This window comes from Macrotis lagotis, chromosome X (genome assembly GCF_037893015.1).
Source record: "Macrotis lagotis isolate mMagLag1 chromosome X, bilby.v1.9.chrom.fasta, whole genome shotgun sequence".
In the NCBI taxonomy this organism is placed as follows: domain Eukaryota; kingdom Metazoa; phylum Chordata; class Mammalia; order Peramelemorphia; family Peramelidae; genus Macrotis; species Macrotis lagotis.
In genome coordinates, this window is record NC_133666.1 from 704,397,826 (window position 1) to 704,686,183 (window position 288,358).

Below are 288,358 nucleotides of genomic sequence, written 5' to 3' on the forward strand. Positions count from 1 at the left end.
CCATGGTTTGTGCCATGATTTGTGCAGAATAGGCAGCAGAACCTATGCTGGCTAGTGAGGCATCCTGCCGACTCCCTATTAAGGCTTTTTTACAGTCAACATTTCAATTATTTCTTATTGTTTTAACATCAAGTCTATGCCTGGGAGATCCTTCATGCTTTTAGCCACTGCATCCTGCATTCCTGCGTTTAATGAGGCTGCCACAGTTCTGCAGCCTTCTGTAAATTCTGAGGTCCTATCTAAGACCCAGGGAGATGTTTCATAACTTCCAAATATTTCTTTATGCCTTTAATTTCTACTGTATATCCCTGCTTCTTCAAAGTCTTAAATAATAACCTTGTATGAGTTTCTTTATCTGAAACTCCTAGTACTTGTTCTATGATAAGATTTTTCTAACCTCACCAGTCCATATATAGTGGAGCTGCAGCTAGAGACCTTTTGCTTCTGGCACTGATTTCTCCCTGTGTTTGAAGTAATCTGCCCTAATCCCCTAGGGGGCCCCATATTGGGTGCCTCTTGTATGGTATGCTGGCTACTTGAGCTCTCTGACCAGCAGAGGACTGTTCTCAGCTGCAGTGAGTGAGAAAGGAGGCAGAGATGGTAAAGCACTCCAAATTTTATTAGGGTCATACAGCAGTTTATATCCTAATCTACTTCCGCACTCGTGGACAACTCATGCTACCAATTTAAGCACCAATCATATTAAAGATTACACATTGGTTAGATCATTACACATTGTTTAAACAGTTACACTTTTTTTTTTAGGTTTTTGCAAGGCAAATGGGGTTAAGCGGCTTGCCCAAGGCCACACAGCTAGGTAATTATTAAGTGTCTGAGACCTGATTTGAACCCAGGTACTCCTGACTCCAGGGCTGGTGCTTTATCTGCTGCACCACCTAGCCACCCCTACAGTTACACATGCTTATGCATACCTCATTGCTCTTGCTATATTGTGATTCTTCATCAGTGCCAGGAGATACAAAGGAGCTGGGTCATGCTGATCTTATGGGAAAGCAAAAGGGATTTGGGTCATGCTGCTCTCCTGAGAAACCAAGCCAGTATGTTTGCAAAATAACAAGAGGCCCAGAGGGTCTTTAAACCATTACCTTTGTCATTTCACAACTGTGGTCATGAAGGATCCCTAACACATAGTAAAATGATCTTTCCTGAAACCCTTGATGGTCATGAAGTCAGCACCCTGAGAGACAGCTCATTACCTACTACATTCTTCCAGAACATCCACTTCACTTACCACAGGGACACACAGGTCAGGGAATGAATGCCAGGATTCACGAATTTTTCCAGCCTGTTCTCTGATTCCCAGACCAGAGTCTGCCTGAAAAAAGGATTTCTAGGATTTCACTTCTTAGTTGATTGATTACACTGAACACTTTTCTCCTGAGAAGTTGGTATATTAATTTCATGGCAACACTCACCGTCTACAATTGATCTTTGAGCCCAAGGATATAAAATCTCAAACTACTTCCATTTCTTCTCTCTCTGTCAGAATATAATAAATCCAGTTGTCAATATTTCAGTTTTTTTAATATTAATCTTCAAAGCAGCTTTTCTACTTTGCTCTTTCACTCTCATCCAGAGGTTTCTTAGTTTCCCCTTCACTTTCTGGTGTTAGAGTAGTACCATCTACACCTCTGAGATGTTTTTTTAAAAATTATATTTATTTCATTTTTGTACAAATGATTTTTTTATACATTTCTCAAATATCCTTATTTAAGAGTAAACATATACCCCTCCCCCCAAAAATATAGACCCTCATGAGCAATAAAGGAAAGAGGAAAAATTAAAATTTAAAAAATAATAATAGGGGCAGCTTAGGTGGCACAGTGGACAGAGCACTGGCCCTGGAGCTAGGAGAACCTGAGCCCAAATCTGGCTCCAGACATCCAACAATCAACCAGCTATGTGACCCTGGGCAAGTCACCCTAACCCCATTGCCCAGCAAAAACCAAAAAAAAACCCAAACCAAAATAAGATGTAATAATAATGATGATGATGATGATGATGATGATGATGATGATAATAGGGGTGGCCAGGTGGCATAGTAGACAGAGCACCAGCCTTGGAGTCAGGAGCACCCTGGTCCTAATCCAGCCTCAGACATCCAACAATCACCCAACTGTGTGGTCCTGGGAAAGCCACTCAACCCCATTTGCCTGCAAATCCCCCCCCAATAACAATAATAATAAAAAATGTGCTTCAATCTGTATTCCAACACCACCAGCTCTGTTGCCGGTGAATTACATTCTTTAGGATAAGTCTGTCACAAAAGCTACTTCCATATTTTTCCACTGTTGCCATTGCTGATTGCAACTCCTTCCATTTGTAGTTCCCCACTACCATATACTATATTTTCTCTCTCCTTTCACTCTGTCCCTCTTCTTAAATGTGCTGTAGGGTAGCTGAGTGAGGCAGCAGACTGATCACCAGCCCTGGGGCCAAGAGGCCCTGAGCCCACATACCACCTTTAAGGCCCAGCAAACCACCTGAACCTGTGGTCTCAGGCCATCCAATCCCAGCCCCTTGCAAGAAGTGAAAAAGATAATGTGTTATATCTGACCACTCTTCCCCATGGTCCACCCTCTCCTGCATCACTCACATTCCCACTCCTCTCTCTTTTTTTTTTTAGGTTTTTTTTTTGCAAGGCAAACGGGGTTAAGTGGCTTGCCCAAGGCCACACAGCTAGGTAATTATTAAGTGTCTGAGACCGGATTTGAACCCAGGTACTCCTGACTCCAGGGCCGGTGCTTTATCCACTATACCACCTAGCTGCCCCAACCCCTTCTCTCTTTCTTACTCTAGATGTCTATACCCCATTGAGTATATATGCTGTTTCCTCTCAGAGTCACCTCTGATTAGAGCAAAGGTTCCCTCATTCCCCCTCACCTTCCCCCTTCCATATCATTGCAATAGCTCATTGTAATAAAAAAAATCTTATTATATGAAATATCTTAACCTATTTCAATTCTCCTTTCTCTTACTCCCATTACACTTCTGTTTTAGCCATTGACTCTATTTTTACAATATATTATATCTTCAAACTCAGCTCTCTCCTGTGCTTCATCTATAAAAGCTCCTTTTACCTGCTCTATTAAATGAGAAGTTTCCTATGAGTATTATCAGTATCATTTTTGATCATCAGTATCATGATGAATACATGTAGTTCATCATCATTAAGTCCCTAACATTTTACCCTTCTCCTCTACTCTCCATGTTTCACCTGAGTCCTGTATTTGAAGATCAACCTTTCTGTTCAACTTTGGTCATTTTAACAGGAACATTTGAAATTCCACTGGTTCATTGAAAGTCCATCTTTTTCCCTGGAAGAGAATGTTTAATTTTGCTGGGTAGTTGATTCTCGGTTGCATTCCAAGCTCTTTTGTCTAACCGGAATATGGTATCCCAAGTCCTACGAGTCCTTAATGTAGTTGCTACTAAGTCCTGTGTGATTCTGACTGCAGCTCCACAATATTTGAATTATGTCCTTCTGGCTGCTTGTAGCATTTTCTCTTTGATTTAGGAGTTCTGGAACTTAGCTATAATATTCCTGGAGGTTGTTTTTTTTGGATCTCTTTCTCGGGGTGATTGGTGGATTCTCTCAAGTTCTATTTTGCCCTCTGCTTCTAGGATATCTGGGCAATTTTCCTGTAGTAATTCTTTAAAAATGATGTCAAGGCTCTTTTCCTGATCATGACTTTCAGGTATCCCAATAATTTTAAAAGTATCTTTCCTGAAACTGTTTTCCAGATCAGTTGTTTTTCAATGAGATGTTTCACATTTTCTTCTAATTTTTCATTCTTTTGATTTTGAAGTATTGTGTTTTGACTTCTTGTAAAGTTAGCAGATTCCTTCAGTTCCATTCTAGATCTGAAGGATTTGTTTTCCTCAGAGAGCTTTCTTATCTCTTTTTCCATATGGCCAATTGTGCTTTTTAAAGTATTCTTCTCCTCAGTAACTTTTTGAACTGTTTTATCCATTTGACCTATGCTGGTTTTTAACATGTTCTTTTCTTCAGCATTCTTTTGAATCTCCTTGACTAAGCTGCTGACTTCTTTTTCATGTTTTTCCTGCATCTCATTTTTTCCCCAGTTTTTCTTCTATCTCCCTCACTTGATTTTCAAAATCTTTTTTGATCTCTGTCATAGCCTGAACCCAATGCAGGTGCTTGTACTTCCTCATCTTCAGACTTATTATTTTGATCCTTCTTGGGATCATAGACAATGTATTTCTCAATGGTGTTCCTCCTTTTTTTCTCTGTTTACTCATTTCCCCAGCCTATGCCTGGTCTTGGGGTGCTTCCTGAGCTTTTGAGCTTTATTGGGATCCCCCCACCTCACAAGGATCTCAGTGTGTCTTCCCTCCTGGTCTGTGAATGACCACAAGTGTACCCCTCTGCCATGGGGCTGAGGTGAGGGGGTCCTGCTGTTCTATGGGGGGCCTAGACTGTGATCAGGATCTGAATGTGGTCAGAGCCCCAGAGTCCTGTTCCAGGTACAGAGGACAGACCTTGGAAGTCTCTCTCCACTCCCCTCCCTTTGGTAAGCTGAGCACTCAAGCCTCAGTTGCCTGGGGGCTCCTGCTTATGAGCTCTGCCTGCTTCTGTTTCCTGAATCTGGGCTGCCATGCTGCTTGCTGAATGCCCTAAGGGCAGGGCTTCATGTTTTTGCTCTGGCAGAGGTCCCACTGCTGATCTTCCAAGTTGTGCCCAGTGTTTCCTGTCGTGTAGGTCAGGAAACTGCCCCCACTGCCGTGATCCATGGCTCCTATGAGCCCTGGGGCTGCCTTCAGGTGGCTGAAGTTCCTTCACTCTGGTGGGCCGCCTCTGTAACCCCGTGTAGCAGAGCCTTTCCTCTATTTTCCAGGTTACCTTGGACTGGAGAATTGCCTCACTGGATTCCTCTGTGGGTTCTGTCTCTCGAAAATTTAGTTAGAGTTTTTATTTTGAGTTTTGAGAGCACCTAGGGGAGACTTTTCTCCTGTCACCATCTAGGCTCCACCACCTCTGAGTTGTTGATATTACTCCCAGCTTCCTGAATTTGAACCATGATTCCTCCAGTCTTGCAGTTTACATGATGCAGTTTGTTTGCATGGTAAATAAATTGACAAGATGCAGTCATGTCAAACTCCTTTTCTAACTTTAAACTAATCAGCTGTTCAAGGTTCAGTACTGCTTCTTCATGGCCCCCATACACATTGTTTAGGATACAAGTAAAAAGATTTGGTACTGCCATCTTATTTAATTAAGGAGTTTTGGTTTTGATTTGCTCCTAGAAACTGACATGTTCACACCAACAAAACTAAAAAGAGTATATTTAATAAAGTGATTATAAAACAGGTAGAAATAAATCGGTTTTACAACAAAAGTTTCCAATGAATCCCAATATAATAAAAAGAAGAGCAAAGTCTACAAAAAGATATATATTAAAAGAAAACATCACCAATGGGGGAGCACCAACATCTGAATCAACAGCAGCTGGGGAGTTCTGGGGTACAGCCTTCAGAGTTACAATTGGGAAACACCCCAGGTAAAGTGTTATTTCCATGGGCAAAACTCCCAGGACCTGGCCAATGTTAGGGACTTTTAAAGGTGGTACATTGCCAATAGGCTTATATAAGCTTTTTTTGGCACTTAACCAGGACATGTGAAGAGTACGTGCATGACCTGGGAAGACTTGCAGCCAAGGTTCTGAAATTAATTAAATGTTGAACCTCTGGGCTGGTAGCCAACCTTCCCAGGATTCAACCTCCAGTAATGGCTGGTTCCTAGAGGGAGTATCTGGCAGATATAAAGACAACCAAGTTCATGCAAAGATGATGGGGGATCTTGGGTGGGGGAACCAGCACATGGCCTTGTACAGGATCAGAATGGGTATTAACCCTTTATTTGGCCTTGATACTGCAAAGGGCATATACAGTTCCCACTAATGGAGAAACATTATGAAAAATTCTTATCCTAAAATACATGTAGCAATTACATACAAACAAGAAAACTAATACTAATAACAAAAATATAGGAAGAGCTATAGCATTAAACTAGTGGCAGTAGGAGAGGAAAACAAGAAATCATATCAATGATATTTAATATCAGTAGTTACAAGATGAGAGGGGGTGGCTAGGTGGTGCAGTGGATAAAGCATCGGCCCTGGAGTCAGGTGTACCTAGGTTCAAATCCGGTATCAGACACTTAATAATTACCTAGCTGTGTGGCCTTGGGCAAGCCACTTAACCCCATTTGCCTTGCAAAAACCTAACCCCACCCCCCAAAAAAAACCAAGATGAGAGGTTTCAAGTAGTTTGCCAGTAACTATGTGGGTCTGTATTCAGTGTTCATTAAGAGCCCTTTCATTTTTCTCCAATAGTTGCTTTAGAGAATCAGAATCATTTAATATTTGTATAAGAGGTTCTAAAGACAAATATATATTTGAAAGAGGTAAAGATTTGGGTACCCAGTTAAGAGTTACTTCATCCACTTGGTCAGGGGAAAAGTAAAAAAATCATCACCCTACCAGTGGAGACATATACTTCATATAGAGAAATTAGATTGAAGTTATATTGTTAAATTACAGAGATTAGAGGAATGGTCCAAAAGACAGGGCTCCATCTGCCATGTAACTATTCTACACACTATTCCTGAATTATACACAATACAATCAGCTAGACTATGAATGCAAATCATATAGCACAAAAGGAATCACATGAAAATTACATATGTTTATAGGAGCATTGATCTTAAAATGAGTAATAGTGCCTATGCAGGAAGTATAAGTACGATGAGGAGAGGTGACAGATGTTACAATCCAATGATCTCTAGGGAGATAGCTCCTAGAACCATTTTCCCACAATTTGGCATTTTCTGATTGTAGTAATCACTGAGCATTTTCCTTTTGCCATAGCATACACAAGTTTTCCAGGGAACATCAAGTCCAGTTAAATAGGGTAGCGATATTAGCATCATTATGCAAGTTAGCTAAGGTAAAAGCACTAAAAACAGTGAAAAATTTTTTCACATCCCAGGGTTAGTTGGTGGGGTTGGACCATTGAGAATTAATTATTGAAGCCTGATCCTGTCCAGCACTGCGCAGTCTTCTGGCCAGGGCCTCAAGATCTACTGAATTTATTCAGCCCAAACCATTTCCAGCCCCACCAAGTAGGGTGTCATACCAAGCACATTTTTCCCTTTTGCTAGTATAAATCTTTAGTATGGGGAAAGTGATACTATAATGCACCAAAAATTTGGTGGAACTTTGAGATACATAACACAGCTACAGGGAACTCTAATAATTGAAGGAAGACTTTGTAATGGTTTTTGCCACCATAATAATTTTTTTTGCAAGGCAAATGGGGTTAAGTGGCTTGCCCAAGTCCACACAGCTAGGTAATTATTAAGTGTTTGAGACTGGATTTGAACCCAGGTATTCCTGACTCCAGGTCCGGTGCTTTATCCACTGCACCACCTAGCTGCCCCCACCATAATAATTTAACATATTCCACATACAGATATCAATTTATAATGTTGGTAGAATTACAAGATATTTGTCCTGGTCCTTGGTGAAACTGAATGATGAAATAGTTTCATGGGTAATTACCCATCTAGAACAGTTTTGTATGGTAGTATCAGTATGGGGAAACCTAGTCTGTGGGGTAGTAAATGGAATGGCCTTAAGGCAGCATGAGGTATTTACCTGAGAACATACCATAATATTCACTATGGGGTTATTACTTATCAGTACAGTTCATGCAGGGGAAGGTGCTTGCCAGAAAGTACAGTAGTCCATTTAACAATGTTGTATGGTTGGTTGGAAGGACAGGTGAAGTTATCTTGTTGTTTGGAAAATATGGAGTTCCTCCACCACAAATCTCAGGAGGGCTCCAGGAGTCCATGAGGCTGATCCATGCAGAAGAAATCACAACAGGAGGCACCCTCATAAACACTTCATTCATGTAAAAACACTTGAGTTAATAGAACAGTATACCATTTATCACTCCCTGAATAACAGATTACAAGAGTATTATCTTTGCCTTTAAAATGTGACCCATTATCACTCTGTATTTGCATAGGAGAACCATAATATAGAGTTATAACATCTAATGTTTTACAGGTGTTCTTTTGAGTAGCTCTTCTGTAGGAGCAGGCTATGGGTACTCCAGAGTAGGTGTCCACGCAGGTGCAGGCATATTGACCCTTGACTAAAAGGTAAAGGTCCAATAGAATCAATTTGCCACATTTAGGCAGGCAGAGTACCCCTTCCTATTTCCCCCAAAATAGTGTTGAGAATTGGTCTTTCTTTAAATGACATTGGGTACATTGATCAGTAACTTATCTTGACAGTGAAAGGGGAATTGATATGCCCCGAGCAAGGGCCCACCTGTGAGAGGCTTGGGGTCCTAGATGTCCTGCAGTTATGTGGAGCCATCTGGCCAAATTCAATATATCTTCAGGTGCCTCAGTTTCTTTAGGAGCAATTGCATGATTCCAATCTTTTCCAACCCATCTACATATACATTGTACTCACGTTCCAGAGTGTCCACACTGGCATAGGCATCTAAGTTGAAAGACTGAGAAATTAGTATACTGGACCCAACTACATATATCTTTCTACATTTCATGACCCCAAAGTTGTTTCCCATGAAAATTCCAATTTTTTGCATGTCACATGCGCATCTAAGTGGTTAGGCCATTTGCTACTGCCCAGGTGTCTGTAAAAAATATGGCATTGTCTCCCCTTCTCCTGTTTCAATACTTGATATACAACCATCAGTTCTGTCCACTGACTGCTTTCCTGTTTTTTTCTAAAACATTTGCTACAGCATTACAATGCCTAATTTGTCCTAAATATTTAGCAGAGCCATCTGTGAACCAAGTGTGTTTCTTTTGTTCATAACTCAAGGCATCAAATCCTTGATTCCATTTGACTGGTGAAACTGTCTTCTGAGGGGGGAGTGGTCGGTGGAGACTGCACTGAGGTTAATTCAGACACTTTCTCAAGCAGGGGAGAAACACCAGATTTTCCTGGTTTAGCTCTGTTCGGTATGTAGCATATCCATTTAATTATACTGGACTTATGTACGTTTCCTATCTTTTGAGAGGCCGGAGTCCCCATTTAACCAGCTCATAATAGGTATTTGGGGTCTTAACAGAGCTTCATGATTTAAAGGGAGCTGTTCAGTTTCTACTAATGCCCAATATGCAGCTAGCAATTGTTCAAAAGGAGTATAGTTCTCTCCTACAGGTAGCTGTCTAATGTTAATTTTTTTAAATTGCCCCAATCTCAATTTAGTACAAATCTGGGTTGCACAATCCCAGAAGAAATTCCATAACTTATTAGTTGATTCATAGCTCTCTATATTCTTTCCTATTTTACATTGATTTTTTTTTTGCTAGGCAATGGGGTTAAGTGGCTTGCCCAAGGCCACAAAGCTAGGTAATTATTAAGTGTCTGAGGCCAGATTTGAACTCAGGGACTCCTGACTCTAGGGTCTGTGCTCTATCCACTGCACCATCTAGCTGCCCCTTTACATTGATTTTAAATCAATTTTCAAAACTTCCAAAACCAATATCTTATTTATACAAAGTCAAACTTGCTCATATCTTCATTCTACATGCTTTAGCTTCCATAAATTTGATATGCTTCCAAAAAAAGCCTGTCTTCTCTATTCCTCTTCATTTTTTCCTTGCAACCCTTTCATTATTCTCTTCACAGATCCTTAAATCTAGTATTCAGACTGCACAACTTGCATTTTCTCTTAACATACTATTTAAATATATTTCAGACTTTATCACCCCCTTTCTTCTTTTATTTAACACATACTGTTCTTGACCAGAACCAATGACTTATTTCAAACCTTACTTTTACAACTAAATAGGTATAGTTCCATTTACAAGTTCTTGGGCAACATTTTTTCTGTCCCTGTTTCCATTGTATGCTTAAAATTTTACAGATTGTGATAGTCCTTCCACTTTGGCAACAATAATTTCTCATCTGATAAATTTAGAGTCATCCCTCTTAAAATGTACTAATATGTACTATGGGAGAAAGGGAACAATCATCACTGAATACTCCTTTTTGGGTAATAACTTGTTTTACCTACATTTATTTTCCTCTCAAGTCTGTAATTTTAACAGACATTCCATTTCTAAATATACTAGGATTGCCATACATCAAAGAGGTCTCGCTCCAGTATCAAAACAAAGTAAAACAACCAAACTTTAGTAACAGTTCATGTCCATTTTTCTAATTTATAGTTAATTAATCTTATGAGAAGCTGACAATTCCTCTGTCTGATCTTTCTTACTGGAGTTTGGTCCCTATCTACTATTTTCCTTTAAGATGGGTCAAATATGGGTAGAGGGAGGGTGCCGATGGAATGGCCCTCATTTTCTTATTTCCACTTTCTTGTCTGTTCTTCTCCTTATTCATCCTGAACAATCATGAGTAGGGAGTCCATCAATCTTATTCCTATTCACTCCTGCTCATAGCAGGGCAATAAAATCTTTTTGGGACACTCTATTTTTGTGCTTCTCTTGAGACTGATCAGCAGCATGTTCACCACTCCTATATTGAGATTTATTGCCATCAGTATACTCAAAGTTGCCTAAGTTCTGTAATTGGGAGATTTTGTTCAAAATTTCTGTCAGAGGCTTGCCTGCTTCACTAAGCAGCAATTTAATTATCAAAGTTTTGTATCCAGGGGGGCGCCCTCTGGCCTAAGGTATTATAGCAGACTGCTCCAACAAAAGCCAAATCTTGTGTATCTGCATTCCCCCACCATAGTATGAACTTTCTTTTTATCAATCTTCCCTGTCTTCCTCCTATATTTAAACTGTGACATTCTAATGGCAGCTTTTTCAGCTATACTCTGATAATTGCATATCTGATCTCCTAAAATAAAATTGTGATTTTGGAGAATTTCTTCCACAGCCTTATGTCTCTGATCCCACCCCCTTCTAGAGACTCCTGCTCATTCCTTTGCCTTTTCCCCATAGTTATTTGCTTCAAACATTCAGTTACTTCTGTGGGACACCCTTGTTTCATATGGCTTCCCCTGTCTTCACATGGCTCCGTGCCATATGCCTATTTTCTAGCAAGGGATGAATATCATAAATCTTCCCAACCCAGTATATACATATCGTTTTCTTTTTCTACATTTTTCAAAAAAACCCAGCATTTTATAGAGGAAATCCTGTTTGTGATTAAGGAGTTTTGATTTTGATTGGCTCCTTCAAAATGACACGTTCACACCAAAAAAAGTAAAAAGAGTATATTTAATAAGGTGATTACAAAACAGGTAGAAATAAATCAATTCTACAGTAAAAGTTACCAGTAAGTCCCAATATAATAAAAAAAGAGCAAAGTCTACGTAAAGATACATATTAAAAGAAAATATGACCAATCAGGGGAGCACCAACATCTGAATCAACAGTGACTGGGGAGTTCCGGGGTACAGCCTTCAGAGTTGCCATTGGGAAATACCCCAGGCAAAATGTCCTTTCCATGGGTGAAACTCCCAGGGCCTTGCCAACGTTAGGGACTTTTAAGGGGTCCCAGACAAAGGTGGTACAATGTCAATAAGCTTTTTTGGCACTTAGCCAGGACATGTGAAGACTATGTGCATGACCATATGAAGAGTACATGCATGACCATGTGAAGATTACATGCATGACCTGGGAAGACTTGCAGCCAAGGTTCTGAAATTAATTAATTGTTGAACCTCTGGGTGGGTAGTGAACCCTCCCAAGATTCAACCTCCACGAATGATTAGTTCCTAGAGGGAATATCTGGCAGATGCAAAGACAACCAAGTTCATGCAAAGGTGATGGGAGACCTTGGGTGGGGGAACCAGCATATGGCCTTGCCCAGGATCAGAATGGGTATTAACCCTTTATATCTCTTTGAGGATTTGTCACATATGGGATGAACACAGTCCAGGCCTATAGAGCAGAAGTAGAGTTTCTGTCTGGAACTCCCTTGATTTCTCAATAATTCCACAAATGTTCAAAATTTGGTTTCTACTTCTATCACTTTGAAAACCAACCTGTTCTTCCAGTAAGTCTTGGTTCACATATTCCTGAAACCTCCCTGCACAATCTTAAGCAGAACTTTACAGATATTCATGTTATCTCTACTATTCTTGAAGAGATCTCTTGTCTTTCCCATTCTATTGTTTTTCTGTTGCTTTTTTGAATTTCTCATTTAAGGTTCTATCTCTCCTCTCTTTTCTCTGGAATTCTGCTCCCAGTTGGGTATATTTTTCTATTTTTCTTTTCCCTTTCCTTTTCTTTCTTAGCTATTTCCAGGGTCACACCAGATAGCCCTATTTCTTTCTGGTTTTTTTTCTTTGGAATGTTTCTTTTTTTGTTGTTGTTATTGCTGCTTCCTGTACAGTATTGTGAACCTCTGTCCATATTCTTCTAGAAAATCTGATTAGTTAAATGTTTTCATCACATTCATAAGCTTATTGATAAAGTATTTTATTTAGGTGATTCATAGGTGGTGTTATGGTTTCTCCAATTTATAGAACATAGTCATGGAAAAATTCTGGCAATAATATCTTTGGAACATATAAAATATCATTTTGTTAATTTATTAAATATTATTCTCTTGATTGTCAATTGACTGTATCAATTCTGTTCAAGAAAGGAGTCCCACTTTGAATCAAAGTCAGGTGCTTTGAAATTAAGGTAGATCAGAGTCTTAACATTCCTCCATAATCTTCCAGTTCAATTTTCTCATTTTTATCATCATTGGTCAATCAGCGAATAATCATTTCTATTTGATAAATAAATTTTAAAGCAACACCAGTCTGTTAGATACTGAAAGATCTTGGGTTTTAAAAACTCTTTCCCCAGGGATCAAAGATTTTAAGACTATTTTCAAAGAGAAGATACCAAAGAATCTATTTTTTTTTTAGGTTTTTGCAAGGCAAACAGGGTTAAGTGGCTTGCCCAAGGCCACACAGCTAGGTAATTATTAAGTGTCTGAGACCGGATTTGAACCCAGGTACTCCTGACTCCAGGGCCGCTGCTTTATCCACTATGCCACCTAGCCGCCCCAACCAAAGAATCTATTAAGTCTCCAAATGATATCATAGAGAAGGAAAATTTGTTAGTCTTTTGTATTTCCCTCAAACAGTAAGTTGTCATTTTTTTGTTTGAAAACAAAGCATGGGGGCAGCTAGGTGGTACAGTGGATAGAATACTGGCCCTCAATTCAGTGAGTTCAAATTATGCCTCAGACCTGTTATAATTTTCTTACTGTATGACCTTGAGCAAGTGATTTAACCCCATTGTGTTATGAAGTATGTGGAGTAGGATAAAACAGGTCTTGATTAGAAACCCAGCATTCTGTCTCCTGCAACAAGAGATGCATTCTATATTTTATTTTTTTAATATTTAATATTTATTTATTCTCATTTGTACAAATGTTTTTTTATACATTAATAAAATATTCTTGTTTAAGAGTAAACAAAATAGCCCCTCCCCCCAAAAATATAGACTCACTTGAGCAATAAAGAAAAGGGGAGAGAAAAAAAATTAAAATTAAAAAAAAATAATAGTAATAATTATAGGTATGGCCAGGTGGTGCAATGGATGGAGTACCAGCCCTGGAGCCAGGAGCACCTGAGCCCATATCCAGCCCCATACACCAAAAAAATCACCCAGCTGTGTGACATGCAAGCCACCCCAACCCCACTGCCCTGCAAAAACCAAAAAAAAAAAAAATACCCCAAATAAAATAAAATAAAATAGTAATAATAGTAGGGGTGGCTGGGTGGTGAACAGAGCATTGGCCCTTGAGCCAGGAGCACCCGGGTCCAAATCTGGCCTCAGACACCCAATGATCACCCTGCTATGCGGCCCCACATAGGCCACCCAACCCCATTTGCCTTGCACCTCCCCCAAAATAATGATTATAAAAAATGTGCTTCAGTCTTTGTTCCAACACCAACAACTCTGTCTCAGGTGGATCACATTCTTTATGGTAAGTCCATCACAAAAGTTCTTTCCATATTTTTCCATTATTGCCATTGCTGATTGCAACTCCCTCCTTTCGTATTTCTCCATTATCATGTACTATATTTTCTCTCTCCTTTCACTCTGACTCTGCTGTAGGGTAGCTTAGTGGTGCAGCAGACAGATCCCTGGTCCTGGGGCCAAGAAGCCCTGAGCCCCCATACCACCCCTTAGGCCCAGAATCCACCTGGCCCAATGGTCCTGGACAGGACTTCCAATCCCAGCCCCTTGCAAAAAGTAAAAAAAGAAAATGTGTTATATCTGACCACTCTCCCCCCATGGTTCATCCTCTCCTCCATCACTCACATTCCCCCCCCCCCTTTCCCTTGTTGCTCTTCTCTCCTTCTTACTCCAGATGTCTATACCCTATTGAGTATATATGTTGTTTCCTCTCCTACTCCTAACCACCTCTGATGAGAATGAAGATTCCCTCATTCCCCCTTGCCTCCCCCCCTTCCATATCATTGCAATAGCTCATTGTAATAAAAAAAATCTTATTATATGAAATATCTTGGCCTATCCCACCCTCTACTTTTTCTTTCTCCCATTACATTTCCCTTTTATCTATTGACTCCATTTTATACCATATTTTATCTTCAAATTCAGCTTTCTTCTGTGCTTCAACTATAAAAGCTCCTTCTACCTTCTCTATTAACTGAGAAGTTTCATATGAGTATTATCAGTGTCAGTTTTCTATGCAGGAACACATGCAGTTCATCATCATTAAGTCCCTCATATTTTCCCCTTCTCCTCCAATCTCTATGCTTCACCTGAGTCCTGTATCTGAAGATCAAACCTTCTGTTCATCTCTGGCCATTCCAACAGGAACATTTGAAATTCCCCTGGTTCATTAAAAGTCCATCTTTTCCCCTGGAAGAGGACATTCATTTTTGCTGGGTAGTTGATTCTTGGTTTCATTCCAAGCTCTTTTGCCTTCCGGTATATTATATTCCAAGCCCTATGAGCTTTTAATGTAGTTGCTGCTAAATCCTGTGTGATCCTGACTGCAGCTCCATGGTATTTGAATTGTGTCCTTCTGGCTGTTTGTAATATTTTCTCTTTGACTTGGGCGTTCTGGAATTTGGCTATAATATTCATAGGGGTTGGTTTTTTGGGGTTTCTTTCTTGGGGGATTGGGGGATTCTCTCCATTTCTATGTTGCCCTCTCCTTCTAGGATATCAGGGCAATTTTCCTGTAGTAATTCTCTGAAAATGATGTCAAGGCTTTTTTCCTGATCATGACTTTCAGGTATTCCAACAATTTTTAAATTATCTTTCCTAAGTCTGTTTTCCATATCAGTTGTTTTTTTCAATGAGATGTTTCACATTTTCTTCTAATTTTTCATTCTTTTGGTTTTGAAGTATTGAGTCCTAATTTCACGTAAATTCATCAATCTCCCTGAGTTTTATTCTTTGTCTGAAGGATTTGTTTTCCTCAGAGAGCTTTCTTATCTCTTTTTCCATTTGGCCAGTTCTGCTTTTAAAAGCATTCTTCTCCTCCATAACTTTTTGAACTGTTTTATCCATTTGACCTAAGCTGGTTTTTAGCATGCTATTTTCTTCAGCATTTTTTTGGATTTCCTTGACTAGACTGCTGACTTCATTTTCATGTTTTTCCTGCATCTCTCTCATTTCTTTTCCCAGTTTTTCTTCCAACTCCCTCATTTAATTTTCAAAGTCTTTTTTGAGCTCTGTCATAGCCTGATCCCAATTTCTGTTTTCCTTGGAGTCTTTAGATGCAGGAGCTTGTGTTTCCTCATCTTCAGACTGAGTATATTGATCCTTCTTGGGATCATAGATAATGTATTTCTCAATGGTGTTCCTCTTTTGTCTCTGCTTGCTCCTTTTCCCAAGCTAAGCCTGTTTTTGGCGTGCTTTCTGAGCTTTTGGGACACTGCCACAAGGATCTCAGTGTGTGAAGCTCTGTCCTTCCTGGTCTGTGAACAACCATATGCACCCCCTTCTGCTCTGGGGCTGAGGTGGAGGGGGCCCTGCTGTTCTATGGGGAGGCCTAGACTGGGATCAGGATCTGAATGTGTTCAGATCCCCAGAGTCCTGTTCCAGGGGCAGAGGACCGAGCTCTGCAGTCTCTCTCTCTTCACTCCCCTCCCTCAGCTCAATGGGCTCATGCCCTGGGGGCTCCTGCTTACCAGCTCTGCCTGCTTATGTTTCCTGGATCTGGAATGCAGTGGCCAAGCTGCTCTCTGTGTGCCCTGAGGGCTGGACTTCATGTACTCGTTCTAGCAGAGGTCACCCAGCTGTTCCCCCAATTTGTGCCTGGTGCTCCCTAGGGCGTAGCTCAGGAAATTCCCCTGCTGCTGTGTGCCTGGTCTCCCAGTGCCCTGGGGCTGCCTTCAGGAGGCTGAAGTTCTTTCTCTCTGGCAGGCCACCCCTCTGGTGGGCTGCCCCTCCGATCCGGAGAGCAGAGCCTTTCTGCTCTTTTCCAGATTACCTTGAGTAGGGGAACTGCCTCACTGGTCCCTCTGTGGGTTGTATCTCTTGAAAATTTAAGGTCCTTAGTTTTGAAAATTTACGAGAGAGAGCCTAAGACACGATCTGCTCTTGTCATCATCTTGGCTCTGCCCCCATATTCTGTATTTTAAACAGACTACACTGAAAATACTCACACCTATTTGATATGGAAAATCAAAGGGAATTGGACAAGTTCCCTTTATTAGAGATTGGAATTCATTATTTTAGTCTCCGTAACAAGTCAAAATTAAATGTTAGTTACTATTTAAAAACTTTATTTTGTATGGACTCATTACATATAGTATGTATAATGATGAATATGGCTGAAGGTCAAATTATATGTTAAAATTTTTTAGCATTTATTTATTTAGTTTTCTCAGGTTTTTTTTTTTGAAAGGCAAATGAGGTTAAATGGCTTGCCCAAGGCCACACAGCTAGGTGATTATTAAGTGTCTGAAGCTGGATTTGAACTCAGGTACTCCTGGCTCCAGGGCCAGTGCTCTAGCCACTGTACCACCCAGCTGACCCTTTTTTTTTTGTTTTTAGATTTTTCAAGGCAATGGGTTTAAGTGGCTTGCCCAAGGCCACATAGCTAGGTAATTATTAAGTGTCTGATGTCGGATTTGAACCCAGGTACTCCTGACTCCAAGGCTGGTGCTCTATTCACTGTGCCTCCTAGCTGCTCTTAGCATTTATTTTTAACATCACCTTTCCAAGATGAGAATTTATTGAGGAATGGCTCTATTTTTTCTGTACTGACAAAGTGGCTGCATTCTCTATGTATCTCTGCTGACTCACTAACCCAAGTTACCAGTCATCTACTTTGAGTATCTGCCAGATAGAATTATAATATGCTTACGACTGATTCACATTAGCAATTCTGTCACCCACCAGTGGCTGTGTTAGGTCAGCTTTGATAGCATGGTTGTGTTGGTCCATTATGGTTTCATGAGGGTCTCCACTGTGCCTTTCTGGGGACCACAATTTTAGTTTTTTTTTTTTGCAAGGCAAGGGGGTTAAGTGGCTTGCCCAAGGCCACACGGCTAGGTAATTATTAAGTGTCTGAGGCCGGATTTGAACTCAGGTACTCCTGACTCCAAGGCCAGTGCTCTATCCACTGCGCCACCTCGCCACCCCCTTGGGACCACAATTTTTAAAGAGCTAGTCCTCTCTGCTGCAGGAATGGAAACCCAAGGAATATCTTGTTCTGATGATTCTAGTTTTTGAAGCAGTGCAAAATCTGGAATCAGATGACTGAAGGTTTGGGTCTCTATGGTGCATGTCTAGGAACCATGGTTTTCAAAGCGCTTGTGTTCTCTCTGCTAGAGAAATGGAAAGCCAAATGGCATCTTGGACTTAGAATTTCAACATTTTGACAGTGCAGTGACATACAGAGCCTGGAATGGAGGACTTCTGTGGTGTCCTGACAAATAGGGAGTGAGGACCTGGGATCATTGGCACACGAATCATCAATCTTCATGAGAGTTTGAAAACAATTTGATCAAAATTGAAAAACAGATTTGTAGTTTCTTATATTGCACCTATAAGCATTTGGAGTTTTATGTAATCACTGCTTGATCTCCCAAAGCAACATAGACTTGATTATGACAGCTTGGCATCTTTAGAAAAACCCTGTTATGGTTAAAATATACACATGTTTGTTGTCCCAGAGGATAAATATCCTTGAAATTCAATTAAGCCATTATTTACTGCTAAAGAGGCCATTTAAAAAATTTTAGCTCAGAGCCTTTGAACCATGATCTCAATCATTCAAAGACTGTGAACCTCTAAGATGGGAAGGGGTGGAAGAGAAACAAGAGTAAGTCATGCTGTCAACTTCCTTTCAAAATGATGGTGAACTCCAATAAGTATAAGACACATTTTTAGACAGGAGATGACATGTATTCTTTTTTTTTAAATTCTGTTTGTTATGATGAATCTAATTTTATTTTAGTGAGCAGAGCCATTTAAAGATAACTTTTAAAAAATTAAGCAATGTCTATCCTCCCTAAAGGTAGTGGATTAGAATAAAATCTCATGCCCTGGTAAATATAAATTTCACTGTTGGCATTCTTTATGTGACCAATGGTGCAGCAATTGCAAAAAAAAATAAGATGGGGATCACTAGGGAAATTGCTCTTTGTTTACAGGTAGGTTAATTCATGAAATAATTGGAATATTTAGTATATAAGCACAAAATAGGTACAATATCTTAGAATAAAAATTCAAAGTGCAAAAAATGAAAGGGTAAGAAAAATGAAATAATGATTGAAAGTGTATACTGTCTAGTACCATGGACAAAGCATTTCTAGTCTCTCTTTTGTCTATACTGTTTGTATTCTATTCTCAGCTTCTAGGTTTTTGGTCAAATCGCTCATTCAGAGTTCCTGGGCTGAGATAGGAATGTGATGAAAATGATAGCTCTGTGATTGTGTTCATACTGTTTCTGGGCTTGATTTGGGAGTTGATTGTTGTTTGCAGTAACTTTAAAATGAATTTCTCTTTCTGTCTCTGTCTTGGGCCTTCTTCTTCATCTATGGAAAAGCTAATGATTTATTTGGCCTTATTTTATGTCTTACTTCTTTGCTGTATACCAAGCCCCTCTCACACAAGTAAAGTCAGATCTAAAGAACTGGGAAAATGTCAGTTACTCATGGTTAGGTTGAGCTAAAGACAATTGTAGACAAATTAAATTTAATTATTCAGTTCCATACCAATCGAACTACAAAACTAACAATTTAATCAAGGTAGAAAAAATAGTAATAAAATTCATTTGGAGAAACAAAGGATGAAGGATAACAAGGGAACTGATGGGAAAAAATGCAAAGGAAGGTGGCCTAGCTTTACCAATCAGTTATACTACAAAGCAGCAGTCATCAGAACTGCCTGTATTGGTTAAGAAATAGAGTGATGGATCAATATTTATGATAGATTCAAAAGAAACAGTAGAAACTGACTCCAATAATCTACCATTTGACAAATCTAAAGACATTAGCTTCTGGGATCAGAACTCACTGTTTGACAAAATTGTTGGGAAAATTGGAAAATAGTATGGCACGAACTAGGTAGAGACCCACATCTCACACCCTATACCAAAATAAGGTCAGGGTATAGGATTAAGACGTAAAGGGTGATACCATAGACAAATTAATGGATCATAAAGCACTGTGTAAAACTATGGAAGGGGAGAAATTTGTGATCAAGCAAGAAATAGAGTACATTTTAAATTGCAAAATGGTTGGCTTTGACTATTTTAAATTCAAAAGTTTTTGCACTAATAAAACCATTGCTCTTAAAATTAGAAGTAAAGGGGCACCTAGGTGGCACAGTGGATAGAGCACAGGCCCTTGAGTCAAGAGTACCTGAGTTCAAATCTGGTCTCAGACACTTAATAATTACCTGGCTTGTGTGACCTTGGGCAAGCTACTTAGCCCCATTTGCCTTGCAAAAAAAAAACCTTAAAAAATTAGAAGGGAAACAGAAAGCTGGGAAACAATTTTCATAACTTGGAGTGCTGATAAAGCTCACCATTCTTAAATATAGAGAGAATTGCACCAGATTTGTAAGGTTTCAGGTCATTCCCCAACTGATAAATGGTTAAAGTTTATGAACAGACAGTATTCAAGTGAAGAAATTAAAGCTATATATAATCATATGATAAAGTGCTCCAAATCTTTTCTGATTGCAGAAATGCAAATTGAAAGAACTATGAGGTTCCATTTTATTCCTCTTAGGCTAAGATGATAAAAAGTGACAATGACCTATTTGTAGAAATTGTTGGAGTTTTGGGACAGGAATGCACTGTTGGTGGAGCTGTGAATGATCTAACTATTTTGGAGAGCAATATGGTATTATCACCAAAGAGCAATCTAAGTGATCATAATTTTTGACCCAGGAATATTAATACTATACCTATATCCAGAAGAATTGTAAAAAATTGAGAGAAGTCCCAGATGTTCCAAAATATTCATAGCAGCTCTTTTGGTAATGGTAAAGAATTGGAAATTCAGTAGCTGTCCATCAATTGGGTAATGGCTGAACAAGTTATGGTATATGAATGTTATGGAATACTATTGTTATATAAGAAGCTATAAATGGTCAAACACAAGAGAAGCATGGAATGAGTTACAGGAAATTTGTATTACAAAATTTGTACAACATTCAGATAGTGACTGAAGCATTCAGAACCATGAGAACATTGTATACCTTAACAACAACATTGTGAGTTGATCAACCTTGATGGATGCAGCTCCTCTCAGCAGTTCAGAGAGTTGGGACAACCCTGGGCAGAAGCAAATGAAGCAAAACAAAACAAAATCAAAGACCCTACAAAATCTGAATGAACTCTACATTCACTTTTAAAAATTTTCTTTTATGGTTTTCTTTCCTATCTCATGGCTTTTTTCCTATTTCCTTAATCTTAATTCCTCATATATGAAATGACTAATTTGTAAACATGTTAAATGTGAATATGTATGTACAATAATAACCACACTGTTCCCTGGTGAGGATAGAGGAGTGGTAAATGAGAGTGCAAGGACATTATGTTATTTAAAAATATGCATATGCAAGTGGATGAATGTCACAGACACTCCAGAGAAAGCAACCAGCACCCCCTACTGGCCAGTGGAGATATTACACTCAGTGAGTAAAGCTTCTAGGGATCCCAACACCAAACCTCTGTGAACCAGGCCCTCCCCAACTCACGATCCTTAGCAACATGAAGAAAGTTCAGAAGAAAGGTGAATCCATAGAAAGATTCTTAGAAGTAAAAGACCCAAATTCAGAGAGACCTAGAACCTCTGAGGAGAATATGATCTGGTGTCCAGCCCAGAAAGATTTCCTTGAGGAAATAAGGAAGGAATTTAAAAATCAATTGGCAAATTTGGGAAAAGAAACACAAAAAAAGATTAACACCTTGCAAGAAGAAAACAAATCATTGGAAAATACAATTGGACAATTACAAAATGAGAATAATTCTCAGATCCTCTATTAGGCAAATACAAAAAGAAAATAATTCTCTCAAAACCTCAATTGATCAAATAGAAAGCTCTTTCATAAATAGAATTGAGCGAATGGAAAAGGAGTTGCAAAAGGTAAATAAAGAAAACTCCTCTCTAAAAAAAAGAATGAAGTCTGGGGGTGGGTAGGTGGTGCAGTGGATAAAGCACCAGCCCTCGAGTCAGGAGTACCTGGGTTCAAATCTGGTCTCAGACACTTAATAATTACTTAGCTGTGTGGCCTTGGGCAAGCCACTTAACCCCATTGCCTTGCAGAAACCTAAAAAAAAGAGTGAAGTCTGTGGAAACTAATGACTTTATGAGACAGCAAGAGCCTGTTAAACAAAACCAAAAAATAGAACAAATAGAAGAAAATGTAAAATACCTCATCAGCAAAACCACTGACCTTGAGAATAGATCAAGGAGGGACAACCTGAGAAGTTTTGGTTTCCTGAAAACACTGAAGAGGAAAAAAAAAAAGCCTGGACTTGCTATTACAGAATCTAGTGATGGAAAATTGTCCTGATATCAAGGAACTAGAGGGCTAAATAGTTACTGAATGAATATATCAATCCCCACTTGAAAGAGATCCTAAAATGAAAACACCAATGAACATTGTGACCAAATTCCAGAATTAATCAGATAAACGAGAAAATCCTGCAAGCAGTCAGAAAGAAATAATTTAAATACCAAGGAGCCACACTAAGGATTATGCAGGACCTGGCTGCATCAACATTAAGGGATTGAAGGGCCTGGAACAAGATATTCTGAAGAGCAAGGGAGTTTGGAATGGAGCTAAGAATCCAGCAAAGTGGAGCCTTATTTTTCAGGGGAAAAGATGGACACTTAATGAAGTGGAAGAATTCCAAAAATTCCTGATGAAAAGACCAGAACTAAATATAAAATTTGGACATCAAACAGGAGGTACAAGAGACAAGTGAAAAGGTTAAAAAAAGGGGGGGGGTAAAGTAAAAATACTGCTACCCAATAAGATGAAACTGGCTATATCCCAGCATGGGAAAAATATTCTCATAACTCTTGAGAGCTGTAACTCTAACAGAGAGAATATTCCTAGCCATAAGTGATGGACACTCATGACTTATCTGTGAGATTGTTATCCAATGGGATATAACTGGCTATAACCCTACTTGGGAGAGAGACTCTAATAACTCTCAAGAATTGTAACTCTATTAGATAGAATGTATTTAGCTAGAAGTGATGGATACTCAGAATTTTCTATGACTCAGATAGAATGATTTAAAAGCACCTCCTTAAAAAGGAGGACAGGAAGGAGCTGGGAGGAGGAAGGGGATTGAATGGGGGTAAATCTCATTACATCAATAGGTACAAAAGACCTATGGGAATAGAGGGGAAGAAGGGAGGAGCTGAGAAACACCTGAATCTTCCTCTCATTAGACTTGGCTTAAAGTTAACTTACACACACACACTCAGTTAACTTAAAAAACACCTAACCTTTCAAGTATTAAAAGGGAAAAAGGGGAGGGGGGAATGGAAACAGGGAGGGGGGAGAAAAAGGGGAACTAACAGAAGGAAGGGAAGGGAAAAGGGAAAGGGAAAAGAAAGGGGAGGGGGATGTATATAGAAGGATAAACACACCAAAGGGGGTTGTATTCAGAAACAAAACAATGGAGAATATGGATTAAAGGGAAAATAAATGGAAAAATACAAATGGAGGGAAGATAGCATGGAGAGCAATTAAGAGTAATTATAAATTTGAATGTAAATGGGATGAACTCTCCCTTAAAATGTCAGTGAATAGCAGAGTGGATTAAAAACCAGAATCCTACAATATGCTGCTTACAAGAAACTCATTTGAAGCAGAGAGATACATATAGAGTAAAGGTAAAAGGTTGGAACAAAATATATTTTGCTTCAGTTGAAGTGAAAAAAGCAGGGGTAGCAATCCTTATCTCAGACAAAGCAGCTGCCCAAATAGATAGCGTTCAAAGAGATAAGGAAAGAAACTATATCCTCCTAAAACGTACCATAGACAATAAAGTGATTTCAATATGGAATATATATGCACTCAATGGGACAGCATCTAAATTCTTAGAGGAAAAGCTGAAAGAACTATAGGAAGACACAGACAGCAAAACTCTACTAGTGGGAGACCTCAACTTCCTGCTATCAGATCTAGATAAATTGAATCATAAAATAAACAAGAAAGAAGTTAAGGAGGTAAATAAATTGTTAGAAAAACTGGATATGATAGACTTATGGAGGAAGTTGAATGGGGATAGAAAGGAATATATGTTTTTTTCTCCAGCACATGGTACTTATACAAAAATTGACTAGGATATAAAATCCTAATGATCAACTGCAGAAAGACATAAATAGTGAATACATCTTTCTCAGATCACAATGCAATAAAAATCACATGTAATATTGGGCCAGGGATATAAAGACCCTAAACTAATTGGAAACTGAATAACCTCATTTTAAAGAATGAGTAGATCAAACAACAAATTATAGAAGGAATTATTTTATCCTAGATAATGACAATAATGAAACAACATGTCAAAACCTATGGGAGTCACTCAAAGTGGCTGTCAGGGATATATTATATTTTTAAATGCTTACATCAATAAATTAGAGAAAGAGGAAATCAATGAACTAAATATGCAATTAAAAAATTAGAGAAAGAACAAATTACCCCCCCATTAAATACCAAATTAGAAATTCTAAAAATTAAAGGAGAAATTAATAAAATTGAAAGCAAAAAAACTTGAATTAATAAATAAAACCAAAAGTTGGTTTTAGGAAAAAAACCAATAAAATTGATAAAGTTTTGGTCAATGTGATTAAAAAAAGAAAGAAGAAAACCACATTGCTAGTACCATAAATTTCAAAAAAGTGAACTCACCACCAATGAGGAGGATATTAAAGTAATAATTTGGGATTATTTTGCCCAAGTCTATGCCAATAAATTTGACAATCTAAGTGAAATGGATGAATATTTACAAAAGTATAAGTTGCCCAGGTTAAATGAAGAAGAAATTAAATACCTAAATAGCCCTATTTCAGAAAAAGGAATTCAACAAGCCATCATTGAACTCCCTAAGAAAAAATCTTCAGGGCCTGATAGATTCACAAGTGAATTCTACCAAACATTTAAGGAACAATTGCTTCCAATTCTATATAAATTCTTTGGAAAAATAGGGTAAGACAGAACTCTGCCTAACTCTTTCTATGACACTAATATGATACTGATACCTAAACCAAAAAGAGTTAAAGCATAGAAAGAAAATTATATGCCTATGTATTGTGGTTTTAATGAAGTTTGGATTCGTTCCTCTAAATGACTCTTGCTGACACCAGTAAAAATGAAAGTATTTTAATTACACAACACAAGGAATAGATTGATTACAATAACATCCAATACAGCAGATAATACATAAAAGACAAAGGATTATTAATACTATAATGAAAGTAGAAGATAAAGATAAAGAAAACATCATCAATTTGGGGGAGCACCAACTCTGAACAGTCTGTGGCTGGGGGAATCCAAAGTTCTTTTTAACAGCCTTGAGTCCTGACTGGGAAAGAAAGAAAGAGAGAGAGAGAAAGAAAGAGAGAGAGAGAAAGAAAGAAAGAAAGAAAGAAAGAAAGAAAGAAAGAAAGAAAGAAAGAAAGGCAGAAGATATTCTCCATGGGTGAGATTCCTGAGAATACTGGGAGCCTCAGGATATTTATTAGTGGAGAACAAAGAAGGCTTGTTGCCAATTCAGTTGGGTGGGATTCCCGAGTTTTTTTGACAGAAATATAGGGAGGTCTACAAGTTTTAAGACTTCAGAGGAATGCTATAGGGGGCCGTAAGGTTTAACTTTAATTATAGGCAATACTGTGAGAATAACCCGTTCTCCCCAGTATTATCTGTGTTCCAAGGATTGGCTGGCTCCTGGAATCTTGAAATGCAGCCAAATCACCTATGGCATGTGGTGGGGTGGGGGGGGAGAAGGTAAGTTCATGAGGAGGGCATGACCTATAAGTAAGTTCTCAACCTATCTCTCTGATGAATATAAATGCAAAAATCTTAAATAAAAATCTTAGCAAAATGATTACAAGAAGTTATCACTAGGTTAATACATTTTGACCAAGTAGGATTTATCCCAGGAATGCAGGGGTGGTTCAATATTAGGATAACTGTTAGTATAATCAACAACAAACCCATCAGAAATTATATGATTATATCAATAGATGCTGAAAAAGCTTTTGACAAAATACAGCACCCATTCCTACTAAAAACTCTAGAGAGTATAGGAATAAATGGACTGTTTCTTAGAATAATAAGCAGTATCTATCTGAAACCATAAGCAAGCATTACATTCAATGGGGAGAGACTAGAGGCATTCCCAGTAAGATCAGGGGTCAAACAAGGGTGCCCATTATCACCACTACTATTCAATATTGTATTAGAAATGTTAGCTTCAGCAATTAGAGAAGAAAAAGAAATTGAAGGAATTAGAATTCGGAAGTAAGAGACAAAACTCTCAGTCTGGCAGATGACATGATAGTATACCTAGAGAATCCCAGGAAATCATCCTAAAAGCTACTGGAAACAATTATTAATTTAGCAAAATTGCAGGATATAAAATAAACCCTCATAAATCCTCAACTTTTCTTTATATGACTAGCAAGATACAGCAGGAAGAGCTAGAAAGAGAAATCCCATTCAAAGTAATCTCAGACAATATAAAATACCTGGGAGTCTATTTGCCAAGGCAGACTCAGAAACTTTTTCAAAACAATTACAAAACACTTTTCACACAAATTAAATCAGATTTAAATAACTGGGCAAACACCAACTGTTCTTGGATAGGTTGAGCTAATATAATAAAAATGACAATTCCACCAAAACTAAACTTACTTGTTTAGTGCCCTACCAATCAAAATTCCAAAAAATTAGTTTGAGTTAAAAAAATTGTAAGTAAATTCATATGGAGAAATAAAAAGTCAAGAATTTCTAGGGATTCAATGGAAAAGTGCAAAATAAAGTGGCTTAGCCCTACCTGTTCTAAAATTATATTATAAAATGTCAGTCATCAAAACTGTCTGGTATTGGCTAAGAAATAGAGTGGTGGACCGGTGGAATAGACTAGGTGCAATAGCAGGAAACAATTATAGTAATCTACTATTTGATAAACCCAAAGAGTCCAGCTATTGGGATAAAAACTCTCTCTTCAATAAAAACTGCAGGGGAAAATTGGAAGTTAGTATGGAAGAAACTCCTTCCTGTGTCCTGTCTATATATGCTCCTTCTAACAGCTCTTATAAATGAGAAAGTTCATATGCATTATCAATATCTTCTTTCCATGTAGGAATACAGTTCAATATCATTAAGTTCCTCATAGTTAGTCCACTCCCTCTATGGTTCACCAGAGTCCTGTTCTTGGAGATCAAACTTTCTGTTCAGCTCTGGTTGTTTCAGTAGGAAAGTTTGAAAGTTCCCTGTTTCAGTGAAAGTCCATCTTTTCCCCCTGAAAGAGGACGTTCAATTTTGCTGGGTAGTTGATTCTCAATTGTAAACCAAGATCTTTTGCTTTCCAGGATATCATATTCCAATCCCTATGAGTCCTTATGTAGATGCTACCAGATCCTGTGTAATCCTGACTATGGAGCCTTGGCAGTTGAATTGTTTGTTTCTGGCAGCTTTTACAATTTTCTCTTTGATTTGGGAGTTTTGGAATTTGGCTATAATATTCCTAGAAGTTTTTCTTTTGGGATCTCTTTCAGGAGGTGACCAGTGAATTCCCTCAATTTCTATTTTACCCTCTACTTCTTGCTGTATTATTTCTTTGATACACTGTTTGGGTTTTTTTTTTAGTTTTTGCTAGGCAATGGGGTTAAGTGACTTGCCCAAGGTCACACAGGTAGGTAGTAAATGTCTGAGGCTGAATTTGAACTCAGGTACTCTTGACTCCAGGGCAGGTGCTCTATCTACTGTGCCACCTAGCTGCCCCTATTATTTCTTGGAAAATGAAATCTAGGCTCTTCTCCTGATCGTGGCTTTCAGATAGCTCAATAATTTTTAAATTATTTATTCTGGATCTGTTTTCGAGGTCAGTTGTTTTTCCAATGAGATATTTAACATTTTCTTCTCATTTTTGACTTTCTTGGAAGAGTTTTATTTCTTCCTGATTTCTTGCAAAGTCATCAGCTTCCTTTAGTTCCATTGTGCATTTGAAGGATTTACTTTCTTCAGAGAGCTTTTTTATCTCCTTTTCCAGCTGGCCAGTTCTGCTTTTTAAGGCATTCTTCTCCTCCTTTGCTTTTTGTTTTGCTTTTTCCCTTAGGCCTAAACTGCTTTTTTAACATATTTTCTTCAGTATTTTTTTGTATATCTTTCACCAAGCTATTGATTTGGTTTTCATGACTTTTCTGCATCTCTCTCATTTCTCCTTCCAATTTTTCCTCCACCTCCTTAATTATTTTTCAAAGTTTTTTTTTAGTTCATCCATAGTCTGAGCCCATTTTCTATTTCTCTTGGAGGTTTTGGATACAGAAGCTTCACTTTTGTCATCATCTGAGTATGTGTTTTGATCTTCCATGGGACTAAAGTAATTTTCTATGGTGAAATTCTTCTTTTTCTCTTGTTTACTCATTTCCTCAGTCCAAGACAGCACTTCCAAGACTTTGGGGTTTTTTTTCTTTTTGGTACACTGCACTGGGACCTTTATTTTTCCAATGTCTTATACTCTCTTGCCTATGCTTTGATATGTAGATGGCCCCCATACTTCCTTCTGCCCTGGAGCTACAAGGAAGGATCCAGCTTGGCTATCTTAGTATGGAAGGCCAAACTGCAACCTGGATCTGAGTGTAGGCAAACAGTAGAGACCTACCCTAAAGGAGAGCAGAGAAATCTCTGCTGACTTCCCTTATCATCTCTGGGGGTGTGGACTGCTTTCTCCAGATTCTTGCTGCAGATTCTGCAGCCTATGCTCTTCACTCCACACTAATTCTTAGTTCTTTCACAGCCCCTTCAAGCTGTTTCTGGTGATCTCTGGGCTGGGCTGGGGTGAGCTCTGGCTATGGCTATTTTTCCAATCCCTGGTCCTGGTGAAACACTCCTTTCCTGCAGAACTTCTAAGTTATCTTGAATTGGGAAAATATATCACTCAGTCTATCTGGGGGCTAGAGTCATCATTTGTTTGTTTTTGGGAGTTTGGGAGGAGAGGAGTTCCCAGGAAATGCTGCCTTCATGCCACCATCTTGACTCTGCCCCTTGAGAATTGACTCTCAATGCCTGTCTAGCATTGTGCGCACACACACACACACACACACACACACACACACACACACACACACGCAAACACAGACACATACCTCCCCACATTCCCTGAGATTATAAGCAGTCTGATAGAGGTTATACGTGTACAACCCTGCAAACCATCCCAAATCAGGCTTTTTCTCCCTATGCCATCCTGCTTGTCACAACAATCTGTCACAATCCCTCACCAGCTTGTTTAACCATTGCCCAGTTGATGGGCTTCCTTTGGCTTTCTCAGGCACTACAAAAGATGCAGGGGAAGATGATGAGAATTTGAATATAACAGCAGGAATTTGTGTGGAGATGTAAATTGACTCTTGAGATGTAAATTGACTTGAAGTAGAAACATTGTAATCTTGCCTGAGGACCCTCCCCATTCTTAAAGTACCATTGGGTTTAGCCTCTACCCAATTCCAGGTCTAGTAAGAGAAAGGGAGTTCACCTTTTGCCCTCTGCATGAGAGGCAAGACATAAAAAGCTGAACTGGACTCCAATTCAGGGCTGGTTCAGTCTTCTTTGACAATGGTCCAGCCAACACTACTTGGCTGTTCCTCTCTCTCTCTCTCTCTCTCTCTCTCACCCTTCCTATGTCTTGTAAGCTTTTTAATAAATTTTTGTTTTATTTCCACCCATGCTTTCCTGAGTCTGAATTATGATTCCTCATAGGCAGAACTGAACCCAAGTAGCCAGGGGCTACACTATAAATATTTTTGTATAATTTGATCTTTTTCCTCTTTTTAAAAAAAAAAACAAACTGTCTTTAGGTTCTAGAGCTGGCAATGGTGTTGCTGGATCAACAGATATGAAGGGCTGTATAGCCCTTTGGGGAACATTCCAAATTGGTCTCCTGAATTGTTGGATCAGTTCACAGCTCCACCAACAGTGCATCAGTGTCCCAATCTTACCACTTCACTTCCAACATTTATCATTTTTTCCCTTTCTGTTGTATCTAATACCTATGGGATGGTACCTCTAGGTTGTTTTAATTTGCATTTTTCTAATCACTAGTGATTTAGAGCATTTTTCAAGTGACTAGAGATAGTTTTTATTTCTTTGTTTGAAAACTATTCATATCCTTTGATGATTTATCAATTGGTGAATGAATTGTATTTTTGCCTATTTCACTTCTCTCTGTAGTTGAGAAATAAGGACTTTACTAGAAATGTTGCAAATGTTTTTCCTAGTTTTCTCCTTGTCTTTGATTTTGTTTAGCCTAAAAGCTTTTTAATTTTTTTATAATCAAAATTATCTGTGTTTGATTTTGTATTGCTCTTTTTTTTGTTGATCTTAAATTCTTCATCTATCCATAGACTGATAAACAACTCAAGGCTTGCCTTCTTTACTCAGTAGCTTTCTGCGCAAACCATGTTCCCATTTTGACCTTGTTTTGATATGAAGTGTGAGATGTTGTTGATGCCTAATTTCTGCCCAACTGTTTTCGAATTTTTCCATAGCTTTTTTTCAAATGACGAGTTTTTGTTTTAAAGCTTTGCATCTTTGTCACTATCATCTACTTGATTACCACAGTCATTTATTATATTATCATGTTTTTCTAATCTATTCCCCTCATCTGCTACTCATATTTTTAATCAGATTGTTTTGGATAATTATCATTTTATAATACAAGTTGAGATCCAGTATGTCCAGACCCCCTTCCTTCAACAATTTTTCACTGATTACCTTGATATCCTTGACATTTAGTAAATCCAAATGAATGTGGTTATTATCTTTCCCAATTCAGTAAGACAAATTATCGGTATTTAATTGTGACGGCATCGAATAAATAGATTAGCTAGGTAAAATTCTCAGTTTTCGTATTATATTGGTTTTTCTTTACCCTGAACAAAAAATATGACTTCAGTCATTTAGCTAGGACTTTATTTTTATAAAAAAGCATTTTATAATTATTTTCAAAGAGTTCCTATATCTCTTTTGGGAGGCATACACTTAGGAATTTTAGGCTGGCTAGTTATTTTAAATGATCTATGACAATATAGAATAATATTGCTGACACATAGTATAGTTTTCCTAATTTTCTCTTTTGATTACATTAATTTTAGATTAAGCTTTGCCTGAGATCATCATTACTGCTTCTAGCTATTTTTTTTAATTTGATAAAATTCTACTTCTGCTCATTATTTTCTGGGGTTCAATCTCTCATTTTGTAGGTCAATTCATTTCAGTCACCTTGTGACCTAAAATTAATTGTATATTTTCCTCCTTCCAATTTTACCTCACTATACCTCTCACACTTTTCCCCCCTAATCCTCCTCTTTACTCTTCTTTTCTTATCCCTGCTACCTTGCCCTGGTTTTTAACCTATTCATCCTTTCAGAAGGATGTTTTGGAAAAACAGGTATTTTTCACCCATTTCCAAAGAGAGCGAGGAAACATCTCTACCCACCCCTTGCCATCAGCTTCTTGTGTATCAGTTTTTCCTTTTATGCTTCATTTTCATGAGATTATTACTCCTTTTTATATCTCCCTACATGGTTTTATTTTTTTAGAATCACTCCATCATACTCAGGTCAGCTCAAGGTTATCTTTCAAACTATTCAAATGATGATTAAAGTCATAATAGCACTGATAGTATTTTCACACCTTATAAGTAAATAATTTGATCTTTTAATGCATTGGTTAACATATATATATATATATATATATAATATATACATATGTATGTAAAATTGGTCTTTAATGTTTACCTTAAAGATTTTATATGTCAAATTTCCCTTAAGTTTTGGAGTTGTTTTCACAACAACTTTAAAGTCATTGAGGATTTTAAATTTCCATATATATATATACATATATACATATATACATATATATATATATATATATATATACATATATATATATATATATATGGAGAGAGAGAGAGAGAGAGAGAGAGGATTATACATTGCTGAGTAAGTTACACTTAGTCATTACCTCAGTTCTTTTGCTCTATGCAATATAGTATTCCAAGAACTAGGGTCCTTCAATGTAATAGATGCTACTTCTTATCTAAAACTTATTGTGGCTTCAGGACATTTAAATTAGGTTTTTCTTGTTGCTTCCCTTTTTTCCTGAGCCTGGGAGCTTGAAAAATTATCCTAACATTCCTGGATGTTTTCCTCCTAGAATCTCTTTTGGGTGATGTTTGGTGGATTTTATCATTTCTTACTAACTTTCTAGTTCTTGAACTTCAGATCAACTTTCCCTTGTTAATTTCTTGCAGCATTGTATCAGGATTCTTTTTTGTTCATCATTATCTTTTAGATAGTCCAAGTCTTCCTATATTTTTTCTCCTCTATCTGTTTTCCAGGACATTTGCTTTTCTGATGAAATGATTCACAGTCTCTTGCGATTATCATCTTTGTTCTTTCGATTTTGTTTTGATTTTTGATCTTCACAATGTCTTTAGTTTCCCCTTGTCCAATTCTAGTTTTCAAGGAAACATTTTCTTACTTAAGTTTTTGATTATTTTCAATTGTCTGACTTTCTTTTCATCATTTTCTTGATTATTTAGGATTGGTCTTAATTTTTTTCTCATTTTCCCTTGATGTCTCTTAGTTGTTTTGTAGAGGTCTTCTTAACTTTTTCCAAAAATTCTTTTTGTACTTGTGACATTTCACATTTGTCTTTTTATGAGAATGTACTATTTTTGTATGCAGCCCCCATCTCCTTGGCTCTTCGCAATTCAATGTTCTAAGATCTACAGTGTTTAGTATAGAAGCTGCTAGGTTTTGTGAAATCCTGATTATTTTTCTACAGTATTTAATTTTTTCTTTTTTTCTTTTATTTAATATTTATTCTCATTTTGTACAAATAATGTTTTTTATACATTAATAAAATAATCTTGTTTAACAGTAAACAAAATACCCCTTCCCCATAAATATAGACTTGCTTGAGCGATAAAGTAAAGGGGAGAGAAAAAAATTAAAATTAAAAAATAATAGTAATAATTGTAGGTATGGCCAGGTGGTGCAATGGACGGAGCACCAGCCCTGGAGCCATGAGCACCCGAGCCCAAATCTGGCCCCATGCACCCAACAATCACCCAGCTGTGAGACATGCAAGCCCCCCCCAACCCCACTGCCTTGCAAAAACCAAAGAAAGGGAAAAAAAAAGACCCAAAATAGTAATAATAGTAGGGGTGGCTGGGAGGCAGACAGAGCATTGGTCCTTGAGCCAGGAGCACCCGGGTCCAAATCCAGCTTCAGACATCCAACGATCACCCTGCTATGCGGCCCCAGGCAGGCCACCCAGTCCCATTTGCCCTGCAACCCCCCCCCCCCAAAATAATAATAATAAAAAATGTGCTTGAGTCTTTGTTCCAACACCAACAACTCTGTAATGGGTGGATCACTTTCTTTATGATAAGTCCATCACAAAAGTTACTTCCATATTTTTCCAACGTTGCCATTGCTGATCGCAACTCCCTCCTTTCTTATTTCTCCACTACCATGTACTATATTTTCTCTCTCCTTTCACTCTGATGTTGCTGTAGGGTAGTTGAGTTGTGCAGCAGACAGATCCCTGGTCCTGGGGCCAAGAGGCCCTGAGCCCCCATACCACCCCTTAGGCCCAGAATCCACCTGGCCCTATGGTCCTGGACAGGCCTTCCAATCCCAGCCACTTGCAAGAAGTAAAAAAGAAAATGTGTTATATCTGACCACTCTCCCCCCATGGTCCATCCTTTCCTCCATCACTCACATTCCCCCCCTTTCCCCTTTTGCCCTTCTCTCTTTCTTACTCCAGATGTCTATACCCCATTGAGTATATATGCTGTTTCCTCTCCTAACCACCTCTGATGAGAGTGAAGATTCCCTCATTCCCCCTTGCCTTCACCCCTTCCATATCATTGCAATAGCTCATTGTAATAAAGAAAAATCTTATTATATGAAATATCTTGGCCTATTCCCCCTCTCCTTTTTCTTTCTCCCATTACATTTCCTTTTTTTTTTCTATTGACTCCATTTTTACACCATATTTTATCTTCAAATTCAGCTTTCCTCTGTGCTTCAACTATAAAAGCTCCTTCTACTTGCTCTGTTAATTGGGAAGATTCATATGAGTATTATCAGTGTCATTTTTCTATGCAGGAATACATGCAGTTCATCATCAAGTCCCTCATATTTTCCTCTTCTCCAATCTTTATGCTTCACCTGAGTCCTGTATTTGAAGATCAAACCTTCTGTTCAGCTCTGGCCATTCCAACAGGAACATCTGAAATCCTCCTGGTTCATTGAAAGTCCATCTTTATCCCTGGAAGAGGACATTCAGCCTTGCTGGGTAGTTCATTCTTGGCTGCATTCTAAGCTCTTTTGCCTTCCAGGATATTATATTCCAAGCCCTACAAGCTTCCAATGTAGTTACTGCTAAGTCCTGTGTGATCCTGACTGCAGCTCCATGATATTTGAACTCTGTCCTTCTGGCTGCTTGTAATATTCTCTTTGACTTGGGAGTTCTGGAATTTGGCTATAATATTCCTAGGGGTTGGTTTTTGGGGATCTCTTTCTCTGGGGGATTGGTATATTCTCTCCATTTCTATTTTGCCCTCTGCTTCTAGAATATCAGGGCAATTTTCCTGTAGTAATTCTTTGAAAATGATGTCAAGGCTCTTTTCCTGATCATGACTTTCAGGTATTCCAATAATTTTTAAATTATCTTTCCTAAATCTGTTTTCCATATCAGTTGTTTTTTCAATGAGATACTATATCATATTGCTTCATCCTGATAATAACCTTCCAAATTAGGTCAATATTATTGTCCCCATTTGGACAGTTGAAGAAACTGAGGCAAATGGAGGTTAAGTGATTAGGCCCACAGCTAGTCACTGTCTGAGACTGTATTTCAACTCTGACATCACTCAGACTAGGCCCAGGGTTCTCTCCACTGCACTAATTAGATTTCTAGATAATGCAAGGTGTGTGCCAAGTCCATCCTTCTAATGAAATTGTACCAAGACCAAATTTCCTCATCCCAACCTGGTTCCATCAACTTCTTCCCCCGCACCTCTCCCCATAACCCCTATAAATAACTGCTCTGAGACTTCTTCTGGAGGCCTGGGACCCACCCTGTCTTCCTTTCTTGTATGCTTCTGGCACTGCCAGGAAAAGACTGGCCAAGAAAGAACATATGTCATGACTATGGAGTTTTGCCATTAGAGAATCTCCCCTGAAGAGGCAACAACTCCCCCAATGAACAACACACAAGGCTTCTGTATGGTTCAGGGACTGAGGAACAGGGAGAGGAACTGGCCAACATGGTCATGTTCCCTGGGTTTCAGGTTGGTATTGCACATTGACCCTTTATACCCTATTTTGGAAGGAGGTGTTTTATCAAAATGGAACCTATATGGTTGGGGGTGCTAAGGGGAGGGGAGAGGATTGGACCATAATGCATTACAACCCATCCTCTTTTGGGTTCCTTGTATTACAGGTACTAAGGGTTGAGTCCAACTCCTACATGTGAGCTTTATGAAGTGAGCTTCAAAATGCAGCAGCTCTGTGTATATGGGCCTTTCCAAAGGAGAACTAAGTTCCAACTTTCTCTCCATCTTCATCCCCAGCTGATTTCCCTGCCCAGGTCTTCCAGATCCCAGTCAAGATATGATCTCTTATTTTGAGCAAGGAGAAGTTCCATGGATGCTGGAGCAGGAAGGCCTGAGGAGCCACAGTCCAGGTGAGTGAGGTGAAAACAGGTATAGGACAGTGATCATGGCCAGGGTTTTATGTGTCACAGGGAAGAAAGGCCTGGATTTGGGGATTGGAACATCTGCCTTGGGATACTTTTCCCTGTATTTCCTGACTACCTTCTCGGGTCAGTCATTGGACCACTGAGTCTCACTTTCTCCATATGTAAAATTAAAAAATTGGATTCCATGGACTTTCAACTCCATTTTTAAGTATCAATCCATGATTCTAAATGAAAGACCTTGCTTCAGATTTGGAAACAGAGAATTCTTTTGAAAATGTCAAAAGGGATATTCTGATTTCTTTGAGCTCTTAACTAGACCTTCAAGTCAATGAACATCTAAGTGCCCATAATGTCCCAGATGCTGTGCAAAGCACCCAACACATCAATAGATGTCAGGGGCTTTACCTGATCCCATGTTACATAAATTCTGGTGGAAAAGAGAAGAGGCCAACAACTATGTAGAAATCCATGATGGATAGGATTGAAGTGGGATTAATTAAGAGAGGGAAGACCCTAAATTTATGGAGGACTGTAAAAAGTTTATTATGGATATGGTCTTTGGTTGATTATCAGAGTAGCCAGGGAGAGTATTCTAGGAACAGGGATGGCAAGGGATTCTAGTGGTAGAGCATCCTGTCCTCAGAACAGAAATCAGGACCATACCACTGGATTCTAGTATATATAGGGGTGATAGGATGAAAGAAGACTGAATGCCTAGAGGAACGGCTGGAGATCAAGTGCTTTGATAGCTGTAGATAGGATTTTGCATTGAATCCATTTGCTGGGGAGTCACTGGGACTTGCTGAGAATGTGATATTAAGGCCAGGTGAGAATTTTAGGAAGAATTTGACAACTGAATAGAGGAATAATTAGACTGGTGGTTGAGTTGAGGTAGCCAAACCAACCAGCAGCCTCTTACAATATCACAGATGTGAAGTCAGAAAGAAAGAATCAGGGGGACTTTGCAAGAGTTTGAAGATGTGGTTCAGGTGGCCATATCTTAGATAATTGAATTTGAGCCTATTCTCTCTACTTGCCCTGAAGAATGAAGATGACGGACTGGGGGAACTTTCCATTAAGTCCCTACTGTGTGGACAAATCTTTGAGTATTAATACCTGTCCATAGAGTGGTCAGGTTGATTTCAGTAATCAGAAGGGGACAAATTCGGACATGATTTCTTTGAAAGGAATTTTTCTCACTTCTTTAGCTCTAACTCTACTGTCTGAAAATACTTCAGACCTCCCACTGAGCTGCTTCTTCCAGGATCAAAAGAGATTTAGATCCCTTGCATTTGAGCACATGCAAAAATCTCGCTCAAGTCAAGGTAAAAGGGAAAATACCCTCCTGGGACCCAGAGGATTCTCTATTTTGTTTGTTTGTAGACATAAGAAACCCAATCCCAACTCTCCTTTGGCCTTTTGAAACACATCAGAAGAAAACTCTTAATTTTACAGTAGACACAGTAGCAAAGTGAAAATATTCTCTTCAAAAAGCCCATAAGGCAGGTCTGAAGACCTTTTGGAACTTGAAACTCATGAAGGACCAGTGGTTCTTGCATTGGAACAATAGGAATTGACTCCAACAGGGGGCACTATTGGGGGGGGGTATAATGAGTGTACGATGACAGAAAAATTAGGAGACCATGGTCAGAGGTGGCATTGAGTGTTCATAAAGAACTTCTACCCCTCCAGGTGTTTCCTGGCTGGGTCCAGGAGGGTAACCTCAGAACAAGGCCATATCTGCCCCACCAAGCCCTACATAAACACTACAGCCATAGAAGACCACCTCAGGGTCCCCATAGATAGAACTGGAAGAGTTATTTGCATGAAATAATCCTCTAAACTCCCAAGATAGGGTGGGGTGGGAAGATAAGAGGAAGCCTCAGAAAGAGCATTTCCACCACCGCCTTTATTCTCCTTTCTCATCCACCTCATTTTTTTCTTTTTTCATTTTTTTCCTTTTTCAAGATTTTATTTGAGTTTTGAGTTTTACAATTTTTCTCCCAATCTTACTTCCCTCCCCCACACCATGGAAAGCAATCTGTCAGTCTTTATTTTGTTTCCATGTTGTACATTGATCCAGATTGAGTGTGATGAGAGAGAAATCACATCCTAAAGGAGGAAAAAAAAGTATAAGAGATAACAAGATCAGACAAGATAACTTTTTTTTTCTAAATTAAAGGGAATAGTCCTTGAAATTTGTTGAAACTCCACGGCTCTTTATCAGGATACAGATGGTATTCTCCATTGCAGACAGCCCAAAATTGTCCCTGGTTGTTGCACTGATGGAACAAGCAAATCCATCAAGGTTGAACATCACCCCCATGTTGCTGATAGGGTGTACAGTGCTCTTCTGGTTCTGCTCATCTCACTCAGCATCAGTTCATGCAAATCCCTCCAGGCTTCCCTGAATTCCCATTCCTCCTGTTTTTTTTTTTTTTTGTTTTGTTTTTTTTTAGGGTTTTGCAAGGCAAATGGGGTTAAGTGGCTTGCCCAAGGCCACACAGCTAGGTACTTATTAAGTGTCTGTGACCAGATTTGAACCCAGGTACACCTGACTCCAAGGCCAGTGCTTTATCCACTGCACCACCTAGCTGCCCCCCTCCTGGTTTCTAATAGAACAATAGCATTCCATGACATGCATAGACCACAGTTTGCTAAGCCATTCCCCAATTGAAGGACATTGACTTGATTTCCAATTCTTTGCCACCACAAACAGGGCTGCCATGAATATTTTTGTACAAGTGATGTTTTTACCCTTTTTCATCATCTCTTCAGAGTATAGACCCAGTAGTGGTATTGCTGGATCAAAGGGTGTGTTCATTTTTGTTGTCCTTTAGGTGTAGTTCCAAATTTCTCTCCAGAAAGGTTGGATGAGTTCACAGCTCCACCAATAGTGTAATAGTGTCCCAGATTTCCCACAACTCTTCCAACAATGATCATTATCCTTTCTGGTCATATTGGCCAGTCTGAGAGGTATGACCACCTCATTTTTCTGAATGATTGGGGAAGGGGTTCCCTGGGATTAAGGGGGAAGATGAAAGGAGAGCTGGCCATGTGTCAAGGTCACTTGCTGGTGATGCACTATCTCTGTTCCTGGTTGGTCCTGGAGTCACAAACTCCATTTCTCCCCTGTCAGTTTTAAATGTCCCACTATATTAATAGTTAACATTCACATTTAACTTTTAGATTTGCAGTGTGCTTCCAAACAGTGATGTCCTTTATTCCTCACAGAGTATGTTAGGTGGAGGCCCTTAGAATTAGAAGGGACTTAGGGACTGTCCTAAGTAGGGAAAAAAAATAGGAAAATGGTCTGTGGCTCATTTCATCAGAGTTTGCTAGGGACCAGTCATACTCCCATCAGGAGGTGGCCTGAATGTTGAAGATAAAAATCTTAATAGTGATACTGTCCTCTACTTTGTCCATTCTAATTTATTGGAAATGAGTTTATTTGAATTATGTTTAATTTACTGTTGTCTTGTTTTCAAGGGTCAGTTCTCAGGGCGTGGTAACTCAGGAGCCAGCTCTGCTTTGTGATCCTAGTAGGAACAGTCACCCTGACCTGCAGCTCTAGCACAGGGGCAGTCAGCACTGGGTTCTATCCAGACAGCAGAAATCTGGCCAAGTTCCAAAGACACTGAGTTACCACAGTCTAGTATCCCACCTCCCCATCTGATTCTCAGGGTCCATTCTTGGGGATAATGTTGCCCTGACCATCAAGGGGCCCCAGTCTGAGGCCAAGGCTGAATATTGCTCTAGTTTATGATATAACAGTGCAACTCAGCCTCATAGTGACAGATTCATAAAGGGAAGAGTTGACTCAAAAATCTATGGGAAGCCCAGGTTCCAGGCCATGCCAAGGTTGACTCTCTTTCCACTTGCTTGTCATTCTTCCTGCCTTGCATTTATTTCCACACAGGCCTGGGACTGGACTCTTGGAGTGTGGTAGATCTGGTGACAGAACCTTTTCAACCCAACACATTCTGGCATCTCCCTTTTCATCACAACAATACAAGTGGGGCTCTTTCCAGAGATATCACTAGACTTCTCAGGACTAGGATAGCAAAGGATCAGCAACTTAGGAGTGGATGAGAATTCAACCATGTACTCTTTCCCAGAAAAGGGCTTCTTCAATGCTGATTTTTTTTTTAAAGGAAGACAATTGAGTTTGGAAATATAGACAGATAATCAAGTCTAAAAATGATTACTGAAGAAATGGTTACTAACACCCAATCTGCCTTTATATATTTTCTAAAGTCATTATCACAGTAGAATCTGCTCTTCCCTTTCCTGTCTTGAGACCTTCTATTCCAGTTCAACTATTCCGAGATGCTTGGGTATGGATACCCCCAACACTTAGCAGTGTATTGCCACTATGCAAGTGGTTCTGTAAAGTAAATGTGTCAGATCTGCATGTGTCTGACAACATAATATATTCTTGCTTGATGCAATTGCACATTGTAATTAATAATTTGTACAAATAATATATATTAGATGCTTGAGTCTGGGCTTTCCATTCTCCCAGAGAGAATGTCTTTCATTCTGTTGAATGGTGCAGAAAAAAAAAATAAACAGTTATCCTCAATTGATTATATTTGTATTGTCAAACAACTTAATAAAGACTCTCCTAACTCCTTGGATTAGTTGACTGGAAGGAGGCAATCAAGGTTTTATGAATATTGGTATTTAGGAGGTTGTTGTCAATTTTGTTTGCATATTAGTGCATAATATATCATTTGAGAACAATAATTAGACATCTATAAAAAAAAAGGTACTCTTCCCAGGACATATTTCAGAGATATTCACTTACAGTATAAATTGAATTTTATTCATTTCTACATTTGTACCAATAAAATGATTTTGCGAGTTCTGACAGCATAGAGAATGGTCCCTCTGAAACTATTTATTAGACTATTAATATATTTTTAGTCAATATGCAAAAAAATCAAGCTGTAGCACATGCATAAAATACAGAGTAACAATTTTTAAATGGTTCAATAACATCTTAAGAACCAATATACTAAAAGAATAAAAATGGCTACAAAAGGAATCCAGAGTTATTGACTATAGCAATGCCTTCCATGTGCCCCAAACATCATGAGCATCATAAAAGACAAACAATTGCCATACATATTTTAAACTGCGCAGGCCCACATACATTGCAGACTGACTATTTCAGTGCCAGAATAACCAGAATCTCCTGTTACCTTTCTAGGTTTCACTGTAGTTGACAAAGCTTGTTAAATTATTCTACATTTAGTGTTTCCTGTTCTCAGGAGAGGGGGATAACAAAGTCTCAGTGTAGGCTTAGGATATTAGTCATACAACTCTTTTTTTTTGGTTTGTTTTAGGTTTTTGCAAGGCAATAGGGTTAAGTGGCTTGCCCAAGGTCATACAGCTAGGTGCTTATTAAGTGTCTGAGGCCGAATTTGAACTCAGGTACTCCTGATTCCAGGGTCAGTGCTCTAACCACTGTACCACCTAGCCACCCCACAATTACTTTTGAAAATGTAGTGGAAAAGAAACATTTCAGAAGTGTATACTTCCTAAGCATGTTCTATTTAAACTTGGGTTGTTCTTTTAGCCTGTGCAATAAAATAAATGGCTTCCATTGGCTCCCCCGTTGGCAATATGGTAGAACCAGAGAAGGTGGTACCAGAGACAAGTTTAATCTTATCTTTTTTTTTTTTTTTTTTTTTTAGGTTTTTGGCAAGGCAGTGGGGTTAAGTGACTTGCCAAGGTCACACAGCTAGGTCATTATTAAATGTCTGATTTAAATTCAGTTGCTTCTGACTCCAGGGCCTGTGCTCTATCACTGAGCCACCTAGCCACCCGACAAGTTTAATCATGAAGCTTCCAGATTTGTTGAAAAGTTCAACCAAGTAAAACAATATTTTAAAATAAACCAAAGCATACCTGGTTCTTGGTGGTTTTTTTTTTTTTTTTTTTGGTTTTTGCAAGGCAAAAGGGATTAAGTGGCTTACCCAAGGCCACACAGGTAATTATTAAGTGTCTGAGACCGGATTTGAACCCAGGTACTACTGACTCCAGGGCCAGTGCTTTATCCACTGTATCACCTAGCTACCCTGCCCTGCACCACCTAGCCACCCTGGTTCTTGGTTTCTTGGGGGAAAACTAGGCCCCATTTAACTTCCTGAGGTGATATAGTGGATGCTTCAATCTTTGGCAGAGGTTTGTACAGGTTGTTGATTGCCTAAACAATAAAATGCTGCATAATCTGCCCAAACTGTCATTTAGCTAGTCCTAGATGCTGGCCTCGCATCAGAAGAGGCCCCTCAGATGGCATTCCACCAGTCTATTGCCTGCCATGCTCCTCACTTAGACCAAAGCCCCTCCCCCCTCCCCCATACCCAACCATAAAGCTACTTAAATTGAAAAAAAGAAAAAAATAGTCTTTTGCATTTTCCAAATTAAATATTTGAGTTAGGAGATATTTAACGTGGGTTTTTTTTTTAATTCTCTCTTGTCACCCAGTAAGCTGATTAAAAAATATTACATCACACAAATCTATTAAGGAATTTTAGAAATTCTCTATCCAAATGATAGATATTTCTGAAGTTTTTTTTAAGGTTTTTTTTTCAAGGCAAACGGGGTTAAGTGGCTTGCCCAAGGCCACACAACTAGGTAATTATTAAGTTTCTGAGACCAGATTTGAACCCAGGTACTCCTGACTCCAGGGCCAGTGCTTTATCCACTACGCCACCTAGCCACCCCTGAAGTTCTTAAAATTTTATTTTAAAAATTCTACTTCTTGATTGGGAGACACTATACTGACAGGATAATATATATCTTATAAACTGATCTGTGGCAAAATGTTTAATTGAATATTAAAGTGTGCTTTTATTTATTCACTAATAAAAGGTCTGAACTTCAAGTTCTTGAATTATAGTATAAGAAATACAACAGACCATGATAGGGGTGTTTTTAATAATTATACATCTCAAGGAACCCATTTGTCCTATCTAAACCCTGGTCCTGTACTGATAAATTGGAGCCTTAGATGACTTAGTAGATAGAATACTGATTTCAGAATCAGAAAGAACTGAGTTCAAATCCAGCCTCAGCCACTTAATACAAGTGTCAGTCTGGCAAATCCCTTACATTTGCTTGCCTCAGATCCTTGTCTATAAAATGGTCTGCAGAGGGAACCGGAAAAACTGTATCTTTGTCAAGAAAACACCCAAAGTGCATGAAGACTCAGACATACCTGAAAAATGATTCAGCTACAACTGTAATCAACGATTATTTTCATTATCCTTTTATTGTTTAAAGAAACTTTGGGAAATGGAAGAACCCATTTGCTGAATTCAGCAAATTGAAAGTGTTCATTCACTCTGAGACTTGAAAAGTCTCTAATCTTTCATGCAATTAGAAATCAGATTTCCTAAAGTCTTAATATTTCCTTTTCATTAATTGTCCTTCTTTGAGTTTTAAAGCTTGAAAGTCTGCTCCCCCTGATTTTGAAGACTAGACCTAAGCTGGAGAGGGCTGATGCAGGTTTGTTGGGTACTGACCATCGTTTACTTAATAAACTGACAGCCTTCTTCCCTAGGGCTGAGAAGATGGGATGCCCTTGCTTAAGGGAAGGTACCAAAGCAATGACTTGCTGAGTTCCCCAAGTCCTACATGGAAATGGAGCATTTACAAGATCCTTTGCTATTTCCACAAAGAGTAAGATATTCGTTTTGTCCATATTAAGGGAAAAATGACCAAATAAAGGTGATCCATGTAACCACGCTCTCTTGCAGCCCAATTCCTCATTTGACCACATCCAGATTAGAGGCTGACTTTCTAAGTCCAGTCACATGGCCATCCAGAAGGCCAACAACCCAGAAGGAGAAAGACCCAAAGCAAAAGACCACAGACCGCGGTCCAGCTGAGAGCCTGCAGGCCCACGGCCGGGTGTGCTCGCTTCCATTCAGGCATCTCTGCCTTCTCCGACCCAATGGCCTCTCCTGGCCCTCGTCCTCATCCCTGCCCTCCCAGCCCCACGGGAAGGGCATCGTGTCTCCTGGGGGAGGGCCCACAGGACAGTGCCCACGGGAGGGCCCGGATGCACACTGGCAGGGCTCCCAAGATGCACCTGGGCCCCGCTCTGGGAGGGGGGAACCGGAGGGGAGGGGCTGTCTGAGAGGAGCAGCTTGGAGGGGGGCGGGGCTTCCGCCCTGGGAGTGGGGTTTGTGGTGGGGGCGGAGCATGGGAGTGGAGAAGGCTTGGCACGTGGTGGAGGGCGGGGCTCCGCGAGGCGGGGCCGATTGGGCCCAGGAGTCCCGACCCTGTACGTGATTGGAGGAGACCGGGAGCCTGGGAGGTGGCAGGGGGCGGAGCTTTTGGGACTGGAGACCCCCCCCCGCGGGGCTGCTGGGTACCAGGAAGTCGGTACTGCGCCTGCTCGGCCTCCCCGTAGCTGACCTCTCTCCGCCTCCTGGAGCCCGGGCGGGCCGGGCAGGTCCCGGGTAGGTAGCGGTGCCTCCACCCCCTCCCCATTTCCCAGAGTCCTCTGCGCTGCCCTAGACTGACCCCGGGCCTCCCTCCTCCCTGACCTCGGCCTCAGCCCCCAGGAGGCCCGGAGTCCGGAATGGCGCCCCCCCGCGGCCCGTCTCCCCGCCCCCTGCCCCCCGCAGAGCCCCGGGGGGTCTCCCAGTGCCCCCAGCTTCCCAGCAGAGCTTCGGTCTCGGGGCCCAGTGACTCGGTTTCCCCGGGCCCAGGGTCTCTCCTGTGGGAATGTCTTCTCCCCCAGACCCTCCTCCTGCCCCCACCCCCGGCCCCCTCCTTCCCCGCCTCAGTTTCTTTTTTTTGAGTTGATTTTTCACTTTTCCAAGTTCAGGCCTCGATCGTTTCCGCCCCAGCCCGGCCCGAGGCGTCACGCGCGTTTCCCCGCGAGTCCTTGTGTTTAAGAGGGAGAAGCAGGAAACGGGAGAGAAGGTTTCACAAGGGGCCCTTGTGTCCACTCGGATTCAGGGCAGCCCCCCACGTGCCCGGCCTCGTCCACGATGGGTCTCCCCAGCTTGTCCTGGATCCCTGCACCGCCGTTGTAGTGATTCTGGGCCCCGGCTCAGCCTCAGTGCATCCAGTTTTCTTCTTTCTTCTCCAACTTACTGTTACTCAGATTGTCCTGTGGAACAATAGGACTCCAGACTGTTCATACTCCTTAACTTGTTCCCCCATCCCCCAATGGAGGGGCATTGCCTCAGTTTCCCCATTCTTTGCCTCTGCAAAAAGATGTCCCGCCTCAACGCCTTTCAGCCCCCTCGGGCTTGAATCCCCGACTGAGTTGTGTTTCCCAGTCTGAGTTTTCTCGTCTTTTCCTTGTCGTTTCCTTCCCGAGCCTCTGCAGCCTCCACTTGCCCTGGTGTCTGTACTTTAGATCCTGCCTGAGTTACCTGGGGCCTGGAGATGTGGGGAGGCAGTGGACCAGCTGGAGGGAGGGCTGTGCCCCGGGAGTCACTGAGGTGCTGCCTGGTTCTCCCTCCTGGCACCCCAAGCTCCTTCTGCTTCTGTAGAAGCCTGAGGAGAGGAGTATGAAGAATAGCATGAAGTAGGAGAGGGATGTGGTCTTTGCTTCTCTTCTACTTTTCTAAGGGCAGGACCTGGGCCTTTAACTCCAGGAGGAACTCACCCTTTATAAATGCCTGGAGGCCAGTCTCCTTCTGCTGTTGAGGAGGCAAAGCTGTCCCTGTTCCCACCCCTCCTGTGATCCTTCTGCCTCCCCAGCTCAGTCTGCCAAGGCCCTAGGCCTTCCCCAAGCAGGTCCTGAGTCAGAGCCAGATGCCAAAGTTGGAGAAATGTTGGAACCATTGTATTGTTAAAGGTTGACAAATATCAGTCTTCCAGAGTATGATCCCCAAAGTAGTCAGTCTGGGACTAAAATTATGGGTTTTTCTAAGCTGAGGTAGAAAAGGGAGGAACTTTCCAGGGTTAGGGTTAGACTGTCTCCTGGGGATCCGAAAGGCTTAGAATGAGAAACCTTTCCTGCTTAGGAGTAAGCTCTGATAGTAGTGCTTTGGCTGTTATATTTGGGGATCTATTGGGAGAAGCAGGACCCCAACATAGATAAAGACCAGAAAAGAGATGGAGGAACTTGACCAAATGGAATCACATTGGTTCTTGCTCCCTTCGCAGGAATTCTGGATTCATGGCAATGGAGCCTGGGAGTCTCAGACCCAAATCTCAGGTAAGTGCAGTCTATCCCCAGACTGCAAGGAGGGGCATCTATGTGGTGCAGTGGATAGGGAACTGACCTTTAAAGTCAGTATGACAGTAGATTGAATTCAGTCTCAGTCACTTGCCACTTCTAAACTGTACAATCTTGGGCAAGTCACTTAACCCTCTTTGGGTCCAGGACCATCTCCAATCATCCTGATTCATATCTGGCCACTGGACCCAGATAGCTCTGGAGGAAAAAGTGAGGCTGGTAATTTAGCACAGCCCCCCCCCCCTCAAATTCAGTTCACATGTTTATCATGGCATAACCTCCTTGATATTTTGTTTTTCCAGAATGAAGAACAAACATCAAACCAAATCTATTTCTATTGCCATAGGGGAGGGTTCATGAAGCTGATAATGCCTTCTTATGGATCCTTTCCTTACCAAAAAATAGGTTTGAAATTGAACCTTTTAGTAACCACATAGCCCTGTTCACTTCTGTGTTTTAACCTGATTCTTGGGGCCCTTGGGGTCTTGAGTATGAGCCCCTCTCACTCAATACTGGTGTCCTCCCTCTTTGTATTTAAGTTCTCTCTCCTTATAGTCAACTTTGAAGAACCACTGCAGTTGTGAATTGACTCATAATTCCTGCCTGGCATTGTGCAAACACACCGACTCACATCCACATAGCTCCCCACATTCTCTGTGATTTTAAGCAGTCTGATGCTTGTTACAGTATTCCATCCCAATCCCACAACAGCTTGTTTGGCCATTCCCCAATTGATGGGCATCCTCTGGCTTTCTCAGATACAAGGAAAAGAGATCCTATAAATATTGTTGTATAATTTGATCTTTTTCCCCCTTTTAAAAAACTGTCTTTAGGTTCTAGAGCTGGCAATGGTGTTGCTGGATCAACAGATACGAAGGGCTATATAGCCCTTTGGGGAACATTCTAAATTGGTCTCCTGAATGGTTGGATCAGTTCACAGCTCCACCAATAGTGTATCAGTGTCCTAATCTTCCCACTTCACTTCCAATATTTATCGTTTTCCCTTTCTGTAGTATCTAATATATATGAGATGGTACCCAAGAGTTGTTTTAATTTGCATTTTTCTAATCAATAGTGATTTAGAACATTTTTCACATGAGTAGAGATAGTTTTGATTTCTTTGTCTGAAAACTGTCTTTTCATATCCTTTGCTTATTGAATGAGCTATATTTTTGCTAATTGCACTTCTCTATATAATTGAGAAATGAGGACTTTAGTAGAAATATCTGTTACAAATGTTTTCCCTAGTTTTCTCCTTTGATTTTGTTTTGCCTAAAATCTTTTTAATTTTATATAATCAAAATTGGCTATGTTTGATTTTTTTCATGGACCTTAAATTCTTCATCTGTCCATAGACTGGTAAATAAACAAGTCAAGGCATGTCTCCTTTTCTCAGTAGCATGCTTTATATGTTGCCATTTTAACCTTGTCTTGGTACGAAGTGTGAGATGCTGATGCCTAACTTCTGCCCAACTCTTTTCAAATTTTTCCACAGCTTTTTGTCAAATGACAAGTTTTCATTCTAAAGACTTGGATCTTTGTCATCTACCAAGTTACCACAGTCATTTGCTCTATTGTTATGTTTTCCTAATCTATTCCCCTGATCTGCCACTCTAAGTTTTAATCAGAGATTGTTTTTGATAATTAGCGTTTTATAATACAAGTTGAGACCTAGTATGTCCAGACCCCCTTCCTTCATCAATTTTTCATTGATTACCTTGATATCCTTGACATTTAGTAAATCCAAATGAATGTGGTTATTATCTTTTCCAATTCAGTAAGATAATTTACTGGTATTTAATTATGATGGCATTGAATAAATAGATTAGGTAAAATTCTCAATTTTTATTATATTGATTTTTCTTTCCCCTGAACAAAAATATGACTCCAATCATTTAGCTATGAGTTTCTTTTTATAAAAAGTGTTTCATAATAATTTTCAGAGTTCCTTTGTCTCTTTTGGCAGGTAAACACGTATGAATTTTAGGCTGGCTAGTTATTTTAAATAATCTAAAAATATAGAATAATATTGATGACACATAGTGTAGTTTCCCTAATTTTCTCTTTTGAGTAAATCAATTTTAGATTAAGCTTTGCTTGAGATCATGATTACTGCTTCTGGCTATTTTTTTTAATTTGGTAAAATTCTACTTCTGCTCTTTATTTTCTTGGGTTGAATCTCTCATTTTGGGCTAATACATTTAAAAAAAATTTTATTTTATTTTTCAAGGCAATGGGGTTAAGTGGCTTGCCCAAGGCCACATAGCAAGGTAATTATTAAGTGTCTGAGGCTGGATTTGAACTCAGGTACTCCTGACTCCAGGACTGGTGCTCTATCTACTGTGCCACCTAGCCGTCCTGAATCTCTCATTATGTAGGTCAATTCATCTCAGTCATCTTCTCAGGTGTAAATAATTGTAAATAATTTCCTGCTTCCAATTTTACCTCTCTATCCTTCCCGAATTTTTTTTTCCCCCCGTAATCCTCCTCTTTACTCTTCTTTTCGTCCCTGCTACCTTGCCCTGTTGTCTTTAACCTATTCATCCTCCCATTTCCAAAAAGAGCAAGGAAACAGCCCTCCCCACCCTCCCCATTAGCTTCATCTATATCAGTTTTTCCTTTTATGCTTCATTTTCATGAGCTAAGCTCTCTCTCCTTATAGTCAACTTTGAAGAACCACTGCAGTTGTGAATTGACTCATAATTCCTGCCTGGCATTGTGCAAACACACCGACTCACATCCATATAGCTCCCCTTTTTTTATCTCCTTTTTTTTTTATCTCCCTATGTAGTTTTATTTTTTAGAATCACTCAATGGAGTGATTCTAAAAAATAAATAATACTAATACTCAGGTCGCTTGGAAAATTATCCCTGACATTCCTGTAAGTTTTCCCCCTAGAATCTCTTTTGGGGGGTGTTTGGCGGATTTTTTAATTTCTTCTTGACCTTCTATTTCTAGAACTTCAGAACAATTTTCTCTTGTTAATTTCTTTCAGTATTGTATCGAGATTCTTTTTCTTTCATCATGACTTTCAGGTAGTCCCAGTCTTTTCATATTATTTCTCCACCATCTGTTTTCCAGAACAGTTGCTTTTCTGATGAAATGCTTCACATTCTTTAGCTATTATTATTTTTGTTCTTTTGATTTTTAGTTTTTGATCTTTTAGAATGTCATTAGCTTCCCTTCATGCAATTCTATTTTTCAAGGAATTATTTTGTTCCTGAAGTTTTTGATTCTTTATTTCCAGTTGTCTGACTTTCTTTTCACCATTTTCTTGATTATTTAGGATTTATCTTAATTTTTTCTCATTTTCCTTTGATATCCCTTAATTGATTTCTAATAATCTTCTTAAGTTTCTCTAAAAACTCTTTTTTGTATTTGTGACATTTGACATTTGTCATTGTATGAGAAATTATTATTTTTGGATACAACCCAAGGTCCTTAGCTCTTTGCAATTCAATGTTTTACAATGTACAGTGTTTTCACTATAGAATTTGCTAGGTTTTGTGAAATCCTGATTATTTTTCTGCAGTATTTAATTTTCTTCCTCCTTGTTTTTAAAATATTTTTTCTTTAACCCAGGAATTTTGAAACTTGGCTCTGACTTTCTAATAAATGTTCCTCCTCCCATTGGTCTGATCAGCTATAGTTGGATACATTGTAATTTGTCTCTGAAATAGAGATGTCACTTCATTCTTCTTCAATTCCCAGGATCTTTTGCAGGTAGTGCTCAGACGAGTCTTTGTTTCTACCTTGCTTCTTGGTCTAGAACTTTAGGGCAATTTTCCTTAATAATTTCTGGTAACATTGTATCCAGCTACTTCTTTTGATCCTGACATTCATATAGCTCAGCAATTTTTATATTTTCCTCTTAATCTATTCTCCAGGTTGGTTGTTTTCTAATGAACTGTTTCAGATTCTCTTGTTTTTTTTTCTGCATTTTTTATATCTTGGCAATCCTTCTTGCCCCTATTGTAGTTTTCAAGGAATTTTTTTTTTTTAACATTTTTTGTCTCTTTCTAATTGATTAACATTTTATCAACTTTTTGATTACTTTTTTTTTGCTATTTTGACCTTCTTATTTGATTTTTAAATTCCTATTTATTTTCCTCCTAAAGATTTTCTTATTCTTTTTGCAATTGGTTGAGTTTTTCATTATTTTTTTAAAAATGGTTTTATTTTTTCCTAATTTTTTCTAATCCACTCTGATTTGATTTTTGAATTCTTTTTTACTTTCATCCAATATTCCTTTTTGTATTTCTGTCCATTGTCCATTATTCTTTAGGGTAGGAGTGGGTTTTTTTTTAAACCTCACACTCCTCTTCTGAAAATCATCCCCCAATTTTTTTTTTACACCAAAGTAAGTATGAATGATTGGGTTCTTTTTTCTTTGCTTATTCATTTTATCTTGATTTTATTTGGTTTGATTTGATTTTTAACAGCTTAATATTCTTATAATGTTTTGATTCTGAGCCATGAGTATTGTTGCCCTAGTCCTCAACTCTTTTTTCCTATTGTTTACTGAATTCAGTTTGGGGGCTCAATGTCAGGGTTTCCTTTTTTTCCTCCACTCAGTCCCAGCTTCAGTGTCCCCAAAATGTTTTTGCTTTCTATGGTAGTGGCTTCTCCTTCCCCACAGCCGGGTTCATGTCTTGTTGGCACTGTTAAGCTTGACTTCTAGATACACTTGGGAATCCTTCAGTCATTCCCCACTCAGTCTTTTTTGCTTTAGAAGCAAGTTTGTTAGGGAAGAGTGACTGAGGTGAGTGACTTGATGTCCCCACTGCTTCTCTCATGGTCTCCTGTTGGATGATTCAGTGGGGTGTCAGTGCTTCCCTCAGGTCAAACCTCAGGCCCTGCATTGTTCTCTGAATCCTCTCAAGTTGTCCTCCTAGGACTTTACCCTTATATTTTTGTTACTCTTAATTCAATTCAGGATGATTTTCTGTCAGTTTGTGGAGGGTATCTGGAGAGCCCACATATTTCTTACCTATATCAGGGTTCCTCCATCAGGTTTGATGATGAAGTTCCCCATCACCTTTTCTTTCTCCTGCACACATCCACCTCCTGCCTTACAGATAAACCACTCGCCTCCCAGATTCCCCAGGTGATGCATTATATTCCAAGGGATTTCTCAGCTTTGTTCCCACTGACAAAAAAACATCTATTTTTCAGAATTCCCTTGGGCTCCTAATGACATTGGGTTGTAGAGGTGACTGCTTCTCATGTAGCATATGAGCTCTGGGTAGATTCCTTCTCTGTGCTTCATCTTCCATCTAGAATTGAACAGGGGTGGACTCTTTACTTCTCATGTCTTTCATCTCTACACCTGATGACTTTTGATGGTCTAGGAGTTGGTGACATTCAAGGATGTGGCTGTGGACTTCACCCAGGAAGAGTGGAGCCTCTTGGACCCTTTTCAGAAACAGTTGTACAAAGAGGTGATGCTGGAGAATGCCCAGAACCTGCTTTCTGTGGGTAAGGACCCTTCCCCTGGTAACACTAAGTCTACTGTTAGTGGGAATATCTTTGTTCCCTACTGTGAAGGGTTTGGAGCAATTCAGAGAGAGGAAAGGGCAGATCTGCAATTCTGTACTTTATCTTCCTTCCTCTTGCTCTAAAATTCTCATCAAGATAGTGGGAAAGGAAGGGAAGGGAATAAGCATTTGCTTTCACGTGCTGTGTGCCAGATGCTATGAAGGCTTTCATTATCATATCACATTTCTTCATCCTGATAACAACCTTCCAAGTTAGGTGAATATTATTATCCCCATTTGAACAGTTGAACAAACTGAAGCAAATGGAGATTAAGTGGTTAGGCCCACAGCTAGTCATTGTCTGAGATTGGATTTTTTTTTTTCAAGCATTGGGGTTAAGTGGCTTGCCCAAGGCCACACAGCGAGGTAATTATTAAGTGTCTGAGGCCGGATTTGAAGTCAGGTACTCCTGACTCCAGGGCTGGTGCTCTATCTACTGCGCCACCTAGCTGCCCCTGGCATTCCTCAGACTAGGCCCAGGGTTCTCTCCACTCCACTGACTAGATTTCTAGATAATGGGAAGTGTGTTCCAAGTCCATCCTTTTATGAAGAAGTTGTACCAAGGCCAAATTTCCTCATCCCTACATGGTTCCATCAGCTTCTCCCCCACCTCTCCCCTTAGCCTCCTCAATAACTGCTCTGAGACTTCTTCAGGAGCCTGGGACTCACCCTGTTATTCTTTCCTATATACTTCTGGCACTACCAGGATAAATGACTGGCCAAGAGAAAGCATTTTGGCACAACTATAGTGTTTCCCAGTACAGAATCTCCCCTGAAGAGGCAACAACTCCCCAGATGAACAACACAGAAAGCTTTCTATATGGTTCAGGGACTGAGGAACAGGGGAGAGGAACTGGGCAAAACGTTCATGTTCCCTGGGTTTGTGGCTAGTCTTGTACCTTAACTCTTTTTACACTATTTTGGAAGGAGTTGCTTTTACCCGAATGGAACCTGTGAGGATAGGGGGAGGGGAGTCTTTTGGGTTCCTTGCATTATAGCCCTAAGGGGTGAGTCCAAGCTCCTACTTGTGTGTTTTATGGAGTGATCTTCAAAATGCAGCAGCTGTGTGTATACCATCCTTTCTAAAGGAGAACTACATTCCAACTTTCTCTCCATCTTCATCCCCAACTGATTTCCCTGCCCAGATCTTCCAGGTACCAGACAAGGTTTTGAGCAAAGAGAAGCTCCATGGATGCTGGAGCAGGAAGGCCTGAGGAGCTGCCTTCCAGGTCAGTGAGGTGAAAGCAGGTATAGGCCAGTGATGATGGCCAGGGATTTTTTGTGTCATAGCGAAGCAAGGCCTGTATTTGGGGACTGGAACATTTGTCTTGGGATTCCTTTTTCCATATTTCCTGACAGTACCTTCCTGGATCTGGCTTTGAACCACCAAGTCTCACTTTCTCCATATGTAAAATAAGAAAGTTACATTCCATGGTATTTCAACTCCCTTTTAGGGATCAATCTATGATCCTAAAAGAAAGACCTAGTTTGTGATCTGGTAATGGAGAATTCTTTTGAAAATGCCAAAAGGGGATAGGCTGATTTCTTTGGGTTCTTTCCAAGGCCTTTTTCAAGTCAATGAAGATCCAAGTGCTCATAATGTCCCAGACTCTGCATAAAGCACCCAAAACATCAGTAGATGTAAGGGGCTTTCCCTGCTCCCATGTTACTTAAATTCTGGTGGAACAGAGAAGAGGGCAAAAATTAATTAAGAGAGAGGAAAGACCCCAAGTTTAAGGAGGAATGTAAAAGGCTTATTGTGTATGTGGTCTCTGATTGATCATCAGGGAAGCCAGGGAGAGTATTCTAGGAACAGGGAAGGCAAGGGAATAACCATGGATTCTAGTGGTGGAACATCCTATCCTCAGAATACAATGGAGGCCCATAATACTGGATTCTAGCATATATATAGGGGAGATTAGGTGAAAGAAGACTAAAAGCCCTAGAGGAAGGGCTAGAGATCAAGTGCTTTAATGGCTGTACATCGGATTTTGTATTTAATCCATTTACTGGGGAGTTACTCGGACTTGGTGTGAACGTGGTGTTAAAGTTCTGGTGAGAATTTTAGGAAGAAGAATTTGACAAGTGAATAGAGGAATAATTGGATGGGGGTTAAATTGAGGTAGCCAAACCAACCAGCAGCCTCTTACAAAATCACAGATGTGAAGTGGCTATGCTCAGATACAAGAAAGTGAGAAAGGATTGTATGTGAAAGATGTCACAGAGAGAATCAAGAGGACTTTGCAAGAGTTTGAAGGTGTAGCTGAGGAGTGGGGATGTGTGCAAGTTGATGGGTCTTGCATTGCATTTGACTATTGAGAGATGCCTTGGATAGCATTTGGAATACAAGAAGATGAGAGGGTTGGCACAAAGAGAACTGAGTTTCCTTTTGGAAATAGAGAAATAGGGGCAGCTAGGTGACGTAGTGGATAAAGCCCCAGCCCTGGAGTCAGGAGTACCTGGGTTCAAATCCAGCCTCAGATACTTAATAAGTACCTAGCTGTGTGGCCTTGGGCAAGCCACTTAACCCTGTTTGCCTTGCAAAAAAAAAAAGCTTAAAAAAAAAGAAATAGAGAAATAGAAACAGTAGAGAATAATGGCACTAGGATCTAGAAAGAAAAATATTGAGAAAAGGGCAAGATTGTCATTGTGAAAGCCTGCAGAGAAATCTGGGAGGATCAAAATTAAAAGTAGCCATTGAATTTTGGCAATTTTGAGAAATAAATGATTTTTTTCTTTTTGTTCGACTATTAAAAATACCCAATCTAAGTATACAGGATAAATGAAGTGAAGAAGGATACTATCTGTACATAGAGAAAGAACTGAGAATTAGAAATATGTCTAGAATATTTTCACATAGATATACTAGTTTGTGTCTAAATGTGGTCATATGTTGGAAAGGGGCCCTTGGAAGAGGACTAAAGGGGAAAAAAAGAAATACAAGGGCAAGGAGTTGAGTACAATTTGGAAAAGGTTTATGACTCTCTGTTTAGCCATGAATGGGTGGAAAGATATTGGACAGAATCTCATGGGGAAGCATGGATCAAGTAAGCGTGTTTTAAAGATTAGATTGAACTGATGTTATTTGTGATAATAAGAAAATAGTGTGGAAGTGAGTGAAATTTAATAAAAAAAAAATGGAGATACGAGTTGTGGATTTGCCAAGAAAGTTGAGTGGTAGAATGAGATTATTTGCACATGTGGCAGCAGAGTACCAAAATAGATAAGAATCCCTGCTTTAGAAACAAGAGGACTGGAGTTCAAATTCAGCCTCAGATGCTTAATAGTTCATGGCTGTGTGACCCTGAGAAAGTCACTTAACCCTGCTTGTATCACATTCAGGGCCATCTCCAGGCTTCTTGATTTATATTTGATCACTGGTCTCAGATGGCTCTAGAGGAAAATGTCAGGATACTGATTTGGCATAGGACCCTCTCAGTCAAATCCAGTTTCATGGCTTGTCATGACATCCCCTTCCTGAGGTCTTCTTTTTTTTATTTTTATTTTTTTACTTTTCAAGGCAATGGGGTTAAGTAGCTTGCCCAAGGCCACACCACTATGTAATTATTAAGTATCTGAGGCCAGATTTGAATTCAGGTACTCCTGACTCCAGGGCTGGTGCTCTAGCCACTGTACAACCTAGCCATCCCCTTCCTGATGTCTTAGAGAAAAAGGGAAAATGAGAAACAATGACAACAATTTTCACATGTAAAGTGATTTTCTTTAGCAACCTTAAGAATAATCTTTTCATATTATATGTGGTCATAAAGGAGAAGAATGTTTATGATTTATCTGAGATAAGATAGATAAGAGTACTTGAAAACTGTAGAATTTTTTAAAATTCTATTTTATTTTGTTTTTTACTTTTGTTTTCATAACTATGAAAATTTTTCAACAATCATCCACGTGCATATTTGTATTACATAATTTTCTTCCACTCTCAGTGAACAGTCTGGTGAACATTGTACATGTAGATTTGTGTTTAAGGTATTTACATATTAGTCATTTTCCATATGAGGAATCATGTTTGTCTTTCTCCTTCATTTTTGAAGACCATGACATGAGGGAGGTGAGGCCATGACAAGCCCGTGAATTGCATTTGAGTGAGGGGTGTGATGCTAAGTCACCAGCCTTACTGTTTCTTCCATAGTCATCTGGGTCTAAGCTCATGGCTTACATTGTGAATATCATGAAAATGTCATGAGAATGTCCGTGTCATAGGTGTAGTGTATGTTTGTTGTTGGGATCCAATAGGCTTATATGTGCAACTCTTTATAAAGTAAATAATCCTTAGGGTATAAGCTAGTACCATTTTAAACTGATTGGTTCCCTCCAGGAAAGATTAAATTTTGGTGTTTTTTTTGGGGGGGAGAGAATAAAGAGTAAATTAATTTTGTAGTACTAAATTAATTTACCAGTGCTGGGAAGGGGAAATAAACATATGCAAATAAATATAGCATTTGTGTTTATGTGTTTTGTTTACTTCTTTCAGAAGAAGAGATCAGACTTGAAATGAAGGAGAATATTAGAAAATTAAGCTTTTCTTTGAAAGAAACTCCCAAGCAAAGCATCATGAATGACAGTGCATGTGACTTCATGTGGAGAGAATTTGATATCACACATGAGAGAATCCCAACTGGAGAGCAACCTCATTATTTTAATCAATGGGGAACGGTTTTTTCATTGAAAGAGACTCTTGTTAAATATCAGGGAATCCACACTGGAAAGAATCCTTATGAATGTAATCAGGGTGGAAAGGCTTTTACTACCAAGAAAGGTCTTACTGCACATCAGAAAATACATACTGGAAGGAAATCTTATAAATGTAGTCAATGTGGAAAGGCTTTCACAAGTAAATCATATCTTATTACACATATGAGGATCCATACTGGAGAGAGACCTTATGAATGTAATCAATGTGGAAAAGCTTTTACACAAAGGGCTCGTCTTATAGAACATCAGAGCATCCACACTGGACTGAAACTTTATGAATGTAATCAATGTAGAAAGGCTTTTTCATTTAAGTCCAGTCTTCGTAGACATAAGAGAATTCACACTGAAATGAAACCTTATGAATGTAATCAATGTGGAAAAGCTTTTACAGAAAGGGCCTGTCTTATTGAACATCAGAGAATCCACACTGGAGAGAAACCTCATGAATGTAATCAATGTGGAAAGTCTTTTATAAGCAAGTCAACTCTTACTACACATCGGAGGATTCACACTGGAGAGAAACCTTATGAATGTAAACAGTGTGGAAAGGCTTTTTCATTGAAGAGCAGTCTTATTAAACACCAGAGAATCCATACTGGAGAGAAACCTTATGAATGTAATCAGTGTGGCAAGGCTTTTACAAGCAGGTCATATCTTCCTACACATCAGAGGATCCACACTGGAGAGAAACCTCATGAATGTAATCAATGTGGAAAGTCTTTTACAAGCAAGTCAACTCTTACTACACATCAGAGGATCCACACTGGAGAGAAACCTTATGAATGTAATCAGTGTGGAAAGGCTTTTTTATTGAAGGGTACTCTTATTATACACCAGAAAATTCATACTGAAAAGAAGCCTTATGTAGGTAATCAGGGTGAAAAGGCTACCACAAAAAGTCTTATTGTACATCAGAAAATTCACACTGGAGGGAAATCTTATGAATGTAGTCAATGTGGAAAGGCTTTTACAAGCAAGTCATATCATACTACACATCAAAGGATCCACACTGGAGAGAAACCGTATAAATGTTATCAATGTGGAAAAGCTTTTACACAAAGGTCCTGTCTTACTGAACATCAGAAAATCCACACTGGAGAGAAACCTTATGAATGTAATCAGTGTGGAAAGGCTTTTTCATTGAAACCGAATCTTTATAGACATAAGAGAATCCACACTGGAGAGAAACCTTATAAATGTAATCAGTGTGCAAAGGCTTTTTCGTTGAAGAAGACTCTTGTTAAACATCAGAGAATCCACACTGGAAAGAAAACTTAGGAATATGATCTGAGTTTCCTAAACTTTCATTGTGATAAAGGACATAACTTACTATTCTCAAAAACATAGTGTCTTTGGAATAAGAAAAAGAAAAGCTTAGTATTATGGCAATTGGAGGAAAACATTTGATCAAGAGAAGAATCCAGAGTTTCCACAATTTCAGGCAAAGTAAGGGGAATTTTACATCTCCCACAGGTCAGCTATTTTTCAGCCTACATTGAGACTACTACAAAAACCTTTTTAATATGACTTGCATTCTGTCCCCTGTTTGTTGGGACTTAATGATCGTGGTGATGATGAAGAGATTCCAGTAAATGTGAGGCAGAGCAGAACACTTGTGTAAAAGGAAAGCAGCCACTACTTTGTTGGTAAGGGATTTTGTAATTTCCTACTAAAAAGCTTCCCTTGCATGATCTTTGATAATTTTGGAAAGTCAAAGCAGAGTTCATTGACTGTTAGAGAACATAGTCTGGGATCCTGGTACAACCAAAGTGACCTTTCCTAGGGACTATGAAAGAGGTTAACAAGATACAGACTCTTGGATGGTGCACTCAATACAGTATTGGCCATGAAGTAAGGAGGACATGAGTTCAAATTTGACTTCAGACAGTAATTTCTGAGCTTTGAAACCTTTGGCAATTCCATTGCCTTGCCAAAAAAAACTAAGATAATAGTCTGTGTTTTTCTAACTCTGGTCAAGTTGGTAGGGAGACAAGACACAAACAAGTGAAATGTCAATCTTTTTTTCAGTCTCCATAAATTGATAATATTGTAAACTAAGGTGTGAATTTGTCTCTTTATTAAGGAAGGTACTAGTAAAATGTCACTGACTTTTCCTATTATGCTATTTTCATAATTCATTCTGGAGATCTGCTTGTTGTCAGCACTTTCCAACTAGAGTGATCCAGAGTGAGGTCTACTCACTTCTTTCCTGGTTTGAATTCAGCATGACCCTGATCTCAATTCTCTTAGTTGAGTTTCAATAGGTTGCTATTGGATTCTCTCACTGTTTGCCTACTTACAGATTCTCTGTCTTTAAAAGTTTTGACCTGCTGGCTCCTCTAGCTCTTTCTCCTCCTTTGACCTTGTTTGGCTAGCTTATGTCATGCTGGTTCATGTACAGAGTTAAGGTGGGAAATTTCTCTACGTCTTATTCTAGGGTACATTGCTAAAGAATCTTCAGGTTTTGAACCCTCTTCTTTGCTCATTACAAAGCTGCTGCCTTCTATTTCTCATAACCTCTTTTTTCCACACTAGAACTGTGATAAGAATTGTGACCTGGTTCCCATTCCTTCTTCCAGTGCTGGTTCAGGGTCATCTAAGATGTCCTTTTGCTCTGGTATTACTTGTTCAGTCACAGATGTCTTCATATCCCTGGTCATAGAAATGTGCCCCCAACACTCCCATGGCTGCTGATACCTCTGCCATTGGATTTCCTTCTTGGCCAGTCCCTATTCCTGTCTACACAGATTTTGCTGTTTATCATTCTAAAGCTATGATGACTAATTGTAATGTTTTTCTTTCCTGATTAGAATTTGCTCTAGTACATTTTCTAGATCTTATTGAGGTTTTTAGGGTCAGGCTTAGTAAGTCAGAGTCCAAGTGGGTGAGCTGGGTTAAAATTGTTAAAAATTTGGGGCCTCTTTGTGGCATAGTGGAATCTCACTTTGAAGAGCAGTTTGTTAGGTTTTTGCTCATCTCCAAGATTAGGAAAAATTGCTTTAATGAAATGCCATTGCCAAAATATCTTTTTGAGTACACAAATGGAAGTTGATCAGGAAAGAACAATAAAAATCTCGCATATAGAATTGATATGCAAAAAGCTATTTTTTAAAAATCTAATCCATTTTCAAAAAGAAATCCCCACATGCTAAAGTGATCTTGCCTGAAGCCCTTTTTGGTCATGAAGTCAGCACCCTGAGAGACAGCCCATTACCTACAACCTTCTTCCAGAACATACACTTCACTTACCCCAGGGTAAGTGAATTCCTCCAGGCTGTTTTGCTCTCTGATTCCCAGACCAGAGTCTGCCTGAGAAAAGGATCTCTAGTAACTCACTTCTTAGTCGATTCATTACACTTAACACTTTTCTCCTGAGAAGTTGGTATCTTAATTTCATGGCTACACTCACCATCTACAATGATCTTTGAGCCCAAGGATATAAAACCTCAAACTACTTCCATTTCTTCTCCCTCCGTCAGAATATAAAGAGTCCAGTTGCCAATATCACAGTTGTTTTTTTTTTTTGATTAATATTCAAAACAGCTTTTCAACTTTTCCTCTTTCACTGTCATCCAGAGGCTCCTTAATTTCCCCTTCAGTTTCTGGCTTTAGAGTGTTACCATCTACACATCTGACATCTTGATATTACTCCCAACTTCCTGAAATCAAGCCATTGATTCTTGCACCCTGGCAGTTTACATGATGTTAAATAAAGTGACAAGATGCAGTCATGTCAAACTCCTTTTCTAACTTTAAACCAATCAGCTGTTCAAGGTTCAGCACTGCTTCTTCCTTCATGGCCCTTATACACATTGTTTGGGGGACAAATAAAAAGATTTGGTGCTGCTATCTGTTTTGAGGATTTGTCACATATTATTCGGTTGCACACAGTCCAGGCCTTTAGAGCAGCAGTAGAGATTCTGTCTGGAACTCCCTTGATTTCTCAATAATTCAACAAATGTTCAAAATTTGGTCTCTACTTCTGTCACTTTGAAAACCAACAAAAAAAAAACAGGGCGGCTAGGTGGTGCAGTGGATAAAGCACCGGCCCTGGAGTCAGGAGTATCTGGGTTCAAATCTGGTCTCAGACACTTAATAATTACCTAGCCATGTGGCCTTGGGCAAGCCACTTAACCTCATTTGCCTTGCAAAAAAAAAACAACCCAACTGTTCTTCCAGTAAGCCTTGGTTCACATATTGCTGAAACCTCCTTACACAGTCTTAAGTAGAACTTTATAGACATTCATGATATCTCTACGGTTCTTGAAGAGATCTTTTGTCTTTCCCATTCTGTTGTTTTCTCTTGCTTTTTTTGCATTTCTCATTTAAGGTTCTATGTCTCCTCTCTTTTCTCTGGAATTCTGCATCCAATTGAGTATATTTTTACATTTTTCCTTTCCTTTCCCTTTCCTTTTCTTTCTTAGCTATTTCCAGGCCCTATTTTTTTCTGGTTCTTTTCTTTGGAATGTTTCTTTTTTGTTGTTGTTGCTGCTTCCTGCACAGTATTGTGAACCTCTGTCCATATTCTTCTAGAAAATCTGGTCAGTTAAATGTTTCCATAACATTCATATGCTTATTTGAGAAGGCATTTTGTTTAGGTGATACATAGATGGTGTTACAGTTTCTTCAATTTATAGAACATAGTCAAGGAAAATTTCTGGCAATAATATCTTTGGGACATAAAATGTCATTTTGTATATTTATTAAATATCATTCTCTCGATTGTCAGTTGACCATATCAATTCTGTTCAAGAAAGGAGTTCCACTTTGAATCAAAGCCAGTGACTTTGAAACTAAGGTGGGTCAGAAGTTTTACATTTGTCCATAATCTTTCAGTTCAGTTTTGTAATTTTTATCATCATTGGTCAATCAGAGAATAATCATTTCTATTTGAGAAATAAACTTCAAAACAACACTAGTCCATTGGATACTGAAGGATCTTAGGTTTTAAAAACTCCTTCCCCAGGGATCATAAGGTTTTAAGACCATTTTCAAAGAGAAGATACCAGAGAATCTATTAAGTCTCCAAAGTATTTCACAGAGATAGAGGATTTTTAGTCTTTTGTATTTCCCTCAAACAGTAAGTTATTTTTTTTTTTTTGTTTTAAACAAAGCATGAGAACACCTAGGTGGCATACTGGCCCTCAAATCAGTGACTCAGACCTGTTATAATTTTCGAGCTGTATGACCTTCAACAAGTCACTTAACTCCCAAGTTTCTGAAGTAGGATTAAAATAGGTCTTGATTAGACACCCATTATTTTTTCTACTGCAGCAAGAGATGTATTCTGTATTTTAAATAGAATACACTGAAAATACTCATACCTATTTGATAAGGAAAATCAAAGAGAATTGGATAAGCTCCCTTGATTAGAGATTGTCATTCATTATTTTAGTCTCTGTTAAAAGTCAAAATTAAATGTTAGTTATTTAAGAACTTTATTTTTATTGTCTCATTACAGATAGTATATGAAATGATAAATATACATGAAGGTCAATTATATGTTAAAATTTTTTAGCATTTGTTTTTAACGTCACCTTTATAAGATGAATATTTCTTCAGAAATGACTCTCTTTGTTCTATACTGGCAAAGTGGCAGCATTCTCTCCGTATCTCTGCTGACTGACTAACCTAAGTTACCAGTCAACTTCTTTGAGAATCTGCCACATAGAATAATAATAACAAAAGTTTAGGATCAGTTCACACCAGAAAATCTCTGTCACCAGTGTCTGCTTTGGTAGCATGTTGTGTTGGTCCATTATGGTTTCATGAGGGGCTCCACTGTGCCTTTCTGGGGACCACAGTTTTCAAAGAATTAGTTCTCTCTGCTGCAGGAATGGAAACCCAAGGAACATCATGGTCTGGTGATTGTACTTTTTGAGGCAGTGCAAATCAAAGGAAGTCTGGAATCAGATGATTACTCTTTAGCTCTATGAAATGACAGGGTGATAATTTCCACTTGAATGAACAATCTTCATGGAAGTTTGAAATCAGTGTGAATAAGATCGAAAAACAGAATTTATCAATTCTTATATTGCATTTATACAAGCTCATTTTATGCAGTCACTGTGTAATCCCCAAAAGCAATATATATTTGATCATGATGGTTTGAAATCTACAGGAACAAACCTATTTTGGTTAAACTATGCCTATACTCCGTGTCATCTCTTGTCCTCCAAGTGTTGTCTGTGACTTCCACAAAACTTGCCCCAAGTTCCCATTTTATTTTTCATGCCAACCCTGTTGTGTTAGTTCTGCTTTGGTGGAATGGTTCTATTGGTCCTTGATGGTTTTATAGGAGTCTTGGATCTCTACAATACATGTCTAGGAACCATGGTTTTCTTTTCTTTTTCTTTTTCTTTTTTTTTTTTAGGCTTTTTGCAAGGCAAACAGGGTTAAGTGCCTTGCCCAAGGCCACACAGCTAGGTAATTATTAAGTGTCTGAGACCGGATTTGAATCCAGGTAGTACTTCTGACTCCAGGGCCGGTGCTTTATCCACTACACCACCTAGCTGCCCCCTGGAACCACGCTTTTTAAAGAGCTTGTTCTCTCTGCTGCAGGAATGCAAAACAAAGTGGCATCTTGGCCTTTTGATTTCAGTGTTATGGCATTATAATGACACATGAGTCTGGAATGGAGGACTTCTCTGGTGCCCTGAAAAACTGACAGTGTGGGCCTAGGATCATTGGCACACAAATCATCAGTCTTCCTGAAAGTTTGGAAACAATTTGAATGAAATTGAAAAACAGACTTAAAGGTTCTTATATTGCACTTGGAGCATTTGGAGTTTTATGTAATCACTGCCTGATCTTCAAAAGCCATATAGACCCAATTATGACAGCTTGGAATTTCCAGAAAAACCCTGTTATGATTAAAATATGCATGTTTCTTGTCCCAGAGGATAAATATCCTTGAAATTAAATTAGGCCATTATTTACTGCTAAAGAGACCATTTAAAAAATTTTAACTCAAAGCTTTTGGACCATGACCTCAGTCGCTCAAAGACTGTGACCCTCTAAGATGGGAAGGGGTGGAAGAGGAATAAAAGTGAGTCATGCTGTTGACTTCCTTTCAAAATGATGGTGAACTCAAATAAGCATAAGATACATTTTCAAACATGAGATGGCATGTACTTTTTAATAATTATGTTATGATGAATCTAATTTTATATTAGTGCGCAAAACCTTTTAAAGATAACTTTTAAAAAATTGAGTAATGTCTATCCTACCCAATGGTAATGGATAAGAATCAAATCTCATGCCCTGTTAACTAGAAAAATCACTGCTGGCATTCTTCAGCAATAGGTCAGCAGTAGTAACAAAATACAATAAGGATCACTAGGGAAATTGCATTATGTTCTCAGGTTGTATAGCTCATGAAATAATTTGAACATTTACCATATAAGCACCAAATGGTTACAATGTCTTAGAATAAAAAATTCAAAGTGCAAATAATGAAAGGATAAGTGAAATGGAAAGATTGAAAGTGTGAACTGTCTAGTACCATGGACAAAGCAAATGCAGTCTCTTGTCTATATTGTTTGTATTCTATTTTCAGTTTCTATATTTTTGGTCAAGTCACTCATTCTGAGTTCATGGCCTGAGAGAGGAATGTGATGACAGCCCTATGACTGTGTTCATACAGTTTCTGCGTTTATCTTGGGAGTTGATTGTTGTCTGCAGTAACTTTAAGTGGAATTTCTCTATCTCTTGCTCTGGACCTTGTCCATATATGGAAATCCTGATAGTTTATGTGGGTTTATTTTATGTACCACTACTTTGCTGCATACCAGACACCTCTCACAAAATAACGTCAGATCTAAACAGTTGGAAAAATGTCAATTACTTACGGTTAAGTCAAGCTAAAGACAGTTCTGCCCAAATTAAATTACTTATTCAGTCCCATACCAGTCAAACTACAAAATAACAATTTAACCAAGCTAGAAAAAATATTAACAAAATTCATTTGGAGCTACAAAAGAGGAAGGATAACAAGGGAACTGATGATAAAAAATGTAAAGGAAGGTGGCCTTGTTCTACCAAGAAAAAACTATGCTACAAAGCAGCAGTCATCAGAATTGCCTGGTTTTGGTTAAGAAATAGTGATAGACCAACTGATTAGGATAGATTCAAAATAAACAGCAGGAGTTGACTCCTATAATTTCCTGCAGGACAAACCCAAAGACATTAGCCTCTGGGATAAGAACTCACTATTTGACAAAATTGTTGGGAAAACTGGAAAAATTGTATGACAAAAACTAGGCAGGGACCCACATCTCACACCCTATACCAAAATAAGGTCAAAAATGGGTACAGGATTTAGACATAAAGGGTGATACCATAGACCAATTAACAGGTCATAAAGCACTCTGTAAAAAGTATGGAAGGGGAGAAATTTATGACTAAGCAAGAAATAGATTACATTGTAAATTGCAAAATGGATGATTTTGACTTTCAAATTAAAACATTTTTCACTTAAACCAATGCTGTTAAAATTAGAAGGAAAACAGAAAGCTGGATATCAATTTTCACATCTTGGAGTTTTGATAAAGCTCTCCTTTCTAAAATATATAGAGAATTGCATTGAATTTGTAAGGTCACAATTCATTCCTCAACTGATAAATGGTCAAAGTTTATAAACAGACTGCTTTCAAGTCAAGAAATTAAAGCTTTATATAATCATATGGAAAAATGCTCCAAATCATCAATGATCAGAGAAATGCAAATGGGACAATGACCAATGCTGGAGAAGTTGTGGGAGTTTTGGGATAGGAATACACTGTTGGTAGAGCTGTGAACAGATCTAACTATTCTGGAAAGCAATATAGAACTATCCCCAAAGAGCAATCAATGTGATCATACCTTTTGCCCCAGAAATATCAATACTAGGCCTATATCTAGAAGAAGTTATAAAAATTAATAAAAGTCACAGATGATACAAAATATTCACAGCAGGTCTTTTTGTAATGGTAAAGAATTGGAAATTCAGGGGCTGCCCATCAGTTGGGTAATGGCTGAATAAGTTATGATATATGAATGTTATGGAGTACTGTTGTTCTATAAGAAACTATCAATGATCAGACTCTAGAGAAGAATGTAATGAATTACAGCAGATTTGTTCAAAAAAATTTATACAACATTCTGATGGTGTTTGAAGCATTCAGAACCAAGAGAACATTGAATACATTAACAACATCGTGAGTTGATCAGCCTTGATGGATGCAGCCCCTCTCAGCAGTCCAGAGAGTTGGGATAATCCTGGGAAGAAGAAAATGAAGCAAAACCAAACCAAACCTAAAACCCTACAGAATCTGAATGAACTCTACATTCACTTTAAAAAAAATTTCTCTTATGTTTTTCTTTCCTATCTCATGGTTTTCTTTCTGTTCCCTTAATCCTAATTCCTCATATAGGAAATGACTAATTTGTAAACATGTTAAATATGAATGTGTATGTACAATAATTGTCAGACTGTTTCCTGGTGAGGAGAGGGCAGTAGGAAATGAGATTGGAAGGAAATTATGTCATTTAAAAATATGCATTTGTGGGGCGGCTAGGTGGTGTAGTGGATAAAGCACCAGCCCTGGAGTCAGGAGTACCTGGGTTAAAATCTCATCTCAGACACTTAATAATTACCTAGCTATGTGGCCTTGGGCAAGCCACTTAACCCTATTTGCCTTGCAAAAAAAAAAAACCCTAAAAAAAATATGCATTTGCAAGTGGATGAATGGTGAATAACTTTTATAATTAATTGGAAAAATAAAATACCAACTGAAAATTTAATCAAAAACAAAAGAAAGAAAATAATAGCCCTGCCTTTGTCTCAGATTTCTGGTCAGAGTCCAGGGAAAGCTTGTTCTTAACTCTTTGTAAATGAAATCATCCTTGGAAAGTGAAATATTGACATTTAAAAAGAATGTAAATGAGTTTTTGTATTGTATATAGAGGGAAAGTGTGTGTTTGGGTCTATGTGTTTTTATGTGTGGTTGTATTTGTGTGTGTGTGTGTGTGTGTGTGTGTGTGTGTGTGTAGTATTAGGTCTTTGGATTTTTGTTTTGTAATTTGTTTCTTTTGGAGAGATCAGACTTATAGTGAAAGAAAATTAGAGGGCTGTGCCTTTTTATGGAAGGAACTCATCATCCTCAACTCCCACCCCCACCGGCACCATCTTCCAGTGAAGAAACATGAGGCAGGGAGATGGGAGAGATTGGCAAAAAGGTTCTTCCAAACAGGATTTCAAGTGGGAAATGTTTCAATTTTGCTTGTGGAGTGTTTCTGAGTAAAACAATGCTCCCATAAAGTGATCTGCTCATTATAGATCTCGCCATATATTAGCTAATTGGATTTGAGCCCTCAGAGTCATTCTCTCTACTTGCCCTGAAAACTGAAGGTGATGGATTGGGGGCAATTTCCATTAAGTCCCTACTGTGTGGACAAATCTTTGAGCATTAATAACTGTCCATAGAGTGGCCAGGTTGATTTCAATAGGCAGAATGGGGCAAATTAGGAAACGATTTTTTTTTTAGGGTTTTTTTTTTTTTGCAAGACAATGGGGTTAAGTGGCTTGCCCAAGGCCACACAGCTAGGTAATTATTATTAAGTGTCTGAGGCCAGATTTGAACCCAGGTTCTCCTGACTCCAGGGCCAGTGCCCTATCCACTGCCCCACCTAGCCACCCCAGAAATGATTTCTTTGAAAGGGATTTTTCTCACTTCTTTAGCCCTAACCCTCCAGCCTGAAAATGCTTCAGACCTCCCACTAAGCTGCTTCTGCGAGGATCAAAAGAGATTTAGATCCCTTGCATTTGAGCACATGCAAAAATCTCCCTGAAGTCAAGGGAAAAGGGAAACTATACAGGAATGACCTTGGACCAGAGGTTTCTCTCTGTCTCTGTCTCTGTCTCTCTCTTTTTTAGGTTTTTTGCAAGCAAATGGGGTAAAGTGGCTTGCCCAAGGCCACACAACTAGGTAATTATTGTGTCTGAGGCCAGATTTGAACTCAGGGACTCCTGATTCCAGGGCTGATGCTCTATCCACTGCACCACCTAGCTGCCCCCTTTTGTTTGTTTTGAAGACATAGGAAACCCAATCCTAACTCTCCTTTGGCCTCTTTTTTTTTTAAGGTTTTTTCAAGGCAAATGGGGTTAAGTGGCTTGCCCAAGACCACACAGCTAGGTAATTATTAAGTGTCTGAGACGGGATTTGAACCCAGGTACTCCTGACTCCAGGGCCGCTGCTTTATCCACTATGCCACCTAGCCGCCTCTCCTTTGGCCTCTTGAAACACATCAGAAGAAAACTCTTCATTTAATAGTAGACACAGTAGGAAAGTGAAAATATTCTCTTCAAAAAGCTCTTAAGGGTATGTCAAGGCAGGTCTGAAGACCTTTTGGGATCTGAAACCCATGAAGGTCCAGTGGTTCCTGGTTTAACACAAGCTTAGAGGGAGAAATTGAGTTGTAAAGGAACCTGAACATGGGGATGCTCAAGTTTGTAAAATATTCAGAGGTGGGAACAGGGCAGTGGTTAAAAGGCAGCTACCTTGTCACCTGGCTCCCTCTCTGTAGACATCACAAGGCATGGCAGAAATAGCTAACAAGCATCAGGGAGGGGAACAAGCAATCCACTGTCAACAAGGGATTAGCAACTCCTATTTTTTTCCTACAGTTCTCTGTAGAAGAAATTCCAAAAACATATTTAGAGCCAGTGTAAAAGTTAATAAAGCCTTTCATCCAAGTGGCAGATGCCATCAAGAGCCACTGGGTCACTAACTGAAGGTGGATGGGCTGAGCCTCTATTCCTTCAAAGTCAGACACCAGTATTTCAGTGCTGCATAGTCATTTAGATGGTGAACTGAGACAAAGACCTCAGGCCAAGCCTTTTCCTAGTTGCTGGGATCAACTGGGGTCTGTGAATATTGTAAGGAACTTTAGTTTTAACCAAGAAGGATAGAGGTTTAGTAGACTATTTAAATAAAATAAGGAGTCCAGAGGATAGTGGGTGACAGCACTCAGACTATTGAGTTGTTCAGCATTCAATGAAATGTTCAATAAAATACTATTGGAACAAGAGCAGGGAGCCTAGGGTGGAGTTTGGGGAAGCTGAAAACTAGGGTTGTAAGATGATGTGTCTCTGAGCTAAACATGAACTACTTCAACAGTCAGAGCTTGGCACTCCAAAATACTTAGGTACAATTATCCCCAACATTTAGTAATGTCTAACCACTGTGCAAGTGGTTGTGTGTTGTACTACTTAATGTAAATGTTTCAAATCTGCATGTTTCTGATATGCAATATATTCTTGCTGTATGCAATTGCACAGTATAATTATAGTCATGGAGCACACTGATTAATAATTTATACAAGTAATATATATTAGATACTTGGGTCTGGGTTTTATATTCTGCCAGAGAGAATGACTTTCATTCTATTGAACTGTGCAGAAAAAAAAGAAAAAACCAAGCATCCTCAATTGATTATATTTGTACATTGTCAACAAACTTAACAAAAAGTGTCATAGAACTGCTGGTTCTCCTAACTACTTCGATTAATGTATGTAGTTGATTGGGAGGAGACAATTGAGATTTTATGAATATTAGTGTTTGGGAGATTGTTTCCAATTTGGTTTGCATATAAGCTCGTAATGTAGCAGTTGAGAAAAATAATTAGCCATCTATATAAAAAAGGATTCTTTTTAGGGTATATTTCAGAGATATTCAATTACATTATAAATTGAATTTTATTCATATGTCTATTTGTACCAATAAAATGATTTTGGAAGTTCTGACATCAAAAGGAACAGTCCCCCTGAAACTTTGTATTAGAATATGTATATATTTTAGGTCAATATCTAAAGAAAATCAAGCACAGGCATAAAATACAAAGTAACAATTTATAAATAGATCAATAACATCTTAAGAACCAATAGAGTAAAAGAATAAAAATGATTACAAAAGGAAAACAGAGTTATTGTCTGCAGCAATGCCTTCCATTTGTCCCACACTTCATGAGCATCATAACAGACAACACATTACCACAAATATGCCAAACTGGCTAGGCATACTGTTTGAATAAGGAGTTTTGGTTTCTATTTGCCCCTACAAAATGACACATTCACGCCAACAAAACAAACAAAAAAAAGTATATTTAATAAAGTGATTATAATCAGGTGGAAATATATCAGTTTTACAGCAAAAGTAACCAATAAGTCCCAATATAATAAAAAGAAGAGCAAAGCCTCTATAAAGATAGATATTAAAAGAAAACATCACCAATCAAGGGAGCACCAACATATGAATCCACAGTGTCTGGGAAGTTCCAATTTACAGCCTTTCAGAATCGCGATTGGGAAAATGTTCCAGGCAAAGTGTCCTTTCCATGGGCAAAACTCCAAGGGCTGGCCAATGTTAGGGACTTTAAATGGGTCCTGGACAAAGGTGGCATGCTGCTAATAGGTTTATATAGGCTTTTTTAGCACTTAACCAGGACATGTAAAGAGTACGTGCATGACTTGGGAAGATTCGTGGCCAAGGTTATGAAATTAATTAAATGTTGAACTTCTGGGTGGGTAGCCAACCCTCCCAGGATTCATCCTCCAGGAATGACTACTTCCTAAAGGGAGTATTGGGCACATGCAAAAATATCCAAGTTCATACAAAGGTGATGGGGGACCTTGGGTCAGGGAACCAGCATATGGCCTTGTCCAGGATCAGAATGGGTATTAAACCTTCACACACACACACATTTGTTTCTGATTGACACTTTCAGTGCCTGAATAATCTTTGGGAATCTCCTGTTACCCTTCAAGGCTTCACCACTGTTGATAAAGCTTGTTAAATTATTTTACAGTGAGTGCTTACTGTTCTCATGAGGGGGGAAACCAACAAAGTCTAAGTGTAGACCTCAGTTATTAGTCTTATAACTGCTTTTGAAAAGTGTAGTGGAAAAGAAACATTTCAGAACTATATAGCTCCTAAGGATGTTCTATTTAAACTCAGGGTGTACTTTGAGTCTGTGCAATAAAAAAGGGGTATCCATTGGCTCCCCCATTAAGAGAAGTTGACCTTTGACCATATCCTTGAGATGGTAGAACCAGAGAGGGTGGTACCAAAGACAAGTTTAATCATGAAGCTTCAAGACTTGGTGAAAAGCTCAACCAAGTAAAACTTTAATATCAATCAAACTATACCTGATTCTGGGTTTCTTGGGGAAAACTATGCCACATTTAACTTACTGGGGTGATGAAGGAGATGCTTCAATATTTGGGACAAGTTCATACAGGTTATTGATTGTCTAAACAAGAAAATGTTGCATGATCTGCCCACTGTCAAACAGTCATTTAGCTAGCCCTAGATGCTGGCCTTGCTTCAGAGGAGGGCCCTCAAATGGCATTGCACCACTCCACTGCCTGCCATGCTTCTTATTTAGACCAAAGATCACCCCTACCTTCCTCCCTACCACACCCAACCATAGATCTAGTTAAATTGAAAAAAAAAAAACTAGTCTTTTGCATTTTGCCAATTAAATATTTGAGCTAGAAAAAGTTTGATGTTGGTTTTTTATCCTTTCTTGTCACCCAGTAAACTGATTTTAAAAAATATTACATCACACAGATATATTCTCTTTCTTATGATAGATGTTTCTGAAGTTCTTAAAATTCTATTTATATTATAGCACAACTTCTAGATTGGGAGAGACTGTACTGAAGGGATTATATATATATATATATGTGTGTATATATGATAAACTGATCTGTGGCCAAATGTTTAATTGAATATTAAAGTATTCTTTGATTTGATCAGAAAAAAGGTCTGAGCTTCAAGTTCTTGAGTTATATGAAACATAAGAGACCATGATAGGGCTGTTTTTTTTTTTTTTAACAATTATACATCTCAAGGGACCCATTTGTCCTATCTGAACCCTGGTCCTGTACTGATAAACTGGGGACAGTTAGGTGACTTAGTAGATAGAATACTGATTCCAGAGTCAGAAAGAGCTGAGTTCAAATCCATCCTCAACCACTTACTACAAATGTGAGCCTGGCAAAAACCAAAACTTTTTTTTTTTGCCTCAGATTCTCATCTATAAAATAATCTGCAGAAGGAACTGGTAAAAGTGTATCTTTGTTAAGAAAACATCCAAAATGTTCATGAAGACTCAGACATACCTGAAAAATGATTAAACAACAACTGTTCAGTCAGTGATTATGTTCATTTTCCTTTTATTGTTTAAAGAAACTTTGGAAAATGGGACAGCTCTTTTGATGAATTCAGGAAATTGCAGGTGTTCATTCACTCTTAGACTTGAAAAGTCTAATCTTTCATTCAATTAGAAATCACATTTCTTGATGTTTTAATATTTCTTTTTTATTGTCTTTCTTTGATTTTTAAAGCTTCAAAGTCTGCTCCCCTTGTTTTTGAGGACTAGACCTAAGCTGGAGAGGGCTGATGCAGGTTTGTTGGGTACTGACCATCCTTTACTTAATAAACTGACAGCCTTCTTCCCTAGGGCTGAGAAGATGGGATGCCCTTGCTTAAGGGAAGGTACCAAAGCAATGACTTGCTGAGTTCCCCAAGTCCTACATGGAAATGGAGCATTCACAAGATTCTTTGGTATTTTCACAAATGGCAAGTTATTCTTTTTGTCTATATTAAGAGAAAATTTACCAAATAAAGATGTACCAGTTTAGATGTTTAACCACGCTCTCTTCTAGCCTCATTTCTCATTTCCTAGGATCCAGATCAGAAAAGAGGCTTTCTAAGTCCACAATCATTATCACCATCTAGAAGTCAGTTTGAATTTCCATTGTTTTTTTATAAAACAATGTGATAGGAGAAAAATTCAAAGTCTAATAATAATGAAAAAGGTATAGAAAACCTGAAAGACCATGGCCAGATGTCCTCACTTCCATTCTGTGCATTTCTGCCTTCTCTGCTCCAGAAGCATCTCCTCCTGCTCCAGCTGCCCCTGGTCTCCCGGGCTGATGGCCCTCGGAGCAGGACCAGGTCCTTCTGCCCCAATGGCCTTTTCTCACAGCTCCCCATCCCATCAGCTCCAAGCCCAATTTGAAGTGCGTTTGGGCTACTTGTAGGGGCCCACAGGACAGTTTCCCTTCCAAGGCATCCATGGCTTCCTAGGTTTTCCAAGAGCTAACTGCTGCCATCTCCTCAAAGCAGAGGCCCCCTTCCTCTCAGGGGGGGCTGGGGGGAGGAGGTGGGGGCGAGACTTGGTGGGAGGGATGGGGAGGGAGTGGAGGGGAGGAGCTCTCAGAGATGAGCCGCCTGGTGGGTGGGGGGCCAGGGTGGAGCTTCAGCCAGGATGGCGGGGTTTGGAGTCGGGGAGGAGTTTAGGGCAGAAAGAAGGGATCTTTGCAGTGGAGAAGGCAAATCAGTGGTTGGAGGGCAGGGCTTAGGGAGGAGGCTGGCTGGGTCCTGGAGTTCTGGCTCTGGGTGTGATTGGAGGATCCTGGGAGCCTCGGGCACTGCACTGGGTGGTGCTTTGGGGCTTAGGAAGTCTCTCCCAGAGGGTTGTTTGGTAGGAAGAAGTCTTGTTCTGCGTTCCCCGGGTCTCAGTTCTCTCCTCTCTTTCCTGGGAGCTGAGATCACTCCACCTTCTGGAAGCCAGTTTTGTGCTTGCAGGTCCCAGGTAGGTTGGAGCCAGAGCCCTCCTCCCTCCCCCCCAACTTCCCCTGTTCCCTGTATTTTGCTAGCTTCCTTTGCCACGGAGTCACCCCCTCTTCATCTGGCCTCCTTGTGAGTGTCCTCTAGGCCTGCTGGGAGCCCCCTGCCCTCCCCAGCCTGGCCACTGGATGAGCTCCTCTTCCCCCTCCCCTCCATTCTTTTCCAGACTCCTAATCCTTTCCCAGACTTCCTCTGTAATGCTTCCCAGATTGAGCACTGGCTCACATTTTCCCAGGCTTCACACTTTTTCCATAGGAGTCAGGAATCCTGATTGTAGCCTTCCTGGCAGATCCTAGGTGCCCTGTCTCCCTGTTCCCACCTCTTGATTAGAGATTCAGGTTTCCTGCCTTCACCTGCATCCTATTAGGATCCAGGAGTCCTGCCTTCCTGCCTCCAGGACCCCACTTTCACAAGCTTTTTCGCTGGCCCCCCTTATCTGAACCCCTGAATCTTGACCTTCTGCATCAGATCCCAGATATGTATCCTAGTATTTCCAATTTACAAGCAGAGGTCCTATCAGGGAGTACCAGTATCCACCCCTGCTCCTCCTTTGATCTCAGGACTCAGTCATTCTATTTTCCCAGGTTTGGCATCTACCTGGCACCTTTCATTCAGTCCTTGAGCTCTCCCTGTTAGAATGTCTTATTTCCCAGACTCTATTCCTGCTCCCCATACCAGGCCTCCTTCTTCCCTGCCTCAGTTTCCTTTTTTATGTTGATATTTTATTTTTCCAATTTCAGGCTTTGACAGTTTTTCAGCATTAGTCTGGTAAAAGTCGTCAGGTACATTTGTGTTTAACATCTTTAGCTATTAGTCATTTTGTTTAAGAAGAATCAGAACTAAGGGAAAAGCATGAAAACCAGGAGATGGGAAGGAAACAGATGTTTTTACAAAAGGCAACATTGTAAACATTTACATTCTGTGGAGATCCCCACCCCCACCCTGATGGGTCTCCCCAGGTTGTCCTTGATCTCTGGATTGCTCTGAGGAGCTGCCCCCCCCCCTTAGTAGATCAACTCATAATGTTGTTAATGTGTTGCCTTGGTTCCCTTCCCTTTGCTCAGTCTCAGTTCATATAATTCTTTTCATGCCTTTCTAAAGTGCAGCCACTCAGATTTTCATATAGAGCAATAGCACTTCATACCATTCATAATCCTTAAAATGTTCATCCATTCCCCAATGGATGGGCATTCCTTCAATTTCCAATTCTTGGCCTTTGCAAAAAGATTTCCCGCCTCAACATCTTTCATTCCCTTCTGGCTTGAATACAGACTGAACTTTGTTTCCCAGTCTGAGTTTCCCCTGGTCTTTTCCTTGTAGTTTCATTCCAGACCCTTTGCATCCTCCATTTTCCCTGGCTTCAGTAGTTTAAGTTACCTGGGGACTGGAGATGTGGGGAGGCAAAGGACCAGTTGGAGGGAGGGTGCTGCCTGGTTCTCCCTCCTGGCATCCCAAGCTCTTTCTGCCTCTGTAGAAGCCTGAGGAGAGGAGTATGAAGAATAGCATGAAATGGGAGAGGAATGTAGTCTTTGTCTTCTCTTCTACTTCTTTTCTAAGGGCAGGGCCTGGGCCTTTGTAACTCCAGAAGGACCACACCCTTTATAAATGCCTGGAGGCCTATCTCTTGCCCCTGTTGAGGAGGCAAAGCAATCCCTCTTGCCACCCCTCCTGAGATCCTTCTGCCTCCCCAGCTCAGTCTGCAGAGACCCTAGGTCTGGCCCAAGCAGGTCCTGAGTCAAATCCAGATGCCAAAGTTGGAGAAATTGGAAGAATTTTATTGTTCAAATATTAATCTTCCAGAGTATGATCTCCAAATCTGAGATTAAGATTATGGGTTTTTCTTAGCAGAAGTAAAGAAGGGAGGAACTTTCCAGGTGTTTCTAGACTGCCTCCTGGGGAACAGAAAGGCTTAGAATGAGAAACCTTTCCTGGTTAGGAGTAAGCTCTGATAGTAGAGCTTTGGCTGTTGTGATATTTGTGGATCTATCAAGGGAGGGAGAAGCAGGACCCCAACATAGATAAAGACCAGAAAAGAGATGGAGGAACTTGACCAAATGGAATCACATTGGTCCTTGCTCCCTTTGCAGGAATTCTGGATTCATGGCAATGGACCTTGGGAGTCTCAGACCCAAGTTTCAGGTGAGTGCAGTCTATCTCCAGGCTGGTCCAAGTTGGGGCATCTGGGTGGTGTAGGGGGTAGAGCACTGACCTTGAAGTCAGAATTACAGGAGATTGAATTCAGTCTCCGTCACTTGCCACTTCTAAACTGTATGATTTTGGGCAAGTCACTTAACTCTCTTTGGGTCCAGGACCATCTCCAATCATCCTGATTCCTATCCCCCCCCCCCCCCCACTCAAATCCAATTCACATGTTTTATCTTCCTGATGTCATGGTCTTCTGAAGGAGAAACATCGGACCACCAAGAGTAACCAAATATATTCGTATAGCTATAGTGGAGGGTTCACAAAGCTGACAATGCCTTCTTATGGATTATTTCTTACCAAAAAATAGGTTTGAAATTGAACCTCTTAGTAACCACACTGTCCTGTTCACTTCTGTGTTTTAAACTGATTCATGGGACCCTTGGAATCTTGAGAATGAACCTTTCCCACCTAAAACTGGTAAACTCCTTGTTTGTTTTTAAGTTCTCCCTCCTTACAGTCAACTTTCAAGGACCACTTCAGTTGTGAATTCACTCTTGTTCTTTTTTTGCTAGGCAGTGGGGGATTAAGTGACTTGCCCAAGGTCACACAGGCAAATATTAAGTGTTGGAGGCCAGATTTGAAATCAGGTCCTCCTGACTCCAGGACTGATGCTCTATTCAGTGTACCACCTAGCTGCCCCATGAATTAACTATTTTTTATTTTTTAGGTTTTTTGCAAGGCAGTGGGGTTAAGTGGCTTGCCCAAGGCCACGCAACTAGGTAATTATTATTAAGTGTCTGAGGCCGGATTTGAACTCAGATACTCCTGACTCCAGGGCCGGTGCTCTATTCACTGCACCACCTAGCTACCCCATAAATTGAATTTTAATGCCTGCCTAGCATTGTGTACACACACACACACACACACAAACACACTCACAAACACACACTCACCTCCCCACATTCCCTGTGATATAAGCAGTCTTATATAGCTTATACACTAGCAATGCGGCAAATCATTCTTAAATCAGGCTTCTCCCTATGCCATCCTGCTTATCACAATATTCCATCCCAATCCCACAAAAACTTGTTTTTCTATTCCCTAATTGATGGGCATCCTTTTGCTTTCTCAGGCACAACTAAAAGAGATTCTATAAGTATTTTTGCATAATTTGATCTTTTCTTCCTTTTTAAAAAAAACTGTCTTTAGGCTCTACAGCTGGCAGTGGTGTTGCTGGATCAACAGATAGGCAGAACTCTATAGCCCTTTTGGGAACATTCCAAATTGGTCTGCTGAATGGTTGGATAGTCCACAGCTCTACCAACAGTGCATCAGTGTACCAGTTTCCCACAACATTTCCAACATTTATCATTTTCCCTTTCTGTTATATTTGATAGATATGAGATGGTACCTCATAGTTGTTTTAATTTGTATTTTTCTAATCAATAGTGATTTAGAGCATTTTTCACATGGCTAGAGATAGTTTGGATTTCTTTGTCTTAAAACTGTCTATTCATCTCCTTTGATGATTTATCAATTGGCAACTGAGTTGTGTTTTTGCTTATTGCACTTCTCTCTAAACTTGAGAAATAAGGACTTTAATAGAAGTATCTGTTACAAATGTTTTCCTAGTTTCCTCTTTCCTTTTGATATTCCTTTGGTCTAAAAGCTTTTTAATTTAATATAATCAAAATTGTCTATGTTTGATTTTTGGATTGCTTTTTTTCAGTTGGCCTTAAATTCTTCATCTATCCACAGATTGATAATGAGACTTCTTGCCTCATTTACTTAGTAGCAAGCTTTATGAGCAAACCATGTTCCCATTTTGACCTTCTCTTGGTATGGAGTGTGAGATGTTGTTGATGCTTAATTTCTGCCCAGCTGTTTTCAAATTTTTCCACAGCTTTTTTCAAATGACGAGTTTTTGTTCTAAAGGATTGTATCTTTGTCTCTTTCATCTACTAGGTTACTACAGTAGTTTACTCTGTTGTCATGTTTTCCTATTCTATTCTCCTGATCTACCGCTCTGATTTTTAACCAGAGATTGTTTTTATAATTATCATTTTTATAATGCAAACTGAGATCTAGTATGGCCAGATCCCCTTCCTTCACATTTTTCATTGATTACCTTGATATCCTTGACATTTAGTTCATCCAAATGAACATGGTTATTATCTTTTCCAAAGCAGTAGCACAGTTTATTAGTATTTAATTGAGAAGACATTGAATAGATTAGCTAGGTAAAATTCTCAATTTTCATTATATTGGTTTTTTCCCCATGAACAAAAAATATGACTTCAATCATTTAGTTATGAGTTTATTTTTTTAAAAAAAATTATAATTATTTTCAAAGAGTTCCTGTGTCTCTTGGCAGGTATGCCCTCAGGAATTTTTAGGCTGATTAGTTATTTTAAATGATCTATAACAATATAGAATAATATTACTGTTGGTTTAGTTTCTCTAATTTTCTCTTTTGATTCAATCAATTTTAGCTTAGGCTTTGCCTGAGATCATGATTACTGCTTCTGGCTATTTTTTAAAATTTTATAAATTCTACTTCTTCTCTTTATTTTCTTCACTATGAATCTCTCATTTTGTAGGGCAATTCATCTCAGTCACCTTCTCAGCTATAATTAATTGTATATTTTTCTCCTTCCAATTTTACCTCATTATCTTTTTCACGCTTTCTCCCCAACCCTGCTCTTTCCTCTTCTTTTTTTATCCCTACTATCTTGCCCTCCTGGTCTTTAACCTATTTATCCTCCCAGAAATCTCTGTCCCATATCTTTTCCTCAATTCTATCCCCTTCTTCTCTTTCTTTTTTCCTGAGTTTGCAAGAATATATATATACACACCTATATAGAGACAGATGTTTTTCCACCCATTACCAAAGAGCAAGGAACCAGCTCTCCCCACCTTCCCCCATTAGGTTCTTCTGTATCAGTTTTTCCTTTTAGACTTCATTTTCATGAGATAATTACTCCTTTTTTATATCTCCCTACATAGTTTCATTTTTTTAGAATCACTCCATCATACTCAGGTCAGCTCAAGCTTATCTTTCAAATTATTCAAATAATTACTAAAGTCATAATAGTACTGATTATATTTTCACACCTTATAAGTAATTTGATTTTATAGCCCATGTAATTGGTCTTTAAGGTTTACATTATTTTTTCCCCACATGTTATATGTCAAATTTCCCTGAAGTTCTGGAGTTGGTTTTACAACAACCTTAAAGTCATTGAGGATGTAAAATTTCCTTTTTTTTTTTTTAATGTTGAGGATTATATATTGCTGAGTAAGTTACCCTTGGTCATTACCTCATTTCTTTTCTCTATGTAATATAATATTCCAAGAACTAGGGTCCTTCAATGTAATAGATGTTACATCTCATCTAAAACTTATTGTGGCTTCAAGATATTTAAATTGGCTTTTTCTTGCTGCTTCTGCAATTTTTTCCTTAGCCTGGGAGCTTGGAAAATTATCCCTGACATTCCTGTAAGTTTTCCTCCTGGGATCTCTTTTGGGTGGTGATTGGTGGATTTTTTTTTTCATTTCTTCTTAACCTTCTATTTCTAGAACTTCAGAACAATTTTCCTTGTTAATTTCTTGCAGTATTGTATCAAGATTCTTTTTCGTTCATCATCACCATCACGTAGTCCAAGTCTTCCTATATTATTTTTCTCCTCTATCTGTTTTCCAGAACAGTTGCTTTTCTTTTCTTTTTTTTTTAACTGAATCTATTTTCATTTCATTCATTCAATAAGCATTCATTAAGCATCTACTACATATCAAAACTGTATTGGTAAACAATTTAAATGTGTTGGTACCAGGATACATAGACACAACTGCTCCTTTTGGCACAAATCCTTTGGTAACAAAGACACCTTTTCCAGCAGAAATTAATGAACTGGTTTCTCGGGAAATATTGAAGCCCAATGTATTAAAGAGAACTTCTCCTGGATTGTGGATCCTTTGCTGCTGAATATTGTATCTGGATTGTTCTGTCCTTTGATGATGAGTAACAAATAAATCCTGATATTTTGATTTAACAGCTTCTGGAAGCAAGACAAGGATGTCGCTTTTCTTTTTTCTTCTTTTTTTTTTAGTTTTTTTTTTCAAGGCAATGGGTTTAAGTGGCTTGCCCAAGGCCACACAGCTAGGCAATTACTAAGTGTCCAAGACCAGATCTGAACTCAGGTACTCCTGACTCCAGGGCCAATGCTCTATCCACTGTGCCACCTAGCCGCCCCAACAGTTGCTTTTCTGATGAAATGCTTCACATTCTCTTTCTATTACTATTTTTGTTCTTTTGATTTTGTTTTATTTTTTTGATCTTTTAGAATGTCATTAGTTTCCCCTTGTCTGATTCTATTTTTTCAAGGAATTATTTTTTTTACTGAAGTTTTTGATTCTTTATTTCCAATTGTCTGACTTTCTTTTCATCATTTTCTTGATTATTTAGGATTGGTCTCAATTTTTTCTCATTTTCCCCCTTGATCTCTCTTCATTTCTAGAAGAGTTTTTCCAAAAATTCTTTTTGTACTTGTGACAGTTGACATTTGTCATTGAATGAGAAATTATTATTTTTGGATGCAACCCCAGCTCCTTAGCTCTTTGCAATTCAATGCTCTAAGGTCTATAGTTTTTAGTATAGAAGCTGCTAGGTTTTGTGAAATCCTGATTATTTTTCTACAGTTTTTAATTTTTTTTCTCCTTGTTTTTAAAATATTTTTTCTTTAACCCAGGATTTTGAAACTTGGCTCTGACATTCTAATAAATCCCTCTCCTGTTTGTCTAATCAGCCACAGGCAGGCACATTGTAATTTGTCTCAAACATAGTGATGTTACTTTTGTCTTCCTCAGTAATGAAGGACAAGAACCAATCAAAGTTTCTTCCTAGGATTTTTTTCAGGTGGTGATCAGGGGAGTCTTTTTCTATCTTAATTCTTGGTCTAGACTTCAGGGCAATTTTCCTTAATTTCTGGTAACCTTGTATCCAGATACTGCTTTTGATTGTAATTTTCAGGTAGCTCAGCAATTTTTATATTGTCTCTTCTTATTCTGTTTTCCAGGTTGGTTGTTTTCTAATGAGCTGTTTCAGATTCTCTTTTTTTGTTTTTTCATCATTTTTTATATCTTGGTGCTTTTTAATGTCATTCAATCCTTCTTGCCCAATTATAGTTTTTCTTTTTTAATATTTAATATTTATTCTCATTTTGTACAAATAATTTTTTTATACTTTAATAAAATATTCTTGTTTAAGAGTAAACAAAATACCCCCTCCCCCCCAAAATAAATTCACTTGAGCAATAAAGGGAAGAGAAAAATATTGAAATTAAAAAAAATAGTAATAATTGTAGGTATGGCCAGGTGGCGCAATGGAAAGAGCACCAGCCCTGGAGCCAGGAGAACCTGAGCCCCTATCTGGCCCCATACACCCAACAATCACCCAGCTGTGTGACATGCAAGCCACCCCACTGCCCTGCAAAAAACAAGAAAAAAAAAGAAAAAAAGACCCAAAATAAAATAAAATAGTAATAATAGTAGGGGTGGCTGGGTGGCGAACAGAGCATTGGCCCTTGAGCCAGGAGCACCCGGGTCCAAATCCGGCCTCAGACACCCAAGGATCACCCTGCTATGCGGCCCCAGGCAGGCCACCCAGCCACATTTGCCCTGCACCCCCCCAAAAAAAATAATAATAATAAAAAATGTGCTTCAGTCTGTGTTCCAAAACCAACAACTCTGTCGCGGGTGTATCACATTCTTTATGATAAGTCCATCACAAAAGTTATTTCCATATTTTTCCACCGTTGCCATTGCTGATCGCAACTCCCTCCTTTTGTATTTCTCCACTACCATGTACTAAATTTTCTCTCTCCTTTCACTCTGTCTCTGCTGTAGGGTAGCTGAGTGGCGCAGCAGATAGATCCCTGGTCCTGGGGCCAAGAGTCCCTGAGCCCCCCACCACTACCCCTTAGGCCCAGCATCCACCTGGCCCTATGGTCCCAAACAGGCCATCCAATTCCAGCCCCTTGCAAGAAGTAAAAAAGAAAATGTGTTATATCTGACCACTCTCCCCCCATGGTCCATCCTCTCCTCCATCACTCACATCCCCCCCTTCCCCCTGTCCCCCCACTTCTTACTCCAGATGTCTATACCCCATTGAGTATATATGCTGTTTCCTCTCCTAGCCACCTCTGATGAGAGCGAAGATTCCCTCATTCCTCCTCACCTTCCCCCCTTCCATATCATTGCAATAGCTCATTGTAATAAAGGAAAATCTTATTATATGAAATATCTTGGCCTATTCCCCCTCTCCTTTTTCTTTCTCCCATTACATTTCCCTTTTTTTCTATTGCCTACATTTTTACACCATATTTTATCTTCAAATTCAGCTTTCTCCTGTGCTTGAACTATAAAAGCTCCTTCTACCTGCTCTATTAACTGAGAAAGTTCATATGAGTATTATCAGTGTTTTCTATACAGGAATACATGCAGTCCATCATTATTAAGTCCCTCATATTTTCCCCTTCTCCTCCAATCTCTATGCTTCACCTGAGTCCTGTATTTGAAGATCAAACCTTCTGTTCAGCTCTGGCCATTCCAACAGGAACATTTGAAATTCCCCTGGTTCATTGAAAGTCCATCTTTTTCCCTGGAAGAGGACATTCAGCCTTGCTGCGTAGTTGATTCTCGGTTGCATTCCAAGCTCTTTTGCCTTCCGGTATATTATATTCCAAGCCCTATGAGTTTTTAATGTAGTTCAACCTCAGGGTCTCCTTTTTTTTCTCCACTCAGTCCCAGCCTCAGTGTCCCCAAAATGTTCTTGCTTTCCATGGCAGTAGCTTCTCATCTAGTTAGCACTACTAGACTTGACTTCCAGATAAACTGGGGTGGGGGTTCCTTCAGTCATCTCTCACTCAGGGTCTATTTTACTTTAGAAGAAAGTTTGTGAGGGAACAGTGAATGAGGTGAATATCTTGAGGTCCCCACTGCTTCTCACATGGCCACCTGTTGTTTGATTCAGTGGCGTGTCTCTGCTTCCCACAGGTCAAACCTCAGTCCCACATTCTTCAATGAGTCCTCTCAAGTTGTCCTCCTAGGACTTTATCCCTTCACTTTTGTCACTCTTTTTTTTTTTATTTCATGTTGATTTTCTGTCACTTTGTGGAGAGTCTGGACATTTCTGACCTGCACCACCATCTCTTTAGGATCCCCCTCCTATCAGGTCTGATGATCCTTATCACCTTGTCTCTTTCTCCTGCACACATCCACCTCCCACCTCCCAGGTAGAACACAAACTTTCTCCCATATTCCCCAGGTGATGCATTATATTCCAAGGGATTTCTTGGGTTTGTTCCCACTGACATATAGCATCCATTTTCAGAATTCCCTCAGGCTCGTAAAGACTTTGGGTTCTAGAACTGACTCTGATTCTCAGGGGGGGCATGGCCTCTGGGCAGATCCCTAATCTGTGTTTCAGCTTCTATTTAGAATTGAGCAGGGCCCAATTCTTTACATCTCAAGAGTCTTTCATCTCTACATTTGATGACTTTTGGTGGTCTAGGAGTTGGTGACATTCAAGGATGTGGCTGTGGACTTCACCCGGGAGGAGTGGAGCCTCTTGGACCCTCATCAGAAGCAGTTGTACAAGAAGGTGATGCTGGAGAATGCCCAGAACCTGCTTTCTGTAGGTAAGGACCTTCTCCTGGTTACACTGAAGCTACTATGAATGGGAATATCTTCATTCCCTACTGTGGAGGGTTTGGAACAATTCAGACAGAGGAAATGGCTGGTCTACTGCAATTCTGTTCTTAATCTTCCTTCCTCTTGCCCTAAAATTTTCACCAATATGGTGGAAAGGAAAGGAAAGGAATAAGCATTTGTTTTCACCTGCTGCTTGCCAGATGCTGTGATGAGGGCTTTCTATACCATATCATGTTGCTTCATCCTGATAATAACCTTCCAAGTTAGGTGAATATTATTATACCCATTTGACCATTGAAGAAACTGAGGCAAATGGAGGTTAAGTGATTAGGTACACAGCTAGTCACTGTCTGAGACTGGATTTTGACTCTGGTATTCCCTCAGACTTGGCCCAGGGTTCTCTCCACTGCACTAACAAGATTTCTAGATATTGGAAATTGTGTACCAAGGCCATCCTTCTGTGAAGAAGTTGTATGAAGACCAACTTTCCTCATTGTTACTTGGTTCCATCAACTTCTCCCCCACCTCTCCCCCATAACCCCCATATGAGATTGTCTGCTCTGAGACTCATCTTCAAGAGGCCTGGCACCCACCCTGTCTTCCTTTGTCTGCTTCTGGCATTGCTAGGACAATAGACTGGCCAAGAAAGAGCATTTGGCATGACTATGGAGTTTGCCAGTAGAGAATCTCCCCTGAAGAGGTTGTGACTCCCCATATGAGTAATACACAAGGCTTTCTGTATTGTTCAAGGACTGAGGAACTGGGGAGAGGACCTGGGCAAAGTGTTCATGTTCCCTGGCTTGAGGCTAGTTGCATTTTAACCCTTTTAATCTTATTTTGGAAGGAGTTGCTTTTACTAGAATGGATTGGGGGGGCCCTTAAGGTGAATGGAAAGGATTGGACCATTTTGCATAACAACCCATCCTCATTTGGGTTCCTTACAAGTACCAAGGGGTGAGTCCAAGCTCCTTTTGTGTGAGCTTAATGGAGTGATCCTCAATGTGCAGCAACTCTGTGTATAGGACCCTTTCCAAATGAGAACTATATTCCAACTTTCTCTCCATCTTCATCTCCAACTGATTTTTCTTCCCAGGGCTTGCAGTTCTCAGGCAATATATGATCTCTTATTTTGAGCAAAGAGAAGTTCTATGGATGCTGGACCAGGAAGGCCTGAGGATCAGCCATCCAGGTTAGGGAGGTGAAAGCAGATATAGGATAGCTTTGATGGCTGGGCTTCTTTGTGTTACAGGGAAGCCAGGCCTAGATTTTGGGGTTGGAACACATGCCTTGGAATACTTTTTTAGATATTTCCTGACAGTACCTTCTTGGGTCAGTCACTGAACCATTAAGTCTCTTTTCTCCATAGGTAAAATAAAGAAATTGGATTCCATGATCTTTCAGATCCCTTTTAGGGATCAATCCATGATCCTAAATGAAAGACCTTGCTTGAGGATTTGGCAACAGAATGCTTTTGAAAATGCAAAAAGGGATCGGCTAATTTCTTTGGACTCCTAGATCTCCTCCAAGTCAATGAACATCTAAGTGCCCATGATGTCCCAGACCCCTGTATAAATCACGCAACACATCAGTAGATGTCAGGGACTTTCCCTGCTCCCTTGTTACTTAAATTCTGGTGGAATAGAGAAGAGGCCAACAACTTTGTAGAAACTCATAATGGACTGGATAGAAATGGAATTAGTTAAGAGAGGGAAGACCCCAAATTTAAGAAGGATTGGAAAATGCTTATTGTGGAATGTGTTCTCTAGTTGGCTGTCAGGGAAACTAGGGAGAGTATTTTAGGAACAGGGATGGCAAAGGAATAACCTTGGATTCTAGTGGTAGCACACTCTGTCCTCAGAGAACATAAAGGAGGCCCATTCCACTGGATTCTAGCATATATGGGGCAAATAGGGTGAAAGAAGACTGAAAGCAAAGAGGAAGGGTTGGAGGTAAGGTGCTTTAATATTTTTATAGCTAGGATTTCACATTTAATCGATTTGCTGACAAGTCATTGGGAATGGTGAGAATGTGGTATTAAGGTTAGATGAGAATTTTAGGAAGAAGAATTTGACATCTGAATAGAGGAATAATTAGACTGGGGGTTAAGTTGAAGCAGCCAGACCAACCGGCAGCCTCTTACAAAATCTCAGATGTGAAGTGACTATGGTCAGATAAAAGAAAGTGATAGGATTGAGACAGAAAGTGTTATATTTGAAGGATGCCACAAAGCAAGAATCAAGAGGACTTTGCAAGAGATTGAAGATGTGACTCAAGTGTGGGAATGTGTGAGAGTTGATGAGTACTGCATTGTACTGAACTATTGGGAGATGACGATTAGCATTAGTAATACAAGAAGATGGGAGGGTTGGCGCAAAGAGATTCAGTTTCCTTTTGGAAATGGAGAAGTAGGAATAGGACAGAATAATGTCACTAGAATCTAGAAAGGAGAATATTGAGAAAAAAGGGAAGATTGAGTGTCAAAGCATGCAGAGAAGCCCAGAAGGATTAGAATTAAGAGTAGCCATTGAATCTTGGCAACTTTGAGAAATTAAGTATTTTCTTTTTTTTGTTTCACTCTTACAAATACCCAAATTAAGAATAAAGGACAATTGATGAAGGATACTATCTATACATAGAAAATGAACTTGGAATTAGAAATTAGAAATATATATATACACACACACACACACACACACACACACACACACACACACATATATATATATATATATATATATATATATATATATATATATATATATATATATAATATTGTGTCTAATGTGGTCACATATTGAATAGCAGCCTTGGAAGAGGACTGAAGGTAAAAGAACAAATACAAGGGCAAGGAGTTGAGAAGAATTTGGAAAAGGATACCTCTATCTGTTAAGCCATGAAATGGAGGAAAGACATTGGACAGAATCACATGGGGATGTATGGATCAAGTACAAGCATTTTAAAGATTAGCTTGAACTGGTTTTATTTGTGACAATAAGAAAATAGTCAATGTGGAAGAGAATAAAACTTAATAAAAAAAAAAGTGGAGATAGCAGGTGAGGATTATACCAAGATAGTTGAGTGTTGAAATGAGATTATTTGCATGTGTGGCAGCTGGGGGCAAAATGGATTAGAGTCCCTGCCCTAGAAACAGGAGGAGTGGAATTCAAATTCAGCCTCAGATGCTTGACAGTTTGTAGTTGTGTGACCCTGAGAAAGTCACTTAACCCTGCTGGTCTCACATCCAGGGCCATCTCAAGGCTTCTTGATTATTATTTGACCACTGGTCCCGGATGGCTCTAGAGGAGGAAGTCAGGATGCTAATTTGGCATAGGACCCTCTCAGTCAAATCCAGTTCCATTGTTTTTCATGACATTGCCTCCCTGATGAGAAAAAAGTAAGGATAAAAACAATGACAAGGATTTTCCCATGTAAAGGGATTTTCTTTGGTAAACATTAAAATAATCTTGTCATGTGATATGGAGCTGAAAAGGAGAAGAATGTTTTTGATTTATGTGAGATAAGGTAGATAAGATAATTCTTTAAAACTATACAGTTTTTTAAAATTTTATTTTATTTTGTCTTTTTAATTATATGTTTTGAACATTTTTCCACAATCCACATGCATATTTGTGTTACATAATTTTCTTCCCCCTCCTTTCCCATTTCCCTCCCCTCATCAGTGAACAGTCTAGTTAACATTGTACATGTAGATTTGTGTTTAAGATATTTACACATTAGTCATTTTCTATATGAGGAATCGTGTTTGTCTTTTTCTTTCATTTTGGAAGAAGTCCATGACATTAGGGAGGTGATGCCATGACAAGCCATGAATTGCATTTGAGTGAGGGGGTACATTACTAAATCACCAGTCTCACTTTCTCCTCCAGGTTCATCTGGCTCTAAGCTCATGGCTTATATTGTAAATAGCATGAAAATTTCATGAGAATGCCTGTGTTATAGGTGGAGTGGATTTTTGTTGTTGGGATTCAATGGGCTTATTTTCCAATTGTTGATAAAGTAAACTATCCTTAGGATATAAGCTAGTGTCATTTTAAAGTGATTGATTCTCTTCATGTAAGATTAAAGTTTGGCTTTTTTGGGGGGTAGGGTGAATAAACAGTAAATGAGTTTAGGTTCTGCCAGTGCTGGGAAGGGGAAATAAACATATGTGAATAAATGTAGTATTTGTGCTTATTTGTATTGTTTAGTTCTTTCAGAAGAAGTGATCAGACTTGAAATGAAGAATATTGGAAAACTAAGCCTATCTGTGAAAGAATCTCACAAGCAAAGCATTATGAATGACACTGCCTGTGAATTCATGTGGAGAGAATTTGGCATCACACATGAGAGAATCCCAAGTGGAGAAAAAGCTCATGATTTTAATCAATGGGGAAAAGTTTTTTCATTGAAAGACTCTCTTATTAAACATCAGAGGATCCACACTGCAGAGAAACTTTTTGAATGTAATCAATGTGGAAAGGCTTTTTCATTGAAGGATACTCTTATTAATCATCAGAGAATCCACACCGGAGAGAAACTCCTTAAATGTCATCAGTGTGGAAAGGCTTTTACACGCAATTCACATCTTACTACACATCAAAGGATCCACACTGGAGAGAAACCTTATGAATGTATTCAATGTGGAAAGTCTTTTTCATTGAAATCTAATCTTAGTAGACATAAGAGAATCCACACTGAAGAGAAACTTTATGAATGTAATCAGTGTGGAAAAGCTTTTACACGAAGGGCCCCTCTTACTGAACATCAGAGAATCCACACTGGAGAGAAACCTTATGAATGTAATCAGTGTGGAAAGGCTTTTTCATTGAAGGACACTCTTATTAAGCATCAGAGAATCCACACTGCAGAGAAAGCTTATGACTGTAATCAATGTGGAAAGGCTTTTTCATCGAAGAGCACTCTTGTTAAACATCAGAGAATCCACACTGGAGAAAAGCTTTGTGAATGTGGTCAATGTGGAAAGACTTTTACGAGCAAGTCACATCTTAGTAGACATCAGAAGATACACACTGGAGAGAAACCTTATGAATGTAATCAGTGTGGAAAGGTTTTTTCATTGAAGAATACTCTTTTTAAGCACCAGACATTCCACACTGGAGAGAAACCTTATGAATGTAATCAATGTGGCAAGTCTTTTTCATTGAAGAAGACTCTTGTTAAACATCAGAGAATCCACACTGGAGAGAAACCTTATGAATGTAATCAATGTGGAAAGGCTTTTACAAGCAAGTCATATCTCCCTACACATCAGAGGATCCACACTGGAGAGAAACCTTATGAATGCAGTCAATGTAAAAAGGCTTTTACATGGAAGGAGAGTCTTACTGCACATCAGAGAATTCACACTGGAGAGAAATCTTATGAATGTGATCTGAGTTTCCCAAACTAGCATTGTGATAAAAGACAACCTGATGGTCTCAAAGATACAATGTCTTCAGAATAATCAAAAAAACTGTAGTATTATGACAACTGGAGGAAAACACTTGAATAAGAAAAGAAATTAGAATTTTCACAATGGAGTACAGTTTCAGGCAAATTGAGGGAATTCTATATTTCTCACAGGCCACCTATGAGCACCTTTTCAACCTACATTGAGACCACTGCAGGTGACAATCAGGAATCTTCTTTTCAATATGACTTGCATTCTGTCCCCAGATTGTTGTGACTCAATGATCATGGTAATATCAAAGGGATTCCAATATACTTGAGGCAGAGCAGAACACTTGTGTAAAAAGAAAAGCAGCCACTACTTTGTTGGTAAGGGTTTTTGCCGTTTCCTACTAAAAAGATTCCCTTGCCTGATCCTTGATAATTCTGGAAAGTGAAAGCAGAGTTCATTGACTCCTGGAGAACATGGTTTGGGATCCTGGTACAACCAAAGTGATCTTTTCCTTTGACCTGTTCACCTAAAGCTAAAAGTTATCAAGTGCATGAAACCTTTTCTAGGGAATTTGAAAGAGTTTAAGAAGATAGAATCTCTTGGGGCAACTAGGTGGTTCACTAGATAGAGCACCAGCCCTGGAGTCAGGAGGACCTGGGTTCAAATTTGACTTAAGACATTTAATAATTTCCTAGCTGTGTGACTTTGGGCAAGTCACTTAACTCCATTGCCTTGCCCAAAGAGAGTCTCTGTTTTTCTAACTCTGGTCAAGTTGGTAGGCAGACAAGACACAAACAAGTGAAATGGAAATCTTCTTTTTCAGTCTCCAGAAATTGATAATATTGTAAACTAAGTTCTGCATATGCCCCTTTATTAAGAAAGGTGATAGTAAGATGTCATTGACTTTTCCTATTCTTCTGCTATTTTCATAACTCATTCTGGGGATCTGTATGTTGTCAGCATTTCCCAAGTGGAGTGATCCAGAGGGAAGTCTACTCACTCCTTTCCTTGTTAGAATTCAACAAGTCCCTGATCTAAATTTGATTCTTTTAGTTGAGTTTCAGTAGGTTGCTACTGGATTCTCTCACTGTTTTCCTACTTACAGATTCTGTCTTCAAAGGAATTGACCTGTTGTCTCCTCTGGCTCCCCTTTGCCCTTAGTTGGCTAGATCACTTCATGCTGGTTCATGCACAGAGTTGAGGTGGAAACTTCCTCTATATCTTACTCCAAGGCACATTGATAAAGTGTCTTAAGTTTTTGAACCTTTTTCCCTTGCTCAGTGCAAAACTGCCCTCTTCTTTGGTACAACATCTAGGAATAAAAAATTCAAAGTGCAAAAAATGAAAGGGTAAGAGAAATGGAAAGATTGAAAGTGTAAACTGTCTAGTACCATGGACAAAGCATTTTCAGCCTCTTTTTTGTCTATGTTGTTTGTATTCTATTCTTAGTTTCTAAGGTTTTTGGTCAATTCTGAGTTCCTGGTCTGAGACAGGAATATGATGAAAATAATAGCCTTGGGATTGTATTCATACAGTTTCTGGGTTTGATTTGGGTGTCAATTGTTGTCTGCAGTAACTTTAAATGGAATTTCTCTTTCTATTTCTTGTTCTTGAGCCTTCTTGTTCATCTGTAGAAAAGCTGATGATTTATTTGGCCTTATTTTATGTCCTAATACTTTGCTATATACCAAGCCCCTCTCACACAAATAAAGTCAGATCTAAAGAATTGGGAAAATGACAACTACTCATGGTTAGGTTGAGCTAAAGACAATTCTACTCAGATTAAATTACTTATTCAGTCCCATACCAATCAAACTACAAAATAACAATTTAACTAAGCTAGAAAAAATAGTATCAAAATTCATTAGGAGCAACAAAAGGTGAAGGATAACAAGGGAACTGATGGGAAAAAAACTGATGGAAAAAAATGTAAAGGAAGGTGACCTAGTTCTTTCCATCAAAAACTATTAAGGAGCAGTCATCAGAATTGCCTGGTAGTAGTGAAGAAATAGAGTGATGGATCAATATTGGGGTGAGGATAGATGCAAAAGAAACAGTAGTAAATGACTCAAATAATCTAGTGTGTCAAAAGTCAAAGGCATTAAGTTCTGGAATAAGAACTCACTATCTGACAAAATTGTTGTGAAAACTGGAAAATAGTTTTCAGGTGAAGAAATTAAAGCTATATATAATCATATGGAAAAATGCTCCAAATTAAAACAACTTTGAGGTTCCACTTCACAATTCTTAAAATGGCTAAGATGACAAAAAGGGGAAATGACCAATGTTAGAGAAGTCGTGTGAGTTTTGGGAAAGGAATGCACTGTTGGTGGAACTGTTAAGTGATTGAACTATTCTGCAGAGCAATATGGAACTATTCACACAAGTTACCAGTGGGTAAACTAGGGTTTGAACAGAAATTCCCTAGTCTTTCCATTCCACAGCAGTCACCTTATCACCATATGGAGGGAGCATTGTGTTTCTCAGACATTCGGTCTAAATGAATCATCAATGTTGTTATTGTTGTAGTAGCTATTGTTAACAACAACAACAGCAACAACAACAACAATAATAATAAACTAGCATTTTATTACACCTTAACGTTTGCAAATCGCTTTACAAATATTATCTTATTTTATCCTTACAACAACCCTGGAAGGTAGATGCCATTATTATCATCATTTTAAGATCAGGAAATTGCCCAGGGACACAGAGCTAGTCTCTATTTGAGATAGTATTTGAACTCAGATCTTCCTGATTCACAGTTTAGCACTTTCTCCATTGTGATACTTGGTTCAGGTAAGGGTAAGACTATAGAAAAATAATAACAGGAATCATAATGATAGTGTATAGTTTTTTAACTTTCCAAAATGCTTTATATCTTATTTGATCCTCACAAAAGTGGTTACTGCTATTATGTCCATTTTATTTATATATATAGGAACTGAGACTAGAAAAGTTTACTTGATGAACCTAGAGTCACATGACTAGTAAGAATATGAAGCAGTCCTTGAACTTGGTGTTTCCTCACTCCATGTTTTGCGTTCTCCTACTGCTGCACATTGCCTTCTCTAAGCATCATTATGCCCTTTGTCCTGCCTTACCTTTCCAAAAGATGATATAAAATGAACAATGTCCAGTGTTTTAATCTGTATTTCATTCTTCATGGATTCGTAGAAATTTCCTGTTCCTTCATTTGCAAGAACTCACACAAAGTATATATATATATAAAATGACTATCAGGTCCAGAGAAGCAGTTGCAATAAAGTCTCCTCTAGTCTTGAAATATCTTTCTCAATCTTGTTTATCTATTCATTTCCCTCTCCATTCATCAGTTCAACCATCCAACCATCTATCCATCTATCCATCTATTCCTTCCTTTGTGTCTGTTTCTCTATCTGTTCATTAATGTATTGATTGGTTTAGCTATATAAAATGCAGTGCCTGTCTAGAAAAACACAAAAATGGATATTACAGAGCTACCAAAATTAAAATGTTATATGATTCTTTGAAATTCTAAAGTAAAAAATAGACAAGTGTATGAAGTTTAAGACACAGGGGAAAAGAAGGGCCCTAGTTTCTGTTGTAAAGTAGGGATTCCTATTGTGTATGTGTTAGGAAAAATGTTTTCTGAAGTCTCTTCCACTGCTCCAATTCCCTGATTTAATGAAAAGTTAGAATTTGTGGGTCCCTTTTGAAATCTATTTTTACTTTGTTGAAGTGGTATGAACATCACAGACACACCTTGTCCCCCTTTTATCTTTATTTATTTATTTTTCTAATTTTTGCAAGGCAATGGGGTTGAGTGGCTTGCCCAAGGTCACACAGCTAGGTAATTATTAAGTGTCTGAGACCAGGTTTGAACCCAGGTACTCCTGACTCCAGGGCTGGTGCTTTATCTACTACGCCACCTAGCCGCCCCTTGATAGGTCTTTTGTAGTTAATTTGGGTATTTATAAAAGACAAAATAATGTAGTCACTCAAAGTTGTTCTTAAAACAGTATTAACTATATAGTTTTCCTTGGTTCTGCTCATTTTGCTATTCATTTTTTCTATGCAAATCTATCCCATTTTTTTTTTCCTGAAAACATCAAGGTTTCTTTATTGGATATTAGTGTCCCAGCTCAATCATATACCACAGCTTGTTCAGCCATTCCCCAATTGGCAGGCACTCCTACATTTTCCAGTTCTTTGCCACCACAAAAGGGTTTTTTCACCTTTTTCTCTAATTATTTTAGGAAACAGACTGATAGTATCATTGCTGAGTCAAAGCATATAAGCAGTTTAATAAATTATTGGGAATTATTCCATATTGCTCTCCAGAATGGTTGGATCACTTCACAGTTCCATCAGTAGTGAATTCCAATTATTCTACATTCCCTCCAATATTTGTCACTTTCCCTTTCATTATTTTAGCTTAAGTGAGAGGTATAAAAAGACATATCCAGGTTGTTTTAATTTGCATTTCTCTAATCAGTATTGATTTAGAACATTTTTGGCTATATATAGTTTTCAGTTCTTCATTGCAAAACAACTTGTTCATTTTCTTTGACCATTTAATCAATTATGGACTGACTCTTAAAGATGTTATAAAGTTCGTTATGTGTACCAGACCTTTGTAATTTAATGTAATTGAAATTCATTTTATACCATATACAACTTTCTGTCTCTTATTATTCATAAAATATTTGCCTAACCACAAAACTACTGGGTAATAAGTTTCATGTTCTTCAAAGTTTCTTGTAATATTTATCTTCAGATTGAAGTCATGTATTCATTTTGACTTTATCTTGATTCCCCTGGTGGATGGGTGGATGCGTGGATGACTTCATTCCAACTTCCATGAAGCAGATGTTGTGGAACACGTAGAGCTTGGTTAGACAGCAAAGATGCCAATGTCATCCACTGCTTCTAGAGCCATCCCCAGTTGTCTTGACTCTTGCCATGCTGGAATATGATGTCTTTGGAAGAGAGAGTGAGGCAGATGACTTTGTGAAACTCTGCCTCACTTAAGTCCAATTTATGCATGAATCAAAAGACATCCCCCTCACTTTACCATTCCTCAATGCTGATGTTTTTGTCCTTCATTCTCGAAGAAGGCCATGACATCAGGGTGGTGATGCTATGACAAGCAAGTAAATCTATCACAGAAAGGCTTAGTTTGCTTTTTCTCCTGGCTGTCCACCATGTCTGCAATAGTCTGCCTCCTCATGTGTGTTCTCTGCCTTCCCTGCCTCCCTTGCAGATGTAGGTCAGACCCATCTTCAAGAGACCTTTCCTGGTACCTCACCCATCCACCCACTGCATGTGCTTTCCCTCTCTAATGACCTTTCATTGGCCTTATATAGTTCTTCCACACACACACACACAACGTGAATTCTATGTTGTCCCTGACATCAAACTGGAAGCTCCTTGAGGGAAGGGGTTGTTTTTGCCTTTCTTTGGAACCCTATTACTTAAGGACAGGGCCTTGGACAGAGTAGGCACTGAATGATGGCTTGTTCATTGACTATTTGGATTAACAATTCAGGGACCTCTGTTAGATTCTGATTCTGATTGCATTACCTGCATGACCTTGGGTAACTCATTGAAAAGCTCTTTGTTTTAGGTTTTTTTTTTTTGCAAGGCAAATGGGGTTAAGTGGCTTGCCCAAGGCCACACAGCTAAGTAATTATTAAGTGTCTGAGACTGGATTTGAACCCAGGTACTCCTGACTCCAGGGCCAGTGCTTTATCCACTAGGCCACCTAGCCGCCCTGCTCTTTGTTTTAGTTTCTTCAACTGTAAGACAATGAAATTGAACTGGAAAACCTTTAAGGTCACTTCCCCTTCCTAATCTTACAGCTCTATCAGTTGTTATATGCCATATTTCCCCATGTATAAGACACTCCTCAATTTTGGGGTCCAAAATATGAAAAAAATGTATTATATAAAGTTATTAAACTCAAGTTTTGTTCATCATAAAATTCAGACAGCTCCTCATCACTGTACAAACCCTCAGCCATTAAGTTGTCCTCATCTGTGTTTGAAGATCACTGTCTTCGAAGAGGCTCTGACTGCTCTCCTGCCTGTGCTCTGGTCTGGGGTTGACCACAAGCTCTCTCTGGACAAGTCTGTTTCCATGAACCTGAAGCACCAATTGTGTCCTCCTTGGAAATCAGTTACTTCTTTTCATCAGCAATTCTTCTTGCTTCCTGTTGAACCATCTTTGTGAACACAGAAATTTCAAAGGCCCTTTGCTCTTCCATCCCTCTCTTCAATTCCCTCTCTAACTCAGGCCATTTGGCTGCCTTGCCTCTCATGGCTTTCTTTGGTTATGGCACATTCAGAGAGATTTCTTCTTTCCATTACCAGTCTTAGATTGTTTTCTCAGTTGGAGGAGAACCAAACTTACATTTGGCAGCATAATTTCCACTCATTTTGGCACTGTACAAAAATCTTTTCTGAAGCATTTCTGGGCAGAATGTGACAAAACATAACAATATACCAGTAACAACAGGGAAACAATGAGAACAAACACAAGTGCAGAAAAAGTGGGAAATTTAAGTAAAAAAAAAACTACAACCACTGTATAAGATGCTTCCAGGTTTTAGACCCCAAATTTTTTGGAAAAGAGTACATCTTATACATGGGGAAATATGGTGCACACATAGGCAGTGAGAGCTTCAGGGGGCACCTGGCTGGAATGAGGGATGTGAAGAGGCCACTGAAATAGTTACTCAGCTAACATAGCCACAGGGGTGAACTAGACAACAACTATAGACCATTTATCAGTTCCATCCCTGAGAAAATGTCCTTGGCCACCCCAGTCCATTGATATCTAACCCTAGTCTCTATGACTTTCTATTTGCTTTCAATTTTAAAGTCTATAAATCATCATGTTGTCTTAATACTTTGTAACTCGGGAGCTCATTACCCTCATCTCACTTGGTTCCCAGATCTCTTTTGTCTCCAGAATATGGGATGGATAACTATCGAATATTTTGGTATCCTTCTGATGCTGAAGAAAGTGAGAAAAACCCCTAGCATGTTGGTTAAACTGCCTGTAACAAACTAATAGAAGGACATGGACAAAAGTAATAGAAGTTTGCATAGGTTAACCTTAACCCTAATTATGACTTAAATCCATCAAATGCTTTCTGATTTCTTGATTGTGAATAAAAGTATGCCAATTATATTTCTATAGAAGAGATAATAAGCTTTGTATTAGAAAGAGCAGGGGAATACCAGAAGCATAGTATACTTGGATGTCAGCAAGATTTCTCCTAAAATCCATAGGGGATAAGATGAAATGTAGGCTAGCAATAGGAGAGGTTGATATATTTAAGGCTGATTAAATGACTACATTCAAAGAACAGTGAATGCTAGCGATGAACCTGAAGATCAATGTGACCAAATAGAGATTTTTAGTGCAATGCCCCAGGGATCTTTCCTTAACCCTGTTCTGTTTGACCCATCAGACCCATCTTCTTCAAGAAACCTTTCCTGGTACCTCATTCATCCACCCACAGCTTGTACCTTCCCTCTGAGATGACCTTCCATTGGCCTTCCATTGGTCTTCTATGCACACAGCAAATTCTATATTGTCCCTAACATCAGACTGGGAGCTCCTTGAGGGCAGGCATTATCAATGCCTTTGATCCAATTTAAACAGACAAGCCTAAAGCTCTACATTTGGATTAAAAAAAATTGAGAGTTGAGAGAGAGCCATGAAAAAAGAACCAGGGGATTGGGAACAGTTTAGTGGTATGCCTTATCGGCAATATATGACAATAAAACATGGTAATTGGATTTTTTGAGGGATACCTGTGATTTCATTGTGAAGAGTACAGACATTCAAAGGATATTGGCATGTGGATGAGGAATAAGATTTATTTAGCATGGTTCAAGGAGACACAACTATCACTAACTGGAGTAAGAAGCAAGGAGGCAAATTTCTCTTCTATGAAAGGTAAAATTTCATAACATTTAGAGCCTTTCAGAAGTGGAAGGGATTGACCTATAACGAATATATCAACATTGGATCTAAGTTTGGCTATATACCCTTTTGTAGGAGTGAGGGAATTTCTGCTCAGTTGGTTAAATTGAATGACCACTGAGTTCCAAATGGATACATGCTAACTTTTGGGGGAAAGGCAGTAATAGCTGAGAAGATTAGGAAAGACCTCTTGTAGAAGTTCCTTCTTGAACTAATATTTGAAGGAAAAATTATAAGAGATGGAGGTGAAGAGACATGGCCAATTCTTTGATATAGCCTGTGCAAAGTCAAAGAGATGGAATATTACGTGAGGGACATCTGGAAAGGCAATTGAACTTGAATGGAGAATATGGAAAAGGTCCTTGTACGACAAAGCTGGAAAGGTAAGTGGTAACCAGGCTCCAAAGTGCTTTAAATGCCAAACAAAGACATTTTCAATTTGCCAAAAAGAATATCATTGGAGGTTATTGAGTAGTAGAATGCTGTGAGGAGCTGTGCTTTTGGAAAATCACCTTGACTGTGAGAAGGATGGATTGGCATGGGGGAGAGATTTCTGAGGTGGGAGGCAAACAAGTAGCCCTGGGAAGAAATAACAAAGTCTAGAAATTGGATATTGGCTGCCTGATGAGACACTGGGGAGGTGGACATGAGAAGACTGAGTGGATATCATTTATGACCTTGGATGAGACTTATAGACTTTCTGAGCACAAATTTCTTCTTCAGTCAATTAGGTAGGTTAGAAATACATGGCCAACATTCTCTCTCAGGTATAACATATCTTGCCTTGGATTCAGGAGTACCTGGGTTCAAATCCAGTCTTAGACACTTAATAATTTGCTAGCTGTGTGGCCTTGGACAAGCCACTTAACCCCATCTGCCTTGGAAAAAAAAAGAAGATATTGTAATACAGTACAAATCTGAAGACCTAGATTCAAATCACATCTCTGATAATCACCATGTATGTGGCAATGGCTAGAGTCAGGGCTGTAGCTTTGGTTTCTCATCCAATTACTGTCTTTCAAAAATAAACATTTTCAGTTTACTTTGTCCATTTTTGACATTCAGGTACTATTGTGATTTCCAATTGTTTGGCAATCTTTTATAAGTTAAGTAAATAGTATGTTAGTACTAAGTAACAATCTGAAATTGTTATGATTGTATCACTTTTGCTCATATTGTCAAATATGTAAACTGAATTTCATAAAACTTTCTTATGCATTTTGGTATTTGATATTTTAAAAAAGAATTCAAGACCTTCAGTTGTTTTTGACATTACAGGACATAGTTAGCAAGTTTAGTCAAGGGCACACTTATACAGGCTGATATATTAAGGAGAAAAATGAATAACCATAGTTTTCCAGAAATTGTTGCCTTGTGTACATGAAGTTTATCTTTATTTCATGGAAAAATAAGTTTGTGTCTTATCAAAAGCAGTATTATGGGGTTACACCATTGATTTTTCTATTTCTTGACTTCATTCAAAAACTATTTGTTAAATCAGCTAAGCATAGCATAGGACAGACAACTATTTGCTTCCTGAAGTCACTGAATGTCTTTTATGCTTTGAGCTTATCAGAAAAAGGCATTTACTATGACATATAGTAATTGACTTTCTTGGATGCTTTCCTTTCCTGAGCTATTCTTTTAAAAATATTTGATTGATATTGATATACTTTCACGTTCCTGCCACTTTCCTCTAACTTCCTCCCACAGAAGCTTCACCAGGGACAGGTTAACAAATAACCAGGGACAGTTTTACAAATCAGATGCATCAGTGACCCTATCTGGCAACTGATTCACCATTCTGTACCACCGCCTGGTACTCTACTGAGAAGAGAAGGGTAGTTTTCTTAACAAGTCTTCTGGAGTTATTTGGGCCACTGCAAAGAACCATGACTCTTTAGAATAAATTGGTGAGGTTTGTAGCCTTTGAGAAGCATGGCAGATTATCAGTAGAGATATTGTAGGGTATGAATATTGAAGGAAACTCCAGACTGCTATAAGAGGAGCCTTGTTGGTTCCCATGATGGGAGTCATGCTTCGAGTGGGCTGTTGTTAATTTTTTGCTGATGTCCTTTATGATTTCCATCCCTTTTTGTCTATTGTAGATTGAGACAACTGGATGGCAGGCAGCTTAATTCAAGCCAAGCTGAAGTCTCCATAAGTTGTGTTAGAACTTGGTGTGAGCAATGAAGATTCAAAGATGAGAGACAATTTCCAGGTGAACTGAGTGTACTTGGTTCCTTCAGGTCCATTCTCCAGTTAAGAGCTTTCTGAAGTATATCGTCTAATCTCACTATAGTGTTTGAAGCAAAAAGTGAAATGCAGATAATTTAAAACTGAAGGAATTGGATTAATAACCAATTAGTATATCATTATTGACATAAAATAGGCTTTGGAGTCATAGAGAAAAGGAATTTAGTAATTTTTAGTATTTCTTCAGAAGGTTATTTTCTTCTGTAGATTTTTTTTTGGTTAGAAAAATTATTAAATTCTATAATAGGAAGAAATTGTGAAAAAGATCATAGATTGCTTTTTTACATTTAAATGCAGTAGTTTTTAAAAAATTTTAGGCTGCACACCTTTCAGTAAATGAGTATCATTCATCATAAATGATGATATAATCAATGATTAGAATGATAGTGATCTGAATCATCTTCCAAGGTCCTGTGGATTTTAACATATTTTAACATATTCTCTGTTCTTTGCAAAATCCAGCACTTAGCACAAATAAACATTTGAACTTCACTTCTACCTTTTAATATAAGTTTAAAATGATTTATTAAAAACATTAGATGATTTTTAGATGTGCCACCGTGCCAAAGAAATATTAATGAACAGTTGATAAATGAAGTTGATAACTTATCCTCAAAAAGTTTCATAAGGGGGCAGCTAGGTGGTGCAGTGGATAGAGCACTGGGCTTGGAGTCAGGAGTACCTGGGTTCAAATCTGACCTCAGACACTTAATAATTACCTAGCCATGTGGCCTTGGGCAAGCCACTTAACCCCACTGCCTTGAAAAATCTAAAAAAAAAAAGTTTTGACTTCTGGCCAAGATGTCGGAGAGAAGACAGGCACAGTTCTAAAGTCTCCTGATCTCTTCCCTATCTATCGCATGAAACAAACCTCTTAAAAGAAATCTGAGCCACAAAACCCAGAAAGAAAAGCCAGGAGAAAGAACATCTACCTCAGGATTTGTCTCCTGCAGCAGCCTTGGACGAATCCAGGTGGGTGAGTCTGGGCTCAGAGGGAGGATCAGCCCTGGATCATCCAGATTAGCAGCTGAATTGGAGCTGGGAGTGTGAGGGCCGGACAGTGGGACCTGCTGGATCAGTGGTGGGGCTGGACGAAAGGGGCTTGGGTCCGTGGGGAAGCAGAGGCGCTGGTGTTGGTGCTGTCCCCCTGGAGCTTGGGCACCAGGCTGGGGGAAGTGTTCTGGTGCAGGAGAGCTGCAGACACCATCCCTAGGCTCCTTGGGTCTGAGGAAACTCTGAGGGCACGTCTCCATTGCACAGAGGCCTCTCCCCAAACAAAGGCAAACTGCTTCTGCCTCAGGCCCAGGTCTGTGAGCAGAAGAACCAGCCCAGCTGAGGAATGACCTCAGGCCAGGGTAAAGCCCATCATTGTTTGAAGGCAAAAGAATTCAATAGTTCCAACTCCTGCCTTTGGGCAAAGGGAAAAGGCCTCTCAACCAAGGTCACAGACACTCCAGAGAAAGCAACCAGCACCTCCTACTGGCCATCCAGATAAACTGCACTCAGTAAAGCCTTTAGCCATCTCAAGCCCAGGTGAACCAGCCCCCCCCCCCCAACTCAAGGTCTTAACATAATGAAGAAGGTTCAGTGGAAAGGTGGATCCATAGAAAAATTCCTGGAAGGGAAAGACCCCAACTCAAGAGAAACCTGGAAGCTCTGAGGAGGATACAATCTGGTCTCCAGCACAGAAAGACTTCCTTGAAGAAATAAGGAAGGAGTTTAAAAATTTGGGAGAGACAATTAATACCCTGCAACAAGAAAACAAAACCTTAGAAAGTACAATTGGACAAACACAAAAGGAGAATAAATCTCTCAGATCATCAATTGGACAATTACAAAATGAGAATAATTCTCTCAGATCCTCAAATGAGCAAATGCAAAAAGAAATTAATTCTCTCAAAACCTCAATTGGTCAAATGGAAAGCTCTTTCAAAAGTAGAATTGACCAATTGGAAAAGGAGTTGCAAAAGGTTAATGAAGAAAACTCCTCCCCCCAAAAAATAATGGAGTCTACAGAAACTAATGACTCCGCGAGACAGCAAGAGTCAGTTAAACAAAATCAAAAAATAGAAAAAATAGAAGCAAATGTAAAATACCTCATCAACAAAACCACTGACCTTGAGAATAGATTGAGGAGGGGCAACATGGAAATTATAGGACTTCCTGAAAACATTGAAGAGAAAAAAAGCCTGGACTTAATCTTACAGGATCTAGTGATGGAAAACTGCCTTGATATCATGGAATCGGAGGGCAAAGTAGTTATTGAAAGAGTACATCAATCCCCACCAGAAAAAGATCCTAAAATGAAAACACCAAGGAATGTTGTGACCAAACTGCAGAACTATGAGATAAAAGAGAAAATCCTGCAAGCAGCCAGAAAGAAACAATTTAAATATCAAGGAGCCACAGTAAGGATCATGCAGGACCTGGCTGCATCAACTTTAAGGGATCGAAGGGCCTGGAATGAGATATTTCGAAGAGCATGGGAGCTTGGAATGCAGCCAAGAATCTACTTTCCTGCAAAGCTAAGCCTTCTCTTCCAGGGAAAAAGATGGACATTTAATGAAATGGAAGAATTCCAAAAATTTCTGATGAAAAGACCAGAGCTAAACAGAAAATTTGGACATCAGACAGGAGGTTCAAGAGACACATGAAAAGGTAAAAAAAAGGGGGGGGGGCGGTAAAAGGAAAAAAAATTCAATCCAGTAAGTTGAAACTAGCTATATTCCACCATGGGGGTAAAAAAAAAAAGATTCTTATAAACCCTGAGAAATGTAACTCTAACAGAGAGAATACACCTAACCATAAATGATGGACATTCATGACCTATCCATGAGACTACTATCTAATGGGATGTAACTGGCTTTAACCGCACTTGGGAGAAAGACTCTAATAACTCTCAGGAATTTTGACTCTATCCAATAGAATATACTGAACTAGAAGGGACAGACACTCAGAATTTTCTATGACTTAGATAGAAGGATCTAAAAAAAAACCACTACCGCCCTAAAAAGGGGGACAGGAAAGAGATGGGAGGAGGGAGGGGATTGAATGGGATAAATCTCATTACACTAAGAGATACAAAAAACCTATGGTAATAGTGGAGAAGGGAGCAGAGGAGAAACACCTGAATCTTCTTCTCATCAGACTTGGCTTAAAGTCAACCTACACATACTCAGTTAACTTATAAAACATCTAACCTTTCAAGTATTAAAAGGAGAAAAAGGGGAGGATGGAGAAAGGGAAGGTGAGTGGGGGAAATAAGGGGAAATAACAAAAGGAAGGGAAGGGAAAAGGGAAAAAGGGAAAGGGGATAGAAAGGGGAGGGTGTGATATAGGAGGGCAACCACACTGAAGGGGGTGGTTTTCAGAAACAAAAGACTGGGGAATATTGATAAAAGGGGGGGAAGGGGGAAAATAGAAACAGAGGGAAGATAGCACAGAGGGCAATAAAGAATTAGTAAGTCATAACCTTGAATGTGAATGGAATGAACTCTCCCATAAAAAGTAAGCAAATAGCAGAGTGGATTAAAAACCAGAATCCTACAATATGCTGCTTACAAGAAACTCATTTGAAGCAGAGAGATACATATAGAGTAAAGGTAAAAGGTTGGAGCAAAATATATTTTGCTTCAGCTGAAGTAAAAAAAGTAAGGGTAGCAATCCTTATCTCAGACAAAGCAGCAGCAAAAATAGATAGCATTAAGAGATAACGAAGGAAACTTTATCCTCCTAAAAGGTACCATAGACAATAAAGTCATTTCAATATTGAATATATATGCACCCAGTGGGACAGCACCCAAATTCTTAGAGGAGAAGCTGAAAGAATTACAGGAAGACAGACAGCAAAACTCTACTAGGAGACCTCAACTTCCCGCTATCAGATCTAGATAAATCGAATCATAAAACAATCAAGAAAGAAATTAGGGAGGTAAATAGATTGTTAAAAAAATTAGATATGGTATACTTATGGAGGAAAATGAATGGGGATAAAAAGGAATATACCTTTTTCTCTGCAGTACATGGAACTTATACAGAAATTGACCATGTACTAGGACATAAAAACCTTATGATCAACTGCAGAAAGGCAGAAATAGTGAATACATCTTTCTCAGATCACAATGCAATAAAAGTTATATGCAATACTGGGCCAAGGAGATACAGACCCAGAACAAATTGGAAACTGAATAACCTCATTTTAAAAAAATGAGTGGACCAAAAAACAAATTATAGAAAGAATTAAACATTTTATCCTAGATAATGATAATAATGAAACAACATGCCAAAACCTATGGGATTCATTCAAAGCAACTCTCAGGGGATATATTATAGCTCTAAATGCTTATATGAATAAATTGGAGAAAGAGGAAATCAATGAACTAAACATGCAACTAAAAAAATTAGAGAAAGAACAAATCAAAAATCCCCAATTAAGTACCAAATTAGAAATTCTAAAAATTAAAGGAGAAATTAATAAAATTGAAAGCAAAAAACTATTGAATTAATAAATAAAACCAAAAGTTGGTATTATGAAAAAACAGATAAAATTGATAAACCTCTGGTCAATTTGATTACAAAAAAAAGCAAGAAGAAAAAAGTTTCATAAAGCAAGCTACTTAGATCAGGCCCCTTCACCCCAGGAAATCAGGGTAGATGGAGTGGAGGATAAAGGTGAGGAAATGAGGATAGAGACAGGGAAAGTGACTGTAGAATAAACTTGAGTTTAACATTATTTCATGTACTCAGTAAACATTTACTAAATCTATACTATGCACTAAGTATTGTGTGTTAGCAATATCAAGAAATAAATAAGTCATGATTCCTGCTCTTAAGGACAGTGGGGGTGGGGATGAATATTCAAAATGGTGGTATATAGATGAAAATTAGAGAATCTGAGAGGGAAGGAAAAGGCCATGGTGGGGGGAGGAGTGGGGTGGCAGGAAACACTTTTTTTTTAAAGATTTTATTTATTTTGAATTTTACAATTTTTCCCCTAATCTTGCTCCCCCCCCCCCCCCCCCACAGAAGGCAGTCTGTTAGTCTTTACATTGTGTCCACGGTATGAATTGATCTAAGTTGAATGTGATGAGAGAGAATTCATATCCTTAAGGAAGAAACATAAAGTATAAGAAATAACAAATTTACACAATAAGATAATGTTTTTTTTTATATTAAAGGTTATAGTCTTTGGTCTTTGCTTAAACTCCACAATTCTTCCTTTGGATACAGATGGTTTTCTCCATTGCAGATACCCCCAAATTGTTCCTGATTGTTGCACTGATGGAATGAGCAAGTCCATTAAGGTTGACCATAACCCCCATGTTACTATTAGGGTGTATAATATTGTTCTGGTTCTTCTCACCTTGTTCAGCATCAGTTCATGCCAGTCCTTCCAGGCTTCTCTGAATTCCTGTCCCTCCTGGCTTCTTTCTTTTCTTTTTTTTATGTTATGAAAATTTTTTAATATTCATCCACATACATGTGCATATTATTAAATTACAAAATTTCCTTCCACTCTCCCTTCCCACCCCTTTTCCCACAGTAGTGAATAGTCTGATGAATATTGTACATACACATTTGTATTTAACATGACAGGTTAGCATTTACTGTATAAAGAATTAGGATTAGAAAAGAAAAACATAGGAGAAATTTTTAAAAAATGAATGTAGTATTTGTTCATTCAGATTTTGTAGATTTTTTTTTTGTTTTGTTTTGTTTTTTCTTCCTCTGGATGTGGATAGCATTGGCCATAGCAGTCTCCTAGGGTTGTCCTACCTCTGAAGTTCTGAGAGGAGCTTCATCCTCCAAAGTTGATCAACTCACAGTGTTGTTTTGAGTATGTACAATGTTCTCTTGGTTCTGCTCCCTTCACTTAGTATCACTTCCTATAATTCATTCCATGCTTTTCTAGAATCTAACCATTCATGGTTTCTTTTTTTTCACATGTACTTAAAGATTTTATTTATTTTGAGTTTTACAATTTTTCCCCTAACCTTACTTCCCTCCCCCCACCCCCCACAGAAGGCAGCCTGCCAGTCTTTACATTGTTTCTATGGTATACAAGAGAAATCATATCCTTAAGGAAGAAACATAGAGTATAAGAGATAGCGAGATCAGACAATAAGATATCAGGTTTTTCCCCTAAATTAAAGTCCTTGGTCTTTGTTCAAACTCCACAGTTCTTTCTCTGGATACAGATGGTATTCTTCATCATAGAAAGCCCCAAATAGTCCCTGATTATTGCAATGATGGAATGAGCAAGTCCATCAAGATTGATCATTGCCCCCATGTTGCTGTTAGGGTAGACAGTGTTTTTCTTGTTCTGATCATCTGACTCAGCATCAGTTCATGCAAATCCCTCCAGGCTTCCCTGAATTCCCATCCCTCCTGGTTTCTAATAGAACAATAGTATTCCATCACATACATATACCATAGTTTGTTAAGCCATTCTCCAACTGAAGGACATTCACTTAATTTCCAATTCTTTGCCTCTACAAACAGGCCTGCTATGAATATTTTTGTACAAGTGATATTTTTGCCCTTTTTCAGAATCTCTTCAGGGTATGGGCCCAGTAGTGGTATTGCTGGATCAAAGGGTATGCACATTTTTGTTGCCCTTTGGGCATAATTCCAAATTGCTCTCCAGAAACGTTGGATGAGTTCACAGCTCCACCAACAATGTATTAGTTCAGGAAACACTTCTTGCAGAAGATGGGATTTGAGCTGAGACTTGAAGGATGTCAAAGAAGACAGTAGGCAGAGATAAGTAGGAGGACTAGAGATATATATCTGGGAATCATCCATATAGAGATGACTTTGCATCTGCACCCCACTGAAAGATGATGACAGTTGTCCTGAGAATGCTATTTGAGAGCAAAAAAACAAGGTATGACAGAATGTTATTTTTCTTGTATGAAAACAGTGGTATGGTGGGGTGGCTAGGTGTTACAGTGGATAGAGCACCAGCCCTGGAGTCAGGAGTACCTGAGTTCAAATCTGACTTCAGACACTTAATAATTACCTAGCTGTGTGGCCTTAGGCAAGCCACTTAACCCTGTTTGCCTTGCAAAAACATAAAAAAAAATAGTGGTATGGGAAAATTTGACACAAGGTAATTGGAAGAAATAGACGTAAAGAGAGTAGAAGAGCTGAATAAAAACCAATTGCAGAATTACAGTGGATAGTTGAACACTATTAGGTCAGGATCCAATAGATGTTAAAAAAAAGGAAACGAACATCTGTGAACAAAAGTATTTCCATCAGGCCTTGTTTTGTTAGCTAAGATGGGAAATTTAGTGCATGCCCATCAATTGGGGAATGGATGAATAAAGTGTATATGAATGCAAGAGAATATTATGCTATAAGAAATGTCATTTGGAAGATGATATCAGGAAAAACTGGAGCGACTTAAATTGATAAAAATTTGATTGAGCAGAAGCAGGAGAACATTGCATATAATATTAGCATAATATTGTATACAGATTACCTGGGAATGCCTGGTTTCAGCAATTCAAAATCTTATGTGTTCGTTAGGGTTTTTTTGACAACCCTGGGTGAGGTTGAATTAATCTAGGTTACTAAGCCCCTTCAGTCTAGTCTTACCTCTTACTTCTTTCATAGCACTTCTCTTTACCCCAAAACATACTATTTTTCTCATCTTTCCAATTCAGTTCTATTGTTGTTAGTAAAGTCAATTTAAAGAACTCTTTTACTACTCAGTAGGGCAGGGTTTGTTCATATTTTAAATTGGTTGGTTGGTTCTTGTCCTTCATTATTGAAGAAGACCAAAATGACATCACTATGTTTGAGATGAATGACAGTGCATCTGACTGGCTGATCAGACCAACACAAGCTCGGAATACTCTGTCACAGGTTGGGGTTCGAATAGTCCATGTGGGGGTGGGTACTCCAAACTTATGTATGTCATGTTTCCTTTGAGCTGCTGCAATTTTGCTTTCCTTGTAGAGGGCAGTCCAAACTGGACAGTCCTGTGCCAGTGTCTCCTGTGAATTCAACAATTCTTCAATGAGTCCTTTACGGTGTCTCAGTATTTTTCCTTCTGATCCCCTTGTGAGCACTTGCACTATTTTATTACTCCATAAGATAGGTTTTTTTTGGGAGTTTTTTTTGGCAAGCATGCATCTGGCATTCTAACAATGTATACAACACATCATAGTTGCACTCTCTGTCATAATGTTGTTCCAAGTTAGAACCAGGAAAAATCACAGCATTGGAATTGGAAGATTAGGTTCTGAATCGTGTGTGATCTAAGGGGAATTTCTAAATTGCTCTAGGTCACAGTTTCTTTACCTATCCAATAAAGTGGTTAACCAGATGGACTTGTAGGATCCTTTCTCCATATCCCAGGATTTAGTGATGTCATTTCCCTGTTATAAGAAATGACATAAGGGAAGCAGTGAGTTTATGAATAGAGTCATGGAATTTAAGGACTAGGCTGCCTGAGAGAAAGCACTGAAACATGAGGTATGTGTGTGTGGTGGTGGTGGGGGTTCAGGGAGAGAAGAAACCAGAACTTGAGTTTGAGGAGACCTTGGTTTGTTGGTAACTCAGGTAGAAAGAGAAGGCACTTGAGAGGAAATACCTCTGAGTGGTGAAGAAACCTACGAAATCCTGGTTTTCAGGGATAGTTCTTATGAGGAGCTTATTCATGATGTATGGCAATCAGTCTGATGAAGATGTCTCTGATTTAGGGGCCTAGAAGCTCAATATGAGTCACAAGACATGACAACCCCGAAAGTTGATGATATCAATGGGGGCTTACTTTATAGGAGCATGATTTCTGGAATAAATTATTGAAGATCCTCAAGAGTAGTGGCTAGTGCACTGGGTTTAGTGCAGATTCAGATACTATGTGACCATGAGCAAATTGCTTTCCTCAGTTTTTTTCAACCAAAAAATGAGTCATCAAAGCACCAATTTCACATATTTTATGATATTATTTTAACATTAAATTATTTTAACATTAACTAATGTTAATAGTCCAGTGTCTGTCACATTAAAAGCTTGTAGAAATGCTTATTCCCTTCCATCCTTCTTTGCCCCTTGTTGTTTAGGCCCCTTGTATATTATTGGGTTGAGTTTTTGGAAAGAATATTTACAGAGAATGTTGGAAAGCTAAAGACTCTCTGGAAGAAGAAAACTGGAAAAATAAAAGAAATTCATGAGGATGTACTATTTAAGGGTCAAGTGAAAGGATCTCAGAGATATTGAGTCTAGAGTGGAGAAGCCAAGAGATCATATGCCAATTATTGATATGTGGTGTTGTGGCTGGCATGTGGAGGAGGGTTTGGAAGTATTTGTACCTAAGGAAAAGCAATTACAATAAAAATGGACAGCCTGCAAAGTCAAAGGATATGAAGTCAAAAAAAGAGACTCAGAAATTATTTATTTACTGGAGGATTGGCTGCCTCAGGATGAACAGTTGATTCTTCCACCCTAGAAAACTTTAACCTAAGGAGAGATAACCACTTATTTTCAATGTAGGACTGAGTTTCAGTAATTTGTCTGGCTAAAGGAATGTTGAGGTCTCTTTGAATTTTACCATTCTTTGACATTTTGGTATCCTGTGTTGTCATGTTGAAGCCTTTTGTTCTCATGTGAAGGGAGACATGCTCTCCTATATGAACCTTATAAAATATATCAGAAACTTTATTTTCCAATACCTGAAATCTAAAAACTTGGGTCTGAATCTTATGTGAACTAAGGGAAATTTCTTAATTTCTCCAAGTCACAATTTCTTTTTTCTATCCAAAAAATAGTTGAACAGATGAACTTGTCATATCCTTTCTTTATATCTCATGACCCAGTGATGTCGAGTTTCCCTGCTATAAGAAATGAGTGAAGGTAATCAGTGTGTTCCTGAGCAGAGTCATAGGATTTAAGGCCAAGGCTGCCTAAGTGGGACCACTGACCCATGAAGTAGGGGGCTTCAAATATCCTTGAGAATTCAGCAAATAAAATGTATGGTCACAATATGAAACAGAAGTTTTGCTCTAAACCATCCAGGTATCATGCTAATACCTAATAATTTAAGAATAATTTTCCAAATAAGCCACATGAAATTTTCTTTTGAAAGGGGAGATTTCGAACAGAGACAGAGCAGAAAAAAATATTTCTATAATGGTAGAGGCAAAGTTTCACCTCATTGCCACTGACCTGTTTGCTCTTGGAGCTTTTTCAAACATGATTTTAGTATATTTACTGATCTTACATCAAGAACCTCTAGATCGGTTGTCATTTTAACTACCAGTTTGATGATCCATCAAACTTTAAAAGTCAAAAGAAACAGCTGCTAACTTTCTTTAAATCATATGGTTTTTATATGGTTTTATCCATAAGGTTTATTTGTAAGGTTTATGTTTATATAAAGGTTTTTGTATTTATATTTATATCTATTTATAAGGTTTTTATCTATTCAAAACCATGAGGAGAATGACATTTTAAAAAATGAAGATGATCAGGATCATAGATTTTCCTGTCTCTGTTAGGGGTTCTCCTTTCAATGTTCTCCAAGTCCCTCAATGAGGTGAGTTTGCATGCCAATGCTTTTATTTATTAGCAATTAATTATACCTTTTTCCATTGATCTATATTAATGTGCCCACCAATAAATATAAAGGAACACTAGTACATTAGTGAGGTCCAGAATAAGTTCTACCTTAACTTCATCAAATGTTACATGAGAGAAATGAGAATAAGAACAATTACATGTTCTATTATGCTTTACACTACACTCTCTATTTCTATCTTTCTAGAAATATTATATGAGTGTATTTAAATGATTTTTCTCTATGCATATGTATTCATACACATATATACAAGTCATTGAATCTCTTTTAAGTATGGTTTCCTCAACCATAAATTAAATGTATTCATCTAGCAGATCTGTAAGGAGCCACTTAGCAGTAAATTTTTTTATTTCTATGATTTCTTATTGCTCTAAAATTTGATATACTTCTAACAACTCTATTGATTCATTTATTTTTATCAGAAGTGCACAAACTGGTCATTATTTAGGTTTCCTTTTTCATTTTTAAGAAAAGTCTTCATTTAAACATTGGTTTCACACCCCCCATTTTCTCTAGCCTCCTCATAGAACAAATTTCCCCACATTTTTCAACACATTTGCCTATATCTAGACAATTCATTCCCATGTCTGTCTTATGAAATGAAGGGAACAGAACAGCACAGGACAGAGAAAAGGACCCTGAATAAGGGACTTCTAGAAATTCATTTAAATACTATGTCTAGAAACTTCCTCTTGGGGGGAAAAAGAACTGGGTTCATTAAGTTAATTATTCAGTCTAGGAATAAAAAATATAATAAATAAATCAATAAATAAAAATCACCTTAAAATAAAGAAATGAAAATGGAAGGACCTAAATCAAGCAGTTGTTCACTTATCCTTTATGAATGACTTTGATGGAGAATCCCTGTTGACCATGGGTAGCAATGATACCATAACCCATTAGAGGGATCACAGGTTTGTTTTTTTTTTGAGTTCTTTTGCAAGGCAATGGTTAAGTGGCTTGCCCAAGGCCACATGGCTAGGTAATTATTAAGTGTCTGAGGCCACATTTGAACTCAGGTACTCTTGACTCCAAGGCCAGTGCTCTATCCACTGCGCCACCTAGACGCCCCTTGGGATCACAGTTTTAAAGAAACATTTCATAGATGATAAAACGCCTTAGGAAAGATGTGACAATGCCAAGGCCACACAAGTTACAAGTAGATTTGGGTTTGAATCCCAATCCCATCGTCTTTCCATTTCATAGCACTCACATTATCACCACATGGAACATTGTGTTTCTCAGACATTTGGTGCAAATAATAGTTGAAAAAAATCAAAGTTATTATTACTGTTGTTGTAATTGTTAATAATAATAATAATAATAATAATATCAGTAATAAACTAGCATTTTATAGCTCCTTAAAGTTTGAAAGTTACTTTACAAATATTATTTTATTGTATCCTTACAACAACCCTGGCTGATATATGCCATTATAATATTTTTTTTCAGTTTTTTTTTGCAAGGCAAATGGGGTTAAGTGGCTTGCCCAAGGCCACACCGCTAGGTAATTATTAAGTGTCTGAGGCTAGATTTGAACTTGGGTACTCCTGACTCCAGGGCTGGTGCTCTATCCACTGCACCACCTAGCTGCCCCCATTATAATCTTAATTTTGCAAATTATGAAATTTCCCAGGATCCCAGAGCTAGTTACTATCTGAGACAGGATTTGAACTCAGTCTTTCCTGACTCAAGGACTTTCTTCATTGTGACACCTGGTTTAGACAGTATAAATTTATCGAGCTTGTTTACTTATCTATTCATTTCTCTATCTATTCATTTGTTCATTCATTCCTTTGTTTTATTTTGTTTATTCATCTATGTATTGATTTATTTAGTCATATAGAATTGTTTTCTTTCACATTTTAAAGAAAAGTCATCATATAAACATTGGATTTACCCCCCACCCCCCATTTTCTCTAGCTTCCCCATAGAACAAATTTCCCCACATTTTTTTAATACATTTGCCCATATCTTGAAAATTCTTTTCTACTTCTGTCTTATGAAATGAAGGGAGAAAAACAGCACAGGACAGAGAAAAGGGCCCAGGATAAGGGACTTCATGATTTTCCTGTGTTGCTTATATTAGATTTTCTTTAATAATAGGGATTGGTGGAAGCTGTTAATGGGAATTTTTTCTTTGCAAAGTATGTTAAAAGAATTCTAACCCATCATAAACTAATCACATTTCATTTTCTTTTTCCTTTTCCTTTCTTAGGGTCAACACATATCCTAGAAGCTGAGGGGCATAAAGATGTTTAGAATCATGGTCTTTCCTCTCTCTGCTAGGAGTTCTCCTGGCAATGTTCTTGAGTCCCTCTAGGAGTGAGTTTGCTTCATCAGGACACTGGAGCATTGGAATTATGGATTTCACACCCAATATGGCATTAGGAGAATGTAGAGAGGAGTGAATGGCATTCATTTAAATAAATGAACCTTAATTTTCGATTTGCAATAACAGACAGTTACAATTAAGGCATTTCAAACTACTTTTTAAAAATTCATTATTAGAATGTCAGATGAAACAGATATTTGTTTTCTTTTTTAAACTGCTGGGAAAATTGGAAGCTTGTATGGAAGAAATCTGGCAGATCTATGGAAAGGGAAGTGACCAAGGAGAATGACCTTATGACCAAGGAAGAGATGGAGAACATCATTAAAAACAAACTAGATGATCTTGATTACATTAAATTAAAAAGCTTTTGCACAGACAAAACTACTGTAACCAAGATCAAAAGAAATGTAGTAAATTGGGAAACAATTTTTATGACTAGTGTTTCTGACAAAGGACTCATCTCTAAAATATACAGAGAACTGAGTCAAATTTTTTAAAAAAGACAAGCTGTTCCCCAATTGGCAATTGGTCAAAGGATATGCAAAGGCAATTTACAGATGAGGAAATCAAAGCAATCCATAGTCATATGAAAAATTGCTCTAAATCACTAATTATTAGAGAAATGCAAATTAAAGCATCTCTGAGGTACCACCTCACACCTCTCAGACTGGCCAATATGACCATAAAGGACAATGATCAATGTTGGAAGGGATGTGGGAAATCTGGGACACTAATGCATTGTTGGTGGAGCTGTGAACTCATCCAACCTTTCTGGAGAGCAATTTGGAATTATGCCCAAAAGGCAGCAAAAATGTGCATACCCTTTCATCTATCAATACCATTACTGGGTCTATACCCTGAAGAGATGAAGAAAAAGGGTAAACATCACCTATACAAAAATGTTCATAGCAGCTCTGTGGTGGCAAAGCAATGGAAACTGAGGGAATGCCCATCCATTGGGGAATGACTTAACAAACTGTGGTGTATGTATGTGATGGAAAACTGTTGTTCTATTAGAAACCAGGAGGGATGGGAATTTGGGGAAACCTGGAAGGATTTACATGAGGCTGAGTGTTTCTAAGCAATTGATTAAAAAAACCCGTCTTTGCATGTTTAAAATGCCCGGTTGTTTTTTGTGGTCTAATTTAATATGCATATGGAAAATTAACTTCCAACTCCTATATATATGTAGGAAGAGTTTTATTTTAAACCATACATTTTCCCCCCTCTACACTCACCATGTGATATTCATTTATTAAGCCAACTTACACTCTCTTGTTTGGTATAAGAAATCTGGACAGGTGATCAGGGATGAGAATTCCTATTTTTCCTTTTTTGAACCTCATGAAGAACTCACTCCCTAATCCAGTTTACAAAGAAAAAGGTCAGAAATCTAGAATTGTAAAGAATCTCAGATATAGTTTTGGCCAAATCTCACATTTTAAGTATAAGTAAGCAAAGGCACCAGAAAAATGAGTGACTTGAGTAAAACAGCAGAGGCAAAATTTGAACTGAGCCACTCACTGATGCATATGTATTCCCCAGTTAAATAATATACACTTAGTATTTTGCATTGTTCTTTGTCTTTCTGACTTGGATATACTATCCAGCTCTGACTATTCTTAACATGAGGGAGACCAACTCCAGGAACTTTCCAAATTTTCCATTTATAACATCTTGTGATTTTTCAGTATTGATCTTAAGTCAATCATTAATGTACTTGAAAGCAAAGTTATAGATATTGATGATGGAATGGGACTCTCTCCACGATGGTAAACGATATCCATCATTTTTTTTAGGTTTTTGCAAGGCAAATGGGGTTAAGTGGCTTGCCCAAGGCCACACAGCTAGGTAATTATTAAGTGTCTGAGACCGGATTTAAACCCAGGTACTCCTGACTCCAAGGCTGGTGCTTTATCCACTACACCACCTAGCCGCCCTTTTTTTTTTAAGGTTAATATCCATCATTTTTAAAGAAATGTTTATAAATGCACTCCTCTGTACAAGGTACTTATAATTCTCTGGAGAAGGATATGTCATACTTACAAACTAATACAAAATAATTAGAAATAGGAGAGTACTGTTTAGCAACTGGAAATAGTAGGAAAAGTTTCACTTAAGAGAATTTTTGTTTTTTATTTTCTATTTCTTCACAATGAAGGATTTTTTTCCCCTGAGAAATCATGTGAGATGGCAGAGGGCCTTCTTGTTAAAGAAGAAAACTTTACACCAAGTCCTTCCTCTGACACAAAACAGCTGCATGACACTGATTGGTGGCTTAGAATCTTAGTGACTTGAAGCAGAATCCAGGAGAGTTGGCAATCTGCAACTAGTGGAGGAAATTTCCCTTCTAGATTCCACAAGAATTAAATGTGATATATTGGCTGGAGTTGGGAAATATACCAAACGATAATATTTTCAGTTTGTCCTTTGTAGGAACCTTTCTGAGTCATTCATATGAAAAGTCTAAAGAACAGAAATATGTCACTCTGTTGTAATCAAAACCATTAGGCATTTAGGTGACGGTACCAGGGGTTGGAATTTTGAGTCTACTTCTTATGAACATATTGAGTACATTCTACTTGAAGCATGTGCAGGAATTTGATTTTCCATTTGCTTACGCTGTCCTAAAAAAACCCTTTTGATTGGTTGCTGACCCAGAATTAAATATGAATACAAAAAATGAACTCGGTTTGTTGGCACAATTAGATTCATTTTCCTTCTTAGCTGCATATGAGTGAGGAGATCAAATGGTTATAGGTCTTGGATAATGAGAGGCCTCAGGACCTTTCATTCTGAGAACCACAATGAAAATGGTGAGCCCAGAACCTCCTACACAGGGTTGTATCTGGGATGACTGTCTCTTTTTTAAAAATTGTCTTTCCTTTGCTTTAGGTCTCTGTGAGATTTTAGAGGGATGGAGTTTCAGGGACAGGAGTCCATGTCAGAAGATAAGTCTAGTGGGTTATCAGTGAGGTGCATGACTCTACTTTGAAGTGACTCCAAGGAATCCAATATCAATTGTCATGCAAAATGGGGCCAAAGCCAAATTTGTGGGGGTGAATGCTTGTGGCAACCATGAGTTGTTACTCTACTAAAAGTGAAGGTCTTCATGTAGACAATTCTGTTAAGAGAAAAAAAATGTTGGGGAAAAAACCAAAAACCCAACAACACCCAAATCAGCTATTTGAGGTGATTATCCCCTTTGTTTTTATTTTGGTAAAAGAGCAAGTCAAATTCATTACAATATTTGAGTAGATGTACGTTGGCAAAATCATGAATTCCACTGAGGCAGTCTTGTATGTTGGAAAGTCTTGGATTTTAGCTAAAAAATTCTTCCTTTGAATGGCAAGTCTGTTAGTTATTAGATGTGTGATCTTGCTCAATTCACTTCACCTACTTCTATTTTAATTTCTTCAAAATGAAGGAGGTAGTTTTGATCCAATAGTCTCTAATGATTTACCTAGGCCTACATTCGTAATCAAATGTTCACTTCTTTTTAATAGATAATAAAAGTCCTAGTATCGTTCATTTGAGAAAAGAACACTTCCATGAAATTCTAAAGTAAGAGGTAGTCAAGTGTATGAAGTTCAAGACAAAGGGCAAGAAAGAGGGCTTAGTCTACTATTGTAAGCTGGGATTTCTATTGTGTATGTGTTAGGAAAAAATGCTTTCTTAGGTCTCTTCCAATGCTCCAAATCTGTTGTTTAATTAAAAGTAGAATTTATGGATCCTTTTTGAAATATATTTTTACTTTGGTGAAATGGTGCGAACATCATAGCCACACCTGGTCCTGATTTACTTTTTTTTATGTTTTTGTAAGGCAGTGGGGTTAAGTGGTTTGCCCAAGACCACAAAGTTGGGTAATTATTAAGTGTTTGAGTCCGGATTTGAACTCAGGTACTCCTGACTCCAGGGCCAGTGCTCTGTGCACTGTGCCACCTAGCCACCCCTCCCCATTTACTTTTTAGGGGGTACAGTTGACCATAGTGATTTACCTTTTCCTTGAGACATGTATACAGCTAATTTTAGACCCAATTCCTTAAGTAAGTCTAAATTACTTAAGTAATATGCACCCAAGTGATATTAAAGTATAACCTTTAGATGTCATATTTAATACCTTAATCTGAATAGTCAATCATAGGAAATGAAGTTTAGAAATGAATTAGAGTCCCTGCCCTAGAAACAGGAGGAATGGAGTTCAAATTCAGCCTCAGATGCTTGATAGTTTGTAGTTGTATGACCCTGAGAAAGTCACTTAACCCTGCTGGTCTCACATCCAGTGCCATCTCAAGGCTTCTTGATTAATATTTGACCACTGGTCCCAGATGGCTGTAGAGGAGGAAGTCAGGCTACTGATTTGGTATAGCACCCTCTCAGTCAAATCCAATTCCATTGTTTTTCATGACATCCCCTTCCTGATGTCTTCTTAGAGAAAAAAGTAAAGACAAAAAAATGACAACAATTTTCCCATGTAAAGGGATTTTCTTTAGCAAATATTAAAATAATCTTGTCATGTGATAAGGAGCTGAAAAGGAGAAGAATGTTTTTGATTTATGTGAGATAAGGTAGATAGTTCTTTAAAACTGTACAGTTTTTTAAAATTCTATTTTATTTTGTCTTTTTAATTAGATGTTATAAACATTTTTCCACTATCATCCACATGCATATTTGTGTTACATAATTTTCTTCCCCATTCCATCCCTATTTCCCTCCCCTCATCAATGAACAATCTAGTGAACATTGTACATGTAGATGTGTATTTAAGATATTTACATATTAGTCATTTTCTATATGAGGAATTATGTTTGTTCTTGTCCTTTATTTTCAAAGAAGTCCATGAGATCAGGGAGGTGATGCCATGACAAGCCCATGAATTGCATTTGAATGAGAGGGGTATGATGCTAAGTCACCAGTCCCACTTTCTCCTCCAGATTCATCTGGCTCTAAGCTCATGGCCTATATTGTGAATTGTTGGGAGCCAGGGTCTCTAAGCTGTTTGACACAGTCGCAGCAAGAAGACTCAAGGCAGGGGTGGCTAGGTGGCACAATGGATAAAGCACAGGCCCTGGAGTCAGGAGTACCTGGGTTCAAATCCTGTCTCAGACACTTAATAATTACCTAGCTGTGTGGCCTTGGGCAAGCCACTTAATCCCCTTTGCCTTACAAAAAAAAAAAAGACTCAAGGCAGTCACACTGCCTGATGGAACAACATTTTCTTCTTCAATATATATATGTGTATATATATATATATATATATATATATATATATATCTGGATTTCATGCATACCAATATTTATAGGTTTATTGTTGATTGCAATATATACTCACCCTAATACTGAAATGAGTATAAAGGAAAGATTTCAGAAAAATTCCTGGAATAAAACAAATTGTAAACTCTGTCCAAATTTAACAGGACTGCCTCTCTCTGAGGCATACAAAAGGCTTCAACATTATGAAATCTCTGGAAAACCCAACACTGGGAATTCCAAGGAGATGCCAGAATATATACAGGGAAAACAGATGTAAGATGGGTTAGATAGAATTCCAGGGAAATTAATAGTTCCCCCCCTCCTTACCATACACAGGAATATATGAAAAAGATGGTGAGAAAAGAGTTAGTAAAGGTGACTGATATGTGAACTCCAGTAGCCTTAGTTTCATGGGAAAGAATAAAAAAGTCACAGAAACTGTGGCTTCTACGAACTAGGCCAGGAAGAAAAATTGGTTATTGTAAGAGTTAACAGATGGGTGGACAAGCATAAAGACCCTCACTACAGACTGTTAAGGAAGTGTATCGAAAAACATTACCTACACAAAAAATATTAAAAACTTTCCATTAAAAGAATTGCTTAATTAATAACTTTAAATGAATTAACAATTATACAATGTAATAAATAAGGCAACAGACAGGTTGAGGTCATCGTAGTCCGAATGGGGATGGGAAATCAATTAACTATATGATTATTAATTAAACTTGTAATCACATGATTAAAACTTGTAACCATATGAACTATATGATTGTTGATGAAAATTGTAACCAGGGAAATGATCTTAGCTTGCTTGCTTGAAACATGCATGATTCTGAAACTATAAAAATAAATCCAAGCAGCTGACAGTCAGTCAACCTGCTCCTGCCTTTGCCCCCCTTGTGGACTCAACTCATTTCACTGACTCTATCCCACCTGTCAGGTTCCGAGAACCCTGGGGAGGCTGGACCCCCACAGTGAATATCATGAAAATGTCATGAGAATGCCTGTGTTACAGGTGTAGTGGATGTTTGTTGTTGGGATCCAATGGGCTTATTTGTCCAATTGTTGATAAAGTAAACTATCCTTAGGATATAAGTTAGTGCCATTTTAAACTGATTCTCTCCATGTAAGATTAAATTTTGGCTTTTTTGGGGGCGGGGATAAATACTAAATGAGTTTAGGTTCTGCCAGTGTTGGGAAGGGAAAATAAACATATGTGAGTATATAAGGTGCTTATGCATCTTTGTTTTTTTGGTTTAGTTCTTTCAGAATAAGAGATCAGACTTGAAATGGAGAAGAATATTGGAAAACTAAGCCTATCTGTGAAAGAAACTCACAAGCAAAGCATCATGAATGACAGTGCCTGTGAATTCATGTGGAGAGAATTAGGCATCACACATGAGAGAATGTCAAGGGGAGAGAAGGCTCATGATTTTAATCAATGTGGAAAGGCTTTTTCAATGAAGGATACTCTTTTTTTTTTGAAAGATACTCTTATTAATCATCAGGGAATTCACACCGGAGAGAAACTCCTTAAATATCATCAATGTGGAAAGGCTTTTACATGCAACTCACATTTTACTACACATCAAAGGATCCACACTGAAGAGAAACCTTATGAATGCAATCAATGTGAAAAGGCTTTTACATGGAAGGAGAGTCAGAGAATTCACACTGGAGAGAAACCTTATGAATGTGATCTGAGCTTCCTAAACAAGCATCTGTTAAAAGACAACTTGATGTTCTCAAAAACACAATGTCTTCAGAATAATGAAAAAAACCAGTAGTATTATGGCAACTGGAGGAAAACACTTGAATAAGAGAAGAAACCAGAGTTTACACAATGGAGTAAGATATCAGGGAAATTGGGGGGATTTTATGCTTCTCACAGGCCACTTATGAGCACCTTTTCAGCCTACAATGAGACCACTGCAGGTGACAATCAAGAGCCTTCTCTTCAATATGACTTGCATTCTGTCCCCTGATTGTTGTGACTCAATGATCACGTTGATGACAAAGGGATTCCAATACACTTGATGCAGAGCACAAACTTGTGTAAAAAGAAAAGCAGTCACTACTTTGTTGGTAAGGGTTTTTGCAATTTCCTATTAAAAAGCTTCCCTTGTGTGATCCTTGATAATTTTGGAAAGTCAAAGCAGACTTCATTGACTGTTGGAGAACATTGTTTGGGCTAATGGTACAAGCTTTTCGCCTGTTCACCTAAAGTTAAAAGTTATCAAGTAAATGAAAACTTTTCTAGGGACTTTGAAAGAATTTAAGAAGATGGAATCTCTTGGGGCAGCTAGGTGGCTCACTGGATAGAGCACTGGCCCTGGAGTCAGGAGCACCTGAGTTCAAATTTGACTTGAGACATTTAATAATTTCCTAGCTGTGTGACTTTGGGCAAGTCCCTTAACTTCATTGCCTTGTCAAAAAGAAAGAAGATACAATCTCTGTTTTTCTAACTCTGGTCAAGTTGGTAGGCAGACAAGACAAATAAGTGAAATGGAAATCTTGTTTTTTTAGTCTCCAGAAATTGCTAATATTATCAGTTAAGGTCTGAATTTTTCTCTTTATTAAGAAAAGTGGTAGGTAGTAAGATGTCATTGACTTTTCCTATTCTTCTTGCATTCATAATACATTCTGGGGATCTGCTTGTTGTCAGCACTTCCCAACTGGAGTGATCCACAGGGAGGTCTACTCACTTGTTTCATGGTTTGAATTCAGCATGATCTAAATTTGATTCTTTTAGTTGAGTTTCAGTAGGTTGTTACTGGATTCTCTCACTGTCTACTTACAGATTCTGTCTTTAAAGGTTTTGACCTGCTGGTGCCTCTGGCTCCCCTTGCTAAAGAGTTGAAGTTTTTTTTTTCAAGGCAATGGGGTTAAGTGGCTTGCCCAAGGCCACACAGCTAGGTAATTATTAAGTGTCTGAGCCCAGATCTGAACTTAGGTACTCCTGACTCCAGGGCCGGGGCTCTACCCACTGTACCACCTAGCCACCCCTAAGAGTTGAAGTTTTTGAACCCTCTTCCTTGCTCAGTACAAAACTACCACCCTCTCTTTCTCATAACCCCTCTTTTCCATACTAGGACTGTAGTTAGATAATAGGTGACAGAATTGTGAGCTCATCCCCATTCCTTCTCCCAGTGCTGGTTCAAGGGTCATCTGAGATGTCCTTTTGCTCTGGTATTACTTATTCAGTCATAGAAGTCTTCATATCCCTGGTCATAGAAATGTGCCCCCAACACTCCCATGGCTGCTGATACCTCTGCCACTGGGTTTCCTTCTTGGCCAGTCCCTATTCCTGTCTACATAGACTTTGCTCTTTATCATCCTTAAAGCTGTGATAGGTGCAAAAAAAAATGACTAATTGTAATGTTCTTCTTTCCTGATTAGAATTTGCGCTCGTACATTCTCTAGAATCTTGTTAAGGTTTTTAAGGTAAGTAAGTCAGAGTCAGAGTGGGTGTGCTGGTTAAAAATGTTAAAAATCTACTTAGCTGGGTGGCTAGGTGGCACAGTGGATAAAGCACCGGCCCTGGAGTCAGGAGTACGTAGGTTCAAATCTGGTCTCAGACACTTAATAATTACCTAGCTGTGTGGCCTTGGGCAAGCCACTTAATCCCATTTGCTTTGCAAAAACTAAAAAAAAAAATCTACATAGTTATTTTTAATCTAACTTTGAACAGCTGCTTTTTGGGATTTTGCTAATCTCTAGGTTTAGGGAAAAAATCACTTTAACGAGATGCCAGTGGAAAGACTTCTTTTTGAGCACACAAATTGGAATTGATCAGGAAATAATGATAAAAATCTCGAATTGATATTGGAAAGGGGCTATTAAAAAAAAAAAAAAGAACCGTATTCTAAAAGAACTACCCACATGGTAAAGTGATCTTGCCTGAAGCCCTTGTTGGTCATGAGGTCAGTATCCTGAGAGACAGCTCATTATCTACTACCTTCTTCCAGAACATATACTTCACTTACCCCAGGGACACACAGCTCAGGGAAAGAATGCCAGCTTGTCATGATTCACAAATTTCAGGCTGTTTTGTTTTCTGATTCCCAGTCCAGAGTCTGCCTGAGAAAAGGATCTCTAGGAATTCACCTCTTAGTCAGTTCATTTCACTGAACAATTTTCTCCTGAGAAGTTGGTATCTTAATTTCATGGCTATACTCACCATCTACAAAGATCTTTAAGCCCAAGGATATAAAATCTGAAACTACTTCCATATTCTTCTCCCTCTGTTTGTCAGAATGTAATGAGTCCAATTGCCAATATTTCAGTTTTTTTATTATTAATCTTCAAAGCAGTTTTTCCACTTTCTTCTTTTACCCTCATCCAGAGGCCCCTTAATTTCCCCTTCACTTTCTGGCATTAGAGTGGTACCATCTACACCTCTGAGATGTTGATATTACTCTCAGCTTCCTGAATTCAAGACCTTGATTCCTACAATCTGACAGTTTACATGATGCACTTTGCATGTATGGCATATAAAGTGACAAGATGCAGTCATGTCAAACTCCTTTTCTAACTTCTAATCAGCTGTTCAAAGTTCAGTACTGCTTGCTTCATGGCCCTCATACATCTTTGTTCAGGAGACAAGTAAAAATATTTGTTGCTGCAGTTTCTTTGAGGATTTGTCACATATTATTGGGATGCACATAGTCCAGGCCTATAGAGCAAAAATAGAGTTTCTATCTGGAACTCCCTTGATTTCTCATTAATTCAACAAATGTTCACAATTTGGTCTCTACTTCTATCATTTTGAAAACCAACCTGTTCTTCCAGTAAGTCTTGGTTCACATATTGCTGAAACCTCCTTGCACAATCTTAAGCAGAACTTTACAGACATTCATGTTATCTCTACTGTTCTTGAAGAGATCTCTTGTCTTTCCCATTCTATTGTTTAGTGTTCTGGTTTTTTTTTTTTTTTTTGGCATTTATCATTTAAGGTTCTATCTTTCCTCTCTTTTCTCTGGAATTCTGCATCCAGTTGAGTATATTTTCCCATTTTTCCTTTCCCTTTCCTTTTCTTTTCTTTCTTAGCTATTTCCAGGGTCACATCAGATAGCCCTATTTCTTTCTGGTTCTTTTTTCTCTTTGGAATATTTCTTTTTTGTTGTTGCTGCTTCCTCTGTAGTATTGTGGACCTCTGTCCATATTCTTCTGGAAAATCTGATCAGTTAAGTGTTTATATCACAGTCATATGCTTATTGAGAAGGCATTTTATTTAGGTGATACATAGGTGGTGTTATGGTTTCCAATTTTTACAAGTCCAATCTTGGGAGTTGTAAGAGAATTCATACTGAAGAGAAAGTTTATGAATGTAATCAATGTGGAAAGGGTTTTATCCGGAAATCATATCTTACTGAACATCAGAGAATCCACACTGGAGAGAAATCTTATGAATGTAATCAGTGTGGAAAGGCTTTTTCATAGAAGTGTAGTCTTATTAAACATCAGACAATCCGCACTGGAGAGAAACCTTATGAATGTAATCAATTTGGAAAGGTTTTTATGGGGAAATCATATCTTACTGAACATCAGAGAATTCACAGTAGAGAGAAACCTTATGAATGTAATCATTGTGGAAAGGCTTTTTCAATGAAGAATACTCTTATTAAACATCAGCAAGTCTACACTGGAGAGAAACTCCTTAAATGTAATCAGTGTGTAAAGGCTTTTATGTACAAGTTACATCTTACTGTACATCAGAGGGTCCATACTGGTGAGAAACTCCTTAAATGTAATCCATGTGGAAAGGCTTTTATGGACAAATTACATCTTACTGCACATCAGAGGATCCACACTGGAGAGAAACCTTATGAATGTAATCAATGTGGAAAGGCTTTTTCATTGAAGTCCACTCTTAGGAGATATAAGAGAATCCACACTGAAGAGAAACGTCATAAATGTAATCAACGTGGAAAAGCTTTTGCCCAAAGGTATCGTCTTATTGAACATCAGAGAATTCACACTGGAGAGAAAACTTATGAATGTAATAATTGTGGAAAGGCTTTTGCAATGAAGGATACTCTTATTAAACATCAGTGGGTCCATACTGGAGAGAAACTCCTTAAATTTAATCAATGTGGAGAGGCTTTTACGAATAAGTCATATCTTACTGCACATCAGAGGTTCCACACTGGAGAGAAACCTTATTAATGTAATCAGTGTGCAAAGGCTTTTTCATGGAAGTGTGCTCTTATTAAACATCAGACAATCCACAGTGGAGAGAAACCTTATGAATGCAATCAGTGTGGAAAGGCTTTTTCATTGAAGGAGGCTCTTAGGAAACATCAGCGAATCCACACTGGAGAGCAACCTTATGAATGTAGTCAATGTGGAAAGTCTTTTTCAATGAAATATACTCTTATTAAAGATCAGAGAGTCCACTCTGGAGAGAATCTCCTTAAATGTAATCAATGTGGAAAATTTTTATGAGGAAGTCACATCTTACTGCACATCAGTGGATCCACACTGGAGAGAAACTTTTTGAATGCAATCAATGTGGAAAGGCTTTTACAAGGGAGTCATATCTTACTACACATCAGAGGGTACATACTGGAGAGGAATGTTATGAATTTGACCTGAGTTTCCCAAACTAGCATTGTGATAAAAGACAGCTTGACATTCTCAAAAACACAATCTCTTCAGAATAAGAAAAAAAAATGGTAGTATAATGGCACCTGGAGGTAAATACTTGAATAAGAGAAGAAACCAGTTTGCACAATGGAGTATGATTTCAGGGAAATTCAGGGGAATTTTATATCTCCCACAGGCCACTTATGAGTACATTTTCGGCCTACATTGAGACCACTGCACATGTCAATCAAGAACTTTCTCTTCAATATGACTTGTATTCTGTCCCCTGATTGTTGTGACTCAATGATCATTGTGTTGACAAATGAATTCCAATACACTTGAGGCAGAGCAGAACACATGTGGAAAAAGAAAAGCAGTCATTACTTTGTTGGTAAGGGCCTTTGCAATTTCCTACTGAAAAGCTTCCCTTTCATGATCCTTAATAATTTTGGAAAGTCAAAACAGGCTTTATTGATTCTTGAAGAACAGTGTTTGGGCTAATGGTACAAGCAAAGTGATTTTTTCCTTTGGCCTGTTCACCTAAAGCTAAAAGTTACCAAGGGAATGAAACCTTTTCTAGGGAGTTTGAAAGAATTTAACAAGATGAAGTCTCTTGGGGCGGCTAGGTGGCTCACTAGATAGAGCCCCAGCCCTGGAGTCAGGAGGACCTGAGTTCAAATTTGACTTCAGAACTTTAATAATTTTCCAGCTGTGTGACTTTGGGCAAGTCATTTAACCCAAGAAAGTCTCTGTTTTTCTAATTTTGGTCAAGGTGGTAGGCAGACAAGACACAAACAAGTGAAATGGACATCTTTTACAATCTCCAGAAATGGATAATATTGTAAACTATAAGTTCTGCATTTGTCCCTTTATTAAGAAATGTGGTAGTAAGATTTCATTGACTTTTCCTATTCTTCTATTTTCAAAACTCATTCTGGGGTTCTTCATGTTGTCAGCATTTCCCAAGTGGAGTGATTCAGACAGAGGTCTGCTCACTCCTTTGCAAGTCCCTGATTTAAATTTGATTCTTTTAGTTGAGTTTCAGTAGGTTGCTACTGGATTCTCTCACTGTTTTCCTACTTACAGATTCTGTCTTCAAAGGAATTGACCTGTTATCTCCTCTGGCTCCCCTTTGACCTTAGTTGGCTAGATCATTTCATGCTGGTTCATTCACAGAGTTGAGGTGGAAACTTCCTCGACATCTTATTCCAGTGCACATTGATAAAGTGTCTTAAGTTTTTGAATCTTTTTCCTTGCTCGGTACAAAACTGCCCCCAATGGGTAAAATATATAGGAATTAAAAATCCAAAGTGCAAAGAGTGAAAAGGTAAGAGAAATGAAAATATTGAAAGTGTAAACTGTTTAGTACCATGGACAAAGCATTTCCAGTCTCTTTGGTCTGTACTGTTTGTATTCTATTCTCAGCTTCCAGGTTTTTGGTCAGTTCTGAGTTCCTGGACTGAGATAGGAATTCATTTAGTTTCCAGCTTTGATTTGAGTGTCAGTTGTTGTCTGTAGTAACTTTAAATCAAATTTCTCTTTCTATCTCTTGTTTTTGGGCCTTCTTGTTCATCTATGGAAAAGCTGATGATTTAATTTGCCTTATTTTATGTTGTACTACTTTGCTGTATACCAAAGCCCGCTCACATAAGTAATGTTAGATCTAAAGAATTGGGAAAATGACAATTACTCATGGTTTGATTGAGCTAAAGACAATTCTACCCAAATTAAAGTACTTATTTAGTCCTGTATCAATGAAACTACAAAATAACAAGTTAACTAAGCTAGAAAAAATAGAAATGAAATTCATTTGGAGCAACAAAAGTTGAAGGATTAGAAGGGAAGTGATGGGAAAAAATGATGGAAAAAATGCAAAGGAAGGTAACCTAGTTCTACCAATCAAAAGGTGTACTATAAATAGTAGTCATCAGAATTGCCTGGTTATGGTCAAGAAATAGTGATGGATCAATGGATGAGGATCAATTTTAAAAAAAACCCGCAGTAGTAAATGACTCAAATAATCTAGTGTGACAAAGCAAAAGACAACATCTGGAAGAAGAACTATCTGACAAAATTGTTGTGAAAACTGGAAAATAGTGTGGCACAAAATAGGTAGAGACCCACATCTCACACCCTATACCATCATAATTTCAAAATGAGTTCAAGATTTAGACATAAAGGCATTTACTATATTGGCCAATTAACAGGTCAGGAATCACTCCATCTCTCAGTTTATGTAAAGGGGAGAAATTTGTGATCAAGGAAGAAAGAGTACATTATAAATTGCAAAATGGATGATTTTGACTATTAAATTTAAAATGTTTTTATAGTAATAATACCAATTCTGTCAAAGTAAGAAGGAAAATATCGGGGAAACAATTTTTACACTTTGTAGTTCTGATAAAATTCTCATTTCTAAACTATATAGAAAATCGCATCAAATTTGTAAGATAAAAAACTCATTCTTCAATGGATCCAGGTTGGGGTTGGGTCGGATCGGAAATTAGGGTTTAGGGTTAGGGTTTATGGTTAGGATTCAGGGTTAGGGTTAGGGTCGGCGTGGATCAGCTTAGGGTTAGGGTTAGGTTTAGGGTTACTCCTTCAATCAAATTCTCTTGCATGTCATGGAACTCCTTTCTCTAGTTTCTGTCTGTCTTTCTAGTGTCTGTTTCTGTCATTCCACACTCCTCAGTTTTATACCAAGGGTGGAACAAATCTCACAGAATCTGAGCATTGGCATGGGATTGTGGAAGGTCATTATGGTGTGGGAAGAGCTCTCCTGAGGTAGTAACAAGGCTAAGAAGAAGATATCACTGGATTGCTGGGATATTAATGTATAATCAACTCCTTAGTCCCAGATTCTTCTATTACAGAGAGCTCCTGGAGTTTCAGTGACTCACTCATGCACAATGTCTATATTGTGTCATATTCAAGGATATTTTGCATGTAATGATCATGCTAGCAATGACTATAATAATAACTAGATTCGGGGTTGCTCCTACTCTGTGCTAGTCCTTGGTGTCAGAGCTTTGCAGATATCTCTTTTGATCCTTCTCCCTAGGAGATATGTGCTTCTATAACTCCCATTTTTCAACTGGGGAAGCTGCTGAGGTAGTGGCAGTTAAGTGACTTGCCTGGGAAAATCGCATAGCCAGTCCATGTCTGAAGTTGGATTTGAACTCATGTCTTCCTGGCTCCAGCTGTTTCCTCTCTGTGAGGAATGACTAGTTATACAAAATTTGATTTCTTCTTATTTTATGATTGTGATGAATAATGCTGAATTTTTAGCAGAAATCAGAAGTTTTTCAAAGGGCACTTGAAGGAGTCAAATAATGTATACATTATTTTGAAATGCATACATACCTTTTTGTGAGAAAAATAATTTCATTGAAGGCATGCATATATCATATTTACACATATAAATGCTGCCATGTTTAGATTCCTGTCTCTATTTGTACATGCACAATATATATGTATGTCTACACATGCATGAGGATTCACTGTGAGGTATATACATGTGCACACACCTATTCATATGAATATACATTGACCCAGAATCCTTCTGGGTTCAAGACCTTCTCCACAGAATTGCATCCCCAAGTAAATACAGCAAGGCTTTCAGAGTTTCATGATAACATCCTTCCAATGACCTCGCAGGTCTGGGTCAGAGTGAGGTCATTATATGGAACCACTGCCTGTTCAAGAAGGGCCTATGTAGAGAAGACTTTGTAGAGGCAGGAGAAGTGGTCTGAAGACTAAATGGTTTATTTTTATAGTCTCTTTTCTCAGAATCTAGGTAAAGGGACCAAGGGAACAGAAGAAGAAGAGGAAGGAGGAAAGAAAAGTAGAATGAGACAGGGCAGATGAGATCTTGGCCCTTCTTCACTACAAAAGCAGCACCTAGCCAACCCTAGGAGAGAAACCCTATTGGAGAGAGAGATACTTGCAGCAATGATCTGGGAAGTAGCTTACTAGCTAAAAAAACCAAACGAGGGTCCTATTTCCTCTTCTGAATATTGATCCTTAGGCAGGGAAGATGAGAGATACTCAGATATGAAGCCTGATCAGCCTGGGGTTATTTTTCACCTATGGCTGCCTCTTTATTGATGTGATCCCATCTAGGCAACATGACTGAGGGCTCTCTGCTTGCAATTACAAACCCTACATGATTGATGTCTACAACATTATGAACTAGGAAAAAAGATAGCATCCATTTTACAGCTGATGTGGACAGCACTATAAACTAGGAAAAGAGTTGACATCCACATCTGTAATCTGGAGGCTGGAGAGAGAAGTTCCAATAAAGTACCAAAGGAAGGCAGTTCATGAATAGGATGTTATGAAGAAGAAAGTAGAATGAGACGGGGCAGAAGAGGAGATCCTGTCCTGAAGAGATCATGAAAAGGTAAAAAGATGACTTATACTAAAATATTCATAGCAGGTCTATTTGTGGTGGCAAAGAATTGGAAATTGAGTGAATGTTCATCAATTGGGGAATGGCTGTGCAAATTATGGTATAAGTATGTTATAAGACATTATTCTATTAGAAACCAGGGATGGGAATTCAGAGAAACCTGGAGGGATTTGCCTGAATTGATGCTGAGCGAGATGAGCTGAACCAGAACATTGTACGATCTAGCAGCAATGTGGGGTTGATGATGAACCTTAATGAACTTGCTCATTTCAACAGTGCAACAATCAGGGACAATTTGGGGGTATCTGCAATGGAGTTCTTTCTGTGTATCCAGAGAAAGAATTGTGGAGTTTGAAGAAAGGCTACCTTTAATTCAAAAAATGTATTTTATATAATCTTGCTTTCTCTTATTTTTTTTTTTCCCTTAAGAAATGGTTTCTCTCTGAACACATTCAATTTAGCTCAAAGTATATCATGGAAACAATGTAAAACCTAACAGACTGCCTTCTGTGGGGGTTGGGGAGAAGTAGGTAAAATTAGGGAAAACTGCAAAATTCAGAAATAAGCAAATTTATTTTAAACATCCAAAAAGGAAATAAGAATCCATTCATACAATTACAAGAAAGGAATCAGGAGGGATGGGATTTCAGAGAAGCATGGAAAGACTTGCCTGAACTGATGGTGAGTGAGATGAGCAGAACCAGAAGCACACTGTATACCCCAACAGCAAAATGGGGGTGGTGATTAACCTTAATGGACTTGCTCATTCCATCAGTGCAATAATCACAGGCAATTTGGGGCTATCTGCAATGGAGAATTCCATCTGTATCCAGAGATAGTACTGTGGAGTTTAAAGACCAAAGACTATTACCTTCAATTTTTTTAAGTTGTCATATGTACCACATAACTTTGCTATCTCTAATGTTATATTTTTTCCTCAAGGCTATGAGTTTAATCTCAACACATTCAATTTTGATCCATGTGTAGCATAGAAACAATGTAAAGATTATCAGACTGCCTTCTGTGGGAGGGGAGGAAGGGGGGAGGGAAGGGGGAAGGAAGGGAGAGTGGGGAAAATGTGTAAAATTCAAAACCTTACCAAAAACTGATAGGTAGAAATTATTATTTTATATAATTGGAAAACAAATAATATATATATATATATATATATATATATATGTATATATGTAAATAATAAGAAAGAGGAGATCCTGGCTATTCTGCTGTCCCTTCTTCATTCCTGAAGCAGCCCCCTAACCAACTCTAAGAGAGAGAGCCTACTGAAGAGAGATGCTGGCACTATTGATCTGGGAATAATCTGTCCGGCTGAAAAACACCTGAGGGTCTTATTTCCTCCTCTGGATATTGATCCTAATGTTGAGTCTGAGGAACCTGGGGTCATACTTTCATATGTAACTGCTTCTCTTAGTGATGTGATCCCAGGTAGGCACACATGACCTAGGGCTCTCTTCTTGCTTTTACAAATTTTGCACAATTTGTTTTTGTCTTTGTGTGTGTGTGTGTGTGTGTGTGTGTGTGTAACACTATATACTAGGAAAAAAGATAATATCCACATTTGTGATCCAGAGTCTGAAGGAAGAAAGTTTCAATAAAGTCCCCAAGGATGACAGCTCATGAAGAGGATGTTGTGCCTGTTAGCCATCAGCAGTTTGTCTTTAGCATGAGAAATTCCAGAAGCATCAGAAGGTCCAAGTGGATCAGGAAGTATAGGTATATAAGGAACAGAGGAAGTGAGAGAATGCAACCGATTGGACTAGCCCATTCAGGCCCATGCCAGGGAGATAAGTTCTCCATAATAAGAGTGCTCAGGACTGTGTTATTGGTTGTCAGTCTTGAAGATGAGAGGAGATGGAACCTCTGAAAAAAATTTGGACCCTCTTTAATGTGTGAGGAAACCATGAATTCTTACTATTGAGTGAGCATCTCATAGCCTAGGATCCCCAAACTGGTGATCTATCACCAAGCCATAGAATATCTCTAGCTCCACCAAGAAATCCTGGAATCCTCTGTTCCCATACACCTAAAAGGGGGAATATCCCCTCCATCTCCTTTTGGAGAACCCAATATTATTTCCATCAAGGTAAACCTTATGGCAGATAGTCGTAGGGGTCGTTTGTTCCCTGGGGCTTCTTTTGCCTTCCTAAAGACACTACCAAATAAATTCAGAGTATATATTGCTCATATTGTTTCTATTTGTCTAAAGAGAATAGAATTATGAGGAACAAAAACTAAAAGACAATTTTGGTTTGTCCATTAAAGCTATGCATAAGGTTAATGGACTGCTTTCTGACAAGATAATGGGAATTCTTTAAGCAAGGACTGATTATCCACTTTTGGAGTGTTAGATTCGTGTTGGACTAGAGGACCACTGAGCTATAGTTTCACCTTCAGAGTGTATGATTCTGTTATTCTATCTCAATCCAAATAGACTCAGCCTTCTCTAAGACAGAGGTTGGGGGTCTCAATAACTCTAGTTCTATTGGAACCAGGTTTTGTGATGGGCGTCTCATTGGTATGTCTTCAGAAGACTGAAACATTTTACATCAGAGCTTTTCCTTTTGAATTTTATTTTTTCTAATTACATGCAAAAGATAGTTTTCAACATTCATATTTTTGTAAACTTTTGATTTCCATGTTTTTCTGCCTCTCCTCCTTTTCCTCCCAGCATTGCATTCCTGGGAAGATCTCAATTTTGCATAGTTGATCATCACCCAGTGTTACTTTTGAGGCTCACTTCTCTGAGCATCAGTTCTGCATCAGAGTTCTTTGTTCTCAGTCATTCACAATTTGTATTTGCTATTCCATTCATATTCAAAGATTCACTGAGAGGAAGAATCCCTGAGAACCTGGAGGTCAATGTCAGACCAGGTAAGCAGCACTTTGAGACATAAAGGGAGTAGGAAGTTTACGAGGCCCCTTCTCACTCTGAGAGAAAACATCAAGCAGTTCTTTTTCCCCACTGAACCTTGTAGGAGCCAAGGGTGGATGTAAAATGAGAGAAGAAATAATGCACAAATAATTTTCTGAGCAAAGACCAGGTGTGATTTTAAATGGAGATTCCTGCATTGTGCAGACTGGTTCGGAAACTGGTTGACACAGGAATGATCAATCTTCATGAGACTTTGAAAACAATTTGAGCAAAATTGAAAAACGGATGTATAGGTTCTTATAATACACTTATAAGCTTTTGGAGTTTTATGTAATTGTTGCTTGATATCTTAAAGCAACATAAAACTGATTATGACAGCTTGGAATCTGCAGAAAAAAACCCTTTTATGGTTAAAATATGCACATGTTTGTCGTTCCAGAGGATAAATATCCTTGAAATTAAATCAGGCCATTATTTACTGCTAAATATGCCATTTAAAAAATTTTAGCTCAAAGCCTTTGGACCATGATCTCAATCATTGAAAGGCTGTGAACCTCTAAGATGGGAAGGTGTGGAAGAAGAACAAGAGTGAGTCATGCTGTCAACTTTCAAAATGATGATGAACTGAAATAACTATTAGACAAATTTTTAGATGTGAGATGGCATGTACTTTTTAAAAATTTTGTTTGTTATGATGATTCTAATTTTATTTAAATGAGCAGAACCATTTAAAGATCACTTTTAAAAAATGAAGTAATGTCTATTCTCCCTAAAGGTAATGGATCAGAATCAAATCTCATGCACTGGTAAATAGAAAAAATCACTGTTAGCATTCTTCATGTGACCTCTGGTACAGTAATAGCAACAAAGTGAGATGGGATTATTAGGGGAATTGCATTATGTTTACAGGCAGGATAGGTCAAGAAATAATTTGAATATTTATCATGTAAGCACCAAATGGGTACAACAGGATAGAGGGCAAAGCCAAACTTCTGATCCAGGACTCTAGAGCCCATGCGCTTACAGTGATGATCATTAGTCCAATGTAGGGGGCAGCTAAGCACCGGCCCTGGAGTCAGGAGGACCTGACTTCAAATCTGGTATTAGACCCTTAATAATTACATTAGCTGTTTGGCCTTGGGCAAGACACTCAATCCCATTGCCTTCGAAAAACAACTCCAGAAACAATAGTGCCATGTCTGCATTAATCTGGTTGATTGAAGTGAGAGGCAGAAACTAGGAGTCCTGCAGAATGATTTATAAAAGTCTTTATTCCATTTCATAGCATTCCAGTGAATCTTTGACAAGAAGAGGTAAAAAAAGGGGGAGCAACTTCCCTCATCTGTTTTCACAACTCCTTGAGGAGTCAGCTGTAACACAGAAAGCTCTATTCTGCTATCTTATTGTGATTTTGGGCCTATAGGGAGAGTAATCATTACATTTCTTTTAAAATAGGTCCAGGGTGGCTAGGTGATGCAGTAGAGGTGACTAGGTGGCACAATGGATAGAGTACCCCCCCCCCCCCCGGAGTCAGGAGTACCTGAGTCAAATCCTGCCTCAGACACTTAATAATTACCTAGTTGTGTGGCCTTGGCCAAGCCACTGAACTCCATTTCCCTTGCAAAAACCTAAAAAATAATAGGTCTCAAGTATTCTATCCACAACTGACAAAACTGAAATTTAACAAGGGAGGCGTTGTGTCCTTCCGTGAGAAAGCTGGAGAATTCCTCACATGTCATTGATGGGTGAAGGAATTCATCAATTATTGACATAATGTTGAGAATGAGAGGGGCCTGTTCTGAATGTCCTGGTGTTGTAGTTGAGAAACTAGAGAAGGCAACTTGACATAGGGTGTCTGGCCCACTTGGACTGTGAGGCCTCTATCAAATGGGAGAGTTGGGGTCTGTCCAGGTGAAAAATCCACTGAACACATCAATAACAACATAATATTTGGAATCATCTGATAGAGGTGAAAAATGGTTGCTGGAAAGGGGACCAAAGACCAAAGAATGATGGGATAATCTTGAAGAAATCCCTAGATTTGTCTGTATCTTCAGATTTGTTCTAGGGAGACTCTCAATTTCACAATCAAGTTGATACTGGGGTGCAAATTCTTCCCCATATCTAGGGACTGTGGAGACTGATTCATGAAGGGAAAGTCAATTAGTCCTGTTCGTTATTTTGGTGGGGTCAGCAGATTTAAACAACATCTCTTAAACTTCTTTAGTTCCCAGATGATAGGATTGACTGAAACAAATTGTGGAGGTCTAGTCCTCTTAGAGAGGCAGAAAGGCTGGCTTCCATCCTCAATCAGTGGGATATCCCACAATTCCCATCACATTGACACTACCTGTCCCACCTTTACATAACTTTCCATCAACTGTAGCCCCAAACATCTGGGAGAAGGTGACTCCTTGGATCCTTCCCACCTCAGCTCCCTCCTTTTCTCTCAAATTAAAATACTCCCTTCTTGAGAAAGAGAAACATAGAGAAAGTAACATGGAGACACTAAGATAGTGAGAAAGAATACTCTCATAATGAGAAAGAGAGAAAAAGACAGAGACAGAGAAATAAGGAAAAAATCACAGAGGAGGAAATGGGAAAAGCCCTACCTATGCAGTCATGTGGAGGGCTCAGATGTAAATTGTGCTGCTTCCTAATTGTAGGAAGAAGTTACATGAGAAATCAAAGGGTCTCAATTTCCACAAATGTAGGATTCAGAGTTTACAATCTAAGGGGGCCCATCTATTTCTAGCTCTAGGATTTTGTGGTAGGAGAATGAGTTAGTTAGTAGAGGTGGTGAGTGCTGTTCTGCATCACACATTTAATTGTTCAGTAGTTATTGGGACCTAAGTCTCTTACTCTGAGCCCACACCTGTGGGGATCCAGCCTCCACGGGGTCCTTGGAACCTGACAGGAGGGATAGAATCGGCGAAATGAGTTGAGTCCACAAGGGGGTAAAGGCAGGAGCAGGTTGACTGACTGTCAGCTGCTTGGATTTATTTTTATAGTTTCAGAATCATGTATGTTTCAAGTAAGCAAGCTAAGATCATTTCCTTGGTTACAAAAGTGTACAGTTTTCATCATCAATCATATAGTTCACATGCTTACAAGTTTTAATCATGTGATTGCAAGTTTAATAATCATATAGTTAATTGATTTCTTATCCCTATTCAGACCATGAGGACCTCAACCTCTCTGTTACCTTGTTTATTACTACATTGTATAATTGTTAATTCATTTAAAGTTATTAATTAAGCAATTCTTTTAATGGAAAGTTTTTTTATATCTTTTGAGGTAAGTAATGTTTTTTGATACACTTACTTAACAATTTATAGTGAGGGTCTTTATGCTTGTCCACCCATCTGTTAACTCTTACAATAACCAATTTTTCTTTCTGGCCTAGTTCGTAGAAGCCACAGTTTCTGTGACTTTTTTATTCTTTCCCATGAAACTAAGGCTACTGGAGTTCACATATCAGTCACCAACTCTTTTCTCACCATCTTTTTCATATATTCCTGTGTATGGTAAGGGGGAAAAACTATTAATTTCCCTGGAATTCTATCTGACCCATCTTGCCTCTGTTTTCCCTGTATATATTCTGGCATCTCCTTGGAATTCCCAGTGCTGGGTTTTCCAGAGATTTCATAATGTTGAAGCCTTTTGTATGCCTCAGAGAGAGGCAGTCCTTTTAACTTTGGACAGAGTTTGCAATCTGTTTTATTCCAGGAATTTTTCTGAAATCCTTCCTTTATAGTCATTCCAGTATTAGGGTGAGTAAATATTGTAATCAATAATAAACCTATAAATATTGGTATGCATGAAATCCCTATATATATTGAAGAAGAAAATGTTGTTCCATCAGGCAGTGTGACTGCCTTGAGTCTTCTTGCTGCGACTGTGTCAAACAGCTTAGAGACCCTGGCTCCCAACACACACCATCCCACATTATCTGCTATTGATCTTGCTTTAGAGAGTCATGTTTGAGGGCATCAGAAATAATACTTGCTTGTACTTCTCTTTTCTCTCTCTCACAACTAGAAATGTCTGAATAATAAATTAAATATAATTTTTTTGTCCTTCATTCTTATTTACTATTTCTTAAAATATTTTCAATTTTAATTTACAGTTTTTATACATTGCTAAAATAGTCTTGAAGTAAGAGTAAACATAATCCCTCCCTCCACCAAAATCAAACATCTCACAAAGAAAGAGAAAAAATGTGCGTCAGTCTGTGTTCTGATATCATCAACTCTGTCTCTGTGGTGGATCGAATTCTTTATCATAAGTCCATTCAATAAGATACTTCCACAGGTGATGTTGATAATTGTAATTCTTTCCATCTATTTCTCCCTAATTACCCCCCACCTCCTTTCTCCCTCCCCTTTTTCTCCTTTTTCTTCTAAACATCTATGCCCCATTAAAATATATATATATATATATATATATATATATATATATATATATATATATATGTTGTTTCCTTTCTGAGTCATTTCTGATGAGAATGAAGACTCCCTCAATCCCCCTCAACTTCCCCCCTTCCATACCATTGCCAAAGCTATTTCTTGGCTCTTTTACATGAAATGTCTTAGTGTATTCTACCTCTCCTTTCTTTTCTCCCAGAACATTACCTTTTTATCCTTTGACTCCATTTAAAAAATATATATTAGGTTCAAGTTCAGCTCTCTCCTGGATCCTGAGTATAAAAGCTCACTGCTCTAATAAATGTGTAGGTTCATCTAAGTATTATGCTTATCATCTTTCTATGCAGGAATACAAGCAGTTCATCAACATCATCAAATCCTCATAATTTACCATTCTTGTCCACTCTCTCTATGCTTCACCTGAGCCCTCTATTTGAAGAGCTACATTTCTGTTCAGCTCTGGTTGTTTCAGCAGGAACCTTTGAAATTCCCCCGTTTCATTGAAAGTCCATCTTTTCTCCTGGAAGAGGATGTTCAGTGTTGCTGGGCACTTGATTCTTGGTTGCATTCCAAGCTCTTTTGCCTTCCAGAATGTTCTCTTTCAAGCCCTACCAGCCATTAATGTGGATGCTGCTAAGTCCTGGGTAATTCTGACTGCAGCACCATAATATTTGAATTATTTTGTTCCAGCTGCTTGTAGTATTTTTCTCTTTGACTTGGAAGTTCTGGCACTTGGCTATAATATTCCTGGGGGGTTATCTTTCAGGAGGATATCAGTGTATTCCCTCAATTTCTAGTTTGCCCTCTGCTTCTAGGTTATTGGGACAATTTTCCTGTAGAAATTCTTTAAAAATGGAGTCAAGGCTCTTTTCCTGATAATGACTTTCAAATAGCCTAATAATTTAAAAATATCTCTCCTGGATCTGTTTTCCAGAGCTGTTCTTTTTTCAATGAGGTATTTCGCATTTTCTTCTAGGTTTTTCATTCTTTTGATATTGTTTTATTGTGTCTTGATTCTTCCCAAAGTAATCAGCTTCCTTTAGCTCCATTCTACATTTGAAGGATTTGTTTTCTTCAGAGAACTTTCTTATCTCCTTTTCTATCTGGCCAGTTCTGATGCTTTTTGGATCTCCTTGACTGAGCTATTGATTTGATTTTAATGTTTTCCCTGCATCTCCCTCATTTGTCTTCCCAATTTTTTCTCTACCTACCATACTTGATTTTCAAAATCTTTTTTTTTTTTAGCTCTGAAATAGCCTGAGAGTAACATCTCTATTTCTTGAAGTATTTAGATGCAGAAGCTGGAACTTTCTCATCTTCTGATTGTGTGATTTGGTCCTCTATGGGACCACAGTAATTGGCTAAGGTCAGTTTCCTGTTTTTCTCTGTTTACTGCTTTTTACTGATCTCCCCAGCCTGTGCCTGGTTTGGGGTGCTTCACCGAGGTTATGAGTATTATTAAGAACACCCCCCCACAAAGACCTCAGTTTGTTGAAGGTCTTATGTAAAGCTCTGACTGCTCTCTTGTCTGTACTCTGGTCTGTGGATGGCAATTGGGGTCCCCAGATTGTGACCAGGGTCTGAATATGGACAAAACATAAGAGTCCTACTGCATGGCCAGAAGAGAGACCGCAACAGTTTCCCCCCTATTCCCTTACCCGCTGTGGGCTGAGCACTCTGAGAGCAGCTGCTATGCAGTTTTGTGTGCCTCCTTCTGGTTCCTGGGATCTGGACAGTGCTGAGGGCCACAGCTATGCTGGTGGCCGTGGCTGCACTGAGAGCCATGCTGGGTCCCACTCACTCTATCAGAGGTTTCCCCACTGATCTTCCAAGTTGTGTTTGGTGTTCTCTGGGTTACCAGGTCAGGAAACTGCTTCTGCTGCCAGGAACTGGAGCTCTCCACGACCCAGGTTTCTAGGCCCCCGGTGGACTGTTCCCTGAAGACTAGAGCTCCTTCCCTCAGGTGTAGTAATCCTGGCTGTGCTGCCTCCACCTCTACCCCCATGAAACAGAGCTTTCCCATGGTTTCTCAGGTCATCTTGTTCTGTAGAATTCCCTCACTGGATCTTTCTGTGGTTCTGTCTTTTGAAAATTTAGTTAGAGGGGCAGAGCCAAGATGGCGACTGGAGAGCAACAGCTCTTAGAAGCTCTCTCACAAAACTTCGATACTAAGGACTCTAATTAAACTTTGGAGAGACAGAACCCACAGAGGGACCCAGTGAGGCAGTTCTGCCACTCAAGGTAACCTGGAAAAGAACAGAAAGGCTCTGCTCCCCGGGGTCAGAGGGGTGGCCCGCCAGAGTGAAAGAACTTCAGCTTCCCAGAGGTAGCCCCAGGGCGCTGGGGAGTCTCCTGAGCTACACCCAGGAGAGAACCGGGCACAAAGTGGGGTAACAGTGGGGGACTTCTGCCAGAGCGAGCACGTGAAACCCATCCCTCAGGGCACACAGCCAGCAGCCTGGTCTTTTGGCAGGCCATATACCAGAACTGAAGCAGGTGGAGCCGGTAAGCAGGAGCCCGCAGGGCATGACCCCATTGAACCTAGGGAGGAAAGTGAAGAGAGACTGCTGAGCTCTGTCCTCTGCCCCTGCAACAGGACTCTGGGGCTCTGACCACATTCAGATCCTGATAGCAGTCTAGGCCCCCCCATAGAAGAGCACGCCCCCCCCACCTCAGCCCCGTGGCAGAGGGGGGCTCATATGGTCATTCACAGACCAGAAGGGAGGACAGAGCCTCACACACTGAGACCCTTGTAGGAGTGTCCCAAAAAGTCAGGAAGCACCCCTAAACCAGGTTCAGGCTGGGAAAATGAGCAAGCAGAGGAACAAGAGGAAGACCATTGAGAAATATTTTGCCTATGAGCCCAAGAAGGATCAAAATAATTAGTCTGAAGATGACGAAGCACAAGCTCCTGCATCTAAAAACAGAAATTGGGATCAGGCTATGACAGAGCTCAAAAAAACTTTGAAAATCAAATGAGGGAGTTAGAAGAAAAACTGGGAAAAGAAAGGAGAGAGATGCAGGAAAAACATGAAAATGAAGTCATCAGCTTAGTCAGGGAAATCCAAAAAAACGATGAAGAAAATAGCATGCTAAAAACCAGCTTAGGTCAAATGGATAAAAAAGTTCGAAGAGTTGTGGAGGAGAATGCTTTAAAAAGCAAAATTGGCCAGATGGAGAAAGAGATAAGAAAACTATCTGAGGAGAACAAATCCTTTCAGACAAGGAATGGAACTCAGGGAGACTGATGAATTTACTAGAAACTAGGATTCATTACTTCAAAACCAAAAAAATGAAAAATTAGAAGAAAATGTAAAACATCTCATTGAAAAAACAAATGATATGGAAAACAGACTTAGGAAAGATAATTTAAAAATTATTGTAATACCTGAATGTCATGATCAGGAAAAGAGCCTCGACAGCATTTTCAAAGAATTACTACAGGAAAATTGCCGATATTCTAGAAGCAGAGGGCAAAATAGAAATGGAGAGAATCCACCGATCCCCCAGAGAAAGAGATCCCAAAAAACCAACCCCTAGGAATATTATAGCCAAGTTCCAGAACTCCCAAGTCAAAGAGAAAATATTACAAGTAGCCAGAAGGATACAGTTCAAATATCGTGGAGCTGTAGTCAGGATCACACAGGACTTAGCAGCAACTTCATTGGAAGCCCATAGGGCTTGGAATATAATATACCGGAAGGCAAAAGAGCTTAGAATGCAGCCAAGAATCAACTATCCAGCAAGGCTGAATGTCCTCTTCCAGGGAAAAAGATGGACCAGGGGAATTTCAAATGTTCTTGTTAGAATGGCCAGAACTGAACAGAAGGTTTGATCTTCAGATACAGGACTCAGGTGAATCATGGAGATTGAAGGAGAGGGGGGAAATATGAGGGACTTGATGATGAACTGCATGTATTCCTGCATAGAAAAATGACACTGATCATACTCATATGAACCTTCTCAGTTAATAGAGCAGGTAGAGGGAGCTTTTATAGTTGAAGCACAGGAGAAAGCTGAATTTGAAGATAAAATATGGTGTAAAAATGGAGTCAATAGAAAAAAAGGGAAAAGTAATGGGAGAAAGAAAAAGGAGATGGGGGAATAAATAGGCCAAGATATCTCATATAATAAGTTTTTTCTTATTACAATGAGCTACTGCAATGATATGGAAGGGGGGAAGGCAAGGCAGAATGAGGGAATCTTTGCTCTCATCAGAGGTGGTTAGGAGAGGAAACAGCATATATACTCAATGGGGTATAGACATCTGGAGTAAGAAGGAGGGGTGTGGACAGGGGGAAGGGGTGGGGATGTGAATGAAGGAGGAGAGGATGGACCATGTGGGGAGAGTAGTCAGATATAACATATTTTCCTTTTTATTTCTTACAAGGGGCTGGGACTGGAAGGCCTGTCCGGGACCATAGGGCCAGGTGGATGCTGGGCCTAAGGGGTGGTAGGGGGGGCTCGGGGCCTCTTGGCCCCAGGACCAGGGATCTGTCTGCTGTGCCACTCAGCTACCCTACAGCAGAGTCAGAGTGAAAGGAGAGAGAAAATATAGTACAAGGTAGTGGAGAAATATGAAATGAGGGAGTTGCAATCAGCAATGGCAGCAGTGGAAAAATATGGAAGTAACTTTTGCCATGGAGTTATCATAAAGAATGTGACCCACTCATGACAGAGTTGTTGGTGTTGGAACAAAGAGTAAAGCATGTTTTTTATTATTACTCTTGGGGGGGGGGTGCAGGGCAAGTGGGCCTGGGTGGCCTGCCTAGGGCCACATAGCAGGGTGATCTTTGGGTGTCTGAGGCCAGATTTGGACCCGGTTGCTCCTGGCTCAAGGGCTAATGTTCTGTCCGCCATCCTGCCACCCCTACTATTATTACTATTTTATTTTATTTTGGGTCTTTTTTTTTTTCTTTTTTCGGTTTTTGCAGAGCAGTGGGGTTGGGGTGGCTTGCATGTCACACAGCTGGGTGATTGTTGGGTACATGGGGCTGGATATGGGCCTGGGTGCTCCTGGCTCCAGGGCTGGGGCTCTGTCTATTGTGCCACCTGGACATACCTACAATTATTACTATTATTTTTTAAATTTTAATTTTTTCTCTCCCCTTTACGTTATTGCTCAAGTGAGTCTATATTTTTTTTTGGGGGGGTATTCTGTTTACTCTTAAACGAGAATATTTTATTAATATATAAAAAATTATTTGTACAAAAAGAGAATAAATAAATATTTAAAAAAAGAAAATTTAGTTAGAGCCATAATTTTAAGGTTTTGGAATATTTTTGAGAGAATTCCAAGGAAAGGGTGTTCTTATGCAGAATTTATAAGATTCTTTGCTATTTCCACAAAGGGCAAGTTTTTCTTTTTTTGTCCATATTAAGGGAAAAATGACCAAATAAGGTTGTACCAGGTGATCCATGTAACCCTGCTCTCCTCCAGCCCAATTCCTCATTTGACCACATCCAGATTAGAGGCTGACTTTCTAAGTCCAGTCACATGGCCATCCAGAAGGCCAACAACCCAGAAGGAGAAAGACCAAAGCAAAAGACCACAGACCGCGGTCCAGCTGAGAGCCTGCAGGCCCACGGCCGGGTGTGCTCGCTTCCATTAGCTCCTAAAAGTTTGCAAATTACATATAGTAGCATTTTATATTTAAAATAACCCTGGGAGGTAGATGCTATTATAAGCTTCATTTTACAAGTTACAAAATTGCTCAAGGTCACAGAGCAAATTCCTATCTGAGATGATATGAACTTGGGCCTTCCTAACTCCAGGTTTGGCACTCTATCCATTGTGACACCTAGTTTAGATAAGGGTAAGAATATAGAATGAAAATAATAATAATAATAATAATAAAACAATCATGATAACTTAATAGTTTTTTTTAACCTTTACAAAATGTTTTATACCTTATTTGATCTTCACAAAAGTGGTTACTGCTATTATCTCCATTTGATTTATACATGTGGGAACTGAGACTGAAAAAGTTTACATGATGTGAACAGTGTCACATGACTAATAAGATTATGAAAGAGTTTGAACTCAGGATTTCCTCCAACTTCTGCACATTGCCATCTCTAAGCATCATTATACTCGTTGTCCTGCCCTAACTTTCCAAAGGATAATATAAAATGAACAATGTCTAGTGTTTTAATCTGCATTTCATTCTTCTCCATGGATTCAGAGAAATTTCCTTTGCAAAGCATATAGAAAAGGATTATCTCTTCTCTCCTAGTCTTGAAATTACAGTATAAATTCCTCAAGCTTGTCTTGTTTACTTATCTATTCGTTTATCCATTTGTCAATTGAACCATCTAACCATCTATTCATTTGTTCATTCATTGCTTTGCTTATCTATTCTTCTATGTATTGACTGGTTTAGCTATATAGACCCTAGTACCTGCCCAAGAAAACATACAAATAGATCTAGCAGGGCTACCAAAATTAAAAGATGCTTTAATGATTCATTGATTTTTACTTGCTTTTTCCATTCAATTATAACAACCTTTTTATATTAGAGTCGACCTTACTTAGATAAAATGCTTCCCTGGACTCTTAACTCAGCTTGAGTATGTTTTGTTAAGTTTCATGTACAGAATAGAGTTCAAATCTTGGAATGTATATTCAATTTTTACTCTTTATTCTACCAAAAATGGTAGGTTAGTGATCAGAGATTCAGCCTTCCTCCCCCTTCCTTCCACCCACACATTCTCATATCAAAATGAATGGGATTTTCTCACATATAATACCTTCTTCACTAACATAGACCACGGAAAAATATCCATATATTCCCTTGAACACCTGAATAGGCATGGCTTCTCTCTATTCAAAAGGGGAGGGTTTAATGGAAGCTGTTAATATGAATTTCTTCCATGTAAAATATATTAAAAGAATTCTAACCCATTAGAAACTAATCACATTTCATTTTCTTTTTCCTTTTCCCTCCTTATGATCCATACATACCCAGGCAGCTGAGGTGTATATATTTTTAAATTTTTATTTAAGGCAGTTTGGTTAAGTGATTTGTCTAAGGTCAGCTAGGCAATTATTAAGTGTCTGAGGTCAGATTTGAACTCTGGCCATCCTGACTCCAGGGCAATGTTCTATCCACTGTACCACCTAGCTGCCCCAACTGAGGTGTATGCTAATCATTCTTCACAGAGAAATTAATGTAGTATTCCTGCTTCATCAGTACAATGTATAAAAATCATACTGGAGCATTGGCATTTTGTATTTCACACCCAATGTGGGGTTAGGGGAGTGTAGGGATGAGTAAATGGCATTCATTGAAATAAATGAACGTTAATTTTCTATTTGCAATAGCAGACAGTTACAAATAATTAAAGTATTTGAAACTTTTTTAAAAATTCATTATTAAATTGTGAGATGAGTTAGATTTTTGTTTTCTAAACAATAGAGTTAAAAATAATTTTTACATGTTTAAAATGCCAAGTTGTTTTTGTGGTATAATTTAATATGCATATTGAACACTAACTTCCAACTCCTATGTATATGTAGGAAGAGTTTTATTTTAAACTCTGCATTTTTCCTCTCTACTCCCAGCATATGTTATTCATTTATTAAGTCAACTTACAGATTCTTGTTTGGTGTAAGAGTCCTGGGGAGATGATCAGGGATGGGAAAATTCATATTTTTCCCTTTTTGAACCTCATGAAGAACTCCCTCCCTAAGTCAGTTTAAGAAGAAATATAAACAGAAATCTAGCTGTCACCCTGGCCAAACCCCTCATTTTAAACAGAAGTAAATTAAGGCACCAGACAGATGAGTGACTTGAGCAAAGCAGCAGAGGCAAAATGTGAACTGAGCCCCATTCTGATTCCTATGTTTTCCCCTGCTAAACAGTTTACGCTTAGTACTTTTGCATTGTTCTTTGCTTTTCTGACCTGGATATTCTGTCCAGCTCTGGGAGGGAGATGAATTCTAGGAACTTCCCAAGTTTTCCATTTATAACAGGCAGGATCACACAGGCCTTAGCAGCAAGTACATTAAAAGCTCAGAGGGCTTGGAATATAATATTCTGGAAGGCAAAAGAGCTTAGAATGCAACTGAGAATCAACTACCCAGAAAAAATGAATGTCCTCTTCCAGGGAAAAAGATGGACTTTCAGTGAACCAGGGGAATTTCAAATATTCCTGTTGGAATGGCCAGAGCTGAACAGAAGGTTTGATCTTCAGATACAGGACTCAGGTGAAGCATAGAGGGAGAAGGGGAAAATATGAAGGACTTAATGATGATGAACTACATGTATTCCTGTGTAGAAAATGATACTGATAATACTCATATGAACCTTCTCATTTAATAGAGCAGGTAGAAGGAGCTTTTATATATGAAGGACAGGTGAAAGCTGAATTTGAAGATATAATGCAGTATAAAAATGGAGTCAATAGATAAAAGGGAAATGTAATGGGAGAAAGAAAAAGGAGAGGAGGAATAGGCTAAGACATTTCATATAATAAGATTTTTCTTTATTAAAATGAGCTATTGCAAAGATATGGAAGGGGGGAAGGCAAGGGGGAATGAGGGAATCTTCACTCTCATCAGAGGTGGTTAGGAGAGGAAACAGCATATATACTCAATGGGGTATAGACATTTGGAGTAAGAAGGAGAAAAGGGGGAAGGGGGGATGTGAGTGATAGAGGAGAGGATGGACTATGGGTGGAGAGTAGTCAGATATAACACATTCTCATTTTTACTTCTTACAAGTGGCTGGGATTGGATGGCCTGTCTGGGACCATAGGGCCAGGTGGATGCTGGGCCTAAGGAGTGGTTTGTGGGTCCAGGGCTGGGGATGTGTCTGCTGTGCCACTCAGCTACCCTACAGCAGTGACAGAGTGAAAGGATAGGGAAAATATAGTACATGGTAGAGGAGAAGTATGAATGGATGGAATTGCGATCAGCAATGACAATGGTAGAAAATATGTAAGTAACTTTTGTGATGGATTTATCATAAAGAATGTGATCCACCTACAACAGAGCTGGTGGTGTTGGAACACAGACTGAAGCCCAGTTTTCTTATAATAATAATAGTAATTATTATTATTATTATCTTTTGGGGGGTTGCAGGGCAAATGGGACTGGGTGGCCTTCCTGGGGCCACACAGCTGGGTGATTGTTGGGTTTCTGAGGCCAGATTTGGACCTGGGTGCTCCTGACCAGTGCTCTATCCACCACCCAGCCACCCCTATTGTTATTATTACTATTTTATTTTATATTTATTTTGGGTCTTTTTTCTTTCGGTTTTTCCAGGGCAGTGGGGTTGGGGTGGCTTGCGTGGGGCCACTCAGCTGGGTGATTGTTGGGTATATGGGGCCGGATTTGGGCTTGGGTGCTCCTGGCTCCAGGGTTGGTGCTCCGTCTACTGCGCAACCTGGCCATGCCTACAATTATTATTATTTTTTTAATTTTAATTTTAATTCTTTTCTCTCCCCTCTACTTTATCGCTTATGTGGGCCTATATTATTTTTTGGGGGAGGGGGTATTATGTTTACTCTTAAACAAGAATATTTTAGTAATGTATAAAAAACATTATTTGTATAAAATAAGAATAAATAAATAAAGTCGTTAAAAGATTAAAAAAAAGAGGGTTTGGCAGAGTTTGTACCTAATAGACAAAAAAGAACAATAAAAATAGGCAACTTGCCAAGAATAAAAGGTTATGAAGTAAAAAAAAAACTTCAAAATTTTTTCTTTCCTTTCAGAGGATGGGTTGAGGATGAATAGTTAATCCCTCCTCACTAGAAGACTTTAAGTTAAGGTGAGATAACCACTTGGCTGTATTATTTCACTGGGTTGTCAGGTAAAGGTGAGGCTAATGCAACACTGAGAGCCCTTTGAATTCTAAGACTTTATAATATCTTGGTACCCTAGGTCACCAATTTTCTCAAATAACTAGATGAGCCTTATTAGGTATTTAGCTAGTCCTAAGGGGAGACATGATGTCCTGCTTCATCCTACTATAACATTATTAGAGATGTAGAAATTTTCTCCATTACAGGCACAAATTCTGAAATGGTGTAAAAATGGGCAACCTGAAAGGAGTAGAAGGATATAAAGTAAAAAACCAGAAACTCAAATATTATTCCTTTTCAGGAGAAGGATAGGCTTCCTCAGGATGAATAATTGATCCCTGCTTAGCTGACAACTTTAAGCTAAGGTGATCTAAACACCCATCTGAATTGTAGGTCTGAGCCTTCAGGCTAAAGGAACACTGAGGTCTCTTTGAATTTGTCAGTCTATGTTATCTTGGCATCTTATGTCACCAGAGGGTTTGTTGAGGCCATTTGCTGACAGTAGGGAGACATACTTTTCTGTTGGAACCTATATAACAAGTCAGAGATTTTACATCCTTTTGAGTCTTTTTTCTTCTAATCCCTTTAAATTAGTCTTTGCTTCTCTTCTTTGTTTCAAAGCTACATACAAAACAAGATGGAAGTTGAGCTTCTGCCCTTCACTGGGCTGAAACCTGATGACCTGAGAACTGAAGGACCAGTGGATCACATATCCAGTGAATTGTTGGCAGGATAATTTTCTTTTCCAAGTTAAGCATTGGAGGAGACTAAGTTCTATATTTGAACAGAGTAAGGCTCTTCAGTTCAATTACATACAAAGGAAAATTTTAATTATCATTTTGTAATATTTTTGAGTTCACTATTTTCTTTCTCCCTCCCTTCTCTTTTATTCTACTTTACCACAAAATATACATTATATGTGAATAATTATTTTAAAACATTAATTCCAAATAAGGATGAATAGTTTATTCCTCCTCACAAGAAAACTTGAAGATAATTACTTGACTGTCTTATGTCACTGGGTTGTCAGTTATTTGATGGGCTAAAGGAACACTGAGGGCTCTTAGAATTCTAACATTCTATGACATCTTGGTTTCCTTGGTCACCAACTTTCTCAAACAAGAAGATGGGTCTGTTAAGGTATTTCACTCTAATCTGAAGGGGAGACATGGTCTCCTGCTTGAACCCAATATACCATTATCAGAGACTTGAGAAACTTTCAAGACTTTACTCTTCAAATCTCTTTACCTTAATCTCTGTTCGTCTACTTTGTTTCAAATGACCTTATCATGAAAGATGGAGGTTGGGGTTTTGCCATTCTTTAGACTGGAATTCCCTCTAGTCCACTTTTATTATTCATCAATATTTAAATTGGATCGGTGATGAGCTGTCAAGTAAATTTTGGTGACGTGGAAATGGGGAGATTTCTGTGCTTTCTCTGGGAGAAAAAAATGGTGATGGGTCAGTATTAGAAGAAAGGGGAGAGATAAGGAATGCAGTAGAATGAGCTGAGGAAAGCAGAGTGGGTTTATTAGAGATGAATGGAGTGTCAAATTGAAACATGTGAAAAGGAACAATGGAGAAGTGAAGGGAAAAAGAGACCTGATGCCCTGAGAACTGAAGTACCAGCTTATCACATCTAATGAATTGCAGGTAGGAGTATTTTATTTTCAAAGCTTAAAACTACTAATTACTAAATTACTAATTTTTATATTTTCATAAAATTAATAATTTTTTATATATATCTATATATATGCAAGTGAAATTCATTAAAGAGAGTCAGGGCTGAGCAGAGAGACCAATCTCCCTTCCTCCTCAGGAGGGGAGAAGGGAAGGATGGGAGTGGAATGGAAGAGAGGGGAGGAAGAAGAAAAGGAGGAAGAAAAGGAAGGAGTAAGAACCTGAAAGAAGGACGAAAAAGAGACAGGAAGCTAGCTAGGAAGTAAGGAATTGAGTTGTCCATCTGATATGACAGTCAAGACCCTATTGGGACACATCCAACTACTCAGTGGTTGTTATTCAAAAGAGATATTTTCCTATAGATTCTACATTCCCCCTTCATGGTGTTTTCCTAATCAGTCTACACAGTGCAGGTAACTCCACTTAATCCACTCAGTTATTAGGAACTTATATTAGCATGATTTCTACCCTCTTTAGCTCTGCCCTTGGCCTGTACAAGGCTCAATCTAGCCACAGGGAAAGAGATAAATGCTAGATGTTTCCCCTTAAACTCTTCATCATTCTAAGAATTTCCCCTCTTAGTTCCCCTCTTCCTTCAAGGATGTGCCTTGTAAATCTACTTACTCCATCTAAGTATCATCTAAGTGACTTACTTGGTCACAAACTGACCTCCATATCTTTGTGACCCCCATATATATATATATATATATTAAATTCATATAATTTTTTTAAACCCAAGAGTTTAAGAGCCTTCAATGGACCTTCTTTTTTCCAATTATTTTCCCACTCTCTCTATTCCAGGCACAAAGTATGAACTGCTGCAAAAATGGGCAACCTGCAAGGAGTAGAAGAATATGAAGTAAGAAAAGGCTCAAATTTATTACTTTCTGGAGGAGGGTGGTCTCCCTCAGGATGGATAGTTGCTTCCTGCCCACATCAAATCTTTAAGCTATGGTGAGCCAACATGTTGTTAGTTTTGTAGGAGTAGATCTCTTTGAATTAAACTATTCTTTGACATCTTGGTATCCTATGTCACATAATGTTTTTTACAATTTTTTAACCCCATAGTATAAGACTCTTCAGTTGATCCTCTTTCTTCCATTTTTTCCCATCTCCTCTTCAGGCACAATCTCTGATCTTAGTCAAATTTTTTTTATCTACCTTACGCTCATATGTATTAAGTTATAGCAGCTTCTTTGCTACACTCCTGTTTTAGGGGTTCACTATATTTATTTGTACAATTTTTGATTGTTTGTTTATTTCTTCCTTTATTTTTCCAGTTATCTGCCAGAATAATTTTCAACATCTATTTTTAAGTCAATATGCTTTCAAATTACATGCAAGTATAATTTTTAGTATTCTTTTTATTATATATTTGACCTCCCTTCCTTCTCACCTTCCCTTTTAAAGCAAGTAATTTAAGACATTAAACACATTTCCATGAAAGTTATGTTGTGAAAGAGCAGAATAAAAGGGAAAATAAAACCACGAGAGTGAAAAAACATAAAATATAAAATAATCTTTAGCATGTGGATAGTGTATGTTTTCCTTGGCATGCAGAGTGCATCTTTCTCTGGATGTGAATGGTAATTTTAGGACTGTCTTTCATTTCCCCATTCCTGAGAAGAGCTAAGTTCATCATAGTTGGTCATCACCCAATGTTGCTATTGCCACAAATGATGTTTGCCTAGTTAGGCTTACTTCACTTAGCATCAGTTCTACCTTAGGCCCTTAGCCTGCAATCATAATGTGTATGGGCCATTGTTTAAAGCTTCAAAGATTCCCTGGGATGAAGAATGAACTTGAAGATATAGAAGTCAGTTTCTGACCAGGTAAGTCAAACTGTGACACTTAGAAATAAGTAGTTTTACAGGGGACATTCTTTCAGGAAGAGGGCAACAAAGAAGGAATTTCTTAGAATGATGAAGAGTTTGAGGGGAAACATCTAGCATTTCTCTCTTTCCCTGTGGCCAGATTGAGCCTCGAAGGAGCCAAGGGCAGAGCTAAAGAGGGAAGAAATCAAGCTAATATAAGTTCCTGAGAAAAGAACTGAGTGGATTTAGTGGAGTTACCTTCACTGTGTGAATTGATTAGGAGAACCCCATGTTGGGGGAATGTGGGATCTATAGGAAAACATATCTTTCAAATAACAACCACTGAGTAGTTGGATGTGTCCCAAAGGAGACCTGCCTGTCATATCAAATGGACAACACAATCCTTACTTCCTAGCTATCTTCCTGTCTCTCTTTCTTCCTTCTTTCACTCCTTTCCTTTTCTTCTTCCTATTCTTCTTCCTCCCCTCTCTTTCTTTCCACTCCCCTCCCTTTCCTTCTCCCCTCCCCTCCTGAGGAGGAAGGGAGGTTGGTTTCTCTGCTCAGCCCTGACTCTCTTTAATGAATTTCACTTGTATGTCATGGAACTCCTTTCTCTTGTTTCTCTTTCTTTCTAGTCTGTTTTTTCTCTCCCCCCTCTGCATTTGTCTTCTAAGGGTGGATAAATCTCACAGTATCTGAGCTTGTGGAAGGCCTTTATGGTTTGGGAAGAATCTCTTGAGGTAGTATCAAGGCTAAGAAGAAAACCTCACTGAATTGCTGGTATATTAAGTGAAAAGGGGTCCTTCAGGCTGAGTTCTTGTATTTCAGTGAGCTCCTGGAGTGTCAGTGTCTCCCTCATACTAATGTTGATATTGTGTGATATTTAGTGATATTTTGCAGGTGATGATAGCACTCGCAACAACTATAAGAATAACTAGCTCTGGCATTGTTTCTACACGGTGCCAGTTAGTGGTCACAGAACTTTACAGATAGCTCTTTTGATCTTTTTCTGTGGAAGATATGTGCTTCTATGACTCCCATTTTACAGTTGTGGAAACTGAGGTAAATGGCAGTTAAGTGACTTGCCTAGGAAAATCACATAGCTAGTTCATGTGTGAAGTCAAATTTAAACTTAGGTCTTCCTGAATACAGTTGCCTCCTCTCTATGAGGAATGACTAGTTATACAAAGTTTGATTTCTTTCCATTTCATGATTGTGACTGAGAAAGCTGATTTTTTCAGCACAAATAAATTGAAAGTTTTTCAAAGGGCACCTGAAGAATCTAAATAATGATACTTTTTTCCTTGAAATGTGTATGTGCCTTTCCATGAGAAAGATAAACTTTCTACATTATATATACATGTAAATGCAGCCATGTTTAGATGATGTCTATTTGCACATCTATTTCTGCATGTACAATATACAATATCCATGTGCATATGCATACCAACTTGTGTGTATTTATAGCCATATATACATGCCTATTCATATGTATATTCACACACAATCCTTCTGGGCTCCAAGATATTCTCAACAGAATTGCAGCTCTAAGTAGATAAGACAAGGCTTTAGGGCTTGACAGCACTATTCTTCCAATGAACTCAAGGTAGATTGTCTCCCTGGGTTAGAGTGAGGTGAGTACTTGGAGCCATTACCAGCTCCAAGGCGCCTATGAGGGATGAGAATGGGTCTGAGGACTTTGACATGGTTTAGTATAAAAAGTACATTTTCTCATATTCCAGGTAAAGGGCCCAGGGGAATACATTAAAACAAGAAGAAGAAGAGGAAGAGAAAGAAGAAAATAGAATGAGATTGCGCAGAGGAGGGGATTGTGGCTGCTCTGCTGAGCCTTCTGCACTACAGAAGCAGACACCCATCCATCCCTGAAAGATCCTACTGAAGAGAGATACTCACAGCACTGATCTGTGTCTAGCTGAAAAACAATTGAGGGTCTCAACTCCTCCACTGGATTTTGATCCTAATGTTGAGTCTGGGGTCATTTTCACTTGTGCCTGCTTCATGAGTCATGTGATCCCAGGTAGGCACCCATGATCTAGGGCTCTCTGCTTGCTTTTACAAACCTTACCCAACTGATGTGTATGTGTGTGTGTGTGTGTGTGTGTGTGTGTGTGTACAACTCCTTAAACCACGAAGAGATAACATCCTTCTTACACAATTGATGTGTATAACATTATAAACTAGAAAAAGATTTAACATCCTCCACATTTGTGATCCAGAGTCTGGAGGAAGAAAGTCCCAAGAAAGCCTCTAAGGATGGCAACTCACAAACAGGATGTTGTGCTTGATAGCCTTCAGCAGCTTCTCTTCAACATGAGAAATTCCAGGAGCATCAGAAGGTCCAAGAGGACCAGCAAGTATAAAAGGTACTGGAGCTGTTCTTTGTCTATCACAGACTATAATTATATGATGAATTGAGTTAGCTGAGAGAATGCAATGGAGTTGAACTATCCCATCCAGTCCCATGCCAGGGAGATAAGGTCTCCTTCCTAGTCCCCTTTCACCATAACCAGAGTGCTCAGGACTATGCTTTTCAACTCTTGCAAAGATTTGTCAGGCTTGACGATGAGAGGAAATGGAGCCTCTGACAAAACTTGTCCCCTCTTTGATGTGTGAAGGAACTATGAATTCCTACTATTCCTACTACTGAGTGAGCATCTCATCATCTGGGATCCAGGAAAAGATGTGTCCTTATTCCCCTTCAAGTAGTCTTCGAATATCTCCAGATTCTGTGAGGGATACAGGGATCCTCTGCTCTCAAACATCCGAGTCTGAAAGAATATCCCCTTCTCCTTTTGTAGAGCCAATACCCTTAGCAAAGAAATAAGTCATGGGGCTCTTTTATTCCCTTGGCTATTTTCTTAAGGCTTCTTTTTGCCTTTCTAAATAGCTGTAGAGAAAGGTGAGAGAATAATGAAACAGTCCCCTCTCTGTCCTCAGATTGCTTATATTTGTTCCTAGAGTACATAATTATGAGTAGCAAGTATAAAAGGACAATTTAGGTTTTCTCAGGAAAATGTCTTCTTCATTAAAGCCATCCAAAAGGTAATGGACCACTTTCTGACGAGGTAAGATAACCCTTCTCTTAGGAATTCTTCAAGCAAAGGTTGACTATACCCTTTTGAAGTATGGGTTAGAGGAAATCTTTTTGTTCGTTTTGGGTTGGACTACAGGACCACTGAGGAATATTTTAACTCAGAATCCAGGATTCTTTTATTCTGTCTTAATGTAAGTAGGCCCAGCCTTCTCTAAGTCACAGGCAGTGGCTCTCAAACCTCTGGCTCTCATTTGAACCATCTTTCATCATTGGATTCTCCTTGGCATCCCAGTAGAAGGCTGAAATATTCTACATCACAGTTATTTTTGAATGTTATTTTACTTTATTGTGTCTAATTACATTCAAAAGATAGTCTTCAACATTCACATCTTTTTGTAACCTTTTGAGTTCCATATTTTTCTTCCTCACCTCCTTTCCCTCCCACCCCAACAGAATAGCAAAATCTAAGATAGGTAATACATGTACAGTGTTTGTCATATTTCCATATTCGTCAGGTTGTGAAAGAAGAGTCATAACCTAAAGGACAGATAATCCATGAAATAAAAAATCCATAAAATAAGTCTTAGAAATATGAAAATAATTACCTTTGATCTTCATTCAGACTCGATTTTTCTCTGGAGGTGGATGGCATTTTCCACCACAAGTCTTTTAGAATTGACTTTGATTACAGCACTCCTGAGAAGAGCTCAAGTTTTCATAGCTGATCATCACCCAATGCTGCTATTGCTGTGTACAAAGTGGTCCTGGTTCTTCTCACTTCACTCAGCATCACTTCTACATCAGAGTTCTTCTCAATCATTCATAATTTATATTTCTTACTCCTTTCAGATTCGAAGATGCACTGAGATAAAGAACCAGCTCTTGGCTGAGGACTGGGAGGTCAGTGTGGGCCAAGGTAAGCAGAACTTTGAGACCTTAAGAGTGTAGGAAGTTTTACGAGGCCCATTCTTGAGAGAAGAGGATAACAGATTGGAAATTCTGAGTTTGAGGGAAAACATCTAGAGGTTCTTTCCCCATGGCCAGGTTGAGCCTTGGAGGAGCCAAGGGCAGATACAAAATGAGGGAAGAGATAATGCATGTATTACGTTGCTGAGAAAAGAGAGATTTAAGTGGATATACCTGTACTGTGCAGATTGGTTAGGGGAACATCATGTAGGGATATGGATTCTATTGAAAAAAATAACATCATAACATAATGGCTGGCATTTGTATTGTGCTTAAAACTTTTCAAAATACCTTCTAATAAAATCACTGGAGGAATTTTATATCCCAATGAGGACCCAATTGCCATTTCAAATGGACTACTCAGTTCCTTCCTTACTATTTTCCATTCTTTTTTCCTCCTTTCAGTTTCTTTCTCCTTTGCTTTCCTTCCTCCTTTCCTTCTTCCTCTCCTCTCCTCTCCTCATCCTTCTGCACCCTTCCCTCCTGAAGAGGAAGGGAAAGTGGTCTCTCTGCAGAGCCCTGACATCTTTAAATCCAGTTCATTTACCTGTCATGGAACAACCCACTTCCTAGTCTGTCTGTCTCTTTCTTTCTAGTCTCTGTTTCTGACACTCCCCCCCTCTTCATTTGTATACTAAGGGGGGAATTAGTTTCACTGAATTTTAGCATTGGCTTTGGGACTGTGGAAGTTCTTTTTGTTTGAGAAGAGCACTCCTGAGGTAGTAACAAGGCTAACAAGAAGACATAATCCCTGGATTACCAGGAGATTAAGGGAATATTGCTCCTCAATCCTGAGTTCACAGATTACAGGGAACTCCTGGAGTGTCAGTGACTCCCTCATTCTCATGTCTGTCTTGTGTGGCATTAAAGGATATTTTTCATGTAATGTTAGCACTAGTAGTAACAACAGTAGGAATGACTAGCTTTGGTATTGCTACTACTCTGTTCCAGCCATTGGTCTCAGAGCTTTACAGATATAGCTTTTGATCTTTCCCCCCCCTGGAAGATGTGTGCTATTATGACTCCCATTTAACAACTGGGGAAATTGAGACAAATGGCATTGAAGTGATTTGCCTAGGGAAATCTCATGACCAGTCCCTTTCTGAATGTGGATTTGAACTCATGTCTTGCTGACTCTAGACCTAATGCTCTAACCAGTGAGTCATCCAGCTGCCTCTTCTTTGGGCATGTATATCTGCTAAGAATGACTAGCTACACAAAGTTTTTCTTAACATTTCATGGTTGTGTTGATGGAAGATGGATTTTTAAAATTTTCAAAGGGTACCTGAAGAAGCTAATTGATGAAACTTCTCCTGGAAATGGACACAGAGCTGCCCATCAGAAATAAATACTTTCAGTGAAAACATGCACATGTATATGTATATATGTATGTATCTAGATGCACCCATGTCTAGAGATGCACACCCATCTATGCTTGGGATATATTTCTTGTGTACAGTGTATACACATGCACAAGTAAATTCACATGCATATATGAACACATGGACACATCTTTCCATATGCAGCTATATTCACACACAAGGGGTTCAAGGTATTCTCAACCAAATTGCATTTCAAGATAAGTAGGAAAAGGCCTCAAAGCTTTATAATCCTATACTGCCTAGAAATTTAAGTTAGATTGTAGCTCTGGGTTCGAGGGAGGAGATTCCTTGGAGCCACTGGCAGTTCAGGAAGAACCAATGGAGGGAAAGCTTGGTAGAGTGATGAGAAATGCTCTGAAGACCAAGCAATGATTTATTTTTACAGTCTATTTTCTTCAATTTTAGATAAAGGGACCAAGGCAATAGTTCACAAAGAAGAAGAAAAAGAAGACAGCTTGAGACAGGGCAGAAGGGGAGATCCTAGCTACTCTGCTGACTCCTTTTCACTACAGAAGAAGCCGACTAGTCAGCCCTGAGACCCTACTCAAGAGAGTTACTAGCACATTGAACTGGGAGCAAACTGTATACTGGGAAAAAAATTGAGGGTACTATTTCTTTCTCTGGATAGTGATCCTTAGCAAGGAGATGACAGATTTCAAGACATATTCTATCTCATGGGCATGGGACCATCATTCACTTATGGCTTCCTCTCTCAGGCCTGGTCCCTGACAGGTACCTCTACTTATAAAAAACTCACACAATTGGTGTGTATAACCTCCACATCTGTGGATCCAGAACATGGAGAAAGAGTTCCAAGAAAGTATCCATGGATGGAAATGCATGACCAGGATGTTGTGCTGGTCCAGCACAAAACATTCAGGAGTGTTAGCTTTTTTTACCCTCAGGAGAAAAATTTGCAGACATCAGAAGGTCTAGGAAGATCAGGAAATATAAAAGGGATTGCACATGATCTACATCTGGCACAGTGAATTGAATTCAGGAATGAGGAGCAATTTCCCATTAGTCTGCCAGCAATCCAGTGATACTGGCATCTTGTTAGCCTTGTTACCACTTAAGGAGAGCTCTAAAGACCTTACACAATCCCAAGTCAATGCTCAGATTCTGTGAGTTTAACTGACTGAATAAATGAGAGAACACAATGGGAAATGAGGTAGCGCTTCTGGGCCAGTGTCAGGAAGATATGGCCTCCTTCCTTGTCTCTCTTCACAGCTATATCAATCTTTTTTTTTTAAGATTTTTGGCAAGGCAAATGGGGTTAAGTGACTTGCCCAAGGCCGCACAGCTAGGTAATTATTAAGTGTCTGAGACTGGATTTGCACCCAAGGGCCCGTGCTTTATCCACTGCGCCACCTAGCCACCCCAGCTATATCAATCTTGAAGAAGATAGGAGGAAACAACAAAAGGATTAAATCTCTCTTTGAGGATGTGTGAAGAATCCATGAGTTCCCACCATTGGGTGGATCCCCAACCTGGAGGCCTCTATTTATTCCCCATTACCTAGTCATAGAACACCTGAAATTCCACCTAGAGATCCTGGGATCTTCTGTTCTCATTCCCCTGGTTCAGAGGGAGACCCCTACCCTCTTCTGTAAGGGAACTAAAACCCATTTCAATCAAGGCTAGCTACCTTATGGCTTAAAGCCATGGGGGTCCTTTTATCCCTGGATCATTTGCCTAGGGTTCTTTTGTCTTTGTGCAAGAACTGTACCAGAAAAGGTGAAAGAGCAACTGAGCCAAGTGACTGAAGCTGAAGTCATAAGTTGGAGACAGGGAAGAGTCCGACCATTTCACGTCCAGGGCACCTGTGCTTGGCAGTCCCATGGGAAAAGTGGAGAGAATTTGGGCAGTGGCCATTCTGGGGAAGTTGGAGGCAGTGCCTCATGGGCATGACAGCTAGATTCATATGCCTGGTGGGCATTATGCACCACTTGCTCCATTTCCTGCTTGGACAACCAACCTGGAAGGACCAAACACTGGCATGGACCAGTGGGGAGCAGGCCTGGGGAGAATAGTGTGATGACATCCCCAGAATACAGGCGCAGCTCTGGAATCTAATAGGGGTGAGTTCGTGTGTCTGCCCCTTCACAGGTGTGCATTAAGCACACAGGTTGTGCACCTTTGGCCATTTACCTCTCTACACATGAGTCTTGGTCACCCAGGGAACATAAAGTAGAGAGCAACATGATGGTGTTTTGCTTCAAGGGTACATAGAATGAAAGAAGGAGGTGGAGTTTTTCCCCTTTACTAGCCTGGAATGCCTACTAGTCCACCATTTGGTTCAATAATGAGTTGATAACTTTGCTGAGGTCCAAAAGTGGAAAAGCAGAAATAGATTGTTGTGCTTTCTCTGGGAGAAAAAAAAATTGGTCAGCAGTAGAAGGCCGAAGGGGAGAAATTAGGAATGCAGTAGAATGAGCTGAAGAAACCAGGGTGGGTATGTTAGGGATGACAGGGACATAGCTCTGAGAACTGAAGGTCCAGCGGATAATAGCCAATGAACTGCTAGTAGGATTTTCTTTTCAAGACTCAACACTGGAGAAAACTAAGTTTTATCCCAATAGTACAAGACTTTTCAGTGAACCCTCTTTCTTCCAGTTAGTTTTCGCTCCTTCTTCAGGCACAAACTATGAACTGTTGTAGCCAAATTCTTTCTACCTAGCTTAATTTCCAATGCAGTTTAGGCCCCTGTTTTAGGGACAGGCTACACTTATTTCTACATTTTTTTTTGATTTTCTTATGTTCTTCATTAGTTTGTTTTCCACTTATTTATAGAGATAATTTTTAACATTTGTCTTTGAAGAATTTTTATTTTTATTGAATTTTACAATTTTTATCCTATTTTTGTTTTGCACACCACCCCCACAGAAGGCATTCTGATATAGTCTTTATATTGTTTCTATCCTATACATTGATCAAAGTTGAAGAAATAGTCTTTGGTCTTTGTTTAAACTCCACAATTCTTTCTTTGGATACAGATGGTATTCTCTATAACAGATACCCTAAAATTGTCCCTGATTGTTGCACTGATGGATTGAGCAAGTCCATTAAGGTTTATCCTCACCCCCATGATGTTGCTATTATGGAATATAATGTTGTTCTGGTTCTGCTCATCTCACTCAGCATCATTTCATGCAAATCTTCCAGGCTTATCTGAATTCCCCTCCCTCCTGGTTTCTAATAGAACAATAGTGTTCCATGACATACATAGACCACGGTTTACTAAGCCATTCCGCAGTTGAAGGACATTCACTCGATTTCCAATTCTTTGCCACTACAACCAGGGCTGCTATGAATATTTTTGTACAAGTGATGCTTTTACTCTTTTTCATCATCTCTTTAGTGTATAGGCCCAGTAGTGACATTACTGGATCAAAGGGTATGCACATTTTTTTTTGCCCTTTGGGTGTAATTCCAAATTGCTCTCCAGAATGTTGGATGAGTTCACAGCTCCACCAACAATATATTAGTGTCCAGGAATTCTCACATCCCTTCTAATATTGAAGCTTGTCCTTTCTGGTCATATTGGCCAGTCTGAGAGGTGTGAGGCGGTACCTCAGAGAAACTTTAATTTGCATTTCTCTAATAAGTAATGATTTAGAGCAGAAAAATTTCAATTTTGTAAGATTTTTGAGTCTCACATTTTTCATACTCTTACCCTTTCTAGCAAATCCTATAAGTTATACATTTATGCTATACCTATTTTCAAGTAAGTTAATACCAGGAGAAGAAGAAAAAGCATGAAACATTAAACATCTTTTAACTTTTGAATATAGGATGCTTACATCTGTGTGCAGACTCCATTTTGCTCTGGATTAAATGGCATTTTCCATCATAAAGAAATTTTAGAATTAACTTAGATGTCTCCATTGCTGAGTAAAATTATGTTTATCAAAGTTGATCAACCACAGTGTTGTCCAGTTTCTTCTTACTTCATTCAGCATCAGGTCTGCAACAGAATCCTTAACTCTCAATCATTCATACTTTGTATTTGCTATGTTTTTCAGTCTCAAGGATTAACTGAGATGAAGAGTGAACCTTTCCACCTAAGATACTGGGGGAATATGTCAATCCCTGATTGGATACATTGGTGAGCAGGAGTGAGATGACAGTAGTCCTGAGGATGCCATTTGAGAGAAAAAGCAAGGTATGATAGTGTTGATTTTTTGGATCAAAATAGATAAGTGGGGAGATTTTATCCAAGGTTATTTAAAGAGTATTGAAAGAAGTGGATGTGAAGAGAGTAGAAGAGCTGAATAAAAAGCAGAATTACAGAGGATGGAAGACCACTACTAAGTCAGTATCCAATAAAGATGTTAAAAAGAAAAAAAACCTATTTGTATAAAAATATTTCTAGCTGCTGTTGTAGTGAGGGCTAAGATTAGGAAATTGAGTTCATGCTCATCAATTGGGGAATGGCTGAAGAAATTGTGTTACAAGAATGCAATAGAATATTATGCTGATAGAAATGATGTGCAGAAGATTACTTCAGACAAACCTGGAGAGATAAAAATTTGAGTGAGTAGAATCAGGAAAATAGTGTAAATAGTAACTACAATATTATGATGATTAACTGGGAATGACTTACCTAGTTACAGCAATACAAAGTCCTATCTGCTAATTAGGGCTTCTTTTTTTCAAGCCTTGGTGAGGACATAGCTTATTTTTCTAAGCCCCTTCTGCTTAGTCTTACCACCTACTTCCTTCATTGCATTTACCTCTACCCAAATCTTCCTATTTTCCCAACTTTCCCCTTCAGCTCAGTTTCAGAGACTACTGAAATAGCTCTTTTCCTATTCAGTAGCATTGGGTTTGTTCCCATTCTAAGTTAGAATCAGCAAGATGTAGATTTGAATCTCATGTGCTCTAAGAGGAATTGCTTAATTTCTCTAAGGTACAGTTTATCCCACAAAGTGCTTGATCAGATGGACTTGTAGGATTCTTTCTCGACATCCCATGACTAGTAATGTCAAATTTCCCCAATTATGATAAATGAGGGAAGGGAAGTAGTGAGTTCCTGAGTAGAGTAGGATTTAAGACCAAGACTTCCTGAGAGAGAGAGAGAGAGACAGACAGACAGAGAGAGACAGACAGAGACAGAGAGACAGACAGAGACAGAGACAGAGAGACAGAGAGTGCATTGACCATGAGGTGGGGGGGCTTGATGGAGAGAAGGAACTAGGTCTCTATTTGGAAGACCCCTTGATTTGTTGGTAATTTTGGTAAAGGAGAGGTAGAGTTAGACACTTGAGAGAAAATAGCTCTGAGTGGAGGAGAAACATAAGGAGGTTTTCAAGACTAGTTCATATGAGAGGCTTATGTACCCATATGGGTAGCAATCATACTGATGAAGATGTCTATGGTTTGGCAGCCTAGAAGCTTAGTATGCGTCAAAAAGATATGACAGCCCCAGAAGTTAATGAATGGTATCGATGGGATCTTACTTTAATTTCCAGAATTAGCAGTTATGGATTCTGAGGAGCAGTGAATAGAGCCCTGCTTTGGAGATACTGTGTGACCTCAACCCTACTTTCCTCAATTTTCTAAATTGAAAAAATGAGTCATCAAACCCCCAATTTCACATATTTTAGAGATGCTAATGTTAAAAGACCCACTTCTGTCACTTAGGATCTTGTAGAAATGCTTATTCCCTTCCATCTTCCTTTGCCCCTTGCTGTTTAGGCCCCTTGCATATCATTGGGCTAAGTTTTTAGAAGAATATTTACAGAGAATATTGAGAAATTAAAGCCTCTTTGGAGGAGAGAAATTGAAATAATAAAAGATTCCATGAGGATGTACTATTTAAGAGTTAAGTGAATGCACTGCCAATTTTGAATCTAGAATGGAGAAGCCAGAAGAACATGTGACAATTATTTTAATGTGGTTTGCTAGGTCGGCATGTGGAAGAGGGTTTGGCAGATTTTGGACCCATTGGACAAAATAGGAATAATAAAAATGGGCAACCTGAAAACAAAGAATATGAAGTAAAAAAAAAAGTCTCATGAATTATACCTTTCCTACCGCTTCAGGATGAATTGACTCCTCCTCATTTGAAAACTTTAAGCTAAGGTGAGATAACCACTTGTTTATTTTATTGGACTGGGTTTTCAGCTATTGGTTGGATTAAAGGAACACCCATGTATTTTTCAATGTCACCGTAGTAGCTGTTGAGGTCTTTTACTCTCATATGAACAGGAGACATACATCAGAGACTTTAGATGCTTCTGAGTCTTTATTCTCCTAATTCCTTTAACTTAGTCCTTTCTACTCTGTTTCAAAGGTACATATAATGAAAGATGGAAGATGAGCTTGTGCCCTTCACTAGGCTGGAATTCCCACCAGTCCAGCAATAGGGTTCTTCATCATTGAACTAGGAGCTGTGCTGAGGCCCAAAAGTGAGCTTTGGAAAAGCAGAAATGGACAAATCACTGTGCTTTCTCTGGGGCAAATAAATGGAGATTGGTCAGCATTACAAGAAGAGCAGAAGGGGAGAAATAAGGAAGGCCACAGAACAAGTTGAAGGATCTAGAGTGGGTATATGAGAGACGAAAGGAGAGTGTCAAATTGAAGTATGTGAAAGGGAACAATTGGGAAGAGAAGGCATATAGAGACATGATGACCTGAGAAAAAGATGACCAACTGATTACATCCAATGATTGCTGGTAGGAGGATTTTCTTTTGAAAGCTCAACACAGGAGGGGTAATTTTTATAGCCCATCAGTATATGACTCTTCAGTAACTCCTCTTTCTTCCAATTATTTTTCCCCCCTTATTTTCTCTAGAAACACCATGAACTGCTGTAACCAAATGAACTCTACCTACCTTCAGTTCAAATGGAGTGAGTTATATCAGTTCCTTTGCTTTGCCCCTCTTTTAGGGATGAGCTACATTCATTTATACTTTTATTTTTTGTGTATTTGCTTCTTTGTTTTTCCAACTATATGTAGAGATAATTTTCAATATTTATTTTTAAATAATTTTTCCAATTACATGCAAAGAAAAAATTTATTGGGAACTCCTGGAGGGTCATTGACTCACTCCTACTAATGGCTATATTGTGCAGTATTAAAGGATATTTTGCATGTAATGATCACACTAGCAGCAACTACCATAATGACTGGCATTGACATTGCTCCTACTCTGTGCCAGTCATTGGTCTCAGAGAATTATAGTTATCAATTTTGATCTTTCTCACTGGAAGATAATGTGCTTTTATGTTTCCCATTTTACAGTGGGGGAAGCTGAGGCAAATGACAATTACATGTCTTGCCAGGGAAAATTCTGTAGTCAGGCCCTGTCTGAAGCTGGATGATGTCTTCCTGACTCTAGCTGCCTCCTCTCTGTGAAGAATGACTAGTTATATATAGTCTGCTTTCTTACCATTTCATGGTTCTGAGGACAAAACATGGATTTTCAGTACAAATGAATGAAAGATTTTGTAAGGGCTCCCCTGGAGCCAAATAAAGAAGCTTCCTTTTGAAATGTATACATGCCATTCCATGAAAAATAGTTTCATTGAAAACATACATGTTTGTATGTGTAGATCTAGATGCAGCCATATGTAGCTGTACCACTATCTATGCAAGTCAAACTTTTGCGCATGCACAGCAGACATGTGTTTGCACACACATACACATACATACACATGTGAATATAACTTTACATTCCCTGATCCATTCATATGCATCTAGATTCACACATAAATGTTTTAGGGTCCAAAATCTTCTCAACAGAATTGCATCTCAAAGTAAATAGGGCAAGGCTTTAGAGCTTCAGAACACACTCCTTCCAATGAGCTCACGGAAGATTGTAGCCCTGGCTTAGAGGGAGGTAATGACTTGGAACCACTGTCAGTTCACAGGGGCCTATGGAGAGGAGACTTTGTAGAGGGATCAGAATTGATCTGAAGAGTCTGAAGTGGTTTATTTTTATAATCTATCTTTTCATTTTCTAGGTAAAGGGACCAATGGAATAGATTACAAGAATAGCAGAAAAGAGGAAGAGGAAGAAGACAAAGGAAAGAATCTGGGACAGGACAAAGGGAGAGGTCAAGGGACAGGTCGAAGGAAAAGATGAGGGACATTTTGAGGGACAGGTCAAGGGACTTATTGAGGGATAGTTTGAGGGACAGGTCGAGGGACAGTTTGAGGGAGAGTTCAAGGGACAGTTTGAGGGACAGGTCGAGGGACAGGATGAGGGACAGTTTTAGGGACAGGTCAAGGGACAGGATGAGGGACAGTTTTAGGGACAGGTTGAAGGACAGTTTTAGGGACAGGTTGAGGGACAGTTTGAGGGACAGGTTGAGGGACAGTTTGAGGGACAGTTTGAGGGACAGTTTGAGGGACAGTTCGAGGGACAGTTCGAGGGACAGGTTGAGGAACAGGATGAGGGACCGTTTTAGGGACAGGTCAAGGGACAGTTTGAGGGACAGTTTAAGGGATAGGTCGAGGGACAGGATGAGGGACAAGACAAAGAGAGAAATGGCAGAGGAGGAGATCCTGGCTACTCTGCTAACCCTTCTTAACTACAGAACCATCCATCTGGCCAACTCTAATACAGAGACCCTACTGAAGAGAGATCCTAGCAGCATTGATCTGGGAACAAACTCTGTAACTGAAAAGCAAATAAGGGTCCTAGTTCCTCCTTTGGATATTGATCCTTGGGCGGCGGGGAGGGGACAGGGAGGCGGAGAGATACTCGGAGATGAGTCTGAGGAGCTTGAGTTTCATTGTGTATTCATCCTCAGAAATGACTAAGGCACAGGCTCACATTGTCCCACAAATAAGTGGGGAGGCTGTACTGGTCATTCAATTTTAAATGCTGGGAAACTGCTACTGCATGATATTTTTCATAGGCATATGCATGATACATATAAGATGGTCATTAAACATTCATTTTATGACGCTTGTATTTGAAACTTTGGCTCTTGTATTCAATTGAATAAAATTCATGAACATTAATTATAAGTCTGGACTTGGAAGAGCAAGATTCAGAGCATGTTTCCCACATTTGCCAGCCAAGTGACTTGGGGGTAATAACCTCTCTAGACCTCAATTTCTTTATGTAAAATGAAAGAAGTTAGTTTGCTGATCTCATGGTCGTTAAAATGCTCCCTCATTGCCACAGTGTTGGGCTCAGCATCTTCGTTGTATTTCACAGATCTAATGTTTATTTTATTGATCTAGTTCTCAAAACAAGATATAAAAATATTTTAAAACCCTGTCCTCTTTTCTGGTAATCTGCAGGCAAAAAGGAAGCTACTGGGGGTGGCTAGGTGGCGCAGTGGGTAGAGCACCGGCCCTGGAGTCAGGAGTCCCTGAGTTCAAAGATGGCCTCAGACATTTAATAATTACCTAGCTGTGTGGCCTTGGGCAAGCCACTTAACCCCAGTGCCTTGAAAAAAAACAAAAAAACCCCTAAAAATGCAAGCTACACTGCAGCAATAAATCAAAGAGATAAGTTAAGCAGCTTTCTAAGTTCATGACATTGGTAAGTAAAAACATCCATCTGAACCCATTCTCCTCTGGCTCCAGACACAGTACTCTCATCAATGAGGTCCCAGACAGATTATTCTAAAGATGAAAATGTAGGTGTTTTCCTCCTGAACTTTGTGTCATTAACAGAAATTTTTCTAAAACTTTGTATTTTTGTGGTGTCTATTGGCAAAACAGTATTTTACACTAATGTATGTGATCATTCCCCATCTCGAGATAGATGTGTGTGAATATGCACATATACATAGATGCATTTATTTATTTTTTGTGTTTTTGTGCATAATATTTCCCCATTGATGATGAATACTACTATTTCCTCTTTTACAAACTAGACATTCAAATGTGAATTTTTAAAATATTAACATGGAGGGGGCAGCTAGGTGGCTCAGTGGATAGAGCACTGGCCTTGGAGTCAGGAGGACAGGAGTTCAAATCAAGTCTCAGACAGTTGACACTATGTGAATTTAGGCAAGTCACTTCATTCTGATTGTCTTGCATCCAAGGTTATCTCCAGGCAGTCTTTGGAGGAGAATACTGAGGCTGGTGACTTAGCCCAGACTACCCTCACACAAATCCAATTCATGTGTTGTAATATCATCTCTCTAATGTCATGGTGGCTTTTGAGAATGGAGGACAAATATCATTCAATATGTAATAAGTTATCACGTAACTTTTTTTCTTTATCTCCCCCTGCCCCAGAGATAACTATCTTTAGATATGAATAGGAATATATGTGTAAAATTATTTTATACATACTGCCATTAGTCAATTCTTTGTCTGGATGTAAGTAGTTTCTTTCTTCAGAGTTCCTTTATAGTTTTGGTAGTCATGATAGTAAAAAAAACCCCTTATTTACTTTAAGTTGTTGTTAAAACAATATTACTGTTACTATATAGGACAATAATATTCTATCATAATCCTAGACTATAATTTATTCACCTATTCCCTGATTGATGAGCATCCCTGGAATTTCTAGTTCTTTCTAAGAGAGCTGTAGTAGAGATTTTAGAAAATATAAATTCTTTTTCATTTTTCATATTAAAAATTGATCTAGAAGTGGTTTTTCTGAGTCAAAGAGTATATACTATTTAAATAACTTTTTGGACATAATTCAGATTGCTTTTTGAAAATGGTTAGAGCAGCTCACAATTCCATAAACTATGAATGAGTATCACATTTTTCTATATTTCCTTCAAAATATATTTTTTTTTGCTTTTTCATTAAGTCATTTTAGATAATCAAGAAGATATAAAATTAGGAGTAACTCAGTGGCACACTGGACATAGCACCAGCCCTGGAGTCAACTTTATTTAGCTGAGTGACCATAGGCAAGTCACTTAAACTTATTGCCTTGGGGAAAAAAACACAAAAGAGAAGGTATAAAATATCTAAATGTTGTTTTTAATTTGCATATCCATGGCTTAAAAAGTGACTTTCACCTAGCAGGTTCTTAATGAATACTTTTAAAGACATTTCTTAGTATGACTGAGAAAGTCAAGAAAAGATTTAAGGTTTTAGAAATGAGCAAATGATTTAAATTACGTTGTACAAACTCCAAACTAGAGTTTAGGATGAGCCGCACATGACTCTAGATATGAAAAGCAACTCAGAAGTCAAACAGTTCAGCCTCCACTTCTTTTCAATTTTGTTAACATTGATTTTGGATTTGACGGAAACTTCAGGAACATAATTTTAATTCTCTCTTTAAAATAAACTGAGGATTAGAGTGTTCACATGACTGGACTTAGGTAAGAAAGATACATTGGATGTTCCAGAAGCAAAATTTGAATTTCCATCCCTGACTGTCAGGTATTGTTTCCATACTACCAAAAGGCTGAAATTGAAGTCTGCAACATCAAGACTCTTTGTTTAAACTTGTATAGGATTGCTCATCCAGGTGGAAGGAGTTTGTTGTTTATTAAGGGACAGTTATGGGGCACAGTGGATAGAATACCAGGCATGGAGTCAGTAAGACTCCTATTTCTGAGTTCAAACGGAGCCTCTGACATTTACTAGCTGATTGACCCTGGGCAAGTCACTTAACCCCATTTGCCACTGTTTCCTCATCTATAAAATGAGGTAGAGAACAAAATGTAAAACAGCTCCATTATTGTTGCTAAGGAAACCCAAATGGAATCATAGATAAGACATCCATATAATAACAACAAAAAGTACAAACAGCAATAGAGACCTCTCTCCAGGAAGGGACACAACAGTAGCACAAGGTCAGACAGTCCCTTCATCTTCTTCAAAAACTCTTATTAGAGACTGAATATCAGGCTGAAGATGGATGTCACACAAGAGAGGTCATACTTCTTCCCCAGGAGAGAAGAACAATGTCTCCAGAACCCTAGAATCTGGTACTTTATAAATATTTGATTTATTTAAATGGTTTTGAGGATTGCAAAGTATTTTATGCAATACCTCCTTTGAGGCTCTTAATCCTGTGAACTAGGTGTTCCAATTCATTATTACTCTAACCTCATTAATGAGGAGGTTGAGGATTTAGACTCACTTATCCATGTTCACAAATAGGAAGAGAACTCAGATGTTTCTGAAATGGGTAAACCACTGCTAACAATGGCCACATCAGATGAGATGATGTTTGTAGAGTGCTCTGCAAACTTAAAAGTGCTGTGTAGATGTCATCTCTCATCCCTATCATCATCACCACCATCATACTCATTTTGATGTTTGCAATGAAGTACTGATAGAAATGATTATAGGGGCAAGAATTTTTTTTTTTCATGGCTAATGTTCAACTGAGTATTATCAAAGTGAATCTAATGATTTTGTTTTCATAACTAAGTAAAGGTATATCCACATCTGTGCATTATTGGAAAACATCTGAGTGACAATTCTAGTAGTTGACAGGATAAAATGCAGGATGTTTAATTCTCCTTGTCCCCCCCCCCCACAGTTTCCATTCCTTTTGTGACATCTCTATATTTTGAGAATTTCTTATTCTATGCAATTTGGTGGTTTATGAATATTCACCATAGTGATATATATTAGACATTTTTTCTTTAATTTACATGGACAAGTGGTTTTTTCTTTTTAAATGTATTTATCCAATGTTATATAGGTAATTTTGAACATTCATTTTTGTAGTTTTCTCTGTCCCATTCTTCCATCCTTCCACTATAAGTAATCTGATAAACTTAGGATTTATACAATTGTGTACACATATTTTCACATTAGTTGTATTGTGAAAGAAGAATCAGAATTAAAGGAAAAACCTTGAAAAGGAAAAAGCAAAAAAAGCAAATTAAAAGAGTGAAAATAGTGTGATTTGATTTGTATTCAGTGTCTTTAAATTCACTTGATCATGGGTGTTATTGATTTACTAGGTTCTATTTTTGCTTTTTGAATCTGCAGTTTCTGTCATTGAATTTTAAAAATCTGAATTGGTTTATAAGTTTGATCTTTTTAAGTCATGGTGGAAATAACCAGGGGATATTCATGTTTCTTACATCCTGACCACATAGGGCAGTGCTTGATACAAGGCATGTGCTTAATAAATAATTATTGAATAAATATGTCTATGTTATACAGAAATGAAAGTGTTACATATATACATAGGTGACCAAAATCTGAATATATATATATATATATATATATATGAAATGAAGCTATATGTTTATAATGTGGATATGCATAGTTAGTATTTATTGACTGTGTGTGTGTGTGATAAGGTATTACGGAATTAAATTCTATATCTAAATGTCTTCATTGTTGCTTAGTCATTCAGTCATCTCCAACTCTTTGAGATCCCATGGGGTCATTTTCTTTGCAAAGATACTAGATTGCATTTCCATTTCCATTCACTTTACATAGATGTATACATATGTATAAATATGAGCGTATTACATATTTACAGAGTTGATATGAATGTGTATATGTTATGCATAGTCTCACTTGATTATTCATTTCCTTTGTGTTACATGAGATGTATAAAATTATTGTCATCATTTTATAGACAGGCTAAGAAAAAAATCTTGCCTCAGGTCACAGCACAGAATGGATGAGGAAGACTTTTAAGAAACCTTTCCTATTTTTCAGAATGTTTGTAACTTAACCCTCTTCATGTTGCGTCTGATGTGATGGCATTGTCCTCCTTCCCGTTTCTTTATGTGACGCTTCCCATATCCCAAACTTTAAAATGTCTGCAATATCATCATTTTGTAGCTTGAATTTCTGCCTTCTCTGGCATCTTTAAAATCCCACCTTCTTCAAGAAGTTTTTATAGTCTCTCATTCAGGAAGTTCTCTTCTATTTTATTATCTCCAAATTATTCTGTGTTTTGTACTTAATGTTTGGGTTGTAACCCTGCCATTAACCTTTGAGTTCCTTAAGGGAGGAGGCTATTCGTTTCTCTTTCTTCCAGTCCCCTGCCCTTTGAACAGCTGTGCCAATGGACAATTGTTACTTAATGCTTACTGACCCAAAAAGCCCAGTGTCAGATTGCCATTCACTACTACTTCCAGCTCCCTTACTATTTTTTAAATTTGAACTATATTGAATTGAGAAGAGCTTCTTACTTGAGGCTAGAAGGAGAAGAGTAAAGGAACCTTTATCAGTAAAGAAATCAAAGACACACCTGCCCAATCTATCTCCTTCCTTTTGTTAGGAGAAAAAATAGATACCCAGATGAGTTCTACACAAAATATTGAAAACTCTCATTTAGTCTTTTTTTTTTTTTACAAGGCAATGGGGTTAAGTGGCTTGCCCAAGGCCACACAGGTAATTATTAAGTATCTGAGGCTGGATTTGAACTCAGGTCCCCCTAACTCCAGGGTCAGTGCTCTATCCACTGCACCACCTAGGCACCCCTTCACATTTCTACTTTAAGCCTTTCAAATCCTTTATCAATTTACATGTGAGCAGGGCATCACACCACAGAGATAGAAAGACCACTGAAAGACCCTGCTCTAGGCTTTATAGAAATTATGGGCAAAGCATCTTTTCATCTCAGTCTGGCCTCCACTTCTTCTAAACAAGAAGATCCTGCTTTATTTTCCTGACAGCCAGACTGTAAGGCATCACAATTTTTAGTTGAATATTCAAAATTAGTTTAGGTTAGGCTTTAATGAAAAAAAAGTAAAAGCATTATCAAAAACAATAGTCACTGCATTTTTCTCTTCAAACAATATTGCTTTAGTGTATACAGTATTATCTTGGTTCTGCTCCTTTTGCTCTTCATAATTTTGTTCGTTTATCCATGTTTTTCTAAAATCTTCATGGTCACCATTATAGCACAGGAGTGTCCCATCTCATTCATATACCACAACTGGTTCAACCATTCCTCATTTGACAGGCATCCCTATGCTTTTCAGCTGTTTGATCCCACAAGAGTTTTTTACCCTTTTTCCCTAATCATCTTAGGAAACAGACCTGACAGTATTGTTGCTGAGTCAAAGGATATAAGTAGTTTAATAAATCCTTGGAAATTACTCCAGATTACTCTTTCAGAATGGTTGGATCAATTCACAGTTCCACCAATAGTGAATTATTTTTTCAATTATTCCACATCCCCTGCACCATTTGTCCCCTTTCCCTTTTATCATTTTATCTAACACAATAGGTATACAACAGGAATACAATCTCAAGATTGCTTTAATTTGCATTTCTCTAACCAGTGAATATTTAGAACATTTTTCATAAGACTATATATTGTTTTCAATTCCTTATTGGATATCAACTTATTTCCATTGAGCATTTAATCCATTATAGAATGACTCCTTATAGAATTTATAAAGTTCTTTATTTATTTGAAATGAGACCTTTTTCTGAGAAACTGCCAATAAATTTTCCCTCAACGTTCTGTTTTCCTTCTGATCTTGGCATTATTTGTCCTAAACTCATTTAATTTAATGTCACTGAAATTCATTCTACAACTTACACAGTTCTGTCTGTTATCATAAATTATTTGTCTATATAACTGCTGGATAATAAGTTCAGTGTCCTTCAAAGTTTCTTGTAATATTTCTCTTTATATTGAAGCCATGTATTCATTTTGATTTGATGTTGATAATTCTGTAAGATATTGGGAATGTGTTTGTTTTTCCAATACTACATACTATTGTAAGAATGGAAATAGGCAATAGGCAGAAGTAAGAGATTGGTAAAAGGGGCCCAGGAAAGTGGAAAGTAGAACCAAGAATGAACAGGACAAGAAATCTGGAGGAGTGTTCCAGCTAGACAGTTTTCTAAGATTCTCCAAGTGGCAGTGGTTTAACAAGGCTATCAAGTTTAATTCTTTAAGAGCTATTGATTGCATTCAAACCTGATGGATCATAAGAAGTAAAAAGAGGGCACAGGGATTGTGAAGGGCCCCCAAAAGTTGGCCCTTCAAAAAGGGAAAACTGAATGAAAGATATTTCAATTAAGCAATTATAGCAAATGAGCCATAGGAACACTAACAGTGACAAATGAGAGTCTTACAAGGAAAGATATTCATAGTTAAAAGAAAATAATCATCTCAATGATGAAGTATTTTGCAATAAAGAAAATAGAATACAATTTCCTAAGGAAGAGAAAGGTCTTAAGAACCAGTTTTGTGAATGTAACCCTAAGTACCTTAGCCCCCTACTGCCTTGGATGTTAGTGTGATACATCTTCCTGGTGTGCCAGGGTTCTCCAGGGTTGTTCTCAAAGTCTGCTGTTTCTATGCTCTCTGCCATTGCACCCTGTCTTCATAATTCAGTTTCTTCAAATATTGGGCTTGTGTCTCCTGCTCCCCAGTCAGCTTAGCTTAAAAAGAGTCTTGACTTCAAAAATATAGAACCTATTGATACAAATATACTCTCCCAATTTGTGGAAACTCCATTCCACTTAGTTTTGGGTTCAAGGAGGACTAGGTCATAAATTCCCTAAGTTCATACTGAGTTGAATCCCAGGTTCTCAAGTCCAAAGCGCTTTCCTCCTCTTGAGCTCATCACGCTAGCTTGTTAGGGTTTCCCTAAGGTGCTGGCTTACATTACCTTCCTCGTGGAATCCTGGCTTCAAAGAGAAACCATGATTCTAATTCCTGAGTCTAATGAGGATCCCCCTCAACACCTGGAACTGAAGACAAACTATACAAAATAGAAACCATATACCTCAACCCATGGGGCCTAAAAAGGGAGAGTGGGGAGAGAGAGATCTACCCTTTCCAGTTCACTTGATGGGGTTCATACTATGCATAAGCTGCATGTCATCTTTTCCTCCTATAAGCAGTCACAGGTTCAAGGATCCCAGAAAGACAAAGATGAAAACAATCTGGATGTTTGAACAGTATACACAGTCAAAATAGTAGGGGAGAAGAAGGATGCCTCCTTGTTAGGTAATTTGGACATGCTAGAAATGCCTACAGAGGTCCTGCTGAAATGAATGCAGAACATTTTTTTCAAAAGAACTGAAAATCAATCAATGAAAATGAAAAAAATATCGATAGAAATTTGAGTTTTTAATGAATAAATCTTAAAGTATGAGACAAGAAAACTGGGGAGTTTTGGTGGAGGTTAGCTTACTCTGGAGAATAGTAAATTCTTTCAAATAATATTAGAACCAATGACAAATTAGAATTCAGGTTTAATGAAAGAAGGAAAATTAACTGAATAAAGCAAAAAGAAAAGAATACCTGAGAACTGTAGAAAAATAGCAATGATATGAAGATGGGACAGAAGTATCACCCTGAAGGATGATAGAACTTCAATATTGTCTTGCATGTCAAATAATTATGTTCAATGTGTCAACCATCATTGATTAATAAATACAGAATACTTCAACAATTAATTATGGAAAATTGGCCAGAAATATTAGGAAAAAATCCAGTTCCCTTGTGAAAGGAGAGTGACATGAACCTTGAATGACCTGTAAGAATTAGAGTCACCTGTGTTTCTCCATTTCTTCACTCAATCACAAGTGTGAGCTAAATGTGAATGAGGCCCAGCTGTCCTTATTTAAATAATCAATCACTCAAAGGAATGTCAATCAAGTGTAATAGGAAAAACAATGTACTTGGCTGAAGCAAATGAAAGTTTGTCCTATGGATTTTACATAAAATAGCAAGCCAGTTTGGAAACATTCCATTGTTTGGTAGCATAGATCAGAGAGAAGTTCTAGTGAGTCTCCTGACAGGGCCCTATATTGATGTGGGTTTGAGGGAGTCTTTACCTCTCTCTCCCCAAAGGAAAAGGAATTTGTGTGGTTCAGAGATTCCAACGACTCAAACCTTCTTGACAATTCAGGAGTGTCCCCAGGACCACAGTGACTACTGACAGCATCATCTTACTCATAATCAAAGATAATGCTGATTTACTGGAGAAAGACCACTTCAGGACTCCCTTGAAAGATCAGTGGAAAGCTTCGCTTTACCTAAGGAGAAACACCTTGAGGACTCCAGAAAAAATGATTTCAGGAGAGATCTGTGAGTTATCCCCTCGTCTATATATGCACTCAGAACTTGTGATTAATTTCTCTTGACCTACACATGTGCCTGTGGAGAAAGTATCACAGACTTTTAAGTGTATTTTGGACCACACTTACTATACCACCCTACAAGGTAATTATTTCTGGTTGAAAAACTTCCATTAGCTAATAAGCATAGGAGTGGCACTATGATGACAGCAAATAAACTCTCGAACTCCAAAATCCCCTGCCACCTCCTCCTCCTCCAAAAATCCTGAGTGAAGGAAGAGCACTAAGTTCTGGAGACTCAACTTTGCCCCCACTGGAAGTGTGACTCACAGAGTCTATGCTATAAAGAGTTTTGATTCAGTGTATATAAAGCTTCAAATATCAGAAGATTTTTAAAACTATTCCAAAAGGCTTAAGGAGGCATTCTTAACCGAGATAACCAAATTGATGATTTAGAAATATAATTTGACTGCTATGTGGAGAATAGATTGAGCAAAGAAGAAACTTCAGGTCAGAAAGCCAACTGGGAGATTATTGAAATAATTCTTAAAATTGTATTGTTGAGATTTAAAAAATGCATACATTATGGTGGAGGCTCTATGCATCTAGGAAGCAAGAAACAGAAGAGATATAGCTAAAATTGATAATTTCTGAAAACTGATTTGATTGGGAATGAGGATGAGAGGAGGGAATTATAACTAGGATTTAAGGAACTTGAGTGGCAGGAAACTCGGTGGTTCTTTCAATACAAAAGTGGAAAAAAGTTGAGAAGATTTAGGGAAGGACTATATGATTTGTATTTTGGAAATGATGAATATGCTGTTGCAAATCTCTTAGGGATGATTGGGAATACTGAATATAGAGAATCATTTAGGATCTATTGCTCCTGAGGATTTAGGAGCCCTTTTTCATTGATGTGTCATAGACTCCTTAGTAGGCCAGTGATACTCATCAACCCCATCTCAGAATCATGTTTTTTGTTTTGCTTTTTGCAAGGCATTAGGGTTAGGTGACTTGCCTAAGATCATACAGCTAGGTAATTATCAAGTGTCTGAGACTGGATTTAAACTCACATCCTCCTGTCTCCAGGGCCGGTGCTCTATCCACTAAGTCACCCAGCTGCTCTAGAATCATATTTTAAGTGCATAAAATACATGTCATTAAAATTAGCGAGGTGAAATATGGTATAAAACTCTGGACCTAGTGTAGAGAAGAGTTGAGTTCTAAACCAGACTATGATACCTGAGTTTCTTCACCTGTAAAATAAAGATAATAATGGAACTTGACTCCCTTGCTTATTATGAGACTCAAATGAAACCAAATCAATGTTAACTTTTATTATCAAAGTGACTTATAAGATTTATAATATTAGAGAAATGCTATTTAATCATTAATATTATATGAATATGTGATATATTAATATTGTCTTACAGATGAGGAAACTGAGACTGGGAGGTTCAGTGAATTGTCCTGTGTTGTTCACCTGTCAGATGCAATATGAACTTGAACTTGCTAGTGTTTTAAAAATCAGTTCTATTCACATGCCTTATTTATGTGAAAGAAAGCCTCATTTAAAACCAGTATTTTAAATGAACTATGCCACACATATTATAGTCACTTCTGGTACAGGAAAATATCTTTGGTCTCGGTTTTACCTAGAGGTGTATTGTGGAAACTCGAATATTTATCTCAAAATTTTAACTTTTGTATTTGATTGAATCCAATTTATAAGCTTTAATTGCATGTCTCTGGACTGGGAGCAGAAGAGCAAGAGTCAAAGAAAGTTTCAGACATTTATTAACTGAGTGACTCTGCTGGGGTTCATGTAAGCCCAGCTCTCTGAGGGGGAGCTTACCTGCTACTTATCAGCCTTCCAGGCCTCCCCGGGCCTGTTAATCAGCAACAGTCTTGAGTGGAGTCAAGGAAGACTGGAGACAATGAGAGTCTATGCAAGCAGTCTTTATTGTGGCCTGTAGCAGCTACAACTTGGAGCCTCTTTTCTCTCTCTCCCCTACCCCTTCTATTATCCCCCTAAGCCTATCCCAGCAATTCCTGGAATAGCAGGTCCTGCGAATAACTCAAAACGGGCTGGGGCCCTCAGCACTCCCTAATTCTCAAGGTTCCAAATTTCCCTTCAGTCCCTTGATCCCACGGGAACTTACCTTGTACTTGACCTCAGCTCCCTTCATGACTCTGGGCAGGCCCTGGACTCTTCAACCTCAGTTTCCTCATCTGTAAAATGAGAGACATTTGTGCAGTGACTGAGTTTTCTATCTGATTATGACAGATATTGGATGCTTCATTTTTTTTTATTGTTGGGGAAAGAGTTCTCACACAAAACAAAGATCTAAATGAAATGTTCCTTTAGAAACTGGGTGGGGGGGATTGAATCTTAATTTCTTGTTCTTCCCCCCCCCATCTAAGTCTTTGGGACTCTATGGGGTCATTTCAGGGATTTTCTTTGTAAAGATACTGCAGTGGATTGTCATTTTCTTCTGCATATATTGCTGAATATAGGTGTAAACATGAGTGCATGTATGTTTAAAATGATATGAATTTTTGTGTGTATATATATACTCATACATAGTCTCATTTGATTATTCTTTTTGTATTGTATGACTTGTCTACTATTGTTGACAACATGTGGTAGACAGGGCTAAGAAAAGTCAACTGTCTTCCCTAGGGTCAGGACCTAGAATGGAAGAGGAAGACCTTTAAGGGTCCTCACACCCAGCTCTGCTATTTTTCCAGAAGTTTCATAACTTTATTTTATGAAGACAATCTTCCTGTTCATTTATGTGACATTTCCCATATCACATCTTTATAATGTCTGCAGTATTATTACTTTCAAGCTTGAATTCCTGCCTTCTCTGGCTTCTTGAAAATTCCATCTTCTACAAGAAGTGCTTGGAGCCTCTTTCAGGTAGTTCTTTCTCTATGATATTATCTCTGGTTTCTCCTCAGTTTTTTTCTTAATGTTTGGGTTGTGTTACTGCCATTAAACTTTGACTTCCATAATGGGAAAAAAAAACTATTTCCCTTTCTTCCAATCCCCTGCCCTTTGAGTGCCAAAGCACAGTAGTTTCTTAATGCTTATTGCCCTGACAAGTCCAGGTTCAGAATGGTATTCACTATTCCTTCCACCTGCCTTACAATGTTTTTTGCTTGAGAATAGCTTCTTTGCTTGAGTTAAGAAGAAAAGTCCCAATGGAACCTATATCAGTAAAGAAATCAAAGACCCATAGGCCTACTCTCATTCATTTTACCAGGAAAAAAATAAAAACCCAGGTGTTGACTATGGACAATTATAGACTTCCATTTATGCATTATTTGATCTCTAGAGATATTTTCTTATTCTTACCAACTTACTTGTGAGCAGGCCATTAGGTACTTCAGAGATAGAAAGACATTTGAAAGACTCTACTCTAGATTTTATAGTAATTATGGGCAAAGCAATTTTTCATCTTAATCTGATTTTCATTTCTTCTAAACAAGAAGACACTTTCCAGACCACCATGCTATAAGACTATAAAATTTTTAGTTGAATATTGAAAACTTATTTGGGCAATGTTTTAATGAAAATGAAAACAAGGGTAAGCATTGTCAAAAATATATGGTCACTGCATTTGGCCTTTACCTTTGGCATCATTAACAATGGGATATTGTGGAGAGAATATTTCTCCATTCATCCTAAATGAATCAAGAGACCATTGCTCAAAATAATCATCATGAACAATTTCTTCTTCACAACTATCATCACTATCTTGCTTTTATACCACATTTCTGCTTGCTTTTTTGTCACTGAAATTCTTTTTTTCTGATGAAAAATGATCAATACAAATACTTTTAGTCTGAAGTTATTAAAACAAGTCAGTTGGTAATTGGTATCTGTATTTTATTGTGTTTCTTGTTTAGGTTGAAAATAGTTGTTTTTAAATATGCATTGGGTGAGTCTAGATGGGCAAAAACCGTGATACAGCATTGTAGATAAATGCTGGATTCAATGTCGGGAAGACAGATAAATTTGAGTTCTACCCACTGATGTCTGATAGCTGTGTGGTTATTGATAAACTTGTGGACAATCCTACATATTTAGGCTGAGAAGAGACCTCAGACATGACAGCATGGGATCAGAAGATTTCTGTTCTATTCCTGGTGTTTTTCCTGAAGCTGTTGGGCAGCAAACACCATATGGATTGCTTTTTGAGCCTTACTGAAGCCTCGCTGGCTCTCAGGGAGGTGACCATCTTCCAGGTGAATAATTGGCCTGTTGAGAAGGACTTGGCAAGAGTCTTACTAATAATAACTAAAAGAGAAATGCCACTGTGATTGTCACAGGATGATCTATTCCCTTTACCTTTATGGAGATGGACAAGGGAGGCATTCTTGAGGTATCTTAGGGGATAACCTCTTCATGCTCTCTAACCTGGAATATTTCAGTCAGTTTTTGGATGAGCATGGCTGAAGAAATTGTGGTACATGAATGCTAGAGAATATTATGTTATAAGAAAGAACATAACAAAGATGATTCCGGGAAAAGATGGATCAATTTAAACTGATACAAATTTGTGTGAGGAGAGTCAGTAGAACACTGTAAAAGCAAAATTGTTTCCACAAGACGATGTCTTATCTGTTGACTAGAGTTTATTTTTATTTTCAAGCCTTGGTGAGGCTGAATTTCCATAGGTAATTCTGTTAAGTGCCTTCACCCTATTCTTACCTCCAACTTCCTTCATAACTCTTATCTTTACCCCATACTTACTATTTGCTCATCCTCGTTCTTCAGTTCAGTTTCAAAGTCTATTGAAATTGCAACTTTCCTCTTCAGTTGCACAGGGTTTGGTCATATTTTAATGTAGAATCAGGAATGATCAGGGCTTTGGAATGCAAGAATTGGGTCTGAATCTTGTGTGACCTAAAGGGACACATTTTCTTTATCTAACAAAGTGCTTGAACACATGGATTGGTAGTGTGCTTTCCCTATATCCCATGATCTGGTGATGTCAAGTTTCCCAATTATAAGAAATAATGGAAGGGAAGCAGTGTGATTCTGAGCAAACTCATGGAATTTAAGGCCAAGGCTGCCTAAGTGAGAGCTTTGATCCATGAGGTGGTGGGCTTAAGGGAAGGAAGGAACAAGGCCTCTAGTTTGAAAAGCCCTTTAGTAGGGGTTGTCAATAGAGATAAACACTTGAGAGAGAATACCTCTGAGTGAGGAAGAAATCTAAGAGGCCCTGGTTTTCAGGGCTAGGTCATATGAGGAACCTATCCATAATGCATGGCAAATCATTCTGATGAAGCTTTCAGTGATTTAGGGACCTAGAAGCTCAGTATGAGTCAAGCCCCAAAGCTAATGTTATTGATGGTGGTTTGTTTTAGGAGCATAATTTCTGGAATAAGCACTTCTGGATCCTAAGGAGCAATGGATAGAGTATCCGGTGACCCTGAGGCCATGATTTAAATGCTGCTTTTCTTAGTGTTCTCAATTGTAAAATAAAGATCATCAAAGCATCAATTTCACATATTAAATTAGATACTCATGTTAAATGTTCGGTGTCTGTCACATTGGAGTCTACAGAAATGTTTATTCCCTTCCATCTTCCTTTGCCCCACACTGTTTATTTTTTGTTTATATTTTTGAGTTGGGTTTTTAGAAGAATATTGACATAGGATGGTGAAAAGCTAAAGATTCACTGGAGGAGGGAAATTGAAAAAATCATGGCAGTCCAGGAGGATATACCATTTAATGGTTAGGTGAAAGAACTTTAGACATTGAGTCTAGAGAGAAGAAGCCAGGAGAATATGGGACAATAATTGTTTTTGTGGTTAAATAGGGTGTCATATGGGAGAGAAGTTGACAGTGTTTGAACCCAGTGGACAAAAAAACCCCAATACTAAATGAGCTAGCTGGAAAGACTAAAAGATTATGAATTAAATAAAAAAAACCCAAACTCAGCAACTCTTCCTTTTCTTTAGGAGGAGGGGCTGCCTCAGCATCAATAGTTGATTCCTCCTCCCTAGAAAACTTTAAGTTCAGGTGAGACAACCACTTGTTTGTATGGTAGAACTGGGTTCTTAGTTATTGGTTGGGCTAATGGAACCCTGAGGGCTCTTTGAATTGTAACATTCTATGAGAGTTTGGTATCTGAAATCACCCAACTTTCTCAAACAACAGGATGGGCCTGTTAAAACCTTTTACACTAATCCAAAGGGGACACATGGTCTTTGAACTCTATATAACATATCCGAGACTTTAGAAATTTCTGAATTTTTATTCTCCCTTTACCTTAATCTCTGCTCCTCTTCTTAATTTCAATGGCAAATACAATGAAAGATGGATTCTGAACTTTCGCCCTTCAGTGCAATGGCATTGACACCAATGCACCATTATGGATTATCATTATTGAGCTGGGAGTTTTGCTGAGGCACAAAAATGAGTGTTGGAAAGGCATAAATGATATTAATATGCTTTGTCTGGGAGAAAAAGTTGGAGATGGGTCAGCATTAGAAGGAAGGCAGAAGGGGAGAAATAGGGAATGCAGTAGAATGAGGTAAAGGAGCTCCACTGGGTGTGTTAGAATGAAAGTGTCAAACTGAAGCTTGTGATAGGGAACAGAGAAGAAACAAGGAGACATGATGAAAACTGAAGGACCAAGGAATCACACCTCCAATGAACTGCTGTTAGTGTAGCCACTGGCTACTTGTGTTCAGTTCTGCTTATGAGGAATCATTATTCAGACTCAGGAAAGCATGGGTAGAAATAAAACAAAAATTTGTTAAAAAGGAAGACTTAGGAAGGGCTATGGAGAGAGAGACTTGTAGAGAGTTTAAAGGACAGCCATGCTATCCTTGTCTGGGCCATGGTCAGAAACTACTGTGGCCTTGAGTCAGGGTCCAACCCAGGTTTTTATGCCTTGCCTCTCATCTAGAGGGCAAAAAGCAAATTCCCTTTCCCTATATTGGACCTGGAATTAGGTAGAGCGTAAAGCCTAAGGAGATCAGGATACAAATCAAGAATGGAGAGGGTCTCCCCGCAAGCAGCTTTTAAGATTACAATTGTTTCTGATGCAATCATAATTCTCTTATTGTAGTCACTTTACATCTCAAAAGTCAATTTATGTCTCCACACAAATTCTTTCTGTTACATACACAAAATCTCTAATCTGAAGGGGAGGCTTACTCTTTGAACTCTATATAACATATCAGAGGCTTTAGAAATTTTTCAGTGTTTATTCTCCCTTTACCTTAATCTCTGCTCCTCTTCCTTATTTTAAAGGTACATACAATGAAAAATGGATTCTGAGCTTTCCCCATTCATTACAGTGCCATTCCCACCAATCCACCATTATGGATCATCATTATTGAGCTGGGAGTTGTGCTGAGGCCCTAAGGTGAGTTATGGAAAAGCAGAAATGAGATTATTATGCTTTGTCTGGGAGTAAAAGCTGGAGATGGGTCAGCATTAGAAGGAAGGCAGAAGGGGAGAAATAAGGAATACAGTAGAATGAGGTGAAGGAGCTCCACTGGGTATATTAGAAAGAAAATGTCAAATTGAAGCATGTGATGGGGAACAGTGGGACAGAGAAGAAACATGGAGACATGATGAGAACTGAAGGACCAAGGAATCACCCATGCAATGAAGTGCTGTTAGGAGAATTTTACTTTCTATTTTAATATAAATATTTTATTTGTTTTCCAATTATATACAATAGAAGTTTCTACCTATCATTTTTTGTAAAGTTTTAAATTTTAAAATTTTCCCCCCAATCTCCCTTCCTTCCCCCCATGCCCCACAGAAGGCAGTCTGACAATCTTTACATTGTTTCCATGCTATACATTGGTCAAAATTGAATATGTTAAGAGAAAAATCATAAGAGGATTTTACTTTCAAAGCTCCATACTGGAGAAGACTAATGTTTATAACCCAAGACTGTATGACTTTTCAGTGGACCCTCTTTCTTCCAGTTACATTTCTCAACCTATTTTCTTCAGGCACAATCTGTGGACTGCTGTAGCCTAATTTGTTCTAATGTTATAAAGTTACATCAGCTCCTTTGCTTACACTCCTGTTTTAGGGATTCACTACATGTATTTATACATCTTTTGATTGTTTTCATGTTTGTTCCCTTGTTTTCCCAATTATATGCAGAGATAATTTCCAACATATTTTCTGTAGTAAATTTACTTTTCCAATAACATACAAGGATAATATTTAATATTCTTTTTTTAGGATTTCCATGTATGTTTCATTGTGAAGGAAAAATCAGATCAGGGAAAATAAAACCATGAAAGAAAAAAACATAAAAGATAAAACAATATTTAAAATATGAAAACAGCATGTTTTGCTCTGCATTCTTTGCATGTGAATGGTATTTTCCATCACCAGTCTTCTAGAATTGATTTGATCCCTGTATTCCAGAGAAGAACTAAATTTATCATAGTTTGTCATTACAAAATGCTGCTATTGCTGTATAGAATCTTGTCCTAGTAAGGCTCACTTCATTCAGCCTCAGTTCTGCATGAGGGTCCTTTGCTGGCAGTCATTCCTACTTTGTATGTGCTATTTTTATCTTCTAAGATTCCCTGAGATGAAGAATGAATCTTTCCCTGAAGACATGGAGCTCAGTTTGTGACCAGGTATTCAGACCTTGACACTTATGTGGAGTAAGAAGTTTTACAAGACACAGCTTGATAGAAGAGGGTAATAAAGTAGGAAATTTTAAGTGCAAGGAATAACTTGAGGGAAAACATCGAACAATTCTCTATCCATATGGTTAGATTGTGCTTGCAGGAGCCAAGGCCAGATCTAAAGAGGGAAGAGATAATGTATATATACACATACCTGAGAAAAAATACTGGGGGAATTAAGTGAAGAAACCTGCACTATATAGAGTGGTTTGAGAACTTCTAGTTGGGGGGATGTGAAATCTTTAGGAAAAGAATAACACTTTCTAATAACAACCACTGGGTTGTTCTGTCCCAAAGGGGACCCAATTGCCATATCAGATTAACAACCAAATTCCTTCTGAGTGGGATAAAGTTTTGAGATTTCTCCAGTAAAATATTATAGATTGAATTTGGTTAACTATGTGCCTCTCCTCCCTTGACAAAGCAAACGTCTGGGATATTGTTGAAGAGTCAACTGACTTCATCTTATCTGTTGCTTTCTGGAGAATCATTCAATTCCTGGGACTAAAGAGACAATCTGGTTTTGGTTTGAATTTTATGCTCTTTTCCCTAGATTAGTTTGCCAGTCTAGATTGTAAGACTGCATTCCTCATTAAAGAGGGTGGGTCTTTGGGGGGTGGTGAATTGAGTTAGGATAAATGTGATTCTTGGGCCTTTTGCTTTTGCCTCAATCTCTCTAATTGATTGTGGCCCGTTTCTCAAGAAAGGATTAAAGCCTTTTCTTCATACCTTGAGAGATCTTCGAAATTCATTTAAGTCGAATTTGTCCCACACACTCCCTTACTTCCTAGCTAACTTCCTTTTGTTCTTCCTTCTTTCATTTTTTTCTCTTTTCTTTTCCTTCCCCTTCTCTTCTCTCCATTCCCTTTTCCCCTCCCCTCCAGAGGTAGAAGGGAAATTGGTCTCTCAGGAGAGCCTTTAACTCCCTTTAATCAAATTCTCTTGCATGTCATGGAACTCCTTTCTCTAGGTTCTGTCTGTCTTTCTAGTCTCTCTTTCTGTCATTCCACACTCCACAGTTATATACCAAGGGCGGAATAAATCTCACAGAATCTGAGCATTGGCATGGGATTGTGGAAGGTCTTTATGGTTTGGGAAGAGCTCTCCTGAGGTGGTAACAAAGCTAAGAAGATGATGTCACTGGTTGCTGGGATATTAATGTAAAATCAGCATCTTGGTCCCAGATTCTTCTATTACAGATAGCTCCTGGAATGTCAGTGACTCACTCATACATAATGTCTATATTGTGTTATATTAAAGGATATTTTGCACGTAATGATCATGCTAGCAATTACTATAACAATAACTAGCTTTGGGATTGCTCCTACTCTGCGCCAGTCATTGGTCTCAGAACTTTACAGATATCTCTTTTGATCCTTCTCCCTGGGAGATGTGTGCTTCTATGACTCCTATTTTACAACTGGGGAAGCTGCTGAGGTTGTGGCAATTAAGTGATTTGCCTAGGAAAATCACATAGCCAGTCCATGCCTAAAGTTGGATTTGAACTCATGTCTTCCTGACTCCAACTGTTTCCTCTCTGTGAGGAATGACTAGTTATACAAAATTTGGTTTTTTTCCTATTTTATGATTGTGATGAATAAAGGTGAAGTTTTAGCAAAAATAAATTGCAAGTTTTTCAAAGGGTACCTGAAGGAGTCAAATAATGAAACTTTCTTTGAAATTTATACATACCTTTCCATGAGAAAAATAATTTCATTGAAAACATGCATATATCATATGTACACATAGAAATGCTGCCATGTTTACATTCTTGTCTCTCTATTTGTGCATGCACAGTATATATGCACGAGGATATACTGTGGGGAATATACATATGCACACACCTATTCATATGCATATACATTCACAAAGAATCCTTCTGGGTTCAAGGCCTTCTCCACAGAATTGTGTCTCCAAGTAAATATAGCAAGGCTTTCAGAGTTTCATGACAGCATCCTTCCAGTGACCTCGCAGCTCAATGTATATCATGGAAACAATGTAAACCCTAATAGACTGCCTTCTGTGGGGGATGGGGAGAGGGAAGTGAAATTGGGGGAAACCTGTAAAATTCAAAAATAAACAAATTTATTTTAAATATTAAAAAAGAAATAAGATCCATCCATATAATTAAAAGAAAGAAATCAGGAGGGATGGGTTTTCAGAGAAGCATGGAAAAACTTGCATGAACTGATAGAGTGAGATGAGTTGAAACAGAAGAACATTGTATACCCCAGCAGCAAAATTGGGGTGGTGATTAACCTTAATGAACTCGCTCATTCCATCAGTGCAATAATCAGGGACAATTGTATGATATCTGCAACAGAGAATACCATCTGTATCCAGAGAAAGAACTGTGGAGTTTAAACAAAGACCAAAGACTATTACCTTCAATTTTTTTAAAGTTGTCTGATGTACTACATTATTTTGCTACCTCTAATATTTTATTTTTTCCTCAAGGCTGTGATTTTTCTCTCAACACATTCAATTTTGATGTGTAGCATGGAAACAATTTAAAGATTATCAGATTGCCTTCTGTGGGAGGGGGGAAGGGGGAGGGAAGGGAGAGTGGTGCAAATGTGCAAAATTCAAAATCTTACCAAAAAGTGATAGGTAGAAATTACTATTTTATGTAATTGGAAAACTAAATGTTTATATATAATAAAAATATAATAAAATATATAATAAAAAAGAGGAGATCTGGGTTTCCCTTCTTCACTACTGGAGCAGCCCCCTCTCCAACCCCAGAGAGAGAGAGAGAGAGAGAGAGAGCCTACTGTAGAGAGATGCTGGCAGTATTGTTCTGGGAATAAGCTGTCCAGCTGAGAAACAACTGAGGGCCTTATTTCCTCCTGTGGTTATTGATCCTAATGTTGAGTCTGAGGAACCTGGGGTCATTTTTTTACCTGTGACTGCTTCTCTTAGTGATGTGATCCCAGGTAGGTACACATGACCTAGGGCTCTCTTCAAGCTTTTACAAACCTTACACAATTGATGTGTACTAGGAAAAGAGATAACATCCACGTTTGTGATCCAGAGTCTGGATGAAGAAAGTTTCAATAAAGTCCCCAAGGATGACAGCACATGAACAGGATGTTGTGCCTGGTAGCCATCAGCAGCTTCTCCTCAGCATGAGAAATTCCAGGTGCATCAGAGGTCCAAGAGGATCAGGAAGTATAAGTATATGAGGAACTGAGGAAGTGAGAGAATGCAACTGAGTTGGACTAGCCCATTCAGGCCCATGCCAGAGAGATAAGGTCTTCTTCCTTGTCCCCTTTCTCTATAATAAGAGTGCTTGGGACTGTATTATTGGACTGTGGTACAAATTTCTAAGTCTTGAATATGAAAGGAGTGGAGCCTCTAAAAAAATTTGGACCCTCTTTGATGTGTGAGGAAATCATGAATTCTTACTATTGAGTGAGCATCTCATATAGTCCAGGATCCCCAAACTGGGGATCTGTCCTTATTCCCTATTCGTGAGTCATGGAATATCTCTAGCTCCACCAAGGGATCATGGAATCCTCTGTTCCCATATACCTAAGGAAGTGGGAATATCCCCTCTTTCTCCTTTTGGAGAACCCAAATTTATGGCGGATAGTCATGGGGATTGTTCGTTCCCTGGGTCATTTGCCTTGGCCTTCTTTTGCCTTTCTAAAGACACTGTACCAAAAAAATTGATGGTACAATGAGACAGTCCCCTCTCCATGCTCATATTGTATCTCTTTGTCAAAAGAGAATAGAATTAGGAGGAGCAAGAACAGAAAGATAATTTAGGTTTGCTCAGGAAAATGTCCTGTCCATTAAAGTTATACATAAGGGTAATGGACTGCTTTCTGACAAGATAAGTCAAGCATCCTCTTGGGAATTCTTTAAACAAGGGTTGACCCTCCACTTGTAGAGTGTGTTAGAGGAAACCTTTTTTTTTTAGATTCAGTTGGACTAGAGGACCACTGAGCTATATTTTCACTCTCAGAGTCTATGATTCTGTTACTCTATCTTAATCTAAGTAGTCCTGGCCTACTCTAAGACAGAGGTTGGGGCTCTCAAAACCTCTAGTTCTCTTTGAAATAGCTTCTGTGGTGGGAGTCTCATTGGTATCTCCTCAGAAGACTGAAATATTTTACATCAGAGCTTTTTTTTGAATTTCATTTATTCTAATTTCATACAAAAGATAGTCTTCAACATTCATCTTTTAATAAACTGTTGATTTCCATTTTTTTCTTCCTCTCTTCCTTTTCCTCCCACTATTGCATTCCTGGGCAGAGTTCAATTTTGCATAGGTGATCATCATCCAGTGTTATTTCTGAGGCTCACTTCAGTGAGCATCAGTTCTGCATCAGGGTTCTTTGTTCTCAATCATTCATAATTTGTATTTGCTATTTCTTTCAGATTCAAAGATTCACTGAGATGAAGAACCCCTGAAGACCTGGAGGTTAATGTCAGACCAGGTAAGCAGCACTTTGGGTCATAAAGGGAGTAGGAAGTTATGTGGCCCATTCTTACTTTGAGAGAAAACATCAAGCAGTTCTCTTTCCCCATTGAGCCTTGTAGGAGCCAAGGGCAGATGTAAAATGAGAGAAGAAATAATGCATAAATAAGTTTCTGAGCAAAGACCAGGGGAAATTTTAAGTTGAGATTCCTGCATTGTGCAGACTGGTTCAGAAAGCATCCTGTACAGATGTGAAATCTATGGGGGAAAATGCCATCACAATGACTAGAATTTTTATTATACTTGAAAATTTTCAAAATTCTTTTGAAAAAGAAAAACCACTGTAGTAGTTTGATCTATCCCAATGGGGATTTCACATGGACAGCACAATTCCTTCCTTACTAGCTTCCTTCCTTCTTATCCTCCTCTCATTTTATTTCTCCTTCCTTTTCCTTCCTCCTCTCCTCTCCTCTGCTCACCTCAGAAGGAAGGGAGGCTAGTCTCTGCACAGTCTTGACTCCTTTAAATTCAATTCATTTGCAGGGCATGGAACAATCCTCTTCCTTGTTCATCTCTTTTTCTTTCTAGTCTCTGAAAATTGTATAGTTGTATAGTAAGATTGGAATTATCTCACAGAATCTGGACATTGGCTTGGGATTGTGGAAGGTCTTTATGGTTTGGGCAGAGCTCTCCTGAGGTGGTAACATGGCTAACAAGAAGTCCTCGCCACTGGATTGCCTGGAGATTAAGGGAAAATTGACTCCTCAGTCCTGAGTTCTCAGATGACAGGGAACTCCTGGTGTGTCAGTGATTTCCTCATACTCATGTCTGTCTGGTGGCATTAAAGGCCATTTGGCAGATAATGATGGCACTAGCAACAACAATAGGAATGACTAGCTTTGGTCTGTGCCAGCCATTGATTGAAGAGCTTTACAGATATCTCATTTGATCTATATCCCAGGAAGATGTGTGTTACTATGACGCCCATTTAACACTTGGAGAAACTGTGACAAAGGGCAGTGAAATGACTGGCATAGGGAAATCCCATAGCCAGTCCCTGACTAGAACTGGATTTGAACTCATGTCTTGCTGACTCTCAACTAAATGCTCTATCCAGTGAGCCATCTAGCTGCCTCTTCTCTGGGCATGTGCATCTGCCTGAGAATGACTAACAACATAAAATTTGTTTTCTTAATATTTGTGATGATGAATGGATTTGTACCCCACATAAATTGAAAGTTTTTCAAAGGGCACATGTAAAAGCCAATTGATGAAAGTTTCCCTTGCAATGTATGCATAGCTTCCCATGAGAAGGAAATACTTGTATGTGTGTGCATGTAAGTATAAATGTATATATTTATAGGTAGATAGATGCAGCGATGTCTAGAGATGCATGTCTAGTTATGCACTGATATATTTGCATGTGTACAACATACATGTACAAGTAGTACACATGTGTAAAGGTAAACATATACACACCCATAAGATGAATGTTTATTCACACACAATCCTTTTGAGGTCCAAGATGTTTTCAACAGAATTGTATTTCAAAAGAAGTAAGGCAAAACATTAGAGCATTGTAACACTCTCCTTCCAATGAATTCAAGGTAGATTGTAGCTCTGGGTTCGAGGAAGGAGATTCCTTCTAGCCACTGACAGCTCAGGAAGGGCCAATGGAGAGAAGGACAGGCAGAAGTGGAGATCCTAGCTTCTCTGCTGACCCTTTTTTACTTCAGAATCCATGTAGTCAACTCTAAGTGAGACCCTATTGAGGGAGAGCTACTAGCAGCATTGATCTGGGAACCAACTGATCACTGGAAGAAAATGGGGGATCCTGTTTCGTCCTCTGGATATTGATCCCTAACAGGGTGATGAGAGACCTCAAGACATGCTCAGTCTGATGAGCATGGGGCCATTATTCAATGGTGACTTCCTCTCTTAGGGCTCTTGTCCCAGATAGGCACCTCTACTTACTTATTAAAAAAACCTCACACAATTGTCATGTACAACATCCACAATGATGGATACAGAACCTGGAAGAAAAGTCCCAAGAAAGTACCCATGGATGGAAACCCATGACCAGGATGGTGTGCTTGGCTGGCACAAAACATTCAAGACCATTAGCTTCTTCTCCTCAGCAGAAAAAATTGCAGACACATCAGAAGGAGCATGAAGATCAGGAAATAAAAAAGGGATTGAGGTGCTCTCCATCTGGCACAGACTATAAGCACATGAAGGACTGAAGAATCAAGAGAGAACACAATGGGAAATGAACGAGCCCTTCCAGGCCAATGCCAGGGAGATATGAACTCCATCCATGTCTTCCTTCACAGATTTGTCAGTCTTGAAGAAGATAGGAGGAGACAGAGCCTCTGAAACAACAAAATGATTCAAGGTATCTTTGAGGATGTGTGAAGAATCCATGAACTCCCTCCATTGGGTAGATGCCCAAACTGGAGACTTGTGCTTCCCCATCACCTAGTCAGAGAATACCTGCAACCCCACTCAGGGATCCTGGGATGCTCTTTTCTCATGGCCCTGGATCAGAGGGAAACCCCCATCCCCTTCTTCTGTTAGAGAAGAAAGAATCATTCCAATCAAGGCATGCCTCTTGATGGCAGAAAACCATGGAGGTTGTTTTTTTTTCCCCTGGTCCATTTTCATTGGGCTTCTTTTGCCTTTCTAAAAGAGCTGTACCAGGGAAGGTAAAAGAGCAATGGGACAGTCCCCTCCCCTGGCTCAGATGGGGACTGAAGCTGAAGTCAGAAGTGGGAGACAGGGAGGTGCCCCACTACTTCATGTCCAGGGGACCTGTGTTTGACACAGTCCCATGGGAAAAATGGAGAGAATTTGGGCAGTGGCCATTCTGATGCAAAGGGGGGGCAATGCTTAGTGGGCATTAGAGTTAGGTTCATGTATCTGGTGGGTATCATACATCACTTGTCCCAATTCCTACTGGGACAACCAGCCTGGTAGGACTAAACACTGGCATGGACCAGTGGGGAGTAGATTTGGGGAGAATGGTATGATGATCTCACCAGAATACAGGGGTATCCCTTGAATCTATGAGGGACGAGTTACTCCTCCAGGTATGATTTAGCCACACCAGTCATTAAGTAGAAATTATGTTGTGTGCATTAGGACCACATGTCCCCTTTGCATTTATCTCTCCATACATGAGCCTTGCCCACCAAGGGAACCCAGGTAGAGAGCCACAGGATGGTATTCTTGGAAGTAGCTTTGGATATGTTCAATTTAATATGTCTGTATAACATACAATTCAAAATCTCTAATAGGCAATTGGAAATTAGAGACTGCAAGTCATCAGAGAGGCTCAGTGGATTTCAGAACCTTTAGGTTTACACCCACATAAGGTTGGTGAGATCACTAAGTGAAATGGTGTACAGGGAAGAGGGACCAGGACAGAGTTCTGTGAGATAGCTCTTTTAGCAGATGTAACCAGAATGAAGACCAAACAGACTGAATAGGAGTGAATAGAGATGTGAAAAGGTGGTCATTGTTGATTGTTGGTAGTTTTGGATAGAGCAGTTTCTATTGAATTGAGAAGATGGATGCCAGACTGTTCAGAATTTAAAAAGAAAGAAGAGCGGAAGTAGGGGCATCGATTGTTGATGTTCTCAAAGAGTTTCACCACAAAAGTCAGGAGAGAACTCAGAAAATAGTATGGATGGAAGTTTGAAGGAATTTCTGAGGAGTTGGGAGGTAAAGGCATATTTGTAGACAGAGAAGTAACCCTTCATGGCTTAAGATCAGTGAGGAAGGAGCAATCTCATTGAGGAGACATGTTGGAATGGATTGCCTTTGTCTTGGTAAGAGTTAGCTGTTGTGTCATATGTATTCCAGGCTAAGAGCTATGAAGGGTTAACACAGAAATAGTTATGTGCTTTAACCAGCAAGATGTACTTCAGAGCTTAGACAAGGGAGTAGCTGCATGTCTGAGCTAAGGAGGTATATTCCCAGGCTCAGATAGATAGCGCATTCTGAGAAAATTACCTTCTGCACTCTGTTTATCAAATCACTGTTTGGTTCTCAAAACAATATTCACTCTGTTTAGCAGAACACTGTTTGGTTCTCAAAACAATCACCTAAGACATACACAAGGTATGCATGTGAAAAAAATGCTTGCTAAAATGCTTATGTAATTGGTTACGTAAATGTAGAGTATAAAAGTATGTATCCTGTGATCAATGAACAAACCAGCTTATGCATCATATTGATGTCGGCCTGGGTTTCCTCCTCTGGACTCGACAGTTAGCCTTGGCAAGAAAAGCTATCTCATCACGTGAGATGGATGAAAGAGGGCAATGGGATATGGAAAAGGAAGAGAAGGGAAATCTAGGTGAATGGCCTCAAAATTTTTCGGTAAATTATGAGCCAAAGTGCTTAGCTAAGATGGTGGGTGGACAATTAATAGAGGCCTGTTTCTTTAGAGAATAGATATGACAAAACTGGATAGCTTACTAAGCTACAGACATATCACTTTGCCAACAAAGGTTCCTTTAGATAAAGCTATGGTGGGTAGACAGCAAGTCCCAGGGATTTGAGGAAGGATGCCAAAGTTTGAAGAACCCAGTACTATTAGTGGAATCATCAGTTACTTAGGGAGCTACAAAAGGATTAACTTTTAAACTTAAATGTGCAATAAGCCTCCTCAGGTTCTGGGATTTATCAATGCAAACAATGCCATGAGGGAATGAACTTTTTCCTGAAAAAGGCCCCTTAGTGTGGAGATCATGTTAGAGGTGGGAGCAGAATAGAGGGCTGCCCCAGATTGGAACTAATCCCACACATGTTTGGAGAGGCAGATAATATGGGAAATGTTGGCCCCAAACACATATGTGGATGGACATATATGTTAGAAAACTGAGGGGTAACTTGCCATTTAAAGCTCCAGGGTAGCCCATGTCTTTTGGTGATGTCATCACAGCCTGGTCACCAGTCCTACTCCTCCATGGTGTTTGTTTTCTATAGGAGGATGGTCATTGTGTATCATGCATGCTGTTTCCCTGGCATGTCAATCTGGCTTGCTGTGTATGCTGGGCCTTTCTCCTCATTGCTCTGGAATCGCCACTGTGATACTCCCAACCCCAGGATGCTTAGGAACTGGTAGAGTTCCTCTCTGCCTCCTGCCTGACTTGAGCTGGAGTCCTCAGCTGTGCTGTAGGGAGATAGATCCATCTTCTTGCTCTCCCAGCCTTCCTGATATCTCTTTTAAAAGGCAAAAGAACTTGAGACTTACTACCCAAAAGGAGGTTTGCATAGATTTCCTTTTAAGTCTATGCAGAATTTTCATGACTGGAATGGGCATTTCCTCTCCAGACAGGGATTCCTCACCAATCTTTAAATACCAACTCTTTAATCCTGAAACCTTCCTCTGCCATTTCCCTTTGTAGCTGTGATTTGGGGCCTGGAGGAAGACTGTCCTAGGAAAGAAGCTAAGGATGAGAGCTCATAACTAGGATAGCTGCAAGATCTTCAAGAGCATTAGTTTGTTCTCCTCAGCTGTGAAACTCTGGGAGCCACAGAAACTGTAGAAATATCAGGAATTATAGCAAGGTTGGAGGTGGCCTGTCTCTCCCACAGGCAATAAGCAGATGAGGCACTGAGGAAGCAAGAGAGAGGATGCAATGGGTGTTGAACTAGCCCTTCCAGGCCTATTGTCTGGTGTCTTTACCATCCCCTGCCAGGAAGGCTGAGCTGCCTGCCTTGTTGTCCCTTACTAGGACAGAGAATGCCTGGGCCTTTGTAATTGAACTCAGTTACAGATTTGACAATCTTGAGGAAAACTGGAAGAGACAGAGCTTGAGGTATGAAGAAACCATGAACTGGCACTATTGGTTGAGCTCCCAGGATCTTCACACTTGAGACGTCTCCTTATTTTCCATCACCAAGTCACAAAATACCCCCTACCCAAGTGGTCCCAGAATCCAGGATCCTCTACTTTCATGCCCCAGGGTCAGAGGGGAAACCCCCAGCCCTCTTCTCCTCTTGAAGCACAAAAGCCCATTCCAATCAAGAAAATCCTCCAGATGGCAGAAAGTCATAGGGGGTACCTTCATCCCTGGGCCATTTGCCTATGGCTTCTTTTGCCTTTGTAAAGAAAGCTATACCAGGAGAGGTGAAAGAGCAATGAGGCAGTCCCTTCCCCTGGAGAGAGACAGAGAGGAACCCCCATATGTCATTTTTGGGGGCCTGTGATTTGTCAGTCCCCTGGGAAAAGTAGAGGGACTTTGGGTAATGGCCATTCTGGGACAATGGGGGGCAATGCCTAGTGGGTATGATAGCTAAGTTCATGTGCCTGGTGGGAACTATGCATCACTTGTCCCAGTTCCTTCTGGGACCAAATGCTGGCCTGGACAGTGGGGAACAGGCCTGGAGAGAATGGTGTGATGCTCTGGAATCTGTGACATGTGATTTAACCACCCTTGTGTCTTACATGTCTGCCCCATTCTCCGGTGTGCATTAAGCACACTGATTGTATGCCTTTGGCCATTTAGTTCTTCACACATGAGCCTAGGCCACCCAGAGAGCACAAAATAGAGAGCCACAGACTGGTGCTCTTGGAAGAAATAGAAAAGTAATAGAAAGGGGGTTAGGTTTTGTGGGAAATTATAACAAGTTAAGCTTTAGAGATGTTCAATTTAAGATATCTATAGAACATATGATGCCAAATGAGTAATAGGCAATTGGAAATTAGAGACTGGAAGTAATCAGAGAGGCTTGGATCAGTAGTTTTCAGACCCTTTAGGACTGAATCCACTTGCAGTTGTGAGACCACCAGGAAAATAGTATATAGGGAAGAGGGATCAGGTAAGAGCCCTGTGGGATACCACAATTAGCAGCTATGACCTAAATGTAGGTCAAACAGAGGAGACTGAATAGGAGTGGTCAGATTAATAAGATGTCAATCAGGGAGAAGAGAATGATTGACAGTGTTGAGATGTGAAAAGGCCATCATGGCAAATACATCATTGGTAACTTCGAATAGAGCAGTTTCTATTGAATTGAGAAATTGGAAGGCAGACTACAGAATTAAGAAGAGAGTGAGAAGACAGGAAGTGGAAGCATTGATTGTTGATGGTCTCAGAGTTATACCACCCAAATCAGGAGACAGCTAGGAGAATAGCAAGGATGGAAGCTTAATGTGTCTTTTCCGAAGCAATGTGACACGGACATGTTTGTAGGCATTAGAGAAGTAGCCTTTAGACAAGGGACACAATGAAGATAGCTGAGGATGGGCTGTACCTGTACAATCATTTTTAGCATATTAATGTATTAGTCATGAAATCACAGAGGAATTATCACCAAGGTGGGGCAATACTCTGAGAAAGAAAGGAAAGACATAAAATATTTAAAAAGTGAACATAGTTTGCTTTGCTCTACATTCAGAATCCATGGTTTCTTTTCTGGATGTAGATGGAATTTTCCTTAAGAGATTGATTGAAGTATTTTTTTTAAAGAGATTAGATCTCTTCAACTTCAGCAGAGCTGGCAAACAGTGGACCAGAGAGAGTAATTTCTAAACTCAACTCAACTCTCTGTACAGGAAAGACTTATTCCTCTGCTCCCCCCACCCCAGAACTATTCACAAAGAAATTTCCAAAGGACCATTTGAAGGTCATGCTACCTTAAAGCATCATCATCCTCTAGGTAGGTGAAATGGTGGGCTTAGAACCTAAAAGATTTGGTTTGTTTAGGTATGTGATCTTGGACAAATTGATATCTCTGGACTTAAATTTCCTTATCTGTAAAATGGGAAGAAACATACTTGCAATCAATAATTTGGGTGGTGGTTGTGAGGCTTAAAATGATAATATAAACCACCATTTAATTGTTATTATTCTGCTCTTTTCCCATAACAGAAAACAGGTTAAATTCCAGTTGAAATCCAAGAGGCCTTCTCTTCCATGACAAATGGACAAGTTTTTGTTAAGTACTTCATGTGATGTGCAGTGTACTCAGTTCTAGGAATATAAAATTGAGCTCATCCCTGTCCTCAAATAACTTGCATTCTAATAAAGAGACCATGCATCGAGGAGGATAGCTGACTAGTGAAGGGAATTTTGGTTTGAGCAGTTCTAAGCTGGTGTGTGATCATCTATAGGAGTATCAATGAACAGAAGAATGGTATTATTCATTTGATGATTATTTCCAAAGCAAGAGGCAGAAGGAGTTGGCTGCTTAGAATTCTTTCAAGAGTATTCAAATGGGTTTTCTGGCAAAGGGATCCCTCCTTGTCCCCTCTCCCTCTCAAAGACTAGCAATTTTCATTATACTTCTCACTATAGACCTGTCTAGCAGCAAACATGTGACAGTCATTGTTTCTTCCATATGTTCTATAGAGCCTAGGCTCATGGCATGTTAGAATGAGAGGGACCCTTGAGAGAATCATCCATTCTAGTTTCCTGGTTTTACTGAAGAGAAAACCAAAACCAAGGGAGATGGTGGAACTGGGGAGAACCCCTTTTTCTGACTTTTCATCCATTGTTCTTATTAACTGCTGAGCTTTGTTATAGGCAACATCATATCAATGACCTATTTGATCCTGATGTGACTCTGTCCCATGGCTGTTTCCCTCTTTCCAACCAGTTATCCTAGAAATTTCTACTCACTGTTTACAAAGAATGGAGCCCAACAAGAAGGTAGTTGCAAATCTATCACTAATATTGGAAAAATGACCTACAGAACAGAACCAACTTACAACGAATGGTTGCTAATTTCATCTTTACATAGACCACCACTATTAAGAATTTTAATTATAATGCTTTACAAATATTTTCTCATTTTTCTTTACAATAAGACTAGGAGACTATTATTTTTCTTGTGAGGATATTACAGCCAATGGAGGTTAAAGTAACTTTTCCAGTGCCACACACCTAATTTTAGCATCTGAGGCTGGATCCTCTCACCTGAGGATCTACTGCCATGTTTCCCGAGGCCCTCAGTGACCTTAGCTAAATCACTGAACCAGGTCCAATTGGTGTAGTGCTCATACACATTGAGTTGACCAGTCAAACATTATGCATGGCCTCTGAACCCCAAGTGGAGATGTATAGGGAGGTCAGGGTTTATGTTTTAGATCTAATAGCTAATTGTTTGATTTATGATGTCTCTTCTTCTGGGTTTCAGTTTACTTGTTTGTAAAATGAAAAGATTGGTCTAGGTCTTTTTAAGTTCATTCCAGTTCTCAAATCTCTGGTCCTAATTATCTTTGGTTGTTTAGTCATTTTTCAGTCATATCTGACTCTTTGTGATCCCATTTAGGGTTTTCTTGGCAAAAATACTAGAATGGTTTGCCATTGCGTTTTCATTTTATAGATGAGGAAATTGAGGCAAACAGCTCAAGATCACATATCTAGTAAATATTTGAGGCTGTATTTGAAGTCATGAAGATGAGTTTTCCTGACTCCAGCTCCTGTGTGTTCTCCACTGTGCAACCCAGCTAGCTCCCTTCTTTTTTAATTGATATTTTATTTTTCCAATTACACATTATGAAAGATTTGCAACATTCATCCACTTGTATATTTGTAAGTCACGCAATTTTCTTCCCCCTTCTCCCTCCCCCAGTGAATGTCGTACATGTGCATTTGTGTTAAACACATTAACATATTAACCATTTTGCACATGAGGAATTAGAATTAAGGGAAAAGAAAGTAAACCAGGACATAGGAAGGAAAAACATAAGAGAAATTTTTTAAAAATGAGCATAGTGTTCTTTCAGATCTGTGATTTTTTTTTATCTGAATATGAATGGCATTGTCCCTAACAGGCTTTCCAGAGTTGTCCTACCTCTCTGAACTGCTGAAAGAAGCTGCATCTATCACAGTTGATCAACTCATATTCTTGTTGTTTATGGGTGCAATGTTCTCTTGGTCCTGTTCCCTTTACCCAGCATCAGGTCCTGTAGTTTTTTCCATGTTTCTCTAGAATCTGGCCACTCATGGTTTTTTTCATCTGAATAAAGTCTGAGTATTTTTAAAAATAAAGGAAGCATGTGATTCAAAAGTTCTAGGTCTATTATAATCCACACTTGGAAATTACTTAGGTAATAAATGGGTCAAGACTATGGACTTGCCAGTCTTATTAATGTTAGGTTCATGAAATTCACATTTTGTGCCTTTTCCATGTTCTATGTTCTACTTATTAGTAGTGTTCTAAAAGGCTTAGTCTCATTTTAAAAGTGCTCTAAGTGAAGAGGGAATATGTCTGAGAGAAGCTGAAAGAATTGTGTTCAGTGCATGTTGTGGGGATCTTCCTTGGAGGCCTACTGCCACTCCCTGCCTGAAGGCTACTGGGGCAGAAACAAGATGGCAGGGACTCTCCTGAGCTCTCCCAAATTCCCCTCCAAACAGCTACGTTCACATGGATTCTTTGTGCTTGACATGTGGAAGAGCACTCTGACCTCACATTGATCCTTGTCCAAGGCCATTATCCCAAATCCCAAGACTGATTACCAACTGATCTTTGGTGATTTCAAAAGGATGATGCAGATGTGAGTGATTTAGAAAAGCTTTATTTATTCTGTTTTGTGATAGTTTCTTTTTTCTTCCCCTATGACTTCTCTAAGGCATTTAAAAAACATATTTAATTTATTCATTTTCCAACTATACACAGAGATAGTTTAAGCAATCATTTTTACAAGGTTTTGAATTTTACATTTTCTCCCTCTGTCTCCCCCTGCCTTGACAAGAAATCAGTCTAATATAGGTTATGTGTTGATAGTTTTTCTTTTGACTTACATTGGCCAATATGGTAGGTGTGAGGTGGTATCTCAAAGTTGTTTTCATGTGCATATCTCTAATCCATAATTATTTAAAGCATTAATTTCTTCATCTAAGAATTGCCTTTTTAGATGCTTTGACCATGTATCCATTGGAAAATGTCTTGATACATGATAAACTATTCCTTGTTTTCCTACCTTATTTATGCCATCACCTTTTATGTCTAAATCTGGTATCCATTTTGACCTTATCTTGTTCTAGGGTGTGAGATGTTTATCTAGGCTTCGTTTCTGTCTTACTATTTTCCAGTTATCCCAGCATATTTTGTTAAACAGTGAGTTCTTATCCCGGAATCTGGAAGTCTTCAGTTTTATCAAACAGCAGATTAGTAGAGCCATTTACTCCTGTTTCTTTTGTACCTAATATATTCCACAGAGCCACCACTCCATTTATTATCCAGTACAAAAGAGCTTTGATGGCTGTTGCTTTATCATATAATTTTAGTTCTGGTAGAACTAGGTCACCTTCAAGATTTCTCCATTTTTCCATTCCAGACATCTGGCATGAGGCAGGTGGGCTATGGAGTAAAGGCTGTAGAGGAAGGTGAGCAGGGGCTAGTGAAAGTGAATTGACTACTCCAGGATTTCAGAGAGCAGCTCAGGGAGGTTGGTTGGTTGGTTGGTTCTTGTCCTTCTTTATCAAACAAGACCAAAATGTCATCACTATGTTCGAGACAAATGACAGTGTGTCCAACTGTGATTGATCAGGCCAATAGGAACTCTGAATGCTCTACCACAGGTTGGGTAAAAATAATCCATGTAAACAACTTGGATGTTTACTCTAAACTTATATATTTCACGTGTTTCCTTTGAGTTGCCACCAGTCTGCCCTCCTCATAGAGATCATCAGCCTCTCTGATGAGGGCATGCCAGGCTGGGTGGCCCCATGTCAGTCTTTCCCATGCCATACACTCAGTTCTAATATTCTTAAGAGAGACCTTCAGGGTGTCCAGAAATTACTTCTTCTGACCCTCTTGTAAGCACTTTCCCTTTGGGAGTTCTCCAAAAAATAGTCTTTTGGCAAGTGTGCTTCTGGAAATCTAACAATGTGTCCAACCCATTGTAGTTGCTCTCTTTTTAGAAATGTTGGAATACTTGGAAAGGAGGGGAGAGGAGGCATACCTGTGGGTCCTAGTCATCTGCCTCCTGCACCTATGACTGCTTTGGAGTCTCAATGGCAGGCACAAAAATTTATTCATAAGTGCTATGTTCAGATTAAAATCAAGAACCAGAAAAAATGGGAAAAAGTTACAAAACTTTAAATCTGGCCTTGGGTGAAGGGCTAAACTGGAATGATTAGTCCTATGTAAACCTGGTATGGACTGGCTCAATGATTGAGTTATTTTGCTCTGAAACTTATCTTCAAACAGACCATGGCTACTTTGTAAAGGGATCACTCATCATGATTTAAGTTGTGCTGGCTGCAGTCTCTGCTTCTTACCAACTCCAAGACTGTGACTGTCATTCTTGCCTATTCAGCTTCAAAATCCCTGAGAAACCCATGATCCCTCATCTCGAACTGTTCTTATATTGGATTCAGTCATTCTGCCACATGTGAAAGTCCTAATAGTGAAGGGCAGCAGATGCAAATGATTGTGTCAGTGAGCTAAATATTTAAAACCTTAATCATAGAAGTATTTGAAGGGGATGGATTTCCAGTTTCTAAAAAATACAAAGTATGAAAAGTAAAAGAAAGCTTGCTCATACATTTTGCTTTAATACATCTTCACAAGAGTACTAATATCAGGGGCGGCTAGGTGGCATAGTGGATAAAGCACCAGCCTTGGAGTCAGGAGTAGCTGGGTTCAGATTGGGTCTCAGACACTTAATAATTACCTAGCTGTGTGGCCTTGGGCAAGCCACTTAACCCCATTTGCCTTGCAAAAACCTAAAAAAAAGAGTACTAATATCGGACTGTTGAAGTGTAAAACAACAATTTCAAATGGAAGGCTACTCTTGCCATTCTGAAGGAACGCCATTTCATAAAGCATAGTTTTCATATCTTAGTTCTTTTTTTCATACTATATGTTTCTTAAGGATATGATTTCTCTCTTATCACATTCGACTTATATCAATGCATCCTATGGGAATGACGTAAAAACTAACAAACTGCCTTCTGTGGGGGGTGGGGGTGGGGGAAGGGAAGCAAGATTGGGGAGGAAATTGTAAAACTCCAAATAAATAAAACCTTTCTAAAAAAATTCATAGAGTTCTTATTGGAAATTTCAAAAATGGTGCCACTCAATGGGGGCAACAAAGAAGATCAATTTCCAGGAATGCTGTGATGGTTGTCCTGGAAATGGTTCAGTTCAATTCCCTTCTGATCAGTAAAACGACGTGACTTAATGGGTAGAAGAAAGAATTGAATGATCGAGTCAACGCTCATTAGGAAGTCAAAAAAGTCAGCTCTTGTTACCCCTATTTAAAAAAAAGGCAAAAAAATGAAAGAAAATTTATTGCTAATGTGTTAGATCATTGGAAGAAAGAATAATTTAATTTAATTCAACAAGAATTTATATGGTAAGTTGTAATTCTCAGTCACAGGGAATTATGCCGAGGTGGTTCACATAAAGGAATATGATTTTTTTTCTAATGGATCTTACATTCTACTGAAAAAATCATTCTCAAAAATCTGTAAATACAAAACTTTACAAAGAAACTCCAAAATATTTCCTGAGGTGGTGTAGGATAGAGTTTTAAGAGGATAAAAAAAGCCATATGTGAGCGTGTTTTCACATGAATTTTAATATTCATTTTCGTCTCACGTTTTATCTCCCATCCTCCATTCTTTCTCACCTCCCCTTTACAACAAGTAATTTAAGTTATATATGTATAACTATGTTAAAACTGTTTACACAAAAGTTATGTTTTGAAACGTGAATAAGAACAAAAGGTAAAACATCTTGAGAGGAAAAAAACATAAAACATAAAACAAGATTTAAAATGTGAAAATAGTGTGCTTGATGTGCACTGAGACTTCATCTTTCTCTGGATGGCATTTTCCATCACAAGATTTGTAGAATTGTCTTTGATCCTTGCATTCCTGCTGTGTACTATGTTGTCCTGGTTCTGTTTACTTCATTCAGCAGCAGGTCTGCATCAGAGTCCTTTGCTCTGCATCATTCATACATTGTATTTGCTATGTTTTTCAGCCTCTCAGATTCACCAGAAGAAATGTGAACCTTTCCACCTAGCAGGCTGGGAATATATGTCAGTCCCTGATAGGATAACCTTGTTGATCAGGAGGGAGATGAACATTGCCCTGAGGATGCCATTTGAGAGGGTAATGCCATGCAGGAAAGTGTGTTATTTTTCTTGGATAAAAAGTGAGATGTGAGAAGATTTGAAACAAGGTTATTCCAAAAAATAAATGTAAAGAGAGAGAGAAGAGCTGAAAAAATGCAGTGTTACAGAGGATAGGTGACCACTATAGGGCAGAATCAAGTAGAGATTTTATTTAAAAGGGAAGTAAACTTAGTAAACATAATCATCTGGGCCCTTAGGCCAAATATGAATCAGGAAACTGGAGATGTCTCTGGATGAGGGGCTGAGGCAATCAGTGTTAAGTAACTTGTCCAAGGTCACACATCTAGTAAATGGTAGAGGTTGGATTTGAACTCCCATCCTCCTTGTTCCAAGGCCAGGTCTTTCCTCAATGTAACATAGAGGATAGTGAAAAGGTAAAGCCTCTCTGAAGAAGCGAAGTTGAAAAGATCAAAGTGGTCCATGAGGATATACCATTAATGGTCATAGGAAAGAATCTTAGAAATTGAGTCTAGAGTGGAGAAGGCAGGAGAATTTGTGACAATTATTTTATGTAGTTTGATAGGTTGGCATGTGAAAGAATGTTTGGCAGTGTTTGGAGCCACGACACAAAATATAAAGAACCAAACAGGACGGCCTGCAAAGAATAAAAGGTTATGAAGTCAAAAACAACCTAAAAAATTATTCGTTTCTATTGGTGGGTGTACTCCCTCAGGATAAATAGTTGATTCCTCCTCACTAGAAAAGCATTAGGTAAGGTGAGATAATCACTTGGATGTCTTGTAGACCCGCAGGTTTTGTTACTGGTTGGGTTAAACGAACAATGAGGGCTCTTTGAACTGTAACATTCTGTGACATCTTGGTATACTAGGTCACCAACTTTTCAAACAACAAGATGGAACTGTTGAGGACTTTTTCTTTTATCTGAAGGGGAGATATGCTTTCTAGTTGAGGTGCGGACTTTTGCTTTCCCTATCCTGTGATCACCATCAGTCCAGCATCACGGTTCATCAGTATTGACATGAGGGCTGTGCTAAGTTTCAAAAATGAGTTTGGAAAAACTGAAATAGAGAGATTACTCTGCTTTCTCTGGGGAGAAAAAATGGAGATGAATAAGCATGACATGAAAGACAAAAGGGGAAATATAAGGAATGCAGCAGAATGAGCTGAAGGTAGAATGGTGGATATCTGAGTGATGGATGGAAGGAGTCAAAGTGAAACAGATTAAAGGGAGTAGTGGGGAAGAGAAGGGACAGAGAGATCTGATGATGTGGGAGCTGTAGGCCCAGCTGATCACATCCAATGACTTGCTCGTAGTAGCCCTTTCCTTTTACAACTCAACACTTGAGGAGATTAAATTTTATAATCAGTAAGTATAAGACGCTTCAGGATACCCTCCTTCTTCCAATTATTTTTCTTCCCTGTCTTCACCTAGAGCACAATTTTCACTGCCATAGTCAATGTTTTCTACCTATCTTAAGTTCAAATGTCGTAAATTACATCAGTTCCTTTGCTATGCCCCTGTTTTAGGGATTGGCTGCATTTTCTTCAGGCCTTCTTTCTTTGGCTTTCCAATTCTATGCCAAGAGAATTTTCAACTTCTATTTTTAACCACATCAGATTTTCCAATTGAAAGGAAGAATAGTCTTTAGTATTCTTTTTGGGAAGATTTTGAATCTTGCATTTTTCTCCCTCCCTCACTTCTCTCTTACCTCCCCTTGAAATCAAGTGATATTAGATATACTTGAGGTACAGTTTTAAACATAATTCCATGTAAGTGATGTTGTGACAGAAGAATCAGGACAAAAGGGTAAATGAAATCGTTTAAGAAAAGAAAACATAAAACGTTTAAAAAGGGTGGAATTTGTGCTATAGGATGTCTTCCTCAGCATAGAGACTCCAACTTCCTCTGTATTTGGAGGACATTTTCCATCCCCAGTTATTTTAGAATTGACTTTGATCACTGCTTTCCTGAGAAGAGTTTGATTTCTCATAGTTGATCATCACACAAGGTTGATGTTGCTGTGTACAGTGTAGTCCTGGTAAGAATCACTTCACTCAGCATCAGTTCTGCATTCGAGTGCTTTGCTTGCAATATATTTTCAGCTTCATACAACAACCACAAGACAAACCTATGTTTTGATTATAGATTTCATATATTGAGAAGAAACCTCTCGAGTGCACTTAGGTCTCCTCTGTGTTTTTACATATTGGGAAATTGAGGACCAGAAGTTATTCAGGTGAAAGGTCTTATAAAATAACAGACACTGCATTATAATCACACCAAAAAGGGAGACCTTCAGAGCGTCCCCATATTTTTGCTTCTGAGCCCCTTGTCTGTACTTGTCCTGTGTGATTTCTCTATAAAAGAGTATTTTGGGCTAGTGTATTTCTGGCATTCCACCATCATGCCCAGTTCATCATATCTGTACTCTTTGTAGTAACATGTGAATCATTGGCAGTTTAGCTGAGAAAGGATCTCAGTGTCTCTTCACTTCTAAGACGTGGTCTTCAGAATCTTCCTACGACATTCTGAATGGAAGCGATTCGGTTTCCTAACATGGGCCTGGCAGACTGTTCAGATTTCACATGCCATCATGAGACTGACAGACAATACTGATGAACTTCTCTGGGGAAAAGTTTTTGACATACACTTCCCTAAACTCTGATGGTATCCCATGAATGACAATATGAAAGGTTTTGGTGAGATCCACAAATTTTGTATACAGACCCCTGTAGTTGGTGGGCAGCAAGCACTCTGTCTACTGATCTTCCACCCTTTCTGAAGCCACACTGGCTCTCAGATAGGTGACCATCACCCAGGTGAAGAATCAGCCTATTGACAAGGAACCTGGCAAGATTCTTGCCAGCAACGACTAAAAGAGGACCACGCCTGTAATTGTCGGAGAACAGTCTATTCCCTTTACCCTTAGAGACGTCAAACATATAGATAGCTCTGTGGGATCTTGTGTTGTCTATGAGTGTGTGCCCATGATTCAGTGTGGGAAAACAGAATCAAGACACTTACGGATGTCTCTAGATGCAGTGATGTCTGAAAAAATCTCTAAGTGTTCCCTGATATCTGCTTCAGGTGGCTGCTTCATGGTTGGTGCAACAAAATTTCCACATGCACCCATCCCACCAGTGGAAAACGTCATAAGCTTGGATGAGATAATCCTCCCAAAATCCCCAACGATTTTGACATACCCTTGGTTATCCTAAGAATGGGTTAACGCAAGTAACCTGAAACTGGCAGAGTGGCCGCTGTGACTCCCACTACTTCCTGGACCCACAGGTGAGATTTAGGTGCCTCAGGTGCACATGAAAGGTGGAAATAGCCTTGGAAAGGGCTCAGTAGCCCTCACACTAGTTGTCCATGAGGAAATTCTACATCTCTCAGGGAGGCAGAAGAGTAGAGAGCAGCAGAGATGAGCAGAGGGTAGAAAGAGGGCCTCACTTGTCAGCTGAGTACTAGAGAATATAGGAGATTGCAGTAGAGGGAGGCAGAAGGGGAGAGAACTGCAGAGGGCAGCAGGGAACAGCAGAGGGCAGTAGGGAACTGCAGAGGGTAGTAGAGGGAGGCAGAAGAGGAGAGAAGTGAAGAGGGTAGCAGGGAGCAGCAGAGGGCAGCAAAGGATTGCAGAGCACCTCAGGGGATAGAAGAAGGAAGCAGAAGAAGAGGGAACTGCAGAGGTCAGCAGGGACCAGCAGAGGGCAGCAGGGAACAGCACAACTCAACAGAGGGCTGCTGAGAAATGCAGGTTTTTTGAGTGGTCATTTGGTTCTTGTCCTTCATCATCGAAGAAAAACAGATTTTATGAAACTTGAGGCTAATCCCATACCAATAGGAGCTCAGAATGCTCATCCAGAGTTCAGGCACAAATCACCCCTGTGAAAACGCATGGTATTCCGCCGAGAATATATATGTCATGTTTCCTTTGAGCTGCTGTCCTGCTGCCCAAATTTTAGGGCACAACACTCTCTGTGAGGATAGCACACCATGCTGGGCAGTCGTGGGGCAGTGTCTCACATGTCGTACACACAATTCTGATGTGTTTCATATAGTCCTTCTGGGTGTCCAGGCATTGCTTCTGCTGCCTTATGAACGTGTACCCTGTGTGAGTTCTCCATAGAATAGTCTTTTTGGCAAGAGTGTTTCTGTCATTCTAACAATCTGATAGTCCATTGTCGTTGCCCTCTGTGCAGTCGTGTTGGAATGCTCGACAGTTTAAATGAAGAAAGGATGGGAGGGGAGGGGAGGCAGCCTGTGTGTCCTAGCCAGCTACTTCCTTCTAGCACCTGTGGTTATTGACGGCTTTGCAGCTTCATGGTCAGGCAGAGAGAGTTATGCTTACCTGTTGTCTTCTGATCAAAACCAAGAACTTGAAGAAGTGGGGAAACGTTTCACAATTATAAACTTAGGTTTGAGTGAAGGGCTAATGTGGAATGATTCGTGCTATCGAAACTTGGACTGCTCTGTCACTCTCATTGAGTTATTTTGTTCTGGAACTCTCATCTTCCACCGAATATGGCTACTTTGTAAATGGAATACTCATTCTGATAACTTTTGTACCAACTTCCCTCTCTCTGCTTCTTGCCAACTCCAAGACCCTGTGACTGAATAATTCTGCCCTATATAGCTTTGGAAACCCTAAGAAAACCATGATCTCTCATTTTCAACTGTTCTTACCTTGGAGACAATGGTTCTGCCAAACGTGAAAGTTTTGTTATCAAAGGAGAGTTGATGCCAATGATATTCTTATTGTGTCACCCAGTATAAGTTTTAAAATCTGAAGTCACATAAGATCTCGTTTTGGGGGGGTGGGAATCTTCATTTTCTAGGGAGTAGAAGGTAAAATCTATTTGTACAGAACTATTTCTTGCAGCTATTTTAATGCTGTATAATTCTTGGAAATTGAAGGAATGCCCATCGCTTCAGGTAAAGTTGGAAGAAACTGTTGTTTTTTATTGTAAATCAATGCTAGGCTAGAAGAAATGGAAGTTCGATGGTGATTTCACAAAAACCTGAAGAGACCTAATGTGATACAAATTTCAGTAAGCAGAAGCATGAAAACTTTGTAAAAATAACAGTGATATTGTGTGATGATTAACTGGGAATGACTTCTTTTCCGCTGTTGAGGATTGTTTTTATTTAGGATAATTTAATTTTTTAATTTAATTTTAAGAATTTTTTAACTCGTGGCGAGATTCAATTTACACAGATTGGTCTATAAAGATCTTTCAGCATAATCTTACCTTCTACTTCCTTCATAGCACTTATATCCACCACGAAACTTCTTCTTATGTTCTCTTCCTACCCATTGAAGTTTTCCCCAAAGTCTCCTGAAATTGCTCCTTTTCTATGCAGTAGTACAGGGTTTGGTCACATTCAAAATTAGAACCCAGATTTGGAATTGAAAGATTTGAGAATCTTGTGTGATCTTAGGGGAATTACTTAACTTCACTGGGTCACAGATTCTTTATCTATCTCACAAAGTTGTTGTCCAGTTGGACTAATAGTATTCTTTCTCTATATCCCTAATGCAGTGATGTTGAGTTTGCTTTTTATGAGAAATGAGGGAATGAAAGCAGTGACTTACTGAATAGAGTCATGGTATTTAAGGACAAGGCTTCCCAAGAGAGAGAATTGACACAGGAGGAACTGGGCTTAAGGGAGAGAAGGAAGCAGACTTCTAGTTTGAAGAGCCGCTGATTTGTTGGTTCCCGTGCTAGGGAGAGGTAGAAAGAGATCGATACATGAGAAAGAATGTCTTTGTTTGTGAAAGAATTCTAAGAAGTCATGGTTTTCAAGACTACTTCATATGTGGAGTCTGTTCATGATGGACGGCAATTATTCTGGAGAAGATATCTGTGATTTAGAGGTCTACAAGCTCAGTATGAGTCAAAACGATATGACAGTCCCAAAAGTTAATGGTATGGATGGGGGCTTGTTTGAGGAGAATAATTGCTGTAGTTGTGGATGCTCAATAGTTAGCCCTGGTCGTTAGGGATTGAATTAGAACACCCGTGTACAGTGTGACTGGGCACATATGACTTCAACCCTGCTTCACCCAATTTCCTCAAGTGTAATATGAGTCACCAAAGTACCAATTTCCCATATTTTATTAATGCTGATATTAAACGACCCCATCGGAGCTGGGAGAAGTGCTTATTCACATCCATCCTCCTTTGACTTCTATTGTTTAGGCCCCTTGTGTATTATTGAGTTGAGATTTTAGAAGGATATTTATAGAGGATGCTAGTAATAATGTTTGTCCTTCCCTTTGAAGAAGACCATGGCATCAGGCTGGTTATGTGATATTGAAGCATGTGACTTGGTTCTGAGAGAAGGAGTCCTGGTGCTAAGTCAACAGCCTACTTTCTCCTCCATAATCATCTGGGCCCTTAGGCCAAATATGAATCAGGAAAACTGGAGATGACCGTGGATGAGGGGCGGCAGCAATCAGTGTTAAGTAACTAGACAAGGTCACGCATCTAGTAAATGGTAGAGGTTGGATTTGAACTCCCATCCTCCTTGTTCCAAGGCCAGGTCTTTCCTCAATGTAACATAGAGGATAGTGAAAAGGTAAAGCTTCTCTGAAGAAGCGAAGTTGAAAAGATTAAATTGGTCCATGGGGATGTACCATTAATGGTCATAGGAAAGAATCTTAGAGAACCAAACAGTGTTCTACTACACAGAGTGAAGATTGTTTTGAGAACCAAACAGTGATTTGATAAACAGAGTGCAGAATTTAATTTTTTCAGAATGCGCTATCTGAGCCTGGGAATATACCTCCTTAGCTCAGACATGCAGCTACTCCCTTGTCTAAGCTCTGAAGTACATCTTGCTGGTTAAAGCACATAACTATTTCCGTGTTAACCCGTCATAGCTCTTAGCCTGGAATACACATGACACAACAGCTAACTCTTACCAAGACAAAGGCAATCCATTCCAACATGTCTCCTCAATGAGATTGCTCCTTCCTCACTGATCTTAAGCCATGAAGGGTTACTTCTCTGTCTACAAATATGCCTTTACCTCCCAACTCCTCAGAAATTCCTTCAAACTTCCATCCATACTATTTTCTGAGTTCTCTCCTGACTTTTGTGGTGAAACTCTTTGAGAACATCAACGATCAATGCCCCTACTTCCTCTCTTCTTTCTTTTTAAATTCTGAACAGTCTGGTGTCCATCTTCTCAATTCAGTAGAAACTGCTCTATCCAAAACTACCAACAATCAACAATGACCACATTTTCACATCTCTATTCACTCCTATTCAGTCTGTTTGATCTGCATTCTGGTTACATCTGCTAAAAGAGGTATCTCACAGAACTCTGTCCTGGTCCCTCTTCCCTGTACACCATTTCACTTCGTGATCTCACCAACCTTATGTGGGTGTAAACCCAAAGGTTCTGAAATCGACTGAGCCTCTCTGATGACTTGCAGTCTCTAATTTCCAATTGCCCATTAGAGATTTAAATTGTATGTTATACAGACATATTAAATTGAACATATCCAAAGCTACTTCCAAGAATACCATCCTGTGGCTCTCTACCTGGGTTCCCTTGGTGGGCAAGGCTTATGTATGGAGAGATAAATGCAAAGGGGACATGTGGTCCTAATGCACACAACATAATTTCTACTTAATGATTGGTGTGGCTAAATCATACCTGGAGGAGTAACTCGTCCCTCATAGATTCAAGGGATACCCCTGTATTCTGGTGAGATCATCATACCATTCTCCCCAAATCTACTCTCCACTGGTCCATGCCAGTGTTTAGTCCTACCAGGCTGGTTGTCCCAGGAGGAATTGGGACAAGTGATGTATGATACCCACCAGATACATGAACCTAACTCTAATTCCCACTAAGCATTGCCCCCCCCCTTTGCATCAGAATGGCCACTGCCCAAATTCTCTCCATTTTTCCCATGGGACTGTGTCAAACACAGGTCCCCTGGACATGAAGTAGTGGGGCACCTCCTTGTCTCCCACTTCTGACTTCAGCTTCAGTCCCCATCTGAGCCAGGGGAGGGGACTGTCCCATTGCTCTTTTACCTTCCCTGGTACAGCTCTTTTAGAAAGGCAAAAGAAGCCCAATGGAAATGGCCCAGGGAAAAAAAAAACAACCTCCATGGTTTTCTGCCATCAAGAGGCATGCCTTGATTGGAATGATTCTTTCTTCTCTAACAGAAGAAGGAGATGGGGGTTTCCCTATGATCCAGGGCCATGAGAAAAGAGCATCCCAGGATCCCTGAGTGGGGTTGCAGGTATTCTCTGACTAGGTGATGGGGAAGCACAAGTCTCCAGTTTGGGCATCTACCCAATGGAGGGAGTTCATGGATTCTTCACACATCCTCAAAGATACCTTAAATCATTTTGTTGTTTCAGAGGCTCTGTCTCCTCCTATCTTCTTCAAGACTGACAAATCTGTGAAGGAAGACATGGATGGAGTTCATATCTCCCTGGCATTGGCCTGGAAGGGCTCGTTCATTTCCCATTGTGTTCTCTCTTGATTCTTCAGTCCTTCATGTGTTTATAGTCTGTGCCAGATGGAGAGCACCTCAATCCCTTTTTTATTTCCTGATCTTCATGCTCCTTCTTTTTTTCTGCTGAGGAGAAGAAGCTAATGGTCTTGAATGTTTTGTGCCAGCCAATCACACCATCCTGGTCATGGCTTTCCATCCATGGGTACTTTCTTGGGACTTTACTTCCAGGTTCTGTATCCATCATTGTGGATGTTGTACATGAAAATTGTGTGAGGTTTTTTTAATAAGTAAGTAGAGGTGCCTATCTGGGACAAGAGCCCTAAGAGAGGAAGTCACCATTGAATAATGGCCCCATGCTCACCAGACTGAGCATGTCTTGAGGTCTCTCATCACCCTGTTAGGGATCAATATCCAGAGGAGGAAACAGGATCCCCCATTTTCTTCCAGTGAACAGTTGGTTCCCAGATCAATGCTGCTAGTAGCTCTCCCTCAATAGTGTCTCACTTAGAGTTGACTACATAGATTCTGAAGTAAAAAAGGGTCAGCAGAGCAGCTAGGATCTCCACTTCTGCATGTCCTTCTCTCCATTGGCCCTTCCTGAGCTGTCATTGGCTAGAAGGAATCTCCTTCCTCGAACCCAGAGCTACAATCTACCTTGAATTCATTGGAAGGAGAGTGTTACAAAGCTCTAAGGTTTTGCCTTACTTCTTTTGAAATGCAATTCTGTTGAAAACATCTTGGACCTCAAAAGGATTGTGTGTGAATAAACATTCATCTTATGGGTGTGTATATGTTTACCTTTACACATGTATACTACTCGTACATGTATGTTGTAAACATGCAAATATATCAGTGCATAACTAGACATGCATCTCTAGACATCGCTGCATCTATCTACCTATAAATATATACATTTATACTTACATGCACACACATACAAGTATTCCCTTCTCATGGGAAGCTATGCATACATTGCAAGGGAAACTTTCATCAATTGGCTTTTACATGTGCCCTTTGAAAAACTTTCAATTTATGTGGGGTACAAATCCATTCATCATCACAAATATTAAAAAAACAAATTTTATGTTGTTAGTCATTCTTAGGCAGATGCACATGCCCAGAGAAGAGGCAGCTAGATGGCTCACTGGATAGAGCATTTAGTTGAGAGTCAGCAAGACATGAGTTCAAATCCAGTTCTAGTCAGGGACTGGCTATGGGATTTCCCTATGGCAGTCATTTCACTGCCCTTTGTCACAGTTTCTCCAAGTGTTAAATGGGCGTCATAGTAACACACATCTTCCTGGGATATAGATCAAATGAGATACCTGTAAAGCTCTTCAATCAAGAGCTGGCACAGACCAAAGCTAGTCATTCCTATTGTTGTTGCTAGTGCCATCATTATCTGCCAAATGGCCTTTAATGCCACCAGACAGACATGAGTATGAGGAAATCACTGATACTCCAGGAGTTCCCCCGTCATCTGAGAAACCAGGACTGAGGAGTCAATTTTCCCTTAATCTCCAGGCAATCCAGTGGCGAGGACTTCTTGTTAGCCATGTTACCACCTCAGGAGAGCTCTGCCCAAACCATAAAGACCTTCCACAATCCCAAGCCAATGTCCAGATTCTGTGAGATAATTCCAATCTTACTATACAACTATACAATTTTCAGAGACTAGAAAGAAAAAGAGATGAACAAGGAAGAGGATTGTTCCATTCCCTGCAAATGAATTGAATTTAAAGGAGTCAAGACTGTGCAGAGACTAGCCTCCCTTCCTCCTGAGGTGAGCAGAGGAGAGGAGAGGAGGAAGGAAAAGGAAGGAGAAATAAAATGAGAGGAGGAGAAGAAGGAAGGAAGCTAGTAAGGAAGGAATTGTGCTGTCCATGTGAAATCCCCATTGGGATAGATCAAATTTCTACAGTGGTTTTTCTTTTTCAAAAGAATTTTGAAAATTTTCAAGTATAATAAAAATTCTAGTCATTGTGATGGCATTTTCCCCCATAGATTTCACATCTGTACAGGATGCTTTCTGAACCAGTCTGCACAATGCAGGAATCTCAACTTAAAATTTCCCCTGGTCTTTGCTCAGAAACTTATTTATGCATTATTTCTTCTCTCATTTTACATCTGCCCTTGGCTCCTACAAGGCTCAATGGGGAAAGAGAACTGCTTGATGTTTTCTCTCAAAGTAAGAATGGGCCACATAACTTCCTACTCCCTTTATGACTCAAAGGGCTGCTTACCTGGTCTGACATTAACCTCCAGGTCTTCAGGGGTTCTTCATCTCAGTGAATCTTTGAATCTGAAAGAAATAGCAAATACAAATCATGAATGATTGAGAACAAAGAACCCTGATGCAGAACTGATGCTCACTGAAGTGAGCCTCAGAAATAACACTGGATGACGATCACCTATGCAAAATTGAACTCTTCCCAGGAATGCAATAGTGGGAGGAAAAGGAAGAGAGGAAGAAAAAAATGGAAATCAACAGTTTATTAAAAGATGAATGTTGAAGACTATCTTTTGTAAGAAATTAGAATAAATGAAATTCAAAAAAAAGCTCTGATATAAAATATTTCAGTCTTCTGAGTAGATACCAATGAGACTCCCACCACAGAAGCTATTTCAAAGAGAAGTAGAGTTTTTGAGAGCCCCAACCTCTGTCTTAGAGTAGGCCAGGACTACTTAGATTAAGATAGAGTAACAGAATCATAGACTCTGAGAGTGAAAATATAGCTCAGTGGTCCTCTAGTCCAACTGAATCTAACAAAAAAGATTTCCTCTAACACACTCTACAAGTGGAGGGTCAACCCTTGTTTAAAGAATTCCCAAGAGGATGCTTGACTTATCTTGTCAGAAAGCAGTCCATTACCCTTATGTATAACTTTAATGGACAGGACATTTTCCTGAGCAAACCTAAATTATCTTTCTGTTCTTGTTCCTCCTAATTCTATTCTCTTTTGACAAAGAGATACAATATGAGCATGGAGAGGGGACTGTCTCATTGTACCATCAATTTTTTTGGTACAGTGTCTTTAGAAAGGCAAAAGAAGGCCAAGGCAAATGACCCAGGGAACAAACAATCCCCATGACTATCTGCCATAAATTTGGGTTCTCCAAAAGGAGAAAGAGGGGATATTCCCACTTCCTTAGGTATATGGGAACAGAGGATTCCATGATCCCTTGGTGGAGCTAGAGATATTCCATGACTCACGAATAGGGAATAAGGACAGATCCCCAGTTTGGGGATCCTGGACTATATGAGATGCTCACCCAATAGTAAGAATTCATGATTTCCTCACACATCAAAGAGGGTCCAAATTTTTTTAGAGGCTCCACTCCTTTCATATTCAAGACTTATAAATTTGTACCACAGTCCAATAATACAGTCCCAAGCACTCTTATTATAGAGAAAGGGGACAAGGAAGAAGACCTTATCTCTCTGGCATGGGCCTGAATGGGCTAGTCCAACTCAGTTGCATTCTCTCACTTCCTCAGTTCCTCATATACTTATACTTCCTGATCCTCTTGGACCTCTGATGCACCTGGAATTTCTCATGCTGAGGAGAAGCTGCTGATGGCTACCAGGCACAACATCCTGTTCATGTGCTGTCATCCTTGGGGACTTTATTGAAACTTTCTTCATCCAGACTCTGGATCACAAACGTGGATGTTATCTCTTTTCCTAGTTTATAGTGTTGCACATACACATCAATTGTGTAAGGTTTGTAAAAGCTTGAAGAGAGCCCTAGGTCATGTGTACCTACCTGGGGTCACATCACTAAGAGAAGCAGTCACAGGTAAAAAAATGACCCCAGGTTCCTCAGACTCAACATTAGGATCAATAACCACAGGAAGAAATAAGACCCTCAGTTGTTTCTCAGCTGGACAGCTTATTCCCAGAACAATACTGCCAGCATCTCTCTACAGTAGGCTCTCTCGCTCTCTCTCTCTCTCTCTCTCTCTCTCTGGGGTTGGAGAGGGGGCTGCTCCAGTAGTGAAGAAGGGAAACCCAGATCTCCTCTTTTTATTATATATTTTATTATATTTTTATTATATATAAACATTTAGTTTTCCAATTACATAAAATAGTAATTTCTACCTATCACTTTTTGGTAAGATTTTGAATTTTGCACATTTGCACCACTCTCCCTTCCCTCCCCCTTCCCCCCTCCCACAGAAGACAATGTGATAATCTTTAAATTGTTTCCATGCTACACATCAAAATTGAATGTGTTGAGAGAAAAATCACAGCCCTGAGGAAAAAATAAAATATTAGAGGTAGCAAAATAATGTAGTACATCAGACAACTTTAAAAAAATTGAAGGTAATAGTCTTTGGTATTTGTTTAAACTCCACAGTTCTTTCTCTGGATACAGATGGTATTCTCTGTTGCAGATATCATGCAATTGTCCTTGATTATTGCACTGATGGAATGAGCGAGTTCATTAAGGTTAATCACCACCCCAATTTTGCTGCTGGGGTATACAATGTTCTTCTGTTTCAACTCATCTCACTCTATCAGTTAATGCAAGTTTTTCCATGCTTCTCTGAAAACACATCCCTCCTGATTTCTTTCTTTTAATTATTTAAAATAAATTTGTTTATTTTTGAATTTTACAGGTTTCCCCCAATTTCACTTCCCTCTCCCCATACCCCACAGAAGGCAGTCTATTAGGGTTTATATTGTTTCCATGATATACATTGAGCTGCGAGGTCACTGGAAGGATGCTGTCATGAAACTCTGAAAGCCTTGCTTCTGTGGAGAAGGTCTTGAACCCAGAAGGATTCTTTGTGAATGTATATGCATATTTATAGAGTGTGCATATGTATATTCCCCACAGTATATCCTCGTGCATATATACTGTGCATGCACAAATAGAGAGACAAGAACGTAAACATGGCAGCATTTCTATGTGTACATATGATATATGCATGTTTTCAATGAAATTATTTTTCTCATGGAAAGTATGTATAAATTTCAAAGAAAGTTTCATTATTTGACTCCTTCAGGTACCCTTTGAAAAACTTGCAATTTATTTTTGCTAAAACTTCACCTTTATTCATCACAATCATAAAATAGGAAAAAAACCAAATTTTGTGTAACTAGTCATTCCTCACAGAGAGGAAACAGTTGGAGTCAGGAAGACATGAGTTCAAATCCAACTTTAGGCATGGACTGGCTATGTGATTTTCCTAGGCAAATCACTTAACTGCCACAACCTCAGCAGCTTCCCCAGTTGTAAAATAGGAGTCATAGAAGGACACATTTCCCAGGGAGAAGGATCAAAAGAGATATCTGTAAAGTTCTGAGTCCAAAGACTGGCGCAGAGTAGGAGCAATCCCAAAGCTAGTTATTGTTATAGTAATTGCTAGCATGATCATTACGTGCAAAATATCCTTTAATATAACACAATATAGACATTATGTATGAGTGAGTCACTGACATTCCAGGAGCTATCTGTAATAGAAGAATCTGGGACCAAGGAGCTGATTTTACATTAATATCCTAGCATTCCAGTGACATCATCTTCTTAGCTTTGTTACCACCTCAGGAGAGCTCTTCCCAAACCATAAAGACCTTCCACAATCCCATGCCAATGCTCAGATTCTGTGATATTTATTCCGCCCTTGGTATATAACTGTGGAGTGTGGAATGACAGAAAGAGAGACTAGAAAGACAGACAGAACCTAGAGAAAGGAGTTCCATGACATACAAGAGAATTTGATTAAAGGTAGTTAAGGCTCTCCTGAGAGACCAGTTTCCCTTCTACCTCTGGAGGGGAGGGGAGAAGGGAATGGAGAGAAGAGAAGGGGAAGGAAAAGAAAAGAGAAAAAACTGAAAGAAGGAAGAACAAAAGGAAGTTAGCTAGGAAGTAAGGGAGTGTGTGGGACAAATTCGACTTAAATGAATTTCGAAGATCTCTCAAGGTATGAAGAAAAGGCTTTAATCCTTTCTTGAGAAACGGGCCACAATCAATTAGAGAGATTGAGGCAAAAGCAAAAGGTCCAAGAATCACATTTATCCTAACTCGATTCACCACCCCCCAAAGACCCACCCTCTTTAATGAGGAATGCAGTCTTACAATCTAGACTGGCAAACTAATCTAGGGAAAAGAGCATAAAATTCAAACCGAAACCAGATTGTCTCTTTAGTCCCAGGAATTGAATGATTCTCCAGAAAGCAACAGATAAGATGAAGTCAGTTGACTCTTCAACAATATCCCAGACGTTTGCTTTCTCAAGGGAGGAGAGGCACATAGTTAACCAAATTCAATCTATACTATTTTACTGGAGAAATCTCAAAACTTTATCCCACTCAGAAGGAATTTGGTTGTTAATCTGATATGGCAATTGGGTCCCCTTTGGGACAGAATAACCCAGTGGTTGTTATTAGAAAGTGTTATTCTTTTCCTAAAGATTTCACATCCCCCCCAAGTAGAAGTTCTCAAACCACTCTATATAGTGCAGGCTTCTTCACTTAATTCCGCCAGTATTTTTTCTCAGGTATGTGTATATATACATTATCTCTTCCCTCTTGAGATCTGGCCTTGGCTCCTGCAAGCACAATCTAACCATATGGATAGAGAATTGTTCGATGTTTTCCCTCAAGTTATTCCTTGCACTTAAAATTTCCTACTTTATTACCCTCTTCTATCAAGCTGTTTCTTGTAAAACTTCTTACTCCACATAAGTGTCAAGGTCTGAATACCTGGTCACAAACTGAGCTCCATGTCTTCAGGTAAAGATTCATTCTTCATCTCAGGGAATCTTTGAAGCTAAAAATAGCACATACAAAGTAGGAATGACTGCCAGCAAAGGACCCTCATGCAGAACTGAGGCTGAATGAAGTGAGCCTTACTAGGACAAGATTCTATACAGCAATAGCAGAATTTTGTAATGACAAACTATGATAAATTTAGTTCTTCTCTGGAATACAGGGATCAAATCAATTCTAGAAGACTGGTGATGGAAAATACCATTCACATGCAAAGAATGCAGAGCAAAACATGCTGTTTTCATATTTTATATAATGTTTTATCTTTTATGTTTGTTTTCTTTCATGGTTTTATTTTCCCTGATCTGATTTTTCCTTCACAATGAAACATACATGGAAATTCTAAAAAAATAATATTAAATATTATCCTTGTCTGTTATTGGAAAAGTAAATTTACTACAGAAAATATGTTGGAAATTATCTCTGCATATAATTGGGAAAACAAGGGAACAAACATGAAAACAATCAAAAGATGTATAAATATATGTAGTGAATCCCTAAAACAGGAGTGTTAGCAAAGGAGCTGATGTAACTTTATAACATTAGAACAAATTAGGCTACAGCAGTCCACAGATTGTGCCTGAAGAAAATAGGTTGAGAAATGTAACTGGAAGAAAGAGGGTCCACTGAAAAGTCATACAGTCTTGGGTTATAAACATTAGTCTTCTCCAGTATGGAGCTTTGAAAGTAAAATCCTCTTATGATTTTTCTCTTAACATATTCAATTTTGACCAATGTATAGCATGGAAACAATGTAAATATTGTCAGACTGCATTCTGTGGGGCATGGGGGGAAGGAAGGGAGATTGGGGGGGGAATTTTAAAATTTAAAACTTTACAAAAAATGATAGGTAGAAACTTCTATTGTATATAATTGGAAAACAAATAAAATATTTATATTAAAATAGAAAGTAAAATTCTCCTAACAGCACTTCATTGCATGGGTGATTCCTTGGTCCTTCAGTTCTCATCATGTCTCCATGTTTCTACTCTGTCCCACTGTTCCCCATCACATGCTTCAATTTGACATTTTCTTTCTAATATACCCAGTGGAGCTCCTTCACCTCATTCTACTGTATTCCTTATTTCTCCCCTTCTGCCTTCCTTCTAATGCTGACCCATCTCCAGCTTTTACTCCCAGACAAAGCATAATAATCTCATTTCTGCTTTTCCATAACTCACCTTAGGGCCTCAGCACAACTCCCAGCTCAATAATGATGATCCATAATGGTGGATTGTTGGGAATGGCACTGTAATGAATGGGGAAAGCTCAGGATCCATTTTTCATTGTATGTACCTTTAAAATAAGGAAGAGGAGCAGAGATTAAGGTAAAGGGAGAATAAACACTGAAAAATTTCTAAAGCCTCTGATATGTTATATAGAGTTCAAAGAGTAAGCCTCCCCTTCAGATTAGAGATTTTGTGTATGTAACAGAAAGAATTTGTGTGGAGACATAAATTGACTTTTGAGATGTAAAGTGACTACAATAAGAGAATTATGATTGCATCAGAAACAATTGTAATCTTAAAAGCTGCTTGCGGGGAGACCCTCTCCATTCTTGATTTGTATCCTGATCTCCTTAGGCTTTACCCTCTACCTAATTCCAGGTCCAATATAGGGAAAGGGAATTTGCTTTTTGCCCTCTAGATGAGAGGCAAGGCATAAAAACCTGGGTTGGACCCTGACTCAAGGCCACAGTAGTTTCTGACCATGGCCCAGCAAGGATAGCATGGCTGTCCTTTAAACTCTCTACAAGTCTCTCTCTCCATAGCCCTTCCTAGGTCTTCCTTTTTAATAAATTTTTGTTTTATTTCTACCCATGCTTTCCTGAGTCTGAATAATGATTCCTCATAAGCAGAACTGAACACAAGTAGCCAGTGGCTACACTAACAGCAGTTCATTGGAGGTGTGATTCCTTGGTCCTTCAGTTTTCATCATGTCTCCTTGTTTCTTCTCTGTTCCCTATCACAAGCTTCAGTTTGACACTTTCATTCTAACACACCCAGTAGAGCTCCTTTACCTCATTCTACTGCATTCCCTATTTCTCCCCTTCTGCCTTCCTTCTAATGCTGACCCATCTCCAACTTTTTCTCCCAGACAAAGCATATTAATATCATTTATGCCTTTCCAACACTCATTTTTGTACCTCAGCACAACTCCCAGCTCAATAATGATAATCCATAATGGTGCATTGGTGGCAATGCCATTGCACTGAAGGGCGAAAGTTCAGAATCCATCTTTCATTGTATTTGCCATTGAAATTAAGAAGAGGAGCAGAGATTAAGGTAAAGGGAGAATAAAAATTCAGAAATTTCTAAAGTCTCTGATATGTTATATAGAGTTCAAAGACCATGTGTCCCCTTTGGATTAGTGTAAAAGGTTTTAACAGGCCCATCCTGTTGTTTGAGAAAGTTGGGTGATTTCAGATACCAAACTCTCATAGAATGTTACAATTCAAAGAGCCCTCAGGGTTCCATTAGCGTAACCAATAACTGAGAACCCAGTTCTACCATACAAACAAGTGGTTGTCTCACCTGAACTTAAAGTTTTCTAGGGAGGAGGAATCAACTATTGATGCTGAGGCAGCCCCTCCTCCTAAAGAAAAGGAAGAGTTGCTGAGTTTGGGGTTTTTTTTATTTAATTCATAATCTTTTAGTCTTTCCAGCTAGCTCATTTAGTATTGGGTTTTTTTTGTCCACTGGGTTCAAACACTGTCAACCTCTCTCCCATATGACACCCTATTTAACCACAAAAACAATTATTGTCCCATATTCTCCTGGCTTCTTCTCTCTAGACTCAATGTCTAAAGTTCTTTCACCTAACCATTAAATGGTATATCCTCCTGGACTGCCATGATTTTTTCAATTTCCCTCCTCCAGTGAATCTTTAGCTTTTCACCATCCCATGTCAATATTCTTCTAAAAACCCAACTCAAAAATATAAACAAAAAATAAACAGTGTGGGGCAAAGGAGGATGGAAGGGAATAAACATTTCTGTAGACTCCAATGTGACAGACACTGAACATTTAACATGAGTATCTAATTTAATATGTGAAATTGATGCTTTGATGATCTTTATTTTACAATTGAGAACACTAAGAAAAGCAGCATTTAAGTCATGGCCTCAGGGTCACCGGATACTCTATCCATTGCTCCTTAGGATCCAGAAGTGCTTACTCCAGAAATTATGCTCCTAAAACAAACCACCATCAATAACATTAGCTTTGGGGCTTGACTCATACTGAGCTTCTAGGTCCCTAAATCACTGAAAGCTTCATCAGAATGATTTGCCATGCATTATGGATAGGTTCCTCATATGACCTAGCCCTGAAAACCAGGGCCTCTTAGATTTCTTCCTCACTCAGAGGTATTCTCTCTCAAGTGTTTATCTCTATTGACAACCCCTACTAAAGGGCTTTTCAAACTAGAGGCCTTGTTCCTTCCTTCCCTTAAGCCCACCACCTCATGGATCAAAGCTCTCAATTAGGCAGCCTTGGCCTTAAATTCCAAGGGTTTGCTCAGAATCACACTGCTTCCCTTCCATTATTTCTTATAATTGGGAAACTTGACATCACCAGATCATGGGATATAGGGAAAGCACACTACCAATCCATGTGTTCAAGCACTTTGTTAGATAAAGAAAATGTGTCCCTTTAGGTCACACAAGATTCAGACCCAATTCTTGCATTCCAAAGCCCTGATAATTCCTGATTCTACATTAAAATATGACCAAACCCTGTGCAACTGAAGAGGAAAGTTGCAATTTCAATAGACTTTGAAACTGAGCTGAAGAACAAGGATGAGCAAATAGTAAGTATGGGGTAAAGATAAGAGTTATGAAGGAAGTTGGAGGCAAGAATAGGGTGAAGGCACTTAACAGAATTACCTATGGAAATTCAGCCTCACCAAGGCTTGAAAATAAAAATAAACTCTAGTCAACAGATAAGACATCGTCTTGTGGAAACAGTTTTGCTTTTACAGTGTTCTACTGACTCTCCTCACACAAATTTGTATCAGTTTAAATTGATCCATCTTTTCCCGGAATCATCTTTGTTATGTTCTTTCTTATAACATAATATTCTCTAGCATTCATGTACCACAATTTCTTCAGCCATGCCATAACTGATAGGCATGTCTGCAGTTTCCAAATCTGAGCCAGCACTAAAACAACTGCTAAAAGGATTGTTGTACAAATAGATTCATTTCCTTTTTTAACATCTCTTTTTGATCCTAAATGGTCATCTCTTTTCTCTAATATTGAAATTGGTTTTTGTGCATCATTCCCATCATCTTCTTCCAGATCTTCCTAAATCACCATTTTGTCCACCAAAAAAATGACACACCAGAGAAGTGAAGACACACCAAAGTGAAGATGGAGTTCTGCCAAACTCTTTTTATGACACCAACATGGTGCTGATACTAAACCAGGAAGAACAAAAACAAGACAAAGTTATAGACCAATCTCCCTAATGAATATTGATACAAAAATCTTAGATAAAATTTTAGCAATGAGACTACAGCAAGTTACACCATAATCAGGTCGAATTTATCCAGGCAGGCAGAATTTCCACATTCGGGAAACATTCAACATAATTAAACATATCAACAGTAAAACCAACAGAAATTGTATGATTGTCTCAATAGATGCCGAAAAAGCCTTTGATGAAATATAACAGCCATTCCTATTAAAAACATTAGAAAGTTTAGGAATAAATGGAATTTTCCTTAAAATAATAAATAGAGTTGGAGCTAAGATGGCAGTGTGAAGGGAGCATTTCCTGAGAACTCTGACCCTCCAAACCCCCCCCAAAACAAAGGATGGCTCTAGCCAAAATTTAGAGGGGCAGAACCCACAAAGGACTGAGTGATACATTTTTCCAGTCCAAGATAACTTAGAATTTACACGGGAAAAGTGTGTTTCACCAGGACCAGGGGTTGGAAGAAAAACCCATGGGGCAGCCCAGCACAGGGATCACTAGCAACAGCTTGAAGGGGTGGTGAGAGAACTCTGCTACACCTGGGTGAGTGTGCAGTGAGGAGCATGACCACAGAATCTGCAGTGAGAATCTGGAGAAAGCAGCCTGCACCCCAGAGACGGTAATGGAAGTCTGCAGAGATTTCTCTGCTCTCCCTGGGGTAGGACCCTACTGTTTGTCTACACTCACATATTGCAGTTTGGGCTTCCATACTAAATAACCAAGCTGCATCTCTCCTTATGGCCCCAGGGCAAAGGGCAGTGCTGTAGTCATCTACATATCAAAGCACAGGCTAGAGAGCATAAGACCTTGGAGGAATAAAGGTCCTAGTGGCATGCCCCCCCCCCCAAAAAAAAAGCCTCAAAGCCTTGGAAGTGCTGTAAATTAATCTTGGACTGCAGAAATGAGTGAACAGCAGAAAAAGAAGAATCTGACCATAGAGCATTACTTCAGTCCCAGGGAAAGTCAAAACACATACTCAGATGATGAGAAAATCGAAGCTTTCATATCTAAAACCTCCAAGAGAAATAGAAAATGAGCTCAGACTATGAATGAGCTCAAAAAAGACTTTGAAAAGCAATTGAGGGAGGAGGAGGAAAAATTGGGAGGAGAAATGGGAGTGATGCAAAAAAAATCACAAAAACCAAATCAAAAGCTTGGTGAAAGATATCCAAAAAATAATGAAGAAAATAATGTGTCAAAAAACAGTTTAGGCCTAATGGAAAAAGCAAAACAAAAGGCAAATGAGGAGAAGAATGCCTTAAAAAGAAGAATTGGCCAGCTGGAAAAGGAGATTTAAAAAGCTCCCAGAAGAAAATAACTCCTTCAAATGCAGAATGGAACTAAAGAAAGCTGATGACTTTGCAAGAAAAAATAAGAAATAAAACTGCCAAAAAAGCCAAAAATTAGAAGAAAATGTGAAATATCTCATTGGAAAAACAACCAACCTTGAAAACAGATCCAGAAGAAATAATTTAAAAATTATTGGGCTATCTGAAATCCAAGACCAGGAAAAGAGCCTAGATTTCATTTTTCAAGAAATAATACAGCAAAATTGCCCCGAGATCCTAGAAGCTGAAGGTAAAATAGAAATCGTGAGAATTCACTGGTCAGCCCCTGAAATGGATCCGAAAAGAAAAACTTCCAGGAATATTATAGCCAAATTTTCAAACTCCCAAATCAAAAAGAAAATTCTAAAAGCTGCCAGAAACAATTCAACTACCAAGGTTCTATATTAAGGATTACACAGGATCTGGCAGCATCTACCTTAAGGGTTCATAGGGATTGGAATATGATATTCCAGAAGGCAAAATACCTTGGCTTACTACCGAGAATCAAGTACTCAGCAAAACTGAACATACTCTTTCAGGGGAAAAGATGGACTTTCAATGAAACAAGGGACTTTCAAACTTTCCTATGGAGCTGCCCAGAGCTGAACAAGAGTTTGATCTCCAAGTACAGGACTCTGGTGAACCACAGAGGGAGTGGAAGAGAGGGACTAACTATGAGGAACTTGATGATGTTGAACTGTTTATATTCCTGCATGGGAAGATGATATTGATCACTCATGAATTTTCTCATTTATAAGAGCTGTTAGAAGGAATATATACAGGACATAAGAAGGAGCAGAATATAATGATATGATGTCATAAAGGGATGGAGTCAATGGGCGATGGCTAAAGTACTGGGAGGAAAGAAAAGGAGATGAAGAAGAAGTTGAAAGATTTCACCTAAGCGGAGAGAAAAAGATTTTTTTCAATGGACTGGACAGGGGAAGGCAAGGGGGAATGAGTCAGCCTTCATTCCCATGGGAAATGGCTCAGGGAGGAAATGATGTACAAATTTAATAGGGTGAGGAAATCAATCTTGCCCTGGAGAAGGATGGAAGGAAAGGCACAGGATGAGGGGGAAGGGGGGGAGGGAAGGGGGGAATAGGTGATAGAAGAGAGGGAACATCAAGGGAGAGGGTACTGAGATTCAACACACTTTTGGACAGGGCCAGGATGAAAGGAGAGAAAGAACAGAATAAATGAGAGTGGGGAGAAATGGAGTGGAGGTACAGCTAGTAATAGCAACTGAAGGAAAAATATTGAAGCAACTTCTCTGGTGGACTTATAATAAAGAAAGCAACTCACCCCAGAGACAGCTATTGAAATCTGAACACAGACTGAAGTACAATTATTCTCTCTCTCTCTCTCTCTCTCTCTCTCTTCTTGATGTTTCGCATCTTCTTGGGGGGAGGGGGGCTATGTTCATTCTTATGTTTACCCTTATAACATACAATTTACATAAATGTATGGCATAGAAACAATGTAGAGATTGTCAGACAGTCTCCTGGGGGGGCGGGTGGAAGGGAGAAGTGAGGAAAATTATAGAATTCAGAGCATCGCAAAAATGATGGGTACATATTACTATTGTATATAATTCGAAAGCTAATAAAATGTTAAAATGTTAAAAATAAAATAACAAAATAATAAATAGTAACTAAAACTATCAACAAATATTATATTTAATGGGAATAAACTCAGGGAATTTCCAATAAATTCAGGGGTGAAACAAGGATGCCCATTATCACCAAGACTATTAAATATAGTACTTGACATGCTAGCAATAGCAATAAGAGAAGAAAAAGTAATTGGAGGAATCAGAATTGGCAATGAGGAAGCAAAATTTTCACTCTTTGCAGATGATATGATGGTACACAGAGAACTTGAAAAAATCATCTAAAATCCTTCCTGAAACAACAAATTCAGTAAAGTAGCAGAAAATAAAATAAACCCACATGAATGATCAGCATTTTTATATGAACAACAAAGCCCAAGAACAAGAGATAGAGAGAGAAATTCCATTTAAAATAACTGTAGACAATATTAAATACTTAGGAATCTACCTCCGAAGACAAATCAGGATAACTGTATGAACACAACTATAAAGCTTGCATCACCCAAATAAAGTCAGATCTAAATAATTGGAAAATTGTCAAATGTTCATGGGTAGGTCGAGCTAATATAATAAAAATGACAATTCTGCCCTAATTAAATTACTTATTCACTGCCATACATACCAATAAAACTACCAAATAACTACTTTACAGAGCTAGAAAAAAGTAACAAAATTCATCTGGAGCAATGCTACTTGACAAAAAATTGTTAAGAAAACTGGAAAATAGTATAGCAAAAACAAGGCATAGATCCACATCTCACATCCTATACCAAATGAGGTCAAAATGGGTACAGAATTTAGACATAAAGAGTGATACCATAGAAAAATTAATAGACAAAATACTCTATCTGATCTATGGAAAAGAGATAAATTAATGACCACACAAGAATTAGAGCACATTAACAACTGCAAAATGAATTATTTTGACTATATTAAAATAAAAGGTTTTGCACTAATAAAATCAATGCTGCCAAAATTAGAAAAAAAGGCAGAAAACTGGGAAACAATATTCACAACCAGCAGTTCTCATTTCTAAAATATAGAAAGAATTGCATCAAATTTATAAGATCAAAATTGATAAATAGGCAAAGGATATAAACAGGGAGTTTTCAAATGAAGAATTATAATTATATGTGACCATATAAAAAATGCTGCAAATTACTATTGATTGAAGAAATGTAAATTAAAACAACAATGAGGTATCATCTCACATCTATTAGATTAGACCAGATGAGAAAAAGGGAAGATGAGCAATGTTGGAGAGGTTGTGGGAGGATTGGGATATTGACTCATTGGTGGAGTAGTGAATGGATCTAACCTTTCTGAAGAGCAACATGGAACTATGCCCAAAGAGCAATATCCCTTTGACTCAGCAGTTCCAATTCTAGGACTATATCCAGAAGAAATTGTAAAAAAATGGGAAAAGTCCTACAACCAAAATATTCACAGGAGCTCTCCTTGTAGTGGCAAAGGATTGGAAATTGAGGGGATATCCATCAATTGGGGAATGGCTAAATAAGTTATGGTACATGAATACTATGGAATATTATTCTTCTATAAGAAACCATAAATGGTCAGACTCTAGAAAAGCCGGGAATTAATTATGGAATCAGATGCTGAGCGAAAGGAGTAGAGCCAAGAGCACAATGTACACATCAGCATCATTATGGGATGAACAACCTTGATGGAAGCAACTCCTCTCAACAGTCCAGAGAGCTAGGACAACTATTTGACTAGCTATAAACTATATTATCCCCAACTAGAGGAAGAAAAACAAAACAAACAGAAAAAAATAACCCTTGCAAATCTGATGAGCACCTTATAAAAATTATCTTTTATGTGTCTCTTTCCCTTAATCCTAATTCCTCATGCCAAAAATTTCTAATTTGTGAATGTCTTTAACCAAATATGTATATAAAATGCCAATCTGACTATTCCCTGCTGAGGGGAGCAAGATGGGAAGGGAAGGTGGAGGGAAATTTTGTAACTTGGAAATATGCATGTAAAAGTGGATGAAAAAAATAAATTAAAAAAAATAAAAGAAAACCCTCAGAAAATTTTAAAAAGTGATGGATATGATTTATCATAATGGAGATAGTCCCAAACCCAAATGCTTTGGGATTGGCTTTACATCAATATCCAAAATTTTTCTTTCATCTAAATTAAAGATTGACTTAAGATTAATACTGAAAATCACAAAATGTTATAAATGGAAAACTTGGGAAGTTCCTTGAATTCATCTCCCTCCCAGAGTTGTAAAGAATATCCAGGTCAGAAAGACAAAGAACAATGCCAAAGTACTAAGTGTAAACTTTTTAGCTGGGGAAAACATAGGAATCAGAATGGGGCTCAGTTCACATTTTTGCCTCTTCTGCTTTGCTCAAGTCACTCATCTGTCTGATGCCTTAGTTTACTTCTATTTAAAATGAGGGGTTTGGCCAAGGTGACATCTAGATTTCTATCTATTTCTTCTTAAACTGGCTTAGGGAGGGAGGTCTTCATGAAGTTCAAAAGGGGAAAAATATGAATTTTCCCATCCCTGCTCATCTCCCTGGATCTCTTACACCAAACAAGAATCTGTAAGTTGACTTAATGAATAACACATGGTGGGAGTGGAGAGGAAAAATGCAGGGTTTAAAATAAAACTCTTCCTACATATATAGGAGTTGGAAGTTAGTGCTCAACATGCATATTAAATTATACCACAAAAAACTTGGCATTTTAAACATGCAAAAACTGTTTTTAATACTATGCTTTAGAAAACAAAAATCTAATTCATCTCACTTTGTAATAATGAATTTTTAAAAACAGTTTATTGGTGTCTGCTATTGCAAATAGAAAATTAAGGTTCATTTATTTCAATGAATGCCATCCACTCATCCCTACACTCCCCCAACCCCACCTTGGGTGTGAAATACAAAATGCCAATGCTCCAGTATCATTTTGATAAGTGTCCTGATGAAGCAGAAATACTACATTAATTTATCTGTGAAGAATGATTAGCATACACCTCAGTTGGGGCAGCTAGGTGGTACAGTGGATAGAGCATTGGCCCCGGAGTCAGGAAGACCAGAGTTCAAATCCGACTTCAGACACTTAATAATTGCCTAGCTGACCTTAGGCAAATCACTTAACCCCATTGCCTTAAATAAAAATTTAAAAATATATACACCTCAGCTGCCTGGATATGTATGACTCATAAGAAGGGAAAAGAAAAAATAAAATGAAATGTGATTGGTTTCTAATGGGTTAGAATTCTTTTAATATGCCTTGCACGGAAGAAATTCAAATTAACAGCTTCCGTCACTCCCCCTTTTGAACAGAGAGAATCCATGACTATCTAGGTGTTCAAGGGAATATATGGATATTTTCTGTGGTCTATGTTAGTGAAAAAGGTATTATATGTGAGTAAATCCCATTCATTATGATATGAGAATGTGTGGGTGGATGTATAGGGAGGAAGGCTGAACCTCTGATCATTAACCTGCCATTTTCAGTAGGACATAGAGTAAAAAATTAGAATACATTCCAAGACTTGAACTCTATTCTGTAAGTGAAACTTAACAAAGCATACTCAAGCAAAGTTATGAGGCCCAGGAAGCATTTTATCTAAGTAAAGTCGACTCTATTATAATAATGTTGTTGTAATTAAATGAAAAAAAATCCAAGTAAAAAATAAATGAATCGTTATAGCATCTTTTAATTTTGGCAGCCCTGCTAGATCCATTTGTGTGTTTCCATGGGCAGGTATTACAGTCTAAATGGATAAACAGTCAATCCATAGATGAATAGATGGTTAGATGGTTGAATTGATAAATGGATAGAGAAACAAATAGACAAATATATAAGCTTGAGGAATTTATACTGTAATTTCAAGACTAGGAGAGAAGAGACTTTATTACAACTGCTTTACTTCTTTGATCTCCTAGTCCTTTTCTATATGCTTTGTGTGAGTGGTTGCACATGTAGAAACAGGAAATTTCTCCGAATCCATGGAGAAGAATGAATTGCAGATTAAAATAGTGGACACGGTTCATTTCATATCGTATTTGGAAAGGTAGGGCAGTACAATGAGTATAATGATGCTTACAGATGGCAATGTGCAGAAGTTGGAGGAAACCCTGAGTTCAAACTGTTTCATAATCTTATTAGTCATGTGATTCTGTGCACATCATGTAAATTTTATCAGTCTCAGTTCCCATGTGTACAGATAAAATGGAGATAAAAGCAGTAACCACATTTGTGAAGCTGCAATAAGATAGAAAATATTTTGTAAAGTTTAAAAAAACAAATTATCATTATTGTTACATTATCATCATCATTCTATAGTCTTACCCTTATCTAAACTAGGTGTCACAGTAGATAGAGTAACAAACCTTGAGTCAGGAAGGCCCAAGTTCAAATCATCTCAGATAGGAATTTGCTCTGTGACCTTGAGTAATTTCCTAATTTGTAAAATGGTTATAATAGCATCAACCCCCTAGTGTTCTTTTAAGTATAAAAAATAAGATAATATTTGTAAAGTAATTTGCAAAATTTTAGGAGCTATACAATGCTAGTTATTATTATAGATCCAAGCTGTTCCTTAATTCAAATGTCTGAGAAATAGAAATTTACATGTGGAGATAATAAGAATGCTGTGGAATGGAAAAACTATGGGATTTGGGTACAAACCCTCACTAACTTGTATGGCCTTGGTATAGTCATATACTTCCCAGGAACATTTCATCATCTATGAAATGCATATTCAAACCAAAAGAGTTTAAGGCTCCTCATTTCTTTAAAATCACGATCCCTCCAATGGATTAGGTTGTCATTTCTACCCATGATCAACAGGAATTCTCCACTGAGCTCATTTGTCAAGGGTAAGGCAACAACTGCATGACTTAATTCAAATTTGAGACCAACAAGAAATTATAGAAATGTAGAAATTTAGAGCTACCTGGCTCCTTACAATCTACTAGTTGAATTTATAGCTGAGGCAACCAGGATGAAAGAGATTAAATGACATGTGTATAGATACATATACATAGAGATAATCATATAATATTTTCAGATGGATACAGAGGATTGTAAAACAAAATAGACCATTATTCTGATCTAAGATTTGATGATGTTCTTCCAACTGAAGATGAGGTTTTGAATACCATTAAGCTCATTTCAAGTGGTAAAGCACCTGGTACTGATTCTATTCCTGCTGAGATCTACAAGTGGGGAGGTGGCATGGCTCATCCAAAAACTGACTGAAATATTCCAGATTAGAGAGCATGAAGAGGTTATCCCCTAAGATACCTCAAGAATGCCTCCCTTGTCCATCTCCATAAAGGTAAAGGGAATAGATCATCCTGTGACAATCACAGTGGCGTTTCTCTTTTAGTTATTATTAGTAAGACTCTTGCCAAGTCCTTCTCAATAGGCCAATTCTTCACCTGGAAGATGGTCACCTCCCTGAGAGCCAGCGAGGCTTCAGCAAGGCTCAAAAAGCAATCCATATGGTGTTTGCTGCCCAACAGCTTCAGGAAAAACACCAGGAATAGAACAGAAATCTTCTGATCCCATGCTGTCATGTCTGAGGTCTCTTCTCAGCCTAAATATGTAGGATTGTCCACAAGTTTATCAATAACCACACAGCTATCAGACATCAGTGGGTAGAACTCAAATTTATCTGTCTTCCCGACATTGAATCCAGTATTTATCTACAATGCTGTATCACGGTTTTTGCCCATCTAGACTCACCCAATGCATATTTAAAAACAACTATTTTCAACCTAAACAAGAAACACAATAAAATACAGATACCAATTACCAACTGACTTGTTTTAATAACTTCAGACTAAAAGTATTTGTATTGATCATTTTTCATCAGAAAAAAAGAATTTCAGTGACAAAAAAGCAAGCAGAAATGTGGTATAAAAGCAAGATAGTGATGATAGTTGTGAAGAAGAAATTGTTCATGATGATTATTTTGAGCAATGGTCTCTTGATTCATTTAGGATGAATGGAGAAATATTCTCTCCACAATATCCCATTGTTAATGATGCCAAAGGTAAAGGCCAAATGCAGTGACTATATATTTGACAATGCTTACCCTTGTTTTTATTTTTATTTTCATTCAAACATTGCTCAAATAAGTTTTCAATATTCAACTAAAAATTATATAGTCTTATAGCATGGTGGTCTGGAAAGTGTCTTCTTGTTTAGAAGAAATGAAAATCAGATTAAGATGAAAAAATGCTTTGCCCATAATTACTATAAAATCTAGAGTAGAGTCTTTCAAATGTCTTTCTATCTCTGAAGTACCTAATTGCCTGCTCACAAGTAAGTTGGTAAGAATAAGAAAATATCTCTAGAGATCAAATAATGCATAAATGGAAGTCTACAATTGTCCATAGTCAACACCTGGGTTTTTATTTTTTTCCTGGTAAAATGAATGAGAGTAGGCCTATGGGTCTTTGATTTCTTTACTGATATAAGTTCCATTGGGACTTTTCTTCTTAACTCAAGCAAAAAAGCTATTATCAAGCAAAAGACATTGTAAGGCAGGTGGAAGGAATAGTGAATACCATTCTGAACCTGGACTTGTCAGGGCAATAAGCATTGATTAAGAAACTACTGTGCTTTGGCACTCAAAGGGCAGGGGATTGGAAGAAAGGGAAACAGTTTTTTTCCATTATGGAAGTCAAAGTTTAATGGCAGTAACACAATCCAAACATTAAGAAAAAAACTGAGGAGAAACCAGAGATAATATCATAGAGAAAGAACTACCTGAAAGAGACTCCAAACAATTCTTGTAGAAGATGGAATTTTCAAGAAGCCAGAGAAGGCAGGAATTCAAGCTTGAAAGTAATAATACTGCAGACATTATAAAGATGTGATATAGGAAATGTCACATAAATGAACAGGAAGATTGTCTTCATAAAATAAAGTTATGAAACTTCTGGAAAAATAGCAGAGTTGGGTGTGAGGACCCTTAAAGGTCTTCCTCTTCCATTCTAGGTCCTGACCCTAGGGAAGACAGTTGACTTTTCTTAGCCCTGTCTACCACATGTTGACAACAATAGTAGACAAGTCATACGATACAAAAAGAATAATCAAATGAGATTATGTATGAATATATATATACATATATGTATATATGTATGTATATATATATATACACACAAAAAAAATTCATATCATCATTTTAAACATACATGCACTCATGTTTACACCTATATTCAGCAATATATGCAGAAGAAAATGCCAATCCACTGCAGTATCTTTACAAATAACATCCCTGAAGTGACCCCATAGAGTCCCAAAGACTTAGATGTGTGGAGGGGGAGCAGAGATATGCACAGAAGGGGGGGGAAGAACAAGAAATTAAGATTCAATCCCCCCACCCAGTTTCTAAAGGAACATTTCATTTAGATCTTTGTTTTGTGTGAGAACTCTTTCCCCAACAATAAAAAAAAAATGAAGCATCCAATATCTGTCATAATCAGAGAGAAAACTCAGTCACTGCACAAATGTCTCTCATTTTACAGATGAAGAAATTGAGGTTGAAGAGTCCAGGGCCTGCCCAGAGTCATGAAGGGAGCTGAGGTCAAGCACAAGGTAAGTTCTCGTGGGATCAAGGGACTGAAGGGAAATTTGGAACCTTGAGAATTAGGGAGTGCTGAGGGCCCCAGCCCATTTTGAGTTATTCGCAGGACCTGCTATTCCAGGAATTGCTGGGATAGGCTTAGGGGGATAATAGAAGGGGTAGGGGAGAGAGAGAAAAGAGGCTCCAAGTTGTAGCTGCTACAGGCCACAATAAAGACTGCTTGCATAGACTCTCATTGTCTCCAGTCTTCCTTGACTCTTCACTCAAGACTGTTGCTGATTAACAGGCCCGGGGAGGCCCGGAAGGCTGATAAGTAGCAGGTAAGCTCCCCCTCAGAGAGCTGGGCTTACATGAACCCCAGCAGAGTCACTCAGTTAATAAATGTCTGAAACTTTCTTTGACTCTTGCTCTTCTGCTCCCAGTCCAGAGACATGCAATTAAAGCTTATAAATTGGATTCAATCAAATACAAAATTTAAAATTTTGAGATAAATATTCGAGTTTCCACAATACACCTCTAGGTAAAACCGAGACCAAAGATATTTTCCTGTACCAGAAGTGACTATAATATGTGTGGCATAGTTCATTTAAAATACTGGTTTTAAATGAGGCTTTCTTTCACATAAATAAGGCATGTGAATAGAACTGATTTTTAAAACACTAGCAAGTTCAAGTTCATATTGCATCTGACTGGTGAACAACACAGGACAATTCACTGAACCTCCCAGTCTCAGTTTCCTCATCTGTAAGACAATTTTAATATATCACATATTCATATAATATTAATGATTAAATAGCATTTCTCTAATATTATAAATCTTATAAATCACTTTGATAATAAAAGTTAACATTGTTTTGGTTTCATGTGAGTCTCATAATAAACATGGGAATCAAGTTACATTATTATCTTTCTTTTACAGGTGAAGAAACTCAGGTATCATAGTCTGGTTTAGAACTCAACTCTTCTCTACACTAGGTCAAGAGTTTTATACCATATTTCACCTCGCTAATTTTAATGACATGTATTTTATGCACTTAAAATATGATTCTGGAGCAGCTGGGTGACTTAGTGGATAGAGCACCGGCCCTGGAGACAGGAGGATGTGAGTTTAAATCCGGTCTCAGACACTTGATAATTACCTAGCTGTATGATCTTAGGCAAGTCACCTAACCCTAATGCCTTGCAAAAAGCAAAACAAAAAACATGATTCTGAGATGGGGTTGATGAGTATCACTGGCCTACTAAGGAGTCTATGACACATCAATGAAAAAGGGCTCCTAAATCCTCAGGAGCAATAGATCCTAAATGATTCTCTATATTCAGTATTCCCAATCATCCCTAAGAGATTTGCAACAGCATATTCATCATTTCCAAAATACAAATCATATGGTCCTTCCCTAAATCTTCTCAACTTTTTTCCACTTTTGTATTGAAAGAACCACAGAGTTTCCTGCCACTCAAGTTCCTTAAATCCTAGTTATAATTCCCTCCTCTCATCCTCATTCCCAATCAAATCAGTTTTCAGAAATTATCAATTTTAGCTATATCTCTTCTGTTTCTTGCTTCCTAGATGCATAGAGCCTCCACCATAATGTATGCATTTTTTAAATCTCAACAATACAATTTTAAGAATTATTTCAATTATCTCCCAGTTGGCTTTCTGACCTGAAGTTTCTTCTTTGCTCAATCTATTCTCCACATAGCAGTCAAATTATATTTCTAAATCATCAATTTGGTTATCTCGGTAAAGAATGCCTCCTTAAGCCTTTTGGAATAGTTTTAAAAATCTTCTGATATTTGAAGCTTTATATACACTGAATCAAAACTCTTTATAGCATAGACTCTGTGAGTCACACTTCCAGTGGGGGCAAAGTTGAGTCTCCAGAACTTAGTGCTCTTCCTTCACTCAGGATTTTTGGAGGAGGAGGAGGAGGTGGCAGGGGATTTTGGAGTTTGAGAGTTTATTTGCTGTCATCATAGTGCCACTCCTATGCTTATTAGCTAATGGAAGTTTTTCAACCAGAAATAATTACCTTGTAGGGTGGTATAGTAAGTGTGGTCCAAAATACACTTAAAAGTCTGTGATACTTTCTCCACAGGCACATGTGTAGGTCAAGAGAAATTAATCACAAGTTCCGAGCGCATATATAGACGAGGGGATAACTCACAGATCTCTCCTGAAATCCTTTATTCTGGAGTCCTCAAGGTCTTTCCACTGATCTTTCAAGGGAGTCCTGAAGTGGTCTTTCTCCAGTAAATCAGCATTATCTTTGATTATGAGTAAGATGATGCTGTCAGTAATCACTGTGGTCCTGGGGACACTCCTGAATTGTCAAGAAGGATTGAGTCGTTGGAATCTCTGAACCACACAAATTCCTTTCCCTTTGGGGAGAGAGAGAGGTAAAGACTCCCTCAAACCCACATCAATATAGGGCCCTGTCAGGAGACTCACGAGAACTTCTCTCTGATCTATGCTACCAAACAATGGAATGTTTAAAAACTGGCTTGCTATTTTATGTAAAATCCATAGGACAAACTTTCATTTGCTTCAGCCAAGTACATTGTTTTTCCTATTACACTTGATTGACATTCCTTTGAGTGATTATTTAAATAAGGACAGCTGGTCCTCATTCACATTTAGATCACACTTGTGATTGAGTGAAGAAATGGAGAAACGCAGGTGACTCTAATTCTTACAGGTCATTCAAGGTTCATGTCACACTCCTTTCACAAGGGAACTGGCTTTTTTCCTAATATTTCTGGCCAATTTTCCATAATTAATTGTTGAAGTATTCTGTATTTATTAATCAATGATGGTTAACACATTGAACATAATTATTTGACATGCAAGACAATATTGAAGTTCTATCATCCTTCAGGGTGATACTTCTATCCCTTCTTCATATCATTGCTATTTTTCTACAATTCTCAGGTATTCTTTTCTTTTTGCTTTATTCAGTTAATTTTCCTTCTTTCATTAAACCTGAATTCTAATTCTGTCATTGGTTCTAATATTATTTCAAAGAATTTACTATTCTCCAGAGTAAGCTAACTTCCAGCAAAACTCCCCAGTTTTCTTGTCTAATACTTTAAGATTTATTCATTAAAAACTCAAATTTCTATCGAAATTTTTTTCATTTTATTGATTGATTTTCAGTTCTTTTGAAAAAATTGTTCTGCATTCGTTTCAGCAGGACCTCTGTAGGCATTTCTAGCATGTCCAAATTACCTAACAAGGAGGCATCCTTCTTGTCCCCTACTATTTTGACTGTATACTGTTCAAACATCCAGATTGTTTTCATCTTTGTCTTTCTGGGATCCTCGAACCTGTGACTGCTTATAGAAGGAAAAGATGACATGCAGCTTATGCATAGTATCAACCCCATCAAGTGACCTGGAAAGGGTAGATCTCTCTCTCCCCACTCTCCCTTTTTAGGCCCCATGGGTTGAGGTATATGGTTTCTATTTTGTATAGTTTGTCTTCAGTTCCAGGTGTTGAGGGGGATCCTCATTAGACTCAGAAATTAGAATCATGGTTTCTCTTTGAAGCCAGGATTCCAAGAGGAAGGTAATGTAAGCCAGCACCTTAGAGAAACCCTAACAAGCTAGCATGATGAGCTCAAGAGGAGAAAAACGCTTTGGACTTGAGAACCTGGGATTCTACTCAGTATGAACTTAGGGAATTTATGACCTAGTCCTCCTTGAACCCAAAACTAAGTGGAATGGAGTTTCCACAAATTGGGAGAGTATATTTGCATCAATAGGTTCTATATTTTTGAAGTCAAGACTCTTTTTAAGCTAAGCTGACTGGGGAGCAGGAGACACAAGCCCAATATTTGAAGAAACTGAATTATGAAGACAGGGTGCAATGGCAGAGAGCATAGAAACAGCAGACTTTGAGAACAACCCTGGAGAACCCTGGCACACCAGGAAGATGTATCACACTAACATCCAAGGCAGTAGGGGGCTAAGGTACTTAGGGTTACATTCACAAAACTGGTTCTTAAGACCTTTCTCTTCCTTAGGAAATTGTATTCTATTTTCTTTATTGCAAAATACTTCATCATTGAGATGATTATTTTCTTTTAACTATGAATATCTTTCCTGGTAAGACTCTAATTTGTCACTGTTAGTGTTCCTGTGGTGCATTTGCTATAATTGCTTAATTGAAATATCTTTCATTCAGTTTTCCCTTTTTGAAGGGCCAACTTTTGGGGGCCCTTCACAATCCCTGTGCCCTCTTTTTACTTCTTATGATCCATCAGGTTTGAATGCAATCAATGGCTCTTAAAGAATTAACCTTGATAGCCTTGTTAAACCACTGCCACTTGAAGAATCTTAGAAAACTGTCCAGCTGGAACTCTCCTCCAGATTTCTTGTCCTGTTCATTCTTGGATCTACTTTCCACTTTCCTGGGCCCCTTTTACCAATCTCTTACTTCTGCCTATTGCCTATTTCCATTCTTACAATAGTATGTAGTATTGGAAAAACAAACACATTCCCAATATCTTACAGAATTATCAACATCAAATCAAAATGAATACATGGCTTCAATATAAAGAGAAATATTACAAGAAACTTTGAAGGACACTGAACTTATTATCCAGCAGTTATATAGGCAAATAATTTATGATAAGAGACAGAACTGTGTAAGTTGTAGAATGAATTTCAGTGACATTAAATTAAATGAGTTTAGGACAAATAATGCCAAGATCAGAAGGAAAACAGAACGTTGAGGGAAAATTTATTGGCAGTTTCTCAGAAAAAGGTCTCATTTCAAATAAATAAAGAACTTTATAAATTCTATAAGGAGTCATTCTGTAATGGATTAAATGCTCAATGGAAATAAGTTGATATCCAATAAGGAATTGAAAACAATATATAGTCTTATGACAAATGTTCTAAATATTCACTGGTTAGAGAAATGCAAATTAAAGCAATCTTCAGATTGTATTCCTGTTGTATACCTATTGTGTTGGTTAAAATGATAAAAGGGAAAGGGGACAAATGGTGCAGGGGATGTGGAATAATTGAAAACATAATTCACTATTGGTGGAACTGTGAATTGATCCAACCATTCTGAAAGAGAAATCTGGAGTAATTTCCAAGGATTTATTAAACTACTTATATCCTTTGACTCAGCAACAATACTGTCAGGTCTGTTTCCTAAGATGATTAGGGAAAAAGGGTAAAAAACTCTTGTGGGATCAAACAGCTGAAAAGCATAGGGATGCCTGTCAAATGAGGAATGGTTGAACCAGTTGTGGTATATGAATGAGATGGGACACTCCTTGTGCTATAATGGTGACCATGAAGATTTTAGAAAAACATGGATAAACTTGAACAAAATTATGAAGAGCAAAAGGAGCAGAACCAAGATAATACTGTATACACTAAAGCAATATTGTTTGAAGAGGAAAATGCAGTGACTATTGTTTTTGATAATGCTTTCACTTTTTTTCATTAAAGCCTAACCTAAACTAATTTTGAATATTCAACTAAAAATTGTGATGCCTTACAGTCTGGCTGTCAGGAAAATAAAGCAGGATCTTCTTGTTTAGAAGAAGTGGAGGCCAGACTGAGATGAAAAGATGCTTTGCCCATAATTTCTATAAAGCCTAGAGCAGGGTCTTTCAGTGGTCTTTCTATCTCTGTGGTGTGATGCCCTGCTCACATGTAAATTGATAAAGGATTTGAAAGGCTTAAAGTAGAAATGTGAAGGGGTGGCTAGGTGGTGCAGTGGATAGAGCACTGACCCTGGAGTCAGGGGGACCTGAGTTCAAATCCAGCCTCAGATACTTAATAATTACCTGTGTGGCCTTGGGCAAGCCACTTAACCCCATTGCCTTGTAAAAAAAAAAAGACTAAATGAGAGTTTTCAATATTTTGTGTAGAACTCATCTGGGTATCTATTTTTTCTCCTAACAAAAGGAAGGAGATAGATTGGGCAGGTGTGTCTTTGCTTTCTTTACTGATAAAGGTTCCTTTACTCTTCTCCTTCTAGCCTCAAGTAAGAAGCTCTTCTCAATTCAATATAGTTCAAATTTAAAAATAGTAAGGGAGCTGGAAGTAGTAGTGAATGGCAATCTGACACTGGGCTTTTGGGGTCAGTAAGCATTAAGTAACAATTGTCCATTGTCACAGCTGTACAAAGGGCAGGGGACTGGAAGAAAGAGAAACGAATAGCCTCCTCCCTTAAGGAACTCAAAGGTTAATGGCAGGGTTACAACCCAAACATTAAGTACAAAACACAGAATAATTTGGAGATAATAAAATAGAAGAGAACTTCCTGAATGAGAGACGATAAAAACTTCTTGAAGAAGGTGGGATTTTAAAGATGCCAGAGAAGGCAGAAATTCAAGCTACAAAATGATGATACTGCAGACATTTTAAAGTTTGGGATATGGGAAACGTTACATAAAGAAATGGGAAGGAGGACAATGCCATCACATCAGACCCAACATGAAGAGGGTTAAGTTACAAACATTGTGAAAAATAGGAAAGGTTTCTTAAAAGTCTTCCTCATCCATTCTGTGCTGTGACCTGAGGCAAGATTTTTTTCTTACCCTGTCTATAAAATGATGACAATTATTTTATACATCTCATGTAACACAAAGGAAATGAATAATCAAGTGAGACTATGCATAACATATACACATTCATATCAACTCTGTAAATATGTAATACGCTCATATTTATACATATGTATACAGCTATGTAAAGTGAATGGAAATGGAAATGCAATCTAGTATCTTTGCAAAGCAAATGACCCCATGGGATCTCAAAGAGTTGGAGATGACTGAATGACTAAGCAACAATGAAGACATTTAGATATAGAATTTAATTCCGTAATACCTTATCTCACACACACACACACACACACAGTCAATAAATACTAACTATGCATATCCACATTATAAAAATATAGCTTCATTATATATATATATATATATATATATTGGTCACCTATGTATATATGTAGCACTTTCATTTCTGTATAACATAGACACATTTATTTATTCAATAATTATTTATTAAGCACATGCCTTGTATCAAGCACAGCACTATGTGGTCAGGATGTAAGAAACATGAATATCCCCTGGTTATTTCCACCATGACTTAAAAAGATCAAACTTAAAAACCAATTCAGATTTTTAAAATTCAATGACAAAAACTGCAGATTCAAAAAGCAAAAATAGAACCTAGTAAATCAATAACACCCATGATCAAGTGAATTTCAAGACACTGAATACAAATCAAATCACACTATTTTCACTCTTTTAATTTGCTTTTTCCTTTTCAAGGTTTTTCCTTTTATTCTGATTCTTCTTTCACAATACAACTAATGTGAAAATATGTGTAACACAACTGTATAAATCCTAAGTTTATCAGATTGCTTATAGTGGAAGGATGGAAGAATGGGACAGAGAAAACTACAAAAATGAATGTTCTAAATTACCTATATAACATTGGATAAATACATTTAAAAAGAAAAAAAAACACCTGTCCATGTAAATTAAAGAAAAAATGCCTAATATATATCACTATGGTGAATATTCATAAACCACCAAATTGCATAGAATAAGAAATTCTCAAAATATAGAGATGTCACAAATGGAATGGAAACTGTGGGGGGGGGGGGGACAAGGAGAATTAAACATCCTGCATTTTATCCTGTCAACTACTAGAATTGTCACTCAGATGTTTTCCGATAATGCACAGATGTGGATATACCTTTACTTAGTTATGAAAACAAAATCATTAGATTCACTTTGATAATACTCAGTTGAACATTAGCCATGAAAAAAAATTCTTGCCCCTATAATCATTTCTATCAGTACTTCATTGCAAACATCAAAATGAGTATGATGGTGGTGATGATGATAGGGATGAGAGATGACATCTACACAGCACTTTTAAGTTTGCAGAGCACTCTACAAACATCATCTCATCTGATGTGGCCATTGTTAGCAGTGGTTTACCCATTTCAGAAACATCTGAGTTCTCTTCCTATTTGTGAACATGGATAAGTGAGTCTAAATCCTCAACCTCCTCATTAATGAGGTTAGAGTAATAATGAATTGGAACACCTAGTTCACAGGATTAAGAGCCTCAAAGCAGGTATTGCATAAAATACTTTGCAATCCTCAAAACCATTTAAATAAAACAAATATTTATAAAGTACCAGATTCTAGGGTTCTGGAGACATTGTTCTTCTCTCCTGGGGAAGAAGTATGACCTCTCTTGTGTGACATCCATCTTCAGCCTGATATTCAGTCTCTAATAAGAGTTTTTGAAGGAGAAGATGAAGGGACTGTCTATCTGACCTTGTGCTACTGTTGTGTCCCTTCCTGGAGAGAGGTCTCTATTGCTGTTTGTACTTTTTGTTGTTATTATATGGATGTCTTATCTATGATTCCATTTGGGTTTCCTTAGCAACAATAATGGAGCTGTTTTACATTTTGTTCTCTGCCTCATTTTATAGATGAGGAAACAGTGGCAAATGGGGTTAAGTGACTTGCCCAGGGTCAATCAGCTAGTAAGTGTCAGAGGCTCCATTTGAACTCAGAAATAGGAGTCTTACTGACTCCATGCCTGGTATTCTATCCACTGTGCCCCATAACTGTCCCTTAATAAACAACAAACTCCTTCCACCTGGATGAGCAATCCTATACAAGTTTAAACAAAGAGTCTTGATGTTGCAGACTTCAATTTCAGCCTTTTGGTAGTATGGAAACAATACCTGACAGTCAGGGATGGAAATTCAAATTTTGCTTCTGGAACATCCAATGTATCTTTCTTACCTAAGTCCAGTCACTTGAACACTCTAATCCTCAGTTTATTTTAAAGAGAGAATTAAAATTATGTTCCTGAAGTTTCCGTCAAATCCAAAATCAATGTTAACAAAATTGAAAAGAAGTGGAGGCTGAACTGTTTGACTTCTGAGTTGCTTTTCATATCTAGAGTCATGTGCGGCTCATCCTAAACTCTAGTTTGGAGTTTGGACAACATAATTTAAATCATTTGCTCATTTCTAAAACCTTAAATCTTTTCTTGACTTTCTCAGTCATACTAAGAAATATCTTTAAAAGTATTCATTAAGAACCTGCTAGGTGAAAGTCACTTTTTAAGCCATGGATATGCAAATTAAAAACAACATTTAGATATTTTATACCTTCTCTTTTGTGTTTTTTTTTCCCCAAGGCAATAAGTTTAAGTGACTTGCCTATGGTCACTCAGCTAAATAAAGTTGACTCCAGGGCTGGTGCTATGTCCAGTGTGCCACTGAGTTACTCCTAATTTTATATCTTCTTGATTATCTAAAATGACTTAATGAAAAAGCAAAAAAATATATTTTGAAGGGAATATAGAAAAAATGTGATACTCATTCATAGTTTATGGAATTGTGAGCTGCTCTAACCATTTTCAAAAAGCAATCTCAATTATGTCCAAAGAGTTATTTAAATACTATATACTCTTTGACTCAGAAAAACCACTTCTAGATCTATTTTTAATATGAAAAATGAAAAAGAATTTATATTTTCTAAAATCTCTACTACAGCTCTCTTAGAAAGAACTAGAAATTCCAGGGATGCTCATCAATCAGGGAATAGGTGAATAAATTATAGTCTAGGATTATGATAGAATATTATTGTCCTATATAGTAACAGTAATATTCTTTTAACAACAACTTAAAGTAAATAAGGGGTTTTTTTTTTACTATGATGACTACCAAAACTATAAAGGAACTCTGAAGAAAGAAACTACTTACATCCAGACAAAGAATTGACTAATGGAAGTATGTATAAAATAATTTTACACATATATTCCTATTCATATCTAAAGATACTTATCTCTGGGGCAGGGGGAGATAAAGAAAAAAGTTACGTGATAACTTATTACATATTGAATGATATTTGTCCTCCATTCTCAAAAGCCCCCATGACATTAGAGAGATGATCTTACAACACATGAATTGGATTTGTGTGAGGGTAGTCTGGGCTAAGTCACCAGCCTCAGTATTCTCCTCCAAAGACTGCCTGGAGATAACCTTGGATGCAAGACAATCAGAATGAAGTGACTTGCCTAAATTCACATAGTGTCAACTGTCTGAGACTTGATTTGAACTCCTGTCCTCCTGACTCCAAGGCCAGTGCTCTATCCACTGAGCCACCTAGCTGCCCCCTCCATGTTAATATTTTAAAAATTCACATTTGAATGTCTAGTTTGTAAAAGAGGAAATAGTAGTATTCTTCATCAATGGGGAAATATTATGCACAAAAACACAAACAATAAATAAATGCATCTACGTATATGTGCATATTCACACACTTCTATCTCGAGATGGGGAATGATCACATAGATTAATGTAAAATACTGTTTTGCCAATAGACACCACAAAAATACAAAGTTTTAGAAAAATTTCTGTTAATGACACAAAGTTCAGGAGGAAAACACCGACATTTTCATCTTTAGAAAAATCTGTCTGGGACCTCATTGATGAGAGTACTGTGTCTGGAGCCAGAGGAGAATGGGTTCAGATGGATGGTTTTACTTACCAATGTCATGAACTTAGAAAGCTGCTTAACTTATCTCTTTGACTTATTGCTGCAGTGTAGCTTCCATTTTTAGGGGTATTTTTTTGTTTTTTTTCAAGGCACTGGGGTTAAGTGGCTTGCCCAAGGCCACACAGCTAGGTAATTATTAAATGTCTGAGGCCATCTTTGAACTCAGGGACTCCTGACTCCAGGGCCGGTGCTCTACCCACTGCGCCACCTAGCCACCCCCAGTAGCTTCCTTTTTGCCTGCAGATTACCAGAAAAGAGGACAGGGTTTTAAAATATTTTTATATCTTGTTTTGAGAACTAGATCAATAAAATAAACATTAGATCTGTGAAATACAACAAAGATGCTGAGCCCAACACTGTGGCAATGAGGGAGCATTTTAACGACCATGAGATCAGCAAACTAACTTCTTTCATTTTACATATGAAGAAATTGAGGTCTAGAGAGGTTATTACCCCCAAGTCACTTGGCTGGCAAATGTGGGAAACATGCTCTGAATCTTGCTCTTCCAAGTCCAGACTTATAATTAATGTTCATGAATTTTATTCAATTGAATACAAGAGCCAAAGTTTCAAATACAAGCGTCATAAAATGAATGTTTAATGACCACCTTATATGTATCATGCATACGCCTATGAAAAATATCATGCAGTAGCAGTTTCCCAGCATTTAAAATTGAATGACCAGTACAGCCTCCCCACTTATTTGTGGGACAATGTGAGCCTGTGCCTTAGTCATTTATGAGGATGAATACACAATGAAACTCAAGCTCCTCAGACTCATCTCCGAGTATCTCTCCACCTCCCCATCCACTCCCCCTCGCCCAAGGATCAATATCCAAAGGAGGAACTAGGACCCTTATTTGCTTTTCAGTTACAGAGTTTGTTCTCAGATCAATGCTGCTAGGATCTCTCTTCAGTAGGGTCTCTGTATTAGAGTTGGCTAGATGGATGGTTCTGTAGTTAAGAAGGGTTAGCAGAGTAGCCAGGATCTCCTCCTCTGCCATTTCTCTCTTTGTCTTGTCCCTCATCCTGTCCCTCGACCTATCCCTTAAACTGTCCCTCAAACTGTCCCTTGACCTGTCCCTAAAACTGTCCCTCATCCTGTTCCTCAACCTGTCCCTCAAACTCTCCCTCAAACTCTCCCTCAAACTCTCCCTCAAACTCTCCCTCAAACTCTCCCTCAAACTCTCCCTCAAACTCTCCCTCAAACTCTCCCTCAAACTCTCCCTCAAACTCTCCCTCAAACAACTCTCCCTCCAACTGTCCCTCCAACTGTCCCTCCAACTGTCCCTCCAACTGTCCCTCCAACTGTCCCTCCAACTGTCCCTCCAACTGTCCCTCAAACTGTCCCTCAACCTGTCCCTCAACCTGTCCCTCAACCTGTCCCTCAACCTGTCCCTCAACCTGTCCCTCAAACTATCCCTCAATAAGTCCCTTGACCTGTCCCTCAAAATGTCCTTCATCTTTTCCTTCGACCTGTCCCTTGACCTCTCCCTTCGTCCTGTCCCAGATTCTTTCCTTTGTCTTCTTTCTCTTCCTCTTTCCTGCTATTCTTGTAATCTATTCCATTGGTCCCTTTACCTAGAAAATGAAAAGATAGATTATAAAAATAAACCACTTCAGAGTCTTCAGATCAATTCTGATCCCTCTACAAAGTCTCCTCTCCATAGGCCCCTGTGAACTTACAGTGGTTCCAAGTCATTACCTCCCTCTAAGGCAGGGATACAATCTTCCGTGAGCTCATTGGAAGGAGTGTGTTCTGAAGCTCTAAAGCCTTGCCCTATTTACTTTGAGATGCAATTCTGTTGAGAAGATTTTGGACCCTAAAACATTTATGTGTGAATCTAGATGCATATGAATGGATCAGGGAATGTATAGTTATATTCACATGTGTATGTATGTGTATGTGTGTGCAAACACCTGTCTGCTGTGCATGCGCAAACGTTTGACTTGCATAGATAGTGGTACAGCTACATATGGCTGCATCTAGATCTACACATACAAACATGTATGTTTTCAATGAAACTATTTTTCATGGAATGGCATGTATACATTTCAAAAGGAAGCTTCTTTATTTGGCTCCAGGGGAGCCCTTACAAAATCTTTCATTCATTTGTACTGAAAATCCATGTTTTGTCCTCAGAACCATGAAATGGTAAGAAATCAGACTATATATAACTAGTCATTCTTCACAGAGAGGAGGCAGCTAGAGTCAGGAAGACATCATCCAGCTTCAGGCAGGGCCTGACTACAGAATTTTCCCTGGCAAGACACGTAATTGTCATTTGCCTCAGCTTCCCCCACTGTAAAATGGGAAACATAAAAGCACATTATCTTCCAGTGAGAAAGATCAAAATTGATAACTATAAATCTCTGAGACCAATGACTGGCACAGAGTAGGAGCAATGTCAATGCCAGTCATTATGGTAGTTGCTGCTAGTGTGATCATTACATGCAAAATATCCTATAATACTGCACAATATAGCCATTAGTAGGAGTGAGTCAATGATCCTCCAGGAGTTCCCAATATTTTTTTTCTTTGCATGTAATTGGAAAAATTATTTAAAAATAAATATTGAAAATTATCTCTACATATAGTTGGAAAAACAAAGAAGCAAATACACAAAAAGTAAAAGTATAAATGAATGTAGCTCATCCCTAAAAGAGGGGCAAAGCAAAGGAACTGATATAACTCACTCCATTTGAACTGAAGGTAGGTAGAGTTCATTTGGTTACAGCAGTTCATGGTGTTTCTAGAGAAAATAAGGGGGAAAATAATAATTGGAAGAAAGAGGATTCACTGAAGAGTCATATACTGATGGGCTATAAAAATTACCCCCTGTGTTGAGCTTTCAAAAGAAAATCCTCCTACCAGCAATCATTGAATGTAATCAGTTGGTCATCCTTTTCTCAGGTCATCATGTCTCTATATCCCTTCTCTTCCCAATTGTTCCCTTTCACATAATTCAATTTGACACTCTCCTTTCATCTCTCATACACCCACTCTAGATCCTTCAGCTTGTTCTGTGGCCTTCCTTATTTCTCCCCTTCTGCTCTTCTTCTAATGCTGACCAATCTCCATTTATTTGCCCCAGAGAAAGCACAGTGATTTGTCCATTTCTGCTTTTCCAAAACTCACTTTTGAGCCTCAGCACAGCTCCCAGTTCAATGATGAAAAACCCTACTGTTGGACTGGTGGGAATTCCAGCCTAGTGAAGGGCACAAGCTCATCTTCCATCTTTCATTATATGTACGTTTGAAACAGAGTAGAAAGGACTAAGTTAAAGGAATTAGGAGAATAAAGACTCAGAAGCATCTAAAGTCTCTGATGTATGTCTCCTGTTCAGATGAGAGTAAAAGACCTCAACAGCCACTATGGTGACATTGCAAGATACATGGGTGTTCCTTTAATCCAACCAATACCAGAAAATGATGTCCAATAATACAAACAAGTGGTTATCTCACCTTAGCTTAAAGTTTTCAAATGAGGAAGAGTCAATTCATCCTGAAGCAGTAGGAAAGGTATAATTCATGAGACTTTTGTTTTTTACTTCATATTCTTTGTTTTCAGGTTGCCCATTTTTATTATTCCTATTTTGTCCAATGGGTCCAAAATCTGCCAAATCCTCTTCCACATGCCAACCTAGCAAACCACATTAAAATAATTGTCACATGTTCTTCTGGCTTCTCCATTCTAGATTCAAAATTGGCAGTGCATTCACTTAACTCTTAAATAGTACATCCTCATGGAATCTTTTATTATTTCAATTTCTCTCCTCCAAAGAGGCTTTAATTTCCCAATATTCTCTGTAAATATTGTTCTAAAAACTTAGCCCAATGATATACAAGGGGCCTAAACAGCAAGGGGCAAAGGAAGATGGAAGGGAATAAGCATTTCTACAAGATCCTAAGTGACAGAAGTGGGTCTTTTAACATTAGCATCTCTAAAATATGTGAAATTGGGGGTTTGATGACTCATTTTTCAATTTAGAAAACTGAGGAAAGCAGGATTGAGGTCACACACTATCTCCAAAGCAGGGCTCTATCCACTGCTCCTCAGAATCCACAACTGCTAATTCTGGAAATTAAAGTAAGATCCTATCGATACCATTCATTAACTTTTGGAGCTGTCATATCTTTTTGACTCATACTAAGCTTCTAGGCTGCCAAACCATAGACATCTTCATCAGTATGATTGCTACCCATATGGGTACATAAGCCTCTCATATGAACTAGTCTTGAAAACCTCCTTATGTTTCTTCCCCACTCAGAGCTATTTTCTCTCAAGCGTCTAACTCTACCTCTCCCTTACCAAAATTACCAACAAATCAAGGGGTCTTCCAAATAGAGACCTAGTTCCTTCTCTCCATCAAGACCCCCCCCCACCTCATGGTCAATGCGCTCTCTGTCTCTCTCTCTCTGTCTGTCTCTCTCTCTCTCTTTCAGGAAGTCTTGGTCTTAAATCCTACTCTACTCAGGAACTCACTACTTCCCTTCCCTCACTTATCATAATTGGGGAAACTTGACATTACTAGTCATGGGATGTTGAGAAAGGATCCTACAAGTCCATCTGATCAAGCACTTTGTGGGATAAACCATGCCTTAGAGAAATTAAGCAATTCCTCTTAGAGCACATGAGATTCAAATCTACATCTTGCTGATTCTAACTTAGAATGGGAACAAACCCAATGCTACTGAATAGGAAAAGAGCTATTTCAGTAGTCTCTGAAACTGAGCTGAAGGGGAAAGTTGGGAAAATAGGAAGATTTGGGTAGAGGTAAATGCAATAAAGGAAGTAGGTGGTAAGACTAAGCAGAAGGGGCTTAGAAAAATAAGCTATGTCCTCACCAAGGCTTGAAAAAAAGAAGCCCTAATTAGCAGATAGGACTTTGTATTGATGTAACTAGGTAAGGCATTCCCAGTTAATCATCATAATATTGTAGTTACTATTTACACTATTTTCCTGATTCTATTCACTCAAATTTTTATCTGTTCAAGTCTCTCCAGGTTTGTCTGAAATAATCTTCTGCACATCATTTCTATCAGCATAATATTCTATTGCATTCTTGTAACACAATTTCTTCAGCCATTCCTCAATTGACGAGCATGAACTCAATTTCCTAATCTTAGCCCTCACTACAACAACAGCTAGAAATATTTTTATACAAATAGGTTCTTTTTTTCTTTTTAACATCTTTATTGGATACTGACTTAGTAGTGGTCTTCCATCCTCTGTAATTCTGCTTTTTATTCAGCTCTTCTACTCTCTTCACATCCACTTCTTTCAATACTCTTTCAATAACCTTGGATAAAATCTCCCCACTTATCTATTTTGATCCAAAAAATCAACACTATCATACCTTGCTTTTTCTCTCAAATGGCATCCTCAGGACTACTGTCATCTCACTCCTGCTCGCCAGGAGTGCCTGAAGTCACAAAACCCTATTAATACTGACATGAAAGAGAAAAACTGCCACATCCCTTTATTAGAGGAATATGGTAGCAATAGGTAGTGAAGACAACTGAATCAGAATTCTACCACTTCAGTAATTTCAGATGTGGGACAAATCAAGTCAATTCATCTGGAAAACAAAAATCAGACATTTTGAAAAATGGAAAGAAATGAAAGCAAGAAAGAAGGAGAAAGGAAGGAAGAAAAGACAAAAGGAGGGAAGGAAGGCACTGCCCTATGTACTTTAAAAGTATTGTCTTGTTTGATCCTCACAATGACCATGTGAAGAAGGTGCTACTATTTTCTCCTTTTTACTGTTGAAGAAACTGAGGCAGAGATGAAGTGTGACCTAGGAAGAAGCTGAGGTGTCAGAGCTTCCTGACACCTTGCCCAGAGCACTACGCATTGTCATCTTCCTGCCTTAATGATAATTGCACTGGGTAAAGAGAACAATCCACAGTAGGAATTAGAATGGAGAATCAGAGTTGGAAAATCTAGCTTCTAGATGGCAGAGTAAAGGCAGGAACTCCCTGGGGATCTCCCTTTAAATAATACCTTTTAATAATGACTGTAAAATGATGGAATGCACAAAAAGATGGAGTGAAGGGGCAGCTAGGTGGCACAGTGGATAGAGCACCAGCCCTAGAGTAAGCAGGATCTGAGTTCAAATGTGACCTCAGACACTTAATAATTACCTAGCATGAGACCTTAGGAATGTTCCTTAACCCCATAGTCTTGCAAACAAAAAAAATAACCAAACAAAAAATGGAGAGAAACAATTTTCCTGCTTAAGACAACTTAGGAGGTTGGTAGGAAAGTCTACTGCACCAGAAAGGCATTAACCATGCCAGGACCAGGCCTTGAGACACACTGAACAGCAGCAGCATGAGCTGCCAGAATTCTCAGCCTATAGATGATCAGGGGCTCAAACAAGTTTAGGACATTACAGGGTCTCTTTGCTAGCAGGTCTCTGGGGCTTTTCCCAAACTGGGACCCAGGGTACAATCCTGGGTGGCAGGACCAGGGGAAGGAGAGGAAGAAATATCACTCCTTGGATCATAACACCTTGGAAAACTTGAAACAGGCAGGTCCCAGAAACAGCTTTGAAAGCAGCTGCAAAAAAACAAAGAAGCTTCACATCCCACCCTAGAGGCAGAGCCCTACATTAGCAAAGGGTCAGTAAGCATCAATACAAGCAGACAAACAACTTCCCCATTGGGCTGGGAATGTGGAAACCACACACAGGTGAGGGCTTCAGATAGCTTCTGGAGACAGAATTTTGGTTGAAATGCCTTGACAAAGGCAGTGTGCAGAGGAGTATCACTAACCCATGAACCATTGTCCCAAACTGTAATCTTGTATTATTTTATCTTTCATTTATCAGAATAATGAGTTGTAAAATAGAGATGAATGTGGCACCTGGAGAACCTCATCTCCCTGCTAGCAGGGACATTCTTAGTCTCAGGGGAAAGATGTACAGGGATCTGCTTCAGGCAAGGGAGGAAAAGGTTCCTCATAGGACTATGCCATTCTTCAAAGCAAACCTGCTAAAAGACACTTTACTTCTATGAGCCCAAGCTTCATTCCAGCAAAGAAAACATTCCCTTATCGCTTAAAAAAAGTCATCAAAACATCCTAGCTGGGGGTGTGAGATATTGGATGTGTCTTTAGGAAGTTCAAGTTCATATTGCATCTTACACTGGGTGGACAACCCTGGACAATTCACATAACCGCCCAGTCTCAGTTTCCTCATCTGTAAGACAATACTACTATACCCTATATTCATATAATATTAACAATTAAGTAGCATTTCTCTAATATAATAAGTCTTATAAATCACTTTGATAATAAAAGTTAACATTGATTTGGTTTCATTTGAGTCTCATAATAAGCAAGGGAGTCAAGTTCCATTATTATCTTTATTTTACAGGTGAAGAAACTCAGGTATCTTAGTCTGGTTCAGAACTCAACTCTTCACTACACTAGGAACAGGGTTTTAGACCTTATTTCACTTGTCTAATTTTAATGACATGTATTTTATGCACTTAAAATATGATTCTGGAGCAGCTAGGTGACTCAGTGGATAGAGCACTGGCCCTGGAGACAGGAGGATGTGAGTTTAAATCTAGTCTCAAACACTTAATAATTACCTAGCTGTGTTATCTTGGTCAAGTCACTTAACCCTGTTGTCTTCCAAAAAGAAAAATAAGATTCTGAGATGTGGTTGATGAGTATTACTGGCCTGCTAAGGAGTCTATGACACATCTTTGAAGAAGGACTCCTAAATCCTCAGGAGAAATAGATCCTAAATGATTCTCTATATTCAGTATTCCCAATCATCCCTTAGAGATTTCCAACAGCATATCCATCATGTCCAAAATAGAACTCATATGGCCCCTCCCTAAATCTTCTCACCTTTTTTCCACTTTTGTATTGAAAGAACCTGCCAGTTCCCTGCCACTCAAGTTCCTTAACTCCTAGTTATAATTCCCTCCCTTCATCCTCATTCCCAATCAAATCAGTTTTCAGAAATTATCAATTTTCACTGTATCTCCTCTGTTTCTTGTTTTCTAGATACATAGAGCTTCCACCATACTGTATGCATTCTTTGAATCTCAATGAGACAATTTCAAGAATTATTTCCCTACTCTCCCAGTTGGCTTTCTGACCTGAAGTCTCTTCTTTGCTCAATCTATTCTCCACACAGCAGTCAAATTATATTTCTAAATCATCAATTTGGTTATTATCTTGGTCTAGAATGCCTCCTTAAGCCCTTTAGAACAGTTTTTTAAAATCTTCTAATATTTGGAGCTTTATATATACAGAATCAAAACTCTTTATAGCATAGACTCTGTGACTCACTCTCCGAGTGGGGGCAGGTTGAGTCTCCAGAACTTAGTGCTCCTTCTTCACTCAGGATTTTTTAAGAAGGGGAAGGAGGTGGCAGGGGATTTTGGAGTTCGAGAGTTTATTTGCCTTCATCATAGTGCCACTCCCATGATTATCAGCTCATAGACGTTTTTCAACCAGAAATAATTACCTTGTAGGGTGATATAGTGTGGCCCAAAACACACTTAAAAGTCTGTGATACGTTCTCCACAGGCACATGTGTAGGTCAAGAGAAATTAATCACAAGTTCTGAGTGCATATATGGACTAGGGGGATAACTCACAGATCTCTCCCGAAATCATTTTTTCTGGAGTCTTCAAGGTGTTTCTCCTTAGGTAAATTGTGGCTTTCCACTGATCTTCCCATGGAGTGCCAAAGCGGTCTTTCCCCACTAAATCAGCATTATCTTTGATTATGAGTATCCTGATGCTGTCAGTAGTCACTGTGGTCCTGGGGACACCCCTGATTTGTCAAGGTTTGAGTTGTTGTAATCTCTGAACCTCACAAATTACTTTTCCTTTGGGGAGAGAGAGGTAAAGACTCCCTCAAACCCACATAAATATAGGGCCTTCTCAGCAGACTCACTAGAACTTCTCTCTGTAAAATCCATAGGACAATCTTTAATTTGCTTCAGCCAATTACATTATTTTTCTATTACACTCGATTGGCATTCCTTGTGAGTGACTGATTATTTAAATAAGGACACCTGGGCCTCATTCACATTTACATCACATTTGTGCTTGAGTGAAGAAATGGAGAAACCCAGGTGACTAATTCTTACAGGTCATTCAAGGTTCATGTCACAATCCTTTCCCAAGAGAACTGGAATTTTTCCTAATATTTATGGCCAATTTGTCATAATTAATGGTTGAAGTATTCTGTATTTATTAATCAATGATGGTTGACATATTTGCCATAATTATTTGACATGCAAGACAGTATTGAATTTCTATCATCCTTCAGTGTTATATTTCTATTCCATCTTCTTATCATTGCTATTTTCTGCAGTTCTCAGATGTTCTTTTCTTTTTACTTTATTCAATTAATTTTCTTTCTTTCACTGAACCTAGCTAGGATCAATATCTCACACACACCCGCAATTCTAATTCTGTCATTGGTTCCAATATTATTTCAAAGAATTTATATTCTGCAGTTACCTAACCTCATCCACCAAAATATCCCCAGTTTTTTGTACCATACTCTAAGATTTATTCATTAAAAACTCAAATTTCTATCATTGATATTTTGACATTTTCACATGATTGCTTTTCATTTATTGAAAAATTGTTCTACATTCATTTCAGCAAGACCTCTGTAGGGATTTTCTAGCATGTCCAATTTACCTAACAGGGAGGCATGCTTCTTCTCCCCTACTATTTTGACTGTGTATCTGAATCAATGTATACTGTTCAAACATCCAAATTGTTTTCAACTTTGGCTTTCCAGGATCCTCGAGCCTGTGACTGCTTATATAAGGAAAAGATGACATGCAGTTTAAGCATAATATGAACCCCATCAACTGAACTGGAAAGGTGGGGTCTCTCTTCCCACTCTCCCTTTTCAGCTCCATGAGTGGTTTCTATTTTGTATATTTTGTCCTTTGTTCCAGGAGTTGAGGGGGATCCTCAATGGATTCAGGAATTGGAATCATGGTCTCTTTGGAGGCAGGATTCCAAGAGGATGTTAATGTAAATGGGCATGTTATGGAAACACTAACCCTAACCCTAACCCTAAAACCTAAACCAAACCCTAAACGATAACCCTAAACCTAACCCCTAACACCAACACCAACCCTAAACCCCTAACCCTAACCCTAACCCTAACAAACACTTAAGCCAAACCCCCTAACCCTAACCCTAACCCTAAACCCTAACCTAACCCTAAACCCTAACCTAACCCTAACCCTAACCCTAACCCTAACCCTAACCTAACCTAACCTAACCCTAACCCCCCTAACCTAACCCTCTAACCCTAACCCCCTAACCCTAACCCTAACCCTAACCCTAACCCTAAGCCCCTAACCCTAACCCTAACCCTAACTAACCCACCCTAACCCTAACCCTAACCCAACCCTAACCCTAACACTAACCCTAAACCCTAAACCCTAACCCTAACCCTAAACCCTAACCCTAACCCTAACCCTAACCCTAACCCTAACCCTAAAACCCTAACCCTAACCCTAACCCCATCTTAGATACCAAGCCTCTTTACTTTCACTTTTCAAAGAACGCAGCATACTTTGCCGGTGTTGACATTTCTGTCTCTGTTTTTGATCCTAAGACTGCCCAACACACTGTTACTAACCTGGGGACGAGGGTATGGATGTATTGTTTCAGGTTCAAGACCATTAGCTTCTTCCCCTAAGCAGAAAGAATTGCAGACACATCAGAAGGAGCAGGAAGATCAGGAAATAAAAAAGGGATTGAGGTGCTCTCCATGTGGCACAGACTATAAACACATGAAGGACTGAAGGGAGAACACAATGGGAAGTGAACTAGCACTTTTAGGCCAATGCCAGGACAATATAAACTCCTTCCATGTCTTGCTTCACAGATATGTCAGTCTTGAAGAAGTAAGGAGGCATCAGAGCCTCTGAAACAGCAAAAGGATTCAAGCCTCTTTGAGGATGTGTGAAGAATCCATGAACGCCCTCCATTGGGTAGATGCCCAAACTGGATACTTGTACTTCTCCATCACCTAGTCCTGCAACCCCACCCAGGGATCCCAGGATACTCTTTTTCGTGCCTTTGGATCAGAGCGAAACCTCCATCCCCTTCTGCTCTTAGAGAAGAAAAATGCATTCCAATCAAGGCACACCTCTTGATGGCACAAAGCCATGGATGTCTTTTCCCCCTGGGATATGTTTTGGATATGCCTAGGGTTAAGCCAGTTCAAAGCATAAATCACTTTGCTCACTATGTTGTGCCGTGATCCCCCAACCTCCCCCTTTTCTTTTAAAAACAAGGCTAAGTATTTCTTAGCATCCTAACGAGCCCTGTCAGCGGCGGTCGTGCCAGGCAGACCTAGGCGAATGAGATGCGGACATGAAGCGGGGTGGGAGGTGGTTAAATCCTGCTCCCTCCTCTGCCAGCCTAGGGATGATTCACGGTGGCTGCCGAGTCAAGTTCTCATTAAGCAGGAGAGTCGTTTTACTGCAGTCAGGGCAGGAGGCAACAATCATTCTCATCTGTGTCAGGGGCAGGTTGAAGGTTTTCGCCAAAGCCTTGGCTGAGATGAACAGGATGCAGCAGGGGGAGGTAGCGGTGTGGCAGCCTGACTAACGGAGCTCCGCGGGGCTAGAGCGGTGGGGGGACCTGCGGATGTGGGCGGGGCTCTGTGCTTCCGCCAGAGCGCCCAACTGGCGGAGGGCGGAGGGGGAGAACTGGATCGGCTTTCCTCCCCTCGGTCCGCCCCTACACAGGCCTGGGCTGCTGATCTGAAAAGCCAGCGAGAGACAAAGGTGGCAGCGGAAAGGCTCTGGGGCACCCTGCCCCCCCCCCCCCCCGCCCTCTTCCCAGCCAGGTGGCGGCGGGGATTTATTAACACTTTTTCTGCTAGAGGAGGCACATCTGAACTTCCTCCAATAGCGGTCCTTTCAGCATCAGTCACAGCGGGGCAAGCCCACAAACTATCAATGTCATCATAGACACTTTTGCATAGTGTGCAATATGGTTCTGCCAGTCTCTGGGCTTTCTTGTTCTTAGTTTGGACGGCTTCCCATAAGCTTTTTCCCAGCTTATCCCATTTTTCCAAGGAGAAGAGTTCCTCAGTCTTAGTAATTATGCCCTTATCTCTTCCCTAGTGTAATACCCAGGAAATTTCTGATCTCTTAACAGGCAGGTCATATTTTTTCGATAAATCCTCTAAGGTATGCGCTCCGTGGCTGATGCAGCCATTCCCATCCCAAATTCCCTGACTCACAGGTCAGTCGTGGCCACTTAAATCCGCTTTTCTTCTAGCGCCGAGCGAGGGGGTGACCACCACTTCCCTACCAACTCATACCGGGATGTCTTCTCCCCATTCGACTCACTTCCATCAGGTCGGGGTCACCAGATGTTGAGTCCAGTGGAGGGAACTCAGGCCGACATCAATATGATGCATAAGCTGGTCCGTTCATTGATCACAGGATACATACTTTAATACTCTACATTTACGTAATCAAACACATAAGCGTTTTAGCAAGCATTTTTTCACATGCATACCTTGTGTATGTCTTAGGTGATTGTTTTGAGAACCAAACAGTGATTTGATAAACAGAGTTCAGAAGGTAATCATCTCAGAATGCGCTATCTATCTGAGCCTGGGAATACATCTTGTTAGCTCAGACATGCAGCTACTCCCTTATCTAAACTCTGAAGTACATCTTGCTCGTTAAAGCACATAACTATTAAGTGTTAACCCTTCATAGCTCTTAGCCTGGAACATATAGAACACCACAGAGGGAAGCAGGGTTGAAGTCACACGCTCCCAGTCACACTATCCAAGCCCTATCAAGCAGGTCTATCCACTGAGCATCCACAAATACTTAATCCAGAAATTATGCTCCTAAAACAAGTCCCCATCGACACCATTAACTTCTGGGACTGTCCTATCATGTTGACTCATACTGAAATTGTAGACCTCTAAACCAGAGACATCTTCATCAGAATGACTGCCATCCATCAGGCATAGACTCCTCATTTGAAGTAGTCTTGAAAATCAGGGCTTTATAGAATTCTTGCCCACACAGAGATGTTCTCTCTCATGTCTCTATCTCTTTCTACCTCTCCATACAAATCAAGGGCTCTTCAAACTAGAGGACTAATTTCTTCTCTCATTTAGTCTTAATTCCTCTTAGGTAGCCTTGCCCTTAAACACCAAGACTCTAATCAAGAACTCACTGCTTCCCTTCCTTCATTTCTCATAGCAGGGAATGTCGACATCACCGGATTGTGGGATCTAGAGAAAGGATCCTACAAGTCCAAATGGACAATCACTTTGGGAGCTAGATAAAGAATCAATGACCAAGTGAAATTAAGTAATTCCCTTAATATCACACAAGATTCTCAAATCTTTCCGTTCCGAAGTTATTCTATCTTAGAATGTGAACAAACCCTGTACTAAATAGTACAGGAGCAATTTCAATAGACTGTGAGACAGACTTGAATGGGAAGGATGAGAAAATAAGAAATTTGGGGGTGAACATCTGTGCTATGAAGGAGGTAAAGGGTAAGACTACGATGAAGGGTCTTAGTAGACTCACCTATGTAATTTCAATCTCACAAAAGGTTGAAATTAAAAAATCCTAAACAGCAGATGAGACTTTCTTATTGAAATTAAATACATCATTCCTAAGTAATCATCACACATTGCTGACACTATTTACAATGTTCTCCTGGTTCTGCTCACTCAAATTTTGATCACTTTCAATCTCTCTAGGTTTTCCTGAAATCACCTTCTGCATGTCATTTCTTACAGCATAATATTCTAGCACATTGATATAAGACAAGTTTTTTGACCATTTTCTCAATTGCTGGGCATTCCTTCAGTTTCCAAGTATTAACCCACACAACAATAACTGCTAGAAGTATTTCTGTACAAATATATTATTTTTCTTCTTTAACATCTCTATTGGACCTGAAGTAGTAGTGGTCATATATCGTCTGTTATTCTGCAGTTAGTTATTCAGTACTTGTACTCTTGTCACATGGATTCATTGGAAAAACTTGGATTGACACCTTTGATATCACCATTTTTATCCAAGAAAAGTAGCATTCTATCATACCTTGCTTATACCTCTCAAATGACATCGTCAGGACAATTGTAATATCACTCCTGATTAACAAAAGTATCCAAGCAGGGCTAGACATGTCGCCCCAGACTCTTACGTGAAAAGGTCCATTCTTCAGCTCAGTGAAACCTTAAGGCTGAAAAATATACCCAATACTATGTATGAATTATTGAGGGCAAAGGATTCTGTTGTAGACTTGATGCTGAATGAAGGGAGCAGAACCAGTACAATCCTGTACACAGTAATAGTAAAATTGTACAATGATCAACTATGATAACCTGAACTCTTCTCATGAATGGAGAGATCAAACTCAGTTCTAAAACACTTGAAATGGAAAATGCCATCTTATCATACACTCTTACAAATGGAGGTTTCAAGCAAACCAAACTATTCAATCGTCACATTTTAAAACTTATTTCAAGATTTATGGCTCATTTCCTCTCATGATGCTATTTTTGGTTTTGCTCTGATTCTTCATAACTTATCTGGAAATAAGGTAAACACAGTTATTCATGTATATGTTGCATTGTTTGCCATAAAATGGAGAGAGAGGGAAGAAAATGTGGTACTCAAAATACCTTGCAAATGTGAATACTAAAATTTCTAGTTGCATGCAATTAGAAAAAAAAATTGTTAAAAGTAAATGTTGAAAATTATCTCAACATCAAAGTGGAAAAACAAAGGAAGAAACAAAAAAAAAGAAACAAATAAAAAAAGTTTATATAAATGTAACCCATCACTAAAAATGGGGACTAACAAAGGAGCTGAGGAAATTCACTTCATTTTAAGTTAAGGTCGGTAGAAAATATTTGACTATAGCAGTTGATTGTTTGTTCCTGGAAAGGATAAGGTAGGAAAAGTAACTGGAAGAAAGAAGGCACATGGAAGATTTGTCATCTGTTGGGCTATAAAAAATTAGTCTCCTCCAATGTGGAGGTTTGCAAAGAAAATCCTCCTACCAGCAATCCATTGGATATATGATCCGTGGGTCCTTCAGGTCATCAGGTCTCTATGGCCCTTCTCTTCCCCACTGTTCACTTTCACATGTTTCAATCTGGCATATTCTTTCATCTCCACCACACCCACCTTGGTTCCTTCAGAATATTCTATGACATTCTTTTTTTCTACCTTTCTGATTTTGTTCTAACTGAGCCAATTCCAATTATTTATCCAAAAGCTCTGATCATTTCTGCTTTATCAAAACTCACTTTGGGGTCTCAGCACAGCTCTCAATTCAATACAGATGAATCATAATGTGTGCATGGGTGGGAATTCCAGGCAAGTGAAGAGGAAAAGCTCTGCCTCCATCTTTCCTTATAGGTATCTTTCAATCAGAGAAGAGTTGCACAGAACAAATTGAAGTTACTGGGAGAATCAATACTCGGAAACATCTAAGGTCTCTGATGGATTATAAAAGGGTCAAACAGGAGAGCATGTCTTCCCTTCAGATAAGAATTAAAAGTCCTTACCAAGCCCATCCTGAGATGCTTGGGGACACAGGATAAGAAGAGGTCATAGAATATAAGAATTAAAGCAGGCCTCAGTGTTTTTTTTAGCCCAACCAATAACTGAAAATCCACTTCTACAGTGCAAAAAAGTGCTCATCTCACCTTAACTTACGGTTTTCCAATAAGGAGGAATCAACTATTCATCCTGATGGATCCTATTCTCATCTACAAAATCAACAATTTTTGAATATTCTCTTTTTATTTTATAGCCATTGAATTTTTGTATGCTGACCCTTTTAATTATTTCTATTTTGACCACTGGGTCCAAACACTACCATACCCTTGCATACATACCAACCTTTCAAATCACATTAAAAAGATTGTCACATATTCTCCTAGCTCCATTCTAGAATCAATTTTGAGGTCCTTTGCCCTGTCACTTACATCCTCATGGACCTCTTTCCATTTTCCTCTGCTAGAGAGTCTTCAGCTTCTCAACATCCTTTGTAAATATTCTTCTTAAAACTCAACTCAATCATGTGCCAGGGCTCTAAACAGAAAGGGGCAAAGGAGAGTGGATTGGAATAAGGAGTTCCAAAGCTCCTCTATGACAACCACTGAATATTCAACAAGTTACATTCGTGCTTTGATGATCTTCATCTTACAGGACAAATAGCATTTAGGTAACTTCCTGTGAGTCACTCAGTGTCTGAATCTGAACTCAGGTGTTCTAACTCCAAACCCATTGCTCTATCCACTGCTCCTGAGCATGCACAATAGCTTATTCCAGAAATAATGCCCCTAAAACAAGCCCCAATCAATATTATTGTCTGTGGTAGTCAAACCTTATTGACTGAAACTGAGCTTTTAGGACTAACCATAGATAACTTCATCAGAATGATGGCTGTCCATCATGAATAGGCTCTTCAAATGAACTTTCCCTGAAAACCAGGACTTCTTAGGCTTCTTCTCTACTCATAGGTAATCTCTCTCAAGTCTCTGTCTCTTTTGATCATTCCCTAGAAATGTTACTAACAAACTAAAGACTCTTCAAACTAAAGGCCTGGTTTCTTCTCTCTCTTAACTCCCACTCCTCATGGATCAATGCTCTCTCCCAGGAAGCCTTAGCCTTAAATTTAGTGACTCTGCTCTGGAACTCACTTTTTTCCTTCCCTTCATTTAGTATAACTGGCAAACTGGACACCACTAGACATCGATGGATCAGGGAAAATAGAGAAAAACTACAAGTCCATCTGGTCAACCACTTTGTTAGACAAGGAAATGATTCCTGATTAGGTCATATAACATTCACAAACAAACCTTTCCATTCTAAAGACATGGTCTTTGCTGATTCCACCTTAAAATGGGAAAAAATCCTGTGCTATTGAATAGAAAAAGGACTTTGAGACTGAATTGAATGAGAAAGATGGGAAAAATAGTAAGTTCGTGGATGAAGATAAGTGGTGTGAAGGATGTGGGAGATAAGACTAGACTGAAGGGGCTTATGTCAATTCATCCTCACAATGGGTTGAAAATAAGAAGCCCTGACCAGTAGATCAAACATTCCATTGTTGAAACTAAGTATGTCAGTCCCAGTTAATCATCAGACAATATTGTTGTTACTGTGGACAGTGTTCTCCTGGATTTGTTCACTCAGTTTTTTAACGATTCAAGTCTTTGCGGGTTTCTCTGAAATAATCTTCTACATATTCTTTCTTCTAGCATAACGTTCTCTCTCATTCATATGCCACAATTCCTTCAACCTTGCCACAATGAAGCGATTTACCTGTAACAAGCAATCTAAGTCACCACTACAAGAATTGTTAAAACTATTGTTGTACAAATAAGTTTATTTCCTTTTTAAAAAAAAAAACCCTCTCTGATTCCTCCCTGTGTTGTTGACCTATCCTCTGAAACACTCCATTTTTTTCGGCTCTTCTACTCTCTTCACATTTATTTCTTGGAAGAACCTTGTTTCACATCTTCTCACATCTCAATTTTATCCATGAAAAGTAACACGCTCTCCTACCTTGCATTACCCTGTCTAATTCATCCACCCTGGTTCCTTTAGCTCATTCTACTGCATTTCTTATTTTTCCTCTACTACCTTTCTTCTAATGCTGAGCATCTCCATTTTTTTTTGTCTCGGGGAAAACACAATAATCTCTCCATTTCTGCCTTTCCCAAATTCCCTTTTGAATCTTAGCTCAGATCCCAGTTTGATCCTGCTGAAAAGTAATGGTGAACTCGTGATCATCTCAGGCAAAGAGGAAAAGTTACACCTCCATTTTTCATTGTATATACCTTTGAATCGATGAAGCAGAGACAAGTTAAATTAAATCCTCAGAGTGGAATGCACCAGGAGAAAGGGAAAGGAGAAGTAGCATGGGGAAAGGTATTTCACATATAAAAACTAGAAAATATTTTGTAGTGTAAAGGAAAAGGATTAAGGGGAGGGGGAGTGAGTGAGCTATACTTTTATCAGAATTGGATCAGAAAGGGAATAACATGAACAGTCAGTTGAGTACAGAAATCTATCTGACACTAGGAGAGAAAAGGGATGGAAGACAGGGGAGTTGGGGAAGGGTTGAGGTTTTAGATAATAAAAGGTAGGGAAGATCTTGGAAGAGAATACTCAGATGAACCCCAATTTTGAGGAGGGACAGGGAGAAAGGAGATATAAAATAGAATCAATGGGGTTGGGGGGAACAGGATAAAAGGAAATACAGAAGTCATTTCTCAATTGACCATTGATGAAGAAATAGGAAGAGTTTTTAGATGAGATTATCAATACAATCTATTTAATTATTTTTAAATGTGCTATCTGACTATTAATGGAAGACATGCAATTGGAACAATTCTGAGGTGTTATCTTATTGGATTGGCTAATACTACAGGAGAAGGAAATGAGAAGTTTTGGAAGGGATGAATGGAAATTGAGACACTGATGAATTTCTGGAGGAATGCTGAAAGGATTCAACAATTCTGTTGAACATTTCGGGAACTACACCCAAAGGGCTGTAAAACCAGGCCTATCCTTCTGCCTAATAGTTCCACTGGTAGGACAGCCTCCCAGAAGTGATGAAATAAGGAAAGAAAAGAATCTATATGTATGGGGATATTTATAGCAACCCTCTTCTAGTGATGAGTAGCTAGACATTGAGGGTTGGGGTGTTGGGGAGGCAAGGGTTCCCCAAGAGTTGGGGAATGGCTGAAAAATGTATGGCATAGGATTGAGTTGAAATGCTGTTCCATTATGGGAAAAAATGAACAGGATACTGTCAGTAAAAAACTTACATGAGCAGAATGATCAGAAATGTGCCCTATACAACATACAACAATATTGCAGGATGATCAGTTGTGAAGGACCTATCTTTGCTCAGCAATCCTGTGACCCAAGAGAATTCTGAAGGACTGATGGTAAAGCATCTTACCTGTCATAAAGTGAGAACTGATTTTGTCTGAAATATAGACTGAAGCCACTTTTTTCCTTCTTTCTTTCACTTTATTTTTCTTCAGGTTTCCCAAGTTAGAAAAGGGAAGCTGGAGTTCCTTACTGCCAACTTAGGTGCCTTTGAAGGTCCCAGTCATGAAGACATCATCATTTCTCCTTGTCAAGGAAATCCCTTTCCATGCAGCCTTCATCACAGGATATCCAGTTTTGTTGAGCAGATTGTCCCAATCATTCCTATCTTTTTTCTACTCTTCATTTTCTCCCTATCAACTAGCTCCTTCTCTTCTGCCCACCCATCCTAAATCCTCAAAGACTTCTCTCTTTATTCCACCATCCCTTACATCTCTCACCTAAATATCTTAAGAAAACTATGCCACTTTTCCTGTCACTCAGGTATGAAGCTTCTGCATTCTAGTTTCTGATTTCATCATTTGATTCAAAATACTTTCCGCAAAGTGATGAAAGATACTGTTCAGATCTAAATGCTTTTTCTCAAACCTCAGCCTCATGGAACTCTCCAGTATTTGGCACTGTGTTCCCCTGGATATTGTATCTATTCCAGGTTTTCTTGATACTGCTCTCCTTTGCCTCTATATTCCTTCCTTCCTTCCTTCCTAACCATTCTTTCTGCAACTCTTTCACTGAATCTTCATCCAGGCCACATATACAAACCATGAATGTTCCCTAAAAGTCTGTCCTTCTTTATTATCTCTTCTCTGTATTAGCTCACATAGAGATCTCATCGTCTTGCACTGTAGTGAAGATTCAATCATCATCTCTATATGGATGATTCTCAGATATATATATATATATATATATATATATATATATATATATGCATATATATATATATATATATATATATATATATATATATATATAATCCTGAATCCCTCCTCATCTCTGCCTACTGTCTTCTCTGACATCATTCAAGTTTCAGCTGAAATATGCAAAAAGTCTTTCCTGCCACCCCACCCCTTCTCCCATCATGGCCTTTTACTTCCTTCTAAGATTCTCTAATTCTCTTCTATGTACACACCATTTTGAATATTCACTCCCCCCCCTCCAATGAGAATTAGGTGCCTGTCCCTAACAGCAGAAATCATTGGTCATGTATTTCTTGATATTCCTATCCCTTACACGATGCTTAGTGCATAGTGAAGATTTGAAAAATGCTTACTGACTCCAGGAGATGATATCAAACTCGTTTATTCTACAATCACTTTACCTGTCTCTATCCTCATTTCCTCACTGTATCCTCCATTGCACCCACCCTGATTTCCTGGCGTGAATGGACCTGATTTAAGTACCTTGTGTCATTGACTTAAGAAGCTTTTCAGGAATAATGTATCACGTCTTCACTAATATTTCTTTGGCTTTCTTCAGCATTGTCACATCAAAATTTCATCTGACGTTCTTAATGTATCATGTTAAATTTCTATTAAAATGTCGAAGTCAAATACTAATTTATATTTTGTCACTAACTCAACAATCATCTCCTAAGCACTTACAGCACTTGCTATCTACAAGACATTATGGTAAGCGTTGGATTTTTCAAAGATCAGAGAATATATTATAAGATTTTCAAATGCATAGGACATTGAGAGATGATTCAGATCACAGTTTTCTAATCATTCACTCTATTGTCACTCATGATGAATGATACTCATTTCTTGAAACGTATGCAGCGTGAACACTTTTCTAAAAAGACTGCCACATCAAAGTGAAAAAAACAATCCATGACCTTTCCCACAATTTCTTCCTGTTATTGAACTTAATAAAAATTTTCCAACCAAAAAACATGTACAAAAGAAAGAAACTTTCTGAAGAATGGCTAAAAAAGTACTAACTTTCTTTTCTCTGATTCCAAAGTATATTTGATGTAAATAATAGTATACTAATTGGTTATCTATCCATGGCCCTCAGTTATAAATTGTCAGCTTTTCATTTTTTTCTTCCAACACTATATTGAGAAAAATAATATACTGTAGAAATCCAAAGTACATGCAGTTGCCGTGGAAATAATCTCTCATCTTTGTATTTTTTTAGCTCACACTGGTTCTCTAGCTTGGGATTTCAGCTTGGCTTGATTAGACTGAGCCATTTGAAGGTTAAGCTGCCTTCCAATTTTCTAATGCTACAACAAGACAAATAGACATGGAAAGCAGGAACAATTGAGGTTCCTCTTGTAGCAGTCTGGAATTTCCTTCAATATTCATACCCTACTTTATAATTCAACAAGCTGATATTGCTATGGACAATTCCACTGTTGTGAAGGTTTACTTATGTAAAATGCATGAACAAGCTTTCCTTTACCTTTCCTGTCTTCTGTTGACTAAAAATTGATGATCCGCCCCCCATACTTAGGTGATTAAATTGTTTAAAATTTAGCTGATTGACACAATAAAAACATTATTTGAATCTACTGTCTTTCTATATTAGGACTTTCACATGTGGCAGAACAACTGTCTCCAAGATAAGAACAGTTCAAAGATGAGAGATCAAGGTTTTATTAGGGTTTCCAAAGCTGAATACGGCATAATTATTCAATCACAGAGTCTTGGAGTTGGCAAGAAGCAGAGAGAGAGAAGTCGGTACAAATGATATCAGAATGAGTATTCCGTTTACAAAGTAGCCATATTCCGTTAAAGATGAGAGTTCCAGAACAAAATGACTTAATGATGGTGACAGACCAAACCAAGTTTAGATAGCACTAATCATTCCAGATTAGCCCTTCACTCAAACCTAGGTTTATAATTGTGTAACATTTCTCTACATCTTCTAGTTCTTGGTTTATTAAGAACAGAATAGGTAGGCATAAATCTCTGTGCCTGACATTGAAGCTGCAAAGCTGTCAACACCAACAGGTGCTGGAAGTAGTTGCCTAGGACACACACAGCGTGCCTCCCCTCCCTTCCTTTCTTAAGTTAAACTGTCAAGCATTCCAGCACTACTGCGGAGAGGGCAACGACAATGAACTATCATGTCCTTAGAATGCCAGAAACACTCTTGCCAAAAAGACTACTTTATAGAAAACTGACACGGGGTACACATTCATAAGGCAGCAGAAGCAATGCCTGGAAACCCTAAAGGACTATCTGAAAGACATAAGAATTGTGTGTACAATATGTGAGACACTGGCCCAGGACCTCCCAGCATGGTGTGGTCTCCTCAGAGTGAGTGTTGTGCCCTATGAGGAGGGCAGAAGGGCAGCAGCTCAACGGAAACATGACATCTATATTCTGCTGTCCTCTACAATCCTCTGATGTCTTCTGCAGTTCTTTGTTGCCCTCTGCATTCCTCTACTGCCCTCTGCAGTTCTCTTCTGTCCTCTGCTGTTCTCTGCTGTGTTCTGTTGGACTCTGTTGTTCTTTGTAGACCTCTACTGCCCTCTACATGCCCCTGCAGTCCTCTGATCTTCTCCCTCCCTCTACTGCCCTCTGCTATACTCTGTAATACTCAGCTGAAACTGATGCACAATTTCCTCATGGACAACTATTGTGAGGGCAAACAGAGATACGCAGATGGATGAAGGATAGGTTAAGTAGTATCAAAGAAGTATAGACAGAGAGAGACACAGATAAAAAGGGGTTGTAAACTGTGACCAATAATAAGACATCAAAAGTCACAGGAGGAATCCAACATAGCAGAATGGACATTTCCACTTGCCTTACCTTTGATTAGTTGAAAAGATAAGGCATAGGGATGGTGGGTGGAGCCATGTCTTGTGACATATCCTCCTAGACATGGCTCTGGAAGTGCCTGATATAGTCACATCCCAAGAGGCAAAGAATGAGAGGGACGGAGAGAGGGGTGTTTCTGTCCAAAGTATGGTTTACTTAAAGTATGAGAAAATGGATAAAGGCTTTACATTCAGAAACATAGCAGAGAACTCAAGACCAGAAAATGCTCTGATGGAGATCAAAAACAAACAGGACCAAGATGCAATAGTAATCACTGTACTGGTGCAGCTAGACGGACCAGTTGATAAATCGGCAAATAGGCAAGTAGAGATACTCAGACAGATGAAAGATAGGTAAGTAGTAGGAAAGACGGATAGACAGAGAGACAGACAGATGAAAAGGGGTTTTAACCTGATGACCACTAATATGACATCAAGTCACAGTGGGAAGCCAGTATAATGGATGGGAAATGTTTACTTGCCTTATCTTGGAATAGTTGAAATGATAAGCCACAGCAATCCTGGGGGAACCTTCTCTCCTGACTTATCCTACTATACATGCCTCTAGGAGATGAGTCAGAAAAACAGTCATTTACTAAGTGCAGGGAACTTCCCTGGATGGATAAAGACATATATACCTTTATTGGATCATACTTTCTGATATAAAAGTGATAAGAAGGTCCATTAGAAACATCATTTGGAGAATTACTTTCTGTACCCTGGACTCCCCACATGACTGCATAATTAGCAAGCTTAAAGAAATAAAAATGACCTAAAGAAACATTGCAGAGAACTCAAGAAAAGCAAGTGCACTTATGAAGATCAGGAACAAACAAAACAAAGAGGCAGTAGAAATAACCATACAGGTGCAATTAGCTGGACCAGTAGATAAATAGGCACATAGAGATAGACAGAAAAATAGGCAAATAGAGATAATCAGATGAAGGAAGGGCAAATAGTGTGAAAGAAAAATAGACATATAGATACTGCTTATTATTCTTAGAAACAAACCATTTATTCTTACACTCCCTAGGGTTTTTTAGTGTGAATGGGTGCTGTATTTTATCAAAAGATTTTTCAGTATCTATCGATATGGTCATCTGGTGCCTGATAGGTATGTTATTGACATTATTATTGATTATTACAGTTTTCCTAATATTGATCTAACCCTGCATTCCTGGGACTAATCCTCCTATATCATAATGTATTATCCTATTGATAACTTGAAATCATTTTCCTAAGATTTTTGAATCTACATTCATCAAGGAGCTAAGTCTATAAATTTCTTTCTCCATTTTAACTCTTCCTGGTTTACATATCAGTATCATATTGGCTTCATAGAAAGAGTTAGGCAGAGCTCCATCTTTCCCTATTTTTCTGAAGTGTTTTTATAGAATTGGAACCAATGGCTACTTAAAAATTTGACAGCACTAGTAATGACTGTACTTGTGCAGCTATCTAGACCAGTAGATAAATAGACAAATCGGGAAATAGAGATACTCAAACAGATGAAAATAGGTAGGAAGTTGGAAAGAAGGATAGAGACATAGACAGACAGCTAGATGAAAAAGGGTTGTAAAGTGATGACCACTAACATGAAATCAAAAGGCACAGGGTGACACCAAATTAATGGATGGGAAATGTTTACTTGCCTTACCTAGGATTACTTGAAATGATAAGGCACAGAAATCCTGGGTGGAGCCATCTCTCCTAACTTATCCTACTATACATGCCTCTAGGAGAAGTGTCTGTTAAACAGTTATTTCCTAAGTTCAGGGCCATTCCCTTGATGGATAAAGACATATATACCTTTATCAGATCCTACTTCCTGATATCAAAGTGATAAGAAGGTACATTAGAAATGTCATTTGGAGAATTCCTTTCTCTACCCTGGACTCCCCACATGACTGCATAATTACCAAGCTTAAAGAAATAAAAATTACCTGCAGAAACGTTGCAGAGAACACAAGAAAACCAAATGCACCTTTGGAGATCAGAAACAAACAAGACAAAGAGGTACTAGCAATGCCTGGACACCATGAAGGACTATCTTAAACACATAAGTGTTGTATGTACAACATATGAGACACTGGCCCATGACTGCCCAGCATAGTGTGCTCTCCTCAGAGAGAGTGTTGTGCCCTATATTTTTGGGCAGAAGGGCAGCAGCTCAAAGGAAACATGATGTATATGTTCTAGGAGGAGTACCATGGGTTTTCACATGGGTGATTTGTGCCTGAAGATTGGATGAGCATTCTGAGCTCGTGTTAATCTGATCGGCCATAATTGGACAGACTGTGATTAGTCTCAAGTTTCATGAAATCTGTTTGTCTTCAGTAATGAAGGACAAGAACCAACTGACCACTAAACCAACCTGCATTTCTCTGCAGCCCTCTGTTGAGTTCTGTTCCCTGCTGCCCTCTGCAGGTCTCGAATGCTCTCTGCTGTTCGCTGTTCTCCTTCCCTCTTCTGTCCTCTGCAGTACTCTGCAATCCTGTGCTGCCTTCTGCAGTTCTCTGCCTTCTGCTGCTCCGTGCTGCCCTCTCCAGTTCTCTATTGCCCTCTATAGCCCCTGATGGCCTTCTACTGCCCTTTGCTGTTCTCTGATGTCTTCTGCTGGCCTCTGCTCTTCGCTACAGACCTCTACTGCCCTCTGCAGGCCCCTGCAGTCATCTTCTGCCCTCTCCGTTTCCCTACTGCCTTCTGATATTCCCTGCTGCCCTGCAGGTTTCTGCTCTTCTGCCTCCCTCTAGTGCCCTCTACTAAACCCTGTAGTACTCAGTTGGCAACTGATGCCCTCTTTCTGCCATCTGATCATCTCAGCTGCTCTCTAGTCTTCTGCTTTCCGGAGAGATGTAGAATTTCCTCATGGACAACTAGTGTGAGGAATACTGAGCCATTTTCAAGGCTATTTCCACCTTTCATGTCCACCTGAGCCACCTAACTCTCACCTGTTTCTGCAAGTAGTGGGAGTCACAGTGGCCACTCTGGCAGTTTCAATTTAATTGGGTTAATCCATTCTTAGGATAACCAAGGGTATCTCAAACTCTTTGGGGAGTTTGGGGGGTTTGTCTAATCCAAGCTTATGAAGTTTTCCACTAGTGGAATTGGTGGATGAGTAAACTTTATTACACCAACCCTGAAGCAGCCACCTAAAGCAGATATCAGGGAACACTTAGAGTTTGGTCAGACATCACTGCATCTAGAGACATCCCTAGGTGTCTTGATTCTGTCTTCCCACACTGAATCATGAGCCCATAGATATATCTATATGTTTTACATCTCTAAGGGTAAAGGGAATAGACTTTTCTTTGACAATTACAGGGATGGTTCTCTTTTAGTCGTTGCTGGCAAGATTCTTTATAGATTCCTTGTCCTTAAGCTGATTCTTCACCTGGGTGATGGTCACCTACCTGACAGCCAGTGTGGCTTCAGAAAGGGTGGAAGATCAGTAGACATGGTGCTTGCTGCCCACCAACTACAGGGATCTGTATACAACATTTGTGGATCTCACCAAGAACTTTGATATTGTCATTCATTTGATACCATCAGAGTTTAGGGAAGTGTATGTCAAAATTGTTTAGCCCAGAGAATTTCATCAGTATTGTCTGTCAGTCTCATGTTAGCATGTGAAATCTGTACAGTCTCTCAGGCCCATGTCAGGGATCTGAATTGTTCCATTTAGAATGTCATAGGAAGATTCTGAATACCACGTCTTAGGAGAAGTGAAGAGACACTGAGATCCTTTCTCAGCTAAACTACCAATGATTCAAATGTTACTACAAAGAGTACAGCTATGATAAACGGGGCATGATGGTAGAATGCCAGAAATATACTTGCCAAAAAGACTCTTTTATAGAGAAATCACACAGGAAAAGTACGTACAAGGGGGTCAGAATCAACACTATTGGGATGCTCTGAAGGTCTCTCTTTTTGTGTGATTATAATGCAGTGTCTGCTATTTTATATGACCTTTGACCTGAACAAATTCTCGTCCTCAGTTTCCTAATATGTAAAAACACAGAGGTGACCTAAGTGCCCTCAAGAGGTTTCCTCTCAATATATCAAATCTATAATCAAACCATAGGTTGGTCATATGGTTGTTCTATGAAGCTGAAAAGAATATGATTGCAAGTAAAGGACTCTAATGTAGAACTGATGCTCAGTGGAGTGAGTCTTCCCAGGACTACACCGTACCCAGCAACATCAACTTTGTGTGATGATCAACTATGATAAATTGAACTCTTCTCAGGAAGGCAGTGATCAAAGTGAATTCTAAAATACCTGGGGATGGAAAATGTCATCCAAACCCAGAGGAAGATGGAGTCTGTATACAGAGCAAAACGTACTATAGCACAATTTGAACCATTTTTAAAGTTTTATGTTTTGATTTCTTAAATGATTTTATTTACCCTTTTGTCCTGATTCTTCTGTCACAACATAATTTTAGTTCACATTACTCGCTCCAGTCCACTGTTTGCCAGCTCTCCTGAAGCCAAAAGGACCTAGAATCTTTTTTCTAAAATACCTCAATCAATCTCTTAAGGAAAATGCCATCCACATCCAGAAAAGAAATTATGGATTCTGAATGCAGAGCAAAACAGACTATGTTCATGTTTCAAATCTTTTATGTCTATCCTTTCTTTCTCCAAGTATCCCCCCTTAGCGATAATTCCTCTTTGACTTCATGACTAATATATTAATATGCTAAAAATGATTCTGCATGTACAGCCCATCCTCATCTGTCTTCATTATGTCCCTTGTCTAAAGGATACTTTTCAACTGCCTACAAAGAGGTCCATATCACCTTGCTTCTGGAAAAAACACTTCAAGCTTCCATCCTTGCTATTCTCCTAGCTCTCTCCTGATTTTCGTAGTATAAGTCTCAGAAATCCCACAATCAATGCCTACACTTCCTGTCTTCTCACTCTCTTCTTAATTCTGCACAGTCTGCCTTCTAATTTCTCAATTCAATAGAAACTGCTCTATTCAAAGTTACAAAATATATATTTACTGTGATGGCCTTCTTACCTTCTCAACACTGTCAATCATTCTGTTGACATGATTGATATCTTATTAATCGGACCACTACTATTCAGTCTCCTCTGATTGATCTACATTTAGGTCATAGCTGCTAATTGTGGTATCCCACAAGACCCTTTTCTCTATATACTATATACAATTTTCCTGGTGATCTCACAACCCCAAGTGGGTTCAGTCCTAAAGGGTTTGAAATCTATTGATCTAGCCCTGGCCTCTCTGATGACTTCCAGTCTATGATTTCCAATTGCCTATTACTCATTTGTCATTGTACGTTCTATAGATATCTTCAGTTGAACATCCCTAAAGCTAAACTTGTTATAATTTCCCACAAAACCTACTCCCCCCTTTCTATTATTTTTCTATTTCTTCCAAGAGCACCAGTCTCTGGCTCTCCATTTTGGGCTCTCTGGGTGACCAAGAGTCATGTGTGGAGAAGTAAATAGCCAAAGACACACAATCAGTGTGCTTAATGCACACCTGTGAATGGGGCAGATATGTAAGACACAAGGGTGGCTAAATCACATGTCACAGGTTCCAGGGATGCCCCTGTATTCTGGTGATGTCATCACGCCATTCTCTCCAGGCCTGTTCCCCACTGTTCCACACCAGCGTTTCGTCCAAGAAGGAATTGGGGCAAGTGATGAATAGTGCCCACCAGGCACATGAACCTAGCTATCATATGCACTGGGCATTGCCTCCGATTGACCCAGAATGGCCACTACCCAAATAGCCACTACCTCCACTTTTCCCAGGGGACTGACTAATCACAGGTCCCTCAGATATGACATAGTGGGAGTCCTCTCTGTCTCTCACAAGGGGAAGGGAATGTGACATTGCTCTTTTATCTTTTCTGCTATAGCTTTTTCCACAAAGGCAAAGGAAACTCTAGGCAAATGGCCCAGGGATGAAGGGACCACCCCTATGTCTTTCTTCCATCTGGAGGCTTCCCTTGATTGTAATGGGCTTTTGATCTTCAAGAGGAGAAAAGGGCTGGGTATTTTCCTCTGACCCAGAGGCATGGGAATAGAGGATCCTGGATTCTGGGACCCCTTGGGAATGGGGCATTTCATCACTTCGTGATGGAAAATAAGGAGAAGTCTCAAGTTTGAAGATCCTAGGAGCTCAATCAATACTGCCAGTTCATGGTTTCTTCACACCTCAAAGTATGTAAAATCTTACGGTTTTCTCAGCAGCTCAGTCCCTTTCCATTTTCTTCAAGATGTCAAATCTGTACCTGAGTTCAGTTACAAAGGTCCAGACATTCTCTGTCCTAGGAAGGGGCAACAAGGCAGGCAGCTCAATCTTCCTGGCAGGGGATGGTGAAGACACCAGGCAATAGGCGTGGAAGGGCTAGTTCAGCTCCCATTGCATCCTCTCTCTTGCTTTCTCAGTGACTCATCTGCTTATTGCTTGTGGGAGAGACAGGCCACCTCCAACCTTGCTATAATTCCTATATTTCTACAATTTCTGTGACTCCCAGAGTTTCACAGCTGAGGAGAACAAACTAATGCTCTTGAAGATCTTGTAGCTATCCTAGTCATGAGCTGTCATCCTTAGCTTCTTTCCTAGGACGCTCTTCCTCCAGACCCTAAATCACAGCTGTAAAGGGAAATGGGAGGGGAGGGGGTTGGGGATTAAAGAGTGGGTATTTAACGATCTGTGAGGCATCCCTGTCCAGAAAGGAAATGTCCATTCCAACCATGGAAATTCTGCATTGTCTCAACAGGGAATCTCGGAAAACTTCCTTTTGGGTAGCAAGTCCCAAGTTCTTTTGCTTTTTAAAAGCGATATCAGGAAGGCTGGGGGAGCAATGAGAAGGACCTATCTCCACACCACACAGCGGAGGACTCCAGCTCATGTCAGGCAAGAGGCAGAAAGGAGCTCTACCAGTTCATTCCTAGGCACCCTGAGGTTGGCAGTACCACAGTGGTGATTCCAGAGCAATGAGGATAAAGGCCCAGCAAACAGAGCAAGACAGATTGACCTGACAGGCAAACAACATGCATGATACACAGAGACTACCCTTCTGATAGAAAACAAAGCATCATGGAGGAGTAGGACTGGTGACCAGGCTGTGATGACATCACCAATAGACATGGGCTACCCTGGAGCTTGAAATGGCAACTTACCCCTCAGTTTTCTAACATATATGTCCATCCACATATGTGTTTGGGGCCAACTTTTCCCATATTATCTGCCTCCCTAAACATGTATGGTATTAGTTCCAATCTGGGGCAACCATCTATTCTGCTCCCACTTCTACCATGATCTCCACACTAAGTGGCCTTTTTCAGGAAAAAGTTCATTCCCTCACTGCACTGTTTGTACTGATATATCCCAGAACCTGAGGAGGCTCATTCTACGTTTAAGTTTGAAAGTTATTCATATTGTAGCTCCCTAAGTTACTTATGGTTCCACTCATAATACTGGGTTCTTCAAACGTTGGCATCCTTCCTCAAATCCCTGGGACTTGCTGTCTACCCACCATAGCTTGATCTAAAGGAACCTTTATTGGCAAAGTGATATATTGGTAGTTTTAGTAAGCTATCTAGTTTTGTCATATCTATTCTCTAAAGGATCAGGACTCTATTAATTGTCCACCCACCATGATACCTAAGTAGTTTGCCTCTTATTTTGCTGAAAAATTTTGAGGTCATTCACCTAGATTTCTCTTCTCTTCCATTTCCATCTCCCATTGCCCTCCTTCATCCATCTCACTTATCTTCATTAAGCCATTAACGGTTACTACTTTGTATACAAATATGCCTTTGCCTCCCAGCTCCTCAGAAATACTTCAAACTTCCATCCATACTATTTTCTGAGTTCTCTCCTGACTTTTGTGGTTGAAACTCTTTGAGAACATCATCAAAAATCAATGCCCCCAATTCCTCTCTTCTTTATTTTAAATTCTGAGCAGTCTGGCTTCCAGCTTCTCAATTCAATAGAAACTGCTCTATCCACAACTACCAGCAATCAACAATGACCACCTTTTCACCTCTCTATTCACTCCGTTTTGGTCTGTTTGATCTTCATTCAGGTTACATCTGCTAAAAGAGGTATCTCAGGGAACTCTGTCCTGGTCCCTCTTCCCTGTACACCATTTCACTTAGTGATCTCTCCAACCTTATGTGGGTTTAAACCTAAAGGACTGAGTCTCTCTGATGACTTGCAGTCTCTTATTTCCAATTGCCTTTTAGATATTTTGAATTATATGTTCTATGGGTATCTTAAATTGAACATATCAAAAGCTACTTCCAAGAATACCATCCTGTGGCTCTCTACGTTGGGTTCCCTTGATGGGCAAGGCTAATGTGTAGATAGATAAATGAAAAAGGAACATGTATACCTAATGCACACAACATAATTTCTAAGCAATGACTACTGTGGCTATATCACACCTGGGGGGGTGGTAACTCACCCCTCATAGATTCAAGGGATGCCCTGTATTCTTGTGATATCATCACACCATTTTCCAAAATCTATTCCCCACTGGTCCATGCCAGTGTTTTGTCCCACCCGGTTGGTGTTTCCAGTGGGATTAGGGACAAGTAATGTATAATATACACCAGATACATGAACCTAACTGTAATGTCCACTAAGCATTGCCCCTCCCTTTGCATCAGAATGGCCACTGCCCAAATTCCCTCCATTTTTCCCATGGGACTGTGCCAAGCACAGGTGCCCTGCACATGAAGTAGTACGGCACCTTCCTGTCTCCCACATCTGATTTCACCTTCAATGCCCATCTGAGCCATGGGAGGGGACTGTCTCGTTGCTCTTCTACCTTTCCTGGTACATCTCTTTTAGAAAGGCAAAAGAAATATCCAAAAATAGCCCAGGGGGAAAAAGACATCCATGGCTTTCTGCCATCAAGAGGCATGCCTTGATCGGAATGCATTTTTCTTCTCTAAGAGCAGAAGGGGATGGAGGTTTCCCTCTGATCCAAAGGCACGATAAAAGAGTATCCCGGGATACCTGGGTGGGGTTGCAGGTATCCTCTGACTAGGTGATGGAGAAGTACAAGTATCCAGTTTGGGCATCTACCCAATGGAGGGCGTTCATGGATTCTTCACACATCCTCAAAGAGCCTTGAATCCTTTTGCTGTTTCAGAGGCTCTGATTCCTCCTAACCTCTTCAAGACTGACATATCTGTGAAGCAAAACATGGAAGGAGTTTATATCTTCCTGACATTGGCCTAAAAGTGCTAGTTCATTTCCCATTGTGTTCTCTCTTGATTCTTCAGTCCTTCATGTGTTTATAGTCTGTGCCACATGGAGAGCACTTCAATCCCTTTTTTATTTCCTGATCTTCCTGCTCCTTCTGATGTGTCTGCAATTCTTTCTGCTTAGGGGAAGAAGCTAATAGTCTTGAATGTTTTGTGCCAGCTAAGGACACCAGCCATGTCACGAGTTTCCATCTATGGGTACTTTCTTGGGACTCTTCTTCCAAGTTATGTATCCACCATTGTGGATGTTGTACACACCAATTTTGTGAGTTTTTCTTTTATAAATAAGTAGAGGTGCCTATCTTGGACAAGGGTCCTAAGAGAGTAAGCCACGATGGAATATTGGCCCCATGATCATCAGACTGAGCATGTCTTGAGGCTTCTCATCTCCTTGTTACGGATCAATATCCAGAGGAGGAAATAGGATCCCTCATTTATTTCCAGTAGACATCTGGTTCCTAGATCAATGCTGCTACTAGCTCTCCTTAGTAGGGAATCACTTAGAGTTGACTACTTGGCTTCTGAAGTGAAGAAGGGTCAGCACGGAAGCTAGGATCTCTACTTCTGCCCTGTCCTTCTCTCTCCATTGGCCCTTCCTGAGCTGGCAGTGGCTCCAAGGAATCTTCTCCCTCGAACCCAGAGCTACAATCTACCTTGAATTCTTTGCAAGGAGAGTGTTAAAAAGCTCTATGGCCTTGCCTTACTTATTTTGAAATGTAATTCTGTTGAGAATATCTTGGATCCCAAAATGATTGTATGGGAATATAAAAGCATCTTATGGGTGTGTATGTTTACATTTACACATGGGCATTACTTGTACATGCATGTTGTGCACATGCAAATATATCACTGCATCGCTTTGCATACATCTCTAGACATGGTTGCATCTGTGTATATTTATATAATATATATTTATAGTATATATATATATATATATTTATATTTATAGTTATATATACACACACACGTAAAAGTATTTCCTTCTCAAGGAAATCTATATATGCATCGCAAGGGAAACTTCCATCAATTGGCTTTTACTTGTGCCCTTTGAACAACTTGCAATTTATATGGGCTAAAAATCCATTCTTCATCACAATCATTAAGAAAACAAACTTTGTGTAGCTAGTCATTCTTAGGCAGATGCACACGCCCAGAGAGGAGGCAGTTAGATGGCTCACTGCATAGAGCATTAAGTCGAGAGTCAACAAGACATGAGTTCGAATCCAGTTCTAGTCAGGGACTGGCTATGAGATTTCTCTATGCCAGTCATTTCACTGCCATTTATCACGGTTTCTCCAAGTGTTAAATGGGCGTCATAGTAACACACATCTTCCTGGGATATAGATCAAAAGAGATATCTGCAAAGCTCTTCAATCAATGGCTGGCACAGACAAAAGCTAGTCATTTCTCTTGTTGTTGCTAGTGCTATCATTATCTGCCAAACGGCCTTTAATGTCACACCAGACAGACATAAGTGTAAGAAAATCACTGACATTCCAGGAGTTCCCTGTAATCTGAGAACTCGGGACTAAGGAGTCAATTTTCCCTTAACCTCCAAGCAATCCAGTGATGATTACTTCTTGTTAGCCATGTTACCACCTCAGGAGAGCTCTGCCCAAACCATAAACAGCTTCCACAATCCCAAGCCCATGCTCAGATTCTGTGAGTTTAAGTCCAACCTTACTATAAAGCTGAGCAATGTGGAGTGACCGAAACAGATTAGAAAGAACAAGATATGAACAAGAGAGGGGATTGTTCCATGACATGCAAGTGAACTGAATTTAAAGGAGTCAAGGCTGGGCAGAGACCAGCCTCCCTTCGTCCTGAGGAGGGGAGATGAAGAGAGGAGAGGAGAGGAGAGGAGAGGAGAGGAGAGGAGAGGAGAGGAGGGCAGAGGAGAGGAGGGCAGAGGAGAGGAGGGCAGAGGAGGGAGGAGGGCAGAGGAGGGCAGAGGAGGGGAGAGGAGAGGAGGGCAGAGGAGGGGAGAGGAGAGGAGGGCAGAGGAGGGGAGAGGAGAAAGAAAATGAGAGGAGGAAAGAAAGAAAGGAAGCTAGTAAGGAAGAAAATGGCGATTGCATCCCCATTGGGATAGATCAAGCTACTCGAGTAGTTTTTTTTTTTTATTGTTTTGAAATTTTTCAAGCATGAAAAAAATGCTAGCCATTATGATGGCATTTCCCCCCAGAGATTCCACATCCATACATGCTTTCCAAACCAGTCTGTTCAATGCAGGAATCTCTGCTTAAAATCACCCCTGGTCTTTGCTCAGAAGCTTACTTATGCATTATTTTTTCTCTCATTTTACATCCATCCTTGGCTCCTACAAGGCTCAATGGGAAAAGATAACTGATTGATGTTTTTTCTCAGAAGGAGAATGGGCCTCCTAAACTTCCTACTCCCTTTAGGACTCAAAGTGCTGCTTACCTAGTCTGACATTGACCTCCAGGTCCTCAGGGGTTCTTCATTTCAGTGAATCTTTGAATCTGAATGGAATAACAAATACAAATTATGAATTACTGAGAACACAGAACTCTGATGCAGAACTGATGCTTAGTGAAGTGAGCCTCAAAAGTAACTCTGGGTGATAATCAACTATGAAAAATTCAACTCTTCTCAGGAATGCAATGGGGGAGGAAAGGAGGAGAGGTAGAAAAATATGGAAATCAAAAGTTTACAAAAAAATGAATGTTAAAAACTGTCTTTTGCATGTAATTAGAAAAACAAAATTCAAAACAAAGTCTGCTGTAAAATATTAGTCTTCTGATGAGATACCAATGAGAATCCCATCACAAAAGCTGGTTCCAGGAGAGCTAGAGTTTTTGAGCACCCCAACCTCTGTCTTAGAGAAGGCTGGGTCTATTAAATCGAGATACAGCAACAGAAGGCCCATTCTGACCATATGGACAAAGAATTGTTAGATGTTTTCCCCCAAGTTATTCCTTGCACTTAGAATTTCCTACTTTATTACCCTCTTCTATCAAGGCTGTGTCTTGTAAAACTTTTTAATCCACATAAATGTCGATGTCTGACTACCTGGTCACAAACGAAGCTCCATGTCGTCAGGTAAAGATTCATTATTCGTCTCAGGGAATCTTTGAACCTAAAAAGAATAGCACATACAAAGTAGGAATGATAGCCAGCAAAGAACCCTCATGCAGAGCTGATGCTGAATGAAGTGCGCCTTACCAGGACAAGATTCAACACAGCAATAGCAACATTTTGTAATTCCAAACTATGATAAATTTAGCTCTTATCTTAAACGCAGGGATCAAATCAATTCTAAAAGACTACTGATGGAAAATACCATACACAAGCAAAGAAAGATGGAGTCTGAAGGCAGAGAAACACACCATTTTCATATTTTAAAAATTGTTCTATGTTTTTTTCTCTCATGGTTTTGTTTTCCTTGTTCTGATTTTTCTTTCACAATAAAAACTCCATCAAAATCTTAAGGAAGAATATTAAAAATTTTCCTTGTATATTATTGGAAAATTAAATTTACTACAAAGAAGATGTTGGAAATTATCTCCGCATATAATTGGAAAAAACAAGGGAACAAACATGCAAACAATCAAAAAGATGTATAAATTAATGTAGAGAATCCCTAAAGCAGGAGCATAGGAAAGGAGCCGATGATCCTTTTAATATTAGAAAAGATTAGGCTACAGCAATTCACAGATTGTGTCTAACAAAAATAGGTTGGGAGATGTAATAGGAAGAAAGAGGGACCATTGAAGTGTCATACATTCTTGGGTTATAAACATTAGTCTCCTCCAGTATTGAGCTTTGAAAGTAAAATCGTCCTATGATTTTTCTCTTAACACAATCAATTTTGACCAATGTACAGCATGGAAACAACATAAAGATTATCAGACAGCCTTCTGTGGGGGATAGGGGGCGGGAAGGGAGGTTTGGAAAAACGTTAAATTCAAAACATTGCAAAAAAGAATAAGTAGAAACTACTATTATATATTATTGGAAAACAAATAAAATATTTATATTAAAAAACAAAGTAAAATTCTCCTAAAAGCAATTCATTGGAGGTGTGATTTCCATGGTGCTTCAGTGTTCATCATGTCTCTGTGTTTCATCTCTGTCCCACTCTTCCCTATCATATGCTTCAATTTGACACCTTCACCACACTCCTTCACCTCATTCTACTGCATTCCTTATTTCTCCCCATCTGCCTGCCATCTAATGCTGACCCATCTGCAACTTCCTTTCCCAGGCAAAGCATAATAATCTCATTTCTGCTTTTCCAAAACTCACTTTTGGGCCTCTGCACAACTCCTAGCTCAATAAGCAGGATCCATAATGGTGGATTGGTGGTAATGCCACTGTACTGAAGAGGGAAAGCTCAGAACCCATCTTTCGTTGTATGCATCTTTGAAATAAGGAGGAGGCGCAGAGATTAAGGAAAAGGGAGAATGAACACTCAAAACACTTATGTTTGCTGACTATATTTCCCACGTATGGTCATTTGAAATCCACCAATGACTACAGATACCTGGCACAGTACTGACCTAGACATCTCGTGAAAGGGAGTTCGTATCGAGCCTCAGAAAGTTCGCCCTTATGGACAAAGTTCCTTATTCCTGATGGCCGGCCATTTGAAGGCCATCTCCATTCATCCTTATTCATAACATAACACCTCATCCAGATCGTCCTGTCTGAGAAAGTAAGGATGGTGAATTAGCACCTCACAGTCTCAATAAAATCACATCCTGGACATGCCCACACCACCTGAAAGCTAAAGATTTTCTTCATACATAGAGGACAAACATCAACAAACCATCACAAAAGTCCTATATTATCCCATATATTCTTGGAATACCTTCCTCTTAATCAATATTCTACAGCTAAACCAAGTATAAAAGTAATTGTCAGGCATATTTGACAGTCATTATCAAAGTATGAGAAAAATGGATTTAGGTTTTGGACTTCAGAAACATGTCAGAGTACTCAAGAACAGCAAATGCAACCATGGGGAATCAGAAAGAAACAAGGTGAAGTAGCACTAGAAATGACTGTACTGATGCAGCTAGCTGGACCAGTAGAGAAATAGGCAAGTACAGATAGACAGACAAATAGGCAAACAGGGATACTCAGACAGATGAAAGATAGGCAAGCAGTAAAAAAGAAGGATGGTCAGACAGACATAAAAAGGCAATGGAAATTGAAGTCCAATAATATGAAGCCAACATAAGAGAACCACATTTTCTGTTGCCTTACCTAGGATTAGTTGAAATGATATGGCATAGTGTTGATAGGTGGAGCGAGCTCTCCTGACAGACAGAAAAAGAGACATACAGATAGATAAAAGGGGTTGTATATTGATGACCAATAATATGAAATCAAAAGTCACAGGGTGAAGCCAACATAATGAATGGGAAATGTTCACTTGTCTTATCTATGATTAGTTGAAATGATAAAGCATAGAGAACCTGGGTGGAGCCAGCTCTCCTGACTTAATCTACTATATATGCCTCTAGGAGAATTGTCTGATACACAATCATTTCCTAAGTTCAGGGCCTTTACCTTGATGGATAAAGACACATATACCTTTATAAGATCCCAATTTCTTATATAAAAGTGATAAGAAGGTCCATTAGAAACATTATTTGGAGAATTACTTTCTCCACCCTGGACTCCCCACATGAATGCATGAATAGCAAGCTTAAAGAACTAAAAATTGCCTTCAGAAACATTGCAGAGAACTCAAGAAAAGAAAAGGCACCTATGGAGATCAGAAACAAACAAGACAAAGAGGCAGTAGCAATAACAATTCAGGTGCAACTAGCTGGACTAGTAGATAAACAGGGAGGCAAATAGAGATACTCAGAAGGAAGGGTGCATAGTGTGTAAGAAGAATAGACATAGAGATACTGCTTATTATTCTAAGAAAGAAACCATTTATTACTACACTCTCTAGGGTTTCTAGTAGGAATTGGTGCTGTATTTTATCAAAAGCTTTTTCAGCATCTATTAATAGCTGATATGTATGTTATTGACATAATTGATGATAATAACAGTTTTCCTAATATTGAACCAACCCTGCATTCCTGGTATAAATCCTCCTTGATCATAATGTATTGTCCAAGTGATAACTTGAAATCATTTTCCTAAGATTTTATTTAAGGTTTTTACACCTATATTAATCAGGGAGCTAAGTCTATAATTTTCTTTCTCCATGTTAACTATTGCTGGTGTAAGCATCAGCACCATATTGGTTTCATAGAAAGAGATAGGAAGAGTTCCATCTTTCCCTATTTTTCCAAAGGGCTTATAGAGAATTAGAATCAATTGCTACTTAAACGTTTGATAAAATTCACTTGTCAATCCATCTGGCCCTGGAAATTTTATCTGAGGGAGTTCAATAATGGCTTGCTGAATGTGTTTTGCTGAGATTGGTTCACTTAAGTTTTTATTTTCCTCTCCATTTAATCTGCACAATTGATATTTTTGTAAATACTCATCCATTTCAATGAGAATGTCAGTTTTTTTGGCAGAGAGTTTTACTGGCTTTTTGATAAAACCATCTCTTGGTTTCATTTATTACTCCAATAATTTTCTTACTTACAATTTAATTAATTGCTCCTTTAATTATTATAATTTCCAATGTGGTATTTAATTGGGGTTTTTAATTTGTTCTTTCTCGAGTTTTCTTAGTTGGATATTTCGTTCGTTAATTTCATCATTCTCTAATTACATCATGCAAACATCTAAAGATAGAATATATACCCAGACAGGCGCCTTGGATGTATCGATAGGCTTTGGTTTGTTTTATCATTATTGTCATTATCGAGGATGAAATAATTCTTTGTATAATTTCTTGCTTGATCCATGCATTTTTAAAATAAGGGGGCTAAGTTTCCAATTAGTCCTGGTTCTATATCTCCTGGGCCCAGAACCGCATACCATTTTGTATATCAGTATGATTTGAGAAATATGTATTCACTATTTCTGCCTTTCTGCAATTGAACATTAGGCTTTTAATATCCAAGTACATGTTCAAATTTTGTGTGTAAGTTCCACATCTCAACTCAATAATACACAAGGGGCCTAAACAATAGAAGTCAAAGGAGGATGGATGTGAATAAGCACTTCTCCCACCTCCGATGGGGTCGTTTAATATCAGCATTAATAAAATATGGGAAATTGGTACTTTGGTGACTCATATTACACTTGAGGAAATTGGGTGAATCAGGGTTGAAGTCATATGTGCCCAGTCACACTGTACACGGGTGTTCTAATTCAATCCCTAACGACCAGGGCTAACTATTGAGCATCCACAACTACAGCAGTTATTCTCCTCAAACAAGCCCCCATCCATACCATTAACTTTTGGGACTGTCATATCGTTTTGACTCATACTGAGCTTGTAGACCTCTAAATCACAGATATCTTCTCCAGAATAATTGCCGTCCATCATGAACAGACTCCACATATGAAGTAGTCTTGAAAACCATGACTTCTTAGAATTCTTTCACAAACAAAGACATTCTTTCTCATGTATCGATCTCTTTCTACCTCTCCCTAGCACGGGAACCAACAAATCAGCGGCTCTTCAAACTAGAAGTCTGCTTCCTTCTCTCCCTTAAGCCCAGTTCCTCCTGTGTCAATTCTCTCTCTTGGGAAGCCTTGTCCTTAAATACCATGACTCTATTCAGTAAGTCACTGCTTTCATTCCCCCATTTCTCATAACAAGCAAACTCAACATCACTGCATTAGGGATATAGAGACAGGATACTATTAGTCCAACTGGACAACAACTTTGTGAGTTAGATAAAGAATCTGTGACCCAGTGAAGTTAAGTAATTCCCCTAAGATCACACAAGATTCTCAAATCTTTCAATTCCAAATCTGGGTTCTAATTTTGAATGTGACCAAACCCTGTACTACTGCATAGAAAAGGAGCAATTTCAGGAGACTTTGGGGAAAACTTCAATGGGTAGGAGGAGAACATAAGAAGAAGTTGCATGGTGGATATAAGTGCTATGAATGAAGTAGAAGGTAAGAATATGCTGAAAGATCTTTATTGACCAATCTATGTAAATTCAATCTCGCCACGAGTTAAAAAATTCTTAAAATTGAATTAAAAAATTAAATTATCCTAAATAAAAACAATCCTCAACAGCGGATAAGAATTCATCTAATTGAAATGAAGTAAGTCATTCCCAGCTAATCATCACACAATATCACTGTTATTTTTACAAAGTTTTCATGCTTCTGCTTACTGAAATTTGTATCACATTAGGTCTCTTCAGGTTTTTGTGAAATCACCATCGAACTTCCATTTCTTCTAGCCTAGCATTGATTTACAATAAAAAACAACAGTTTCTTCCAACTTTACCTGAAGCGATGGGCATTCCTTCAATTTCCAAGAATTATACAGCATTAAAATAGCTGCAAGAAATAGTTCTGTACAAATAGATTTTACCTTCTACTCCCTAGAAAATGAAGATTCCCACCCCCCCAAAACGAGATCTTATGTGACTTCAGATTTTAAAACTTATACTGGGTGACACAATAAGAATATCATTTGCATCAACTCTCCTTTGATAACAAAACTTTCACGTTTGGCAGAACCATTGTCTCCAAGTTAAGAACAGTTGAAAATGAGAGATCATGGTTTTCTTAGGGTTTCCAAAGCTATATAGGGCAGAATTATTCAGTCACAGGGTCTTGGAGTTGGCAAGAAGCAGAGAGAGGGAAGTTGATACAAAAGTTATCAGAATGAGTATTCCATTTACAAAGTAGCTATATTCGGTGGAAGATGAGAGTTCCAGAACAAAATAACTCAATGAGAGTGACAGAGCAGTCCAATTTTCGATAGCACTAATCATTCCACATTAGCCCTTCACTCAAACCTAAGTTTATAATTGTGAAACGTTTCCCCACTTCTTCAAGTTCTTGGTTTTGATCAGAAGACAACAGCTAGGCATAACTCTCTCTGCCTGACCATGAAGCTGCCAAGCCGTCAATGACCACAGGTGCTAGAACGAAGGAGCTGGCTAGGACACACAGGCTGCCTCCCCTCCCTTCCCATCCTTTCTTCATCTAAACTGTCGAGCATTCCAACACGACTGCACAGAGGGCAACGACAATGGACTATCAGATTGTTAGAATGACAGAAACACTCTTGCCAAAAAGACTATTCTATGGAGAACTCACACAGGGTACACGTTCATAAGGCAGCAGAAGCAATGCCTGGACACCCAGAAGGACTATATGAAACACATCAGAATTGTGTGTACGACATGTGAGACACTGCCCCACGACTGCCCAGCATGGTGTGCTATCCTCACAGAGAGTGTTGTGCCCTAAAATTTGGGCAGCAGGACAGCAGCTCAAAGGAAACATGACATATATATTCTCGGCGGAATACTATGCGTTTTCACAGGGGTGATTTGTGCCTGAACCCTGGATGAGCATTCTGAGCTCCTATTAGTATGGGATTAGCCTCAAGTTTCATAAAATCTGTTTTTCTTCGATGATGAAGGACAAGAACCAAATGACCACTCAAAAAACCTGCATTTCTCTGCAGCCCTCTGTTGAGTTGTGCTGTTCCCTGCTGCCCTCTGCTGGTCCCTGCTGCCCTCTGCAGTTCCCTCTTCTTCTGCTTCCTTCTTCTATCCTCTGAGGTGCTCTGCAATCCTTTGCTGCCCTCTGCTGCTCCCTGCTACCCTCTTCACTTCTCTCCTCTTCTGCCTCCCTCTACTACCCTCTGCAGTTCCCTACTGCCCTCTGCTGTTCCCTGCTGCCCTCTGCAGTTCTCTCCCCTTCTGCCTCCCTCTACTGCAATCTCCTATATTCTCTAGTACTCAGCTGACAAGTGAGGCCCTCTTTCTACCCTCTGCTCATCTCTGCTGCTCTCTACTCTTCTGCCTCCCTGAGAGATGTAGAATTTCCTCATGGACAACTAGTGTGAGGGCTACTGAGCCCTTTCCAAGGCTATTTCCACCTTTCATGTGCACCTGAGGCACCTAAATCTCACCTGTGGGTCCAGGAAGTAGTGGGAGTCACAGCGGCCACTCTGCCAGTTTCAGGTTACTTGCGTTAACCCATTCTGAGGATAACCAAGGGTATGTCAAAATCGTTGAGGATTTTGGGAGGATTATCTCATCCAAGCTTATGACGTTTTCCTCTGGTGGGATGGGTGCATGTGGAAATTTTGTTACACCAACCATGAAGCAGCCACCTGAAGCAGATATCAGGGAACACTTAGAGTTTTTTTCAGACATCACTGCATCTAGAGACATCCGTAAGTGTCTTGATTCTGTTTTCCCACACTGAATCATGGGCACACACTCATAGACAACACAAGATCCCACAGACTTATCTATATGTTGGAAGTCTCTAAGGGTAAAGGGAATAGACTGTTCTGTGACAATTACAGGGGTGGTCCTCTTTTAGTCGTTGCTGGCAAGATTCCTTGTCAATAGGCTGATTCTTCACCTGGGTGATGGTCGCCTACCTGAGAGCCAGTGTGGCTTCAGAAAGGATCAATATCAGTAGACATGGTGCTTGCTGCCCACCAACTACAGGGGTCTGTGTACAACATTTGTGGATCTCACCAAAACCTTTCATATTGTCATTCATGGGATACCATCAGAGTTTAGGGAAGTGTATGTCAAAAACTTTTCCCCAGAGAAGTTCATCAGTATTGTCTGTCAGTCTCATGATGGCATGTGAAATCTGAACAGTCTGCCAGGCCCATGTTAGGAAACCGAATATATTATTTTTCTTCTTTAACATCTCTATTGGACCTGAAGTAGTAGTGGTCATCTATCGTCTGTTATTCTGCAGTTAGTTATTCAGTTCTTCTACTCTTGTCACATGGATTCATTGGAAAAACTTGGATTGACACCTTTGATATCACCATTTTTATCCAAGAAAAGTAGCATTCTATCATACCTTGCTTATACCTCTCAAATGACATCGTCAGGACAAATGTAATATCACTCCTGATTAACAAAAGTATCCAAGCAGGGCTAGACATGTCGCCCCAGACTCTTACGTGGAAAGGTCCATTCTTCAGCTCAGCGAAACCTTAAGGCTGAAAAATATAGCCAATACAATGTATGAGTGATGAGGGCAAAGGATTCTGTTGTAGACTTGATGCTGAATGAAGGGAGCAGAACCAGTACAATCCTGTACACAGTAATAGTAAAATTGTATAATGATCAACTATGATAACCTGAACTCTTCTCAGGAATGGAGAGATCAAACTCAGTTCTAAAACACTTGAGATGGAAAATGCCATCTTATCATACACTCTTACAAATGGAGGTTTCAAGCAAACCAAACCATTCAATCGTCACATTTTAAAACTTATTTCAAGATTTATGGCTCATTTCCTCTCATGATGCTATTTTTGGTTTTGCTCTGATTCTTCATAACTTATCTGGAAATAAGGTAAACACAGTTATTCATGTATATGTTGAATTGTTTGCCATAAAATGGAGAGAGGGGGAAGAAAATGTGGTACTCAAAACACCTTGCAAATGTGAATACTAAAATTTCTAGTTGCATGCAATTAGAAAAAAAATTGTTAAAAGTAAATGTTGAAAAATTATCTCAACATCTAAGTGGAAAAACAAAGGAAGAAACAAAAAAAGAAACAAATAAAAATGTTTATATAAATGTAAGCCATCACTAAAAATGGGGACTAACAAAGGAGCTGAGGAAATTCACTTCATTTTAAGTTAAGGTCGGTAGAAAATATTTGACTATAGCAGTTGATTGTTTGTTCCTGGAAAGGATAAGGTGGGAAAAGTAACTGGAAGAAAGAAGGCACATGGAAGATTTGTAATCTGTTGGGCTATAAAAATTGGTCTCCTCCAATGTGGAGGTTTGCAAAGAAAAGCCTCCTACAAGCAATTCTTTGGATATATGATCCGTGGGTCCTTCAGGTCGTCAGGTCTCTATGGCCCTTCTCTTCCTCACTGTTCACTTTCACATGTTTCAATCTGGCATATTCTTTCATCTCCAACACACCCACCTTGGTTCCTTCAGAATATTCTACGACATTCTTTTTTTCTACCTTTCTGATTTTGTTCTAACTGAGCCAATTCCAATTATTTATCCAAAAGCTCTGATCATTTCTGCTTTACCAAAACTCACTTTGGGGTCTCAGCACAGCTCTCAATTCAATACAGATGAATCATAATGTGTGCATGGGTGGGAATTCCAGGCAAGTGAAGAGGAAAAGCTCTGCCTCCATCTTTCCTTGTAGGTACCTTTCAATCAGAGAAGAGTTGCACAGAACAAATTGAAGTTACTGGGAGAATCAATACTCGGAAACATCTAAGGTCTCTGATGGATTATAAAAGGATCAAACAGGAGAGCATGTCTTCCCTTCAGATAAGAGTTAAAAGTCCTTACCAAGCCCATCCTGAGACGCTTGGGGACACAGGATAACAAGAGGTCATAGAATATAAGAATTAAAGCAGACCTCAGTGTTTTTTTTAGCCCAAACAATAACTGCAAATCCACTTCTACAGTACAAAAAAGTGCTCATCTCACCTTAACTTACGGTTTTCCAATAAGTAGGAATCAACTATTCATCCTGATGGATCCCATTCTCATCTACAAAATCAACAATTTTTGAATATTTTCTTTTTATTTTATAGCCATTGAATTTTTGTATGCTGACCCTTTTAATTATTTCTATTTTGACCACTGGGTCCAAACACTATCATACCCTTGCATACATACCAACCTTTCAAATCACATTAAAAAGATTGTCACATATTCTCCTAGCTCCATTCTAGAATCAATTTTCAGGTCCTTTGACCTGTCACTTACATCCTCATGGACCTCTTTCCATTTTCCTCTGCTAGAGAGTCTTCAGCTTCTCAACATCCTTTGTAAATATTCTTCTTAAAACTCAACTCAATCATGTGCCAGGGCTCTAAACAGAAAGGGACAAAGGAGAGTGGATTGGAATAAGGAGTTCCAAAGCTCCTCTATGACAACCACTGAATGTTCAACAAGTTACATTCGTACTTTGATGATCTTCATCTTACAGGACAAACAGCATTTAAGTAACTTCCTGTGGGTCACTCAGTGAATCTGAACTCAGGTGTTCTAACTCCAAACCCATTGCTCTCTCCACTGCTCCTGAGCATACACAACAGCTTATTCCAGAAATAATGCCCCTAAAACAAGCCCCAATCAATAATATTTATGCCTGTGGTAATCAAACCTTATTGACTAAAACTGAGCTTTTAGGACTAACCATAGATAACTTCATCAGAATAATGGCTGTCCATCATGAATAGGCTCTTCAAATGAACTTTCCCTGAAAACCAGGACTTCTTAGGCTTCTTCTCTATTCATAGGTAATCTCTCTCAAGTCTCTGTCTCTTTTGATCATTCCCTAGAAATGTTACCAACAAACTAAAGACTCTTCAAACTAAAGGCCTGGTTTCTTCTCTCTCTTAACTCCCACTCCTCATGGATCAATGCTCTCTCCGAGGCAGCCTTAGCCTTAAATTTAGTGACTCTGCTCTGGAACTCACTTTTTTCCTTCCCTTCATTTAGTATAACTGGCAAACTGGACACCACTAGACATCGATGGATCAGGGAAAATAGAGAAAAACTACAAGTCCATCTGGTCAACCACTTTGTTAGACAAGGAAATGATTCCTGATTAGGTCATATAACATTCACAAACAAACCTTTCCATTCTAAAGACATGGCCTTTGCTGATTCCACCTTAAAATGGGAAAAAAAAAAACCCTGTGCTATTGAATAGAAAAAGGACTTTGAGACTGAATTGAATGAGAAAGATGGGGAAAATAGTAAGTTCGTGGATGAAGTTAAGTGGTGTGAAGGATGTGGGAGATAAGACTACACTGAAGGGGCTTATGTCAATTCCTCCTCACAATGGGTTGAAAATAAGAAACCCTGACCAGTAGATCAAACATTCCATTGTTGAAACTAAGTATGTCAGTCCCAGTTAATCATCAGACAATATTGTTGTTACTGTGGACAGTGTTCTCCTGGATTTGTTCACTCAGTTTTTTAACGATTCAAGTCTTTGCGGGTTTCTCTGAAATAATCTTCTACATATTCTTTCTTCTAGCATAACGTTCTCTCTCATTCATATGCCACGATTCCTTCAACCTTGCCACAATGAAGCGATTTACCTGTAACAAGCAATCTAAGTCCATTTTTTCAGCTCTTCTACTCTCTTCACATTTATTTCTTGGAAGAACCTTGTTTCACATCTTCTCACATCTCAATTTTTATCCATGAAAAATAACATGCTCTCCTACCTTGCATTACCCTGTCTAATTCATCCACCCTGGTTCCTTTAGCTCATTCTACTGCATTTCTTATTTTTCCTCTACTACCTTTCTTCTAATGCTGAGCATCTCCATTTTTTCTCTCGGGGAAAACACAATAATCTCTCCATTTCTGCCTTTCCCAAATTCCCTTTTGAATCTTAGCTCAGATCCCAGTTTGATCCTGATGAAAAATAATGGTGAACTCGTGATCATCTCAGGCAAAGAGGAAAAGTTACACCTCCATTTTTCATTGTATATACCTTTGAATCGATGAAGCAGAGACAAGTTAAATTAAATCCTCAGAGTGGAATGCACCAGGAGAAAGGGAAAGGAGAAGTAGCATGGGGGCAGGTATTTCACATAAAAACTAGAAAATATATTGTAGTGTAAAGGAAAAGGATTAAGGGGAGGGGGAGTGAGTGAGCTATACTTTTATCAGAATTGGATCATAAAGGGAATAACATGAACAGTCAGTTGAGTACAGAAATCTATGTGACACTAGGAGAGAAAAGGGATGGAAGACAGGGGAGTTGGGGAAGGGTTGAGGTTTTAGATAATAAAATGTAGGGAAGATCTTGGAAGAGAATACTCAGATGAACCCCAATTTTGAGGAGGGACAGGGTGAAAGGAGACACAAAATAGAATCAATGGCGTTGGGGGGAACAGGATCAAAGGAAATACAGATAGCTATAGCCACAATGGGGAAAAATTTTCATCAAGTTTGTTTGAAAAAGACTCCATTCCTCAAATTAAATTTCTCATATTTTTAAAACAGAAGTCATTTCTCAATTGATCATTGATGAAGAAATAAGAACAGTTTTTAGATGAGATTATCAATACAATCTATTTAATTATTTTTAACTGTGCTATCTGACTATTAATGGAAGACATGCAATTGGAACAATTCTGAGGTGTTACCTTATTGGATTGGCTAATACTACAGGAGGAGGAAATGAGAAATTTTGGAAGGGATGAATGGAAATTGAGACATTGATGCATTTCTGGAGGAATGTTGAAAGAATTCAACAATTCTGTTGAACATGTCGGGAACTACACCCAAAGTGCTGTAAAACCAAGCCTATCCTTCTGCCTAATAGTTCCACTGGTAGGACAGCCTCCCAGAAGTGATGAAATAAGGAAAGAAAAGAATCTATATGTATGGGGATATTTATAGCAACCCTCTTCTAGTGATGAGTAGCTAGAGATTGAGGGTTGGGGTGTTGGGGAGGCAAGGGTTCCCCAGGAGTTCGGGAATGGCTTAAAAATGTATGGCATAGGAGTGAGATGAAATGCTGTTCCATTATGGGAAAAAATGAACAGGATTATGTCAGTAAAAAACTTACATGAGCAGAATGATCAGAAATGTGCCCTATACAACATACAACAACATTGCAGGATGATCAGCTGTGAAGGACCTATCTTTGCTCAGCAATCCTGTGACCCAAGAGAACTCTGAAGGGCTGATATTAAAGAATCTTACCTGTCACAAAGTGAGAACTTATTTTGTCGGAAATATAGACTGAAGCCACTTTTTTCCTTCTTTCTTTCACTTTATTTTTCTTCAGGTTTCCCAAGTTAGAAAAAGGAAGCTGGAGTTCCTTACTGCCAACTTAGGTGCCTTTGAAGGTCCCAGTCATGAAGACTTCATCATTTCTCCTTGTCAAGGAAATCCCTTTCCATGCAGCCTTCATCATAGGATATCCAGTTTTGTTCAGCAGCTTTTCCCAATCATTCCTATCTTTTTTCTACTCTTCATTTTCTCCCTATGAACTAGCTCCTTCTCTTCTCCCCACCCATCCTAAATCCTCAAAGGCTTCTCTCTTTATTCCACCATCCCTTACATCTCTCACCTAAATATCTTAAGAAAACTATGCCACTTTTCCTGTCAGTCAGGTATGAAGCTTCTGCATTCTAGTTTCTGATTTCATCATTTGATTCAAAATACTTTCCGCAAAGTGATGAAGGATACTGTTCAGGTCTAAATGCTTTTTCTCAAACCTCAGCCTCATGGAACTTTCCAGTATTCGGCACTGTGTTCCCCTGGATATTTTATCTACTCCAGGTTTTCTTGATACTGCTCTCCTTTGCCTCTCTATTCCTTCCTTCCTTCCTAACCATTCTTTCTGCAACTCTTTCACTGAATCTTCATCCAGACCACATATACAAACCATGAATGTTCCCTAAAAGTTTGTCCTTCTTTATTATCTCTTCTCTGTATTAGCTCACTTAGAGATCTCATCATCTTGCACTGTAGTAAAGATTCAATCATCATCTCTATATGGATGATTCATATATATATAATCCTGAATCCCTCCTCATCTCTGCCTACTGTCTTCTCTGACATCCTTCAAGTTTCAGCTGAAATATTCAAAAAGTCTTTCCTGCCATCCCACTCCTTCCCCCATCATGGCCTTTTACTTCCTTCTAAGATTCTCTAATTCTCTTCTATGTACACACCATTTTGAATATTCACCCCCCCTCCAATGAGAATTAGGTGCCTGTTCCTAACAGCAGAAATCATTGGTCATGTATTTCTTGATATTCCTAACCCTTACACGATGCTTAGTGCATAGTGAAGATTTGAAAAATGCTTACTGACTCCAGGAGATGATATCAAACTCGTTTATTCTACAGTCACTTAACCTGTCGCTATCCTCATTTCCTCACTGTATCCTCCATTGCACCCACCCTGATTTCCTGGCGTGAATGGACCTGATTTAAGTACCTTGTGTCATTGACTTAGGAAACATTTCAGGAATAATGTATCATGTCTTCACTAATATTTCTCTGGCTTTCTTCAGCAGTGTCACATCAAAATTTCATCTGACGTTCTTAATGTATCATGTTAAATTTCTATTAAA

The 288,358-nt window shown here is 38.8% G+C and overlaps 1 protein-coding gene and 3 long non-coding RNA genes across 20 annotated transcripts; 2 read left to right on the plus strand and 2 right to left on the minus strand.

Moving 5' to 3' along the window:
• Positions 1-43,876: 43,876 nt before the first annotated feature.
• LOC141499679 (uncharacterized) lies at positions 43,877-128,312 on the plus strand. The gene is given in 11 exon segments (XM_074202327.1): positions 43,877-43,950; positions 44,317-45,668; positions 51,042-51,168; positions 52,373-52,456; positions 55,720-57,163; positions 80,300-80,307; positions 86,884-87,880; positions 89,154-89,175; positions 117,790-117,976; positions 121,530-122,723; positions 122,726-128,312. Coding segments are annotated over 10 exon segments (4,269 nt in total). The 5' UTR covers positions 43,877-43,950; positions 44,317-45,629; the 3' UTR covers positions 122,893-128,312.
• A 15,964-nt stretch (positions 128,313-144,276) lies between these two features.
• On the plus strand, positions 144,277-192,348 carry LOC141502077 (uncharacterized). 15 transcript variants are annotated; one of them, XR_012472381.1, is made up of 11 exons: positions 145,207-146,063; positions 146,892-147,044; positions 149,647-149,942; positions 150,142-150,288; positions 151,809-151,875; positions 153,713-155,388; positions 157,333-157,472; positions 159,218-159,394; positions 178,496-178,610; positions 184,294-184,352; positions 191,901-192,348. It is a non-coding gene; the product is annotated as an uncharacterized LOC141502077 (long non-coding RNA). The 15 variants fall into 15 exon arrangements; XR_012472380.1 differs by having other exon boundaries at positions 192,217-192,348; XR_012472376.1 differs by lacking the exons at positions 178,496-178,610; positions 184,294-184,352; positions 191,901-192,348 and adding exons at positions 159,606-159,987; positions 160,108-160,163; positions 161,280-162,285.
• A 16,618-nt stretch (positions 192,349-208,966) lies between these two features.
• On the minus strand, positions 208,967-216,262 carry LOC141498186 (uncharacterized). Of its 2 annotated transcripts, none has more exons than XR_012471581.1 (3): positions 216,200-216,262; positions 214,847-214,961; positions 208,967-209,189 (listed from the first exon to the last, which is right to left on the minus strand). It is a non-coding gene; the product is annotated as an uncharacterized LOC141498186 (long non-coding RNA). The 2 variants fall into 2 exon arrangements; XR_012471580.1 differs by lacking the exon at positions 216,200-216,262 and adding an exon at positions 215,812-215,914.
• A 24,291-nt stretch (positions 216,263-240,553) lies between these two features.
• Positions 240,554-244,655, minus strand: LOC141498185 (uncharacterized). 2 transcript variants are annotated; one of them, XR_012471579.1, is made up of 4 exons: positions 244,597-244,655; positions 242,702-242,879; positions 241,934-241,989; positions 240,554-240,817 (listed from the first exon to the last, which is right to left on the minus strand). It is a non-coding gene; the product is annotated as an uncharacterized LOC141498185 (long non-coding RNA). The 2 variants fall into 2 exon arrangements; XR_012471578.1 differs by lacking the exon at positions 241,934-241,989.
• Between the last annotated feature and the right edge of the window lie 43,703 nt (positions 244,656-288,358).